This window comes from Falco cherrug, chromosome 3 (assembly GCF_023634085.1).
Source record: "Falco cherrug isolate bFalChe1 chromosome 3, bFalChe1.pri, whole genome shotgun sequence".
In the NCBI taxonomy this organism is placed as follows: Eukaryota; Metazoa; Chordata; class Aves; order Falconiformes; family Falconidae; genus Falco; species Falco cherrug.
The window spans coordinates 30010912-30258264 of NC_073699.1; the positions used below are offsets into that span (position 1 = coordinate 30010912).

General features: G+C 41.4%; 3 protein-coding genes across 7 annotated transcripts; 1 reads left to right on the top strand and 2 right to left on the bottom strand.

Annotated features, from left to right (window-relative positions):
* Positions 1-7062: 7062 nt before the first annotated feature.
* OSR2 (odd-skipped related transciption factor 2) lies at positions 7063-13221 on the bottom strand. Of its 2 annotated transcripts, none has more exons than XM_055705186.1 (4): positions 12940-13221; positions 9272-9998; positions 8552-8651; positions 7063-7809 (listed from the first exon to the last, which is right to left on the bottom strand). In XM_055705186.1, the coding sequence occupies exons 2-4, from the start codon at positions 9925-9927 to the stop codon at positions 7735-7737; spliced, it is 831 nt and encodes a 276-aa protein (XP_055561161.1). In that variant the 5' UTR covers positions 9928-9998; positions 12940-13221; the 3' UTR covers positions 7063-7734. The 2 variants fall into 2 exon arrangements, with proteins under 2 accessions (XP_055561161.1, XP_055561160.1); XM_055705185.1 differs by having other exon boundaries at positions 7063-7891.
* Positions 13222-33898: 20677 nt separating this feature from the next.
* On the top strand, positions 33899-172472 carry STK3 (serine/threonine kinase 3). 4 transcript variants are annotated; one of them, XM_055704412.1, is made up of 12 exons: positions 34702-34936; positions 42104-42184; positions 42646-42774; positions 46706-46820; positions 64516-64680; positions 65102-65269; positions 100086-100223; positions 102748-102873; positions 115015-115207; positions 125008-125183; positions 169089-169177; positions 169498-172472. In XM_055704412.1, the coding sequence occupies exons 1-12, from the start codon at positions 34914-34916 to the stop codon at positions 169721-169723; spliced, it is 1629 nt and encodes a 542-aa protein (XP_055560387.1). In that variant the 5' UTR covers positions 34702-34913; the 3' UTR covers positions 169724-172472. The 4 variants fall into 4 exon arrangements, with proteins under 4 accessions (XP_055560385.1, XP_055560387.1, XP_055560384.1 ...); XM_055704410.1 differs by lacking the exon at positions 34702-34936 and adding an exon at positions 33899-34340 and having other exon boundaries at positions 169089-172472; XM_055704409.1 differs by having other exon boundaries at positions 34704-34936; positions 169089-172472.
* A 5450-nt stretch (positions 172473-177922) lies between these two features.
* On the bottom strand, positions 177923-188214 carry KCNS2 (potassium voltage-gated channel modifier subfamily S member 2). The gene is made up of 2 exons (XM_055704413.1): positions 187981-188214; positions 177923-187317 (listed from the first exon to the last, which is right to left on the bottom strand). Exon 2 carries the CDS (start codon positions 187278-187280, stop codon positions 185847-185849), a length of 1434 nt encoding a protein of 477 aa, XP_055560388.1. The 5' UTR covers positions 187281-187317; positions 187981-188214; the 3' UTR covers positions 177923-185846.
* Between the last annotated feature and the right edge of the window lie 59139 nt (positions 188215-247353).

A 247353-nucleotide genomic window follows, 5' to 3' on the forward strand; every position in this document is an offset into this window, starting at 1 on the left:
GAAACATGTGAGTTGCCCACAGCTGAACTGCTGAAAAACTGTTTTTCATTTTTTTAAATGGAAGTTTAAAAATATGAATCATGACAAAGATATGGTTGTAGCTTGGCAAGAACATGACATGTGATGGTATGAGCTGCCACATGCCTCTTAATGCAGCATTAATTTCAAGACCCACTTTTCCATGAAATAAAATTTGAGGATAATGTGTGCATGACAAAAGAAGACAATTAGGATCTGACCCTTTCACCCAGACTCATTCTGCTATCTGTGTAACTGAAATCCCCTCGAAAGCTTCCTTGTCTTTCTAGTGTTTCTCTGTGGCAGCCCATGCCCATGCATCTCCAGGATGGGACCAGGCCATAATTTCCACTGTGGAGTGGGCAAAGGAGGCCACGACATGGAAATGAGAGGTAGAGTCATGGGGTGCTTGTGTGGTTAAATGATTCATCCCAGCAGAACCAGCTCCTGGACTAAATCAGGGCCAGGTTTACATTGTACCCCAGCCAGGTAGCCTTGAAAGGGCTCTGAAGGCCAGGGTGCCCTGCAGGCAGGTGCGCTGCATTTGCATTGCCCTTGCTGGCAGCCTGAGCATGCCTGGGGCTGGAGCTGCCCATGAATCCCATCTGCCATCACAGCTGGGCCTCGGGGCCTTCTAGAAGGGCCCCTGAGGGTCTGCCTTCCCGCCAGCCCAGTGCACAGGCAGACAGGGCAGTGCAGAGCCGGCACCGCACAGGGAGCCACGAGGTTGCGCTGGAAATATTAATTAGGGCCGTCTCCAGGACTGGCTTCAAGGGCACTCCGGCAGGCAGCCTGTGACTGTACATGGCTCTGAGTTGCTCCCTTGCAGGTGCTTTGGTCCTTTTCCTGCTGACACACTGAGCGCTGAGCAGTGCTGCCCAGCTCAGCCTGGGGGGGGCATGGGACCTGGGGCGGAGAGGGTGCCTCTGCGATCTGGGACACTCGCTGTGCTTGCTGACTGCGAGCCCCCGATGAACGTAATCCAGCTGTCTGCCTGTGTTTATCAAGCCAAAGAATTTACAAGGTTTGAATAAAAGGACCCTGATTTAGCAATGAAAGCACCTAACTTCTGTGGAAAGTATCAAGCCTGGAGCAGCCAAGCCCGTTTTCACACAGAGATTCAAGTACGAGGTTTCCCTGAGTGATCAGTGTGGCACACGGAGCACAGGCTGCTTTGAACGCAGGCAAACTTGCATTAACACGATGGGAAGGAGCAGCTACATTCTAGCACACCAGTGATCCATGCAAAATGGGTCACCGGGAGATTTAGAAACTGTACTTTTCAATCCCAGCCAAAGAGATAGATACGTCAAGGCACGCTGACGTGAAGCACGACTGACACACCTTGAGGCATCTTCAGTGCACTGAGTGGTAGTGACGCCAAAGGATGTCAGCTGGCAATGTCAGAGACAGTGCCTCGTAAATAATCTCAGAGGAAAAAAGAAATAAAGCTTTTACTTCCTCTTGCGCTTGAAAGACGAAAATCAATCAATCAATCAGTCTGCTTCCCCCAGACGAGCAATCAAGTCTCCAAAACGCCCTAGTGTGTAGGAGAGCCCTCATGAGCATGCAGCCAGGAGCTGCTGCAGGGGTGGGAGCCCCAGGGTGCTGCCTGCGGCACCACCAGCGCTGCCCGCGCCGGCAGGTTTGCTGCTGATCCGCACAGAGGAGGTGAACGTTGCTCGTTTCAAAGCCAGAAGTCCAGGGAATTTCTGCAGAGGGAAATCTGAAAGAGCTGGGTTTTGTAATCTTCCAGCTGCGGCCCTCAGCCCTGTGAGGCGATGGAGCCACTCTCTGGATCCTACGAGAATTTCAGGGAAGCAAAAGTCGTGCTGCTCCCCTTCTACAGACAGCAGGCTGGTGGCCGATGGACCCTGAAGACCTGGAGAGTCGCTCAGCTCTTCCCAAGCAGCCCAGGGACTGCCCGGCACCCTCCTCAACCCCCTTTCCCTGCGGCCCCAATGGAGGACAGCTGGTGGGAACACTCCGCCAGCTCCCTAAAATCCAAACCAACCCCTTGACAGCTGCCAGGCCTGGCTGCTGGGGCTGGTGGTAGCCTACAGCCAGGAGAAATGCCACCTTCAACCAGTGGTACCAGATCTGAGAGGAGACGTCTGTCCATCCCCTGGGGCCGTTGCATGTGCCCGCACAACACACAAGGTCCCTGCCGGGGCCATGCTGCCCATGTGCCCACCCTGCTGGTGTGTGGGCTGGGGGCACAGCTTGCTGGCACTCCCCACAACGACAGCCATGCTGCTGTGTAGACCACTCACTTCAGGCTGAGCTTGGTGTTTTCCGTAGCAGTAAATTTTAAAATAAGTTTTTAAAGTCGATCTGCACTGCAAAGTTTTGCCCCGACACTGACAGAGGAAGCAGCCCTCCCCGGGAAGGCGGCCATGCACTGCTGTGGCTCAGCCATGTGGGGATAAAGGCACGAGGCCACTGCACACAGGATTATATATGCTTTTGGGTCCTGCTCTGCTCATCATAGCCCTGGCTGGTGTTTGAAAATAGCATCTGGGAAAGGGTGCTCAGGCTTGCGATGGAGGTTTGAAAGAGGGGGAGCAGCCTGCACTTCCATTGCCTTATTTCTGCAGATTTAGAAAATATGTTTAGTGTTCTCAGTGTAGATATTTTTGCCTCTCCTATTTGATAGACCAGAAGCTTCTAGAAAAAGTTTCACAAACAGCCACATCTATATTTTTGAAAGTAGAGATTAAAATGAATGTTTTATACAGATGTGATGCCTTTATTTTGAATGTAAATAAGCATTTTTAAATCTAAGTGTTCCTCCTTTTAATAACTTCAACAAGAATAACTTCTTGGCTACCCTATTTTTGCCTTAAGTACACTGTTATAAGTACAAAAAAGAACTAATCAAAGCTTCCATAAGTAGGGAGGAAAAGAGGTGCTGAGAGGAAAGAAATATAAGCTGGAAACAGAGTACAATATTAAAATAAAAGCAACATATGCCTAAATCCTTGTGTAATGCAGTTTGGTAGATCAAGTCACTCCTTTACACATAAAGGACTATACACAGTTACAGTATTAGGAGCATAGAGCAATTAGAGGCTGTGACCCATCAGTGCATCTTTGCTGACTAGCTACAAACTGTCTTGACATTTTGGGGCCAGTACATTACTTTTTCACTCACCTGAAATTGTTGGCTCCTCTTGACCTCCATGAGGGCCATGAAGTCCAGGGGCTGCCGTGCTGCTGCCAACAGCACTCCCACCCTGAGCAACCAGGGCTACCAGGTCCCACCTTCTAGGACAACACTGCCAGCTTTGTGCCAGACAAAGCATGCTTAAAATGGTCTGAATATGTCTATGACACCTGCAGTGATGCATCCTGAGTGCCATGTGGACGTGGCATCAATTAATGGCAACAGCAAGGAAGGACCAGCAGCACGTGAGAAGTACCATGTCAGGAAAACAAGCTCTGGGTCAGTGAAGAGAGAGAGGCTTGTATGGGCTGGTGCCTGCAGGACAGATAAAGGCAACAAGTGGAAACTGGGATGGTTGAAAAAGAGGGAATCAAGAAGTCTGAGTAAGGGAATTTGCTTAGGAAAAGGAGGTTGAAACACAGAGTAAGACATGGGAAGGCAAAAAAGAAACAGGAGGAAAAAAGTAGAGAGTAGAGGAGATGGAGAGGAGACTAGGCAGGAGGCAGGGTGTAGTACTGGATGAGGCCAGGGTGAGAGAAGCAGCTCCATCCAGAAGTAGAACAGTGAGAAGAAAGGAAGAGCAAAAAGGAAGGGGTGGGTGGGTGGGGGGTGTTTTGGTGGGTGGTGTGTTTCAATAAATAATGGGGTTTTCACACGTTTTACTCAAATGGCTCAAACAGTGGGACCCTTGGCACCAGCCCTTAGCCCCAGCCAGACACAGCCATGCCATTTTCCTGGGATGCTGCTGGGCTGTCTCCCGTTCAGATCCAGCTGTGCATGTTCCTGAGGTGGTACCAGTAAAAAGCTGGGCTTTGCCAGCAAAGCTGTGCTGGCATCAGGAATAGTCTGTGCTGGTCTGGAATAGCATGGCGTGCTGTAGCTATGTAATAGATGACTTCATAGAAAAGCATTATGCACACATAGCTGGGCTGAACGGCCCTGCTATCAGTTGCAGACAGCATCATTTCAGCAACTAATGCACAAAAAGCTCACTTTTCAGATGCAACCTAAAGGACGATATTTTTTTAATCTGATTTGCCCCCCCAAAATGGAGATTATGGCCATATTATATCTTATTATCTGCTGGGTTTTTCCCCTGGTGTTTAGCACAGCTAGTCCTTTTCCCTGCTATTCCACTGCAGCTGCTGCCTTTAACACAGCTAAAGGTACAGAAAGAACGGTGCCAGCCCAGGAAAAAAAAAGGAGCGCTGAAAAAGAAGGGGGAAAGGAAGAGAGAGGAACAAAGGGAAGTGGGAGGCAGGTGGTTTGGGAAGCTCCAGGAAACTGAGGAAGCACAGAGCTGCATGCTGTGTTCTGGGACTGAGCTCCAGAAGGGAGAAAACTTCACACAGACACAAACAGCAGTCATGGGAATATTAGCGTATTTAGTGTTTGCATTGTGAAAGTCAGGATGGCACTTTATGGCTATAAAAACCCTAGCCCTCCCCAAAAAATAGCTTTACAGAACTTGTTTCTGTTCCCAACAGGTCAAAAAACCGACAAACCGTATGTGTATTTTAACATGTTCTTTACAGCTGTCTCTTAAAACTCCCAGGGAGAGATGAACTTTTAAAAAGTGAATGGAGCGTGTCAGTGCCACGGGCAAGTGTATTGATAGTGAAGAGAAATACTAAATCATCCTCTGATATTTTAAGACGATAGCTACTGGTTTAAATTTAAAAACCAGTCCAGGGGCCAACTGTTAGAGATACTTGTCATTGCCCTTCTTCAGCAATTTGGGCTTTGTTCTGGCCGCTGAACTTTTGAAATCCTCAGAAGACAAATTTACAGTCTGTGTCTGCTCAGGGGGAAGATTACTAAACAAGCAACCCCAAACAATTAAATAAAACTGTAGCTATATGCAATCATTTTGATTTCATCCTTTGATATCGTTCATGTGATTAAGTTCTTTCCAAACAAACTGCACATAGAACTTGGCCTAGGAGGCGCGGACTGAGCCCATATGTATCCTGACAGGGGTGTTTACTTGAACGGAGTTATCCCAGCCTTGCTGAGCGTACTTGGGGATACAAAAGGGCCTAGGGGCAGGAACTCAGAGAACAATAAGGATAGAGGAAATAACCTACTGGAAGAATGGGAATGCATGGGGGAAAGAAAGATCAGTCAGATAGGAAGAAATCCAACACTGTGAAGATGCCTATGGAGAGGGAGTGAGAGATGCCCATGGAGCAACGTTTGGAAAGGAGCGGTGTGGAGAGAGGAGCAGTTTGGAGGGGGAGGACGGGAGCTACCAGCACGGAGGACGAGAAATGCAGTCACAGGGTGCAGCACCCCAGCGAGGCAAGGGGTGCAAGTCAGGGGTCTGAAGAGGAAGACAGGAGATGGCCCTTAAATAAACTTTAACTAGAGAGGCTGTTCTTCGCCCAGGAGACCAATATTTCTGGCTGCAGAAACATTTTTTTCCCTTCCCATCTTGCTGGACAGGAGCAGATGGAGAGACAGGCTTTCATCACGTAAGAAATTTTGGCTGATTGAGACTGCCATGGTCTGCCCGGCATCAGTGGAAACTCAGCTGGCTGCCTTGGCATGGGGTACAGCAGGGCTGGCAGAGAGGAATGGGCATGATAGCCCTCTGCCGAGGTAGCAAACAGATAACAAGCAGCCACAGGCAGTAATGCAGCCCTTTCTGCGCGGACGGCCTGACAGCAGCCCAGACACTGCTGGTTTTGACTTGCTACTCATTAACAGGGTTCAGGCAGTGTGGTTCCCTGCCACAGGAACAACGATGGATGGGGATAGGGACACCACAGCCACCCAAGCTCTGTCAGTATCTGCTCCCCACGGGCCTGCTGGCACTTGTGATCCCACCATGCATCATCCTGGAGCCCTGGCACCCTGCTAGGTGGAGCCCTCCCCGCTGAGCTGGGTGCAAGGGGCTCGCTCCCCCCAGTCCCAAACAGGGCTCCCTGAGCTGAGCCGGAGGGAAAAGATTTCTCCCTGCCATTCTAACCTGGTCCTTAGTTTGGGAGAGGAGTAGGGCAGGATGGGTGTCCCCAGCCTGGGAGAGAAGAACTTTTGGGGGCCCCAAACTACCCAAGACACTGCAGAGAGGGTGCCAGAAGCATGAAAAGCAGTAGGATGGCAGAGGAGGGGATGCACGTCCAGGACTGCTACCCTGCAACACGTGAGGGGAAAATGCCTCAGCACTGGCACCAGGCCTTCCCAGAGGGGACCAGAGGCACTGGTGAGTGGCTCATAAGGGTGGCAAGGGAGGGGAGCCCAGGGGGCGGTGCCACCACCCTGTTAGCCTGCATACCGGGTGCAGGCACTGACCACGCAGCACCGGCTGCCGGGCCACCAGGTCATCCCGACGGGGAAGGGCTGAGGGCTGACAGAGGTGGCGAGGGAAGGAGGGAGCAGGAAGGCCCCCACAGTGGGGTGAGGGTGTCCCGGGAGGGGAAAACAGCTCCTCTCCTCGGCCCTCCTCTGTCTGTCCCCCTCTCCGGGAGCGACCTTCGCTGGGCAGCGCGGACGGAGGGGGCCGTGGGGGGGGTCCCCGCTGCCCGCGCCACCGCTCTGCGAGGGGCCCGCAGGGGCCGCGGATGAGCCCCGGGGCGGGGGGCGGTATTTGCGCCTCGCTGTTTGCGTCCAGAGCTGTCGGGAAAGAATCGTCTTCTGCAGGATAAAGTCCCTGTCTACGCGGGCTGAATTGCCCGTGTCCAAAGTCTACTGGCAGGAGGCTGCCTGCTGCAATCTCCGCGAGAGGGATGACTTTTACAATATATGGGCAGATTACAAATAAGTTACTAATAAGCCGCTTTGGCGTAAGAACGGCTCTATGCATTATTTCCTAAGATGTGTTTATTTGCAAGTATTTCTTTCTTTCTCTTCTTAAAAAAAATAATCGTTCTGGAAAATAAAAAGTACAGAAGTTAATATTTAGACATTCATACTATTAAGTAATAGAGCTATAAACTCTCAAATACGGCACTTTCATTTTACTTAACAATAGATAACACAACAGCGACAGCGAAACAGACCAAACAAAAGCGATCACCAAAATTGTTGTGACAGTACAATTACCCGGCTAGGAAATTTATTCAATATGCTTTACCACCGCATTGACACAGCAGGAAAAAGAAAGCCCAAGTGTTCAGAGAATAATACAACAAGGCAAGAGGTATTTGGAAAAAAAGAAAGGATTTATTTTGAAATACACTTTTAAGAGATACTTTGCCTCCCCCATTTGTTATCGATGTGCATCTGACACGACGATACAAAACAAACAAACGAAGAAAACCACATTCTGTACAGAGCTCTAAAATGAGCCGCGAGTATCTACAAGATGAGCTTTACGCCTGGGTGTGGGTTGGAGAGGGGCCCGATCCTGCAGTCCACACTCTCTAAACGAGTTTCGCAGACATGTGGTAGGAAAGCTTGGCCCCGAATCTGCGTGTGTCTCCGTGTCTGTGTGTGTGTGCGTGTCATGAGTTCCTACAATACAGTCCTTGAGTAAAATGGGCAAGTTGGAGCTGCCGGAGCGGGCGCGGGTCCCTGGCTGCTCTAGAAGTCCTGCCGCGGGGTGTGAGTTAGACTGTGCCGCCGTAGATCACAGTTTCGCCTGAACACTTTGCCGCACTGCTCACAGTTGTAGGGCTTGATGTCTGTATGGGTAAGAAGGTGAGTTTTCAGATTACTTCTTTGATTAAAGGTTCTTCCACATGTGGGACATTTGTGTGGAGATTCCTGTTCAGATTTGAAGCAAGCAAAGGATTAATCCTTCACAAACTACCTGGTTTACCGTATCACTGCACTTTTTTCTTATCGCAACGCACAACTTGAAATATCGGGGTTGGACACGAACGACAGCAGCCCCGGGCGGACGGCAGACCGCCTCCCTCGCCCTGTCCTGCCCCAAAAGCCTTATTTTCTATTCTCGCTCCGTGGCACTTGGCGCTCCTGGGGCGCACGGAAAGCGGCCGCCGCACCGCCCTCCCGCTCCGGGGCTCCCGCTGCCCGACCGGTTGCGCGGCGGGGCCGGCGGGCGAGCAGGGCGCTCCGCTCCGCACCGTGCCTGCCGCCGCCGAGGCAGGGCTGGAGCCCCCAACGAAAAACGCCTCGAAGCAGCGGCGTGGGCAAAACCAAACCCGGGCCTCGCTGCCCGCCGCCAACCGCGTCCCCGACGGCTTTAAGCCCGTCGCCCGCGGCCGCCGTTTTTCCGCGGGTCTCCCGCGGCCGTTGAGATAACCGCCGGCCGCCTCCCGCCCCCCGGGGAAGCACCGAGCCGTCAAGTGCCGGAGCCCTCTCGCTCGGCTCCGTAGCGGAGCCCCGTGCCCCCGGCAGCCGCCGCCCCTGCCCCACGGCGGCGGCACACGCGTGGAGGAGGCCGGGGAGCGCCGGGCTCACCTGCATGTGTAGGGTTTTGTGGACCGCCAGGGTCCTGGACTGGCAGAAGCCCTTCCCGCACTCCTGGCACTTGAAGGGTTTCTCTTTGGAATGGATGTACCTGGAAGGCAACCCGAGGTGTGAGCAGCGCTGCCGGATGCGCGGGGAGCACCCACCACCGGGACCTGCTCCCCCAGGCCCGGCTTCCCCCCAAACGCCCCCCTCAGGACCCGCTCCCCCCACCCCACCCTCAATTCTGTTCATGGTGAAACTCCTCTATCCGTTCAAAACATTCGCAATAATTCCTATCGAGGCGTGATGGCACTCTCCGGTGACAGATCGGGACAGCATGTGCTCCGCCGGCCGGAGCCAAGCCCGCTCTCCCCCGAAAGCAGCGCGGACCCTCCGCCTGGCACCGGCCGCGGGTGCGGAGGTGGAGGGGGGCGAGCGGGGGGGCGCCCAGCTGTGCCCCGTCCTCCCCCCCGCACCCCCCAGGCCGCGCTTCGGAAGCATAACAACCCCGGGGGCTTCACCCCTGCCCCCCCCCGCGGGTGCCCGTCCCACGCGGGACGCAAGCTTTGGGTGCCCGGGTCCCTCCGGAGCCGGAGCGGGGGGGTTCCTCCTGCTGCCCTCCCGGCTCGGCCCGGAGCGGCTCAGCCTCACCCCCCCCCTCCCACCCCGCGGCTCCTCCCTCCCAGCCCAGCTCCCCGCGGCACGGCCCCGGTCGCGGTGGTCCCTCACCGGTGGTCCCGCAGGTGGTCCTGCCTCCGGAAAGCCTTGTGGCAGATGTCGCAGGTGTAGGGCCGCTCGTCCGTGTGGGTCCGCTCGTGGATGAGGAGGTTGTAGGACTTGGTGAAGTGCCTGCCGCAGAACTTGCAGATGAACTCCTTTTTCGTCTTGGAGGGCAGGCGGCCGCGGGAGGGCTTCCTGTCCGGGGACAGCTTGCTGATGCCCGACAGGGGCGAGGCCAGTCCGGGGCTCAGCTTGGCGAGCTCCCCCACCTTGGGAGGGTCCTCCTGCGTGGCGGCCACGGCCAGGTTGGCAAAGTCAAAGCGGGGCCTGTCCTTGTGCAAGGCTGGGAGGACGTGGGCGATGGCCCCTTGCTTGGGGTGGAAGAGGTGCGTGGCGAAGGGGAGCGCGGGGAAAGGGAAGCGGGAGTCCACCAAGCCCTGGGCGGCCGCCATCTCCGTGATCGTGGAGCGCGTGATTTCATGCACATTGGGGTAGCCCAATGTCCAGTGGTTCATGTGCATGGTTTGCACGGCGCTGAGTCCGTACAGACCTTGCAACTGGTCCACAGCTGCGGGGAAGGTGTTCACAGCCTGGAGGAAGGAGTAGTTGGTGAGTTGCAGGGATGGGTGCAGCGGGATGGGGGCTGGCAGAGCCTTGCTTCCCATCTTCCCGGGGCGGGCGCAGGCCGGCGGCACAGCCGGTGCCTCTGCTGGGCTTTCGAGACGGGGAGAAAATCCTAGGAAGGAAGGAGGGAGAAAGAAGGGGGGAAAGGCTTTTACTGAGAGCAGCGTGGTTCCCCTTAGCCGAGGCGAGCGCAGCGGCGGAGCCAGGGAGGGCCAGGCACGGCTCCGGTGCGCGGCGTCGCCGCGGCCCCAGCGCCCCGCCGCAGCCCCGGCTCCCCTGCTCCGGCGCGGCCGCCACCGGCCCACCGGCGCGATCGCTTCGACCGGAGAAGCTAAAGCGTGAAAAACCCTACAAAGTATCGCTCCCAGAAACACACACCTCGAATTAAAACAAAAAGGAGAAAACGCAGCGCCGAGCAAACCGAAGGTGCCGCGGATTCAAATTAAACGAATCGTGGAAAAACACACCAGGAACGGAGCCCGGGCCGCTCCGTTCCCCGCCACCGTCCCCCCGCAGCGCCCACAGCGGGGACCCCCAGGGCCGCCTCCCTGCGGCCCCCCGCGCCGCCCTGGCCCCCGGCGTCGCTCCCACCCTCCGCCCGGCCTCCCGCGGGCGCGGAGGCCCCGACCCCGACCCCTCCTGGCTGAGGCCTCCCCGGGCAGGAGCAGGGTGCTCACGGAGAGCCGAGGCAGGCCCGGGGGGCGGCGGGGTGGGAAGCGGGGGGGGGGGGGGGCAATAAGCCCCGCGTTTATCCCAGCTCGGCTGCTTATTTTTCTTCCTTCAACAACTCATTTATCAAGATAACCGAGGGAGCGAGAGGCAGCTCCTGCCCCGCACGCACACCTCCCACCCAGCCCCCCGCGCCGCAGCGATCCCACCAGCGGCGAGGAAGCGGCCGGCCCGCAGGGAGGCCTCCCTGGCCCGCCCAGGGCTGCCCGGCAGCCCGGCACGGCGCTCGCCCCGCGGCCGGCTCCCTCCGTCCCGCAGGGCCGGGAAGGACGAGCGCAGCCCCGGCGGGACGGAGCCGTCCGGCCGAGCTCCTCGCACCCCCTCCGCCGTGCCCCGGCCGGGAGCTCAGCCGGAGCGGCGGGGCCGTGAGCTAATGAGCGGTGTGTGACTGTCAGAGGGTTTCGCTCAACCCATTCAACCGCAACCGCCGGGCCCCGCTTCTCCCGCCGCCCGCGGGGACCCCTCGGCGCCCCCGGAGCGACGCTCCCCTCCCGCGGGGCAGGGGGCACCGGCGCGGGGGGCAAGCCCCTGCCCTCTCCTTTATTTTCCCCTTGTTTTCGGGGGTGGGGGTCTCACTTCCAGTAGCCGGGCGGCTGCCATGACCCAGGAAAGCGGCGAAAGCAAGCGCCGGGGTCTCTCCGGGCCTGTAAACAAGAGGTAGGGCCGAGGGTGCCGAGCACCTCCCGGGATTTAGGTAGAGGGGCTGGTAATGTGTAGTTTCCAAAATAAACAAGAACCCTTCTCACACCCCCCCCTCCCTCCTCCAAAGGTCCTAAAACAAAACAGCCAAAGCAACCACCAAAATAAAGGGAACTCGGAGCGCAGAGCAGCGCCCCGGGAGCGGCGTCCCTGCCCCTCCGGGCCGCCGCCGCCCGCCGCCCTCACCGCCGCCACACGGCCCGGGCCGCTCCGCTGGCGCCCTGCAGCCTCTGGCCGGCAAGAGACTTTTCGATATTTTTCCAAAAATAGCGTTCGTCCCCGTTTGTGGCACTGCACCGAATTGGCCCTCCGGGTAAAAAATACGGCAACGCAGCTGGGTGTGAATTGCGGCGCTACCCACCCCTGTTTTCGTTTTCCTGAATCGCGGCTCCCCGGGGTTTCCTCCGCTGCTGCCCAGATTTTCCCATTTGCGATTGTATCGAGACCGGGGACAGCGTTATCGATACCGCCTATTATCTATAGCGACCTTTTTTTTTTTAATTATTTTTTTTTATTTCGGGGGGGGGGACGACACGGTGATTTTATATAGAGAGTTATTTTTAAAGATGTCGTAGTGTGAGTTCCTATTCGTTTTCCGCCAGGAACCGACCCAGAGGCAATACAATCTCTTTTCGCGGGCTACTGCCGCGGCTCCTGCCCCCATCCCGGGCTGGCTGCGCCTGGGCTCGGGAGCCCCCGGCTGCGAGCCACGGCCGGGGCGGGCGCAGCGTTTCGGTGGGGCACGGCTCCGTCTTGTACAGCCGCCTTCGGTGGCTCCGTGTGCGGATGGCATTGCGCGGCGCTCGTTTTCGTGTCAAAGAACCAAGTCCGAAAAACTATTCCGAACACGAAATCCATTATTTTAACGCAGACACTTCAAACTACGCTGTCGTCTTAACCACGGTACACCCGTTCCTATTTGTACTAGGAGGCAACTCTATTAAATCCTACCAAAAAGGGGCCAGAAGGTGCTTCCGTGCATGATTTTAAGGCTACTTATAGCAAGGTGCGGGGGGGGGGGGGGGAAAAGTCAACCAAAAACGGATGTTACTTAAACCTTGGCACTTCCTTTTCCCCTTCCATTCAGAGCGCTTAATTAAATTAAGCCCGGTGCCTCGGCGGTACACCCCTCTCTACCTGCTTGCCGCCGAGCTGCGGGCCCGGCCGCCGCTCCCCTTCCTCCCGCGGCGGGGCCGCGGCCGTGCCCCGAGGGCGCTGCCGCCGTTCCCGGGGAGCGGGTGGGCCCCGGGGCCCCTCCGCTCCTTGCCGGCCGCGGCCGCCGCTGCCCGCGCAGCCAGGTGTTTCCACGGAGCGATGACTTTCTCCGGGGTCAGCCCCGGCGCCCACGCACGGAGCGGCCCCCCCCCCCCCCCGCGGGGGACTCGGCGTGCGGGACATCGACCGCGCGCTCCGGGGGCCCCTGCCGCCTGGCCCCGCATCAACGCGCCCGCGGAGTGCGGGGGGAACCTGCACCCCCACCGCCGCGGAGCTGCAAACTGAAAGTAACGCCGGAGGCCCCGCGCTGCCCGCCGAGGGGACGCTCCCCCGCCCGGGGCCCGGCCGCGGCCCCGCCGCCCCGCTCCCGCCGACGGCAGCGGGCAGGGCGGGCCGGGGGAGCCACTTACCTACCGCAGCCGGCTGCTCCTCCCTGGGCACAGCCGAGGCGGCGGCCGCGGCACCTTCACGGAGACATTAGATCCACAGCGGGGGTGCTCAGCGGGGCCGGGGCCCGGCGGCGGCCGGCATGTTGCGGAGGGCTGGGCGGCGGCTGGGAGCTCTGGCTGCGGCGGTCCCGGCGCCCCGGCATAGACCGCCGCCACCCGCCCGCAGCCTCCCGCCTTCGACCCCGGCGAGGCTCGGCGCGAGTCTGAGCCGCCCCCTGCCCGGTCCATCACATTTCAGCGGTGAGTGGCGTGGAGCGCTGTCCCCGCCCGCCCGCCGCCGCCGCCGGCCCACCCCGCGGCGCGCACAGCCCCGCGCTCGGGGCCGCGCCGCTCCGCCCCGACGGGACGGGACCGCCCCCGGCCCCGGCCCGCCCCGCCGCGCCGGCCCCACTGTTTACTTGTGTTTGGGTAGCAACTGGGTTTTAAAGGGGCAGGACGCCCCCCGCTTGTCGTGTCCCGTCCCGTCCCCCGCGTCACCTAAGGTGACTTCTCCCCCCGAGCGCAGCCCGGCGCCCCCCGCCCCGCTGCCGGCCGCGGCCGCGGGGATTTGCGCGCCCCCCGCGCCGCACCGCCCGCAGTGCCCCAGCCAGGGTGACACAGGCGGCGCGACTTGCTTGAATACCTAAAATAACACCCCCAGACCCAGGGCGTGGGGGTTCTGTTGCCGCCCACGTCTCCGAGGGGACCTGTAGGTGCAGGTGACGCTCACGTCCAAATGGCTCCGCGGCCGCCGCGTCGGGTCGCCCTATGGACCGACGCTTCAGCGATTCGGCTCTGCCCTTCAGCTGCTATTTAGGCAGATTCAGAAGGACAACCTGCGCCGAGGTGTCCCCATGCGCGGTGACTAAGCACAAAATCTCTACCTGGAACAGACAAATAGTTTCGAAAGCAGTTTCGATTTATTACCGGGGAATTTGCTGCTAAATGGGGCCTCTGAGACCCTCTTCGAATTTCTCGATTGAAGCACTGTGTTCGGTTTCGTCGTTAGCTGCAATACTGTTGGCTGCAGACGGCGAATTTGGGTTGAATTTTTATCTGTAACATTATCTTGTTCTGTGCGTTACTTAAATCATGTACGGGGAACTTATTGTATAATCTGGACTGCAGATTGGAGGTAGGCTTTGAGAAGTATACAAAGATGACGGAAGAAATGGCATTTAAAAACAGCTTTGAAAATTTTTCACTGTAGAGTCTGTGCCGGCTAATTCGAGCCCGCGGAAGAGAAGAGGACGCAAGTGACGGCTGCATTGGGATTTTTTTTTTTCCTTTTAGTATACAGGAGGAAAAAAAATTAATCAAAGAAGGGGAATAGGAGTCGGCAGAGGAAGGTCTGGCTGCGTTCCTCGCAGGGCAGCGCAGCCCAGGCTGGCGGTCGGGCTCTTTTTCATTTCTTTTGATAAAGTCCCGCTTCGAAAACGCCTTATTTAAATCCCAGTCGCCCTAAATAAATAGTATGTCGTCTGCTGGGCAGTGAGGACATCGAGGGTCACAGTTGCGGGAGAAGGAGCCATTCCCGCGGACAGGGTGCGCGGTGGGTGCGGGCGGCCGCGGGAGCCTGCGCGGGGCGAGGGCTGGGGGGCTCCGGCACTGCGCGGGGGAGGGATCCCCATGCCCTCGTTGTTTTGCTTTCCCGAGCGAGGCCGCTTGCTTCAAGAACGAAGTGGAAAGGGGACTTTACAGCAGCATTTTCCGTCCCCCACTGCTGGCTTGGGGATACCAGGGACTACCCCCCAGACACAAGGATCGGAGGGAGGTTGTTTGGGGAGAACGGTCATTTCTTGCCCTTTACAGCGAGGAAAAATAAGCTGCACTTGCTAGGGGAAAAAAAATAACAATAACAAAGAAAAACCGGCCCACAATCAAACTCAGCTAACAAAAAAACCCAAACGACAACAACCTCCCCCAAACGACCAGGCAACGAAAAAGCCTCAAAGCGGAGGGAACTGGGGAGCGGGGACGGGGGAAGCCGGGACACGGAGCGGTGCAGAGCCGCTGCCCGGGCTGTTCGCTCCCCGGCCACTCGTGGTACTTTTCGGCTACACCGAGAGCGGGGAAAGCCGCCTTCTTCCCGCTAACTGGCGGCGCGGCGACAGCCCAGCACGTCTGCGGAGGCAGGGAGCGCCCGGTGACCCCGGGGCGCCGCCGCCCGGCCCGGCCCGGCCCGGCCCGGCCCGGCCCGGCCAGCAGGTGCGCGGCGAGAGCTGGCGGCGAGACCCTCCGGCACCGACGCTCTGCCCGACGCCTCCGCCAGAGCTCGGGGTCCCTCGGACGTCGGGGGACTCCGCCGCAGCGGGCACCCGTCGGGCAAGGGTGACACCACGGGGGGCACAGGCCGCTGCGTCCCGCCGGAGCCCCGCACTTCCGCGTCACGTTTCCACGTCCACCCCGGGCGGGCCCCTCCCGCCCCCGCGGGCCTTCCCCCCGCCCGGGCAGACCCCATGGCCCCGCTGTGCCCCGGACGGCCGCGGGGCACTGCCGGGCGGCCCGGCGGGGCGGGGAGGGGGGGCCCCGGAGCCCCGCATCGGGCGGCGGCGGCGGCCCACGGTGCTGCAGCGCCCCCTGGAGGTCGACGCGGCGCCCTGCCCGCTCGGCCAGCCGCCGGCACCGGCTCCGGCCCGCTCCTGTCCCGCGCCCGCGGCCCCCGGCGCGCAGCCCTGCCCGCACCGCCCGGGAGAGGGGGAGGCGGTGCCCCCAGAAGAGGGGGGCGGCAGCGGCGCTCTCCGCCCACGGGTGCTCCGCGCCGCCGGCTCCCATCCGCGCGTCCCGACGGTGCCCACACCGCCGCGGTCATCTCAGCCTTCCCCCGCTCCCCCCGTCCCCTCCCCCCCCAAAAAAAACCCGCGACCACCCAAACCCCAACAACCCAAAGTATCCGGAGCGCTGGACTCCGTCCAGGGCAGCAGGGAGATAGGCCGTGTTTGCTTTCGCTGAGAGGAACTGATTAAAGTAGATCCTCCGCTGGCAGCGCAGCCTGGGGCAAACGTTGACCACCCGCCCCGTCCTGAGCACGGAGCGCACCCGGGGAGGGGAGGGGGTGCGGCGGGCCCCGCCGCGGAGCGCCCGGCGCGGCTGCGGTGCGCGGTGCGGGCGCGAAGCGGCTCAGACCTCAGCAAACCGCCGCTGGTAGCAGCGGGCGGCTGCGGTCGCTGGGCGACTCATCCCCGCTCAAATGAATGGGGCAAAACCTTCGGTGGGAGCCCCGGGGGTGCGCCCGCAGCCGGCGCCGGAGGGAGAAGGGGCGGCCGGAAGCGGAGTCGGCGCGTCCGGGTGTTGCTGCAGCACCGACCCGCGGGGGTACCCGGGCCGGCTCCGGCTCATGCCAGGGGCCACGCCGAGGGAAAGGGCCGGGAGCACGGCCTCCGGTGCAGGGCACCCCCGCACCTTGGTTAGGGAGGCGCCCCGACGGCTCCCGACGGCCGCTGGCTCGGGGAGCGCTGCCGGGGCGCGCAGGGCAGAGGTGCCGCCCGGCACCGAGCGCACCTGCCGGCCGGTGCCACCCCCGGGCTGCCGCCCGCCGCCCGGCCAGGCCGGTGCTGCCGACGGCTCGGGCTACACGCGCACCGAGGGCTGGCTTAATCGTTATTATTATTATTATTATTATTATTATTATTATTATTATTATTATTATTATTATTATTATTATTATTATTATTATTTAACAGGAAAACGGTGACCGCCCGTCGATCTGGCATCTGATTCCGGTGGTGTTTCTCGGTGACTAAATCACTGCCTATTTCACTCAGATTTATTAGGGTGGGATTTTTTTGTTTTGTTTTAATGCACCCGTCAGGAAACGCCAAGGTTTCACGAACAGGCGGAGACGGCCGGAGGCGCGGAGGCTGCGGGGGACACCGCCGATGCGGCTCCCGCTCAGCGTCTCCCTTTCCACTCCCTCCCCCCAGACTCAGGTCCCCGTAAAACCTCCCCGCGATTAATTGCCACAAAAGAAGAAAGCAATTAAGCACACAACGACCTCAGCGGGCTGCACCTCTCCCGCGTCTCGCACAGGCGCGCAACCCCCGCTCCGCCTCGCCCGCCGCCCGTGCCCGCGGTCACCGGCTGCGGGGCTGCCCCCGGGCAGCAGGGAGCGGGGCGAGCCGCCCCGCCGCCCCCCCGACGGGCACTGCCAGCGCCGCCCGCCCGACGGATGCCTCCTCCTCGCCCCCCCCTCGCTGGGGAGCACCGAGGCCCCGGGGTGGGGGGGAGTGTTGCTTTTCAGCAGCCGCCGTGCCCCGGCTCCCCGCTCCCGTCGGGTGACCGCCCGCCTGACGGGCACACCGGGAGAAGCGCCAAAGCGGCCTCGGCCGAGGCCAGCGCTGCCATGTGCCCGGCGGTGGTCACCCCTCGTCCCGCGGAGCCTGCGCGCTGCGCCGCGGCGCAATGGCACGGTGCGGATGGGGCGCGGGAGCATGCGGGGGCGGCCGCCAGCACCGCGGGGACCGGGCCGAGGACGCCGCCCGCTGCGAGGCTGCCGCCTTGCCCCGACGGCGGGCCCCGAGCCCAGGAGAGCCGGGGCGGCCCCGGGGGTCTCCGTGGAGCCAAGGCACAGGGGCTGGCACAGCCGGAGGGGATGCTCTGCCCCGGCCCTGCGGACGGGGATATCCGTCGCCTGCCGGGAGTGTGGGTGCCCTGCCCCGAGGCGAGCCCAGCACAGCCCAAACCCGCAGCTTACTCCCGCTCACCCCAGCCTGCTGCCTGCTGAGCTCCTCGGGGAAGAAGAAAAGCGTTCGATAAACGCACTCTTCTAGCTTAAAGCATTCCTTCCTCCGCCATCAGCAACGAGATGGTTTTGTGGTGCCTGAAACGAGCAGTTGTCAAGACAAAGAAATACAACGTGCCGTACTTTATTATAGTTTGGTTTTAAACCATTTGGCTAAAGTCTTTCCTGCCGTCAGGGCTGAAACACTGAGCAGGGCTCTTGCCTACAGCCACAGCTGGGAGCACAGACAGCCGTCACACGCGAGTGGGCCCCTTGCTTATCGCTCCATACCTTGCCGCGCCCCTGGAGCCTAGGGACTGCAGAGGGTCCCCGGCCTGGCAAGCGTTGCTTACTCTCGGGTGGTGGCATTTTACCTCGCTTGGTGAACGTGCCAAATAACAGCCCGCAAGGTGGAGGGCGGCGGGGCTTGGGGGCCGCCTGCCTGCTGCATGGCCACGGGTTCATGGGCTTGGCTCCCGGGGAAAGGGGGGCTTCAGGCACTGATGAAGTTCTGCAGCTGCCTCGGGCTGGAAGGATCGTGAAGTTTGTAATCTCTGAGCCAACTGTTAGAGGGGAAATCTAAGAGAAATATTGTATGAAAGCAATAAATTGGTTTAAGAAATGCAGTTGTACACTTGGTCACATGCCTCGTAACTCACCTAGGACGTGAGAACTCCAAGGCAGCAGAGAGCAGGGCCCATACATCTTGTCCTGTGGTGTATATTAAATAACTCCTTTTCTTTTTAAGAACTTTCTGTATCCCAGCAAATAACTTGTTTTTTGTAAATAAAATTAATACTGTAGGGTGAAAGTCAGCAAACAATAGAAAAGCTCAGAGGGTTTTTTCCAGTTGTAAACATGCAGAATCCATATGGTCATTACATACATCTGTGGGTTAAGCACTGATTTGTTTATGCAAGCCTGATGCTTGTGATACTCTTAAACTGGGACTATTCTGTTGAATATATGTACACTGTAATCCCCTTTTACCTACCCTCTGCATGTGTGTTTCCTGTTTTCAGCATGCATTCTCGATGTGTAAACTGTGGTGAAGGATATGTTATAAACCAGGATACTACAGAGCATTTCAGATATTTTCAGAGCATTACAAGCATGGTGCAAGCATATGCAAATCATCATTTACAGATGTGCACAATGTCTGTATTAATCTCTGCATGTTTTTTCAGTTGTTTGTGGCATCTAATTCAAAGAAAAGGACAATAATGGATATTACGAAAAAGTACCAGTTGTTCCCGGGCAGACGCACCCCTAGAAAGTACAGACAATCCTCACTGATGAAACTCTATGCTTTTTAATGAAATCAGGATCTTTTAAAGCGAAGCTATTGAAGATTCCTGAAACACAAGGAAATCAAGGGAAAACTTACCATGGTAAGGCATTTGAAAACTCACATGCTTAAGTTCATTGCTACCCAGGACAGTACCTAAGCAGGTGCTTCAGTTTCTTTATGTGTCAAAGTCACCTGCTGATTGTGTGTTTTACTGCTGGTTTAAAAGACCTCCTGAATCAGGGCCATTATTTTCTAATTGTGTCATAAAAATAAATAAATGAATAAAAGCTTATAAAAAACCCAAGAGCAGTTACCATTCTAGGCAAGATTTTTCATGGTGCCTGCTTTCATGTCCTTTTCCGTGAGTTAAGTTGTTGGCACCCAGTCATCTGCGATGACCACCTTGTTTCTGCCTTAAATGCTGGTGTTCCCCTCACTTCTCCTGCTGCCACTTCACAGCACCACTGTGAGCACCATCCTGTCGGGTGGAAGGACGGCTGCTCCAATACAAAGTTTGTGCGTGTGATGCTGACTGATACACTTGGGAGATTTTTCAGAGCAGAACAGCTTGGATCTAACTTGCAGCATGGGAAAAAGAGCCCCTTTCCCCCATGAACTCTCCACAGCCACTGTGGAGAAAGATCAGGGCAAGATCATTCTGGAGTACAGAAAGGTTGTACAGTCAAAGAAACAGCTGGGAACAGGAACAGATCAGTTCAAGAATGTATCTGAGTTGGGCAGGGACCAGTCAGAAGACTTTTCGGTAAAGAATACTCTTCGATCTCCCTTCCCCTTCCCTTCCCTTCTGATCCCACCGAGCCCTTCAGATGGCAACACGTGCACCCAGTCCGTCATGGCAGACAGTCTCTGGTCTCTGGGTATCGTGAGCCAGCGACAGACAGAACGCATGTAAAACCAGGATGAATCTTGAGTTGAGACCCAGCAGTGGATTTCCACCTCCTGTGTTCATGGACTTCTGCTTTCTGTTCCCGTGCTGATACAGGTCCCTGCTCAGAGGACTGGCATGCCACTTGCTCTCCCTAGTTCCTTTTCACAGACCCCTCAGAAGTATCTGAGAGACCTACACAGGCTGGTAAATGGTAGGATGAAAACTAGAAAATGGATGTTTCCCCTGTTCTGTCCATACTAGACGTCCATCTCAAAAGGACTATCAACAATTATTGCAGATCTGCCTTGTTTGTGCTAATCATTTCATTTATTTGACCTGCTCACCCATGATAGGCTGGTGAAAACTGTTAGTTCATTATGCTATTCTTTTGAACACCCCTTTGGGAACTGTTTCCAAAAAAAATACAAATCCAATTCATTTCGGCACCAGAACTCATTTTAACACCAGAGAAGTGCTGAAAGCTGAGGATGTTACACTGCAGCAGAAACAGAACTGCCTCAAGGCCTCTTATTCTCAGCTTTTCAGATCAGTGAAGAGGGGAAGGAGATACTGTCAGCCACACTACAATGTTTCACATGTAATACGTATTCCCCTTTCCCACTTCATTTGTCCTGATGATTACTGACTGTTAAATGCAACCAGAAGCTTTTGGATTTCACTGTTGTTGTCAGGCTGCCTGTCTCTGAACTGCTGGATGGACCCACCTGTGCGGAACAGCACTCTGCTGTTTTGGGAGGCGGGGTGTGCGTGGAAGGGTGACCCTGGGACAAGGAATGCTTTGGAATGACAGTCATCCCGGCTGTGATGGGAGCAAGGATCAACGGTGTCTGCAAGACTAGAGGCTTTCAGGGAGCCTAGGACAGTGCCTACGGAGAGTTGTGAGGAAGCCTTCATCATTAACAGAAATGCTCAGGACAGAGAAATCAAAGATAATTATAGTAAGTGAAAAAATATATTCTGGATCCAAGAAAGGCCCCACAAGAAGACTCATGAAGCCACCTGAAAGGATTCTTGAACAAAATGTATCTTTTCCTTGAACTATCTACAAAACCTGAAAATAGAGAAGTCTCCATGATTTTGGCTGGAGGGCTTTGACCAGTGTGGTGTGGTAAGAATTTCTATTGGGAAGAAGTGTCAGGTAAATATAACAGTGTGTTTATTTCAGTGGGAGCTGGTATGAGAGTCAGTCGGTGGCCACAGCAGCAACACTGACACTCCTGAGATCTGAAAAGACCACCGATAAAGGTCATTAGCTAAGGTTAAGCAGGGTTAACCCTGACCTTTCTCCAGTCTCCAAGCAGACAGCTCTTAAGCAAATACAAACCGAAGTTATTAAAGAACTTAAACAACTACATTAACAAAACAGAGTGAAGCGGAGTCGGAATTGCAGATCTGTTTTATTCAAAGCATAATATTTATAGATGACAGATACTGAAAGGCAGCAGAACTGGTTTTAAGGACCATCCCTGTACCTAGATAGTGGAGGCACACTTGAAAGCATTTTGTCTTTTGAACGACAGTGAGACATGAATTTAAGTTTTTCAGAATGAGTATTTTAATTCCTATGTGCTTGGTTAAGAAGAATATTAGAAATACTCGACTTTCTGTTAGAGTTGCAGGTGGAGCCTGAAAAGCTAAAAGGTTGTTCAAAGCATCACTTAAGTCTGATCTAGTTCAGCATTAGTCTAATGTTATCTTTTTTCCCCTTCAATGGTTTCAAGAAGATATATAAAACCAGACCAGAGCTAATGTTTACTTTTACAGCTAATGGTTCCTCAAATCTGAAAGAACTTCTAAGGAGTAGATAAAAGCAGCTGCAGAAGTAGTCTAGAAATAAACATCCAGAAGAAAACATAACTGCAATCAAAGTTCCAGCTGTTCTCGTCTTAATTCTTATCAGTATTCTTTTTAATCAGCCACTTTTTGAAATCAAAGGCTTATTTCCAACAGCTTTTGTCCATATATATATATATATATAAGTCCCTTGAAATATTACAGAAGTTCTGTTTCACATCAAAATAGTGTACATTGTCACTGAAATTATTAATTTTCTTTTCCTCATCCCCCATATTCACTCTGGGCCCCTCTTTTGCATCTGGCATGTGTACTGATACTCAAGATGACAAATACTGATAACTGCGAAGTTGCAATGCTGCATACTTCCATAAGGCAAAGCTTAGCCAAAGTTAGTCATTGATTTATGTCCTGTATTCTGTTCAACAGCACAAGTTTTTTTTTTTCTAATTCCATACCTTTAATCCTTGCCACCTTCAACCTAGTGTGTGTCAAATTTCCATCTTATTGTTGCAGCTGTGGTTTCTTAAAATGAAAGTACGCTTCTTGAAGTCCCTGACACATTCTTAAGTTTATTCACAGATTTAAATGCTCAGTTGTTCAAAACCGCCTGAGCTCATTAAAATGTGATGGTGTGAGGTTTTTGCCATATTAAATGGTTGATACAGAGGTTTTAAAAAACAAATGAGGGATGCTGGGATGACTATTTTTATTCAGCCCAATCTGTAGATAGTGTGGTAACTTAGGCAGAGATCATAAGCCTAGTGTTCTTTTTAGCGAAGAGGTTATTTACAAAATACACAAGGCAGAAAAAGCTCTCCCACACATAAAAAGCCTTCTGCAGGTGTACAGATGAAAGGAAACAAACTCTGCACTGTCTAGGTACCATGTTACTTAGGATGACTTCATGACCCACAGCAGGAGACAGCCCACAAAGCAGATCAGTTTCAGAAGAATCTATATGCTTACAAAAAAGAGCTCCCAAAAGTGTTTTTATGATGACCTTCACTGTTTTAAGAGAGCACCCAGCTTCCCTGTGCTCTCTCATGAAAGATGGACCAGAGGCAAGATGCTGCAAATATTCCTCCACGAGCTTGCAAATGAGTCCTCCACGCTGACCCCCGCATGTTACTCTTCCTGTAGGCGAGCTGGTGAAAAAGACCGTACCTTTGCTTCAGCCATTTCCATTCAAAGTCCAGCGCAGTAACTCAAACCCGCTTTTATCTTTTTTAAAAGCTAAGAGGTTAGTGTTTTCCACCAGAGCAGCTGAGACATGTCCCATTCCAGCAAAAGGCCAAGAAAATAGCTGAGAGCAGTAACAACTTAAACCGCTGCAAAAAACCTGCCAGAGGACATCTGTCAAAGCCCAAAGAGTTCCAGTTATGTATGATTTCATTTGATCCCAACGGCTAAATAATGTACAGGAAAGATTTAATAATGTTATGCAGATTATGTGTGGAAATGTAAAAGGAACCGAATACAATGCCAGTTTGAAAAATCTTCATGTGCTCATAGCACTGTTATTGCTGCACAGTCAGAAAACACAGCTTGAGCAACAGACTATGATAATAAAATTAAAAACTGGAATTGCTAGAATATTTACTCAGGTGAGACTATTTGATTAAAAAAAGATGACTTAATATTTTCCCTCTGCCAGGAAATTATCAGTGGAGGGAGCCCCATTCCTGTTTCCACCACATCAGTTCCATTGCCATGCGAAACCCTGATAGTGAAAACGTGGTAACCAAGGATCGCTGCTCACAACACTTCCAAGTGCCAGTGCAAAGCAGACTTCAGCTACTAAAAGAACAACAAAAATGAATGGCCCCCAGCTATACCTGCTTGCAAGTTTGACTTACGGCATCTGACTGAACTAGAACTGCTGAACTACAGGTACGGTCCCTTTTGCCAAGTCGCTTCCAGAAACAGTAATTTCTGGCAGAGAGGGGAAAGAGGCAGCTGCAAGGGTGATGTTAATGGCCACCACAGGATCTGCCAAATGGTGCCTGTCAAATCTTTTGGTAGTGTAATGCTCCAATGCCGTGTGGCACAATTTAAATACTGGCAAAGGAGGGAGTATTAAACAGGATTCTTAGCCAGGATGGCCATAGGCTTCATCATTAAAAAAACAACCTGAAAGCAGAAGCAAATGGATCCTATCTGGTAATACCTAAAAACCTTTGTGCAGACTCTCACAAAGGAAGCAAGTGTAATGTTTCCTAGATTTCTTGAGGCTGGCACTTGCAGTGGCCTTTCTTTGGCTGGTGCTTTTATCTCCCTTGGGACAGCGGTTATAGTTTTAGCAGCTGAAAACTTATGCTCACCAGTTTTTCTTTCAGTGGAAGGATATAAGACTTCTCCTTCCAATGTTGGATCTTTATTTGCAGAGAGTTCCAGCAGGTTTCTTAGGTTTCTCATTTCCTCTTGCTATTTCTGCTCTCATCTGTTTTGCAAATGGCCACCATAATGTTAAGCTTATCTAATGGCCAGGCCTCTGGCTGGAAGAATGCCAGCAGCATTCTGAAAATCAGTCATCTGAAAGCATTCAGAGGAGATGGCCATCACCTTCTCCCTGAACCTCAAACATAAAACTTCTCTGATAAGCACATACTCCAATGCCATGAAAAGCAAGAGGTTACTCTTAAATTCAGATATCACTAACTGGCTTCCTTGGGTGACACTTGGACACTCTGCTGAGTTAATCTCACTGTACAAATAATAATTTTTTTTTTTCAGTGTTTGGAAAAGATACTGGTTGTACATACACACAGTAAAGAGGGAGCGTCCCCATGATGGCTTCACTGTGAACGCAGGTTTCATTCTACGGTTGGTTCTCCTTATTTTGTTAATTGGGATCCTTTTTTTTCCTCACTGGCAGGGTGTAGTCCAAGGCCATCTGCTCCTGGCTTTTGACATCAGGCATGGCCGTGGCAGTTCCTGCCATCAGTGAGACTTAGGGGCTTTGTCACATGTCCTGCTGAGAAAAGTGGCAAGGGCAGAACAATTTTCTTTCCCTTGGTAGGGGGAAGTCTGCAAAAACAAAAGATTTGTTGCAGGTCTTTATGGGCAGACATACACACAGGACAAAAATCTCATGAATTTTGCTACTGACATCGGTGAGTTCTGGATTTTATTCAAAAGGAGGAATTCAGTAGGAGTACTAGGTCTCCAATTTAGAAACTTGAGAAGAAGCCTAAAAAACTGACCAAGGTCTGTCTAAGACAATCTGAGGACACAACATGTAGCAATGAAAATTGATGTAAGAGCTAACAAGCTTAACCTTGCAAAAAGAAAAACAGAAGTTTGCCATCATAACATTTTTTAGTTCTGACCTGAGAAGGAAGAGCCTAGAACAGCTCCTATAGATCCTATAGGAGGACCAGTTCTGTAAGGATGGGTTCTGTGTGGAAAAATCATCCCTCATTTGGACTTGTTTCCCCAAGGAGGAGGAGGAATTCTGACCTGGTGGGAGATAGAAAAGAAACAGGCCCAAAGGAGCAAACCGCAGTATGAAGACACCTACACAACAAGTGATGACCCTTTGGAGTAACCTTACTTTGGAAAGAGGACTGACAACAGGAGGAGAAAGATCTGCTGGCTGCTGCAACGTCTGTCTGAAGGGCTGGTTCTGTCAGCGCCAACAGAGAGAGACCTCCTGAGAGCCTGCTGGGAAAACAGTGTTTCCCAGCTTCCAGGGATCCCGCTGTCTCAGCGCTGTGGGATCTGCTACTGACCACAGCGGGAAGGCTGCTGAGTCAGCCGCTGAGCGTCAGTCACTTTCCACTCTGATATACCAGAGGATGCAGGAAGCTGAGAGGCAAGAATGCATGACAGCACTAGAGAAGGTGTCATAGTACACAAGGTAAATGCCTTTCTGGAAAAGAATTAAAGAAGTCATACACTTAATACTGTTTTATTAGACTACATAGTATAGCTTAGCTTATTTATTTTGAGTAAATAAGAACATATTTAGAAGGAAGATTTATTTAAGCAACTGTAGTAAAAAAATGAAGCTTAGAACAATAGATATGTAGGTATAAACCAGCACGGCTCTAGGGGTGTCAGCTGGTGACTTACATGGGCCGTTGTTCCATTGATTAAACCTTCTTAAGGCCGAGGAATCCAAATCACAGCGATGTGACTCCCTCCAGCTCCTAACTCACGCTCTAAGGTCCTATGTTAGCCTTCCTGTCTTAAGACTAAGACAAACAAAAATAGAATTTCTGGAATCCATTTTATTTCTGAAGGATATTATTTAAAAACTAGACTGCAAGAAATTAGTATCACAGACACACCACTTAAGAATCAATTTCCTAGAAGCAAAGCAAGTTTGGGGAAAACCTCTCAAACAATCCCCCTTACTGTAAGACACCTGTTCTCCTTAAAACCCTTTTTTTAGTGGAAGTCACCCCAGCTGAATTAAATTTGTTTCCCTTGGGCCTGCATTTTCCTTAGCCAACACAACAGCTGCACCATGTGGAGATGAGCCACAAGAAGTGTAACAACACATGTTTGTGATTGCTGTATCAGCTTTGGCAGATTTAAGTGCAGAGGTCTTTAGCTGCCTTCTATTAGAGAGCCAGCTTTACAATATACACAACATCTTGCAAAGCAGTAGCAATAATATATTTAGTTTTATGTATTCCTTGTACATGCTGGTACAGTAAAACCAGAAAGGAACTGACTATTACTTATAGCTATAAATATTGTATTAAGCACAAACATTTTCTTTTGCATGTAAAAGCAGGAACAGAACAGGAGGATGGGTTAACTACAATAAAATCCCCTGAGACCCCTGTGCTAGTTGTTATCCAGTCCTGCAGAGACACTCAACCATTCAGAATGTGCAGCAACCCTGTTATTTCAAAGCTGCAGTAAATTTAATCTCTCCAAGAAATTGCTGAATTCCTGGAAAATAATGCATAATCTTGGTTCAGTGTGCCTTTTTTCCCCCTCCCCTCATTTCAAGAACAGGTGCCAAAAACTGGTCTTGTGGAGCCTAATTCAATATACTTTAGAACACAAGTTTTGAAGTCTGCTTTTGAGGCACTTAATTAAGAGCTGTTGAATATCCAACACCCATCAAAACGAGGTACTTGTTTTTGAAAGGTCAAGATAAATGCCAATAATACAGCAGAGAATCAAGTATTTGTGTTTATAATGTGTTGTTCCTGTTACTTTATGTAAAATGAGTGCAGTGTATATTTGTTAGTATTCTAACACTGTCATGAGACTTTAATCTTCCCACACATTTTCTCACTTAAAATTGCTATACCATTGCATATTGTATAATATGCAATGCATATTATACATTGATATTGTAATGCATTATACATTAATATGCATTGCATATTATACAACATTGCATAAGCTACCCTGTGACTCTGAGCAGCAAATTTTCCCACTGTCTAAAATTTCAGATGCTTAGTATCTATTCCATGATAAGGGGACCACTTCTACACTGTTTGTCTTCTGACTGCATTGTTCCTAATCAAATGAACCTATGACCCATTATTAAGAGGTTATGTCAAATAAATGATAGTGTCTAATGTGATCTGCCTCCAGTTTTGACCTTTCCATCATCCTCTTGGGAGATGAAGCAGGCCGAGTATGGAAACACTAGTCAAGCAAAAATCTGCGTTTATATTCACATTCCCATGAGCAAATTAGACTCTTCTTTGAGAACTGATCACCGAAGTAGTATATTTGAAAGAAAGACTCTGTTGATGTTAACAGATTTTGGATCAAGTCCTAGAGATTTTCTGTCTAGTTTGAACTGCATAGAGCAAGGATTTACCGTCTACTAATCTTAGCAAAGAAGAGACACAGTATATATCAAAAGATATAGTTTGCTTTTTTTTCTTCTGTTTCAGTTTTTCATTGTTTTACCTGGTACTCAAATTAGTACATTCATTTTAAAGTTAGCTTTAAGGACTTTATACTGCATATTGCTAATCCGGTAAGAGCAGCTTAATACCACCAGTGTAACAAATTAGATGATGGAACTACAGAAGAGCTCAAGGATGAAGCAATAAAAGTTGTGTACTGGCCAGTTCAAGGTTACACAAAAACATTGAGCTCTTTCTTGTTTAGAAGACATTGAAATGTGATATATGAACACAAAAGAAGTAATGTCTTTAAATCTTAAAATGATTAGCAGTTCTACTCTGTAGGGATCTATGGGAGGAGATGGACTCCACCCTCAGGAAGATAAAAGACCTCAGTTTTCTCAACTGGAAGGAGTGATTCATTTTAGGTGGAAGTGGTATGCATGTGATATTCCTCATGTGGTAAATTAACTGTTTCCATTAAGAAAGCTCCAAGCATATGGAATTGCTCTGTTTTCCTTTGCTCTGCAGAGAAAATTATACCACCAGAACATTTTCTTTTTACTAAACCCAGCCCGGGTAAAAATGGGCAGTGTTGATGGCCGTTGAGAAACAATTTTTTGGTATTAAAGAAATCCATTAATCTTCCACTGTTTTTTTGCTTGCAACTAAGAAAAGTTATTTTTAGTAAAGGAATAGTGGAAAAAGATTAGGTCTCAAATTTAATGGCATTCAGTTAGCTCTCTAGATAGTAACTTGCTTTATGTTTTGCTCTGTTTTTATAGCCTGACCTATGTACACTCAGTCACTTCAAAGTTTTGTTTTCGGCAGAAAGTTCCCTTGCTCAGTAGTGACAGTAGTTTAAGTACTCATCCCGCGTAGTGGTGAGGGTGCCATAAAACTCCCCTACTGAACCAAACTGAACCTGATTAGAAAAGACTCAAATCAGTACATCGTATAAAGCTGGTTCTGTGAAACATTATTTGCTGCTTTGCTGTTTCTTTAGTACACAGTCTGCTTGGGGAAGGCTTCCTGCTGCTTTTAAGAGCAGAATGGGAATGTAAGTGCAAATCTTAATCTTTTTCTTGTTTTGAATACATTTCTGCTTTCCATGGGATCTTATCTTGTAATCAGACCCATTACTTCAGAGTCAGTCATGAAATGGCTGTTACGCCACTGAACTTCTTTGGTGAAGTTTTAAGACTAGAATTGTATTTAGTTTGGGGGGGGTGGTGGTGTTGGTTTTTTTCAAGTGTGACTGTATATGTTATATGAGTAGCTTATTTGGACTTGAATTATGAACTTCTGGCATGTTTTGATTGGGAAAGGTTGGAAAAAGGTAGGAAACTGAAATTTTGTGGCTTCTGGATTTTAAAGCGTTTAGAATGAGTGATTCTTCCACATACAAAACACTTGCTTTGTAATATCTATGAAGCAAGCCGGAGAATTGCTTCAGAAATAAATAGGGTTTATTAAAAAAAACCCCACCACCAAGCTGTATAAATGAGTAAATTGTGTTTCATGGCATTGCTTTTGTAGTGCTCAGTATTCACAATATGCTTTCTAGTTGTATTGGGTTTTCCTTATTTGTCATTTGTTGTTCCTTGTTCCATACCTATGCTTCCCACCTTTTTATACTTTTCTTTGAGTGTGTCTGTGAAAGGCCCACAAGGGCAAGGAAACTTCCCTTGTTTCAATCTGAAAGAATGGGTCTTGTTAGCCTCTTGAAAGCATTGTCCCTAAAAATAAAAAAAATATGCAAATTCCCTAAATATTTCTGTCATATGTTCTTCAAACTCTCAGCTCAGGAGCTAAAGGAAGATCGGAGAATTACAGCCTTCATGGTAGTGGAAGCCATGGGCTGAAGGCTGTGTGTATTCAGGCAGCTGAGTTCATTTTGTGTAGTACTTGCTGATGATTCAATCGTTCTTTAGTTATTGATACTAGCTTCCATTCCTAACACAGGCATCAAGCCTTGCTAGTTAAATGTTATTTATTTATTCTCCAGGGTGTGAGCACACTTCTTTGCAGACTGGAGAACAGATGGTTGCCCCCAGAAAGAAGGTGCATATTTTTGTGTAGAAGGGAATCCAGAGAAACCCTTAGTACTACCACAACAACAGTAATTGTTTTACAAACTCCAATGAGATCTTTTTTTTTCGAGTTGATGGTAATCTGTAGATCCCACGAGCACAATCAATGCAGCTGTAGTACAGACTGGAATATCTTCTGTGGTTAACTGTAAATAGCAACTCTGTATCCATGGTTTATTTTTACCATAGTGTGCTACAATAGGAAAAATAGCAAATGCTAAGTCTATATATAGGCTGTTACTAAGACTGTGAGCTAAATGGTTAGTCAACAGAAAAATCCTATCCTAATCAACAAATTAGGTCTAGTAATAACATTTTGGATACCAAAATAATGTATACCAGGTAGTGAGAGGAATTGCAGCAGGGCAGCTAATATTTCAGTATTGAGGGTTTTTACTGCTCTTTTTAACATCAAGTAGGAATTCTGTGATTCATGCTGATTTTAATAGAGTGGATAAAGATGGCAGAATCTGTACCTATATTTCCTGACTATTTTCTGCATATTTCTTTTGCTGGACTAGTAAATAGTCAATTTCCTTTTATGTGACATCATGTGAATAATTCAGGAGAAGAAATAAATCCCAATTGTTCTTTATTCCTAAGCTTGATTAAAAAATTACTTTAAAAAAATCTGAATTGTAGTTCAAACTTGAGAAGATGATGTTCTTTTTGTATTTTATTTATAACTATTTTATGACTGACAGGGTTAGGAAAGTGTATAACAAATTCTTAGATAAGCCTTCAAGGTTACTTCACATTAGACATGATAGGTAGGAAAAAATACAGGCAGAAGTCAGTTTTTCTTATCTTCTGTATAAACAAGCTGGTATTTCATTCAAGGCCTTTTCCTTAACTTTCAGCATACCAGATCGCTATCAGGCAGTCACAGGGAGAGACATGCAAACATGTTGTTGTTGACTATTTGTCTACTGAATTTATGAATTGGTTTCTAAGGAAGGCTCGTGCATTCATTCTGTTGGTGCCTGCCTGCCATTCCTTGCCTTTCTTCCCTTCACAATCATTTGTGACTTAGCTGGCCAGTATTAGTCACGTTTGATGAAAAGCTGGTGGTCTGTAATTATAGTAAGTTCTTATTTTTATGAAACTCATAGGTGATGGGTAGAGGAGGGAATGCCGTGTTTGTGGGGCTGTCCACCCCGCAGCAAGGGAAAAGGGAAACTGTCCTTAGGTGCTGGGTTTGGAACCACACTGTGGACGGATCTGCAGCCTTCTCCTGCAAGTTAAACATCTTCTCCTACAAGCTAAACAGGAGATTATGATGCAGACACAGGATGCTTGTAACTCCGTGGGGTAATGTTGGGGTGGGCCAAGGCATGGTGAGATACCAGCGATGTGGAGGGGATTTAAGGAGCATAGAGCTGGGGACATGCTGAGGGGTCTGTGCGGGCAGTAAGGATATTGCAGGTTTGGTGTGCCGAGGCGGTGAACAGAGCTACTGTGGAATGATAACAGGGGACACTGCGGGAGAGAGCACCGAGGACTCTGTGAAAGAACTGAGGGGCTACTGCAGTGAAAGGGTAGAAAGCATATGGGGAAAAGAGCTAGGTTGTGAAAAGTGCCATGGAAGTGATGAGGGACTACGGGTATTTTGCTTGGAGACCATAAGGTGTTCGTGACATGCATCTCTTGGAAAACATGTACTATTAATTCTGCTGTTTTCTAGTAGCACCATGTATTAGTTACAACGCATGTTGTTTAAATGAGCCTAATCGAACACGTTCTGAAGTAAATGCTGCTTTTATTTGCTACCAAAGTAACTAGATAAGGTCCCTGCTACACTATAACATACATAATTTATTTACATGATGTTTATGAACGGCTTTGAAGTATATATTTGGAATTTAAATCTTACCATTAGTAATACCTGTTAGAAACTCATACATGAGTCTCTCAAGTAATTTTATCCTTCTCTGGTTTATTATGAATTATGTGCAACTGAGGCAGGATGGACATCTTGGAACTTTTTTGGTCATATATTTAGGGGTTTGGGGACTGGCTTAGTTTGTAGTTATACAGTACCTCATACTTGCCCATGCCATTATGATTCCTGATTCCATTGCAGTATAGGCAATTATAATATAAATTATTTTATCTGTTTACAAAACTACATTATAATATAGAATAATTATAGTACTCAAGATCTAAGTATGGCCTTCATCCATCCTTTGGTCTAAGGAATTATATTTGATGTCGATGCCAGTTCTGCAAAGAAGGGAGTCCTAGTGCATGCTGATGAACTGGTGAAGTGGATAAATACTTCAGAAGAAAAAGAGTAATTCAGTTTTCTCCTCTATTTTTAAGATTGGGCTACATTAAACCTTTTCTTACTCACCTGCCTTCTTAGATGTGCTATATAGTTCCACTGTTGGAAGAAATCATGGGAATACTCATGTAGATTGTCTGCAACTTCCTCATCTCCATGTTGTCTAGACACCAGCAATCTCATAGCATATTCATGCCTCCAGAACATCTAGACTTCCCTTGACTCAAAAGCCTGAATGAGGTAGTAGAACAGAGGCAGTCTGTTTTCCCTTTCAAAGTTCCTTCTTTGCTGGTGGCTAGGTACAGTATTGTAATGAATACCAAATCAGTGTTATATTTCACAGCACAGTTCCCAAATTCATGTTGCAGGGGAAAGGTGAAATGGTGTTATTTATTCCAATACAATTGACTAAAAATACCATTTGAAATTATAAGAGATGAATAAAGTGATTTGAAAAATACTACGGTATATATATTATCTTCTTATTGGTATTTTATTTGCGACATAAATGTACTTAGAAAGTGTGCTGGCAGTTGAATAAAGCACAGGCATGTTTGGTTTTTCACACCTTCCTTTCTTCAGTGGCATAGGTGGAGAACACTCCTGCTCCCTTCTTCCTCAGTTATCAGGTAGTCAGGGTATTTTCTGGGAGTGGGGACTGTGGTATTAAATAATTTTGAGTTAAGAGAGTGAATATCTGAATCTGCTGTTCATGGACAAATTTTCCTTAGACTGGTTTTTGTCAAGTGTTGTTAAAGGGGAAGGGAAGAATGGCAGATCAGGCTGCTTAACCAAACTTTTTCCAGAGAAAGAAATACACGTGTGAAAGGGGAGAGGGAGCACTTATTGGGTCCCTTTCTTTCTTGCTGTTATAAATATAATATAGTACCTGTATTTTTCCCAAAGCTCCTTTTCCTTGCTTGAATGTATAGTTTGTTACAGCCTTGACTGGAGAGGAGGAGCTGGAAAAACCTGCCTCCTCTGAAATAACCTGAACAAAATATTGCCTTAAAGATTTGTGTTAAAGGATATGGAGACAGCCCCTGCACTCCAGGAGTATCACAGCCAAATAGGGATGTCAGGCTACCCTTCATTAGGTGAAATTGGTGAAATGTAAGTAATAATTGGTCCGTGGGTATAGCCAAACATCCTGTAAAACGAAGTTGGATGCTAGCCATGTGGCATCTTCTACCTGCCTGAGCCCTCTTGTCCTAGAACTGGGAGATGGGAAGTCTTGCAGGATTCCTCCTGACTACTTTGTAATGTGCTTCTACCACACTGGTTTTGAGGCATCCGCTGGCTCCTTCTCCTGGGTGTTTTTTTTGGCATCTCCTACAAACTGTTGTCTGTGGCATGGACACATCTGGCAGTACTGCTGGTGAGCCACTCTGGCTTGTGGGATTATACTTGGAAGAGCTCCACATTAACGTGTTGTGCAAAGGAAGATGTTCTATTGCAGTTTTTCCATGACTCAGAAAAACAAAGAAACCTGAAAGGTCATATGGTGGTGTGTGATTTGTTTTTCGGGTTCATTCAATATTACCATTGTGCATTTAGCCCAACCACAGTGAGTCAACTTGGATTGGATTGACTCAGTCAAAGTAGAGGACTTGCACAATAGTAGGACTTCAGTCATTCAAAATTCCCTTGCTAATGCACATCAAAAGAGATGAAATTAGGTATGGAGTGTGGATTTTTTTTTTTTTTAGGGAGCAGTGCTGTTATGCTTGTACATGTAAAATCAGTTCAAAGTGAAACTTGGGGCATCTCAGTATTTTTATGGATCTTGACAAAGTGTTTCACTACCATGAACTTCCATTCGTTATGCAAATAAACCTACTTTCAGGAAAGCATACAGAAACTGGCTTGAACATTTAAGTTTTCCTTGTGTTGACTTGGCCGGACCTACTCATATGCTTTTTCAGTTGGCATCTTAAATTGCTACACAAACAGCAGAAAGTCAGAAGTTGTAAGGTGGAGAAATTGCAGGTAACTATCAGATGGTACTTGGTGGCCTTAACTCTGCTGCTTGAATAATTATGTGGCAGTTTCGTATGGCTTTGCTGGGTACCTTGTATGCTTTGGCATTAAAAAGCGCCAAGCTGCCAGCGTTCTTCACTCCAAAGCTGCACCCTGCCACCCGAGCCAGCTGCGGAGAGCAGCCCCCTGGTCCGACCATGACAAACCTCAGGCCCCCTCCCTGCTGTGCTCCGGAGCCAGCTGCCCACGAAGCGGTTTAAGGGTTCAAGGAGGGGCTGGAGGCAGCCCCGCACCGAGCGCGGCCGCCCCCGGCTGGCGCAGACAGGCGGATGGAAGGCGCGGCCCGCCCGGCGGCGCTGCCCCGAGGCGGCGGGGCCCGGGGGCGGCCGCCGGGAAGAGCCGCCCTCGGCCTCCGCCTCAGGCCGCGGCTCAGCCCCAGGCCTGCGCCTACCCACGGCCCAGCTCCCGGCGTCGGGGGATGAGGTTAGCGCGCGGGGGAGGAACGGCTGTCCGTCGCGCCGGCGGCGCTTCAGGGCCCCGGGTCCCTGTTCCCTCGCCTCCCGGTTGGCCAGGCTCCCCCAGGCGTCGCTCCTGCGGGAACGGGTAGGGTATGTTCCCGGAGGGGACTGCACCTCCCGGCGTGCCCCGCGGGCCGCAGTCGCGCAGAGCTTGCCGGGAGCTCGCCGCCTCCATGTTCCTCTCCTCCCGGCGGCGCGGCACCGCCCGCTCGTCCCGCGGTGGGGAGTGGCCTCGTCCCTCCTGCCGCGCTGAGCGACTTCCGCGCCGCCCTATCAGCGCTTCCGATGGCACGGGTTGTGGCCACTGAGAGGCGCGGGGGGGCGGGCCTCCGCCGGCAGCCGGGTAGGTAGCGGTAGTGGCGGTTGCCTGAGAGAGGCCGGGAGCGACGGCGGCCGAGGGAGGGCGCGAGCTCCGTTTAAAGGGCCAGCGAGCTCGGGCGAAAGTTGTGAGGAGTTTAGCGGCTGCTGGCCCGGTGGTGCGCAGGGGCTCGGCCGGGAGCCCCCCTCCGGACGGCGGGGCCGGGGCCCCAGCAGCGGCATGGAGCAGGCAGCGCCCAAGAGGTAACGACCCTCCCCGGCGGCCCCTTCCCCTCCCGGAAGCGGGCGCGGCGGCGCGGCCGGGATGAGGCCTTGGGCCGGGGGGGCGAGCGGGCGGATGGGCCGGCTCGGTCGCTCGCCAGCTCGCTTCTCCTGCGACCCCCCGGAGGCCTCGGGAGGCTTTCTGGTCCTGGGTCTGTGAGGGGGGCGGTGGGGCGAGGGCGAGGGTTGAGACCCGCCTGGCGACCGGAGGGGTTGTGTGGTGTTGGGGTGTGTGGGTGCGCGCCCTCGAAATAACCGCCCTGGGTAAACCTCCAGGTGGAGGCACGTCCTTAGGGGCTGGGGGAGTTACCAGAGGAGCGTTTTAATGCGAAATGAGGGGAACTTCATCGCTGAGAGGAGTCCTTTGTGGCCTGGGGGTCTGTGTGCTTTATAGCTCAGTCTATGGGAGAGACCGACATAAGTAGTTATTTTTCCCCGTTAGAAAGTGCCCTTGTGTCCTGCTGGTGGAGGGATGCTTGTGGGGGTGGGGGTTGCATAGTTGCGATTGCAAATCAGAGAGTGGGAAGAGGCAAAAATCAAGAGTATCCCCACGGTCTGTGTGTTTTCAGAAATACATAGGTTACCTGGTCATACTAATTACTACGTGGTTGAGTTTTTGGTTTTTTTGTGTGGTTTTTTTTGTTAGCATTTATCATTTGACTTCTTTCTGTGTGCATGTGTAATGATGTGAAACCGTGAGCTTCTGCTTTAAATGTGACACTGTCATCTTAGTGCACAAAATAATTTTGCTTTACCTGTATTTAATCGTATTATATTTAATTGCATATTTAAATTGGAACAATCCCTTCTGGGATGTAGTTACATACTACATAGAATGTAGTTGTGTGGTGTACAGAATGTAGTTACCCAGTTTACATCTATACTTACTGTCCTAGAGCTCCAAGTATTTTACTCTTGCTTCCTGTTAATGTAATGAAAAATCTAGGCACTACACGATGTAAATTGGTGGTAGAAGATAATAAATCAGTTTTTATGTTCTACTTTAAAATGTTTACATTCTGCATTTAAAGCCTTTAAAATTCTTTGAAACAACTTCCTGCAGGATGACAGGACTTGAGAAGAATGTAGTTTTGAACTTCTGTTTTCTCTCCAATAATGCATTAAATAACAATATCTACTACTTGAAAACTTCAACCGAGAATTGATTAGTAGTTGTCAATGCAGAGCATTTTTAGCAGGCAGTGGAACAGTATTTACTATTGAAAATTCTGACCAAGAACTGATTTCTAGTTGTTATGCAGAGTGGTTTTAGCAGGTAATGGGGTGAGGAGGGACAGGACTACACTGTAGTTTCAGGCTGACAGTGCTGCATGTCTCAAATAAAGGAAGTAGGACAGGTACCAGCAAGGATTTGGGACAGGAAATCGGAATGTCTGAGGAGTAATCGATGTTACCAGCGCTGTTGTGAAGGCTGAGATCTGGTGATGTCAAAGGATTGAATGTAAAACTTGAAGTTAGTGTAATCTACAAGATTATTATTTTTTTTTAAGATCTGGGGTTTGCTCTGACCTTGTTACCTAGCTGGAGGTATATTGTCTAGCCTAATTGAAAGTGAGGAGCTCTTTAAATCCTTAGATTGGGTCAGGAAGAACTACAAAGGTGATGAGAGAACTTATAAACTCTGTCACATTTTTATATTTCCCATGTTTTTTGAAGCTTATTTCTGGAAATTTGAATGTGATGAGAACTTAATGGATTTGTTTTTTCAGTGGGAGGGAAGATTTGAACTCAGTTTTTATAAATGTGTATATGTATCCCCTTTATCTGTGTGTGTGTGTTTGTTTGTTTGGTGGTTTTTTTTACCATTTTCTGATTGTTTGTTATTCCCAACCATTCTGCTAGGCCACCTTCTTTTTTTGCAAGTCCAGAAGGAGTACAGATTATCTTTTGATCCCTGCCTTGGATATGGTGGTGGCTTGGAATGGATGTGCTATGTTTACTTGGTGAAATAGATGTGGGTGCTAGGCTACTTTGTGGCCTGTTGTCCTCAGGAGCGGTTACTGACAGGGATCTATTACCATACCTGTGGTGCAACACATTAATCTAGACGTAGCAAGAATTTCATCTGAACATTCAAAGCTGCATGGGTATCCTAGAATCCCAGTGTTCCCTTACAGGTACAGGGCACTTTTATTCCCACTTTCCCTGTAAAGGAATATACAACGCGGTTATGTGTTGTGTAAATCTTTAAAACAGCCCTTCAGAAAGTAGCAGTGATGATGCCCAAGTGACAGGCTAGGCCACTGTGGCTTTTCAGTGGGGGTGCTGTCAAAATCACTAGCTTTCCTGGTTTGACCCGTGTATTGCAACAGTAACAGAGACTTCTAAGGAGGAGTCCTTTTCAGTATAATTTTGTTTACTTCTGAAAGTAATTGGAGTAGGTGTTCTGATTTTATACTGAACAATTTGTGCGGTAGTTGACACAGTGTTTTCTTGCATCTGAATTTTTAACTGTTTCAGTTGTTTTCAGATGTGTTATTACTGTTGCATTTGTCTGTCTATGTTGGCATACTCATGTACCAGGAGATAGGTTGCATACAGGGGAAAAGTAGCTAGAGACAGAATTCTGTCAAATACATAATCTTTAATTTTGCCCATCTCCTGCACACTGCTGCCAAATAAAAGGCTGCTTAACAAGCATGGAGTGTGTTGATCGAGGTTTTCCAGTCCTTTCTTTGAACTTGGGCAGTTTTAATTTTCACCAAAATGTGACTTTTCAAGTTTTGTGGGAAAGGCGAAACATTTTAAAAATATGAGCTTTGTGTGAAAAATACGCTGTTTTTAATGTTCACATCAATGGGCACATAAGGTCAAATGGATGACAATTGTTGAGTTCCTCCTGAAAATGATGGGACAGAAGTGTAAGTTTACTTGAGTTTTATTGGTAGAAAACTGAACATATAGTACACAATACAATAATGTAAACTGTCTTAAACTTGCTTCTACTTGTGTGAACAGTGTAAAGCAATGTAACTGTCTCGAGGCTTTCACATGCCACCTCTGTTTCTGATGCCTGCAGTGATTTCTCTTGATACCTTCTCTTTTAAGATATCAGCATAATTGATCCCAGCCATTCTCTTTTAAGTATTTCAATGTGCTAGTTCTGCAAAATAAAGCACATATCTTCATGTTTCATGGAGCAGCAGTCCAGTTTTCCATAACTGATGACAGTCATTGATAGAGTTCTATTCTTTAGTCCTGCATTTTTGTTAGCTTTCAGGGTTTTTTTTATGGCTATCTCTGTGGCACATCACCAATTTATTTTTCTGAAATCTGTAAGCAATGACTGTAGGGCACTAAACTCATACTTTGTTTTTTCATGTTGGGGGTGTGGGTGTGTGTGAAATAGCTTTCGCTCTTTCAGATCCCAATTCAGATTTTTCTGATTTTATGCTATGACTGGTAGTCTTGGGTCCCTCTCATTGTTTCTAGGCTTTTCCACATTTAGTTATGTGGAGTTTTGCCGATGTATTCAATGATGCATAAGATTCTCGTCATGCTAAGTGTGAATGTTTTCTCCTGTGAGCTGGATTTATAGAAGTAAAATTCTTTGCTAGGATGTGTTTTTCTTGCTGAAGAGACCAGGTCTTATGCAGAACATCAAACCTTTTTGGAATTAAGAAGATCCTTTTGACAGCTCTTGTTGTATTGTAGTTTAGTTAGTCCTGCCTTCAGGAACAACTTTCCTTCTGGAAGATGGCTGAAATAGCCCATAGTCACTACATGAGAATTTTCTAGGGAAAAAAACCCAGAATGACTTCTTACCTAGGTTTTATACTTGTCTTCCACGCATCAGTTTTAGACTTTCTCACAGATACAGTGCCTGAATCTACTAATTTATTTGCTCTGATTTAAATGCTTGTGTTATGAAAGCAGCACGCCCATGAGGGAGAGACTGAAACACCTTTTTCTCCGATTGTTCTTGAACCCTTTGTCTCTTCAGTTTTGTCTCCCTCCTGCTCCCCTCGTATTTCTAGTCATGCCTTAGCGGGTAAGCATTTTGCTGGGTGATCATAGTAGTCATTTCTCATGTAGAACACTTTAATGCTTTTAAAAAAAGCAGTGATCCTTCTGAAATGTTTGACTCTAAATCTTGTCTTGCACATTTTTTAAAAGTGTGGGTAGTAGCACATACATGAACAACTCCTGATTAAGGAGCTAATTCTGAAGTTTTAGATGTGTTTCTCTGTCCCAAGTTTTAGTTGCTTATTTTAACCAATGAGATAATATTTCTAGTCTTCTTTTCTACTTAGTGCTTTACAGCCAGTTACAACAGTCATCTTCCTCCTCCTTGCTTCTCGTGATCATAAATGCTTTCTCTGTTGCAACCCTTTCAGGGTATATTGCATGCTGTTCTGTAGTTAAAGAGCTGGGAATTCTATTAAACTTCTAGAAATAGAAATCATTGAACAGTCTGAGTCATTAGGATCTTTCTGTGGTTCAAAGAATGTAGTGTTAATACTGTAATTTGTGCATCGGACCTAGCATCTGTACTCTGAAATTCCTGAGATTGATGAGTCTTTCTTCCTCTAAATAGGTTTATCGTTTAGCTGCCTTAGTGTTAAGTATTATTTGATCTTATAAGCTGCCTTAGTGTTAAGTATTATTTGATCTTGTAACACATTTGTAAGAGTTGAATAATGTGAATGTAGTTTTAAAACTACAGAATGCTTATCTCTTTGGTCTCCTGGTTGTTTCTCAAGTGCTCCAGATAAATCTGTTATTTGACAGTGGCATTGGTTTTGATCCATTTATGCAGTTTGTGACTTACCCTAACTCTTCTCAAGCGCTCCCAATGCCTTGGCGTTAATGGTGCTGCTGGAACCCTTTTAGTATGGATTTTATTTTTTTTTATTCTCATTTTAGCAGGCATTGCTCTTTTGATGGGCAGGTGGAAGTCTTTTCTTCTTAGACATCTTTGGTTGAGAGGAAACTATGTTTTCCATTTTTTTGCAGTTACTAAAAAGTTCATTCTTTCTGTTGTTCTGTTGAGTACGTTTTCTGTTACTCAGCTCTTCGATCAAGTGAGAGACTTGGCTAATGGTCATGCTTTTTATTTTTTGAGGCTCTGCTGGTATAGTAAGCAGAGGATGATTATGGTAGCTTACTCTGTGAATGTTGCCTTTAAGGCTGCAGATAACCTGATCAGAGGGAGGAAAAAAGAAGCAAAATGAATAATTTTGGTTTTTTAATACCTGTCTACAAAATCTTCCCCCCCCCCCCCCTTTATTTGTCTCAACTTACACTTGTTCAGTTTTTAAACATGTGCTTCCCTGCAAGATTTAAGTTCCAGCTTTCTGCTTCCTAGTCTTTAACAAGTGAAGAGAGGGTGAAAAAGCAAGCTGAGCTGTTATGTGTTCCTGTGTTTCATTTGTAGGCCACTCTTGCAGACTTCATTTAGCTACTCTCATTTGAGTTTTTGGCTGTTTTTCTTAGTGTTCATAAGTTGTGCCTTTCCTTTGCTGTGGAGATTTTTATTCTCCCTTAAACACATGTGCTTTCCAGCTTCCTGCCTGTTTGCTGTAGCAAACTCTATGGTCTTTACAGCAGTTCATGCACCCTTCCTTATTGATTGTTGATGCTTTTTGTATTCATGTCATTGCTACATCTGTGAAATAGTTATTTGATATATAAATATGTATGCTCCCTGCCCCCACCCCCCTTAATTTCCTTGTTTAACACTAATCCATATGACCTGTGTGGTTATACAATTACTTTAAATTTTTGTCTTCACTTAGATGGTTGGCAGTAACAAGTCTCTTCTGACTCGGGAATTCCTTCATCAGTCGTTTCACTTTAATTTTTATTAGTTCTTTATATCACAGAATTGCATCCCTTCATATGAAGGAGTTTCTTTTGAATGCATTTTTCCAATGTTAAGACTTTATAATCTTTTCTGTCTGTGCCTGCCTTTCCCTATTTTGTATTAATTTCCAGGAAGATGTCACAGGGTAACTTACTTTCCATAAATTCTCAATGATCTGCTGTGCTTCAAAGTTTCTTTTTTTTTCTCCTTTTTTTTTTTCCTGTTTCCTTTTTCCTCCTCCTGCATATGGAATACATTGTCTATATCTAACACTACAGCATTAGCTATTCTTCCCCTCATCTTCTACTTTAAAAGTACCCTTGGCTATCATGTAATGTGAACTTTTTGATTCAATCTTGCAGCAAAATTCCCTATAACTTTTTTAGGGTGAAGGATTTATGTGTTGCAGCTACCCAGCATCACTGCAATGTGTCTGTGGTTGTATTTTCCTGGTCTATGTTCAGTGTCAGCTCCATTGCAAGCTTGCAGCCAAGTTGTGTTCAGAGACCTGCCTGGAGTCTGGAGGGCTGGGTAGATTGGAATGCTGGAGACCAAGGAAAGGCTAGGGCTGCTTGTAAAGGACAAAGGACAGTGGTAAGAGTGAGTTGAAGGTGCTAGGAGAAATAGTAGGGTGATATTGAGTGATTTTGAGACTGCGTGAGAGAGAACTGGAGGGCAAAATATGGTGGTATGTAACAAGATATTTTGTTGCACCTGTCCCTTTAACTTCAAAAAGATGCAAAAAGGACTGCTCCAACAACTCTTAAGAGTACTCAGCTCTTGGAAGTTCAATGTTCTGCTGCCACCTGTGAAGGTGAAGTGCTACCATCTGCTCCCAGAGTCATCTTGACTACAGTCAAGTTTTTCTAACTTGATGTAAATCACTGGCTTATGAGTGATATCATTTAGAAAGTGGATACCTCATGTGGGCGAAGGATTGGTTTATACTTTCTTAAATAACAGCATGGTGTAGTCTAGGCAGTAATGAGCATGTGTTTGCATGCTGGCTGCTTTTTGACTAATGGTGAACTTTACAGTAGCCTTTGGCTGTTTCTGCTTCAGCAAAGGAAGTGGCTTGGACAGTGAATTGGTCCCATACTGCTTTGAATTGAGCAAACATTAGTGGAAAAGTGATAATGACAAAAGTTGTTATAACTTTCTTCATCATATGATGGTTGATTAAAATTTTATTACTGCACTTTAAGCATTTTATTTTCATTGGAGTGTATTTTTTTTTTGTCCGCTGATTTGTATGAAAACTTGCTTGAGTTCTGTGTCTTTCCTTCCCACAAACAAACAAATAACTTTTGTCTGTCTTTTAGCAAACTGAAAAAGCTAAGTGAAGATAGTTTAACTAAACAGCCTGAAGAAGTCTTTGATGTTCTGGAGAAACTTGGTGAAGGGTAAGTGCAGCTATTTATGAGGGATGGGATCAGAGGGAAATGGTATATAAAGCATGTGTTGGAATATTAAGTTACAGACAGAGTGACTGTAAATGTCCTAAGGAATACTTCCCTAGGCAAGTTTTGATAATAAAGCAAATGCATGCGTCAGTAGACTTTCATGCTTCCCCAAATACATCCGTGCATTTTGATGTCCCTTTTTTATTAAGGCAGCAAAGGTGCTTGCATCTGTACTGGAGTTAGTCCACATCTTGACAAAGATTATTATTCAGAGGTATGTCTTTCCTGAAGTCCTGATAGAACTGATTGTTTTGCAGCCTGAAAAATCCCTCATACTTCTGTGTGAACATATGGCTTCTGTGACTTTTAAAAGTTTCTGCGTAATGGAAATGAGAAACAGGGTTTTTATATCTCTCTCTCTCCCCCCCCCCCCCTCTAATTTTTAAATTCTCTCTTTTTAGGTCTTATGGTAGTGTGTTTAAAGCAATACACAAAGAATCTGGACAAGTTGTAGCAATTAAACAGGTCCCCGTGGAGTCAGATCTTCAAGAAATAATTAAAGAAATCTCTATAATGCAACAGTGTGACAGGTAGGTATGACAATTTTGCTCCCTCTCAAAAAGTCTACGTGAAAATGTGTTTGTACTTGTAAATACAGCTGAAATATATGCAGCGGCAAACTTTTTTTTTGCATGGAAAATTAAAGCAGTTTGTGTTGGACGATTTGCTGAAAGGAACCACTTTGCCAATTTCCTGCTATCCTTAGTTTGGATTGAAGGAAATACAAATAGTGTCCCTAATAGAAACTGATGAAGGAATAAGTACTTGCTTCTGCTTAGAATTTTCCATGCTTGCTTCACTTTGCTTGCACTGGCAAGCCCAAAGGTTAGTATTTCCTGTAAATATCATAGGCCGTGTGAATTCTGAGTTACTTTTTTCATAAGATCGATAAAGATGTTTCTGGCACAAGATTAACAGCTAGCAGTTTAACTTACAAAATGGTATTCTGTCGGTTGCCTCTTTCATGCAGGAACTTAACCTTTAAAAAGGGAACAGTCTGGTAATAGTTTTGAAGAAGGACTGTTACCTTACACTTGTTCACAAAGTATCTTATGATTGCTAGTGTTATAGGAATTCCATTAACATCAAGTGTCTGCAAGGATGTAGAAATTAATTGGCATTTCCTTTCTTCTATGGAGTTATCAGTGTTTTTATTTGTATATTTTTGGGAGATAATCTTTTAAGTCTTTGGCTGTAACTTCAAAATCAGGTTTACTAGGGTGAGTATTCATGTCTGAGTGATACAGGAGTCTGTTGCTTGTTACCTGAAGTGCAAACAGGAAAGTTTTACACTCTCTAGTTAGGTGAAATTTTAAATAAAATATTCATTGCTTTAGTCATGAACTTGGTGAATTGTATTATAGCAAGTGGTCTTTTACTTCTGAATTGTGTTTGTGCTTTTGTGGTGTTTCGGTGTTGTCTGTCTTTAAATGAAAAATTTGCTCGTTTGGCAATGAGCAGTACTCATCTCAGATTTAAAGATAATCCTTTTAAGGCAGTCTGAATTCATTCAGATTTGTTGCTGAATGTTTTGCTCAGGTGCTAGATAGAGCTTGATTGTACCATTCCACAGCATGATCTTGTCTATGGGGTCATGAAGGAGAAGAGAAGATTCAGATATTTATGCTTAAATATAGAGGTAGAGACCTTGGAGTACATTATATCTAGTATATGAGAATGCAACTGTTCTTCAAATTTCTTTAGAACCTCTGCCAGCAAGCCCAAGCCCTGATCTGAGTGTTTGTGACCTATGAACACACTGAACCTTGTAAGCCATTCCCTTCTGGCACTGAGTGCTCTGGAAGCTAGAAGGTTGTTAAGTATGTAGGCAGGGAAATGGAAGGAAAAGGAAGGATTTAAGTTTTTTTTTCCCACATTACACAAAGATGCGTGATAAGGTCATTTCAGGTGTTATTAAAAGGATTTGGGACCTACTGGTATTTTTGGGCTCCTCTTAATCCTTTTCGTCCTTATGAGACTTTTTTTGTCTGTCTGGCCAGCTGAGTTTTTAACAGATACAGATTAAAAAGGAAGCAGCAATCTTTCTTTGTCTGCTTAACTGTAGAACTAGATTTGATCCCCAGAGTAGGTCCTCAACTCTTCCTCTGCACTGGAAGAGTAGTTAACAATATGTTTACTTTGATTCTTTTTGTTGCTGTGCTCTTACTTCTTTTTATCTCCTCAGCTTTGTTTCTTTCCCTGTACATAAAGGAAGGCATTAAATAAATTAGAAAATAGTGCCATAGTACCTTATGAATTCTCAGAAGGAGTTCTTCTGTGGGGCCAATGATAGGGTAGCCGTCCTTAGTTGCTGCATGGGGTTTGAGCCACATGAGCTGACTGGAAGCAGTGGCATAGGTTCAAGAAGTAGTATGTTAGTTAGTCTGTTAGTACTAGACCAGGGTTGAAATAGATACTTAAACCAAATGTCTGTGAAATATACTGATGGAGGAAAGAACTGGTGATACTTGAGAATCTTCTGAATTTTTCACTTTTCTTTATACACTATGCTGCTTGTGACATTTTCATTGTTGTCCTATGTAGGCCTACTCATCATCTTATTTGTGTGTCCTGCCCCGCTTTTCTCTGCCCTTGTTCGTTTTTTTTTTCTACTTTTTTTCTGAACAACATGTTGCGTTTGGTATCTAGTGGATGTGTACTGTTGTATTACTTATACACACCCCTCCTCCTTCCCCAAAGTTAGAGTTGAGAATTTTAGAACACAAACTCTTCCTTCACTGGACAAAATGCAGCCATTCTCTGGTTGAAAAGAAGGGTTGGGCTGCAGCCCTGCATCATGTCCTTGTATATACATTGTGTGCCTTTGTGCAAATACAGTGAGTGCTGTGCAGTACTGACGGGAGGGATGGTGCACTTAGTGCTTTATTTTTACATGTGATGATTCCACTGATGTTATAGAGAAGCACTGAGCTGTTGCAGCATCTCAAATAGAAGGTGATTAAGTCTTAATGCTTTACCCTTCCTTCCTCCTCCATGCCTGTTGCTAGAACTAGCTATACTGTATGTGCTGAAGCTCTTTTAAGGGGAAAAAGTGTAGATTCTAAGGCAAGCTATTGATATGGAAAAGGCTGGCCCATGTAGTTAACTGGGATGAGGCTTTAAGCAAATTTAAACAGTGTTTTGAGATTGTACAGCACTTGATATTTTCAAGAGATCATCTTGTTCTGATTTTTAATAATACCCAGTTTTTGCTGGGAACACTAGCATAGTGTAGATCTGGCAAGATACGGTCATGAAAACCAGTGGGTTTTCCTTCAGAAGTAATAGTAACCTTCCTCACTTCAGGAGTTTATAAAAGGCAAGATCTGTATGGCATACTTCTAAATGGTAGACATTTTGACTAGCTGGGAGGGAACTGACCAACCTTGCCTTCTGTAAAAGCAAGTTGCTATAGTACTAACAGTTGCTCTCTAATGAAGTAGTTTGATGATAGTTTTGACCATCTTTTATAAAGATAGCACCATGTTGCAGGAATCAAGCATAGGTCCTCTCTTTTTTCCTCCATCAGCTTTCCAACAAAACACGTTGCTGCCGAATGTTTTGGAGCAAAGAATTGTATTTCAGGATCAGCACAAGTGTCTGATTCCACCCTTCAATGCAGGTGTTCTGACCAGAAGCCGCTGTCTGAGATCTCAGTATCTTACTTCCTGACTTTGTAGGAGGTGGATGGCAATCTAACTGTAACCTCCTTTACTTAAGTTTCTGCAAAAAAACCCCCAACCCTCCAACATTTAATTTCCATAAATACACCATCTAATCACTTTTCTGAAGGATGATCATTGTTACATTTACCACATCTGTTTCTGCCCTTCTTTTGCAATTGCTTCCAAGGAAGTATTATGTCAAGTGACAAACTGATGAGTAGCAAAGCAGTATGTTCTGTTTATGACGGTACTGTCTCCTCACATGAGACAGTTCAATATGGAAATACATTTGCAAATCCAGAAGTCTTGTTCAAACCAACACTACATTCTGTTTAACATTGAGGTCTAGCCCCATACTTGAAATAAGTTCATGCTTGCAAAACCAGGAAAACATGGGTGAGTTTCCATGGGTTTTTTTTTTGTGTAGGAGAGAAGAAAACAAGGCATCCTCTCAAAGAAGGGAAATATCCAATAACTTTGTGAGAAGAGTTAAAAATTGAGAGGCCTTAGAGGAAGGAAAAACAAAGCTTTATATCGGAAGACTGGTGTTTGGGAAAACTGTCTGTATTTGAATATCACTGAAAGCTTGTGAGAGAGAGAGAGTTACTAGTTCTTTTATTATTTTAATAAACAGACTATTTGAACAGGGCATTAGTTAAGTGAATTACAATTTAAAAGTGTATTTGATTACACTTGCTCTTTAGTGTGTGTCAAACTAATTTCTAACAATACTTGTGATTATGATATTTTTTCTTCCCTGCTAAGAATTAATCTATTTGACTTTTTTCCTATCTAGTCCCTATGTTGTCAAGTACTATGGCAGCTATTTTAAGAACACAGATCTCTGGATTGTTATGGAATATTGTGGAGCTGGCTCTGTTTCTGACATAATTAGACTTCGTAATAAAACGGTGAGTTGTTTTTTTTTCCAAAAAATGTATAACACTCTTTAAAATTAGACTGATTTAAGACTACAAGCTAGAAGAGTTATGAGAGAAGATCTTGGCTGATGCCAAGGGGTGTATTTCTGCCTTGGTTCCTCAGGAAACAAGCTCACACAGTTGCTCTGACTGTTTGTTCCTCTGTTGAGTCATGATCAGCAGAAGCAAATGGCAAAATTGTTTGCCGTTTCTTCTCTCTACCCTTCCACCTCACTGTCTGTCAGCCAGCCACTTGGTACATGTGTGGTTTGGCAGCAGGCATAGAATTGTCTTGCTCTCACTCGGGAATTAGAGAGTGTGAGAAGTAATTGGCATTACTCAAGGAATGAGGAGACAAAGGGACAGCAATTGAGGAATGTGAGAGGGAACCAAAATGAGGGTTGTATGGAAGAGCCTTCATGGGCTTGGAACAGCAATAATGAAGAGGAGGATGCAAACCTGTAGGAAACAGGCTTTGTTAATTTTACTTAAGAAAGGGCTTCTCTGAAAAATGTTTTGTTGTAGATGTCAATTAATCTTTAGTTCCTTTGAGTCCATTGTCTTCAGTAGCAGGCTGTAACGCAATGTATTAATTTTACAACCAAGAACTGTTAGTTTTTACTTTACATTTTGTAAACACACTCTGAAATGTTCCTTGCACCATATCTGGGAGCAGAGAGGGAAAGAGAAGGAGAAAAAAACAATATTTAGAAAATAAGACATAGTGGAAAATGGAATTAGATTTATTAGGAAGTTGGAGTGATGTCCAGAGTAGAGGGAACCCCTTTGGAAAAGGTGGCTTGTATCAGGGCTGCTGTAATGTTGAACTGATGACTGGGGAAAAGCAAAAAAAAAAAAAAAAAAAAAAAAAAAAAGGGAGATAGCTGGAGTTCCTGCAGCCTTTAAAACTGGTGTCATTACAGCTGTATATTATCACAGTCAGTAACTCCAATAAGAAATGGTGCAAGCTAGTCCAGAATTAAAAAAAAAAACCAACAAAACTCCCCCCCAAAAACCCCCCCAAACCCTCCAAGATTTAAAACAGGGTTTAGAAAAATAGAGAGCTAACTTGTGTGTACATCAATAGAACATGCTAGAATTTTTTATTTAAAAGAAAAAGGTGTACATACGTGTGTGTTTACATTAAATAAATCAGGCAGTCTAGTTTCTTATATCTGTTTTAGGATGTTGACATATTAGAGCTGTTAGAGTTTTGAGGGAATCTCATGTTTGAGTCTCAGAGCAAATGCATACCAATAATCACAAAAACTAACTCTTCTGCTGTTTGTGGTTAAGGTTGATATGATTAAATAGCATAGATTCTATTCTGAGAAATAGAATAATCAATAAATACATGTAAACTTAACATACCTTTTATAAAGGCAAGTCGTGTAGCACATGGCTGGTGGAGTCCTATAAAAGAGTTGTTGGGCACACAAATAATGTTGGTTAGTGTAAAGTTGGTCTGGAAGTGCTTTGTACTGAAAGGTTTGTGGTTAGACATCCATACAGAGGCTCTTCAAGAAATACACCTGTAGTGCAGTAAATAAGGAGTTCTGTCATAAATGGGTAGTTGGTTTAAATATAAAAAAAGAGGGCATGAGTAATAGTAATTTTTGGAATACTACATGGGTCTGTGCTGTCCTCTTTGGGAAAGAGGGTAGAAATACTGATGAGAGAGGTTGTATTCCTAATAAGAAAAACAAGGAAAAACATGAAAACCTTTAGGGTACTGAGTGTCTGGCTGAGAAAATAAATTTATGTGAAGAGAAACATTTGTCTTCGTGGGGGAGGCAAAATCTCTATACAGGTTCATGAGTGCTTCAGCTTAATGTTGAGAAATAATTGAACAAGTAAAGTGGTTGCCAAAGATTACCATAGTACCAAGGACATAACAGAGCTCTGGAAGCTAAAGAAAGGTGACAAGGGTTATCAGAAGTAAAGAATACTTCTCCAGAAGGAGATAGCAAATGGATTAGGATACTTGTGTTGAGAACGGGTACTTGGAGGGAGCGGCATGGTGGAAGGTTTTGAAAATCATGAGTAGCACAAAACCCAGTGAGTTAGACATGGCTGTATCTTACTGTTTATTACAAAACAGGAGATCACTTGTGTTAGTAGATCCAAACCAAAATTTTTTTCTCTATGCATGATCGTAAGGTCTACTGTATAGTTATAGAAGATCTTATAGAAGCTAACAGTTCGTTTTCCAAAGGCATTTGAATAAGACCAGGAAGAAATGACTGGGCCTAAATGCAAATGTTTAATGGCTGGAGCAGGAAATCCATATGCTTCGGGTCTCTGGGAAGGTGAAGCAGACAGCTATCACCGTTTACTTGACATGTGCTTACATTCAGACAGGCTACTGGGCTAAACAGAACTTTCATTCTGGCTTAGGATAGGTGATGTTCTGATGCATATAACAAAAAAAGCAAAGCAAACTCCTCCTTTTCTTCACTTGCTGTACCTATGTCTTGGATGTTTTAGAAGTTTTAGATGGAGGCTTTGGAATTGTTTGATTTCTCCTGTTCTTTGTGGAGCAGTGACCTGATCACCCAGACTGCCGTGTGATGGAAAGCTTATGACTGTGTTACTGGAATGAGGCTGCTTAAAGTACTTCAGCATTCTGTTGGTGACCTTCAAAAAACTTTTTTTTTTTTTTTTAATATGGAAACAAGAAATGGTTTCTCTGTACTTTTCAAAAGAAAAAAAGAAATGTCTTCACTTGGAAGTGAGGGGGGAATTGATTCTTATTTTGTTAGAATATTTATTGAATAGGCCCAGATACAGAGTTATGTGTTCTGTAGTTTTCCTAAGTTGTCAAATGAAGACTGTGGCTGGGCCAAGGAAAAGTTTGTTTCTTGCTTCTCCCATATGTAAGGAAAAGAAACCGAGGAAGAGAGAATTGAAGTAAGAGCCCTTACTTCAATGCAGTGGTTGTTAGGGTCATCATTTGGACTTGATTTTCTTAAACCTCTTTTTCAACTTGCATGAGTCTATGATCATACAAAATAAGTCATGGGAAATGGTGGATGTCTCCTCATATTTGGGGAGGAAACATTACTATAATTTGCCCTTGTTGCTTATCTCTAGAACTAAGAATTTATCAATCTTTTTCCTGTATCTGTTTCCCATACTTCTTCAAAAGTTTTGTTGTTTGTCTAGAAGGTGAATAGCACTAGGCTTTGCTCTAATATACCAAAAATGAGGGATGCAGAATTCCAAGATACGGAAATTACTACTGACTGTTGGGAGCCTGTTCATATAGAGAGGTTTTCAGCTTAACAGGAGCAGGTTTTTGTCCAAGAGGCCCAAGCCGCTACTTTGAAGTTAAATTGACCCCTGGAATTCTTCCCCAGAGTCTTCTAGTATGCCAGGCAGATCAGATCAGCACTAGAGCAAGCTTACGATGCCTGTTAGCTCACTGAGATGTGGTGTTTATTGGTCCAAGGCAACAAAGCTGTACATCTAGTTTTGTCTGCTTTTCTTAGAGACTGATTTGTGATGTACATTTGTCTTACACAGTCAAACTGTGGGATGCTGCCAGAAAGGGCAGTTCTGCTGTTACTCTCTAACCTAGCTGACGTGTTCCTGTGTTTTCCATGCCTTGGATGCATTGATTGTGTGTGGCTGCAGGGTGATCTTGGATAAGCTTGATGATCTGATGAGGGAACTTCTTCCTCTAGCCTCTTCTCCACCCCCTTGTGAAGTAACTTGGGATTTATTATGGCAGCACAGTGGCTGGATGCGATGCAAGAGTGACATTAGGAATGAGCAGTGGGGAAAGGGAAGGAAAATAAGGAATGAGACTGACTTTTCCAGCGGCAGCTTGCAATAGAATAATTACAATGTGAAGCAATACTTTTAAGTCCTGCTGGCTGCTATTAACATAGTGGGGAGTACTGACACATAGGCAACCCTGCCTTTCTAATTTAGGGTGGACTTGCTAATCCACTGATCGTGATTGAGTCATCCTAATCCTCTCTTTCAGGGACCAAATACAGTTGGCTGTAGCATACCACACAGTGGCTATGCAGTGAGTTTGAGATAAAACCTTATATGGGGCAGTATCGTAAGTGACAAGCATAGCAATGTACTACTGTACAGGTGGTGTGCTGTTGGGTCCAGAGGTCCTGCATCTTGTATCTAAACTGTGACTTCCTTTTGCATACAAATTTATTTATCAGTTACATATACATTGCCTCATGTGTTCTTGTTGATTATCTTCTGCTGTGTTTTCTTATCTAATTCCTGTTTTCTTGTGTTTAAGCTCCAGTAATTCAAATGAATAGTGTATCTGAATCTCTGGATTCTGTGTTTAAATGTCCTGGTTTTGCTTTCTCTATATGCTACCATGGGGGTCCAGGGCAGACCTTTGTTACCTTTCTACGCTAAAGGTACTTTGCAAAATGTTATTTTGCAGTTTTAAGCAGTCATGTTTCTCAATAACTTCACAATTAAAATAGTTTTAATTTATATGCCTTTGCTGCAGTAATGTGATTTGCAGCTCTAGATTGGTTATTAGGCCTTAGATAACTCCTATGTTTTTCTGTTTAAGTAGCATCTATCACTGTGTAGCTTCCTCAGTTGAGCCCACATGGATTAACTAATAGCCAGACAGTCTATACACAAGGACTGAAATTCCTTCTGTGCTGGCTAACTTGTTTGACTGATCTCGGTGGCCAGAAGGTATGGCAATGGACAAGTCCATCCTGGACATACTGCTGACCATGTTCTGTTGGTAAGCCTTCTGGGAGGTGATTTGAATCAGTGGGCCAGTCAGCTGTGTTGCTGTTTGGACTGGTCTTTAGGCCAAGACTCTTCAAGTACTTTTCTATACAGCCAGACTGAGGAAGAAAGAAGTTGATCCTAATGTCCTGGTTGCCTTACTGTGTATCTAGCCTTACAAACTAAAGTCAAAAGCTTCTGCAGTGTGATGCAGAGGTTATTCAGTGCTTGTCTAATAAAATCCTTATTATGGTTTTGAATGATTGACTGTTAACGATCACAGATTACACATTGCTGCTGGGTGGCGTTATCTCAATTTTTAGGGATTATTTTTCCTTTGTTCTTTCATAGTAGCATTGTTGATTCCTTCAAAAATGGGTTGTGGTATTGGAATCTTAAAATGAGATTTTTTTTTTTTGGTAAGCTTTTTTGAAACATTGCGGTAAAACTGTACCCATCTGCTTGGAAATGGGCTCATAATAGAAAAGTAGTTTTCATCTCAGGAAAAGAGGTGTTTGTGTGCCAGAAATAAGGTGCATATTATATGTTAATTGTCATGAAAGAAGAGCAAGTTAGAGCTACACTGTCATTCATCTGTTTCCAAAAAAACTGTGTATGTATATATATTTACAAACAAATAAGGCAGTCAAAGAAAGCATTCAGAAGTTGGGATGTTCAGAGCTAAGACTGGCCATGCAGCATCCTCTGGCAAGTGTGCAGTGTGAAACGCTAATTGTTCCCTCTTCCCCCTTTTTCTATAGGACTCAGTGTTAGTGGATCATGCTCAGTCAGTGAGGAATCACTGTATATGCTATTAAAATAGTATATAATCTGAGGTCTGGTGTTTATTTGCAAAATACTAAAAGAGGTGATCTGGAGACAGAATTATCTTTTCCAAAATTTATCTGACCTTCATCTTTCCATTAAAATAAATACTGTTATTAATTAATCGGATACTACTGTGAACACCTACAGGTCAGTTCTAAGGAGAATTAGCTTCCTGGATGGTATCTGTAGTTTCCCACCTAGATTACCCGAGGCAGGTGCATAAGATGTTGGAGATCACTTTGTGGGCAGTTTTAAAACTGTTGGTAGCCACGTAATATTAAAATGCTTAGCATCACATAATTCACTAACTTTCTGTATTTAAAGTGTGCTTCTTGGAAAAAGCTTACAAAATACTGCTTCAGTTCTAATGGCTGTACTTGCTGGGTTTCACTATGTTTATATTTGCTACTGATCTTTTTCTGCAGTTGGGTCACCACTAAAAGCTGAGGGAGGCTATATTATGTTGAGAGGGGGATAGAATTTTCATGCTTTTTCTATCTGTACAGACTGTCTAGCTGCATATTCCACAGATGTCATTTCATTCCCCACCTTCCCCCAAGCTTCAGAAAGCAAAATTGGGGAGATTTTTAGGACAATGGCAGGAGTTGCATCTGTGGCTTGAAGTCAGTTACTCATTTTCAAAGAAAAGATTGTTAGAATTAGTTAATGTAAGCAGTAGCTGTTTTCCCCTCTTGTATATAGTTTTTGTTAATGCCAGTTTTAAGTTGCTGAAACAATAAAATGGTTATGTAAAAACAGAATGTAAAGGAACTTTTACTAATGTGTTCAAGTCAGAGACAGCTGTTCAAATGAATGTTTAACATAAATGAGAGGTCAGTCCTCTATTGCTACCCCATATACACCTTGCATCACGAAACACTCACAGTGTCTTATTTTTTTAGTACTAAAGGGTGGAAGTTTAACCTTACTGCCTCCCCACAGTGCTTTTTCCTCTCAAGGAACCCCATCATTGTTTGCCTTGGAGAGCTGTAAGTATCGGCTGAATTGTTAATGTCTTTCCAGATTGAGTCAACCTCTCTGCTTATAAAATTCTAATCTGGGCAATAAAATTTGTCTCAGTCTGAGGAATTAAGCCAGGTTTCATTAAGGTCAAAACAGCGTATCCTTCTTCCATATATATTTTACTTTACAATAAAAGATTATGTGTTTAAAGTTGGGGTGGATTTATTGCTGTATGTTGTGGTGAGGAATTATCGGAAAACTGCAGGTAAAAGAAAGGTCACCCTGTTGAAATTGGATGTTTATTTTAGAGGTAGTGAGGAAGGAGGTGAAGAGTATGCCATTGATTTGGAATAAGTGATGATTTTAAGTTGGAGAGGGACCTCTGGAAGTAATCTAATAGAATATCTTGTTCTAAGGAAGGTGAACTCTGTAGTTTGATTAGGTTAATCAGGACCTTGTTCAGCTGAAACTTGAAATCTGAAGAGGGAGAAATACAACGGTTTCTGCAGCCCTGTGAACTTCTTTCTTGTATCTAACTGAACTTCCTTTGTGACAACTTGTGACTGTTGCCCATTCTTCTTTTTCTTTGCTACTCTGAGAAGTTTCTGCCTCTGTTGAGGGTACTTTGTTATCCCTCCTTTAGATTGTTTAAAAATGCATAGAAATATTCACTCTTCTTGAAAGACTTTAAAGAATTCACTCTGTCAACTTGGTACATCAGGTGCTCTAGCCCCCACTGCTGGATGTACCAGTTTGTCAGCATCTTTCATAGTAGCCTGAAACTGGGTGCAGCATTCCAGACTTGGCTTTACAAGTGCTAAATAAAGGGGAATATTTGCCTGACCCGACTTGCTGACTGTGCTTTCCTAATGCTCACCAATATATGGTGAGCCTTCCCTGCTGTGAGGGTATATTGCTGTTCAGCTTGTCTACTGGAGCTGCCCCAGCACCTTTCCTGCAGTTGTGCTACCTGCTTCATTGATCCTCAGCTCCTACTATTCATGGCATGGTGTTCTTCTGTCCTAGGTGTGGGACTTACAGGTTTGCTGCAAACATAGTTTCTCCAGCTCATTGAGGTCCCTGTGAGTGGTTAGCTCTGCCTTTTGGTGTGTTGACAGCTTCCCCTCTGTTTCATATCATCCACGAACATGGTGGGGATGTGTTCTAGCTCAGGTTCTTGATGAAGATGTCAGGAGTATTCACCCTAGTATCAGCCATCTAGGCATATCACTTATAACTGGCTCTTGGTTACATTTTGAACCACTGTTGAGCCAGCTGTTCTTCCACATCTTCTCCGTGAGTCCTCAGATTTGGCTAAAAAGATATTATTTGAGACTGTCAATAGCCTTGGTAAAGTCAAACTAAATTATGTCCTTGGCTTTCTCTTTATCGTCACAGGAAAGTGGCCAGGTTAATTTGGCATGATTTCCTTCTGGTCACCTTGTGCTGGCTGTTTCCAATCACCTTTTTACCCTTTGTGCGTCTAGAAATCAGCTTCTGAGAGGATTTTCCCCGTAATATCCTGGGGACTGAGGATAAGCTAGCCAGCCTGTAGTTCCTTGGATTATTCTTCTTGCCTTTTCTGAAGATGTTGTCATAACGGACATCCCCTGATTGCTGTAACTTTTGAAAGTTGGTAAGAAGTAGCCTTGGGTTCGCATTAGCCAGCTCCTTGGCACCTTTAGATATGTCTCGTCTGCTCCCATGGATTTGCATTTGTCCAATCTACCAGAGTAACTCCCAATCTATTTCACTTTGCTACTAGGCAGAGACAGCTGAGAGCCAGAGAAACCCTACTACAGATGGATGCAAAGAAGATGCTTAGGAGATTTCTGCATTGTCTGTCAACAGGTGGACCGCCCCATTTAGCAGCAGGCTAACATTTTTCTTGTAGTTTTTTTCCTTTCTTTCCTTTTTTTCTACATGTAGGCCAGTACAAGCTCTTTTTGCTGTCCTCTGTATTGCTGTCCAGTTTCAAATCCACCATGGCCTTGGCCTTCCTTATTCTGCCCCTTAGTATCCAGGCAGTACTTCTTTATTTGTCTTTAGTAAACTGTTCCTGTTATATGCTTCAGTTTTTTGCACTTTATCTCTGCCAGGAGTTCCTAGTTAATTCAAGATGACCTCCTGCTGGTTTTGCTTGTTATCTTGCATGTCAGAAAGGACTGTTTTCATACTTTGAGGAGGTTGCCCTTGATACTCAACCAGCTCTTCAAGGCTCCATTGCCCTTTTGGGGAGCATGCCCTGGAATCCCACTTACTAGGTTCTTTAACAAGCAGAGGTTTGCTGTCTGGAAATCTGGTTCTGCTGCTTGCTTTTGTCGTTTCCCTCTGTAACTTAACCTCCACCATTTCATAGTTACTTGCCAAGGCTGCCTCTGCCATCCCTGGCAAGTTCTTACTCTACTCATGAGTATCTGGTCTAGTGGAACATCTCCTGTAGTGGGCCTGTGCAGCACCTGCAGTAAAACTTATTACTGCTCCTGTTTTTTGTACCTTGCCATATTGCCCTCCCAACAGGTATCGAGGTGGCTGACACCCCACCTCCCACCCCCCATAAACAGTGGCCTATGATCAGAGGCTTCTTCCAGTGCTGATGACTTCACCTACATCACCTTTTTGACTGGGTGGTTTGCAGCAGATGGCATCCATCTTTTAGGCTGCCCTTCTGGTTTTGATTTATAAACTCTCAGCAAGTTTAAGGGTTCCATAGCAGAGCTGCATGTTCATGTGCAGCTCACCCCTACCCACCTCTCCTCCTTGTTGTGAGGAGCCTGCACCCATGTCTCACAGTGTGTTAGTTGTGTGAGCTATCCCATTGAGCCTCTAATTCAAGTGACATCATCGTTCTGCAGTTGTGCACGTGCTGGCAGCCTTTCCTGTTTGCATCACAGGCTGTATACTTCTGTAGACAGGGTTTCAGGTGTACCCATCTGTCCTACTTTCTCCAAAAGCAAGGGAGAAAACTTCCTCTGGAACCCTCTCCAAGCTTCCCTGTTCTCTGTTTCTCCACTTAAATGAGGGCTTTGGTTTCTGTTCCCTGGGGAACCTAGTTTAAAGTTCTTTTCACTAGGTTAGCAAGCCTGTTGGCAAAGATACTCTTGACCTCCTTTGTCAGGTAGATCCTGTTTCTCTCTAGGAGTCCTCATTCCTCTGAGGATCCTGTGTTCATAAAAATACTAATACTTCGCTGCTGTTAGCAGGCCTGCTGGAAGGTGGTGATCTGAAGGTGTATCTGCTTTTGCTTGAGGCTTTTCCCCTTGTTTGGCAGGATCAAGGGCAATATCATGCTGACCCTTGTTCACTTAATACAGGTTATTCAGGATCTCCCCTGGAGATGCTGTCAGGGTCAATGGGGGTGGTGTGAATAGGTGTGTCGTTTGTGAGCCAAATGATCTGTGTGCAAATGTGTTTTATATAATGGTGAAGCTGTTTTTAAACAGCGACAACGCAAGTAAGTGCTTCCTGTTTGAAAGGCACGTGGCTGTGCTGTTTTAACTGACCTGTGGTTAGGACTTCCACTGAGCCTCTTGACCTTATTCACAGTGCTTTGTCAGAAAAGGACTTTGAAGAACCAAAGTAACTAAATCTGTGCTGATCACAACTGTGTAGACGTGACAAATCCATGTTGCTGTGCTACTTAATCATAGTCAAAATCTTTTTTTCTCATGTTATTTGTACTTAGTACAGTGCTGGAGAGGCTCTGTACTGTTCTGCATTACTTCCAAAGTTGTGCTCAACATCTCGTTAGCCACTTCAGTAATTCATAGATGTTGTATAGTAAGTTGGAACTTGGTAGTAAAGAATAAGGGCTAAGGAATCAGACTTCCATATGCTAATCAGTTCTTGATCTCCCTGTGTGTACTTACTAGTACTAGCTGATGTTGAGCATGTGACCGTGGGAGGTGCCTGAGATTTCCTTGAAGTTTTCCATATGAGCTGCTAGATATGTTTTAGATAATTTTATGTTGCTGCTGACTGTAGTAATTTTCAAACTACAGACACAGGATTCAGATTTGTTAGCGCTATCTTGAATTATCCAGTATGAAAATGCTAATTTGAGAAGAGAAAATGGGGTCTGTTGCATATTATATTCAAGAAACATTACAAAATTTAATGTTACTGGGATGACATAGTACAAACCACAAAGCTGATAATCACCTGATTATAACTGATAATCACCTGTGCAGTGAAGGGTCATTCAATAAACATAACAGGGCTTATTGCAGCATATTTTCCATATGATTGTATGTGTGCAGCATGACTTGAGCTCAGTAAGAATGATGCTGCCTCACTTCCTTCACATGATCCTATGCTTAAGTTGTTATACTTGAGTAAAACTGGTAATTCTCCTATGGTAGTGAGTTCTTATTCCAGTCATTATCGTAATATTTAGGTGTCTCCTTAGTTATATAATAGGAGGAAGAAGGGATTATCCCCATTAGTTTGGGACAATTATTGAAAGTCTTAGACCAAACCTTGCTGTCATGAGTGAGGTACCAAATAATGATATCTAAATTACTTAAGATATAAGCTGTGATTTTTGTTTGAAGAAGTCCTCACACAGAGCATATAGATCTGCTTAAAAAAAAAAAAGAGTCTGAAATGCGATTGCTGTGAAAGAGATGTTCAAGGAAAGTGGCCTCAAGAGAGTGCAGTCTTACTGAAGTCTGGAGCAGACAGTGGGAACCAGAATTTAATGTTGACTTCAGGCTAGAGCTGCAACTGTAACAACAACTTTTCTCTCTGAAGCTTTTTGCCTTAATTCATAAGTTATACTTCAAATATTAAAAGCGGGAAGGGTATTGTAGTAACTGTCATTTATTCTCCCCTGCTCATTTGTTCATCTCTCCATCCTTGTCATCACGTAAATGAAGAATAGAAGTATGTGAATATGCTAAGATCGATGATGTTCCAGCTTCATAGCTTCTGCTGGAAGAATGTTTATACCATGGTGCCTTTATTTGCCATGAGAGTGGATTTACCCAGTGTACTTGACCTAATCAGACTGTTTAGATGCAGTAATGTGATACTTCCTGGAAGCATCAGGCTCATTGTGCATGTATTACTTGGTGTAAAAAGAGCAGCTGGGAATGGACTTAAGCAGTTAAAGCAATTCAGCTGACCCAGACCCCTTCAGAGGGGCCCTCAGGAAGGAGAATGCCTGTGAGCAGAGAACCTGTAGATGAGTTGTCCCAACAGCTGCATGGATTAGGTAGTGTGTGATAGACTGCATAAATGCATCCTTAAGTCTCCCTTGTGCATAGTATTGATAGCCAGTTAGATGTAAATATGTGGATTGGCTGGTATCCTAATAGATGTGGAACACCTGAATTTGCTGTGATCTGCTTTGCTCCAAATTTCCATTTTAAGGACTGGCTTCCTGGCTAATGTTTTAATGTAGGTTTTATCATTCACATTCATTTTAATATTTAGCTTGCATGTGGTTTTGATGATGAAGGATTTGAAGCTGCTTCATGGTTGACTCATATTTAGAGGGTAGCACCAACCCATCAAAGAGACATAGCATACAGAATTAGAACTAAACAAAGATACCAAGCAGATAAATGTTCCATAGGATTTTAAATTAGGATCTTGACACAACTAGCAATTGGAAACAAAGCAGAAAGATAATGTCTGTGAAGTTATACTAAGATGCAAGGTATAGAGCATGCTGTGCTGATGTAAGAATGGTGCTGTATGTTTCAAAGCTCGAAATAACATAAACCAACCATTTTAACAGGAAGCACAGTACCCATATGGTTTGATCAGGAGTAGTACGGTGTAAGAACCATACAGCCAGACCAGGATAGCAACGCTGACTGTAACATATTCCTGGTATTAAAATAGTAAATACTTTTGGTTGTTCTGTGTGGTAGTTACCAATGGCATTATTTGTATGATGACATTTAATTGCTGTTAGAAATGGAGTACTGGATATTAAATAGATTAATTCTTGTGCTATGACCTACAATAATTAAGTTGTGTGCTATGGCAAGGCATACCATGGGCTGATTCTGTACTTAGCTGTTTCCTTAAGTTGAAAGTCACTTGCAAGGGCATAGTCACTACACTAAATACATGGAGGAGAGCCTGTGATTTAGGGTAAAGAAGGGAAGGAGACAGTTAAGAAGCATTCTGATGTGGATTTTAAGAGTTTATTTGTGGTTTTGTAAGATTTTTGTGAATAAATAAACAATGGGAGGAGCTTTGGATCTGTTTTTGTATGCTTTGGTCCCCTGTTGCTTGCAACAACCAGTAGACTCAAAAAAATGTATCTGCCTCCACCTATTTCCCCAGATTGCATCAGGTTTATATTAGTTTGTGCCAGCTAATCTCTATATGATGTAAAGAAGACCTATACACTGTGTTTTGCTGTGCTTTAAAAAATAATATTAGTGTATTTTTATGTATTTCCTAACAAAACAACTTTTTCTTGTATATATGAAGACATAAACTGTTGATGCATTTAGATAATCTGTCTTTAGGAATATGTGTTGCATTTGGAGTGAGAATAATGTTGATAACATACTCGTGTTTTTAGTTGTTGCTAAACAACGTTTATACTAAATCAAGGACTTCTTGGTTTCTTGGGCCCTGCCAGCAAAAAGGCTGGAGTGGCATAAGAAATCAGGAGGGGATGCAGCCAGGGCAGCTGACCCAAACTAGCCCAAGTGTTATTCCATACCACAGAATGTCATGCCAAGTATATAAATTGGGGGGTGTTGGTCGGGGCCAGGTTGATTGCTGCTGGGGGACTGGCTGGGCATTGGTCAGCAGGTGGTGAGCAGTTGTATTGTGCATCACTTCATTTTTTTTTTTTTTTTTTTTTTTAATTTTTTCCCCCTTCCCTTTGGATTTTATTCCTTTCGCCTTCCCTCTCCTTTTCATTCTTCTTCTTCTTGTTATTCGTATATATTTATTTCAAATATTCAATTGTTCTTATCTCAACTCTTGAGTTTTACTACTTTTTCTGATTCTTTTCCCCACCCTGCTGGGGGGCAGGGGGGGAGTGAATATGCGAGCGGCTGCATGGTACTTAGTTGCTGGCTGGGGTTAAACCATGACAGATGGATTTGGCAAAGTTCTGGCAGAAAGTGTTACACTCAGCCTGTCATAATCCATCCACGATACGGTATTTGTTAATAGTCAGAGCTTAAATTGCTTGTAGTGTGAGTCTTCAGATAATCACAGTTCTAGTGTACTTAACAAAATTATTAGATCATGTAATGAGGATTGTCTTTTCTCCAGATACCCTTCTGACCATACTTCAGTTTATCTTACAGTTGATTTAAGTCCCTTCTTGCTTGACTCCAGGTCAGGTAGATGGCTTTACTCCCTCGGTCCAATGCCAGGAAAGCTGTCTTGTTTGAGCTGTGTATTACTGGGTTTTCAGTTCTTCTGGCACAAAATTCTTTGAAGTCAGCATAAAGTAGCACAAACAAAGGCTTTAAGCAGTGTGCTACTGAATAGAAATGCTGAAAGATCTCGGAGATAAATGGCAGGCAAGGAATGCATAATGCGCAGCAGAGGCGGTAACTGCTTGCGATGGAGCATGGAGCTAATGCCACCATCAATTTCATCCTCTGCTGGCATAGGGAAAGGTGTATAAAAGTCATGGGGGCTCTTTAGGTATAGCAACACATGTACTTGGGAAAGCAATGCCAATTTGAGCAGCTCTTACTCTGCTACATCCTTGTTGACTATGCCATGAATTGAACTGGGGAACTGATTTGTTGGCAAAATAATTTGGCAGACAGGTTTATTTTTAACTAGGGTCAGTTACAGTTGTTCAGTGGAAGGGCTGACACACAGTGGGAATTACTGCTGTAGGTTGTACTGAGAGGAGGGACTGGAGATTGGCACTGCTGTTTAAATAAATGTACGCGTAACTGTGCCCTTGGGCTCCACGCCCAGGTTTTATGAGACTGGATAGAAGCTGGAATAGGGAAGTAGTTCTGTTTGTTAAATAATTAAAACTTGTTATGAGCAACTTGAGTGGATATAATCTTGCTGACTAATAATTTTTTCCTTTCTGTTGAGTCATTCTGTTGGTTCAGAGTGATTATGAGTGGGTTTTTTGTTTCTTGTGGGCTTTTGGTGGTGGGTTTTTTTTGGAGGGAGGTGCAGATGTGTACCAACACTTTCAAAACCGAAGCTGGAAGAAATTGCTATGGCGTAATTTAATTTCTGTATAGGACTGGTAGAGAAAGAGGGGGAAAATGCAACCCAGTGTTGCAGCCAAATTGGAGTACTCATTTTGACTTTTGTGGTTTCTTATATTTCTAAGAATGCGTCAAGTTCATTTGCTTAGTTCTTACTGTACTGTAATTGAACAGATTCATTTCAGATTTCAGTTACATTAATAGTTTGTTTGTATTTCCTTGAGAAATTGCATCACATGGAATGAAGTGTGTGTGTGCGCTTGCTTTTATTCTAGAATAGATGTTGATGCAAATCTGAGAAGTGTTTTCAGGGGTTTAGTACCTGCAATTCACTCTTACTGTTTCTCAGATAACGCTTGTTCAGGAGCTTAAGTGTTCCTATTATGTTGATCTAAAGCAATGAAGATAAACCACTGTGCTAACTGATGACTTACTCAGTAGTCCATGTAGTTTATGAAGCAGATACATATTTTTTTTTTTCCTACTGTATTTGGTAATGAAATATCTGTCAGCTTGTTGCCAGTTTATACTTGCAACTTATTGTATCATTTGTGATAGTATATAAATTCTACAAAATATTGAAGTAGTAAATAAGAGAAACATTTTGGACTGTTCAGTCTACACCAACTTATTATTTATAGTAGGTGTTTAATAATTGATTTTTTTAATTTATTTTTTTTTTAAGCTTTAAAGCTGGAGTTTGTCTGGTCTGCTTAAAAATAATAAAAAAAAGGCAAGCAAAGAATTCTTAGTGTTTCTTTGTGATGCTTTTACAGAGTTCAGTAAATACCCCTATTGTGATTGATTTTTTTTTTTCTTTTTTTTTTTTTTTTTCTTCTTACTCTTCAAATTTTCAGGTTGTATTCAGTTACTGGACTAGTTTGAGAGTACCTTCCTCTTCATTGTGACTGAAAAATAAACAGCAAACATGATATGAAAAAAAGCTGGGTATAACTGTGCAAAATGTATTGTTGACTTTAGGAGCTCTAAAGTTCTAAAGAGCCTCAACTCTTCTACCTTAATTCACAGAACTAACTGAAGGCCATGCTATTATTGAAGAATATAAAGAAAGTTTTTAAAAATTCAGCATGGTCATAGATGATAATATACACTTGTAAACATTATGTAAGTGAATGTTTTTTTTAGAGACAAGAAGGTATTAACAGGCTGCAACTACTTTAAAAGTTGCAGGCTGACATGTGGCACTATCTTCACATAGTGGTAGTTGTGATATAGTCAGTGTCAGCAATATTAAGATTTGTTAGTTGTACAAATTTATCGCATGATAGGAACATGATATGTTATAGCATAGCTCATGTGGATTCTTTATGCTTAATATTAAGAACTAACAGGAAACCTTTGCACAGACAGCAAACTAATCAACATTTACAGATATTTTTAAAAAATACAGTATTTGTGGCTGAAATTGAAGAGCTATATATTCAATCTGATTTTTTTTTCCGATGCGGATATCATCTGGCAGTTTTTGAGTTATGCAGGTAATTTAGAAAAATCCCAGAAGTTCAGTGAGCATTCATTCTCTGCATCAGTTGGCAACAAGAAGAACGGTGTAAGAAAAAGCCTGTAGCATCTGGTTGGTATCCATTCTCAGTCATCTCTGTAATTGTCTACCGTTAAAGGAACAAGTGATTATAGTTATTGGAACTTTCCAGCATGAGAGTACCCTGACATCTTAGTTGTCCTTTTTCAGGGCTGAGTAAGGTTTTGGGAAGGTCATCGGGGCATATCTGTATGGGTGTGGTTCTACAGCTTCGTGTCAGTATGGAGCACAGGCAGAGTGAGAAATACTTTTTTTAAAATATCAACATTTACTTACGTTCCATATAAAATGAAGGCACTAGCCTTAAAAGGAATGGCTTATTTGACAGTCTCCAGTAAAATTCTGTAAACTAGTTGGGAACTATTTGGGTGTTCGTATTTCTGCATGCTATGTTATTTCCCTACAGATAGTAAGTAGCAAGCTATCCCTAAGAAATAAATTTTTCAAAAGCTTTGCGAATAAAGAATTATTTGTTTTGTTTTCTGTACATCTATATCCCTTTGTTTTGGGTTTGTGGTTTTTTGTTGTGTTGTTGTCGGGTTTTTTTGTGTGTTTGGTTTGTTTTCGGTTTTGTGTTTTTGTTTGGCTGTGGGTTGTTGTGTCCGTCCCTGTAGGTGTCATCCGTCCCGTCCCCTCCGCCCCTTATCCCCCAAGATGCTTTTATTTCATTCTCTCTAATTTGTAGATTGCTGGCAATGAGAAACTAATAGTGGTGCAGTTAGGAACAGCAATAGGTGGACAAAAGCATGATACTACTAATTGTAGATTTAGCAGAGGCGTTCTATGTAGGAATTTGAGAAATAAAGAAAATGTGGCATTCCTTTCATCTATTTCCAAATGTAGGACTGTGCTAGTTTGTTGGGCAAACTGCGTAAAGTACTTAAGGGCATAGAAGTTTGAGGAATAGCTGTAGCCTTCTACAGTAGAGAAATTATTATGTCTTTTTCCAGGGAAATATTCTTGTGTGTGCCACCTAGTCCAGTGGTGATCACCATTATCTTTGTCAAAACAAAGGTAATGCATAATTTAAGAACTAGTATGTATGATTTTAGTTATAAATACATTAGTTGTATGTTGTAGAAACTATGCAACTGTCTTTATGAAGGGTGTCAACATGTAAAGAGGAGTAAGTTGTGATTAGCAGGCAAGAGAATATTGCATATTCTGCCATCTGATCTGCATCAGTCAGCCCCTTCTCTAGTTTTGTAGCTCAGTTGCTCTAATTGGACTCTAGATGTGTAAAAAAAATCTAGCGATATGGATCAAGTTAGTAGATAGAGTTTTAAATTGTAAATGCTATTGGGCATATTCCTATGTTAAAATACCTAAGGTACATTGTTTTATTTGTTTCATAATAATCATTATGAAATGATCATGTTTTGAACAGTTCAAATACATAGACTCTGTATATACCTGAAAATGGTTTTGTGTTTTCTTGCAGCTAACAGAAGATGAAATTGCAACTATTCTGAAATCTACTCTTAAAGGACTTGAATACTTGCACTTTATGAGGAAAATACATAGAGATATAAAGGCTGGAAACATCCTTCTTAACACTGAGGGACATGCAAAATTAGCTGATTTTGGCGTGGCTGGCCAGTTAACAGTAAGTACATGTGGAAAAATCATTTAAAAGGCTTTAGTGCTCCTAACTATCTTCTTTTACTTTTGTCTTTCTCTTCTGCCTTGAATTTTGTATCTGAGGAGTGACTAGTGGTAGAGCTAATGTTCTTTATCGTGATGAGTATTTAATGTATTGCAAGGCTGTTTAGTTTTTTTAGTTGTCTGTTTTTATAACCCAGTGTACTTCAAGTGCCTGATAATCCTACTTTAAACCTTTGTTTGAGGTTTATGGTTGTTGTCACCTATTTGGCCCCTGTAGGCTGATGGACTGAATGTGGTCTTAACTGGAAGTCACTACCATTTGACCTCTGGGTAGCTAGTTTTACTTTTAAATGTAGTAATAATATAAAAAGAATATGAAAATAAATATCCATGTTTTAATTGCATAAATAATATAATTACAGGATACAATGGCAAAACGTAATACTGTTATAGGGACTCCGTTTTGGATGGCTCCTGAAGTAATACAAGAGATCGGCTATAACTGTGTGGCAGACATCTGGTCCCTTGGTATCACTTCAATAGAAATGGCTGAAGGAAAGCCTCCATATGCTGATATTCATCCAATGAGGGTAAGTGTCTGTGGTGGTGTTTTCATGTTTGTTGTATTAAACAAAGAAGAAACACTCAAACTAGTACTGGAATTGTAAAACTAATTTTATGATAAGATTTTTAAGACTAAGGGTTTTTACTTGCTGTCTTGCTTTCTATTTACTGCGGTTTGCCTGTGTTTTAACACATCTGTATCAGGTTTCAGGATGCTTTTATTTCCACTTGAGAGAGAGCTAAAGCAGTACGTGCTTAATTGACTTGAAGGCAACATAGAGTGAATTCTATACTGTACCTGCATTTGAGGAGTTCCGCAACCAAGAGGGGCCACCCTCCTTTGAAAGGGAGTTTTGAAGTAAAGATGACCGAAGAAGGATTCAGAATTATCCTACGTGAGCACTGCTGATATTAATAACCCCTGGCAGTTTTTATTTATTACTGACTCTTGAAGTCTGTTACTGAGTTAGTTTTTGCAAAATAAAATGTAAATAGATTTAGTTGCTTTGTGAGAACTAGCAGTTATAAAGGCATTATTTGGAGAAGTTCGTGGGGAACAACGTTTATCTAGGAATAACTGTTGCCACTGTTAGTCATGCTTTTATTTTTTGAAATGAGCTATAGAATAGCCACACTGATTGCACTAAGCATCAATAAATACTCTGTTCTTGTCCATTTGGTATTAATACAAGGCACTTTATATTGCTAAAGGCAGATTTTTTTTTTTCAGCTTTGTGATTTGCTGAAAAAATGGCATGCGTATCAGAAAAATTTATTGAGTTTTCTTTTGCTGGTGCCTCATGTATCTGGATCTTAATATAAGGAAGCCACTGCTGTTGAAAAAGGAGGTAGTGTTTATATATGAATGCTGTAAGGTGGTGCATATATGAATTAAGTGTATTTAGTGATGTTAAGTTCTTAATTTTTGTGTGCGCTTTTTGGAGCAGAGATGTTTCCTGAAGTTTTATGGCAGTGTGAAGCTTGGTTAAAGCTAACGAGCATTTTGCAGTTAGAAACATTACATAATTTTGGAAGCAAAGCTTAGTAGTTTTCCTGCACCGTATTTTTTCTTTCTGTATAATTAACTTATTTTAAACTGCTGTTCAAACTGGAAATACTCAGATGAAAGCTGAGAACAAAATTAGTATCTCTGAAGCTTGGTTTTGGTGGGAATGTAATTTAAGATGAAATAATATTTTAAAAATATTTTTAAGGACTATTGATTACAAATTAAATACTTTTCATCATGTTGGGTTTTTTTGTTGTAGTTCTAAGGAAGATGTCTTAATTACATCTGAGTTCATTTTAACACCACGTAGTTGCACTAGCTGTTGAAAGATGAGGACTACATTATCAGAGAGGATTTTTATACACATGACAATAGCTGCTTATAAATCAAAGGTCACAGAGTTTGAAAGCTTGTGAATCTGTTTAATTCTTGTAATCAAATGAATGCTATCAAAGGCCAAAGTAATTTAACACAACAATTCTGGATTACATAGAACATGTGTTCTTGTTAATAAATTATGTTATGGTTTTTAAGGGCTTGTATGCAGTGAGTACTCTTTTGTATATTTGATACCTACGGTTTTTCTTAATTTTTATTAGTGAGTTGTTACAGTGGTTAACAAGAAATACACAGATTTAAGTTGCAATAGTTTTCCCAGTGTCATATGATATAGCTTCACAGGACTTTTGGACATATGTAGATGCTTTCCTACTTTGTTTTAGTTATGACACAGAATTGATACAGGCAAGCATGAAAGCTTGGGCAAATTTTCACTGCTTTTTCTAGATGTTGCTGGAGTTCTGTGGTATTTATGTAAGGCACAATTTTGTTACTTGGGAATGCATGTTGAAATTACCATGTGCGCTATGTTGCTGTAGGCTGGTTGGCACTGCCACAAAGGTAATGCACTGCCAGTAGGCCATTTCCTTGTCAACTGCATTTACAGCTTAATAGAAATATTACATGACTTCTTTAAACAAGTGTTTTGGCAGAGAGGAAATAGCAGATTCCATGCAAACAAGCATAGCTTCCTCTGCTTAACCACACTAGCTACTCCAACGAATTGTGCTAGTTTCAGCTGGGAAAGAATGAGAAGGGGGGGGTGTTGCAAAATGGAATTTCATGTTGGGGGGGGGGGGGGGGGAAAGCAGCAGGGTTTTTTTCTGTTTAAGTATTCTTATTTTAGTATATTTAACTGTGTGAAGTGTCATCAGTGCTATTTCACTTGTTTCTGTTGCAAACCTGAGTTCAACAGAACCTGCGGTTGTCATACTTGGTTTGAGGCTCAAAGGTCAGGACCATTTGCCAGCCCAGTAAGTCCAGTGCTTTATTCATGTAAAAATTATGGAATGCCTCACGTGTTCAGTGTCAGAGTCCTTCTATACTTTTGCTAATGATGAAAAGTGAGACTGCTGTATTTTCTTGTGAGTTTTCATCGAAGACAGTGCGTTTTCAAGTAGTTTTGAAGGAGCAAGACTGCAAATGGTCTCAAGGTTGCCCTAAAACATGGTGATACAGCCACTAGAAATAACAAGGAATTTGCCGAGAAGTCAAAAATCACTCAAACCTGGATAAGTTAACACATCCAGCAGGGCTAAAAGCATGCTGAATGTGGTACTCTGTGCAGCAGCCAGGGTTAATGTGTGATAACAGTGTTTGCATCTGCCTTTGATTGCTTTGCTGGGATGAGGAGTTACGAATTTGCAGTGGACCTAATTAAAGAGTGCTTCAATGTGGTTCTAGAGCAAGACTCGATCTCCTATTCTGAGGCTGCAGTGATATGTTTCAACAGCTGTGTTCCTGTGTCCCCCATTGACTGCGGCATGTATGCTGTCCTCTAGTGATAAAGCATTACGTCCTACCACTGTCTTAATTTAATTCAAACCACTAACTGCTTTGTTCAGTCTCTCCTCTTCATACAGTACTTGTCTTGATTGTTTCTGTTTGTTTCTAAATAGCTGTTTTTTTAATATATATATTTTTTTTAATCTGTAATCGAGGCATAAAGGTTGGCACTATTTTACCATAGTAGTTGTGATCTTGCTTTTTGGTAAGCACTGGTAAGATGCTCTTGAAATATCTTCTATGTTTGCTAATCAAGCCATGATCTCAGGTGGTTGTACCAAAGAGTTATTTCTGGTAGAAGATCCTTTAAGCTGCAAAGTTTTTGCCTGATCATAATCCACCTGCTGCTGATACTTGGCTGTATTAACCAGTAGATTAACAACACTTTGCCATAAAGCTAATCTTAAACCTTAAGATGGCTGTTTTTCAAGGACCTTTGTCTAGGACCATCCTTACCAAAATTTACCACGCAATGACATGATCACTTACTGTTGTGAGGCTGTGATTTATATGATCAACTTAAGGCAATTTCATTGTGGGCTGCTGGCTATAGAGGCAGCCTATCCTTAGCCAGGAGTTACTGGCCTTTCTGTCAAGCGAACACTAGCATTTTTGTGGCCTCACGTGGAGCTAGATAAAGGAACTGATGTTCTGAAAAGTTAACCTGACAGAAACTTTCTAGAACTGAGCCCCAAAAGTTGTAGGAGCCTGTGGATGGACAGGGGAAGTGTGTTGAATGGGGTTACTGCCTTTGACCACAGCCATGCACTGAACCTTGTAGACCAACTGTAAAAGTGCAACCTACATTTTATAAAACTTACTGCTCTTTGCAAGGTCAACACTTACAGACAGGTTGGTGTGCTTCAGCTAAACACTGGTAGCTCTCTTTCAAAAAAAAAAAAAAAAAAAAAAAAAATCCCAAGAACAAAAAACCCCCACTGCCACTAAATAAAAAAACCCCTACCCCAAACTCTTTTCTTTCATGCTTATCAGGGAACTGCAATAATTCACGTTGCTGTGGTATGGAAGAAGCTGGTGGTAGATGTGTTTTTTTCAACACTTCACAGTATTGGCCTTTGTTTCTTTAGGGTGAGGTTTCTTGGAAATGGACATGTGGGCATCACATGTTCTGCAGTGATTTGGAGGAAGCCAATTTGAACTGCTTCCATTTGCCTTAAGTCCAATCATGATATTTATTTTTCCATGGCACTTACCCAGATTATCCATGCCTCCTGCTTAGCCTGTGTCATTTCCAGCCTGGACTAATCTGGTTGTAATAACCTTTTATTCCTGATGTATTTTATAACAATCTACCATTTCCCAGTTTTTTATTCTCAGCATATTGCATTAAAACTGGAGATAGAAGTGAGAATTATTGCTGTGTAAAACTGTAAGAACCAAGCAGGGTGTCATGTGGAGCATCGCTGTCTGATTGAGAGCAGTTTTCCAGTCATTGAGAAACTGGTTTCCTCTATGCTTTTTGTGCCAGAAGTTGAAGAGAGGGGAAAAAGAAAAACCAGTTCTGGTGATGTCAGATGTCTTTCTATGTAGTCACTCTTGCATTTCTTCCCTCCAATGGATGGAATTGTCTCATCAGTTTCTGTTGTTTTCTTTGAGTGTTCACCTATCTTATCTCAGCATTACTGCTTTTAATTTAGAGTAGGTTTATAAAAGTATATTATATGGGGGTTTTATTTTAGTGCTTTTGCTTATCTTCAGAAAAGAGTTTGAGTTAACCTGTAAAGGTCCTTTTCCTTTTAAGAACTTTCAATGAGACACTTTTTGTTAATTTGTAACGATCTTGCCTGCTGTTTCTAGATAGTGAGCTAATATTTAAAGAGACTTAAAATATGGATTTTTTGATTGTACGTTACTGTTCATTATTTTACTGCCTCTTCAAAATCTTGTGGGAGAATGACAGTGAGCTGTGGTAGGACTACCTGAGTGTGATTCCTCAGGGTGGTCATAATTCTTCAATACTTCTGTTGGGCATTCGGTGTTATGATGGTTCCCTTACAACTAAATATCCTATGTGCTTTTAAGTCATTTAACATGTCAAGATTATTTTCAAATAGTTAAGACTTAAGTTTTGAAAAAAGCATGTGAGACCCTAACTCATCCAGTTCTTTGAATGGTACGAATGCATATCATTAAAAGAACAAAAAAAGTTACGACTTCTGGATTTTCCTTTGTGTCTCATTTTGTTTTTCTTACTAAAATCCTGTCCTGAGAAATCCAGTTTTGTGTGTGTTGTCTTGCACAATGCCATAGTTATTCTAAATTTGTAAATAATAAATGATGATTTTAACGTATAATGTATGTTTACAGTGGGGACCCAAGACACTGATATGGTATGGTTGAAACAGTAGACTGGAATTGGAGATGTGCCTTGCTGCAGGCTTCCTGGAGAGCTATTGGAAGACCTTTGGACCTCTCTAGGCTTTAAATGGAGTTTCTGCACTTGTTTTAAACTGACCTCAGTGCGGGTGATGGCTATAAAGGGCTGGTAAATACCTGTAAATACCTGTTCCCATGCATTTTCATCACCCATTGTTGTTGGAATGAACATTTAGATGGCCACATGATGAGCTGGATCAGAAAATTGATCTATCTGAAAGCTAACGACATAACAAGAAGTAACTTTGTTACTGTGGTGCTTGGACTAGGTGGGGACACAAATATATGGTGAGAAACTTTAGGAGAATTGGGTGATCCCTTCTTGGGGCTCGGCCAGGTTGGTGCTGAGGTTGACTTAAAGTAATTCTAAAACCAGAGTCTCAGCTGTCCATTTGTAAATTTATTATAACTAAAACTTATACAGAAGTTTCCTTAAACAATTATTTATGTAGGTATGTTAAAGGTCATAACGCATCCAGATACCATCATGCTTGGGAGCTATAGCTGTCGGTGCAGTGCTGCCATGCTGGTTTTGCTGCTCTGGATTTTATTTACCTTTTGAAGGCAGAGGGAGTCTGAGGGGAAGGAAGGAGACTGCTCTTGCTTTTTCTTATAGACTAAGTAGTGTCTGCAGGCTGCAGAACTCCTCTGGAGATGGCACATAAAAATGCCTGTTGTGCAAAAAAACCAACACAACAACACCACACCACCCCCCCCAAAAAAAAAAAAAACCAACAAAAAACAAAACCCCAAACAAAACCACCACAAAAACAACCAAAAAACACCAACAAAACCCAAAAACCCCACAAAAAAACCCCATAACTTTTTTTGTTGCCTGTCCTACTTGTTCTTTTGGACTTTTTCTAGCTGGGCCTATCAATAAAATGAGACAGGGTTCTAGACCTTTCATGGGTAAGTGCCTGTTCCACAAAGCCTTTCTCCTTCTCCACCTCATCTGTTCTTCCATCTTTAGATGCTACTGCAATGATACAGCTGAACTTCATGGGGTAAATTTCCAGTGGCCTTCAGTTTGCATACCGCTGAAGGCAGGTGTTGCTTCACAATACATTTGCCTCTGCAGTACAATTATAGCCAGAATTTCAAACAGGTGTTATAACTTTATTCAAGAAAAAAATATGAGCACAATTAATGCCAGCCAGTATTTGTCTAACAGAAAATAAAGTATGTTCTCTATATAGATAGGGGAAAAAAAACCCCAAACCCATAAATGTCAAAGGAGTTTCTTCTCACATAAATCACCATGAGAAATGCAACTCCATATGATAATAGCATATGTAGGATTTTGACAGTGTAGTAGTATTATGCGGTTCGAACCAGTTGCACCTATACTAATACTAGTGCTGATCTGGGTATTGTATCTTTGGTAGTATTCTTTTTTTTTTGTATTAACAACTTCTGTTCAGGGTTGAACTCTTAAGGAAGTGTGACTTTATTTAAGGGTTCTTAAAAAAGAAATTTTTACATTTTCATTTAAATGTGCTGCTGCTTCTTTAAATCAGTAAGCAACCCGTCTACCTGCTCTGATCAAAATGTGAATAATTGTTATATGGTGTTTTTTGCATTAATTAAAAAAACAGATAAGACACTCCTTTCAGCAGTACAATTTACAAAAGTGTCATGCTTTTTCATTCAAGATTTTTTTTTTTTTTTTTTGTCATCTTAATCTTGAGGAATGATCAATGTTTATAGTGTGTGAACAGACCTCTTCACCTGAACTGCTTCTGGTGTGGTACGTTATTGCTGAGGTACAGGCCAGCTCCTAACACTGTTCATGATTTGGCTTCTTTCAACAAGGCTTCTGGAATTGAGAGGTGATAAATATTGGGTAAACTAAAATAAATAATTGTGTACGTTTGAACTTGCACATCTGTGTGTATTCAGGTTTTTTTTTGTGAGCAAATACTTGATGTGCATACCTAAATGAGATATTCGCATAGACTTTGCTAGAACCTTAATATCTGCCTATTGGACCTACTGTTCACTAGGAGAGTTGCTCTTTCTGTGAGTTGTGTCAGTTAGTGCTTGCTGCAGTTGTAATGAGAATTGGACTTGGTTACTTATTTTGTCAGCATTCTTTATTGGGTATGTAAAAGCAAGTTTTCCATGGCTAGTTATATGTAACTTAATTTGAGAAAATATATTTATAAATTTTCTGGAATACCATTAAGGCAACTGTTGACTATTGCAGCAATGTCACTTTTAGTGTGTGAAAAGAGCTAGTTTTAAGGTACTTGGTAATTGTGTCAGTTTGACTTTAGTTTTCATTGTGATTCAGTTACTTTTAGCAGTGGATTGAAACTAAATGAAGTGCAAACTGGTCCTGCAGAAAAATAATTGTTTGTCCAAGTTGTACTTGTGGCTCATGGGCAAATTACTCATAAAGCTGCAGACATCCTGGAGTTGAGTTTATTTCAAGTTATATATGGGTCTCCAAACTTGAAGTTACGATTTATGATTTTTAGTTAAAATGTACTCAGTATTCACTTATGTATGTAGTGTGAGCTAGGGAGAGTTCAGGTGCTTTCCTCCTTAGGCTCCTATTCTTTGTGGAAATGCTAGGCATAGATGTAGACGTAGTACCCTTTGAACATAACTTCTTTTTGGTATTTAAGGCCTGCAGGATTAATGGAGGAAACAAATTTCAAAAGGATTTAGTTTGCTTATTTGCTTGTGACTAGCTCTTCTATGGACTTCCTGTAGAGGAGACAGCAGGGAATATTCTGACCAGTGAGGAGGTCAACCCAGGCAAGTGTCCCTGGGGTATAGTCTAGTTTTTTGGTGATACAGAGATATTTTTCAGCATGCTAGCATGCAATTTTAATGAAAGTTCCTGTATACCAAGCATGGCTTATCCGAAAAAGATAAACAGAGTAAAAGAAATAGTATGTGAGTTGTCCTCAGACACTGAAGATAAGTTTAGAGGTGTCCAGTTGCAAAACGTATGAAATAAAGCCTGTGATATTTTACTTATTTCCTTAAATTGAAATTGATAATTTCAATGATGATTGACTTTGCCAGATGCAGTTACATGTGTTGAGCCTCCTAGAGAGTGATGTGCTAGCGTGGCAGCATCCAGTTTCCATGACCTGACAGCTTGCTATGCAAAGGGATAGTATGCTTAACATCAGCCCATTTCATGTGGAGAGATTTTGTTATAATGTTGTGAAAGCAAGCTAAGAAAAATACCATTTGTTCTCTGGCAAAACTTAGAGGTGATAAAAATTTTTCTCCCTGACACCCCGAGGAGCTTTTTGAAGAAGTTTTGTCACATTGCTTTATCAAGAGCCTGTATTCCCTTCTTCCCACAGAAAAGATTGACCGATCTCTCTGGTTTGTGGGACGCTGCAGAGTACAAACTGGATACATACAGTAGTTAGTTCTCTTTCCCAGGAGATCTGCAGAGGGGTACAGAACTGGCCTGGTAATCAAATTTCTTTTAATCAAAATACTACTTTGTCAGTATCTGGCTCTTCATAGAGAGGAAAAATGGCATAGAGCAGGATGTAAGGAGCAGAAGAAAGTAAAAGAGCAATAATGGCAAACAGGGTTGGATTGAGTTGAGTTTTAGAAAGCTAGAAGATACTACTGCGGTAAGACGGGATAAACTGTGTGAAGTCTGGGAGAAGAGCTCACTAATGAGAGGAAATTAATGCTTTATAAAGGTTCACATTCATTCATATTTGTCTAATCAGCACAGAATAATATGACATTAGTATTGATGCACATACTATGAAAACATTAGATTACTTGAGGTGTGTACAATGATTACATTGAGGGATGAGCAGGCCCTATTCCAATCTGTGTTGAAGCTTTTGAAAAGTCTATAATCCAATGTATGTGACTGGTCTTTCTGTAGGTATTGCTTTTCTTATCTACTCTTCTTTTCTCTTGCATCTCTTTAAGTTGTATTTCCCCTTAGTGAAGAGATGGCTTGAAAGTTCGTTCACATAGTAAAACTGTTGCAATATAATTAAAGTCGAGTTAAAAATATTTGTCATTATAGAATCTAGCATAAATCTTTAACTGTGGTTTAGAGAATGCATCTTCACTCCTTCATATCACTAGCTATTTTTTTTTTTGGGTAGAATAAATAATGTTTATTACTGTTTAAATAATTTATATTTTTAATTTTTTAATGACACTGGGTTTACTTGTATATGTGCACAAAAAGGAAATGTTAATCTGTCATGTGTAATAAAGTAGCAGAGTGGAGAATATTTGAAATTTGGACTGGAACTGGAGTTTAATTTGAATTAAATGGAAAACATTTATTTCATGCTTCTAAATGAGGATTTAATTAAAATTAAATTAGTTCATCTTTTTAGACTTACCCCTGAATAGGAAATTTGAAACATACTTCAGTTGATGGTTGGTTTTCTCTGACTTTGATTAATCACTTTCAAAGTAAGCGGAGGATCAGTACAGTAATTTCATAATTACACACCAAGTGAGTTAACTTGAAACTTAACTAAAATAACTGTAAAGGAAGTTTGATCTTGTTTAGTTTCATGTAATGCTGTGTATCTTTGTGTATGATTCAGATTCTTAGAAGTGCTAATCTGAAAAAAGGACCATACCATGATACTGCCCATTTATTTGCAAGATACTTTAATAGGGAAATGTTTGACCTGGGAATATTATTTTTCAAAGATGTTGAAACAGTAAATGGAGGCTGAATGAAGCCATGAAATTGATGGAAGGATTCACGTAGACTTGAATGAGCATTGCATCAAGCCCTACATTTGTAAGCATTGTTAAAGATTATTTGATGAAACTGTTAATGTGGGTAAAGCAAGCAAAGTATTCAACAAACCTAACACAGCCTAAGTTACCAGTATTGTCTGCTGCTGAGCTGGCTGCTTTCTCCCTGGACAAATGTTAAAAACAAACAAGCAAACAAACCCTTGCCAGAAAGCTTATTCAGAAGCTTTAAATCACTATAGATCTGATAATTTGTGATGTTAGTAAAACTGTAAACATAGATCAAAGTGCAAAGCAAAACTATTTTGCAACTTGAAGATTTTAAGAAAATTTTATTTTAAATAGGCAATTGGTAGTAAATCGTCAAGATGCATTAAAACTAGAATCACAATTTTAATGTTACGAGACTTTTTTATTAATTAACTTCACAGGCATTCTTATTTGCAAAAGCAATTCCATCATTTGTACACATTGTTGTATGCTGTATTTATTCAATTTCTTTTTAACTTGCACTATGGATGTGGAAAACTACTCAGCAAGCAGCAAGGTGTTTATGCACAGACTTATGAGAAGTCCTTTTAGTAAAAATTCTACAATACCCCGCAGGATATTGTAAAATACACCACAGATTTCAAAACTTTTAAGTGAAGAGCTATATATATATTTACTACAGATGCTTCTATTTCTTTTTATTTCTATAATCTTTCAAGTTCCAGGATTAACACAAAATATACACGGTTAATTTTTATTCAGAGCTCTGGCAGCTAGCTTTATTGAAGAGGAGGGAATTTGTGTATTGCTTTTAATTGAAGTAGGTCTATTTGGATTTTTGTATGTGACTAGTGTCTTGTTAAGCCAAAAAAGAGCGCAGTAAATAATTTTAAGAGGTTCTTGGAAGCTTATCAACGCTTATTTTTTGAAGTGAGTTATATTTGTTTTTTCTTAAACTTTGACATGTTTTAGGTCAGTATAGCTAGTTGACTTGGAGGAAGTGCTTTAAAGAGATTTGACTACTGTATCGCCAAATTCTTAGCGTGTTATTGCACTTCTTTTAAGCAAAAGTGTATTACTTGGGTTTTGGTTAAAGGGGTATTTGTTTTATTTTTAATCATATGGGAGAAAACTGCAGTCAGATTAGGAGGAAAGAATTAAGCTTCTATTGCTACTTAAGATTTTTAAATGTTTTAAATCTCTACTGGTTGTTTACTTGGCAAAAAAAAAATCTTAAAAATTTGCTTAGATTGAAAGGAAGGTAAAATTTGGAATGGAGAAAGCTTATTAAGACGGTATGTACCCTGTTTCTGTTTTGGTATTATATTGCCTTAAATTGTACACTAGGTCATTTTTAAAGAGGATGATGCATCTTTAATGAAAGAAATTTATTTATTTAAATGGAGGGGTTGCCAATCAGTCTAAATTTGTTTCAGTTAAAACTTGATGGTCTAAAGACAACTTATAATCCTTTTCTTGTTATAAAGTATTGTCAGATTTGTAGTAGTATCGTTAAAAAGTTTATGGAAACTTTTTTTTAAGGTGGTTTAGAATAGAACTAAATCTTTAATTTGTATTTGATGACACCTGTTTTCATTTTGTTTCCCCGGCAACACCAGTGGTATCAAAAATTGCCTGTAGACCACCCTGCTTTTAGAGAAGAATGAAGGCAGCCTGCCTTTTTCATTTCGGCCTTTAATTTTACTGACTAAATACTTACAATGAAGCTCTAACAGTCAGTAGCTTGTGTACTAACTCGAATGGTTTGGGTATGCAATTTGTGATTTTTCTGTTAAAATTTTCTGTACTATGTAGTATGTTATTTTAAAAATGCATTGAGAGACTACATAGGAAATACTTTTGATATCCCATGGCAGAAAAATTGTCTGCCTGCAGAAGAGTAAAAGATCATAGTTTTTTAGATAGCATGGTATGTTTTTAGAGCTGTATGCATCCAAATTTTTATTCCAGATGTAAGTTCTTACTATTGACATTCCTGTGGGAGAGAAGTAAACCAACACAAGTGTTACCTCCAGATTCCTACTTTCTTTTATGCCTCCTTACCATGTCTGAGAATTAACACCGATTATGAAGATCATACATATGACATTCTAAACACATCAAATCTTAATGCATTATCAGTTTCTAGTTTTGTTTCAGAAAATCAAACATGGACATAATTCTTTGAAATACTGCTTAACATTACCTGCTTACCTGAAAAATGGCTTTACCAACAAAAGCCTCCTCTGCAAAGTATATTCCTAAAACTCCATGCTATACTGGTGATGATAAAAGAAAAAAAAAGTTGATGTTCTACTGCAGCAAATCAGAACTAACAGGAGAACTTCTGATTTTTAGTGAGAATTAAAGAAACCTGGGGGAGTTTGGGGGGGAAGTTTCAGGTGTGTTACATCCTCCATTCTCCCCCAGAAATGTAGAACAGTTTTGGAAGATAATGATCTGTTAGAAAAGACTCTTTTAGTGGGGAGGGACCCCTGGTGGAATTCAAGGGAAACTATGATGGCTCCTGCAGTGCTTCCCAGTGTCCTGATGCCATGGCTGTAGGCTTGGTGCTAGAGATGTCGGCCCAGTAGTCTCTTTGCTCCTTTTTTCATGCTATGAATGTTTACATAGGTAAACGTAAAAGAGGTAGCATTAGCAAGCACAACATTTATGGGCAAACTGACATGCATGTGTTACAATATTCATGTTTGAACTGGGATGTTCCTTAAGAAATGTAATAATCATGAACTCTGACCTTGGGACAGAGGGCATGTCTAAATTGGGCAGGTATGTACAGGCACAGGTGAGCTTTGCCCATACTGTAGTCTTTGTACTATTCTCTAGGAGTTTCTCCAGAGTAACTGTGTGTGCACTTTAAATATTTCAGTTTTTTTTCAGATGAGGGAGGAATGTTACTCCATCTTGCTTGTTGTTTGTTTCTCTGAATAATACAACCAATTTGTGCAAACTGTATTTTTTGATACTCAGAAGCAGTAAGCATTTGATATTTGGGGTTGAAAATGAGCACGTGTAAGTTTCTAACTTTTAAAACAAACTGAAGGAGGAGCTTTAATGAACACAGTGTTGTTAAACAGATTAATTGAATTGTATAGAGCAATCAGTACAAAATTTCTTAAAAGTTGATCCTTCTTGCATTCATGTGAATTGTAATATATAAATATTCGGTAACCCTGGAGAGCAACAGGATGTGATGCCACTTCCTTGGTGTAAAAATGTGGAGTGTGAAGTAGCTGGAAGGTTCTTGCTAGAGTGGAAATACAACAGTAAGCTGACAGTGCTAGAGAAAGCCTTAGTGCCTTAGCCCTGGCTGAGTGGTAGGACAGGCTAAAAGCCAAAGGGCACATCTGTCTGAATAGGTGTTTTAAAAGTTGATGGGCGCTCAGATAGCAGTGCTGTCAGAGTACGTGACTTGGCTCCAGCTCAGAAGCAGTAAGAAGGTAAGCAGCCTGCTTTTGCGTGTTTACTTGTAGACTTTGATTTATGCAAGAGGGGGTCAAAGCAGGCTGTTGCCCTTTAACATTAGACTTGTCAACTGTTGTATATGGGTGTTCTTCTTAAAAAATGATGCAGTTGCAAGCATCCCCTTCACATCACAACTGTATCTGTTTTTGATTCATCTGCCTCTTGAAAGTGTTTTGTTGGTAGATTAAGTGATCCCTGTGCTTATTATTTTTCACATCTGTTGACAGGTGGCTTAAGACTGACCTGTATTTAGACATGCTTTGCTTTCAGCAAATGTTATCATGCAAATCAATTTCCTCACATTTGAAAGAAAGGAAATCAAGTATTTGGTGCCCTTGTGGGTTATTGACATTAACATCGGGTTACATACAGATACACAGGAAATAAAGCTTTAATAAAAACAGTCTCCTTCATTTTTGTTTCCTTTTCTTTATCGCCTCATCCTTTGTAAATATTTTAACATAACTGCAGAGCAAGGGTAAAATTATGTTTTCAAATAATAGTATTTGAACTGTGGTGTTAACTTCAGATTAAAAAAAATCAAAAAGACTTTTTATTTCTGACTTCGATACAGTACATTTTTGCTTCCTAGGGCAACTTGAACTCATTGTCTGGCTTTTTGTAGGGTTTGTTCTTGATCTCTTAGTGCTTTCTTTTCTTATGAATGATGTCAGTGGGTATAATGTTCATTTTCATAAGCCATTAAAGGCTATGCAAGTTCTCCAGGTATTGTTTCATGCACTGAGTGCATTCTTTTCCCACTGCTGCTTAATAGTCTCCTTAGGATGTTACCTTGATTGCTTACCTATATTCAGAAAATAAGAAGACGGTTGGCTCAGCTTTCTTTCAGACCTCAAGGGAACTTGCTTGCCATAAAATTAACCTTTACTATTAAGGGAAGAAAAAGGTCAACAGTGAATGTCATAATTATGTTTGTAACATAGTTAACTGGTAACAGTTACCAGAAGACACATGGTGACTAGATGGAGACTGGCAGCCCTGGCAATTACACAGTAACGTTTTTTCCCCCCTTTTATAACATTACTTTGATCAAAAGGCTGTCGTGGTGCATGTTACTAAAATAAGCAATTTCACACTACAGAATTTCAGTGATTGACAAATGTCTCTACCTTTTTCAGTTTCCTTTGACAGTTATGTTTTTATAATAGCCTTGCAGAGTGACTTTAAAGGCAGCAAACTAGATTACTAGAGGCCAAGGCATCAAATCAGGAGCTAAAAACAACCACTGAAAATGTCTTCCTTTAAACTGGAGAATTATCTAGGCTCAACCGCTGTAGTAGACTTACAAGGTGAGGTGACTTCTGCGTTATTCCCTTTACTAGCTGCTTTTTTGCTGTCATGTTAAAAATTTGAAACTCTTATCTCATGATCACTATGCCCAGGACAGCCTTTAATAAATAAAATTAATTTGTAATAATTATTTGTGTTTCAGTACTTATTTGTAAACCTTCAGGAAATTTTAGTATTAAGTTTCTAACAATTCTACTAGGCTTTTGACACTGAAATGATAGCTTTTAGTTTCTGTTGAGACTTCAGAATTTATTAACATATGAAGATTATCATATGCAAGAGAAATTTGTTCTACAGAGTAAAGCGCTGTTTCTAATGCCTTTGCATGTCAGCTGGTGATAAATTATGACACCAAGTCCTGTGCCTTAGGGCTTGCAATTCCATAACGTTTTTCAGATGCATCAACTCAGCATTGCCTAATTTGTTAGGAAATTGAAAGAGAAGTTGTTCAATAATTCTGACGAAGTTGTGCTGCTAACATCTGTTTCCAATAAAATATTGGTAATATGTTAAGAATTGGAAAGAATTGTGTGATTACTGGTTTCAAATAACCATTCTGATGATAGTCAACGAGAGATGGCTTTTCCCTCCTTGAGAGTCATTTATATGTGTGGGAAGTCCAAATGGCAGAGAAATCTAATGCTGGGTGGCATGTGAAGTTAAAGTGTGTAGTTTTCGGATACTGTTCTTCATGGAAACTCTGGAAAATTTGTAAGGTCTATGTTTTCATTTCTTCAATTTATCATTAAGTGTATTTATAATTAAGGAAATTGGTTGAGTATTCACTACTAAACCAAAGGTGACTACTTGTTATAGACAATTAAAATATGTATGCTTAGCTTTTTTAGTTTTAATAAATAGTGGTTCTCAAAAAAAAGTTTTTTGTGTCTTTTGGCAGGTATGGGATATGTTCTGGAAGTGGAAAGTGTTAGATGGCCGTGTTTTTGAGCCAGTAATGGCTAGCTGGTCCCCCAGTGTAAGTTAAGGCCGAACATTGATACTTAGTCTGTGTTGTTAAGCTCAGGCAAGACCTGCTAAGAACTATTGTCTTATTCCCTGATTTCAACATTAATTTTCCTTTTTTCCACCTCTTCTCTTACCCTTCATGCTTTAGCTAGGCAAAGCAGGCAGGAGAGAATGGGTAAGTAAAGCCAGAGGGGTGAAGCTTGGTAAAATCTCCTTGAGAGACTGCAGTTCTGTTTCACACAGCTTCTCTCCCTCTCTCTCTCTCTCTCTCTCTCTCCATGTATGAAAACTGTGCATTTGTTTGAATTACAGTTTTGGTCTTCATGTATGTGAAGTTTGCATGCTGGAGGAAGGGGATGTACTGCACCTTACTCTAATTTGGTACTTATTATTTATTTAGCTTCAGCATGTTAGGAACTTTAGTAAAGATGAGAACTCAGCCACGGTGATCTCTTTACCGAGGAAGCTTCTGCTTTCAGATTTTTCAGCAGTACTTGTTTTCACCTGTGTTCTGTTGTCTCTGCATACCAGCTTCCTAAGTAAAAAACCCAAACCTGTCTATGAGGTCAGGGTGTGCTTGTGAGTAGCTAATGGAATGTAACTGATACCTTGTAAGAACTCACCCTTCCTTAACTGCTGTGCCTTTGCTCATGTACTTCAGAGTTACGTTTCGTCTCTGATATGGATAGCCTTGATAGGGAAATACATGCAGATCTTGTTCAGAGGCAAAGCAATGGATTTAAAAAACTTGTTTCAGAAGATAAATAGATGGTCAAGACCCTCAGAATTTTCAGGAAAAAATGAGCATTGTATTCTTCATAATTTCTTTCCCATGTTTACAAGTTACTTCCAAACATGTGGAAACCTGCCTCCATTGCACAACGGCGAAGAAAACAAAGCATTTTTATTTTTGCTGCTACTTTCTATGTATTTCATATATATATATTTCTTTGAGATATAAGTGTATATACAAAATCCATATATATATATCTATAATCAAAGAACGTGTGTGTGTATATACATGGCGTTAGTTTTTTTATATACAGATATATATGGGTAACTCTCCAATAACTCTGTGCGTGTATATATACATGTGTACACTTACACACACACACGTGAGCTCTTTGATTATATGTATTTGCAAATATTGCTCTGTTACAGCTGGATATCTTCAGGCAGACAATAAAGTTCAGATTTACTTAATTATGTTTTTAATTTCCATCTTTACCAACACTCCGATGACATTGTTCAGTAACTTGCATGATGTTTTCTGACCATATGAGCATTAACTGTTGGTCTCTGTGTAGCTCTTCATGAAATGTTCATGCTGAAGAGGTGTGATGAACTTAAATCTCCATCTGATAACTAATCTGAGGCTCTGTCAGTTTTATTGCTAAGAATGGATGCCTTGGGAGTGCTAAACTAGTGTGTAAAAAATGTTTGTTGTTTATGTGGGTCTGGTTAGGCATTCCCAACATGAACTGGATGTCAAATATGTCCTTTAGAGCAGAATTCATCAGAGGTCCTGGTAAATAATTCTGTATTAATCTGTACTGTTAGGCAAAGTCACATGAAAACGTTTTAATGTCGACTTCCAGTCATTGGATATTGTCATATGAAAAATATAGCAACAGGCATTGAATCTCTGAATCAACTTATCCTGAATTTATCCTATCTAAAACTTTTGCTGCTGTTTGTAAGATGAACTTTTAGTAGGTCTTGTGCTTGAATTTCAACTGAAGCAACTGAATTACTTGTTTGTCTTTTCTCTTTACATGGTTCCCTTCTAAATAGTTGTGTGTGTCTAACATAGTAAGGCATTACAGCACAGCAATCTGTAGCAGGCAATCTCATACTCTTCTTAGTTTCCTGCATGTAAAGGAAGGGTGGAGGAATCTTGCATCTGCCTTTCCTCCTTTTGTATGTCAGCTCACTTAGGATTGTCTGTGGCATGGGGTCCTCAAACTTTTTAAACAGGGGGCCGGTGCGGTTGCTTGGTCGTCGTCCCCCACAACCCCCGGGGTGGGGTGGGGCAGGGGGGTCTGTAAATACCGGGGAGGCAGATTGAGGACCCTGGGGGGCTGTATCCGGCCTGCGGGCCGTAGTTTGAGGACCACTGGTCTATGGAGTTTGCTGCTGCTTAGAATAAAGAATGGCTTAAATGAAATTTTCTTCATTTTCTTCGAGTGAATGCTCTTTATCCTGGTTGGATCGCTTGTTTGATCATCTTTATGGCATTCCTAGCTATGCTTTTATGTTCCTTTTTCCTTATGAAGGCTTATTCCTTTCTTCAGTGGGCATAGCCATTTATGGACAAAGAAGATAATTCACTGGACATGGGGCTTGCTGGGGGCCTCGGTTGTGCAGTGCCTGGGGCTGTGCCACAGGAAAGGCCCTTCAGGGTATACTATGCTGGTTTTGAATCATAGCTTCAGAACATCACCCTGTGTAGCTCCTTGTGAGGAGCCAAGAGAAGATGCAGGAGGAGTAATTGAGGTATCACCCTCTGTGCTTTCTGGTCTTGCTGTCTGTTCTGGATAAGCCCTTGCTTTATCACTTGCACTTGGTGCTTTTTTTTAGGCTGAGTGCTATGTCTTCAGGCAGAACACCCAGTCTTTCTCTACCTGAAGTTTGAGCCAGTAGTCTTCAGAAGCTTTCCAGATCTTGCTGTCTTCCAATTCAGTTGCTCTCATTTCTGATTTGAAATAGATTTAGGTGCACTTTGCAGCCTGGTGTAAGGCTAAATGTGTAGGGTTGCAGAGGGAAGACGTTGGCTCCAAATACAGTAATAGAGGAAAGACTCTTCCAGAAAAATGTAAGGACTAATAGACATGTAGTTCATAGGTACAGTCACAGCATTCAGCACAGTCTTATGGTGGCCCAGTTTTATGTTAGCATTTTGCTTTGGTCTGGTTGAATGGACTGTATGTCTGGAATTCACATCCACACTTTGTTAGCTCGAACTTACTTTGACAATGTCTCTGAGACTTGGGTTGCCTGATACAGCTTCAGTCTTCATCTAACAAGACTGACACTATCATCCACCTCTCATCATTCACATCAGAAAACTCTTGACATAAAAGTTCCTCTGTGGCCTGAGGGCATTATATGTACATATGATCAAGAGGAGAAATCCCCAAAGAGGGATTGCTTTCTCCCAGATGAGGGTCGGTTTCCTGAGAAGCACTGACAAAGGAAGGATGCAGAAAGTCCAGGGAAGTTCAAGTCCCTGTGAAGCTGTTTTTTCGTTGTGCTCAGTTTTTATCTTTTTACCCCGCATATATACACTAGTGTAATGTTTCTCAGAAACAGCTTCTGCTAGTTTGCAGAAAAATGTCGATCTGGGACAATGTTTCAAGACTTATCCTTTCAGATGGGGGACTACCAAAGGAGGTCTTTTTGCCTTGGAATTTTGCAGGCAGTCACATTCTATGTCAAGCTTTTTCTTTAGGATTTTTATCACTTGTGTTACTTCTGCATTTGTTGGCTTCCATGAGGTGCTCTTTTTCTTCAGTCCTGCTGTATTTGCATGCTAGGCACCCTATTCAGTTAGGAAGTGTGCTGGAGTATACTTGAGGTGTTCAAAAGCCATCTGGACATGGTCCTGGGTACCTGCTTGAGCAGTGGGGTTGGACAAGATGACTTTCAGACGCCCCTTCCAATGTCAACTATTCTGTGATTCTGTGGCTCTCTGGTATCCCTCAGAAATTCTTTTGAGTCATTTGCTTCTATCTGTACCTTTCAATAGTCTTCCTTTCTGTTGACCTTGGATCTTCAGAGAAACAGAGCAGTTTGATTAATCTGTGACTTTGTGCAGACTCTTATTTGGATTAATTAGTGTATTATGTTGGTACCACCTAATACCTTTTTTCAAAATTGCATGTGTTCCTCAGCTAACATTATAGATGTCAGGCATGCTTTAGTTTTCTATTTGCTTATGAATATATCTTGTCTCTACTGTCTCTGCTGTAGGGAGCTCTTTAGATACTGTTATCTCAAGCTGGGAACCGTTATGTTGGATAGAAGCATTTCTGTGAAGCTGCTTGAGTGAAATGAATATGTACAATTAGAGCAAGAGAGGGAGGTGAGATCTTAAGCATTTTTGAGGTGTGCCTTTCTCAGATCTGCAGAGCCTTCACTTGGTAGTTCCATACATATACTGTAAAACATTGTGCCATTTGGAGGCTATTCAAGTGAGATGAGTCTTGATCAGAAGCTCCTGAGGATGTTTTTCGTGTGAACTATCTAGTTGGCTTGGTGGATAGTTATCATCTTGTTAGAAGAGCCAGGAGTATGAATGCGAACATATGTGTTGGAGAGAGGGGAGGCCATTTACATGTAACAGTGTATGGCTGCCATGTCTTGAAGAACCTTTGCATTCAAAATTCCTTCCACCCTTCTGCCTTGAGGTCTTCTGTGGAAAGTGAGGACAAGCTGCTGGGAATTAAGGGTATGATCTGGCCCATTTATATGATATCAGCATTTCTAGTTCCTGCTTCAACTATTGCTATATTGTTTGCATACTTCTGTGATTGCAACAGCCATATTGCTAAACTGTAATATTTCCAGTAATACAGGCTGTACATTTTTGTTTCCTGAACTGTGAAGGAGTATTGCTTTTGTGTGTACCTACAGTTAAAGGGCTCTTTTTTCAATTTTTTTTTTCATTGCAGTGTCAGACATTGTAGGGAAGCTATGATAAATGTCTCTGAGTGGAACAGAATGTAATAGGTTAAACCAGACATTAACAAAAATTTAGAAAATGTGATTAGTAAGTATGTGTTTGGGCAGAGCAGTACAACACAGACCACAGATCAGAAGCAAAACCTATAAAATTTCATCCATGTTGCAATAAAATTTTCCAACTTAAATTTTGGAATCTATATACAGATGCTTGCTTTTTTTTTTTTTTTTTTTTTTTTTAATTCTCCCTTCAGGTTTGTTTAAAACTTGGTTTAAGCAAAAACATTCAGATGTAAGGCCTGTTCGTGCCGTTGTGGATCTTTTGTCTCTGTGTCTGTATATCTTTCTGGCCTCAAAATGTTACATCTTATGCTATGAACTTTTTTCTTAATTACATCAATAATTTTTTTTTTTATGTCCTTGATCCTGTAGAGTGATATCACATACAGGTAACCAAGCAGTTTATCCACGTGACTTCTGTGTATGGCATCTAGGGTGTGTGATATTTTGAAAATGATGGCCAAGTCTGAAGGATATCTATTTGGTGTTAGGTTCTATTATCATAATGGCATCTAATTAGCATGTGTTTTGTTATGCACCTGTTTTCTGTCTTGGGTGAAGTTTGTTAAAAGCTGAGCAGGTTGTGCTGGGAGGAGGTAGAGATGGGTTATAAATAAACAAACTGGGCTACTGTTGTGTAATATACTTCACATTTTACTTTAACAGTTTTCCACCTCTCAAACAGTAGTATAACTTCTGGAAAAAAATGCCAAACCCAGGCATGATTAGAAAGAATACTATTGACAGATTTGTAGTCAATTACACTGTCTAAACTAATGTTATATTTAGTAGTATAGATTTTAATTATAATTTTATAGGTAGTGTTATTGTCAGAAAAGATTCAGCCCTTGATCATGACTAAAACATTAGCAAAGACATATTGTTTATTTGGTTCTTAGAGGTAAGCTTGAAGATTTTCCTGCCTCTCTGAAACTAGTTTCCCTGCATTATCAGTAAAGGTTATTGTATGGTTAATTACATGGCAGTTCAGGTTGATTTAAGAATACAAATATTACTGCAGAAATGGAAGAGGCATAGGCCGTTATTATTTTTAGTGTTCACTAAATCTCCAGTGCTATGTTTTTCTTTTTTACTGTGGTAAGCTCAAATGAGCAGGCTTGAAAAGGTTAGTTAGTCACTGGGGATATTAAAAATAAAGTGGAAACTACATTGTTTTTTCTTCTTAGAATATTTAAAATGTGCTTTTTAAAAATTGAGTGGAGAAAGAGGCAACGAAAACTTTTGGTGAGTTTGTATGGATCACCTCAGGATGGGAAAGAGATGGCTTTTAAATTAGTACATTTCAATGTGAGAAATCTGAAGGCATGCAGGAAAAAAAAGGTAGTTTTTAAGCTTCAGTTCTGTGTTTGATGTTAGTCAAAATGTAATTCAAGCAATTGTATTCTGTAGCCACTGTATAACCTACCCAGTGGCAATCAGGCCCCCCTCTTTTTTTTTTTTTTTTTTTTTTTTTTTTTTTAAGCTAATTGGCCCGTGTTTAGCTTACCAAATGTCATCTGGACTTGGTAAAAAGCAAGTGACCTGCATTGAATTAGTGTAATTGTAATACAAACAGAACATCTCATAGTTTTGGTCTTAAACAGGAAAAGAGAAAGTTGGAGAGATTTTTCAGTTTGATAAATAAAACTGAAGATACAGGGAGCCAACTTGGCCTTGCAGTTCATTTTACCTGTTGACTATCATCTTTTACAAAATAATAATTGGCAGTTGAATTTTGTCTGTTTTGTCTCTGGAATGTGTTCTGCCTTCTGGAAGAATCTTCCTTAGGATGTATGTCATGCCAGTTATTAAATCATGCCCAATCATTGCCAATTCCAGTTTCATCAGACACAATACCATTTCAGAGAGGTAATTTCTTTTTCATCTATCTAGCCTGTCCAGAAGTTGCTATATTGTTTTACCTCTTTACTTCTGTTATTTGCTAGGATTATTTTTGGATGCTATTATGTAGTTAACACTTTTTGCTTTCTGTTTCAGAGAGCAATGGCTACACCTATTAAGATAACAAAGTGCCATGAAGAACTGAATTATCGGTTCCAGTGGTGTATTTGAATTTTCATTCTGACTTTGATCTTGTAGTTGGTGTTATTCATTTTGGTTTAAAAGTAGTGTTGTTTTTTAAAATGTGAGACTGGTGTCATTCTGTAAGTAACACTATGCCTTGGTTATACTTCTCTTTTCATTTGGTTCTTCAAGTGTCCAGATTTTACTTGGGGATGCCTCCTGCTGCTTGTGCGTGCATCGTGGCCTGTTGAGTAGAAAGGAAAGAAGTTAATTTGCTCTAGCAACTACATTTCCTTACAGGAAAGCATGTAGATAACTTTTACACTAATCTGGCAATGAAATTAAGGGGCTGCAATGTAAATGATAGTCCTAGGAAGCTACTGGGGAGAATATTGGAAATACTAGCTAGGCAAGGACAGTGACACTGTTCTCTGTACATACCTGGTAGTCAGGAAAGCAGCGCCTTTGATTCTTCTATTCTCTCAGTACCTTGGGTGCCAGTGCAGTTGAGGCAGTTGTTATCCTTTTTTTGCTTGAAGACAGACATAAGATGTAAGAACTTAATACTCAGTTACTCTTTCATAGACTAGAAAAATCTTGTGTAATTAATTAGACATTTCCATTATTTCAGTGGGGTGTAGGCATTTAATATCTGGAATATTGTAACCTGTTGGTTTCATTTTAGTTCTCAGTTTGAACACTGAAAGCGAATGGGTTGTTTTTCTTTGTGCTGGTGGTTGGCTTTTACTGTTACCTGTTTATCTGTTGCCATTGTAAATGGTAAAGTAGGAAGCAGCAAATGTTGTGAGCATTGTTCCTTTGTGTTACATGTTTCTTCCATTAAAATGATTACTCTTTCTGTACCCTGGTTGACCAAACAAGATAATCCTAATTATCTATTTATTTGATTAGCAAAGTCACTTTTATACATCCCAGTGAGCTGTCACCCACTGTTGATTTTTAAATTCAGCATGCAGATTATTTTTCTAGCAACAGTCTTATTCCACTTGTGACACAACTAGTTTAAATTCCTGCTTTCTTTTGTGCTACCTAAAACCTCTTGAAGTATTAACTCTTAAATTAAGTCCTTACATAATCCACATAAAATCAGAGAAGAGAGAGCAACCTGTGAATAATGCACATGGAGTTTAATTTCATTTCATTTTTGTGTAATGCACTCTTCCACTGAACTTTCAGGTTAGACATGGGGAAAATATTTTCTGAGATCACATGATTTGTGTGAATGCAGCAAATGGGGAGGTGGTGGTGGTAGAAGTGGTCTTTGAAACACATGCCCAAATTTTGATCATACAGCTCTGAAACTCTGTTTGTCTTTAATTTTTGGTAGAATACAATTGATAAATTCTGGAACTTCTTGGGTAGTTTATTGGAAACTTCCATACTGTTTAACCTGAATATTTTTTGTTGAAATTTAAAGTCATTAGCTCTTCTTCTTCTGTTCTTTATAAATTTGAAAGAAAGAATGTTTTCTCCCATTTTGAAGTGGCATTTAACATGTTGGAGACTGTTAGTATGTTTCTCGCTATAGTCACCTCTTCAGACTAAGCAATCTTAATTAATTCAATCTTTCCTTGTAGGCTGTGTTTTTTAAATATCTAGGCAACGTAGTTGCTCTTTTTTGAATCATCTTCAGTTGTTTCTCATCTCTGAAAGTGTGATGTCTAAAGCTGAACACAGTGCTGCTGCTGGAGGTCTAGTGTATCCTGAGTAAAGAACAACTACTGCATATTTCTTGAATACCTTCTGTCATTACTACTGTGTGTGGTTATGGCAGAAGTTTCACATTTAATGTCCAGCAAGTTTACTACAGCTTTTTCTCACAAATATAAGTTACTCACTCCTTGGCTTTTTTATTAGTAAATATACTTGCAAATGCAGTTTTTCCACTTCATGTCTCAGTAAATGTTAATATGTTTCTGGATGTAATCACTGCCTCATTTTCTCAGAAACTTCAGAAAATACTGTGGGAAGAACAGAAAAGATTTTATTATTAAAATAAGCTATGTTGATGCAGTTTTCTTGGAGGGAAAGTAAGTTTTTCAGTCTGAGTAACAAAATTGGAACCTTGTATGCATTATGTTTATGAATTTTCTAGATAGTACTGAATCAGGAGTAAAAGAAACTATGGTGGAAGATGACTAATTTAATTATAGGAGTATTCCCTGGGTTCAGTCATGTCATGTGCCTCTTCAGAACTGTTTCCTTGTTTTGTAACTGATAAGGAGCTAGTTGTTAAAGTTCAATGCTGAAAAAATAAAAAGTTGTTCAGGTTCAAGACTCTTCATTTTCTAGGTCTCTCAGATTCTGTGAAAGGGGTATTTAAGTCACAGCAGGATGCTTTTATCTGAGTGAGGTACCGATATTCATAAAGACACATTGATCCTCTTTTGATTTCTGGGCACCTGTATGACTGGAAAATATCCTTTAGGCAGTGAGTAGCCTGGCTTTTGAGCAGAGATCTGTCACAATGTATAATTTGGTCGGAGAGGCTTTTAAATGTTGGTGAAGTTCCCTGCGGGTAATGGTGGAACCTCGAACTGGCTAGTGGTCTGAAGTGGCCCCATCTCTCAGTTATGGTGATTTCCACATAAAGAGAAGATTTTGCCATTATCAAAAGGAAATTTTCCCTGTACAGCTATGTTTATAAATATTTTTTTTCCCCGAGTCTACGTCAAGTAAAAATTGTGTTAGAAGGTTAAACCACTACCTCAGATACTTCTTTCAGTCTAAAAACAGCTTAATATCTGTTCCTTTTTCTTCTTCTACCTTAAAAAAGGCCCCACAAAACTCTTCCTTTGCTCAAAGGAAAAAAATCCTAAAAACACAACATGTGCATACATCTGTGCACCCTTCTTCCTTCCGATTAAATGTATCTTGCTCACTTGGTGGTGAGATTGAGGATATGTTGCAGGACAACAATCATAAATTAATTTTTGGCTCATTTAGGTTTTTCTTTTGGTGAGTGAAATTGTTGGAAATACTGTCCTACGTGGTGTTTGAAGCTCCAGTTTCTTTCAGGCATTTGAAACTTTTGTGTGTTTGCAAGATTTGCTGTCTTTCATTGTCTTGTTTTCTGGTAGCGTCTGGATTTTTTTAGGCATCGTGGTGTGGGTGATTTTTTTTTTTGTTTGGTTTATTTGTCCCTGGACACTGTAAAAATGTGGAGATTTGTAATCATTGTGGATGTGATCTTTCACTATAACCTTTCAATAACATGTTAAGCAATTACACTGTTATGTACCCATATGGTATTATTTGCAAGTTAGGTATTTTTCTTTGAAAATTCCTGTATATGTAAATTTTAAAAAAAAAAAAAAGTTATATTCAAAACCTTTAGCTGCCTCGGGTGGTTTAAGCACAAAATCTTGAGTAGCATGAATTTATTTTGGTTTTCAGTGAATGTCTTTGCTTTAAAAATTGTGTGATTTCATTTATCTAAAACACTTACCCCCTCCCACCCCAAAAAACCAACCAAAAAACCCCAACAAAGCTAAAGAACAGTGAAGAAACCTTCATGAGATCGCAGGTATTTCCATGCTTTATTTTTAATTTCTATAGACTTTCAAAATGCGTTTGTAGCCCTTCTTTTAAGGCTTGCTCTCTATGTTAAGGGAGGGGAGAATTTTGATGATCAGACTGTCTTCCATTGTAATTTCACTGATATCAATGAGTTCGTAACCTTGCAGATGAAATGGGAACTTGAATGTTACATCTCTAAACAAAAAGGAAATGGGAGAACAACATACAGTTGAAATGCAGAATTGGAGAGTGTGCTGAAGAGTTGGGTTCAGGAAATCGAAATAGCTCTACGGAATTGGATAGAAAACCTCAAACTATTCCATTTTAAACTAGAAGATGGGAAGTTGGGACAAGGTAATAGTCAAAAAATCTGCAGTTGCAAGTCATGAAGCATTCCTCAAATCTCAGGCAATTATTTAAATATGTTGGAAGAAAGCCTGGAGAAATGTTGATAGGCCTGCTGGAGTTGAAGGGAGAAGAAGAAATAAGGCCACTGCAGATAAAGTTGTTTCTTTGTGTATAATTCCATCAGGTAATTTGTTGAGTTGCTTCCAGATCTCTTTGGATAGTACAGGTGATGACTTGTGAGAGTTCAAGAAACTGAAAAATGAAACAGAAAAAAGAGTCCAACCAAACAAAAAAAACCCACCCACCCCTGAATGAATTGGTAAATTAACTGGCAGTAGGACAGCACGCTGAGATGATATTTCTGGGAAAAGACTGGTGGTAATAAATATTTTTATTACTCATCTGAAAAAGGGGTTTGATAATGAACAGACATATGCAGATGACACAATCCTTGTAGATGAGTTAGCAGGAGGAACTTGCTCCTTGTCTTGCTAATTGGATAACAGCCAGTGCAATAAATTCTGTCTTTTTAATATACCAGTGCAGATCTGTTTCAGGATATGGTAGAACTTTAAAGTTATGATATGTGATGGGATTTAAAAAAACAGTTGCATAAGTGAGCTTGTAAAAAAAAAAAAAAAACAACCAACAAAAAAACCCCAACAACAAAACAAAAAAAACAAACCAACAAAAAACAACCCCCCCAAAAACCAACACAAAAAACCCCAAACCCAGACTGAATGAACTTGTGTCCTTAGAATCCCAGCTTCTTCAAGCTATTGTCCCAGAACATATTAGCTGCAATATTACTTGGAAATGTAAAGCAATTTTTTTAAAGGAAGTATGGAATCGTAGAATATCTCAAATTTGAAGGAAAGGACCCATAAGGGTCATAGAGTCCAACTTCCACCTTTAATAGAAAGAGTAAGTTCAGAGGTGAATCTTCAGGTGCAGTTCTGTTGCGTGACAGTCCTAGGAAGGTAAGGGTTGATTCTTTTCAGTAGATTTACAATGGCAGTTAGTATTGCAAAATATTTGAGATTGGTATCTTTACATGCTTGACCTATTGTCATGCTGTCAAAATGTTATGAACTTACTAGCAATAATAAATATACAGGTCAATATAAATGGCTTATCTTTCAGTAACTCATCTTTGCTGTTAATCATGTGATTATTTTTTCCATTATATGTCTTTTCTCTGTGTTTATTACTTTATTACTTTACATCTTAAGCGAATTATATTTTGCTTTGAACAGCGAAGGTCATCATTCCAGAAGGAAGCTTGTGACAGTGAAAGGCTGTTAAGCCACTGGTAACAGTTGTGGGTTGGATTTTTTTTTTTTTTTTTTTTTTTCTCCTTTCTTCTCCTTTCTCTGTTCTGGTACTTTATTAAATGCTCCTAGTATTAATATGTGAGATGTCTGTCATTTTCTCCTAAAGTAATTTGAATGTCCTTTTTACTCTCTATTGTGTATGTGATTTAATCAGTGGTCACTCCTGAAGAACTGTTGAGGTGAGCACAATAGAATTGCATGTTAAATGTCACAGGTATTTCCCTTCATTAGGATTAAAAACTCCCTGTCAGTTACTGTTCGTCCAGAAGTTCTCGGACTAAATCTCCACTTACTCCTTCCTGCGTTTAGGCCTGTGTTGATAATACTAGCTGTGCTTTGCTGGGAGCTTGTGAGGCAGGTGGGTGTAACAGCACGGCATTCTCCTTCTGTTACTCAGTTGGATGAACAGTCACTGCTAACTGGTAGTGAAGGAAGTGTCTTTTTGCCTGAACAATGATAGGCATTTTTAAGTTTTTGCTTAACATCAGAAATTTAATTTTATTGCTAGGAGTAGATGTTTTTTGATATTTGGTACTATCAGTTTTTCCAGTTCTGTGAAAGGGGAAAACTCTTTTGTTTCGCTCTTGATCTAGCTTTCAGGATAATGTAATTGCTGGTTTGGTTTTTTTGTGTGTGGTTTTTTTTCTTTTTTTTTCTTCCCCCCCCCCCCCCCCCCCGATGGCATTTCCAAACATTTTTCTTTTGATAATTCATTGTTAAAGTCAACTGAAAAATAAGTAACTTCAATGAATGTTTTTTTCCCCTAAATTGGTAACAGCTTCTTCAATATCTTAGCTTAAACCAAGAATTTATTTTAGCTAAGACATGGGAGAAACAGTTATAGATTGGGTGGCTAGATCAGTCTGGAGTGTTTGACTGAACATATCTTCAGTAAATGCTTTTTAAGACACAGTTTCAAAAAAAGTGTTCATGGTAAATTAAAAGGGTGAAATTTATTTGACAACTTTTGTATTTTTATGTTCTTTAATTCAGGGTAAATTGTACAGCTCTTCCTGTGCAAAATTGAAATTAATGCTCTGTTTTAGTGAGTTTCTTCAAGCCACTTCTCTGTTGGAAGTATGTTGAACTATAAGACGGGCAGTGAAAAATGAAGAAACTAGTACTGCATTGGCCACTTGATGCACAGTTTTGATTTGAGTCGTTCAGGTTCTTCATCTCTGTAGTTCACGTTGCTCTTGTCACTGAGATTAATCAAGAGTAGCATTTACCTCCCCAGAAAAGGAAGATATAATTGGGTGAGTGAAAATAGGTGCATGACTGAGAAGCCACTTTTTTCTTTCCAAAAATGAAGAGTAAAATTGGTATTGGCTGCTTCAACAGAAGTAGTATTTCACACAGAAAGATAATTAAGCTTTTCAAACATTTTGAATCCCACAGTTAGGCATTTTATCAGACTCAGGGGACCGTGAGAATCTCCTTCGATCAGGTATCTGATAGATGTCTGTTGGAACCAGACCTGTTTCTAATTCTGCACAGAAAGTGTGAGCACACTAAAAGATCTGCATGAATTTCTGTGCATATGGGAGGAGGAAGCTGGTGACTTTCAGGGTGCTTCTAACAATTAAATTTATTATCTACACTGAAGCAGATCACAAACTGACTTCCTTGTCTTCAAACACGCAAGGTGTTCAGTAACTTAATTTTTCACTTTTACTAAGTTTTGCAAAAAGCTTTGTTGTAATGATATTGGAGTTCTGAATTTTCAAAAAAACGCAAAACTACCCAACAAAAAATGTTCAACAAAGCAAAACCAATGTAGAACCTGTTAGTATCTCACCCTTACTTTCCTGCTGGTGTTGCATTTCTAGACAGCTGCTGAATTGTGTAATTGAATAATTAGCGGTGTTTCAATAGCCTTTTCAAAGGCTATTCAGGAAGGAGGGGAAGTTCTATGACATATATCACAAAGAAGGTAAAAATATCTTTCAGCTGATTCTTTGTTTCTAAAGGTAATAAAATGTTATGGTATTTAGTATTTAATACCCCCAGCCCCAGAGGATTTCATACTCTAAAATGTGTTACGGAGTTTTTCTGTGGTAGATTGATAAAATAAGTAGTATAATTGTGGTGCCAAAACCTGGAGTCACAAACTGCATTTGGCTGTCTTGTATCCTTACCCTTTTTATAAAAATATTTTCTCTTTGTAGATTCTAGCAATGGAACTTCATAGCATGAAAATTATAAAGTTGCCACAATATAAAAATCTTCACTGTCTCCTTCAGTAACAGTCATGATATGGGACAAATAATAACAGTAAAAATTATACTTTTGATTTCCTTCTATTTATTACACATCACATATCTCAGCTAACCAATAGAGATAAGTCATTCAAGGAGCTAAAACCCAAAAGACATAGCACCCCTACGGAATTCCTGTTGATCATTTAATGTGTTCATGGGCTGTGTGAAATACAGATGCATTACCCTGACTGACAGGAAGAATAAGATGGAAGGATTTTCTGATTAGGAAATTCCAAATGCGGTATATGAGGGTCTCATTTTTCTTTTGGCGTTTCCTAATTCATCATCATCACTATAATTACGTTTTCATGCCAATAAAATTGTCCATAAAATAACCTTCATGGAAAAAATGTTTTCAGCCTGGACTTCATTTAAAATGCTAGGACCTTTCAAAATAGTGAAAAGAAAATCATGGGCTGACCTGTGCAGTTCTGCTCTCATATAAGACCTGGTCCTCAGTCCAGTGTTCAGCTTAACTGTAATTGCTGGTTATCAAGCAGGTAAGTACTTCCAGGCAACGGTTATGGTAGAAACTGTTAGATGATCTAGTGCCCAATTCAGAAGTGGTCACTGAAAGCTGCCCTGGCTGATGCATCTTACCCCCGCCTTTTGTTGGGTACATACTGTAATCTGCCTTGGATTCTGGTTTCACTGCAGGATGTAGGACATCAGAGCAATGTATGAAAGATGATTCAAAGTAGAGCTGGGCTCAAGGTTTAGAGGTGGAAGGGCCAGTTCAGGACAAATTTGGAGTGGACTCTGTATTGCAAACAGATGAAGACAAACACCGATTAAGCTGCCGTGGTCCCTCAGGCCTGAGTTCTAACATCTTACAGTTTAGAGTTTATCATTTTTTAAACGATGATTGAGTGGTTAAAAGTGAAGACTTGAGCCATGTGGTCTAAAAACTTGGCTGTACATTTGATGTGTTACTTGAGTAAGACTTGCCAGTCTGTCTCAGATACATAAGGAAATGTGGATAGTGATGTTGTAGGTGGGAGAGGGAGAAGAGTTGGCGCCAGCTCTTTCATAGTATGTCAGAGGCTGTCCCCTCTGTTGAACAATTTCTTCCTAATGTTTCTTGCAGTTGTTACTGCCAGTTCAGCCCATGCTGTTCTGCGGATGGTAGATTATATTTGGGTTTTCTTTTAAGCAACAGTTGCCTAACACCAACCTGTTATTGATGGCATTGCCATCAGCTCTACTGTGAGAGCGGAGCTAATACCCATAGCTGTGGGAAACTTCTAGAGAAAATTACAAGTGGAGTGGAGGCAAAAAATCGTGACAAGTAATGGTTTGGGAGAACGGAGAGACTGGAGTAATATAGGGTAAGTTGAAAGAAGCATGAAAAAAACAAGTCTTTTGGCTTTCCTACTTCCCTTGGCACCTGTGGAACAGAGTGACTGGAACAGCTTAGTTTTGTTTTAAATAGGAGAGAGTTCTTTTATGATAGAAGAGATGTATTTGACAAGAAATGGAAGCGAAAATGAGGAATAAGTTCCTGTCAGATAAGCATTTTGTTTTTATTCTTGGAGATTTGGGACTAGCTTTATAATTCTCCAGTGACTGCTTTGCAAGCTGCTTGGAAGGAAACAGAAGTAGTTGGAAGCTAAATCATAGACTATTTTGAAAGAGAGGGAACTTAACTTTTATGCAGAGAAATATGCAAGCCAAAGTAAGGAAGTAGGGGGGGGAAGCTGGAACTGAAAACCAGCCTTTCGGGCTAGTTTAATGAAAGGGAGTGCTGCGAGCTGGAGGGAGAGGTACATGCTATCGAAGTGCATGGCATAATTAGCAAGTTGGACTAAACGTTTGGAATAAGTAGTTTCTGTACACATCAAGTTTTTTTTTTTTCCACCTAACACAGCTCATGTCATATATGAGGATTTTAAAAAAAGCCTGCAGTTTAATCATTAAATGAATACATGTTTCTGAAGTAGATATTTTCAACAAACATACAAAGCATAAATGTGGATTTAGGACCCTAACTCTAGCTCTTGAATATCTAGTTTTGTGGCTTTTATTGCCTGCCATAAAAGAATGATTCATGAATTCCCTCTTTCTTCTCATTGTCCTTTGTGAATTATAAAGAAGTAATTTCTTTGCTGTGGTTCTTAGCTGCTGTTTGGTTGATGAAAATAATTGGCAATGGTAAATAGTTTTCCTACAACATTGGAGCTGAGTAGGACTCTGAAACTCAGCTTTGCTTACCTGTGGAAAGACAGGTCAATGTTTGTTATCAAACAGGAGGTATACAATTTGACACCATAAACAGAAGTTACCAGTCTTCTGTTACAGCTGTGTATTTTCAATTGCTACTGCAGAGCTAGCTGTTAAGAGTAGCTGAAGATAAGATCAAAAGTCATCAGTTCAGAGTTCAGAAGAGATGATTACTTTCAAGGACAGAAACAGCTCAATTTGTTAGCTACTGCTTTATACCAGAAGTGCTTCACTTGTGATAAATTGTCAGTACAAGTGGAGTAGGTGAGGCCAATTACAGGGTAATAGAGTGCCACCTTTCCTATCTTGAGTTCATATACTGGTTTGGCATGGCTGCCCACTGCAAATATAAAGCTATTTTAGCATACTTCTTTATTAAACAAAATGCCCAGCTCTCTTGTAATTCTTGTATTAGTCAGATAATGATCCTCAGATCTTTAGTCAGATAATTAAATGAGTCTTGTAAATGCTTTGAATTAAAGCAAACTATACAGTACTGAAATAAGTTTTCATTAAAATTACAGTAAACAGGTTTTGCATCTTTTTGCATGAGTTCTGCTTTTCTTCAGCATATGAGAAGAATTTTAGAATGAGGATTTGAACAAGTTAAACCAACTCTCAAGGTCAGTCAGACTTCTTAAGAAGTTATGGATAAAATCTCAGGAAGTTTCCTCTTCCTTCTCCCCATGTTTCAAACATAACCTGAAGCTTCTGGTGCCTCTACTGTGTTAACAGTGTGCATAATGTCTCACTTCAATTTTTTCCCCTTTTCTGAGTATTTATTTATGCCTGTCCTTGTAGAAAAACTAAGAACTACTACTCCCTTTCACGTTGAAAAATGTGGTTGAATTGAACATGCATTTAGAAGAAAATAGCTTATTATTTCTGTCAATAGACCTAGCTCTAAATATTTTGTTGTTATCATGTATAAATCTTAAGCAATGATACTGAATGCATGTGCGATATTACATACAGAATTTCAAAATTTCCAATTATTTTTCAGTAGTCTCAGAATTTTACTGTTCTTTTTCCCCCTACAAGTGTAAATCTATAATTAGAGGAAAACCTGGAAAAAATCACAAAGAAAATGGCACAACATATATAATTTTAAGTAGGGCAAACCTTTTTTTTGTATAGTATAGATCTTTTTTCCTAGTTAAAAAATATGTCTGCATATGGTTCTTGACAGTGTGAAATTTCTGTTACATAGGTAAAATGCTGCCTGTTCAATTTCATGTAAATTATCACTGCTAGTAGACAAGTTACTTGATATTTGTCATCTTTTCTGAATCTTTTTAGAAAGAGCATGTTTTAAAACTACATCTGAAGAATTACGAATGCAAAAGGAAATAGTAATCCTACCAAATTTCCTAAGCAATTCTCCTGAAAAGCTTAATGCAGTTAAGAGAGGTGAAGGTGAACTTGGTTTTTCTCAGCAACTTTATATGTGTCTGTTTAAACAAGCAGTGCTGTCATTTCTACTAAGAATTTCTGAAAGAACAAAATCAGCATCCTCTTTAAGCAAAAACAGTTCAGGATTCCTACAAGTTTTAGGGAAAGTTTTAGAATTACATTTGACTTGGTTTAGTTTTGCGTGTTTGCCATCTGCAGTGAAAAAGTATATTGGGAAAAAAATAGGTAATTTTTGCTTAGTGTATGTGCAGTATGATATGCTATTGAAATATAAAAATGAAAAACAATGCAACTTCATTGAGCCAAATACTTACTCCTCTTAGAGTCACCATTATCCTTTATAAAACTCCTCCCTAGATAGGGCAAGCCGATGGCATCCTGGCTTGTATCATAAAGAGTGTGGCCAGCAGGACGGGGGAAGTGATCCCTGTACTAGTGAGGCCGCACCTTGAATCCTGAGTTTGGTTTTGGGCCCGTCACTTCAGGAGGGACGTTGAGGTGCTGGAGCGTGTCCAGAGAAGGGCAACAGAGCTGGTGAAGGGTCTGGAGCACAGGTCTTGTGAGGAGCGGCTGAGGGACCTGGGGTGGTTCAGTCTGGAGGGAGGCTCAGGGGAGACCTAGCTTTCTACAACTGCCTGAAAGGAGGCTGTTGCGAGGTAGGTGTCAGTTTCTTCTCCCAAATAACAAGTGACAGGACAAGAGGAAATGGCCTCAAGTTGTGCCAGGGGAGGTTTAGATTGGATATTAGGAAAGATTTCTTCAGTGAAAGTCTTGTCAAGCACTGGAACAGGCTTCGCAGGGAAGTGGTTGGGTCACCACCCCTGGAGGTATTTAAGAGACATGTAGATGTGATACCTGGGGACATGGTTTAGTGGTGGGCTTAGCAGTGCTGGGCTAATGTTTGGACTTAATGATCTTAAAGGGTTTTTCCCCACCTAAATGGTTCTATGATGTCTCAAGATGGATAAACAGCAACAGGTAAAATAATGAGTGATGTGCTCAGAGGGGTACAGTGTAAGTAGGGAAAATCTAATGGGAAGTTGTTACATTAGTAGCAGATGGATTTAATTTCTGAATCTTGATCTGAGTGGAAATCCTAGTGTACTTAAAATTTGACCTCCAGATTCTTAGCCTGATAAGAAAGGTGGATCAAGCAATTTATTTACTTGGCTTTAGTGCTGTGGTGATGTGCTTTGTTTAAACTTGCTGTTGTTGTTTGATTTTTATCTAGGCTATTTTTATGATTCCTACAAATCCTCCTCCAACCTTCCGAAAGCCAGAGCTCTGGTCTGATGAATTCACAGATTTTGTGAAGAAATGCTTAGTGAAAAATCCTGAACAAAGAGCTACAGCAACACAGCTGCTACAGGTCAGTATTTAAGTTACTGAGGAAATGCAAGTTTTATGGCGCTTTTCCTCTAGTCTCGAACCAGAACTGTTGTGAAAATTTCTAAGGGCAAATCTCATTTTAACTGTTATCATGCTTTATTTCTTTTCCACTTTGTGCTCTTTTCTCTGTCAGCTCCTGCATCTCTACCCTCATTTTATTTCTCCTTTGCTGCCTCTAAAAATTAATTACTCTTTGTATAGTTTAGGGATGGTTCTTGCTATTAAAATTGGATCTTTGCTTTTTGGTTAGAGGCCCTCGATAGATCTCAGGATTTAGGCAAGTGTTAAGCAAAGGACTTGAGCCCAGGCTACCCTTCAGCATGGACCACCCATGGAGTATATTCAATCTTTCTTTCTAGTCACGTCAAATTAAGCAGGCAGGTTGCTTTGTGCCCTAGAAGGGTCTGATACAGTTGGACAGTATAACAAGTTTGTTCTTGGACTGTGTTATACCAAGTGGGCACTTTAAAATTCGAGTCACTGTTGGCAGTGTGGACCTATGGAACCAGGGCTGGGCGTGTCAGGCTTTTGCCCACTTGCTGACCTAAGCTTCTAGTAGCTGCAGAAATGTAACAGTTGCATCTTTTTAATGCTGACATAGAAATAAAGTAGAGAAATTTCAAGAAACTATGAAAATCAAACAGGAAGGACTGATCTATCAAGAAAGATTTAGTCCTTGTGAAATAGACATAATTTTACAAGGGCTACGCGTTTTAGTGCATGGGAGAGGGAGAAAACATGAAGAAAGTTTTTCTCCTTTGGTCCCATGTTTGTGTTATCCACTGCCTTTCGGGGCTGTCATAATAAGCCTACAAGTAATTAAGGAAAAACAAAGAACAAAGGCACTGAAAGGGGGGTGGTGTGTGGTGCTGGTGGTGGAGAGATTTCTAGAAAATTTGTAGTATGTTCTATGATGATAGAAATGGAATCTAAATCTTCCTCTAAATAAGCTTGCGTTGATAATGAGACAGAAATGAGAAATTTTGCTAGGTCCTTTGCTCCTTTTACTTTCCTAAGTCATTAAACTTGGATAATTTAGCATTTTTTTACTCTTTTCACTACTACTGGTAATTATTATTCTTAATTTTCTTTGTTCATCAGTCTACATAAGAATCTGATCTTCTGAAATTTCATTTATAAGACACTCATGCTAGATTTATTGTGATTCTAGCTAGCAATAGCCTCTTAAAATGTAAATCCTAGTAAACTCGCTACAAGGAGAATATAAAAATTTTGCAAAGTAGTTTCCAGTAATAGATCATCAAATTCATAAGTCATGTTATGAATATTTTATTTATTTTGGTGTTCTCACGGTGTGGAAAATAAAATTTAGACTGCAAGGACAGTAAAAATTGAAAGTTACAGGTCATAGTATGATGTATAAACAGTACTTCAGACCTTAGAGATCTGAAGTTCATATGGTTAGCTGAATACTGGCAGGTGGGTAGAAGAGACTTGCAATGTGTGCAAGTAAGAGAAAGAAAGAAACCCCCCCACAATATAACAGCCAACCACCAAAACCCAAGCAAGCTTCAGTGATCCTCTTTCCATGTGCTTACCAGCCAGAAAAGCAAATACTGTGTCAAGCACAAGTATGCGTTGCCTTTTCCCCCAGCTGGAATTAGGAGCGCGTGTGATGGAGCTAGAGGTGCTGTGGGTGCATGTGAGTGGGAATCAAAATACTGCTTGAGGGGAAAGATCATGGAGGAAAAAGGAGAGTAATTGAATTAATGTATAAAGGGAGATGTATAGGAGACTAAGCTTCATCAATTCTGTTCTATGTGGAACCATTTTTTAGTATTTAACAATAAATTTCTGAGGTGCTTAGTTATGTTTTGCCTAAATTTTGTTTGCGTATAATGATGCAAAAATCAGAGTTTTTCTAACAGCAGGTGTTCACTAGACAGAAAAATGAATGTAAATGGTATAATGCCCGTTGTCTTAAATGAAGAGGTGATGTTTTAAATGGCCTTGAGTTAAAAATTAATCTTCCTGGTAAACGTAAGGTATTTCTTTGCTTGTTCCACATTTCAGCATCATAGATCAAGAAACGTTTTATGACATATGAAATACAGGTTTGTTGAAGTAGGCAGCCATATTTACTCTGCTTACAGCCACTAATTTATGCTGTCAGTTTGTTAAGATTAATTAAATTCTGTAACTGAATATCTGAAAAAGTTTGTTTTTCTATGTCAGACAATCACCACTCTATTTACTACTTACTGCACATTTCCTTTGGAAAATTATATCCTTAACTATACAACAGTTGTTATATGATTACATTTCCCAAGGCTTGCTTTTATTAAAAATAAAGTATAGTTTTAAGTTCTGAAGCAGCTTAACGATATTGTATGTTGTGTTAGTGTAGATTTTAATTAACGTGTAATGTAAAATACTATTTATCACTGAAATCTATGGTGTTGAGTAACACTTATAATCTCATCTGAAGCATAGCTATTGTAATAATGTTATATAATCTAATTATTTTTTTTTCCACCTCCTAGCATACATTTATTAAGAATGCCAAGCCAGTTTCAATTTTAAGGGATCTGATCACTGAAGCTATGGAGATAAAGGCAAAGCGACATGAGGAGCAGCAGAGAGAACTAGAAGAGGAGGAAGAAAATTCAGTGTGTAGCTTTTTTTCCTTTAACTGTCTGTACTTTATACAAAGTCGCTGTTTTTCCCCTGCTTCCTGTACTTGTGTTCATATACTTTTCTTTACCAGGTTTCTACCTGTTTTTTTTAGCCTATGAGGGCTGAGTGTTCTACTTTTATTTATGATGAGTAATACTGCTGTGAGTAATACTGTATGAGTCAGTTTTCAGCACTATTCCATGAGAAGTCCTAGTAAAATATTTTTTTAGGAAGTGGGAAAAGAAACAATGTCAACTTCAGTGGTTTGGACTAACATTAGAAAAAAAACCCCAACAAACAAAACTGTTAAGGTTCCTCTTTCACATATGGGCTTCTAGACAAGTGGTTTAACTTTCAGTTAGGGGGACTTAACGTTGTTGTTGTTGGTGGTGGTGGGTTTGTTTGTTTTTTGGTTTTTTTTATGAAGTCTAATGTATGGAATAGTTATGATGCACAGTAAGTAGCGATTACAATATGGTTTGAATCAAATTGCACCTATAAAGTGAAAATGGTGACAACATTTCATTATTCAGATGGCATTGTCAGCATATGTTGGAGGAGAGAAGCAGGTCATGATAAACAGGTTGCATTTAGAATTGTTTGGCAATACTAGGAGTAAGTTAGTGTTCCTGGCATTATTACTCTCCCTACATGATTTATTTTAGGGCAGTCTTGTGCAACACAGCAGTACGTGCTTTAAAGAAGTGTATTGCCACACATACAATGAGAACCAAGGTCATTCAGGAATAACACACAGAGAAGATGGAGACTGGAATGTTAGTAACAATCTTACAGCTTTGAGCAAACAGAAAAGAGCAGTGCAGTAATGCAGTCTGCCCTATCCCAAACTGTAGAATCCTTGTTATGTGTTACAGAGTTACAGGTTATGATCTGTTACAGCAATACTCCTCAGGCAGATTCTGTGGAGTATTTTATATCCCAACAGACACTATGGTCTTTTGTTCGCTCGTTGTTTTTTCTGTTCTAAGAGTATTGACAGCTTGTGTTTATAAAGATGGTTTACTCTGGACTGTATTTGTGTAGTCAGTAATAAAACCGGCAGGGAAAGTTAGGATGTTGGTTTCTTTGACATTAAAAAATGTTGCCTGTGTGGAGATGTGTGACTTGACATGCAGAGTTGGTGTTTGCGACTTGATATATTGAATAATTGGTCTCTGAAGAGATTAGGGTTTTATGTCGGTAATAAATCAATGTCTTTACTGGCATGCTTTCCTCTCTACTACTACCTCCTGAACTGTAAACCTCAAACACTTGGGTGTTGTTGATGTCATGCATTAACCCAAAACTAGGTATGACATCTAATTACTTAATCTGAGGTTCAGATGGACAATTGAATTGCTAGGCATGGATGAAATAATCCATGCTAGCTCAGTATGTGGTGTATACCTTCCCTCTCCCACTGCTGGGTGGAAGGGCACAATGCAAATTTGGTCCACCTCAACTGAAGAAGCATTTAACAACTCCTCATGCTTCTTGCGTGGGTACAAGTCAGAATGTAATGCTGCACTCCTTTTGTTGTTGTTGAGGTGGTTTTTTGTTTGTGGGTTTTTTTGTTTGTTTGTTTTTCTTCTGGATTATTCAATGTTTAGTATAAGGAAAGCCTCAAATCCAGGACTGGGGCAGGAATCTGATATTTGTGTTATCATTGCAGCAGAACAGAGTTTTGCCATGTACTTTTGTAGTGCAGTTAGGGAACAGGTTGAGTTAAGAAGCCAGCGAGACTCTGCTTGTCACTTAGTGTAAAAGATAAGTGCCTCAAATCTGAAAATAACAGAAGTATCATCTTTGGTTAGCGGTGCTGAGAGCAGGGTCACAGAAGGAGTTGAGGTTGGAAGGAACCCCTGAAAGTCATTTGGTCTAACCCCCCTCCTCAAGCAGGGCCACCTAGAGCCAGTTGCCCACGATTGGGCTGTCCCGACAGCTTTTGAGTATCTCCAAGTTGCAAAACTCCACAAACCTCCCTGGGCAGCTTGTGCCAGTGCTTCATCACCTTCACAGTTAAAAAACAAAACAAAACCAAACCAAAAACCACCAAAACCAAACCAAACCAAACACAACAAAAAACCCCAAAAAACCAAACAAACAAAAAAGAAGTGTTTCCTGATGTCCAGAGGGAACCTCTGATGCTTCAGTTTGTGTCCATTGCCTTTGATCCTGTCACTGGGCACCACTGAAAAAAGCCTGGCTCTGCCCTTTTGGCACCTTTCCTTCAGATATTTGTACACATTGATGAGGTCCCCTGTGAGCCTTCTCTTCTCTAGGCCGAACGGTCCCAGCTCTCTCGGCCTTTCCTGATCAGAGATGTGTTCCAGTCCCCCTCATCATCTTCATGGCCCTTCATTGGACTCTCTCCCTCCATGTCTCTCCTGTACTGGGGAGCCCAGAAGTGGACCCAGCATTCTAGGTGTGGCCTCACCAGTGTTGAGCAGAGGGGAAGGGTCGCCTCCTTCCATCTGCTGGCAACACTCCTCCTAATGCAGCCTGGGATGGCATGAGCCACCTTTGCTGCAAGGTTGAATTGCTCTTAAAAAATAAGTGCAGTTGTAGTCTATGGGAATAGGGGCTGTAGTCATATATCACTGCATAAGCATCAACAAACCTAGAACTGGAAGTCAGCCTCTGCTTGAGGAAATTGCTCTTAAATATATGTCAGAAGGTCAGAATGGATGATAGAGGCACAGGCAGAAGAGATAGAAGGTCAGTCATCATGGGAAGCTTGGCATTAGCGTACCTTGCTCAATTGTTTTTCAGGATCATGGTGTAGATTTTTAATGGACAATAATGACAGTCTTGAAGAGGGCTAGAGGCAGCCCTTCTGGTAGTAACAAGGGACTTAAGAAAAGAATAAAGGAGTTTGAAAATTTAATAGGCGAGTAATGGAAGAGGCCAATTTGAGTCAGAACTGACTTCTCAATACAGAATGAAGTGACAGAATAGAAGAAAGCCATGAAAGGGGGCTTGTGAATGAGACTTAGAAAATAAAGGTAGTAGAAAAATAAAAAGAGCATGACTTCAACATAATGAAAGACAGAAGGGGAGAAGTTGGAAAATGGGCCTTTGTTAGTTGTATTACCTCGAGTGGAAGGATCATTAGATTAGAGTTTAAGATGACAGGCAAGAAGGATGAGAAAGTCTGGATAAAAGCTTTAGCAATATTAATGTTTTGAGAAGGCGGCTGTTTGTTGGGGCAAGCCCTTTGTACTGCTATACTTGTAAGACTTCAGAATTATTAAAAAAATAATAAAATACATTGAACATGCACACAATGCTGTATAGTATCCTTGGAGTTAATCATTGATGTTCTTTTAGAAATAGTTTTATCATCCTTAGTAATTTGATGTCTTGCACTCCGTTTCAGTTTTCTACGCCGATAGACTATAATTAATTAACTACAAGTAATAAAGAATATCAAGTGATATTTTCAGGGCATGTTGAAAGATGGATCCTGGATATTGGGCTCATATATTATGTTTGGCCCTAAGTACATGCGCCCTTGTAGCGACATTTTTGAGCTAAGTAGTTTGCTTCCTCAGCAAGACGAGCTCGCTGACTCTATGGGTGTATCTTAATGAGGTAAACTTTGTGAAGGCTGGACTTAAAGTATTGAAGGTAGACTGAATGCAAAGCACAAAAGACATTAATGCAAAGTATTCCTTGGTATTTAAGAGCATAAGACACATATAAGCGTTCAAGTGGGTGGTTACTGCATACTGGGAAGGGTCGGTTACTGCTTGAATGACACATTCTAACTTTGCGTAGCAGGTTATTGGAACTGTTCTTTCTTGGGGTAAACACAGAATGGTTAACCCTTACAGTCTTGTATCTGTTTTGCTTGCTGTGAGAGAGGTCCTGTAGTAGGCGAGGCTACGCAAATAGTATGTAGTCCAATTCACTGAGAGCTCAGGTAAGTCCGGCTCTCTTACCCTATGTGTGCATTTGAAGAGACGGTAATTCAGAGGATGTGTTTGCAATACCACGGTAAGGTGACTGAGAGTTTAACTGTAGTTCTCCAGCAAATGGCAGCTTTGCTCATGACAAAGAAAATGGATCTTTTTTTAGAAGTAGTTTATGTCATTCTTGTAAACTTCAGTAGGGATAAGGAATAGATCTTTTTGAGCTTGGGGGAAGTTCCGATTGTAGAGAAAGACCACATGCAAAGGTAACAAGATCCGCCCCTTGTCAGTAGAGCAAACGAAAGGGAAGTACTGACTGGTGCTGCTGATGAAGTGGGAGGTGGTGCTTGTCAGTGTGATAACTTTGTATTTTTTATCCTCATCAAGGATAGATAAATTTCATTATTCCTAGAGATTATTCTGTAGGGGTTTTGTGCCTTTTTCCCCCCATTAGCTCCATCAGCTTTATTGAAGGAAGAGCATAAGCCACCATGTATTTACTACTGCAAAAATATCTTGTAATAGAGATGAGGATGTCCAGGTATTTTTGTTGTAAGGTTTATATTGAATAGTTAAACTTTTGAAAAAGAGTGCTGTTATAAAAAGGTTAAGTAAAAAGTGCTCTTTTGTTACTATTTGTTTATGTTTTTATGCTGTTGACAAGTTTTAATTTCCTAAATTTTCATAGGGTTTTATGATTCTAAAAAAATAATCTGTGATTATGTTTGTAATTGGGATGAAATCTTTACTTTTGTTAAAACTGTTGATGTTATACTTGATAGTAAGTATGACTTTTGCTATCCATAAATACATGCTCTTAATAATTTTGTATCGCTTGGTAAAGCCCTGAGTGAAAAAGGTTTGGAAATACTTAGCTTTAATAGAAAAAGTGACGGTACAAGTGAATGAAATGAAGAATAGTGATGGTGAGGTGAGGAGGAGGGATTTCCTTGTTGACAAATACAGTTTGTCAAAACTCCTTTTTTGGTAGTGACCTATGAATAGCTTTTGTGTTGTCAAAATGTGGAACTAATCTTCTTCTGAACTGGTTTTAATAATTGTTTGGTTGTAATGCAGACTTCCCATGTTTTGCAACTGAGTTTTAATGCAGTACATCATTGTAAGAAATTCCAGATTCATTGAGAGATAGATAGATGACACCAGCAGCTTGTCCAGCTGCAGTCACTAAAGGTTCTGATAAGTTAAAAGCACAAAACCAGCCAAACTAGGAAACAGCAGGGCAAACTGTTACAATTTTTTTTTTTTTGATCAGAGAAGTTTTCTGTACTGTGTTTCCTGAACTTGTATGATTCATGTACTGCAAGTCCTGAGCAACATGTTGTGTAGGTGTGTTAGAGGCCTAAATTAAGTGAAATTCTGGAAAGCATAGATTTTAGTTCTTAAAGCATGCTAGGCAGAGATTGATCAATGGACCCATAAGTTATTAAAGGAAACCAGGATAAAACCCAGAAGAATAAAATGAAAACATTGGAATATCTGTGTCATTTTAAAAAAATGCAAACAAAGAGCAAATCCCCCAAAAGCTTCCACTTCGTTCAGTTTGAAATAATGCTTAATTTCAAAATAAGCTCAAAGATTGTGACTTTGATTTAATTTGGAACTTGTTTGAGGAACTGCCAGAAAAACAATAGACATTCTTTTTATATTTCTGAGTGTTTATTCTTTCCCTTCTGGAAAAGGAAAACAGGTAATATGAGTGCCAGTTTGGTATACTGTAGTGGATGAAGTCAGCAGTCCAGCACTCAAGTGTAAAGTTAAATAACCATCGCACGTTCCTCCTCCTTGTGTACCAGTTTTCACAGAACCCTGTCAAACATACAGTTCAAATGATTGTACAGGTTTTGATAAGCAGTGATGGCAGCAGTTCTAGAACAAGATAATGACAATCCCTACGTTATCTTGTGTAATAGTAATGACAGTAAGTCATGTGTAGATTTCTTCATGTTTTAATATCTATAAATATTTTCAAATTGTATATGGAATTGGAGTCACTGTTTCAGCTGGAAAATAATAGCCACATAGCACATAGATTTTGGAAGATAATGCCTTAAAAGTGGATTTTTTCAAATGATATCACTGTGAAGTCCTCACTATAGAAGTGCAAAGGCAGACTTAAACTTGGAGAAATACATATTGAATAACACCTAAAAGCAAGAGCAAATATTGATGTTGGTGCTAAGTAGAGTCTATCAATGTTAAAGGTCTCTCACGGGCATTGAATTGAATCCATATACTATTGAAAAAGAATGATTTCGGTTAACCTGTTGGGGACTTGAATTTATTGATCTAAGCCCCCAAGAATTTCCTATGTAAAATGTAAGCACTTGTGCTCATTACGCACTGGTATGTGTTTTGGGACCCATCTAGAAGAAAGCTGTAAAATGTTCTATGATGTTCATTTTGTTAGAAAACTAGATTTAACCCTAGCAGTTATGTTTGCGTACATTTTTCTAGCTTTAATTCCCTCTTACAGCCATATATATGTTGTAATGGTCACTCAGGTTATAAGTGACTTAGCTAATTGAAATTAGAATGGGGTGCGAGTGGTTTTGGAGAATTAATCAAGTGCAACGATTTGACAGTTATGTGAATAATTTTCAGGATTGATTCAGGTGGTTTTCCCTCAAGTGAGGAAGAGTCATATCCTAAAATTTCTTATTTTTCTTTTTTAACACTGTCTGTGAACTTTATATAGTATGGGAAGTTGTCAATTGTAACATATTTTTTGCTGTTCAAAATTTTCTATTATACAGCTGTAAATACATGACCAGGTTGAGTACAGTCTTCAGGTTGGTATCCTTCCAGAGAGAGATAATTTCATTACAGCAGTGCACTCTGAATTGATTTTTATGCCTGTTATGAGAGCTGCTGATGTGATGAGAACACCTTCTGACAGCCTGACATGTTTTGATAGGTGCTGAGGTAATTGTACAGATTTTTTTAATTAAGCAAAAATTGCAAGTGGTGTATTCTACAGAAGGCTAATCCCAATATCAAAGTTTAAATGTTAGTTTAGTCATTACTAAACGTGACCAATCTCTTCTTTTGTGCGTTTTTTGAAGTGTGATGTGAATTGGATGCTGAGGCTGGGCAGCTGTATTATGGGAATGTAAAGTTAGTCGTTGCCTGGCAGCTTGCAGGAAACATGTCTAAATATTTATTTCTGTGGATCTTTAAAGGAATGAGCTAACAAGCAGCTCTTCCTGTACATTTTGTTTTACATTTTAATGTCTTTATTATGTGAGGAATGTTTAATTGGTTTAGAATATTAAAACAAGGAATTACTACTTAAGCACTCCATTTTTGTTTTTCTTAGTTGTCAACCACTAAGCATCTATCAACAACTTAGCCAACCATCAATAATCAGTTATTCATATTTGCAGGCTTATTTATTCGTTCGTACAAAAGTTTCTTTGGCTAATCATACATCAGTTATGAGGAGTTGATATCTCTTTTTGGAGACCTTAAGAAATAATTGCTATAATTATTCCTTTATATATTTACAATATTTATATAGTTATTTCAAAGGAACTAGTGAATCATTTGGGTTATTCTGTATTTTAAATCTCATACACCAGGCTGTATTTTTCAGAAAGTTTTTATATTTACTTTCATGCATCTTCCATTTGTTTGTATGTATATAATATATCTTATGTATCTGTGTATATATGCATGTAACTTTACATGACAAAGTGTTAAACTTTGTTTTCATAGCATTTTTCCTTCAGCCCAAGGAGCACTTGACATTATGTGCTAATTAAATTTGATTGCAGTCTTTTAAGTATCCTGAAGTTACAAATATGTAAAGATGACTTTGTTGAGTTAAATATAGCCACCAAGGGGCATGAAGAGTTTTTTTAAGAGCATATTGATAGAATCCACAGCTTCTAGAGCCAGAAACCAATTATAGGAAGAGCAAACGCTTTCGTTGCCCATTAGAGTGAAAAAGGGATGTAACTGTGTGCAGAAGTCACTGATACTGGGCATCTCAATTAAAAGGAGGTAGGAAACAAGCTTAAACACTGTTTCATGATAGGTCTGTTGAATTTGATGGGATTTGAGCGTGTGCTGAAAGTTTTCATGTTTTCCTGATGGGTCTAAGCTTAAATGTGTGCTCAGCATTAAGCATGTACTGGGGTTGTAGTTTGGCTTTTGTACATGTTAGGAACTTTTACAAAATCCTTCTTCTTGACCAAACTATATTATGTGTTTATGTAGCTACTACAGTGCTTTTACAAAAAGATAGCTGTGACTACAGCCACGTTTTTCAAAGGTGATGATGAGGTGTTAATAGTAAATGAAATTATTTTACAGGATACTAAATTTTGCCAGCATGTAAATCTTACTTTAATGTATTGCAGCCTAGTTAGCCGTCTTTGGTGCCCTCTAGTGGTGTTCTTACATGCGTAAACCGTAGTGGAGATTTCTAAAGGCTAGCTGCCCTATTTGCTTAATCTCGTTTAGTTTTTGCTTTATCAGCCTTCATCCCCTTTTTTCCTATGAATGTTAAAAATGCATCAGGAAAAATCCACTAGTCTTAATCTCGGCTCATTTGTTTCTATCACGATGTAGACTCGGGTGCGATGTGCAAGGCCGTCTTTTCTAAGCAAAATTCTCGTGGTGATGAGATCTTTTACATTACAAGCATATTATGAGGTCTTATAGGTTGTTTCTGCTGAAGTATTTTTGAATTTTTTGCCCTGATAATCAAGTCTCTGTGATTGCGTTTTGATGCTTTAAGGGTTGCTTTTGTTAATCTTCTAACTTATTTCAGTAAATAAGGAGATCCAAAGAGTTAGTCACATAGGGTTGCAGGGTATAGGCCTGGTTTTACTTGTACTTGCTTTATGTTACAATGTTGTGCAGTTTCTGCAGTTTATTGTCATTTCTGTAGCATTTCAAGATGAGAGTTCTACGTTCGTGCACTGTTTCTGTTGCTGTATATTGGTTCATCAGAAACCCCTGTCGAGTTTGGTGCTTATTACTTGTACATAAGAGAACAGCAGTTTAATTCCAGAGTTAGCTAATTTTATTGCTTGGTTCTTGGATCTGTTTTCATAAACAGTATGAGAACATGACACTTCAGCTTTAATACCTTATATTTTTTTCCTGGTTAAAATTGAGATTGTGTTTGGTTTTATTTAATCAGTGAGTTTACCTTTTTTAACAACAGATCAGAAGTTCTACATCAATATTTATGAACGGTAAAAAGAATTTGTATGAAAGAATCACTTCCATTTCATGTAAATGGGCACTTACATAACTTGGATCCACTGGATATTTTTATATAGTTATTTTTCCAGATCCAGTATAGTCTACTGCCGTATTAGCTAAATCTCGTACTTGTGAGAAATACTGCAATGATAGTTCTGGAAACAGTCTGGCTTAACCCACAAAATTAATTATTCTGGAGCATGCACAGGCCCTGGAAAAAGTTTTATATTCCTCTCTCTCAGTACATCACTCCTGATTTAGGAAAAATGCTATTGATCAGAATTCCTGTGTGCTTTCCTTTTTGGGACAACTAGTCTGTTAGTGCTGAGGTGGACTTTTGTGATCCTTAAGCCTTCTAGGTACTAGAAGGTAATTGTTCTCATTGCTGAGACGTAACAGGAAGACAAAGACTTTCGTCACTCTTATACTGGAAAGTACAGTGCCGCTTTTTTGGAACAAATCCAGATCCTTGATTTGTCTGAAGAAATAAAACATCATAGCAGGAAATATGACAGTGGTCACTTAAGACTCCATTTCATATTTGTTCTTATTGTTAGCCATCGCTTTTTTCCCCATGAACTTCTAAAATAAAACTTTCAAGCTTCAGGAAAATGTTTCATTTCTGATTTCAATTTTAGTGAGTTTAGGACCATATGCACTGCAAGTGGCTATTAGTATTAGTCAAGGAAATCTGTAAATCAAATGTAACTGTGCTTCAAACAGATTTCCCTGCCTGTGAGTTAGAGGTGGTGCGTTTGTAGTGCTTAATAGGAGAAATGGCAATATGTTGTGAGTCAGTTTTGTACTGTATTGCAGTACTGAAAGAAGCACTTGGAAATAACTCAGTTGTTCTGGCACTTTTAAAATGCAGTGCAAAAAGGCACTTTTGGCCTTTACTTTCTGAGTACCCTTGTTAGAAAGGGAAAAATACAACTCACAGAAAACACTGCATTTAGCAAGAAAATTTTAGGGGGAGGAAGTAAAGAAAATTAAAGTTGCCACCAGGAGGAGCAGTACCAAAATATTCTCATTTATTTACTGGCATAGTCCTCTTGTGCTGCAGCTGTAAACTGTCTGTGTCTTTGGGAATATAATTTTTTAAAGGGTAGAGTACTAAATACTGTGTTTTAGAATGCAAGTGAAAAACCCAGAGAGAATGCAAATGAAGAACTTTTACATTTTAAAAGATAACTTTTAAAAACATTTTATAAAATGTTTTACATTTCATGATTTTATACGTTTTATAAAAGAACTTTATATTTTAAAATATTATAATCAGGAAAATAATGGTGCTTTTGACATTGGAAATTTTAATCACAGATTTAGGTCTGTATCCTGGTTTTAGTATGCTATGCTGTTAGCCAAAGTCTTGGAATTAAAATTAGATCTATCGGTGTGTCTCTTAGTTGAGACATAATAGAATTATTTTCAGGAGCTGTGTATCAGTATCACTATTAACCACAGTTTGCTGTATCTACTTTGATCAGCCATTAAAGAAACAGGCAGTCGGGCAACGTAGCTGGCTTGTGCACGTATGTCTATACTAGAGGCAAATTGTCTGCTGTGTCAGGGAATAACAGAAAAAGAAAGTTCGGTGAGAAACAGAAAGTGCCAGACCTTGTAGGGTTTTGAGGCTTGGGTTTATTTTTACTGGTCCTGACTTGTGTCCCCACACCTCCTGCCCTTATAAGTCTCTTCATAGTTAAAAAATTAAAATATATAAAGCGATACAAAGAAATAGGAAAAGGAAAATTTGTTGGTCGGTGAAATCTTGTTTTAATGTAATATGTAGCAACAAGCATGTTATTTGTAATGGGCAAATTAAAAAAAAAAAAAAAGTGTTATGGTCTTTCAAGCTGTGTAGCTAGAATATCCCTAGAACCAGGGATAGAGTTCACTTATAAATGAATGCAAGTGAAGTCTTAACACAACAGAGGAAACGTATGGGTATATGGTTATAAAACTGGTGAAAGTATTTGTATTTAAAATATAAAAAATTGCCAGAGAGTGATTTCATAGTGATGGGTATTATTTCTTATATAATCAACAAGTACAATGTTTAAAATATTTTTTTCTTTTCTTCCCCACCCCACCTACCCCCCCACCCCCCTCAGGTAATAGATTTTACTCATATAGAAAATGTGTATCGTCTGTCATTCCTGAAATGCTGTGATGTTGTGTGTATAATCTAAATCAGATTTTGGAAAGCAGTGGGATTTCCCATGAATGTTTTCAAATATTGGTATTCCATATGGATTTTATAATTCATTAACTGTGATTAGTTCTCCACTTCACATTCCTGGCCCATTATTGTCACTGATTCAAAATGCTACTGTATCTCTTCATTATATTGGCTCCCCCACCCACTTAGTGGTTAAGTATGGGCTCTACAGATATTCTTTCTGCATAGTATCAACCAGTTATTTTGCTCCTCTTGTGACAGAGGTTTTTAAACAGAGCTGAATACTTGAAGTAAGCCAAGTTGATTTCCTGTTTCTGAGGTGAGCTTCCAAATAGCTAAATTGAACAGGACTTTGTCATCAGAGTGCTGTGCATAATGTAAGATGCTGTGCGTGATACGTAGTTAAGGGTGACCAGCACAAATTCTTGGTGGTAGTCCATTGCAAAACAACTAAATCACTTTCTATAAGTTGTGGTACTGATTTTAGAACCCAGGGAGGTATAGCGGGTCATGAAAATAACTGAAATATTCAAAACTGGAGGCTGAAGCCAAGTGGGTTTGTGAGCCATGTTTCTGGTATATCCACCCTGTCATACATTTATGAAAAAGAAGAAAGATATTTTTATTCTCCCTTGATATGGAACTTTTTTAAATTTGTAATTTCTTTTAAAGTTTTAAACCTGGAAGTTAGCAGTACAACTAGGTCACGTGAAGATACAAAATAATGAATAAGCATCTAAACAATTGTTTCTTCAGGTTTTTTTTAAATGATTTGCTGCATTCTGGCAAATGTTTCTCCATAGGATGAAGATGAGCTGGACTCTCACACAATGGTGAAGACCAGTTCAGAGAGTGCTGGTACCATGAGGGCCACAAGCACGATGAGTGAAGGTGCTCAGACAATGATTGAACACAACAGTACTATGTTAGAATCGGACTTGGGGACCATGGTAATAAACAGCGACGATGATGAAGAGGAAGATGGGACCATGAAAAGTATGTTGTTAATTTTACTTTCCATTTATTTTAATAATGTAAAATGTATTCTCACACTGCATGAGAACGTTGTATCATCAGTGACTTTTAAGTGTCACGTTCTGTAGTTAAAACAGGGAGAGGAGTATTTGTGTCTCTAAATGCTCTCTATAGTTTGTAGAGAAAAAAGTGACTGTAGTAGGAGATTCAAAGCAGAAGCCTGGTTTTGGTGCTTTGCTAAGTCTCTCTCGAGGACTCTAAAATTAGCCTTCTGTGAATTCTCCTTCTACTGCTTGTCTGTTGCTTTTTGCCTGCTGTCCCACATACATTTGGACCAGTTCCTTGGAGCTAAACTGATGTGATTATGTGAGAAGCTGCTGCTTCTATGTCTCAGTGGTCCTGGGAACTCATTGTGACTCTCCATGGGTTCAGCAATCAGTACACATCTTGCTGCGAGATTGTTTTGTAACTCATGATCAATTAGCAGATTTTTATTTTATAACTAAGTTATTATTTGAACATTTGTTGGAATGTAATTCAATAATGCTTCATTTAAGGAAATGATCAAAAGATTGTTGAAACATAAGTAAAAAGTCCAAATTGACTTCAGCAGCATATGAGGGGAAAAAATTTGCAAATGTTTTAAACTATAAAATTATAAGTTGCACTGAAATATGGATAATACACGTTTGTTGAATAGTTAACTTACTTATGTGCTCATTGTTTGGCTGAAAACTACTGCGGAATGAGGCCCACTGAATATAATAGAATTATTTGCTTGAATGAGCAGCATCAATAGATGAATCTGACTCAAGCTGTAGGTGCCTGATTTCATGAGGCACAATGTAATGTTTAACTCCAGGCAGTTGTTGGGGGTAGGAAGGTAATATATAAAGCCAGTGTCTCAAAAGTGGAAATCAATGCCAAAGAAGTAATTGTAGAATGCTTTATAGCAAACATGAAGTTGCATTTGTGCTAGCACATACACATCTGATGTAATTTCTACAAGATTTAGTGGAAGTGCAAAGCAGGAATATGTTGTGGTTTAACGTACAGCAAATTGGAAGGAGGGAGGGAAGGAGGGCTTTTATTCATTTTGTTTGTTTGAGGGTTTTTTGTGGTTTGTTTTGTTGGGTGTTCTTTAGTGTTCTCAGCAATGATAGAAAACATACCTGTTGATTAGTGATTACTTTAAGCAGGATCATTGACCTTATGAAAACACTTTCTAAGTGCTTTAAATTGTTTTCATGCTGAAACAGAATGTTTGCCTGTTAAACTGTGAGGCTAATGAAGGGTTAGTACAAGTGGTCTCAAACTCATCAGTTTCAACAAGTTAAGGAAAGGATGAGTGATGCAAAAAAAGGGTAAGATATTACAAGCAAATTTGGAGTAAAAGATAATAAAGTAATTGTTAGGGTGGAAGTATTATGAAGTAGTATTTAGTGCAGTTTCTATGCAGCATGTCAAATCATTTTAGGCTTGATATTCAAGTTCTATATAAACAGTATACCAAATAGTACAACACTATCCATGTAGTTTTTTATGTGCTGAAAGGAAATACCTGTTAGTATGCCAAACAGATCAAACAAGTGGCATTAGGTTTGCACTGCAATCTCTTATCCAGTGGATCCTAATTGTCTGCTATGTTGCTGGAGACATTTTTGTGTACTGTTTTTTTGTATTGTTGTTTTCAATTTTTAATTGTTTGCAGTAACACCTGTAGTTAGAAAGGGAATTGCCTTTCTACACCTTGGCATTTAGTCAGTGTAATTCTTAAACCCATTATTCCTTCTTGTCAAACAAGAATATAGAATCCTTGGGCTTCCTTCCCCTCCCTCACCCCATAGGTGACTGTCTTGAGACTCATAACTCCAGCAAATAAGAGCCAGCAAACTGAAGGTAGCCTGATGGCAAGTGATGGTTTCGTCATTCATCTGGCAGGCAACAGGATTAGTTCCAGCACTTACTTGCTAAACTTTCATGTATTTTGCATTACACGCTCATCAATTAAAAATGAGAAATAATTCAAGAATGGGACCTCTAAATCTCTGAGCTGAAAATAAATACAAATCATGTCCACTGGAGCTGGGCCTCCTCTGGTTCTGTGATTCATGTGCTATTGGCTGAAACAGGAGCAATAGCAAGTGTCCTAAGTAAATGTCACCAGGAAGGAACATAAAAATCCTTGCTCTCCCTGGGAGGCAGACAGCAGTTTTGTGCTTTGTGCTTGACAAAGACACAAGATTTTGCAGATTGGTTGCTTTTTGGAGTGTACCTTTATAGGCAAGGTGGGCAGTTTTCTAGATGTTTGTGTGATTTGATTAAAATAAATCAGAACAGCTTAAAAGTGTTCTTCGATACTTGCAAGTAATAGAACATTGCAAGCAAGGAGCTTGAAGAAATAAGCATTTCATTTCCTTTCTAGAGACACAAAATATTTATGACAAACTTTTTTTTTTTAATTGCTCTTGTGTTTAGTTTCATGTTTTGTTTCCTTCTGCCTTTTGTTTCCCTGCTCAAGGACAAAATAAGAAACAATAATAAGTTTTTATTTATAAGTGCCCATGCTTAGAGGCTTCTGGGAGCCATGACAGAACGTAACTAGAACCATATTTTTTTTCACAAATAGGGAATTGTGCCCAGATAAAATTGGGATTTGGAACAAAAGAGGCCTGTCATCCTACCCCAATGTATAATATACAGCCTAGCAATAAACAACATTTATGCCTTCTTGCTTAGTATGCCTGTGCATGCTCTGAGCAGAGACTATGCAGTGTGTACCTGGAAGGAGGGAAGAAAATGCAGAATACAGAGAGGTGGGAGGACAGAGCTTAACTTTAGGAGCTTTAATGTGGAGTGGAAGAAAGAGTGGGATTGATGGAAGGTAGTAATAATTTTATTCAGTTGCCTGGATTGTACTTATTTTCATGTAGATGATTTTTCATATCTCAGTTCAGAGACCGGTGTCCAGACCAGCTTCCCCACATTCTCTTTGTGGCTTTTCAACAAGGCTTAGTCTTAGGGCCTTCTGGTGTGCCAAGAGTACTTCTGATTGCTCTCCTTTCTCCTTTTCATTAACACTGCCCCCACTGCATATCTTTTTTTCTTTTCCCCATTAAATCTATATTTGCAGTCTGCTTTGGGCTGGCAAACAAGAATTTGTCCCTTCTTGCCATTTGGACTTACTCTGAGTTTCTAACTGTTGCTTCAGACTTCAGCAAAGCTTTTAGATAGCTCATGGTTGGTAATTAATACAATAAAAGAAGAGAATAGTAAACTAATGAGTGCCATTTGACAGATAGAAAAGTGGTCAGGTTTTTGTTTTATTACTTTTTGATGTATAAGACCTGAAATGCTCTAGGTTTGGTCAGTATCATTCTTAAACACATGCTTCCTTCTTATCAAACAGAAGAACAGAATCTTTGGGAAAGCAGACTTCTTCCTCTCCTTCCTCTCCCTAGGTGATTGTCTTGAGACCTGTAACTCTGGCGAACAAAACCTAGTGAACTGGAGGTAGCCTGATGGCAAGTGATGGTTTCATTATTCAGCTGGTGAGAGGCAGGCTTGGTTCCAGCACTTAGCACTGAACTTTCTTGTGTTATTGTATTATGGGATCCTTGATTACAGTGGGACGTACACCATGCTGCAGAACCTACATTTTGGAAGGAGGATTCATGAGTTGGTTTTATTTATTATTTTTTATAGATTTCGGTGCATCCAGTGTGAGAGATTGTGCCATACTGTAGGTCAGTCTCCTCTGTGATAGTAGAGGTGGATGCTTGGGTAGTTCTGGAGTGATGCTTCATAACCCTTAGAAAGGCCTAGAGTCCCCACAGCTGGTTTTTCAACTGAAAGACAAAAGCTATTGATATGTGTTTTATAGCAAACTATGACCCAGGTCCTACAGGAATTCAGCAAGGAAGCTAATTATGGGTTAGTTTCAGTGGTGCTGTAGCCTGGCCATTGATATTTCATGAATGTAGTTTTGTTCAAGCATGTTTACTGTGCCTGTGTTTAGGCTGTTTCTTGATTCCACATGCAGGTGTCCTACTCCTGTATATATAGAAAGAGATCATAGGTGTTCCCAAGCCTATTCCGGTCCTCAAGCCCTCTCCTGTGATTGGTGATGAAGTTGTTCATTTATGCCACCAGTAGTAGTATGTTTTACAAATGGGAATTTTTTTCAAAGAAAAACATCATGTTGGCAATTCTGCTTCAAGAGCTGTGGCACAATGTTAGCTTGACATGGGTTTTCTTTGTTTTGCTGAAAGCAGAAATGAAGTATAACTCAGCTGGAATGAGCTAATGGGTTTATAATAGTAGTGTCATTGAATATTTTTTCCTTTTTTCCAGAAGGTGGAAAAACGGAATGAAAGTTATTAAACCAGTTTTACAAGGCTCGTTCTCAGGAAGCAATGCCATGTTTTGTGCAGGAAACTCTTTTTGCCATTAAAAATTATTTAAATTTGAGTTCATAGTCTTTAAAAGAAAAACTTTGAAGGCTTCAGCTGGTTGAAAAATATGTGGATTTTGCATTTAAATGTCTGTTGCAATTATTTCTGGTAAATAGGTATATTATAAACAAACAAAAGACTGAATGAGGCCTGAATTTGAATGAAGACTTGGGTGTGTAAGTCACTGTGATGTGAAAACTGCAAACTTATTAACCACTTTGTTACATAGCTCTCTGTAGTCAAACATTTGTTAGATACGTCCTTTGGTAGATTCCCAGCTGCTGTGGGCTAAAGAACTAGTGATCTAGTTTCTGCTGATACCTCTTTGCAATTCAGAAACTAAGTAGACTGGCCTCTAATTCTCTGAGGTGGTTGTCTCATAGGCATGTATTAGCAGCAGAACTTGTCACAATTTCTGCTTAAAATATGGCTGAAGGAGGTGGCTGTGGCACTGTTCTGCATAGTAGTTTGCTGTTAAGTGCACTGGCCTGGAGATTGAGGTCAAAATTCTAGGCTCTCTTCAACCTTATTATATGCACAGCTCCTGTTTCCCATTTTCCAGGAGAATTACTGCCACTGTGTTGTAGGCTACCTTGTGTGGTGAGAAAGTAGTGGTAAGAATGTATGAAATAGAAAGCCTTAGTAGTATATGTTGTTGTGTAATCTGTTGTAGCCTTTGTAGTAGAGGCGGTAGTCCAAAGAAGGCTAAAAGCTGTTTGCAGTACAGCTTCTCACTCTAATACTGACAAAGCAAAGTATTTTGAGGGAATAAAGCTACTGACAGGATCTTCACAGGAGCACTGCAGACAGGAGAGCCTTATCCCTAGTTTCACTGAAGAGGCAGCAGCTGGAAATGTTCCCCAATTGCATGGCAGATGGAGATCCCCAGGATGGGGAAGGATGTGGAAGTTTGTGGCTCTTGGCAAAAGGAGGAAAGGGCTCCTCTGTAAATTTGCAGCAGTGGAGGGGGTCCAGTGCCCTGGCAGCAACAGAGCAAGAGAAAAATTTAGAGACTTCCCATAGGAAACTGAAAAAACAACAACCCACAACCCCAAACCTCAAACAAACAAACAAAATGCCATCACCACCACTTGTCCCCTCCCAGGAAACTGTAGTGAGAGACTCCCTTCTGTAGGAGATGGACACCCTTATCTGCTGACTTTACTTGCTATCTAGGAAGAGTTATTTCTTGCCCAGGGGCCAGCCCCACAATGCTGAAAGGCTGCCAAGGCTTGTCCAGTGCTTAGACTATTGTCTCCTGCTGCCTGTCCATGTGGGCGCGTGTGCCAATGATACTCTGAGGAGACCTTGAGAGTGACCTCAAGAGTAACTCTAGGGTTGTGTGGATGTTCTTGATCAGGGTGATGAAAGGGAAGCCTTGGAGGAATGGATGAATCCTATGGGTCAACACTTGGTTGTGCCTCTAGTGTTGTTGGCAGAGGTTTGACTTTTATGACCATGGGACCCTCTTGGAGGATCACACACTGCTGTGGAGAGAGGGGTTCCACCTGACAACGTCAGGCAAGAGTGTTTTTGGTCCACAAGTTGGCTCTGAGTTAGCCAGACCAGTATGGGGGAACATATGCGTGGCTTAGCCCAATGTAGAATATAAAAACTTAACAACAGCAGAACTTTTTAACATTTAAAATAAATTTAATATTAATATAATAGGTTTCTTTTGGAAATACATGACTACAAAAGCATTCTTCTTTATGGTTTACGTCAATTGAATTTGAATTTGATCAAAACATACGTTAGAATGTAATGTGCTTGCCTTCTTATTTTGAAATGTGCGTTTGGGATTATTGGTTTTAGTTATGATATGTTTTTGAAACAGTGTAATAGAGTTGGTGTTTTGTTATGTCATTGCATCATTTATCTAGCATGCTTTTTGGAAGAAATTCTCTTAGGTAACTGTTTGGGGACACCCCCATTATAGTATTCTTATCGGGGGCATTGCTGAGGTAGAATGTATGTTTTCAGTGTCCATGGTGGTCTCTGCATTCCATAACTTTCCAGCAGTTTCTCAGACCGCTGTTATTGCGGCTTTTTTCCTAATCTTGAAGTCCTGCAGTGGTCAAGGATAGGGATGACAGAAGAGACTGATATTCTTAAATGTTGAAGCTGTTGCAGACATTTTTAAACGTGAACATCTCTTGTTGGGAAGCAAAGAAAAATTAGAAGAACTGGAAAATCCAGATCCTCCTAGAATGGAAGAGTCTATTACACAACAGGTTTTCAGTGCAGGTGTGGAGTGATACTGATTGTGCTGCAGATTTTTTGGGGCAAAGAGATAGCTTGTGTGAAAAGTAACTTCCTGGACAGTTGAGTGAATTGATTGTTCTTAAAGGAATCTTTATATATTGTATTTTCAAATTTCTTAGTTCTTGAAAGACAGTTGACAGGTTATCGTTATTTGGTTGTTCCTGACAGTTAGAAAAAGTCCTTTCAGACTAAAATGATCTTCTAATAACTTTACATTTTGCAAAAAGAAGCTCAACCTGCATCGGTCTACTCTGGCATATAAAGAGCCTGAGTCTTTTATAAAGTCAATACAAAAGAGGTAGGAGCCTTCACAAGGCCTTTAAACTAGTAAGTGTTAACCTATCCCATTATTCATGAAATATTAACTAAACATGTAGGTTAACTAGAAATCTAAAAAAAGACTATTTTTTTGCATTTCTTTGTAAAAATAAAATAAACCCTTAAAAATAAATCTTTGAGTAAATTCCCCACCCCCCCACCCCCCCCTTTTTTTTTTTAATACATTGAGGAAAAAACCAAACCCGGAATAGCTGTGTCCCGTCATTTTGCAGGCATATTATTACTGGTTTTGTGTGTGAGTTTTTGTATTTGCAGTGAAGGTAAGCAGCTCTTGATCTTTTAAATGGGTTAACTAACTGTATACTAAATTTGAATTGTAAATTAGTTCTAAATTCTTACTTATTAAAACAAATAGAAGTCCAAAAAGTGTAAAATAAATATGCTTTGCTCATTTTGGAGTAATTTCAGTCCTGTTGACCTGCTTTCCTTAACATGCATTCAATAGCAAAGCATTTGGGGGGGTTGGTTTGTGTTACTTATGTAGGTAGTCTTCTATTACATGTATAAGGAAGATATTTACCAATAGCTCTAAAACTTAAGAGCAGTACTTGGAATATCTGTAGTGGTTTCTGTTTCATGAGAGGAGGGGAGACTGTCTTGTAATGGGCCAACATTTTGGTACTTAGAGTTTCTAACAGACACTGGTAATCTTGTTTATAAGTGTATCTCAAGGGTGAAACATAAGTACAACTGTCTCAGCAGGAGAAAAAAATTGGCTGTGAAAGGCCGGCAATGTGGTGTCCTATCTTCTTGGTACAAATAGTTTCAGGGTTTTGGGGCAGTAATCAATAAGTAAGAAAAAGCTTATGCTAAGAAAACGCATTGTATTTCTGTTCTTAATCCACTTCCTTTTCAAAATATATATTTTGTTAAAGTTTAGATTCTTCCATTTTTGCCCTTTAGTGCTTATTTCTGTAGTTATTTGTCATCCATGCTGTTTACTTCTCATCCCTTCCTCTGTCTCAGCCTCAAGTGATCCAGAAACCTCATTCAAGTGATCTTGAGTTCAGTGGGGGCAAACTTGGGAGTTTCTGGAGAAAAGAGGTGTCTGCTGTGTGGTCTCTTAAATTCAACTTGGATTTTAGTTCACTGCATGCTTTTGTTATGGTCGTGATTGTCATTAATTAAAAGATGGTAAGTAACAATAAGCATGATCTGGGATTAGAAAATAATATTAGAAAAGAACATGGCAACAACTGAGAAAAATCAGCTAAAAAAACTGTGAGGAGAAGGTACGTATGGAAACATGGCAGACTGAACGGAGGAATCATTGTGGAGCTGGAGAGAAGCAACTGGAGGCAAGTGCAGTAAAGCCTAGAACAAGATAGTAGAACAACACGTTAAAAAAGCCAGAAGAAATCTTACTAGAACAAAATAATGTAGAAAAAGCAGAAAGAAAAGAACAAGTAAATCAAGATGCTATAAAAGATGGCAGTACAAAAAAAAAGCATGAATGAAAAAAAAATAGGCCTCTATTAATCGTGCAGCAAAATCAGAATGAATTAAAAAATCTTGAGAGGGGGAATGGGAGGAGGTGATGAAATAAGAGGTGAAAGGGGCCCGGGTGGGACACACCACCTCACTTAATAAATTAATGAAAACAAATGTAAAGCCAGATAAGATGATCAGCCAGTCCTAGTGATCATGTTAAACACAAGCTCAAATGATGTTTCCAGTGGGTTACCTTTTCACTTGTTTTAACAAGTAGTTCAAATAAAAATTCCCAATTATTTTATTATGCTTATAATCAAAACCCATAATGTTCTCTGTGGGCTGTGTTTGGAGTTTTTTGTTTGTTTGTTTTTTCCCTAGCTTAGTTATTTATATCTCTCATCCTGTTTCATTTTTTGCTTGTGGAAATGTAGTTCATATTTCTCTCTGTAGAATGTGTTATACTGCAAGCAAGTACACATTACATGAATCGGTGTTATGCAGAATATAGTTTCTGAGGTGACAGTTATGTAGAACTACTAAAGCATTTCTTAGGTTTTATTTCTTGTTCTATTTAGTAATGATTATGCTTGGAAATTCACAGATGAAAACAAATTTTAGTCATTTAGGGTTGTAGATAATTTTTTTTTTTACTTTAGTTTCATGAAAAGGATAGTATAACAGGAGCTCATGCTGATCTTTATCTGCTTTGTAAAGCTGTTGCAGCTGTGCAGATGATGACAAAAATTCCCCAGGGTTTCCACACCATGGAGATAGGGTGTTTTGCAGCCGTCTGTAGACTGTGATCCCATAATTTGCTGAGACTTGTCATCGGCAATGAATTTGATTAAGCAGTATCTAGACAACAGTTTGTGTGATGATTTTTTTTTTATGTTCTTTTTCTAAATAATTTTTAAATTGCACCTTCGGTGAAACTGATGGAATCCTGTTGCTTTCCTACAAGTGCCTGTGGACCAGGCTGTGCAGTTAGGGACATTCAGCACCCAAAGGGATGCTTAGCACCTTGTGTTATTTGGTCTCTATAACAACAAATAGATATCACATGATGTAACTTCTAATATTATTTGTGTGTGCAACTCTGAAATGTCTTGAACATTTCTCCACATTGTATCTTGCTACAAAAAATAATCATTCTTCGGCTATGAACTTTTATGCCAAAGATCCTCAGGGGAAAAATGGAGGCTTGCACCACATACAGATGACTGTATTGGTTTCTGTAAAATCCAAGAAAATTAATAAATAGATTTTATTTTATAGTGCAGTAAATGTTTAAATATTTCTAATTTCTTTTTTCTTTTTTTCTTTACCAAGGAAATGCTACTTCACCACAAGTTCAAAGACCTTCTTTCATGGACTACTTTGATAAACAAGATTCCAAGAACAAAAGCCCTGAAAACTGTAATCAGAACATGCATGAACCTTACCACATATCCAAAAACGTTTTCCCTGATAACTGGAAAGTCCCTCAAGATGGAGACTTTGATTTTGTAAGTACATTTTTATTGTTTAATTTCTTGCATGCTGTTTATGTTTGCCAAAAATAGTTAATCCCTTTTTATAACTGTGTTCATACAAGTAAAATAAGTAAACTTTCATGAATACCATTGAATTATCTAATTTTAATGTCTCATCCTGGTTGTTGAAATAAGTGCATTTGCTTAATGCAGGACCTTTTTAATGAAGAGTGGTATGACGTAAAGAATATACTTATTTGTAACTGCTTTTTAAAAGTATTTTTCGTTCTTTTAAATTTATATGTTATATCCACTTTAAAATTTGATCCAGTTCCATTTAAAAATAAATAAATTGCTACAGGCATGGAATATTGTCATGTTTGCTGAGTATCTCGGTAAAATGGTAAGCATTTCAAACTGGATTGGAGCCATGTAATCAATCTCCTTGGAGATGGTTAAGATCACCCTACTGTTTTGCACAGGCTAGCTTGTTGGTACTATTCCAATAGTGAACATCTCTCTACATAGACTGGCATTAAATAGAATTATTCTATCTGTTTTAGGGTGGGGCTTTTCCCCCCTCCAAAATGTGTGTAGTTTATTTCTTTTTGCCTATGTTGCAAATTATGACAGGGCAAAAAGAAAATGCTTCTAAGTTACAAGTTGCTGTTAAAGTGAAGTAAATAATTACTATGTAGAGACTTGTAGATGATTATACCTGTTTTTCAGCTTTGTTATTTTTTAAACATGTTTGAATGAAAGAATTCATTTTAGCTGTTGTAGATTAAACATGTTCTTAACTACAGTGCAGTAGCTAAATATGATCACATGGCATCTTTTTGAAAGTACACTTGGGATTTGGAGAAAAATGTTGTGTTTAATTTTAGGTGACAGCTGTAGGTGTGGGATTTTTTTCCCAGCTTCCACTTACTGCATTTCTACATAAAGCTGACTCTTAAATTTAAGCTACTGGAGTAAAGCCAGTTACATAGCACAGTACAAGCTGTTACTGCTGGAGAGTTTTGATTAAGTTGGATTTTCGTTTGGGTGGGGTTTTTTTTGTAGGCGCTATTATTATTTTTTTTACCATAAAATGCAACAAGTCATCATCCTGATAACTGACTAACAAAATAATTGTTTGTACTATTCACTGGAAAATAAGTGACTGTTGTTTAAATGGGGTTATTATAGTGTCAATAAAATTGCCTTTAGAACAATTTAAAATTAATCATCTTTTCCATTACTCGTTAAGAAATGCAATAAAAATGGTACTTTTTGTAAAAGCTAAGATCCTGATTCTATAAGTGCTTATTTGTGAATAATCTGTACATGGATAATGCTGTGGAATTTGTTGACATTGCTTGTACATATGAAGTTGCCGCCTTGAAATAGGAATTTGTCCTAGAACCAAACCTGAGGCATTCTGATCTTCAGAAACTTAACTGCTCTCTGTGCTGTAGGCACACCTTGCTAGTGGTCTTAGACTGGCAAGTCAAAGACTTCAGCATCCCAGATTCATAGAATGGTTCGGGTTGGAAGTGACTTTTAAAGGTCATCTAGGCCAGTTTCACTAGTTGCTCAAAGCCCTGTCCAGCCTGACCTTGAACAGTTCCAGTGACAGGGCATCCACAGCTTGTCAGGGCAACCTGTTCTGGTGTCTCGTGGAGGTTAAGTGATGTGCAGTTTGTCCTTGACTTTCTAAAAATGCAGTGTTATAAGGCTTGTTGGTACAAAATGATTCTGATGGAGGACCAAAGAGGATTAAGGAAAAAAAGTGAATTGATATTTGCACGGGCAATTTATTTAGTGAGGTTGGGGTGGGGATGTGGAATTTTGTTTTAAGCATGACAAACCCCAAATACTTCCATAGATAATTCAGCCTAAGAAAGAGTTTAGGGAGACTCTTCAATAATGGATGTATCACTTCAGCATAGTACGCTCAAGAATACATTTCTCTGAAGCACCTGGTACCAGCTGAGGTCACACAAGATTTTGGCTTTAACGGCCTGCTGGTTTGAACCATAGGCAATTATTATTTATTTATATATTCTAGAAGCACTTCTATTTATATTTTAGACAGTGAGTAGCAATATTGTTATGTGGCCTGCAAGAGACTTTCTGAAAGGATAAATCAGTGGGCAGCATGCATAATATATTGTCTACTCTTTGTGAGATCAACATGAATGTTTTCCGTTGCTGACATGAAGTCTATAAATGATTCATAAAAGGAATAAATAATGGAAACTTTTTGTACTAAATAATTCCATTCTGTTTTGTTTGGAATTAGCCTTAATGGCATCTGGAAAGGGATCCTAACAGTTAATGCTGACGGTCATAATTTTATTTAAGGAAAGGATTGTTACACTAGAACTGAAATATAAATGATCAAAATCTGACATAATGGTAGTATATTCTAATAGTACTCCAACTTTCTGTGTGGAAGAGGAGGGTTGCTGTGTAAACTGGAGGTCACCAAACTAATTTGCTGGATTATACCATTATCCTTACTTATCTGTATGCCTTTGTAAGCTGTACATAGCATTCTGGTGCTAGCAGCCATTACACGCTTTACTTGTGACCCAGAGCAGAATGACAGTGCCATGCTAAGAGGTATTTAAGTGTATCAGATGGAAAGACTTAGAAGTTTATTAGCATAAGTATCTGTTACAGCATAAACGAGAGAAGCAGAAATGCCATTAAGGTGGGAGGGAGAAGGGAAAAGGAAGAAAAACCAGTCCTTATATAAATCCCAGCAACTAATCAGTTTGCTTATTTCTATGACCTGCAGAACCGGGAGCTAATTCTTGTAGCCAGATTGTATATTTACTTTAGGTTGCAGTGGTATTTTATCCTATTCCTAGTATATTTTACTGTGTGATAAAACAATGCACATTTAAACAAATACTATACAAATACATGTAATACAGATACAGCAGTTAGTCTTACACACTTGCTGATGTTTTTAGGTAATGTAAATAAATGGTACAGGAAACTTTTCACATGAGGTGGATAAATGAATGTGTAAAATAATGCAAAATGAACTTAGCACTAGGTTTGGTTTTAAAGTTTTTGCGTGGGCATAGTTTTCTGCCCTGGCATAAATGTTTTGAGAATTCCTTGCCAATGAAAATAGAAGACTTTTCCAAGAAAACAAGATGCTTTGGTCATCAACCTGATCTTTAAAAAAAGTAATTTTAGCAGCATTTTTGCTTCTGTAAGTGCATATTTATGCGCTTTTTTTTTTCCACTGTTGATGTACATCTGTTTTGAATGTCAAGAGCTGATCTTACTACTTTTTCACTAATGCCATATGGGAATTTGAGCTCCATCTCTGACTGTTGGTCCTATGAGCCTTCAGTTCTGTGACCCATCTGTGCTGGTTATTGATGTACCATTTATGACTTGATGAGAAAAAATTGCCACAGCAGATCTTCAAGTTTTACGTTGTATTGAATCAGGTACATGGCAAATAACTTTTAACTAGAGTTAATTCTGGTACTGTATATTAATCTTGAATATTATGTTACTCCAGATTTACCCTGTTATGTATGTTTCAGGACTAACATGCTGGGTTTTGTGCATAAGGGTGGTTTTTTTCTTCCAAAAGCAAGAAGAGATGTAGGATAAAAACCAAAAAAAACCCCAAACCATCAACAGCCAAAACCAAAAAATCACAAACATTTTTTTAATGTTGTCTCTTCTGTGACTAGGCATTTGTATAAGGTTGCTTTTTTATTTTTTTTTTTATTTGTGGGTTTTTTTTGTGGTTTTTTTTGTTGGTGTGGGTTTTTTTTTTTGTTGTTATTATCTGGTTTTGTTGTCTCGGTATAAATTCTGAAAACCAAAAGTAGGGGTCTTTTACATCAGTGGATCTTAATGAAATGTATTTCTGGGGAAGTACTTCTAAATGTTTTAGTTTTGTGTCTTTTGATTTCAGCCTTGGAAATGGAAGTGTTGAAGCCATGATTTGATATAAATCAAAACCAAAAAACAAACTAGTGTTTATTCAAACTTCAGCTTTTATATTAAAATTTGAATACATATTTCACACTCATGGATTTTTGTTTTCAGTTAATTCTTTGAGACTATAGGCAATTGTTTTACACATTTTCATTATTTTTAAGGGGCATGCAGCAGATGGCAAAACTAAAGCAACAATATTTTAGCCCTGATCCTGATGTGAATAAAACCCTGATGTTTTATTCACAACAAACTTTGATGCCAGTAAGTCTAGTCAACAAGATAGTACTCATTGTGAGGAAAAGCGGCATAATGTATGTGAATAAATAAAGATGCAGTAAAGCTATATAATGCAAGGCTATGATATTCATAGAAACGTTAATGATGTATGGTATAAGCAGCTTTTCATAATAAAGATTAACTTTTTAATGGACCAGCTTTTTTGACTTAGCTTACAAGTCAACAGTTTGGATCAGAGTACCGAATTTAGAGCAAATGATGTGTGTGTTTTGACCATCTAAGGGACAAACAACCTTTAAAGAACAGTTGTTTTTTTTATAGGTATTATGTATTCATATGACCATGTTGCTGTTAAGATAGCTTTGTTCTTTCCATGGGGAATGTTCAATGTGATCTATGTACGTGTTGGAGAGAGCTGTGTATTAAATGAGCAGTATAACTGCAAGGTGTTGAAGCAGCTTGCTCAAATTTCTTCTTGTTTTTCACAGTTGAGTATTTTGTGATATTTTATGTTAGCATTTATCACATTTTTGTGGGCATTATAGAAGGTTCTTTTCACCAAAAAAGATGAACTTTTAATAAGCAAGAAGTGCCTGAAATTTTTGTTGTGGGGGGGGGGGGGAAAGGTAAATCTTAGCTTGCTAGATTGATGTATGATGTGTACATGATACATAGGTTAAATAACCTGCTGCTTACATTTTTACTGTATCATGATATTTTGCATCTCATTAAGATGCAAAACTGCTCTGTAAATCCTTCTGCCCCTTAGTAAAGTGTGTTAGCGTGGGACATGATGTTAACAAAGGATCTACATGAACTGTAATGAAGTAGTATCTAATTGATGTTAACCTGTGAATTAATGTGACTCAGAATGAGTTGCTAAACTTCATTTGCACTGATTGAATATATTAATTGATTTTAAATGAGTAATTTACTTTTTGTTATGAGATGATAAAATGTAAAAAGGCAAATTTATTTATTATAGCAATGCTAGGGTAATGATTTCTGTCTTTAGCAGAATTATTTCCAAACAGGAATGGTATCCAGATTGTTAAATATTAAACAGTGAACATGTAGATCATGTTTTGCAGTAACTGCAGTATCATGTTTAAGTATATGCGTTTTGGGTGATTTAAAGATTCTGGAATAGCAACAAAAATTTAAAAAGCCATCTGTTATGCTAGGCAGAATATTTCACTGGGTCTCAAACAGAACAAATATGTTAGAATATAATCATTGTGAAATAATAGCATTGCAGATACTGAGCACTTCAGTTAATATTTGTAAATGTGTAATGTGACAAATGATTCAGTAAAAAAATAAATACCACAAAATGACTCAAGACCACATAGAATTTAATTAAAACGTCAGTAATAAAGTTAGGCAGAGTCAGCCTCATTTGAAGTACTACTTTGTCCATAACCTTGGCTGGGTTTACTCTGACTTTAAGCAGCAAATCAGTTTGTTTAGTACAGTGTTCTTTATAATTAAAGGGAATGAATGTATTTAATCTATTTTCAGTCATTTCAGATTTCTCTCTAAGTTGAAAATTTAAAATGAAGTATTAACATATATTAATTTTGCTTTATTTTTAATTAGTTCCTTGAATATCATTAAGCATTTCCCGATACTGACAGGAAAAATGTTTTCTTAACTAAGCAAATACGAAACTTAGGTTTCTGGGTTTGCATGGGCTGTATGCATATGAAAGAAACAGAAGTATTGCCAGTCCGCATGCAGAATTTCATTCACTTCTGTTCAGACATGGCTAACAGAGGAGAGAGACTGTAAAATGAATCTATGCTTTATGGAGCTCATTTTGCGAGGACAGTGTGAACCTCAGCAGTGAAGGTTTTCTGTACCTCTTATAATAGGAGGCTTTTACAGAAGCTTCTTGTGTGTTGAGGAGTAGTTTAAAAAAATGAAAGCTGTCAGGTTAATTCAGTGGAAGAGAGATTCGTATTAGGAGTCCACTGTGGATGGTTTGCAGGTCATGGCTGTGGTTTATCGGGCTTATCATTTGGCTGTTCAGGCAGGCAGTAAGAGAGGTTGTGCCAGCCTGACATATGAGCTAAAAGTGTGGTATTGGTTGTGGGGGTTTTGAGTTTGTTTGGGGGGGTGGAGGGAGATTTGTTTTTTGAGGGGGGGTGTTGTGGTGTCTTTTTTTTGTTGTTGTTTTTTTTTCCTCTCCATTAGGTAAAGAGACCGGACCAACCTATTACACTGTGGGTTTTTTTGTTGTGTGTGTTTTGGTTTTGTTTTTGGTTTTTTTTACCGTCTGATTTACCATCAGATTTAACTAAATCCTGTTTGTATATTCTGACCACAAAAGGACACTTATTTTTCTTGCAGTGTGTGGGGGGAATACACTACCTGAGCAGAGTGTTTCTCCGAATGGTATTGAATATAGGATCCTCTCTCTTTGATTATGTCCCTTTGCCTATTAGTATAGAAGTGAAAAATTGAAAATCAAGCCTAGTAATTTGGTCTTATTTTTAACTAAATTGTTTAGGCTGTAAACAGAATCAATCCTTTCTGTTTATCTTAAATTGTAGGTTTACTTTAAAGCTGTTACTCTGATCGCTGAGAGACATTCATATGGAAGTGCCAGTGCTGCACTTGTGCGGTTTTGTAAGGTGGATCATGCTATCTGACTAAGATTATATGAATTCTTTTTCCTAAAAAAGCACAGAAAGCACTCTTCTAGGCCAGAAAACTTTTTGTGTTTTTACAAATACAAAAACAGAATTCAAGATTTTTACTTATCATTGAGATGTACTCTGAAGATAAGACAAGAGCTCAGGCTTGAATTGCAGCAGTTTATTTGAAGCTGCGTAGTAAGAAGAACGCCTAATAGGATAACAATGTATGACAGCAGATTGCCTCAGAGGGTTGCTAAAGTTGCTGCTATTGTGAGCGGTGAAGACCTGGTTAGATAAACACGTCAGGAACAGTTTTGGTGGAGTTGATCCCACTTGGAGCAGAGGGTCGTCATAGGTGACCTCCTCCTGTAAATGTTTCCGATGGCCTTATATCCTGTGGGTTTTTCAGCTACTGCTGATGGCTAATGTTTGTAATCATAAAAGGTGTTGAGAACACATAGGTCTTACAAGCTCAAGCTCTCAAAAATAGTGACATACTTAATTCGTTTATTAGCACCATCAGTATTTTGGGTAACCTTGACAATTTTTGCAATTAGCAATTAACTGTTATTTCCAAACATGAGTCTGCCTCTGGAAAATTTCAGCCAAGATTTGGTCAGTAAAACTTAACCATGTTTTCTCTCCCAAAAGTTTAAAGTGTCCCTGCTGTCTTATTTTATCATGTCGAATAGCTTCAATATGCAATGTGTTTTTTAATTGCAAAATAGTTTCAAGTTAGAAGACACTTAAAACTTATATTTCAGCTGACTTTCAATTCTTAGTATAAAGTGAAGAATGAAGCTGCTTCACTCTAAAGAATTTAAATGCTTGCATCATCTAATCCCCTTCTTTTTTTCTTGTTAGCTGAGATGGAGAGACTGAAGTGTAGCTCCAGTGTATATATTCAGTTATACAGGAGGTCTGTAATTTGTGCATAGTTCAAGGAGAACAAATGCAAGAAATCAGTGAAGCTGATGAGCTGGGGCAGCGTTGCTGCTTTAAAGTAACATCTTGTTACCTTAGTAACCAGTTGTCTGTACTAATATACCTCTTTGAGATCATTGTGTAATAGCAAAGTAATGTGTATAGCCTCGAAAGAACTTTGAATTACTTGGAAAAAACAGTTGTGGCCGAACAACTTTGAGATGATCCTTTTTTGTCCATCAAGCCAATTCAGTTTCAGGTCTCTATTCTGTTTTCCTTTACAAAAAAAAAAGGGGGGGGGGGGGAATTAAACTATGTTTAATCCACATAGTTTCCATGTTGCATAATCACTGTTAATCTCAAGACAGCATGTCATCTTTGTGTGTAATGTCTAATCCCCAAACTGAGTGCTGACACCAAGGGGTGCATGTCCTACTTCAGGGTTTCAGCAGAGTTCTTTGAAATCATCTCTATGACAGTATCATGCAAATTTACCACCAAGAAACAAAATCTGTTCTCCTACTCTTTGCTATGGTGATTAATGGTAATGAAAGGAAGTAAAAATAAAACTTGCCTCAGGAGAGTGGGCGACTGGAATTTTTCAAGACCATTTTAAGTTAATTCTTGTAACTCCTTAGTTTTGAAGAGGATTTCCTTCCTCTTTGGTAAAACGAACAATGGATGTTTTTGGGGTTTAGCTTTTTTTACAAACACCCCCCACCTCCCCTTTTCTTTTATTAATTTTTACTGGACTCAAATAGGAGTGTGAGAAATTGTCAGATAGGAGTCTAGCAATTTAACAAGAAAATTTTTGGATTAGTTCAGTGTCTGTGTGGCTAACTCTAATCAAAAAGCTTGTATTAGATTTCTGTGCCTCATGTTTTGATCAGCAGCCAATAAGTACCATGTGCAGACTTATATATTAGGCATAGATGTTAACAATATTTCATAAACAAAATACTGGAAATTAAATGGCTGACATTTAATACTATTGAGCTTTCTGAAGAACAGAAAAAATTCTGTGCGGTTTTTGTTTGCAAATAACTTGTAGAATTTGAACAAGGAGGCTTCTGCGTTAAGGAATTGACTTCAATCAGAGAGCTTATAATATTTGGAGTTCTTTGTTATTTTGAATTAATACCTTCAGATATCTGATTAGATTGGACTTAGTACACATTTACCAAAACCAGGGACTGCCCAAAATATTTTGGTTTACATGTAAATTTTATTTCCTTTTCTTATAACTTGCATAACTCAGAGGTAAAAGGGAACTCGTATGAAATTTAAAAGCTAGTAAGTGTATTATAGAAATACATATTTTTTTCTCACTTACTTGTATTTTAATAAGGTGTGGAATATATACATTAAAATGATCCCAAATGTCATTCTTTTACATTAGATCTCTATAGATGCCTTATAGCCCACATTTACTTCTGTTTATTGGGACTTGTAGCATTGCTGTGCGCTAGTCATTTTATTTTTGGTGAAAAAGATGAGGTTTTTTATAGAGATATGTGCAGTGTAAATCTTTAAGCTAACTGTTTGGAGACTTCATTTTTTTTCATTTGTTGTTGTTTGTGTTTGGATAAAAGTATGCCTCATGGACAGCATGAGTACCTAAAAAGGTAAAAAAACCTGTGTAAAATCACCCAAGGTGCGACACACACATACACGACAAACCCACGAAATTAATTTGGCAAGTTTTTATACCTACTTTAGTGTTATATGAGTAACAATTTACAAATAAAGCTATGCAAGCCCAATAGCTAAAGCTGTAGCTGTTGAGAGACTCTCTATAGAAGGGTTGATCTCGTACTTGCTAAAGTCAGTGGCAAAGCTGGTACTGACAGTAACATTAAGTTTAGCTGCCTAGGTTGTTAAAGAAACAACTTTGATTTGTGTGCCTAAATGTGAAACTGCATTTAGGTTTAGGGTTAGAAAATCCACAGCTTAGACTGTTTCTCTTGGTATTCCTTAGTTTAGGGCAAGTAAGCCTGGTTCCTAGGAAAGAAATACCTGAAGCATTAACACTTATTTAGCGTCTGCTTAAAGATCTTGGTATTGCTTACATTTGTTTGTGTTGCCAGTAGGAGCTGTACAGATATAAGAAGAGTAATACAAAAAAATTTGTTTCGTAACCTAAATAAGATGTACCAGGACAAAATTGCTCTGTAGGAGAACTTTAAAGGTACAGTAGCGTAGTTATAGCTGTTTCAAAAAGCTGCTTGATGCTCAGCTGAGAACCCTGACTGTGTCTCCCTGACGATTTTTAGTGTGCCATAGGGAGAACTAAAACAAGTTAGCTTACACCGTTTTGAAGAATTTTACTTATTTTACTTTGCATTGCAGCAAACTAGGTTCATGGATAAGGTTAGATCTTCAGCTGAGAAGCAGGAACTTGGCAAACTGTGCAGCCTTGACTGTATGAGCACGCTGTAGTACTTGTAGATATGAATTAGGTGGCACTTTCTGAAAAAAAAGTTTGAATTATCTTTTCCCTCATGGTGTCACTACAGCCCAATATATTTAGTGGTTTTTTTTTTTAATTGGAATATTCTTCTTTCAAGTAAGAATGGAGGGAAACATGTTCTTCAAAGATACTTAAAGGCCAGACTTCCCCATCACCCCAAAAAGTTCCCCAGATCCAAGAAGCTCTTTTAGTAAAAATGAGCTGTCGCAAAATTACTCTCTCTTATTTTTGTTGTGTCGTCTTTGAAGACTGCTTTTTGGCATAGGGAATTATTTCAAGAAGCGTGTGAATTGAAGTGGAGTCTTTCTTCCTGGGAGCTCCTTGGGCATTGGTCCCACTGGAACCCAGAGGAGGTGGTTGTATTTTTTTGAAGGTAATTCATGTGTGCAAATACTTGGTTTGGTTTTGTTTTGTTTTTCTGGATTATCACTTTCACACAGTGGTCATTTATTTTTTTGTTGAAGTTAATCGTTACTTTAAGATTGCCATTAATTATAGTCACATGTTCTTAATGCCATCCACACAGAAGAAGAATGTACACTCTACAGAGATGGATAATCAACTCAAGATGAGAATATTATCCTGATAATGCTCATAGAGCTATTTCCATGGTGCTTGTGATGTGTGTGTGTGTATAGGGTGGATTGGGCTTTTTATTTTGCTTTTTCAAAGTTAGAAATTCCATTACTATTTCTCTCTAAAGAGTTTCCATTAACTAATAGAATACCACAATGAATCCAAGACAGAGACTGGTATAAATAAGTCTACATTCAGACAGATTCAATTAAAGTAATGAAGACATTAAACTGGAAAATGAAACTGATGCTTGTCCTTCAGGATTTTGTCTGTGACAAATGATTCCGCAAGATATGAGCCCCTGTGTGCAGCCAACCTTCAATGCTACTTCAGAGAAATGAAGGAATCGGTAGGAGCATGTTGATCGTAGCGCAGCTTGGTGTGTACATGCTCAGCTGTTTCATTTGTTGTCTTTTGAGCTGGTTAAATTCCTTGTCACAGGTTTCAGAGAGATGTAGTTTACAGTAGTTGTTTTTCACTACATCAAGTTCTCTGATAACTGCTAGCATGTTTTGAAAGGTACTGTAACATACAGCCTTTTAAAGGAATGATGCTATGGCCAAATAATGCACCTTTCACTTACACTCAGTGGTTAACAGGATTTAACTCCGAAATTGTGCAGTGCTTTTTTATTTAACAAACCAAAACCAAAAAAAAATCCCCAAACAAAACAAAAATATCACAAACCAAAACAACATCAACAACAACAAAAATAAACCCAAAAATTTAAGCCCCAAACAGTTTTCAGGGTAAAGGATATTTGCAGAGAAAAATAGGTGGAAAATAGCTGGTGCCACTGAAGAGGATTTCTGAAGGATTTGGGGTAAAGAGCAGTAGGTGGAGGGAGGTCAAACTCCATGTTACTTAAGCATCCCTACAGCCTGTGAAACTCAAGAGCCTTGTTTTCTCCTCTCTGCTGGCAGATGACTCTATGGTAACAGCCTACTGCTCATCTCAGAGGTGGGCTAATTCAAAACTACAGAGGAAGAGAGCAACACTAGAAACAGTGGTTAGTTTGAAACTACCTGACCTGTTTTCCATGTTTTAAAGAGATGTTGCTATGGCAACAGCAGCTCGCCAAGGACCAAGCACTGCTAAGTTTCAGAGATTCAGCAGTCATGTACGCATGGAGGGGCTGTATCACTTCCAACACCAACCGGGGTTCCCTGCACCCACCTTTTTTACAGATACCTATGCTACCCTAGAATTAACATGGGTACTTTGGAATACATATTATATAAAACATAATGGAGCAGTTTACTAATGTAGCTTGATTTTGGCTTGGTTCTTCCTTTGTGCACCTTTTCCAACTTACTGCAGCTTCCTAAAATAAAGCACCTCCACAGAATGATAGTTGCTGTATCCAATGGTCCTCAAACTGTTCTGTCACCAAACACCATGATCATTTTGTTCTGCAATTCCATATCCCATGTTGTGGAAGTCAGCAAACATAAGCTGTTTGACCATGGGTTAGGGAGAAATTAATTCCAGAGCTGAGATGCCTTCACTGAAAAATAGCCTGACAGTTTTAATCAGTGAGTTATTACCTGAAATACCTCTGCTGCTGGCAGTTGCCATTATAACATATGGGGGAGAGAGGATTTTGCAGATGGCCAGTTCAAGAAACTATTTTACAGCTTTCAATTGAAAATCAGTGCAGCAAACTTCACCTGGCATCTGGAGTGTATTGTGCTTATTGTGAAAACTGTCACTTAGTAAGCGGACAACAGTACAGTATGCTAACAGAAATGTTTGGTTACTAGAGGTGTGATCCAATGTTCAAGTTAGTGCAATTTTTTTTTCAGAGTGAGAAGAGTGGTTTTAATGTGGTCTGTGTCTGAAAGGAAAGTACATTAATGCTAAGAATAAATTTCAGGAGAAATCCTCATCATAACTATACCTTGGATTCACAGGAGTAGGTGGGAGCCCCAAAAAGCACCTTATTTAAAGTAGTACTGGAGCCTCTGCCTTACTGACTGTGAGCTAATGAGAAGAACACTAGCCAACTGCCTTTTCTTTTTTTTTTTTTCTTTTCTTTTCTTCATTTCCAAATCTGTTAGCGTTATCTCAGACTTGCTCACATTGAACCATGGATTGAAAGCCTTCCTCCATCTCTAGTAAGCAGATTATAAGGCCAAATGTGAAGGAGAATGCTCAGCTATGATGTTTCATTTATTCATTATCTGGGAAAAAGCGATGTGATAATTGTGAAGGATTCTCAACTAATTTTATTAAATGCAAAAAAGTGATGATAACCTGTGTTCAGGTGATGAAATCAAATGCTCAAAATGTAGGAAGTGATGCATCACTTGACTTACTATGGGCCCATTCTTTTGAGTTTTAACCCAATGTGATACAATTAAAGAATGTGTTACAGTGCTTAAATATAATAAGACAAAAACAAAATTAAGGTTGCCTAAGGAGTTTTAAGATGTTCTTCCCTAATGTCTTTCAAGTGTTTGACTTAACATTCTTTCGAAGTGTTTTATACATAGAATTGTAGAATCTAATTTCATATCTATTTAAAAAGGAAAAGGAGGAAGAAAAGCCACACTTATTCTGTGCAAGCACAACAGCCCTCAGCTACACAACATTGGTGAGATTTGAATGCTGAAGTGTTAACCACTGGTACCCAAATCACGGTGTCTTCTATTGTTTGAATAAGTATGCCGACTGGTAGAGAGAGAAAATCAAAAGGAAGAATAGACAGTTGGGAGTCTGGATAGAGGGAAGAGGGAAGAGAAAGAAACAAGGAAGATTGACTTAGTGTTTTTCTGGCTTATGGGATAGGATTAATCCAGGCTGGTCACACAGAGGTATTTCTCTGAATGAGACACAAGTGGCTTTGAGCAGCGGTCATTGTGGCAGATAGTCGGTCCAACCCAACCTTCACATGATAGTGCATGTAGTAGTGGCCAGTAGATTTGTTATGATGTATACTGTCAGATGAGGACAGAGACTGTTTAGGTGAGTAAGACTTGATAGTTCATAATTATTTCTTCTTCCATGAGAAGTGGAGCTAGCCTTAAAATGCCTTTAAAAAGGGGGTTGGACTAGATGGTCTTTAAAGGTCCTTTCCAACCCAAACCATTCTATGGATGTGCACTTGCAGCTCAGAAAGCCAATCCAATCGTATCCTGGTTGGCATAAAAAGAAGCCTGGTCAGTAGGTGGAGGGAGGTGATTCTTCCCCTCTGCTCTTGTGAGATCCCCCATGTAGTACTGCTTCCAGCTCTGGATCCTCAGTACAAGAAAGACATGGACCTGTTACAGTGGGTCCAGAGGAGGGCCACAAAAATGGTCAGAGGGCTGGAACACCTCTCCTGAGAGAGTTAAGATTGTTAGCCTGGCAAAGGATTTGGGGAGACCTTACTGTGGCCTTTCAATGTATACAGGGATCTTTTAAAAAAGAGACTTTTTATCAGGGCCTGTAGTGATGAAGCACTTGACAAGGGGCAGCAATTTTAAACTAATAGATGGTAGATTTAGGTTTGCTATAAGGCAGCCATTTTTTTATAAGGCGGGTGAGACACTGGAACAGGTTGCCCAGAGAAGTTGTAGATGCCCTGTCATTGGAAGTGTTCCAGGCCAGGCTGGATGGGGCTCTGAGCAACCTGGTCTGGTGAAAGATGTCCCTGCCCATGGCAAGGGGGTTAAAATAGATGGTCTTTAAAGGCCCCTTCCAGCCCAAACCATTCTATGATTCTATGAAAACCATCAGGAGGAGAGAATGGCAGCAAGGAAACTGCTTACCCTCTATCCCGCTATGTTGCTGGGGGATGGGGAGCAGGGGTGGGTAGAAGAGTCTGTAATGAAGGAGTAAAGTTGAGCCTGGGAAAGGGAGGAGGCAAGCTGTTGCTTTAGTGTTTATCTTTTTTTCTTTTTTCTTGCTACTCAAAACTATTTTTATTGGCAATAAATTGAATTTTCCCTATGTCACGTATGTTTTGCCCATGATGCTAATTGGTAAGCAATTCCCCTGCCTTTATTTTAAGACATGAGCTTTCTCATCCTGTTTTCTCCCCCTGCTCTGCTAATGAGAGGGAGGGAGTGAGCAGCTGGGTGGGCATTTAGCTGTTAGCCAAGGTTAACCCACCACACCTGGTAAGACTAATTTCAGCAGCTTTCTACAGCTAGAAGTTCATCTCCACCTTTGATATACAAATAAGGGTTTTTTGGTCTGCATCAGCTCTTCTTTGTCTTTTCCTGATACAGCACGTCTGTCATGCAGCCATAGCTCAGTAACTAATAAGCATCATTGCAGATACTTGCTTTATTGGAAAGAGTGCCAGGTCTGGTTCCCCCTCAGTGATCTACAGCAAAAATACCATCTGTCCTACAGTTAAGATCACTTCAGTGAGTTTCTACATAACTGCTCACACTTGCTGGAGACAGAGATTCAGTCTAGCTGCTTTTTAATATCTTTTTACAGAACTGTCCTCAAATTGCCCCATATCACATGTACAGAAGTACTGCTTCCAAATTCCTACTCGTTAAAGTCGGCAGCTTTCTCTGGAACTTCTCAGAAGAAGGCTTGTCTGCTGTACAAGGGCTTCAGGGTGGCCTGAATGTGTTACTTGGCTTTTTGCTGGAGTAGCTGGCTGTCCTCAGAATCGTGATCAAGTCAGAGCTGGCTCAGAGCTTTCTTGGTGTTTTGCAACAGTTGGATGATTGCTGAGTAGGTATACTAGTGAATGTTTAAGTTTTCCAGCTGGTGAAGGTCATCAACGTGCTTTGTTTAGATACACCCTAAAGGGCAGTTGTGGTTGAAGAAATTGATCCCACCTGGCCTATCCCACCTTGTGCTCCACCATGGCAATAGAGTACTAGGAACAATCGAAGTCCACCAGGATGAACAAACACAAGGCATAAGACCTTGGTGCTCTGCAGAAAAGATAATATGTGGAATTGATGTATTTACTATCGGACTCATTGGCTATATTTCTTGAGATCCCTGATAATATGGCGTAATGGAGACTGGAGAATAGTATCTTCTAGTGTTTACTACATAAGCTGGGAAAATACATGTATAGAGTCATAGTGACTTTATGTTGGAAAGAGCTGTGTAATATTGCACTTTGTGTGGTTCCTGCAGAGTGTGATTGAAGCCAGGAAATCAACCTGCCTGTGTTCTTACTGAAGTCACACACATCCAGGACTGAGATATCAAGGGTTTTTTTGGTTTTGGGTTGTTTTTTTTTTTTCCCCTCCAGTTTGGATGAGAAGGTTTAGGAAGATTGTTCAGCGTTTCAAATGGATGGCAATAATGTCTGTATGTGTAATGATTTCCCCACAAAAAATAGTGTAGTGAGAATAGCATGCTGGGTCAGGATCTACTGCAGGAGCGGGTAGGAGTTTGATTCAAGTGCATCTGCATGAGTACAAGTGTGCTTTGAGATCTTAGAAATGTGTCCATCCCCGAGGCTTGCAGATTTGTCCTGATAAATTCCATATGTGCTTTTTTTAAGCATGGTGCCATTACAGAGGGGTTCTGGGCATGATGCAGCTCTTGAGAGTCATTGTTTCAGTCATTGTTTTCCACAAGACTTTATGTTTCTTCATCAGTTGACCTGTAGGTTGAGCTTGTAACGGAACTTCTTCAAGAAATTATGTTCATGTGTATGTTCCTAACTCCACCTGAAGGCCCATTAAAAATTACTTGGGAACCTGGATGTGAGAAACCAAGTATGCACGTTTACCGGTTGATGCCTCACACATGCAGCCTTCACAACATGGCTTTGAGTATATATGCCTATGAATATTGCAAAGGCAAAAGAAAAAAATCTTTCCAAGATTGTGCATAGAGCAGCACATTTCAAAGATATTCTAGTTACTGCTCAATAACCTGTTTTAGGCAGTAGTATATATTCTTATTTACAGAAAAGAAAAAAACCCTTTGGGAATTAAACAGAATTTCAGGAAGTATACTTCAGCATCCACTAGTTAATGAAATAAGGAGAATTAAGGGAGAACAAAACGTAAGTTTAGAAGAATCTTCCACTTGAAGAATCCTACATCTAAATCTGTGGTTCTTTACATAGCAACCACTAAAATTTTGGGGTTGTTAACTTCAGACGCTACTGCAAGAAAATGAAAATAGTGAAACCACGGTGAGGCTGCAAGTCTTCTGGTAACATTGGAAACTGTAACACTCCTTCTTTTTTACTGCCAGGTTTATGGTTTTGATTTCCTACCTGGGGATTTAGAAGAACTGGGATTTATATATATATATAAAAAAAAATATAGTAAGGCATTCTGGGACAAAGAAGGGGAAAAACTTCAGCAACAATCAAAATTAGAGGAAAGCTTGGACTGTGATTATTCTCCATGGCAATACAACCTAACTGTAACTGTATTAGAGAAGCAGAGTTGTTGAGGTAAATAGTTGGTGTACTATATTGAGTGATACTTTTGTATGCTAATATGACTGTAGAAGACATTCACGTTCTCTTATTTCAGCAGTTACTGGTATTTCTGTTAAAACTGAAATTCCTTGGATATCCATATGGTATGAAAAACAGAAAGAAAGACTAGAAACAGTATGGCTCTTGAAATTGGGCAAAAGAGGTGGTTTTGAGCTGCTGCTTTGTCTCTGTTGTAACAAGGTGTAAAACCCCAGTCATCTGATAATGACAGAAGTAAAAAATTGAGTCAAACACTGTGTTATGGTTTCCTGTGTAAGACTAATGATAGCATCTGCAACCCTTGTTTTAAATGCTTTCTCTTGTGTTTTAATTGCTTCTGCATGGTAACACTTAATGAATGAATGGCTAATCAAGTAATTTGTATTAAATTAATTTTAGAATGTCACATATCACAAGTTGCGCAGGAAGTGCCCTTTATGTCAGCTATATATTGCCAATAGATTCTCTGCCAACTCTGATTTGTTACCTTTTCTGGTATGAACTCTGAAGATCTGTAAACTTAATTCTGATTTAGATTTTTCTAGCCAGTAACTTGTACTGGTCAACTATGTAAGTTTTCTTACCTTTGTAAGATACCTGCCTATCTCTAGCTTTGCCCCTCTGAGAATTCATACTGACCCTCGTTGATCCTCTCATCCCCCTTTGCAAATACCAGGTTCCTACCTCTAATTCAGCATGGCAGTAACTTGGCTTACCTGTGTTATTTAAGTTGCAGTTTACAACTTGTGTTTGTTACCACTTCTTTAGCCAGGAGCCTTATCTTCAATTCTGTGAAAAAAATGTGCAGGCTCTCAGTAGAAGTTTGCTCGTGCCACCCAATTGTGGGTAGACAGGGTTATCTTGATGATACCTTGTATTTGATGAAAACTTGCTTCTGCTATTGATTTGTGGGCAGGCAGAATTTCTCCAAAGACCTGCTCACTGTTACATGAGGATCGTTAATTTCTGACCTTAGATCTTCAGGGTTTTCTTAAACAGTCTGAAAATACTGGTTGTTTGGGAAAGAATCATACAAGTTATTTTTCTCCTTCAAATCAAAAGCAGCTAGGTCCAAAAATATTGCAAATAGATGGTTTTCTTACAAAGGGTATAAAAGGAGACTTATGTAGGCTGTTTTAAAATGTTTTGTGGCCTTTCAAAATTTTTATTTCCGGTAAACTTTGGTTTCACTTTTCCTTTATGTTTAAATGAGCACCTAACTTAAAGAAAACATTAAGTCTCAAAACCACAGAAGTCCACCGGTGATATCCATTACAGTTCAAGGATCAGAACAATGATTTGTTCTTTCAGTGGTTTCTGAGCTTCTTACACTTGGGGATGTGTTGACATGGTAATTTGAGTATGAGTACATGTAGAGGTCGTCTTAAAGTAAATTAGCAACTACATAATGATTCCAATGTTTTTCTTGTGTACTACTGTTATTTTTATTTAGTAAGGTAGTTCTTATTGAAACCACTATTAATCTGAAAACTGAGAGATTAAAATTACTAAATGACCTTTTCTGTATCCCTACAGAAGTAGATGTGCTACTGAATGCTTTTTCCAAACTAGCTTACCATGTCTGAATTTAAAGTACTTCCATAACTTTCCTTGCAAGCCTATGTCAAAATTTTATACATCTGACGGCTAAACAGTATTTTTTTATCTTCAGTTTAAAATTTTATGATGTTACGCCTAGTTATAGCTCTTTGAACAATCTTAAACAATTATTCCTCTTCCAAGGAGAATTAATTTACTCAAGTTATATATGTTATTAAATCTTCCCAACATGTCTATCTTAGGGAGAATATTGCACAAATAAAATTATATATGCGTAAGTGTATAAATACCCACACCAGAAATTATTATAAAGATTTGGAGTTCATTTCTACTTTTGAAGGTCCCTGGAGCATAACCAGGTTGTCATTAGCTGCCAAGAATATGATCAGTTCCCCCATTGTCAATTCCGTACTTGCATCATGAGCATCCGCAGGTGGGAATAGCAGCTGGTCCTCCAGGAATACAACATCTGTCATCAGACCATTAATTTTTAAGTTGTGACAACCCATCCTTGGTTCTGGAACTGCAGTACAGGAACAAAAATATAGTAACTGCCTTGTAATCTCTTGACAACAGCCAGGGAAGGTAAGTATGTCCATGTGCCCTCTTCCCTAAGGAGCTACTTTCTTGCCCTGTACATTGAACAGACTCTAGACAGAGTCAGAGAAAAGGTTTTCAACATCAGAGTCTTTCCTTTTGGACACAAAGGCAAAGCATTGTCAGGTTAAAAAAAACTAACAAACAAAACCCCTCATTTGTTTCATGTGTGAACTGTTTTAAGATTCCCTGTAAATAAATTATTGGTTTCACAGAAGGAGGAGGCTAGCCACTGGCAGACAGCAAGGAATTTATCCTCAAGGATGCTGCCAGGGTTATTAAAATAGTTGTGTAGTGTAGAAAGCATAGATGGAGCCATTATCTTCAGTCTCAGTATTTCATTCATGTAATCCAGCTGTTTGTAGGAATGCTTTTTTGGAGTGAATGGTTTTCTGCTTGGACTATATTGTGATGTTTTATGGCTGGTATTAAGGTCTTGAAATAACTAAGTATCTTATCTTATACATAGGTTAATTAAGTTCATTACTAGAAATATGAATGCCAAGTTAAGGAAACAGTCTTTGAAATTTTTAGGGTTGTCTCTTGATCCCCAAACAAAAGGGGGAGAAAAAAAAGGGTTGTGTACTAAATTTTAGGATTGTGTTTTTATTTTCACAATATATTTGCCGCCTTGCAATATTTTTGACAAGTACATTGTACTGTCATTCTAGCTCTAGAAATGATGAACTGTGTGCTTTGAACAGTTCAGACATTAAATAACGTCAGTTTATTTGGGTCAGATTTAATTGAACAAAAAGATTGTCCTAATTTGCCTATGTTGTGCCTGTGAAATGGTGATTTCCCCCCCTCTTCCCTAGTTAGGGAAATACTTTTCAGAAAAACCTGTTACTCTTTTTGGTTTGTAGGCATTCATTTCAGAGTTCATGGGAACTCGGCTATATTAGAGTATTTTGCCCTGCGTAGTCTCAAGGCTTTTCTCTACATTAGCTTTTTAACCACTGGTGCTGACTTTATTCTTCTGTGGTAAGGTAGCACACCTATGTTGCTCCAGGTTATGTTTATGTCACTAGGATTGTTTGACAGGCAGGATTATTTTCATTTCAAACTACCACAGCCATGCCAGATCTGAAGGGAATGAAACACTGTTCGAACCTATGACAGATATTTTTCAAAGTGTATTCCTGAATGCTATTATTTGTGTGTTTGGCATAGCCTGTGTTGTAAGACTAGGGTTTTCTGGTAGAGCTAAAGCAATATAATGGCACTGGCAGAGACCTTTTGGTTGAGAGATGACAGCAAGAAGGATTCAGATCTGAGTATTTATTCAAGGACTTTCTTAATTGTAGCCTTGTAATGAAAGAATGAATGAATGCTGTTATCAGGAGAATGGTGGCAGAGGAACAGGAAGTGATTCCACAGTGAACTCGTAGCAGAGTTGGAATAAGATGCAAGAGTCCTGCCATCAGGTTTCATGTGAATCATAAACTCTGCTTACTCCCATCTATCTCATCTTCACTTTCAAATGATCTTCTACTTCGTGACAAGTTTATCTCATCCAGATTGTGTCCCCTTCTGGGCAGTTTGGACTGTGCTAGGCAATGGAGTCTTGGTTTGGATGCTGTTGCAGTTTGTATACATAATAAATGATGTATATCATTATTTAATCAACATCTATTACATACATGATTTATGTTGTAAAATCTTTTCTTACCATTTCATTTCTTTTTAATATATTCATCGAATTCCATCTGTTAGGTATTAAAAGTTTGGGATTCTCTTCTTTATTAGACAATCACTGTTGTCCTTACTTTGCCAGCCAAGTAAATTAAATGATGGATGTTTGTCAGCATTCGTGACAACCCTGAATATATTTGTTTATCTGTAGAGGGTACTGTCATATGAATTTGTGTAACCTAATGATGGGTGAAGATTTATTTTTCTCAACAAGCATCTACCCATTCGGACCTACTGTGCATGCAAAACACTCTTGACTTTCTTGTCATCTATGTTCAAAACGTTGGCTGTGTCAGCAGTGGCGGTAATCTGGTCTCATGATGAAACATTTTTCAAAATTTCTAATAACCAGCTTCTTTAGCCCTTGTGCATTGCAGTACTCTGTTTTAGAAGTACACAGTGGTCAACAATACAGAACATAAGCAAATATTCTGAGCGTGCATCTTTGAAAGCCAGTTTATGAATTAGCCAGTATTGCTGAACATGCTCAAATTTTATGTGCTGTCTCTCCTTAATACTATTATTGACATTGTTTACCTCAAATGCACTGTATGTTCACTGTTTTGGCATATTGAAGTGGGAAGCTCACGGGCTGTAATGATGACCAAAGTCACAGGTACAAGGCAATTACTAGAAAACTTTTGAGGAGGATGTGTACGGAAATTATTCCTGTACTAAAATGAATTTGCAAAGTCAAACCCCCCCACACTTCATAAGGTAAAATTATATGTGATCTGGTTATGTTACAGAAATCTTAGGCTTTATTGAATTTTGTGTAGGTGTTACATTCTCTTGACTTTAAATCCCAGATGCTTTATTAAATATGCTGTACCTCATTTCTTAGCACTACTTGCTCACAAAAAGGAGTGTAAAACCTGTATCACGTATGAGAGGATCATTCACTAATATATTAAGGCATTCTTGTAAAAACAATTTGCCACTGAAACTCTTCAACACAACTGAAGAAGGGATTTAAGCACATACTCAGTTTCAAGCAAGTAAGTAACCACATTCCAGCAGTAGGACAACAGATGTATTTAAGTTTCTTGTGTCAAAGCCTTTTGTTGCCTTTTGCAGCATATCGTCATTGCTGTAGCTTCACATTCCCCTTTATTCATGGTTGTGGTACTCACACAAAATCACTAGTTTCTGAAAAAAGTTGCTTCAGCTCCAACCGGCTGTTGCTTGTCAAATCTAGATTTAGTATAGTCTAACACATTAAAAGTATCAGTAGTGTGAACTTGGTGTTTACCTATAGAACTGTTTATAGCACTATTGAAATCTAAGAGGGATTTGCATTAATAATGAGGAAAGCCATAAAGAGTGTGTACAGATGTTTCCTAATGCAGTAAGTCTGTTGCTCTAAAAGCATATGATCACATTTGGAAAATTGCTATTGCATGTCTTGGCAGTTCGTTAAAAACTGAAAACTTAAAGTTAACTGGTATTTTGATAGACTAAGTTCAAGGTCACCTTTTGTTTAAATGATGTTTTGTTTTCTGTAATTAGACCATGCCAGGTGTATTAAGTATGTAATTAAAAACATAAGGTTTGGCTAATTCAGAATAAATGAGAATGAAATACAAGGTCATTATTCGTCTCTAGTGAGACTCCAGATGAACAGTGCACATGGAACTATTTATAAAACATTTTGCATGGTCAAAAATTGCTTTAGGTTGCTGTCCATGGCTTTTAAATTAAATGACTCACAGATTTTTACAAAAGTACCTGTAGCATAGAAATATGTTCCCATGCCTAGTGTTGAATTTGAATGGAAATAAAATATATATGATGCACAATTACATGGCATAGCTTTAAAAAAGAAAAAATTAAAAAAGGTAGTAAAAGAGCCTATGAGGCACTCTTCAAAACGTTATTAGGGTGAACATCCATCCACTGACAGCCATGGTACCAAGCAGCTGGTTCAATGCATCAGAAATAATACCTGAAAGGGAATGGACTACTTTTGTATTAGGGAGTTTAATTTTTTGCTCTGTAAATAATCTGTGTGGTACAGTGATGGCAAATTTCCACCACTGTACTACACAGTAATCAAACCTTAATGGAGGCAGAATTCATCTTATAAGTGATAATGTTCCTTCTGCACCTCTTAGCTGCATAAACTTCTCCTGAGGCCCCTCTGGTTCCCTGCAGTCTGGGGCTGGAGCAGGATCTAAACTATGGATCTGACCAGTCCAAGGCAGAGCCTGTAGAAGACTTTTGTGGTCTCCTGTTCCTCGAGGTTACTGGGGTTTTTGTTGTTGTTTGGGGGGGGGGGGGCTTGGGTTTGGGTTTTTTTTCTTACTATGTGTATTTTGGGAAAAGTTAAGTTGAAGACAAATACTGTAAAGTGTGCTGCTTTGACTTTGTATATGCAAGTGAAAACCCATGGATTTGTCTTCAGAAATTAAAATAGTCCAGAGCTACAGGAGTACATAAAATTAGTAGTTACAAAAGTTATGTATGATTGGATATTGGAGGGTTGGGTTTTTTTGGGGGTGTGTGTGTTAGGTGGGGTTTGGTTTTTTGGCCTGTGGCTTTTTTTTGGAGGCGGGGTGCTGGTGGTGTTGTTTTGCTTTGAAATCTTTTTGTTTGTTGTTTGTTTTTTTTTTTTTTTGTTTGGTTGGGTATTTTTGTTTTGTTTTGTGGCTTTTTTTTTAAAGAAAATTAAGACCACACTCTAAAATAAGTCCCTTTGAAATACCATAGATTGGCCTTACTGAATTCAGGTGAAACGAGGAATGTCTATACTTTGTTTTCTTGGGCTTGGGTATTTTGAATATTTCTATGCAGTTGAAATTATAAGAACTAGATTGTTTAGTTACACACTTGCTTTAGAGCTACAGTGTACTTGGAAATGCTTTCCTGTGAGAGGCCCCTGTTCTTCATGGTTTGTATCAACATCTTCACTCTGTTTAAAAATGACCAGGAATTGAAGAGAGGTGCCTCAGAAGGACTATCAAGAGTAGCCAGCCATGTAGAAATGCAGTCACCAGAAGCAAGTTGTTGAGTTTCATGCTTATGCCATTTTTCCTGGGGGTGAAATTTCAGAATGCTTACACAAAATAGCTGGACAATTCCTCTTGTCATTTGTAGTTCTGTAGAGGTAGGAATAGATTTCAACAAGCCCAGAAACTGTGACAAATGGGTCAGCATGAGGGGATAATTCTTAATCTTTTGCTTATATCTCATTATCTGTTTTAGAATTCAGGCTTGTTAAATTCCCAGGTGAGGAAAAAGGTGCACCATGGTGTTGCTGGGCTGGTTTAGTTCTAATTGTAGGGATGTGATAAGGCTTGAAATCACTTTCATGTCAGATTATGACTTATTTTTCTAGAGCCCCTTAATTCTTTTCATGGTTTTGCCTTCCCTGTGTTTACTGCTACATAACTAATCCTGTTTTCTATTGTCTGTGGGGGTTTTTTTTCCCTTAATCTTATTTTCTACTGTAAAATGAGTTCATTATTTTTGCAGTTTGTCCTGACAACCTTGGATCCACAAATGTATTAGTTTCTTGGAACCTGCTGCCAAACAATCACACTGGTTTCTTATTACATGATAATCCTAGTCTTAATTGGGGAAAATGAAGCAACTGGTTCGAGTTGTGCATTGTAAAGCCCATCTCAAAAAGCAAGCAAAGGTGACTGAAGGTACCCGGGCTGTGTGACGCTGGTGCTGTGTAGCACATGCTGGAGCTGGCATAACTGGTAACCTAGTGCAGCTGCCAACACTCCTCTGCAGCCCAGAGGCTACACAGCTCTGTGTCCATCTCGAAGCTGATATGTACATAGAGTTGTGTGGTGGGATCTAACAAGACACTGAAAGAAAGAGGGTCTACGTGCCTACACCTACAGCTGTATATGGAGGGTCTGTAACTGTGCAGCTCTGGTAGCAGGCCCTGTCTGGGAATATGCAGTCCCCTTAGCAAAAGTGGGTGCTGGTGCCACAGCCGTGGGAATGCCCCTGCCTGTTACCAGACTGTGTTTTATGGAATGCATACTAGAGTTTTTGAGGTAAAAATTTAAATGAGTGCCTGATGTATGAAACTACTGACTCAGGATCTTGGTGATCCTGCCAGCTGCTTTTGCAGGACTGACTACATTAAAACCATAAAAAAAAAAACCAACAAAAAAAAACAGAAGAAAAGAACACCAAACAAAAACCCCACAAAACCAAGTAGTTATCAATTTGGAATGCTATGTCCCTGAGTATATATAAACATGTAGCATAAATCATACTTTAAGTGAGATCTGGTTTGCCTCTTATTATCAGCGATACAAGTTTCTTCAACTGAACAAAGGTGAAAGATTAAAATAAGACACATTCCATTCCTGAAGTTAAATGAAAGCGTGCTTGTGCTTGATATGATGGGAAATAGCTTAAATAATATTTTATTCTTTAAAAAAAAAAAAGAAAGAAAAGTATTTTAAAGCTGCCAAGAACTTTGTATGCAGGTGGCTATCAATTGAGTAAGTGTCAGGTATTAAAGTGAAAGCTGGCTGGCTGATCCATATGGGAATTTTTATGAGTAGTTTTATTTTTTTAGCCGATTGTGCCAGCAGACTTTGTCCTTTGTTTTGTCTTGTACCCATCTAAATACATGGTACTTCAGTGCCAGGCAGTACATGATCACAACAAATTTTTTGTGAAATTGAACTAGAATTGCTGTGTTCAATGCATTCATGAACATTATATATATATATATATTTATGTACAGGTAATGTCTTGCATACTTGAAACATTCTTTAAGGGAGTTTCTCTGCTTGCTGTGGTGGTTGCGGTTGAATCTTTGCTACATTTGTACACAAAGTGTACATTGATTTATGAAGAAAAAAGCACAAAATAAAAATGCTGCTTTTTATTACTTCTGTTAATAGCAGCCGTGTCTACTTGTGAAGCAGGCAAGAGATAGGATTGTGCTGTAAATACATGCAAGACTTTGTATCAATTTAGGGAGATCTGCAGGAGACATCTCAGTAGGTTGGTAAATGTCTTAAGATTGCTTTTGGTAGATGTCAGGCTTGTGCTGGCACTGGTGCTTTAGGACTAGATGGACAGTGGTAGGAGTCATTAATGGAGAGTTTCCTGTCTCAGTTGCTTGCCAAAATTTCCTCTGTATTTTTTCTTTCTTGAGTGGATATACTAGGCCACCACGTTTTGAGTATGGCAGGTCTTGTAGTTTTTGTCTGTGAGAGGGTTATGTTAAGAAGTGGCACTTTACTTTTACAGTGTACCTATTTATAAGTAAAACTGAACCATGTTTAGTCAGAGTAGCCATCTGAAACTTGTTCTTTGAAATTTTCAAAGCAGTCACTTGAAATCAGTTGAATCCTTTAAATTAGTGCGTATGTCATGATGATGTGGTACAGGGTACATTCAGACTGCACTTCAGGCTTTGTTTCACAAAAAGCCATCTGCCTTACAAGATAGGTACTGTGATAGCTCACCACATGATGGTCCTGGACTGCATAGTGCCCTGGATAGCAGGGAGTGAAAACCCCCCTTTCCCCACTGCCTTTGGTTTGTCAGTTTAGGTTGGGAATAATCTTAGCCTGTCATTTTAGTAACACCTTGAGTTGAGTGCATCCATCACACCTCAGTGTGACATGTTGCATAGCATAAAGCTATGCATTCAGAAAAACTGAATGAGATGTTGTAGTCCTTATCCGTAAAAGGTGTCATTACTTCAGGAGTAAGATGTATTTTTCTTGCGGTGTTGTGGGATCTTAGTATTTGGAGAGGTTTTGTAGACTATGCAGTAGCTGACTTTGCAGTACTTGTAGATATCCCCACCCCCCGTTTTTTTATATTCAGTAGGTCCACAGATGCCTTGTAATTCATAGGACAGAGAATTTCCTAATAAACATTCACTTTCTGGTGAAATGTTTCCTAATGAGACAGTGATTGTGACTTAAACTTTTATTGTAACTAGTTGTTTTAACAATACTCAAAATGTATGGTATAAAGTGAATTAGTAATTTCCTCATTAAAATATTTTAATTAAAACTTTTTTGTTGAGTCAAGATTGTCTCTTTTTTCATCAAAGCTGTCGTAACAGTTGTGGACTCTTCATATACTGTGTTTAAATTTGCCATGTTTTTGATAAAGCAATGCTTTTACAAAATGGTAAGATGTGATGCTGAGATGCTGGAGACTTCTCTGAGACAGAACCTTTTGAATGCTTCCAAATTCAGCCAGCCAGCTGCCTGAGCAGTTAATTGAGCACAGGTCAAGATCCCAGCAGTAACACTGAAGGAACATAAAAGGTGGACTGTCAGTGACACCTTAAACTTTTTATCCAAAGATGGTATTTCTTCCGCTTCACGAATGTGAGGGCTTCTTTAGAAACATATTTGATGAGTTAGATTGTGGTTTAAAATTCATTGTTCTGTAACTGCAGCATTTGAGTAGATCTACATCCACTACAGGGCATAATTCACATTCTTTTTATAATGTGAGAAGAGAACATTTATATAGAGAATAAAAGAATCCATGGTACTAGATTCTTGTTCTGTTGCTTTTATTCCCTTTTCACATATTTTTATTTTATATTAGAAAGGCATATAAAAACGTAAGAAATTATTGCAATAGTTTGTTTTGTGAGATGGTGTTATGAAAAAGTTTCCAAAAACATTTATTGTGTAGCCCACTGATAATGTCTAATGATCATACAAGAATATTTACTGTGTGCACTTTGCATTTTAAAAAAGCTTTGTGAAGTAAGAAAAAAGTTTACAATTGAATTTTCTATGTCTACTATTCCCAAACCCACAATAGTTAGTACAAAAGCTTTGCTTGTGGGTATTAAATTTTCACTTACAGCTGGTTGGGTTTTCAGATCCCCTGCCATTTCTGGTATAGGTAGGGCAGTCTTGTCATTTCACTGTCAGCTGTAACACGAATCCTAAAGTGTTCTGAGGATACACCATCTTTGTGCTGCTTCTAAAGTAAAAATACCAGAAAGAGAAAAACCTCTGTGATGGTTGCCCCCAGCCCTGCAGAATCCCGCACTGTTGTATTTAAGTTAGTTGTTTACTGTTCTGCTTCCACATTGAATTTGAGGAAACTACTAATCCTGTTGCCAGAGATTTGGGGGAAATATTTCATATGATTTAGTACTTGTAGTGTATAAAATCAATTTTATTCACTTTGTCATAAAAGCACAGCCATCTTTCTTAGAGTTTTATGATTCCCCTCCCTGCCCCCCAAACCTATACTTATCCAAAATGGGATACTCAGTTTTACTATATGTTTTCTGTTAACATTTAATTGTATTGGTGTTTCTAATTTTTAATTACCCTGTACAAAGAAGATTTTTGTGCGATCTTCCTGTATATTGTTTTTGGTCTGTTCCTGAGGAAATGAGATTTATGTGATTGTGCTGTTTGTCCTGATAATTTTTGAGTCGTATTATCCAAATTCAGCAAAGGTGGAGGTTTCAAAGGAAATTAATTTACTACAATTTTCAATACTACTACTACTACTAATAATAATTTGACTCTGAGAAGAGGGATCCACATCTATACCTATACGCAAGTATTGGTTGTGGTCTGAGGTCCATAGTCAGCTGTTGTCTTTGGCCTGCTGGTGGGTTGACCTTGGCCCCTGTAGCTTGGAACTAGGGATAGATGCATGGCATCTTACCCCAGACTTCAGGAGACTCGGATTATGGAAAGAGAGAGGCATGGCAGAAGGGGGCACCTGCTCATTTCTGTTACTCTCCATGTATCAGTGATAGCGGTAGGTAGCCAGAGAGCTGAGTCCATTCAGATTGCTCAAAAAGCATCTGATGCCCCCTTGTCTTCCCCTCCCCTCTCTTCCAGCTCACCCTGCGGTTGCAGAATTGGTAGATCTCATGCAAGGAAGCAGTCAGGAGCCCAAGGGTTTCACGTGACAGGACCAACCCTTTGGGATACCTCCTGTCATTAGATCAGATTAAGTGTCGAATGAAGCTACTTTTTTAATCTCTATCCTTTTTTTCAGACTGCTCCCAAGATTCTTGCCTTTGGTTTAGTTGCATCTCACCTGAACTAACTTTTTATGCAAGAATTCCCTTCTTTATGTAATTGTTGCCATATGTCTGCTGAATCAAATCTAAATTTACCGTCTTTGGTTTTAACTCCATTTTAATCCCATCTGCTTTTTTGTCCTTTTTTGAAACAAGAGAGATGTGAAAAGAAAGTGGTTTTCCTTGATTATGTTCTCAATACAAGTGGATAACATCTAAAAAGGAGTTTTACTAGAGAGGTTCGATTTTGGCTTTGTTAATTCTTTAAACAAAGAGCTGTAAATGTATTATTTTTTCCACTGTACACACAACTCTGATTTTGACTGGTCCGTGTGTTGGTTCTAGCTTTGATACAGAAATATCTGTGTAACATTTACTTTTATTTTAGGAGAAATAAATGCATTAAAGATGTTTTGCTCGTAGGTAGGAATGTCATATTATCCAGCCTGTATGACTTCCATGTTAAACAAAATTCAGGCTCCAGGATGTTTTCTCTGAAAGGTCGTTGGAAAGGTGAAGAGCAGAGATGAAATGATATCATTTCATGTTTACATTTCTTATACAGTGCAGTAGTGTGTTGACCTACAGGAAAATAGATCCCTACATTAAGTTCCTAAGTCAATTGTTGTTCCTCCTGCTGGAGGGAATTTTAGAAAACCATGTAGAACAGGCACAATTTAGTTATTACTGTATTCTGGTTTTGAGGGCTTTTAACTATTTACATTGTGCAACACTGCAGCAATATTGTTGTAAGCAAGAGATTGTTTAAAAAAAAAAAGGCAAACAAGTTTCTGTCATAATCTCTGCTGAATTTTTATGTAATGTGTTTTTGTTTTCTTGGAGGTTTCAGCTAATCTGCTTGTGATCTGTTGGAGAATGTTGGCAGTATGCCATATAACTGTTTTTTGATTTCCCCACCTTAACTGTCCTTTTCTATTTCTCCACCTTTTCATAATTCTATCCATGAACTTGTTTGTGCCTAAAATTTTCCTTAAGGCTAGTGCTGACATAACTTGTTCTATTCTTATCTGTTTCTATGGCATTTCATCCTTTATTGCTCAGTATTTTCTTACACAATTTTCTATGGTTGTTACGGCAACAATAAATAACAAATTCGTCAATTTTCAAGTGACACTGCTTTCAAAATTTTGCATGATATTAAATTGCTGAGCAAGAAGTGAGATATTTTCAACATAGTTAAGCAAATTCATATGATTAAGTTAAATTACTGTGTAGTTTTGCAATGTTGCTGCTTCTAGGCAAGGTGTTACGTACTGTGGTGCTACTTGGGAGAGTATAAATAGAATACCTTTGTGGAAGTAGGAGAAATTGTTAAATTACTGAAACTACTCCTTTGCTGTTGTTATTCTAATAGCTAGGATCTGGTAAATGTGACTGGCATTCCATCAGCAGCAGCAGCAGCCAGGTTAGTAGGCATTTAGTTCATAATTACTAGGGTTCCCTGTGCAATGCAGACCATCAGATGGCACAAATACAAATTCCCAGAATGGAAGATATTTGGAGATATTAATGTCAAAAACAACAGAATGAGATATTTCTCTAAGATTGTGTTTAAAGCAAGAGGAATTACTGATGGAGGAAAGAGAAGTACGGTTTCAGATTGAAATGGGTGAGGGCTGCAAGAAGCCAATACCTCTGTGAAGGAGTGTTGAAAGTCAGCATCACTAATGAAAATGGAAGCATTTAAAATTACTTCAAAAAATGAACTGATGGACCAGGTCCACCATTTTATTTTTTTTTGTATACAACATGATTGTGTTACTACTTTTAAAATAACTCTTCATGTATTTGGGATTTTAAAATATTTTGAAGTAATTACTTGTATTCTTTGTGCCTTTTAGTAGAGCCTTTGGTAAATTTGACATTTGCTGTAACAAAGGAATGTGCTAAAAGAAATATTTTTTTTTTGTTTTCTCCAATATGTTTGATTTTACAGCATTGTGAATTCTCATAATTTATACGCTATTTGTAATTTCACCTGTATGCAAGTGTGTGTGAGAGATTAAGTAGGAATATTATAATGAAACTAAAGTTTTCAATGCTGTCAAAAAAACCCCAGCAAAACATTGCCACCTTCAAGTCTATAGCTTTCTTAAATTGTTAGTGTAACTTCTCTGATGATAGGATGCTGGGATATCTGGTCTTTGATTACGCTCTGATTTCATACCATAAGAATGTAAGGTCTCCAGCTGTGTCAGCAGCGGTAGAAGTTTCACAGTATGCAGAAAAAGAAATTTTTCCCCCATCCAAACCTGGGCTGGCGGTTTGTTTCTTCTGGGAGAAAAGGATTGGCTAGGTAGTCCACTGCTCAATATGTGTGGTAGTTCAAAAAGGCAGTTTGTATTTAAAACCGTAACAGCTTTTCAGAAGATGGTGGCTTAAAGCCAAAAGCCACTTCTCTGTCACCAGTAGAATCTACCCAGAAAATCATTCGAGTTTCCAAATGAAAACACATCTCTTTCTTTTGGATGGAAAGGGTAGAAAAGACTAGTGTTGGGAAGTTTTTAAAATTATTACGTTTCTGACGTTCTTAGGAGTTGTTCCTGTATGTTAATACCAGGTGTGGTATTAACTATTTGATATGGTGCTTATGACAGGATATAAATTTTACAAAGATATGGTCTGCAATACCCCCCCCCCCCTTCTTCTACCACATAAGGTGAATTTTATCAGCATCAATTCCAGAAGGTATGCTGTATATTTATATGCTTTTCTGAGAGTAGTTTTTCTTCAATGGTAAATCCTAATGCCCACATCCAGACATATGCAGTAACTAGATCAAAAAGTAATCTGTGTGTGTTGCTAAATTCGTATTTAATACAGAAAGTCCAGGACAGATACACAATCTTTTGGACACTAAACCTATGTTTCCCTGCATTTGTTTGTGCTCATGCATACGCATGAGATCTGTTGGTGATGAGGGAGTTGTTCACATCTTCTCTGTTCTTACAAACTCTGAACAATGACACTCAATATGTGACCAGTCCTATTAATTTGTGCTTTGTCTATCTTTGGTGTTACGTTTTTGAATGCAGGATAGCATTCAAACTGAGGAATAGATGTTCTGTAAGTAGAACCTCCAGTGACTTGTTCTAAATGAATTGCAAGAGCATTTAATAACCTCAGCATTTACATTTTCGTCTTTACTTTGGAAAAGCATTACTCTGAAGACGGTCAAAGCAATTGAACTGCTTTTACAAGGCACTGTAAATTGAAATGAAATTATCTTTGGCTTTTAATTACTTCTGAAAGTGTAGTTGTGAAACATAATTTTGTTTAATGATGAGTCTGTGAGCTGTGTAGCAGTTGACTGCATTGAGCACAGATTTTGTTTGAGTACTGACACCTTGCATTTGAGGATTGCATTTGTCTGGCTTGTATTTTCCTTATGCTTTTTATGTGGCTTAGGAATGTGCTGGACGGATTGTTTGGCATGAGTTGGAGCTTGATGGGAGCTCTCATTATTTCCTGCCCTGGTAGTTAGGGTTGGAAATAATATAGATGAGGCCCTTGGTTCTACTTCAGTTTCCAAATTATGATTATTAAATCAATTTTAAAACCTAGATTAAATTCCCAACGGTGTTTTTCTGGAGAGGGTTTTAGATTTGAAGTTACAGACACTTGAACATTACAGATGTTCAAGTGCAGGACATGTAGATTTTCGATGCTGATATACTATGCAATGAATAATGTTTTATAATTATTTTTCTTTTCTTTATAAATTTTAACTAGAAAACTGAAACATAATTGAAACCTAGATAGTCATGCAAGAGATAAATTGGAATACCAGCGCAGAGGCCAGAAGGATTCTACTGAGACTCAGGTCACATCATAAGGGTTTGCAGAAATTGTACTAGTCCCTAGTTGTGGGTTATAAAAGTGATATCATTTACTCCAGAAATGCCAAAGTGGATTACTGAGCACTCTAAATTGGAAATGGGATTAATGAACAGTGTGGGCACAAAAGCTTGCACGGTACCTGTTTGCACTGAGTAATAAATCACAACTATATCTGCAGATTATAATCTGAAAAACCTAATTGAACAAACTAGTGTTGTTCTGCACTCTGGGACAAAGCAAACAGATCAAATGTTGTAGACCCTTCTAGGAGATAATACCGTGAAGGTAAGGAAGAAGTGTGCTGATTTTTGGCTTGATTGCATTAATGTTTGAGTCATAGACAAAATATTTGATAACAAAATATTATTTTGGCAATTCTGGACTGAGTAAGTGGACATGCCACTGAATCATTGAATCTTGTTCAATGAATAAATGGAGTTTCTAAACTAATACAGAGTGAGCACTGCAATTTTCACAGGGTGGGCTGTGTTTTAGAGAACAGAATTGAATTGTGTTTGTGTACTGTTCAGTGCTGAGGTAGCCTGGATTTCTTGCTCGTTGAGTGCACTATTTTTTTTAATTTAGTATTGCTTTTATTTGTACGTTGGTACATGGGCTTCTTGATTAATGTGTTTTGACATGAATGATCGTCAATGAATATCTTGTTCTGTACTTTTGGGATATTTCTTAGTGTATTCCTTGTAGTGAGAGTAGCCTACTACATGTCAGTAAAGGAAAAGCTACTGTGTACTATTTGAAAGCTGCTAGCTAAGTGGTGCTATTTGATGGTCCGTTTCTGTATTTGTTCACTTATTTTAGATCTAATTTAGTCTGGATTAGAACCAAGACACTAGCTGTCTACTAGATTTAGACCATCATAAGGTGGATTTCATCAGGTTGATTAAAGGTTATTTGGTAGTTGGTGTTTAAGCTTGTGTTTTACAAATGTGAAGCTGGTGCATTTTGACAAAAGAAAAACTAAATCCACTATAATGAACCAGCTGAGACTGAAGTATCTGATTGGTGTGATTTGCGGATAAGACCTCAAAAGAAGGCAGCATTAGGAGGAGATAATAAACTGTTGTTTAAGGTGTAAAGAGATTTTTTAAAATCTGCTTAGTTATTGAGCATAATAAAAAAAGTGTCCTAAACAATTTTAATCAGTTTTCAAAACATCAGAGCTGTCATAAGCAAATGAAATCTGCAGCACCTGTGTCTGGCGAGTTGCTGAACACGATGCAGGAGTGGAACAGGACCCTTCTGTTGTGTGGGGGCTCTCTGGGCTGTGCTGCTGCTATTGGGAGCCCAAATCTTTTAGCGAGCTGAGTTCTTTCAGTGCTTAGGAAAACTGTGAAGCACATCCAATTGAATAGGTAGTCAAGCACTTCTGTAGGGGGGAAAAAAAATCCAAAAAATTATTGAGGAAGGAATAAAGAAAATTTGAGGATCTACAGACTAAGAATCATTCTTCAAAAGCCACCAGTGCTTCTGTGTAAAGGTTTAAAGTTGTACAGAAAATGAAACTTGGTGCTGTCTAGCAAAGATGCCAGCAGCCTTGGGATGGGGGATTGCTTCTCCCCTCCCAGATCACTGCAGGTCTCTGTGCAGTGTCCACGTGCTGTGCGTTGGTGCTTAGGCTCAGGTAGGCTTGGCTCTCGTCCTCTCCCCGTTCCCTCTCAAGGCGGTAACCTGCATGCCGTTCCTGTGGCAGGGATCTCTTCTTCTCCTTGCTGTGACTTAACAGCTCAGTTAAATCTCTCTGCTTCGCCCTGGCTTTGTTCAGTTGCTGCGTTCAGATTCTGCTTTTTCTGATGTTTTGCAGACCTCATTCAACTAACGTCTCAGTTTTACTGTCTTTGTTGTGTTTTCTTCCTTCTCCCAGGTATTAAGAAACCTGGTGTTTGTTGCCTATTACTTGCCCTATGTTTCTGGACTATAGGATTTTTTTCTGCCTGTTTTGTACTGAAAGTGGCCAAACCCCATCCTCTCTCGTGCGTGACTACCAGAATGCTTTCTGCATGAAATAAAACCCAGCAAACAGTATGTCTATCATTTTTCCATTTATTAAAGATGATGTGTTATTTTCCTAGATCCTTTCTGAACTGGATGTTTTAAACTGAACCGGATTTTCTTCCTTATGAAGAATCTAACTAAGTCAGGGTTGCCCAGCAAATAAGATATAAATTTGCATGTGCATTTTGGGTTGTGGGGGTGTATCTCTCCTCCAACAGACTTTTCCTGTTAGGAAAATTTAGTTTTGCTGTATCCGTTTTTGTTTTATTTTGGAGTATCAACATCTTGTACTTTTGAGAAACTTGAGATTCGCTTATATTGTCCCTTACTAGGACACAGAGGTTTGAAGTTTAAGGTTTAAAATTCTTCTAGTCTCTTCCATTGCTCTTCAGGTTAAACACTTTTCTGGGTCTGGTTTTAACTTCAAGGTTATCTATGTGCATGCATGTGTCTTGTTGGGTCACAACTCATTACTCAAGGAGTTTTCATTTTTGTTTCTATTTTAAAAATCATAAATGGAACTACTGATTAAAAATAGCTTTAAATTATCATTATGCATTTAATGAGTTTGTAGATTTTAATACAGTTTTCTTTTTAACCTCAGGATACCTATTTCATGTTATTTATGTCTTTAACTTTACTTTTCAATATAGATTGACATTTACAAAATATTTTGGCCAAACTGGGAACGTCTTTCATATTTTATTTTATCTTTAGGATGTTTGGGGGTCCTGGCTGAATAGTTTTATTTTTTTAAAATGACACTTATCCAAGTAGTTTGTATCTTTGTTCTTAATACAGCTTGCATTTACATGTAGATTAGTATAATTTTACAAGAATGTAATACTTTTATTTTCTGAACATTTTAAAAATTATCTTCTCATGGAAGAATCATGTGTCAAGGAGGCAGTGCCTTAACTTATGAAAATTTTTGAATATAAAGGTAACATTTGGGTTTATATAGTTGAATGATAACTACGGTTTGCTAAAATGTGATACAATGAACTCAAGGACGTTGTAATGTACCTGCTGATAGCTGAGCTCTTTATCAAGGACAACTAAAAGCATGTGCCCTAGAGAGCTACAGATTAATAGAGATAAAATGTTGAGGTTTTGATACTACTTAGTTAGTACACTAAGAGCTGTAGCCAAAGAATTCCTTTTCATTTTAAAGCTTTATATTTTGGTTTGGTAATATTTGAAAAGTTGTTTGAGGTTTTTTTGTTTGATTGGGGTTTTTTTCCAAAAGCAGAAATGGCTTGGGGGAAAATCCTTGTATATTCTTAGATCAGGTGTGGTAGCTGCTTTGCTATCAGCATTGTGTAGGTATATTTGCAATCAATTTTAAATAGCATGGTGGGTATCCAGACGGAGTGTTGTTCCTAAGCATTAGATTATTTACTCTGTTGGGAGCTTCAGTAAACATTTATAGTACTCTTCAGGGCTAACTGGTACCATTAAGCTTGGGATGCCTCGTATAGAAAATCACAGTAAATATATATCTAAAAAACCCACCCACCAACCATCAAGATCTTCTCTAAGGCATTTCAAACTGTGAATTTTTGCCTAAGATACTCTAAAACTAATTTTTAAAAACATCCGTGATGGATGATGCAGTTCTAAACAGAAGGTGGTAGTAAATTAAAGTGTCATGCTTCGGTAGACTCAATTGTGCATAATGTAACAAAACACTCTCTGTAAATGACCTAGGAAAGAGGGAATGGTAGGATTTTTTTCCTTCTATATGCTTGTAAAATTGAATTATTAAATTTATTATCTGTCAGATACTAAAAATTTGATCTCAAATGTCCTTATTAATGGATGTTTACTAGCTGCCAGTTTTTTCAGATACATTACCTGCAGTTTATTTCCCTGTGTTCAGATTCTTCTGTGTTTTATTTATTTTAGTGAAAATTATGTACCTTGCAACTACATGAACATCAGCTGCTATTGTAGGTAAAACCAATATAAATGATATTTGCACTGCTTTGGATATGAGATAGCATTAATACGTACTACGTGACCGGTTTTATCAGGAACGGGGCAAAATTGCAACAGACAGGAGTTAGCACTATTGCTAATCTTACACAGTGTTTCATGATGATCGGTGCTTTTCTTTAGATTTCAGTTCCTGTAGGCAGGATTGCTTATTAAAGTTTTTGGCTAATAAATTATTTTTTTCCTGAACTTTTTAGCTGTTTTAATTGCATAAATTTTTAGATTCTGTTTGCCTCCTCATGACTCAGAAATGAAAAGGGAAATAAAATGACACCTCTCTCCTCTTTAAAAACGTCTTATTTTAGGAATGCAATTTTAAAGGGTAATTTAATGAAGGTGAAGGACCCAGCTCATAATTTTTTAATTTTAGGATTGGCAGTTCTTAATGTGCTCAAAGGAAGCCCTGGGCAGTATTCAACAAAGGTATGGAAATGCTAGTATGCGCTAATGCTATAGAAAACTCTCCCCCCTCCTCCTTGGTGATTTTCTATTGGAAAGTAACTTTGTATGAAGCTAAAGAAAGCCTTCCAGAGCTGAAAAATATTGATGGTAGTGACAAAGATTTAGCCTTGTGGTGTTAAAATGATGTACAGTTTTAACATCTGAGCACAGAGAACTCTACTAGTAAAAAATAGAATTAATCATGGGACTTTTATACACCATTTTAGCCCTTAAAAGACTTTTTAAAATTACATGAAGTTGTCAGTCTTCAATTTTTTTTCTTAGTGCTGTGTGCTTATTTTACCCCCTCAAAAAAATTATGATAACTGCAGTCCTGTGTAATGAACTTTGGCTTTTGGAAGTTAGGTTGTTAGCCCCTCTTTCTCACAAATTGTCAAAAATAATGATAGTAAATGAGGTCCTTCTTTTATTTGTGTATCTCCGTATTTTGTGTTTTTGCAACAAGGAGACTTGCTCTTCAGATGTGCTGAAATAAATGCTCTCACTCCATCCCCCATCCAAATTTCTTTTCTTGTGACCGATTTGCCCACTGTAGTAGTGGCAGCAGGGATGGGGATGGCAGCAAGTCAGGGCTCAGATGTGTGACTGGTGGGTGTCTGAGACCACTCGTCAACACTGCTGAGACAAGGTCAGCATGGGTTTGCTGCATAAGCAAACATAGAGCAGTTCTCCCATCCAGTGCTGCATGGGAACAGTCGGACAGACACTAACCGTGGAGTATTTCCTTGCATAGAAGCCTGAGACAGCTACTACATCAGTAAGATTCACAGATTTTGGGTGTGAATTTGTAGTCAAGAAAAACTGGTCAGAAAGGCCCACCTTGTACCTTTTGGATCCCGACTCAAGTATAACTTCTTATACTACTAAAAAAAAAGTTTGAAGTCATCAGTGGAGCTCATTCCATTAGAGAAAAGAAAACTCTGCTCAGCAGAGGGAAGGGAATAGCTGGAGAGAAAAAGTTGCTCTTACCTGAGGCCACTAACAACACAAAACAATCCAAGACATGCACTGATTAAATCTTAGAAAGTGCTGTAGGCAACCCACTTTTGCAATTGCCATTGTTGCAATTATTGTTGTTAGCCATTCTGTTGATAGTTCATATTGTAGGAATTACTAGCAGATGGGAAAATAGATGACTCAGAGTACAGTATTAACAATCCATATTTTTTTAATCAAAGGTTTCTAATAAGGCATGTTGCATCTGTAAGATTCATTTAAGCAGTTGCTAGGAAGAATTTGTTTTTTCAAGTAAACACAACAAATTTGATGCAGATTATTTTTTGATTGAATCTCTATTTTCTTAACAATTTAAACCCTGAAAATACATTCGCTTGTTTTCATTGCACCAGCTTAATGGCAGTATTCCATAATTTAGTTTGATAGACTGGAGGTTTGCAATGGTAATTCATGCATTATGGAATTACTAATGAAATCTAATTTTATCATATTGAAAACATCACAGGCCTAGAGCTTTTATTTACCTCTGTTAGCTGTCAAGGGTCGATTAAGATTATAGTGTGCTATATCCACCAAAACTTTGGCTTTCACCCCCCGAAAAGTTTGGATGGCTACGGCTGTGTGCTGGCCAAGTGCAGCTGATGAGTTCCAGACTCTTTTCCAGACCCCTTTGCCTAAATCCATGGACTGCAAGCACCACCGAGTCAGATGCCTGTCCTTCATCCCGACTTCTGTGCTGGACACAGGTGGAAGCCAGTAGTCAAGATTTGCATTGAACCCTTTGACTTGATGACTTCTGAGAGCCCGTTTTTTGCTGTACTTTATCTCCTTCCTTTTCGGCTTATGCTACAGAACTCAGGTCTGTAGATGGGAACACATATGTATTTTCCAAGTGCCTATTTTGGTTTAAATTTTCATCGGTGTGATTTGACTTAGGAGTGTGAACAAAGCATGTATGGTGTGGGTCCTTCTGCAGGCAGAAATAGTATTGACTGCAAGTAGTTATTCTTTGGTTCGCTGAAAATACTGGTGCATCTGGGGTGCAAGAAGTTAGGCTGAAAGAAGGAAAAAGTAAAAATTGTTGCTCTTCCCTTGCTGAAGTTTGGTTCTGGGAGATGACTGCATCAGTACGTGAGGAAAGAATTCCTTGTGTTGCTGTTCAAAGACATGTTAAAAAAAAAAAAAAAAAGGCAACCAACCTGAAAACCAGTATTGACCAGACTAAGAATGTTTTCTGCATCAGAAATATTCTTCTGATGAAATGCTAAACTGTGCTGTATTTGACCAACCTTGCATGATAACACTGGATTATTTTTTCTTCAGCTACAAAATGTAATTACTACTTCTTAAAACCCCAGATTGATTGGCAGTGGTTCCTGCCGCCTTCACCCAAGGGGAGTGCAGCTGTCTCTGCACTAATTGTAGCTCTGACCCGTGCTGGGATCACAACTGGATCATTTTGTGCCTAGAGCTGCCCCAGCTTTTGGATTTTTACTGTATCCCAGCTTAATGAGGACGGTCACATTAAGAAAAAGCTTGCTAATGATTCTTAATCTGTTCTGCTGCTTTTTAACTTCTGCATGTAGCCTTTCTTGGAGAAGTGTCTAACTCTAGGACAAGTAAGTTGAAAAGTGAGCCAGGAGCGGGTAAATGACTGATGTCCCGTTTGTTAAGAGTTCGAGATAAGGTACTACAGATCTCCTAAGCGTGTGGCTGAGTTGCCTTTTTCGAAGATTATAACTGAAAATCCTAGTTCAGTGAAAAGGTTAGTTAATGCTTTGAGTCTGTGCTGGTTGTCCCAGCTCAAATTGGTGCTGCTGCAGAAGTATCTTCTGTCACTGGAAGCTTGTGTTGGCGGAGCTCCTTTGTGCATGGGTGCCTTTCTCCTGCCAGGGTTTCCCCCTGCATCAGGGAGAAGAGAAGGCAGAGGCAGGAGCTGCTGGCGCTCAGCTTGCAGCTCTGGGAGCTCCCCCCACCAGGGTGACGGGGTGACTGGTAGCTGGTCTCTTGCAGGCAAAGTCGAATTCCTTTGCTCTAGCCAAGCCCAGTAGAGAATTTCAGTGGGGCTTCCTTGTGGGTGCGACTGTGTCTTGGGAATCCTTCAGCTCATAGAAGAAATTATTCAATGTTACCTGGCTCTGGAAACAGCTTTGCTTTGGGTTTTTTTCTTGCTTCCCTTGTACATTTAGTGATTAGGTTAACAAATACAGCTTTCAGGAGAAAAGTTTGTTTTCTGTACGCATCTGATTTTTCTACTGGAAAACTGAGCATGCATACCTACTCTAAAAGACTGTATGTATGTGTGAAACAGATGCACACGCTTTCTGAATATTATATTATTATTGCATGTAATTGATAGATTCATGGCATTATAAATTGGAGTTTGGACTGTTGTTTTCCCATACCCGTGTGATCACCCATACCTGGTGATACGAAGGGTCCCAGTGGAGGCAAACACTTTTACCAGAAACCATTCACCTTTGTCTTAGAGGTGGCCCAACTTGATGCTAATTGCTATCTGTTGTGTGGCTGCAGCTGTTTGATCTCTGAAAGGATACAATTGATTTGGAGTGGCAGAAATCGAATTATCTATCGTTCGCAGTCAAATACTATCCCAATTACTGAATTGCTGCAGTTTATGGCTTTTAAAAAGCTATCAAAATATTATTTAAAGCCTTTTTGAGTTCCTGTAGCTTGCACAGCTGAATGCTTTCCTCTCCTTTCCCATTAATGCTGGTAGCCCCAGTAGTTACAACAACAAACTATGTGAGAGATTATTTATGGCAGTTTAAATTGCAAACTGGTTGCAAGTGAAAGTAAATGAGAGCTGAGCTTTATCGCTTTAAGAATTTGAATCAAAATATGTATCATGCAGGGGAATAAATTACATAGGAATAATTAAATCTCTTGAGTTATTTCTTCACGTCTCATTTGATATATTTGCTGTTGCATTCAGTGTTTGGACTTTTGCAGGTTTTTAGGGTTCGTGAGGTAGTATCTATAGCACAAACGGAAGTCAAGAAAAAATATTTTTAAATTTACCAAGGAGACATGTAGGTGCATGAACACACGCACATATCCTGGATTCAGCTGTGGCTGATTAAGTGGGTTTTGCATCTGATGTCAGAGAGTTAACTCGGTTTCCAGTTTCTTGATGTCCCTGTTTCCTGTTGTTCGCTTCCTTTGAATATCCTGAGCATCAGCCGTTTATACAGATGAATACTGTGGCTCCTTGGGTCCCCTGGGTGATGTGGCTGAGATCATTCTGAAAGATTCTTATTCTTTGGATTTAAAAATTCATTCTCTTTATATTTTAATTTCCATCCCAGCTGTCTGTGATCTTTAAGGAATATTTAACTCTGTTTTCTGGCTCTGCTTCTTGATTGAAATTTAAATAAAAACTCACCCATCACATTCTTCTTTGACAATTTATAAAAAAAATGCTTTTCTGAGCAGAATAATTATGTGATTGCATCAGTTGGGGTCTATTCTGTGCAGTTTAAGCCTGATGTCTGCAGTGGTGACTGAGAGGGAATAAATGGCTGCCCAGGCTGGCCCAGAGCGGGTAGGAGACTTTATCAGTGGCAGTTCTCACAAAACACTCGCACACGAGATTATTCACAGTGCCTTCCTTTAGTCTCTTTGCTGGTCCACGGAGCCCCAAGTATCTTTCTCCTGTCACACATGCTAAACCCCATGGTTTTATTGCTCCTCTTGTTTGTGCTGTGTTGGGATCTGTTAAACAGGGGAATTCGCACTGTCGTCTCTTCTCATACTGCAAATCTCTCTGACACTTCACTCCTCTAGAAGAGTTATCTTCACTGAAAAGTGTCTGTCACGTGCCAGTTACATTTACCAATAGGCTACAAATGCAACAGAATGGTGATTGTTTTTTTTTTTTAATAATCTATTATTTTTCTCTGAAAGTGGAAAGGTGTTTTTCTGCGAAAGTCTTGGTGCCTGAGGAATTATGATTCCTTTCCCCAGTCTTTTCTTGCATATATCAAATGGGAGAACTATGGTAGACTGGGTGATACTTAATTGCTTGGGAGGCAACTCATTCCCTCCTAAGAAACAGAAGGTGTCATTTCTCCTTGGGATGAGCTACTGAGGTCTCTGAAGCTCATATAGATCTAAGGATCCTTGAGTCCTGGAAGATATTTTGACTTGCGGGGTTTAATTCTCATCTTCATTAGGAATCTTCTGGTTAAAATGGTGTTGCAAGAAAATGTGCATCATTTTCCATATGCTCTTCTATGAGTTTCAGATCTGCAGTCCCTCTTTATTACGATTTTAAGTTGTTTACTATGTACAATGTAGTCTGTTAACAGAAGTTGTAATGCTGGGGTTTGGACTGTATGTAGCAATATGTATTGCTAATTTATATCCTCAGATGCTGATAAAAATAAAGATCAAAAGTAATATTACATTCCTCAGGGAAAACCGATCAAACTGTGTGGATGGAAGACTGCCCTAGATTCATGAATGAAGTATTGACTCATTAGTAGGTTGATTCAGAAAATGTCTTTTTTCTTCTGAGTTAGGTGGTGTGCTTGTGTGCAGTGTCAGAATATTTGCAAATAAAGTATAGATTATCCCTTTCCTAGGTTGAAATTATTTGTACTATTTGAAATTTGTTGATATTTTTCACACTTTGTGAAGAGTACTTGGCACATAGGCAATTCTGACGAGACAAATGCAGTAGAGGCACTAGACGTTACCAGGAAAAAAATACTTAGGGCAGCCAAAGGAACATATTTCAAATGTTGGTCCTTCCCTGCAGTAGCAGGTGGGCAGTAGTGCCCAGCGTGCCCCAGCACCTGACAAGACTCCAACTGTGCTTTGCAGCAGCCAGCAAGCCAGCTAAGTGATTGACTTGTTATATGACCCATCGCTTTTAATGAATGAAATGTAATGAACTGTTTAACATCATGAGAAAATATTTTTAGAAAGAAAACAGCTTGGTCAAAGGTTCCCTCCCTCCATGAATTCAGGAAATTAATTCATGTGTTATTGAAAGACTGTTAGCAATATGCTTTGACTAGTTCTGGCAGCAGACTGTTGAGGAGGACAGAAGCCTTGTCATTCTTATTAGAAAGTACCTCTAAATATCTGTTCAGACTATTCCTTTCAGCAGGTGTCTATTTTTCAGGCTTCTATAAGAGAATGTAGTTAAGTAAGAAGTATTTGATTAAGCAATATAATTCATATACATGAATATACCTGTGTATACAGTGGGATGGGTTTTTTTCAGCCTAATGAGTTTAACTCCAGCTCTGTATTTATTTGCAATCTATTTGCAAGGTTTGCAAAGTGACTTTTTTTTTTTAAATTAATTAGATGTACTGTGCATGTTTGTGTTTTCATATGCTGTTAAATTATTTATCGTGGAGCATACTAAGAACTAAGGCTTTTGGTTATAAACAGTTATATGTGTGTATGCATACACTCAGTGTGTAAAAACACTGCAACTGAATTAAAGGATTATGAAAGGTGGTGGTTTCATTTTTGTTGTAAACAGGTTTTAATATTTTTTGTGGGTTTTTTGTTTGTTTGGTTGATTGTTTTACAGCTAAAGAATCTGAGTTTAGAAGAATTACAGATGCGATTAAAGGCTTTGGACCCTATGATGGAACGAGAAATTGAAGAGCTTCGTCAGAGGTACACTGCAAAGAGGCAACCTATCCTAGATGCGATGGATGCAAAGAAACGGAGGCAACAAAATTTCTGAGTTTATTTTCAGAGATAATCCTATGGGTCAGTGTGGACACTGGTAACTTTTTAAGTCTGAAGGAATCAATTATGAGAGTTTTCAAAAACCCAATCTTCTGAATTTTCCTTCACAAACAATGACAATTGGAGCAGTGAAAGAACATACATATGGTGTTCTGCCAAGGCAGCGAAACACACTACCACTTGTTTGTATTTTCAAATGTTTAATGTAATAGAAGTTTAATCTGTTACTTCCCAATCTTTTTCAGGTGTATAGTGGTAACTCAGTGTTGTACATTAGGAGTTGTGTTTTGGAGCACCTGGAACTATTTCTTCATTGTGCAACACTACAGAGCCTTATGTTGCAATGTGTTTTCCTCCCACTTAGTAGCGTATTTATTATGTAATCTTTGGTTATCCTATTTATTTTATGCCTGTTTTATTTTTTTCTTAGGAAGTACTAGGATAATATTGTGGAGAGCAGAGCCAGATTAAGTGAAATTGATATTGTAGTATAATGAAAAGAAGCGCACCACTGTATTATCTTTTAAAACTCCAATTTCAGTAAGCATCCCAATTCAGGACAGCACTTCAACATGTACCCAGCCCATTCTTATAAGTAGGATTTAAGTATAAAATAAGTAATAGGCACGTGTTTTTCTGCTGTCCTGAATCAGGGACTGTGGTTTTAAATGAGCAATACTGTTGTTATGCTACAGAGCATTCTTTTAGAAAGTATTTCTGTCATTTTTACGCACACTGAATGATCTCTTATTTAACAAGAAAACAAGTGCCTAATCAGTTTTGATTTTTCTGTTATGCAGCAGAAGCAATACCTGCAGTCACTCCTTCAGTGTAAATTTCCAATTGCTATTGCAATTCTGACCAGTATAAACCTCTATTTTGCACCGTAGTTTTATAATGAAGCAACAGCTACAGTTTCTGAATATGTTTTTGGTTCATTTATGGTTTTTATCACTGTTTTGAGGGAAGAGGGGAGTTATTAGTGGTTTGGATTGAGTTTGGTTTCACATTATAGATATGAAGGGATAGTAATTTAAAAGCCAAAGAAAATAAATTAAATACTTATATATTAAGTACTAAAAAGAAGCAACATTTTGCAGTCCTCTAAGGGTTTTGTCCTGAAATCACTAAACATTCAGAATTCCTGTAGTCTTCTGTTGGTAGACTTTGGGGAATCAGAAAGGCAGGACCAAGCTCTTAATATCTTTTTACAAGTTCTTCTGTCTGGTTTATATTGTAGGATATCTATCTAGTAGGCAGAATTTACAACATTGCAAGAAATATTTCGGACTTAGCAGAAAATGTGATCCACTTTCTGAACAATCTACTGTGTTCTCTACCGATATCTTTACTATTGTTGCCTTTTGTGTAAATAACTTTACGTGATAGTCATACTTCTTTAAACAGTACAGCTGAAAAGATCTTTACGTTCAACCTTCAGCTGTTAAAACTTTTAATGGTGACTACTATATGGGCATCTTCTGTTAAATGTTTTCTGGAAGTTAGTTATCATCTCATACCTCTTAACATTTACCTTTGTCATATGTGGACCATTTAGTCGGAGCAGTGCTGATTTTGGAAATGGTGCGTTATATCATAAAGCTTATGGAAAAGGAAAACAGAAGTTTTCACAAGATCAGCATGCCACAGCTATGCTGGGACTTGGGTTCGAGGTGTATACAGCCATTGTTGTCATTGTCATTCTGTGTGTGTGTTTGCGTGCATGCCACGCTCGTAACATGTAAACCCTAGAGTCAAATAAATTTTAATTGTGATTGCTAGAACATCCTTACCCTCAACTCTCTTCATAATTTCTTAAAGTAATGAACATTCCTTATGGGAAAGCAAGAACACAGAAGATCTTAAGAATTACTTTAGGCAAGGTACAATGCATCTGGTAGTCCTATGCCTCACGTTTATACAGTGAAATGATGTAAAGTAAAAAATGTTATGAACATATCACCATGTCATTAGATTCTAATCATAATACAGCAAAAAATAACAATACCAACCTCCTCCTATTAGTATGATTCTTATTTATTTTAAATGAATTTCTAATTCTTAAACTTTCTATTCTCAAAAACTCAAAGGTATGTGTGTGTACATATATTTGTGTAGGTATACACATATATATGCATATCTATATATATAAGAAAAAAGAAAAAAAACAGGTTCAAATCATCAGGAGAAGAACCTGGCTTGCCTTTTCTTGGTGTGCCTTTTAAGCGAAGTGTCACTGTCCAGACACTCTTGCTTGCATCACAGAATCATTTAGGTTGGAAAAAGACCTTTGAGGTCATCATTAGCAGCTTTCTTTGCCCTTACTCTCTTAAACTTTTCCCACCAAAATTAAGACTTTGGTTTTGAATAATGTGGCTTTACAGTGTAACAAACAATGTAATAAAATGATAACAGTTTTCATATTTTGTGTGTGCTGAAAGCTTTAGTAATGCAGTGCACTAAATATGAATTGTCTGTCCAGAGGGACTCTAGTGCAAGGCTGGTTTAGACTAGAGCTCTTGTGATCTGACATCTGAAAGGTATCAAAGGATAAAGGACATCCTTTCTTCAGTCCTGATCTGTCTGCATAGAAACAAATTGAATTAATTTTGTGCAGATGCAGGCAAAAAATCTGAAAGCCATGGAATAAAATAAACAACTGTAAACAAGCTACTTCATGGGTGGAAAATAGCTTCTGATATACCATAAACTGGGTAGTTATAGGATGTTTTCGACCAAAGAATACTATCACCAATTAATATGAAATCAGTAATGCTTCCCTTCTGATATGGTGCACGCTGCAGTCAGTGTAAGAGCTGTCTTTGGCTTCAGAAGCCAGTGTATTTATTGGGCTCTAAATTATGTGCAAATGTAACATAGAAATAGGTTTTATACTGAGAGATGGATACAACTTATTTTTTCTTTCTTCTGTTTATAAAAATCAATCAAATCGTCCATGCTGGTGACTACACATCTCTACTGGAGGATGGGCATCTCTGTAAAGGAAGTGTGACAGTATAATAAATAAGACATTTTAAAAGCAAGCCTTGCAGGAAATCTGGTAGAACTACTGACAAGTTAACCTTCAGTAAGATTTTAACCAAGCAATTTCTTGTTTGCTTCTGACTTTGTATGTTTAGGTTTAGTAAGTAAAACAAATTTTGAAAAATCATTACTTATTACTAAATATTTGTAATAAAAGCTAATTTTTCATGCATAATTGTAGTCTTGTTATTCATTCTAACTGAAGCAAAATTAAGTTAATAGTAACCATTAAAGTTCGTTTCCATAGTCATCTCTCATGCTTTTATTTCTTTTCTCTAATACTGTGAGCCCAGATGTGAGTGCAGAAAACCACATCTCTCAAAGTCAGCTCTGGGAAGGATTTTTCCAGCTCAAGACATTGCTGCAAGCTCTATAAGTTCGAGGATCTCAATGGAAGCGTATCAGGCCAGTCTAAAGACAGAAATCCTCAAATACTTTGTGCAAGTCTCCCTCTCTGCACTCTGAGGTTGCTAAAGACCTATCCTGAGAGAGCTGAGCGCCACCCCAGTACACTGGAAGTCTTCGTGGACATCCTTTCCTTGGAGATACTATCAGGCACTAGCAGCTTTAGGTACTCCTTTAATTTTCTGGTGTAACGACAAGAACAATAGGTTCTTGGGTGGCTTAACTAGGAAAAGCAAATGCATTTAATGTCTCAAATTTGATTCTATAGCCCATTTATCTTCTGGGTTTTTTTCAGAATTACTCTCTAAGAATTTGCCCACAAAGACACTTTAGTAAAAGGGACTTGTGAACAGAACTCCTTAGTGAACCACAGTATGTTTGAAGTGACAAAATTCTACTGCTAATCTGAGTTAATCTGACAATTACTGGATGTTATAATTATTTACTGTTTATTTACAGTAAATAATAGCTTGCCTCTATTTGTCCAGGTACGTTCAGATGAGAGTGCACAGCGAGTGGCTCAGGCTGCTTCTCCATCCAGTGTATTGAACTTCAAATATAAATATGGCTCATGGTGAGTGAATCTGTGCACGAGTACATGAGATAACCTTAGTCAACTTTAACAGGCACTGGTGCTTCCAAGCAGAATGTATACTGTATAACTTCTGTAAAGCACTTTGTGTGCACACTCTTTTATCCCTGTGATATAATGAGGATTACATTTTCTTTTTAATTGTGTATGTGTTTATAAAACTAATTAAAAAGACCTTGTGACGTGAGGAAGCCTTTATTTCTTTGCATTTGTAAACATTAAGGGCTCCAGCATACTGTGGCATTTCTTTCTGTACGTCTAAAGGCAATGATGGATGTTCTGTGATCGTAGAATCATTTAGGTTAGAAAAGACCTTTACAATTATCAAGTCCAACCGTTAACCCTGCACTGCCAAGTCCATCACTGAACCATGTCCCTAAGCATCGCATCACGTCTTCTAAATACTTCCAGGGATGGTGACTCAACTGATTTCCTGGGCAGCCTCTTCCAGTGCTTAACAACCCTTTCAGTGAAGAAATTTTTCCTAATATCCAATGTAAACCTCCCCTGGCACAACTTGAGCCTGTGTCAAGCAGCTGGCTGGGAAACCAGCGCTGGGTTATTTCTAAACCCGGCAGCGGTGCAGCAGTGTTATGGCCACTATTGGCAGTGAAAGCCTTGGAGAAGGCAAGTCCTGGGTAGCACGTGGTGTTTCTCGCCATTGTGTTGTGCCAGCTGAGGTAATGGCTTACTCTTTGGGATAAGGCAAAATTACGCTGATAGTTCAGCCTGAAGTCGTTAAGTTGCACTTGGGGACTTGCTCTGTTAAGTTTGTCTTAAAATACTTTTTCACAAATTGTATTTCTCCTCTCTATTCAGTGTATTCATTATGGAAAGGGACTACTATTTACACAATGTGCTCTCATCCTTTTTTCTTTTTTTTTTTTTTTTGTTGTTTTGTTTTAATTTGTTAGGGTTTTTAAAGAATACTTGAAATTTCCTCATATTTTGCTGCTTCTCTTCCCCCTGCTCGGGAAGATGAATGTGGGCGTTATGTTTAAGAGCATTCCCCGAGCCAGGTATTCTTGGGACATGGTGCACAAATGCAAATGTCAGCAACAGCTTTCATTTGAAAAAAAGGGGGGATGTTCAGATTCCAATCAAGTCTTTCTCTTTCAGCATATTTGTTAGTCCCAGACAGACTGGATACTAGGTACTTTTTTCCATCGTTTGCTTCACAAATTCCTCAGGATAGATTCATGCTTAGTTTCACTAAGGCTTTAGAGAGTCTTCTAGGTTAGAGAAGAGCTATATTTGTCACAGAAACAGAAAGAAAAAAACATTTAAAAAAAAAATTCTTTGGAGAGAAAAAAAACATATGGCACTTGCACCTGGCCAGGTCGCTTATGAGGCTAACTAGGGGTATGAGGAAAAAAAAGTGTTGGCTGACAAAAGCAAATCAGGTAATCATCTATGTAATTTACTGTTCTACGTTGCTGTTTCACATCTGATTTTCTTCCGTTCATGTTTATAGTCTTTTATGTTTATGTCCTATTGATTCAGTTGCCACTTTTAAAGGTAGTTCTAATTTTTAAAAATTTTATAAATGGAAACATACCATAACAGTGCCAAGGAAATAAAAATGGGAAAAAACCCAACATCAAAGTCACTGACAGGGTGGTGTTTTCTGCTCCTTTGCTCCTCCACTCCTTTCTGCAGTCACGGAGGATTTTGACTGCAGGTGATGCTTGTCTCTGCATGGAGAGACTTCCCATGCTCTAATCCTGGGCAGACGTGGATGGAGCTGGTTTTATCAGAGGGCTGAATGAGCTGTGCATCTACTCAGGATGTCATGTAAGTATTGTGCCCTGCTGGGAACCGCTGTCCCTCACCTACCCTCCTCCTCCTTTCCTTTCCCTGCTGTAGTGGAGGCACTGAGTCTCCTGCAAAGTGTGAGGAAGCAACACAAAGCAGTGAGTACCACGTTGCCACCGAGAGATGGTGGTGGGTAGCACTATGCTCAAACCAGTGCCTGTGGTCTCGGAGGCCTTGCAGGAGCCAGCTCCTGTCTCGGGGACAAGGCCACGTCACGGTGGCAAATGGCTTTTGATGCAACTTTACTTTGTTGGCAGGACTGTAGCATAGCCATAGCCCCCGATGCAGGTGTGGGCATGCCCACACCAAGGTATCTGAAAATCACGTTTAACCCTTGGAAAGGAAAAAGTTCCTTGTGTCTGTTTTTATATTGAGGTACAATAAATGCTTAGTGGCCCTTGTCTCGGTGCAGTGGAAGTCTGTGTAAAGGCATTAGCCAGCGGTTGCTCTATGCCTTGCACCAGGACATTGCTTAGTCGAGTGTCACAATCCCTTGGTCTCCCAGGTGCTTACTGTGGGCACTAGCTTGGCTAGAAGCGATGGTGGGAGCAGGAAGTTTTCATGTGCTGTAGTAGGCAAACAGCCAGGGTTCTTGCCTGATGCTGGTACTCGCTGTCTGGGTGCGAACAGCTGTCTCTAAAGGCCACAGAAAATTCAGAGGGGATAAACTGAGCAGTAAGAAGGGAGCTGCCTGGAGCAAGCCAGCAGGAAAGCATTGGAAGGAGTTAAACTAAACTGATTCTGGGCCCTAATGCTAGTTTTCTGTCTGTCATAATGGGGGGGAAAACATGAATGATATTTACTCACGCACTGCAAACACCAGCAACCTTCAAATTTTTTTTCTGTAGGTGTCACGACTTCAGAAATTGAATTTGTAAATATACACAGCCACATGCTGATATATCTGATATATTTTTCTCTGTCAAATTAATTAAACCGTATGTTCTTTACCAAAGACTTGGACTCTTCTGCCTGTGGCTATTTCTTCTGAGGACAGATATTTTATATTGCAGTATTTGTCCTTAGCCAACTCGTAGAGAGAAACATAGCTTTCCTAGTCCTATTTCTCCCCTTAGGGACAGTATTTGGTGCTGAGCCATGTAATTGTTCTTCTGCTGTACACAGGCGTGTGCAGGCACAGACGCAATCACCCCTCCTCTACCTCCTATTGACCCTTTCATTCCCTTGGTGTCACTGAAAGGACCGATGCATGAGAAGATGGTCCTGGCCCTCAGATGTTTATAATGCTTTTTTCCCCTCTTCAGATCCTTCTGCTGCTTTGCACTCCTCCTGGGCTTCCAAAGCCTGTGTGGTTACTGTTAAGGAAAAACTTGCAGCCAATACATCAAAGAGGGAGACCAAAAGCTTTAGATTTGATTTATCTGACACTAAGCCTTTAGTGTGATGCCTTGATTGGTATTTCATTTTTATTACAGTACTATGGGGTATACAGGCTTAACAGCGAGAGGTGTCCTTTTGATCTCTCATTGCACATGAAAACAGGTGTCATAGTCCAGAGATTATGGAGGTCAGAGATTATTTGAAGAAGGATTAAGTAGTTACCATTTTTCTTAGCAACCATATCCAAAAGCACGAGATTCTTTTTTAAATGGAGGCCTTATTTCAGTCTGTAGATAAGTCACGTTTATTTGTCATATACCAGTTTTCCCTGCTGAAACTGTGGAAAAACACTAGAATTTTTTTATAGTGTTTTGTAGTAAAAAATGCAGAGACAAATCAAACTCTGTACTTCTAAATGCAATTAATGAAATAACTTTTTCTGAGTCTCCTAAAATCCCAGAAAAGTTTTTTTTTTGTCTTGTTTTTCCTGGTAGTTGATCTTTACAGAATAAAGACCGTCCAGAAAATAAAGGGGTGACTGTATTAATGTTCAACACTGCACTGATTTATATACGCATGGAATTGCTTAATCTAAATATGATTTATCTCTGAAAGTGAACAGAAGTCTCTAATGCATTAAGTACTGGTTCAGTATTTCAATAAGTATAGCTGAAATATTGCTCTGACTCATTCCAAGAGTCCCTCTCGTCCCGTTAGAAACTCTAAAACAACCCAAAGTAATCCGGTAACCCTCTATGGGTACATGCTAGAAAATGTGGATGGGCTATATACCTGTTGTACTTTGTTCAGCAACCCATCACCCTATTAAGGAAGCGCATCCACCACTGACTACTCAGCTTTTCTAGAAATATCTTAGCTTTCAGGGCTGCTTATATTCCACAACGTACCGTGGCTGAAATTGATGTCAATAGTGTTGTATTAAATTTGATAAACCTATTTCTCCTAGTTAGTGTAATTATGACTCTTGTGCTGACACCCAGATGTTTAAACCCAAGTATGTAATTATTGAGATAAATAAGGAATTGAGAATTTCTAGGATCATAGGACCAGCAATACAGTAGCCCCACATCCTTGCAATTAATGCAGATTTCTTCCAGGAGTGGGTATCAGTTTGAAGCCTTTTAAGTGTAGTTAACGCTGATTTATTCAGCCCATCCACTGACACAGTTTTTATACATCTCATAGCACTTATCTTCAGTTACTGCCTCCACAAAACCCACAACAGTTAGGTCGTATCTTGCAGCTAAAGTAGGAGGAAGTCTTAGTTGCAAAGTGTCTGACTAATATTTTACTTTGTAGACAGATGCTGAAGTGTTTAGTTCAGCTCGTTGCTCTAGAATGAGGAGTGACAATCCAGTCCTGTTGAAGAAGAGATCACTGCTGCGTTCCTGAGCCGTCTTCCAGCTTCTGTCCTGAGGCTGCCCAGGGCCGGGTGGGCACCGTGCTGCAGACCCAAACATCTGCTGTGTTCCCCCCTCACAGCAAGTGACCGAAGCTGCGTGGCCTTACTCCCCAAAGTACCGCGAGGCTGCCCACCTTGTGTGTAGAGCTCCCTGCTGCTGCCCCGAGCGAGGGCAGGGTATGCCCAACACCCCTGGCTGTGCTTAAGAATGTGGGAATCTAAGCTTTGGGAAGCTGGTCTCTGATGTTTGGTCCAGATCTCTAAATGAAACCACGCCAGACGTGGCTGTCCTGTGCACTTTGCAAGGAAAGAATCTGAACACTCTTCCAGCTGCAGCTTTGCTTTCTGTTCAGGCATATTTGTCTTCTATTCTGGACTATACAGGATCAATGTTTCATAAAAAGCCCAGAACCCAAGCAGACTAATCTTTCATTCACCATGGCTTTTTTCTCACCTTCTCCAGCAGGATGGAGAGGTGCATTTTGCTTTTCTATTTGTGCTTTCTCAGGATGAAAAGCTGTCGCGTACCTTGTTTCAGGAAACATTAACTGTCTGTCAAAGCCTTTTTCTTCCATATTCTTGGCACGCCTAGACTGACCTCTCTCTGAATCTAAAGGGATTCTTAAGAAAATCAAATGCACCTAGAAACACCTGCAACCTCCTGTTCCCAGCATGACTCCCATCTCCTGGCGTGTTAAATGGTTTCAGTGCTTTGAGGCTTCTGCCAAGTGTGAGGCAGCACATTTGTATTTTTGTGTGCTAGTGGATGTGTCAGTGCTGTGTAAGAGCTCGCATGAGGAGGTGTCCTTTGTGCTCTCCAGCACTGCCCTGGCAGCACTGGTGGGAGCTCCAGTACAGTTCCAGTGTGCTTGGGGAACACAAGAGTTGGGGGCAGGGCTGCTCTCACTAACGGAAGTTTAAGGAAGGATTGGTGCATTTTTGCCACCAAAAGCATAAGCAAAATTCCCCTGTATTTATAAAGCACTTCCAGTACTGCAGCTGAGCATTCCCATGCAAAAAACAACTGTCAAACCTGGTAGCTCACCTGCCAGGCTGAACACGAAAGAGTCTGAGGAGGAGCTACATCCTGCCTTTGGCCAGTTGAGGTGTTCCAGTTGTGGGGACCTGCCTTGCCTCTCTGCTGACACTGCAAGAGAGGGGGAGGCGGGTGGGGGTGACCCACTCTTCCTGTAGGTGCTTGCAAGTGGCACCAGCCTCTTTCCAGGTTTCAGCTGTTTTCTTTAGAGCTGTGCTCCCACAGGGAACACCGAGAGCCATTTCACCAGAGAAAAATACATCCAGGGCTTCTTCCTCTGGGTTTTCAGGGTAGGGCTCAAAATGTTAAAACAGGATCATGCTAACCGCAACAGTTGGAAGCTGTGCCTTGGGATGGAAAGAATGAAGGAAGGAACAACATAAAGAACAGATTTTCCCCAAAAGTAAACCATGTTTATGATGTGTTATCTTTTGCCATACTTGGAAAAACCTAACATACAGAGGTGCTAGCTCATGATCTGGAGTGCTTAGGCACCAGTGCAATAGAAATAAATTAGAGTTTACTTGGTAATTAAATAGCTGGTCATTAAAGGGGCTGTACTAGGGTGTCGATGTGCAGAATGTTTCCTAGGATGGGAGTGAACATAAATTTCAAAAATAGCATAGTAATTTAAAATGCTGATTTCCACTGAAAGTTGGTGGGATTAACATTCCTAAATCAGGAACTCCAGCCACTCGCTTTGCGGTGTTACACCTCTAGCACGTCACCTGGTCATCACATGTCATGGGGGCTGCAGGAATAGCCACGTCAGGACATGTCAAACAGAGAGGGTGAAGCAAGAGGTACGGGACTTGAGATGGGCAGAGCAGTGGCTGCTGGTAAGCAAACCGCAATGTTTGAGTACCACTCATTTTCCAAATGTGATTAAAAGTTTTCTTTGAAGGTCGACAGTGCAATCAGTGGAATAGTCTTCTCAGAACCGCACAGACTTGTGCACCACACAGAGCACCTGCGCAGGTGGTGACAAAAAGCAGATGTTGGGCTGTGCATCTGAAAGTGGGCAGCTCTTTTAGGGTGCTTTAGATGTATAAAAGAAATTGGCTGATTTATAGCAGACTTCGTCTGATCGCCAAAAAATGTAGCCCTGTTTATTTCTGAACAGGGATCAGTGAGAAGCCAAACCCCGTTGGTACCCTGAAAGGGAAAAAAGAGTGGGAGGTGCTGATGTTTCTTTTACACTTCTGTGAAGCTGAAGAGTTGGATTTGTGCCACTGCCTCCTATAGCCAGCCATATGCATTTATCCAAGCGAGGACTTGCATGATTTAGGGTTGTGTGTAAAGGGTGAGGCGATGTCAGGGAAACAAATTTCTGCAGTGTCCAGTGGGAGGTCAGTTTGAGTCTCAACACCTGCGAGACTATTCTCCATCCTCTGTACTAGCAGGAGAAATAAATACCAGAGCCAGACCTTTGCCAGCAGTGTCATGCTGTCTTGGGAAACACTTTCTAGACTGGAGGTTGCCTGGTCCAGTTGACAACCCATGATTTTATATATGAGAGGTGAAGAGATCCACAATCCTTAATGAGGGGGATGTTTCTTAACAACTTCAGTGATTGCTCTGAAGGCACAGACATTACGGCTGTCTCTGAAACAACTAAGCAGAGAACTGTTGCTTTGAATAACGTAATGCCCGTTGTTGCCTATTGTTCCATTGTTAACTCAGGAAATTATTCGAAGGTGAGAAGCATTGTCTTATTTTTCTTCTTTTTTTTTTCCTTTCTTTTGTTTTGGTTTTGTTTTTTTTTTAAGGAAAAAGGCAGAATCAGTAAAAGATGCTTCAGAAACTGGATGGGAATATTCTTCTAGCCCTTCCTAAGTAGTGGGTGACTTGAAAATAAGTTACAGGAGATCAAACTAATTTCTAGTGTAACTTAATGGGAAACCAGGTGCATAAACTGGAGGGGAAAAAAAAAAAAAAGAACATGATGAGAAAAGAATAGTTCTGGCACAACACCTCACCAAGGGATATGAGTGGTGACTGTGGGTTGAATGTTGTTTGAAAGTACCGTCAAAGGTAGATTAAAGTCAGGGGTATTGTGAGAGGAAATGGATAACTAGCACAGAAAGAGAAGTTACTCCAGGGACTTTCTGCTGCTTGTATGTGCACAGCTGGGGCCTCTAAGGATGGGGGTAGTTTGGGAAGAGATGAAAGGTCATGTCAAGTTGATTTAGCACCTACAAGTCCTATTGGTATGCTGCTTAGTCCCTAATCTGTGAGGTAGAGAACAAGAAGCTTGCGCTATTTGTTCAACTGAAAAATGAGTTTTCCCTCACCACAACCACGAATTAAGAGTATTTCTAAAAACAGAAATCTAGCCTGATCTGTATGTTTAAAACCCCCCTAACTTCACAATGAGATCCAGGTTTCTCTTTGATTATAATATATACGCAGATTATCCTGAAATTTAAATCGGTTCTTAATCCCTGGTGAAAGATACTTTTAAATGCATTTAATTTCCATTTTGTGGCACAAAGCCGAGTTCTTGAGTGTGTTACACGCTGCTGGGACAAGAAACGCAGTACAAAGAGCACCAGATACAGTAGTTCCCTGCAGTCTCATAAATTCTGTACAAAAAGGTACAAATACCGGAGGTATTAAAGTGGAAAATTAAATGCAAAGTTCTTTGTTTTTAAGTTTGCAGTGTGAAGTAGCTCATGTAGCAAAAACCAGTCTGCTTTCAAAATGGATAAAGTAGTCTGCAGGGAAAGAGAGAATTAGCAACTGATGAAAGTAAGTGAATAATAAACCAGGCAATGTTACAGAATCTGAACATACATAAAAAGCTTAATCACAATCTATATATAGATTTTACATCTCAGGAAAATAATGTAACATATTGCTTCTCAAGGACATCTCCAACTCTCATAATAGCCTAGAAATAGTACTAGAAATCAAGATTCTCTAACAGTTTATTTCTGGCAATAAAGTAAGTTGCCTCTTTTGAAATATTACATAATCCTTATTTAGGCAATTCAAAACTTTCAGCCAAAAGAGAGTAGGCACAGCATTGTCGCTGGTGCCAAGAAGGTGACTGTCCCAAGGAAGGAGCAGCATGTGCCAAGTGCAATGTTCTTCATTAAACTGCACATCCACAGTAAGCAGATTTCTGACCACAATTTCCAAGTTTCAGACAGTGGAGCAATTGGCCAATTAGTCCCTCTAATCCTTCATTTCTGACCTGCTGTTTTACAGAAGTGAAGGTGCCCTGCTCTTACTAAACAGTGGTTGAAGAAGTCTGGCAAAAGTACTGACTACTCAAAAAGTACACCACCGCTTCTCCTCATTGAGGCATTGGAGAGATTGAATCTTTCCTTCAAAGTGTAAACATTGTGTCATTTTTATTTAATTAGAGATGAGGATTCTCAGCTTATTGGACTGAGCCCTAGAACTTCATAAAATGGCAGGAAGGGTGTGCCTCATTCTTCCTTACCTAGATATTTCGGGGGAGCTAGGACAACAGCACTACTTAAATCGGAACAATTGTTATCCTCCTCAGTGAAAAATTCTATTAGTCATAAGCAAATATTAAAACTGCTGCACAAAGCGATCCAATACTGCACAATGCTGGCTCAAACAAATTAAACCTAAGCAGAAGTAATGCAGAAAAAAAGGCTACACCCCGTAGGATGGTCAGTGGAACACGACTTGCCAAAATGAAAACTAAAAGGAAGCTTGGCAGGTATAATCCTGTGAAAATAAGCATGTAAGGGCACATGGTTGCTGTCTATAAATACACCGTGCATGCAAACACTAAGAGGAAAATGAATATATTTAAGCTAAAGAACAGTGGTGGCATGAGAAAAACACCGATATAAAGCAGCCATTAGTAAAATTATGCTAAAAATTGCACAAGCCTTGGAGAGCAGCACAGCTCTGGAATGCTCTTCTGGAGGAGAGGGGAGCAAAAATCTGACTGCTTTTAACATGGAATTAGTTAAGTTTATGAAGGGAATTCCTGTGTACTGTGTAAAGTCATTGTCATGATAATGAGAACATATTAAATTTCAGTATGTTATTTATTTAGTGTCTTTGATCCAAAGCACTTATATAAAAAAGCAATAATGAAAATTCCTTTCAACCAGTACAATAAAAGTCATAATTCCTTGGGGTATTTCATTTTCTTTAGTAAAATGCAATTTGGATACGTTCCATTCAATATTTGCAGAAATGACAGAGCATCAGCCCTACGAATAATAATAAATCTAGAACATAAGATAAGCTGTAGGTTATTGAAATGATGTGTTGCAAAGTTTGGATCCAACCTTTGCAATGCTAAACTAGCAACAGCTGAGGGGATTTGTGACTCTTTGGCAAGTTTACAGGTCTCTTCAAATAACTGCCCTGAAAGTCATTGGTTTTCAACTCTGTGAATCTACTGCTTGTGAAACTGAGATAAAACCACAGCTTGGAGCCGAGTGCTCTGAAGGCCCCCAGCCGACAGACCTAGCGAGAACTTGCAGTGTCCTTGACATCAGAGGGAGGGTTTGCCACCCTTGCAGCATGTAACCCGACCGGAGTGTTTGTGCTATGCAAGCCCAGCTCTTCCTTCCCTTATTCCTTTCATGGTATTTCAATTCAACAGGCAACCTAGTGCTGTGCCATGTTTTGGGTGGGCGTTTGTAGGTGTGTGATAGTTCACAGACATGCAATACGAATCAGGGATAAGACTATTGAATTTGTGCCTGTGACCCAGCAGAGAACTTGAACCAGCCCTCCAGAAGTGAAAACCTCAGCAAAATGTTTCAAGTTTGGACACCTGTTTTGGGTTATCCAGGTCTACCTTCAGGGCCATGTATATGGCCCTTCGATTTTCAAGGACAGCAGGTAATATCTTGGCTATTGACTTTGGAATTTGTGGAGGGTATGCTGAAATCTCCAAGAGTTTTATTTGGTAAGGTTAGAAAGGACCAGCTTCCCTTACACTTCATGACCTACATCAACTGCTAACTGACGTGAGAGGAGGGTATTCAAAGGAAATGGTGGGAGTGTGTGTGGGTAAGTTATTTTACACTGTGTATTCTGTGATAGATCAGTGGGCAAACCAGGAGTCTGATCCTGGAGTGCTCAGCTTTCTGGTTTTAAGTGGAGCTGTTACAGCAACACTGACAAAAGTTCCAGACCAGACAGCAGCCTCTAATAGCCTAAAAATGGAAATTACCCATTTGTACCATCTTTGCTTTATTCTGCCAGTTGGGCCACTCCTTGTTGTGGTATACAAACACAGGCTTCCAAACATGGCAATTATAGCTTTATTATTTTAGCTTTTAACTAGTTTGAATTTATTTTCTGAACCTCTCTAGTCTTCACAAGTAAAACAAACAAACAAAAATAACTAACTGGAACATTGTATGTAATATATGGGATGGAAAAGCAGCAGGATCTGAAGAGAAATGCTGTTCTGCCCACCGAGTGCCAGTAGTTCGTTTTATAACACAGGTCCCTGGAAGTATAAAGAGAGGGAAGCAGCGGCTTCTACCTGTTGGCTGCAAGTGTTTGATCTCTGTACAACTGCATAAGGGAAAAGACTGAGCACTCAAACAATGTTATGCAGACTCATGATTACTCTTGAAGATCTAGATGATCTGCTAACACGTCTTCTTTTAAAAAAAAAAAAAAAAAAGTACAGGCCAGACCTTGAAAGGATTTAAATTGACTGCGTCACAGAAGCAGGTAGGAGGATCTGCCCACAGTGAGTGCAGTATTAAGCTCTTTTTTCTTTATCTGTTCCTTTCTTAGGCCCTTATGCTCTTCCTTAGCTGTAAGTTGTGAGTTCTTTTCTGAGGGAAAATGTGACTTACAGGGTGGGTTTTTTTTTCCCCTTAGAATTTCCTTGGCAGAAAGCTTAATGAAATTGTCTGCCATCAGCACTTGCTTTCAAGCTTTCCTGATAAAATTAGATTTTATATCTCGGCATCACATATGGCATCTTTATAATTAGTCTTTTTGCAGCATATGAATGCCAGTTCCTAAAATGCTGCCTGTACTGTTCATGTGGGAATATTTTGCTTCATTAAACAAATCCAAGTTTTTCATTGGAGCTTCTAATTGTTGAAAACCCACGTTTTTGTGTGTCTAATCTCAGAACCATTTTGATGGACTGAAGTACAGCGTATCTTCAGCTTCACTGGAACCAAGCTGTTTGCAGATCACTTCTGGAAATGGGAACCTGAGATGTCTTCATGGGCCTCCATACCTAGAGTCACTTGTGGAAATGTAGTCTTTGAACACATCGCTATCTTAAAATGAGGGGTGGGCTTCTTCAGACGGCTCAGAATTGACCTAATCTGGGAAGCAGAGGTAAGTCTATGCATAGAAGATTCTGAAGAATATTACTATACATAACATTTCAGAACAAGAACACCCAGTTTTTAACACACGTGTTCAAGAGTAAACAAACTTCCATTAAAATGTGAAGCGCAGAGGTGTTTTCAGACATGTGACAGAATTACCGGTCAGAAAGATGGGGAAGAGTGTTCCCAAGTCAGTGATTCACAGGTGATTGTTTTGAACTGTTGTAAAATGCGTGGGAAGTCCTAGGACAGATACCAGCATAGGTGATAGTTGATTTTTTTCATTACTTGTGTCACAGCTGAGAATTTTTATTTCACTTGGGTACGCTCATTCCTCTGCTCAGACGAGGAGGAAATGCACAAAGTAACAGATCATCACTATACCACTAGCACTAATGTGATGGAAGTGGTAACATTTGTATGGAAAAGTCAGCATTTAGTACCTATGCAACAGGATGAAAATGTGCAAACTGTCAACTTGTAATAGAAACTTCTTTAGTTTCTGAAGTGCAAAGTTAGTGCAGTGTCAGCAACACTATCCTCTAAGAAAAAAGAAGACAAATAGGAAAACACTTATAAACGTAGCTCTTGATAGCTCTCATGCAAACTGCTGTCAAACTTGTACACTAATGCAGTGAATCGTTCAGGCTGAGCTCACTGGGGGTGCTCCTGCTCATATTAGTAAGACTGGCCATAAGGGATTTAACTTTATAAGCATAGTAGTCCCTTAAGTTGACTGATGGAACTTCTTTCATGCCGTCACCAAAATCACAGCTTCTCATGGCACTCTCTAACTGCTTCTGACGCCTATAAAAGTGGGAGAATTTATTGAAGATCAGTGTAATGGGAAGCACTACCACTAGGATACCGGCTAGGATGCATGCAGATGCTGTCAACTTGCCAGCAGTGCTCCCTGGCACAACATCTCCGTAGCCAACTGTGGTCATGCTAACAGTAGCCCACCACCAACAAGCAGGGATAGTGGCTAACCCCTCATTCTCTTCTTTCTCAATGGTGTAAGCCACTACCGAGAAAATGGAGATGCCAACAGAGAGGTAAAGTAAAAGAAGCCCCACCTCTCTGTAGCTGTACTTCAAGGTGGCTCCAAGAGACCTGAGACCTGTGGAGTGTCTAGCAAGCTTTAAGATGCGAAAGATCCTCATGAGTCTCAGGACTTGTGCAACCCTGCCTAAATTTGCTAAAGTCGGACTACTTTCCACCACCAGGTTGACAATTAAGGTAATATAAAATGGAAGGATAGACATTAGGTCAATCAAATTCAGGGCATGCTTGAAAAATTTTAAAAAGTCAGGAGCTACTGCAAATCTCGCCACCAGTTCAAAAGTGAACCATGCAATACCAAAATGTTCCACGATCTCAAAGCGAGGATCTTCCTCGGTGTTCCCGTTGCTGTCAACAATCTGAAAGTCTGGGAGGCTGTTCAGGCACATGGTCACGATGGAGCCCAGCACCACCATTATTGAAAGGACACTGAAGATTCGACTTAAGACCGAGTACCCAGGATTATCCAAGGCAAGCCAGAGCTGCCTCCTGATGTTTCCAAAGGGTTGTTTGTCAAATTTAGAGGCATCATTGTAGAACGCCAAAATCTCGTCAAAAGAAGATGTGGTACTTTCCTGGTCACTTTGTTCCTCCCATTTCTCTTGGTCTGGCTCCATTTTCCTCCCATGGTAGCTGTAACTGCAGCAGGAGTCTATAAAGAATTCATTGATTCCCCAGTATTCAATCTCCTGGCTGAAAGAAAACACGCAGAGTTCACCCATCACATGGAGCTTGCCGGTGTTATAAAAATGTAGCACGTAAGGAAAGAGCTCGGGGTTCCTGTCAAAATAGAATTCATTCTTGGTGTCATCATAGTCGTCGCAGAGCTCCAGTATCGACTCCTTTGAGTGGCAGCTCAGCAGTTTGCCCAGCCTTGTCTCAGGGAACCTTAATAATGTGTTGGATCTCATCTTTTTCTTAAAGCCTCCAACGTTGATGCTGATCTCATTGTCTTCAAAATTCGCCTCAGATAAAGCCTTCAGACTCTGCCCTGTCATAGTGAGCTCCTTCCAAAGGTGTACAGGGAATGAAAACCTAGGATGCAATTGCACAGAAAATGGGCAGAATGAGCACACCTGCAGCATGTTCACCTATTGATGCTTGCTTGCCTGCTTTTTCTTTCATTCTTTCTTTTTCTTTCTCTCTCTCTCTTTTTCTTTCTTTCATTATTTTTTCTTTCTCTTTCCTGCTTTTTCTTTCTCTTCCTTCCCTTCCTTCCTTCTTTCTTTCTTTCCCTGTCCCCCTTTTTCTCTCGTTTCCCCCTTTCCCCCCTCTCTTTCTCCCACCTCAGGCGCCGAGGGCGGCTGCTTTGTTCCCGCTGCAGGCTCCCGCCCCTCCCCGTACCCTTCACCTGGGCTGCGGCTGTCGCTCCTACGACACCCCCCTCCAGCCCCCGCACACACCCCCGCCCCGGCCCCGCCGTTACTCACGGCCTTTGTGCGACCGGGTTCGCGCGGATCCTGCCCCTCTCTCCCGCTGTGCCCCGGCCCCGCCAGACGAGGACCCGCACCGGTCCCGCCGCCCGGGGCCCCGCTCGCCCAGTCGCGCCTCAGGGGCCCGAGCCCCGCGCCGCCGCCGCCGCCCCCGCCCGGGGCCCCGCTCAGCCCCGGGGGCGTCGCCGCCGCCCGCCCCGCTCGGTCCCCGCCGCGGGGGAGCCGCCCCGCCCCGCCGCGCCCCGCCGCGCCGCGCCCGCCGTACCTGCTCTCAGCGGCCGCGGCCCCCCGCCGGCGCGCCCTGCTGCCCCCTGCCCCGGCCCGCCATCGCCGCCGCCCGCGGGGGCCGCCAGGGCTCGCCTCGCTGCCGCTGCCGGAGGGAGTGCCGGTGCCGGTGCCGGTGCCGGTGCCGGTGGCGGGGCGGGCGGCCCCACCGGCCGCGCGGTGCTGAAGGGACAGCGGCCGCGCGCCGCCCCGCTCAGCGGCGGGAGGCGGTGGCACGCGCGCCCGTCATGGCGACGACCCCCGCGGCCTGCCGCCCGCCCCCGCCGCTCCCCCCTTCCCCACGGGCCGACCCCGCCGGGCGAGCGATCGGGGCCGCCGCCGCCGCCGCGGGACGGCAGCGCGGCGGGCGGGCGGGCGGGCTGGCGGGGGCTGGCGGCCGCGCTGCCCGGCTGAGGAGGGGCGGCCCGGGAGCCGGTGCGCCGGCGGTGCCTCCGCTCGCTCGCTCTCGCTCCTGCCCCCGCGCAGCGCCGGTGCGCGGGGACGGCAGCGGCGCCGCAAACTCGGGTTTCCTCCCCCCGCTCCTGCCTCACGCCGGCTCCGGGCGGCACAACTTCCCCGGGGGGGGACGGGGGGGGGGGCGCCCAGCCCGCCCGCGCTGGCTCCGGGCACCCGCGGGCGCGCTGCCGAGGCGCGGGGACGCCCACCCGCCGCCCCTCACCCCCTGCCCCTGTGCCCCCCGCCCCGTCGCCGCTGGAGCCCGGGCAGGGGCCGGGGGCGGCCCCCAACCCCCACCCCCTCCACCCCCCGTCGCGGGCTGGTCCCGCCGCGGCCCCCAGGCTGCGGTGCCCGGGCAGGTCCGTGCGGGGGCTGGGTGTGGAAGAAGGGGGCACCCGCCAGAGCCAGGTGCTGCCCGAGGGAAGCGGGGCCGCGCGTGGGGGCTGCCCGCCGCCCCTCAGCCGCCGGCCGGGACCCCCCTGCAGCCGACCCGGCGACAGCGGGCGGGCGGCCCTGACAGACCCGTGACGGCGGCCTGGCCTCCTGGCCCGGCGGGCATGTGGCGTAAGGCCTGGTGGCACGGTCACCGGTGGCAGCCCCCCGCGGCTGTGGGGACACCTCCCTCCTCCCGCTGAGCCCCAGCATGAGGCAGAGGTTCCCCGGGGAGAAGCCCGGCCTCGGCTGTGGGGAGCGGCGGCTGTCCCGGCGCGCAGCAGCCCGGTGCGCCAGGCCCACCCTGGGCAGGGGGCCGGTGGTGCAGGGCACAGGTGCTCCCCGGCAGGTGCTTTGCGCTGGGCAAACCCGCATCGCCTCCTGCCAGCTGACTCGTGACGCCTCTCACTCATGATCCCACGCATCTGGAGTCCAGCTCCTGGAAATGGATTGTCGCCCGTGGAGATGCAGGGGGATGAAGCCTCTGCGCTTGTTTTCCCCAGCCCTGGCAGAGCCCCAAGCACTCCAGCCCTGTGCGTCACCTTTGGCTTGTTCCTTAAACCGTTGAAGGTGGAGAGAGGTTATACATCCCAACTCCAACAGCACACCAGCCCTGTTTACAAGGAACCCCCAGTACTGAAGACAGCCCTGTCAGAGGCCAGGTAAGTGAGCACACATGTGGAGTGGGGCAAGTGAAGCCCTGGTGCATGCCGGTGGCTGGGTCTCCAAAAGCCTGCTCATCTTCCCTACCTGGGGTGTTGTGATCACCCCACCATGTCCCACTGATGCTGGTGCATTCTATGGCCGGAGTCCCCAGACCTCTGGGGACACTCTCACAGCAGTCTGCATGGACCTATAGTGCCCTCAGCCCCCCAGGGGTGCTTCAGAAGATCCGTGCGTCAAGTGTGCTACAGATGATGCCCCTGCTTGCCTTTTCTTGGGTGGTGCTTGCTCTTGCTTTGCTCTCCTGCTGGTGAGTGCTTCCTTCCTTGTCTTCCCCCTACAGTGCTCCCCCTGCTACAGGTGCCCCGAGTCAGGGCTCTGGGTCCCAGTGTGCTTCACTGCATGTCCAGTGGTGTCTCAGGAGACATAGAATCCACACCAAATTATGCACCATAGGCTGCCCTCCCAGCCAGGGAAAGTGCCGCCGCCTCTCGGTTCAGTCCCTCCAGCTCTTCCCCTCCTGGGAAGGGGCACACAGGAGACAGAGACTGAAGATAGCAGGGAGGAGGTTTCACAGGTGCAGTGGTGACCTGTACGATTCCCTGTAACAACGACTTCTCATCTCCAGAGAGGCAGCTCTCCTGCTTCCCAGTGGCAGTTATTAAGTTAGTTTGCGACAGCCTCCTCCTCTTGGGGCTCTGCTGGTGAATCACTCACTGGGGAGCTCTAATTATATTGTCTTTTAATGCCTGAGGCAAAGCATGGCAGGACACAGGACTGGGAACCACCACGTTGGGATTTCTGAGTTGGATGCCCCACCACGTTCCACAGGGCTTGGGTAAATCACAAAACTTCTCTGCTGTGATTTCCCACTTTCGGAAAACAACAATAAATCATATCCCTCAGTAACGTTGCAAGGAATAGTGAGCTGCTGCTGGTAGTGCATTCAAGTGATGTCTCTGTGTTTTCACCAGCTCTGTGCTCTCCTAGGTATCTAGTGGGGGCTTTAAACATAGTGAAATATCTTTAGCAAATCTGTAAATTTTTTTTTCATTACTTTTCTTTCTTATTCTTAAATTAGATACTTTTCCCCTAGTGCTGCTTTGGAAGAAACTAAGTGGAGATACGTTTAGAGCATTTCCAAGCTTTTATACATTGTTCTTGCTTTCTAAGCCACTTGGCTAAGAAAAAGGATCATAGGCACCCTCATACCCATTTATCCACCTCTGTTCTTATCTTTACTGTGGAAAAATCACTGGTCACTTTTCTAACCTGTATTTTCTTGTTAAAAGGCACAGTGAAATTTATGCAGAGGTATTGGAGATAAACAGCAAAGTAATATAACTGCGTAAGGATTTAACTCCCCCTAGTCTAATATAACTGCTCCTGTAATTAGGGCTAATTGCCTCAGCCGGAGCATTTTGCTAATAAGGCTAAAATGCTTCCAGCACCCGAGACAGTTATCCAAAATCCATCTCGATGTTTCTGCAAGGCATGCATTCTGCTCCACAGACACACAAGCAGGTCAGTTGCTGACCACCTAGTGCTTTCGCCTTTCTCAGCAGTAAGTACAGGATGAATTGCTGTGGACATGCTATCACTGGTGGAATCAAAGGGAAAAGGTCTGCTTTGATATGTCAGAAGGAATCAGATATGTCATTTTTGCACAAAATGAGCTTGTGATGGATCAGATAAGAGCAAATTTTGGGATGCACTAATAATAAATAAAATAAACATAAAGCAACACTTTACTGCCCTGTGGATGCTTCTTAGACTGGGGAGAATGCAAGAGAAATGTTGAGGTGGGGCTGGGATGGGAATGTAAGGAAGCGTGAAAGAATTGCCTGTTGGAGTAGGGAGATAAGTGAGTGACTCGTGTCGCCATGGGGCACGGTTACAAAAGCTCAACTAACTTTGGGCCTTCTGGTTATAGCTGTTGACTCTGAGACTGCGTGAGAGAGACAGGGCTTGTTTTACTGGTATACGTGGTACCATGTTATTTAAGGAATATGAGAAGGTGCCAGCGCTGTGTAGAAGCATGGGGCATGTACAGGTGCCGGTCAGGGTGCCAGTCTGGGTCTGGGGACATACTAACTGTGGTGTGTTTGACTGTACACCCTGCTGTGGGCTTGTGGTGACCCGAACTGTGAGGGAATGTGGAAATTGCTGCTACACTAGCAACCAACTTGGTGTAGGAAGCTGCCGCCTGAGAAGCCATGTCCTCAGACAACATCTCCTGTCTGGTCCCTGTTGGCTGCCCCACCGGTACAGCTGCTGCGCTACCCCACAGTGAGTTTAATGGTGATGAGAACATGACCCAGGCATGATACACTGGTATCTTAGATGCATTGTCAGCTTTGGGAGAAGTGAAACTGCTATGACTGCTACTACTTCTACAGCGTTAATGACATATTGAATAGGGTCTAAAGGAAGATATGGGGCTTAAGTCAGTGGTTTTATTGGCACTTCCACTTAATGGTGGATAGATTCACTTTGGACTTGGGGACACAGCCACCTATTAGGCTGAAGGTGGAACCAGTCTGAATTTAATCCTTGCTGGAAGGTCTTCCTTTGGCCCTGGAGCCGGATTCAAATGTACATTCTTGTTGACCATTCCCTTTTGCTCCAGATAGAAAATTCTGGAGTCTGTGTTAGTTTAAGATGATAGATATGATCTCTTTTTCCTTGCAAAGCCTCACAGGAGGCTGGAAGCGAAGCATTAGTGACGGCATTCCTACTGCCACAGCTATTGACTGCAGCCAATTGGTGCATATGTTTAAAAGAAATAAAAATAGTTTTGCACGTAATGCTCATTTAAGTACTGGAAAAGGACTGTTGCAGAATATTACCAAGTCTGAAAGAATGAATAAGTTGAAAACGGATTTAAATTAATTCATAAAGGCTATGTCCCTCTCTGGATATTTAACCAAAAGATCTGAGTACAGCCTGAATTTGACAGAACGCCATGTATGAGAGAGAATATTAAAGAGGAGGGACTGTTATAAATGCACTTTGTTCTTACCCCCTCATATCAGCAAGGTAGCCATTCTCATGATATTTAGTCACTGGTAGTGTATGGCCAGCTTTTTCTACCTGGAAGTTTAAAGAAAGCTGAGATTAGCCCCACTGGAGGATTTCTCAGCTGTTCTCAAACCTCCCGTAACCACAGGCAGAAAAGAAATGCCATTTGTTTATGAATCTGCTGCTCTTTCTGTAAATGCCCAGACTGACATGCCTGCTTTTCTTAGGAGGCAAAGGCTTTGCGCAGGCTCTTGTGGCGTTTGCAGTATAAAACTGGTGAGGGAGGAGAGCCAAATGCTTTATTAAGCTAGAAGTTTACAAGGCAGTGATAGCAATGCCTGAAAACAGACCTCCACTGTGACAGAGTGGAACTCCAGTGGATCACAGAAAGGCCATTTGGCAGCTAAAGAAACCAAACATGAATGGAACATTTCATTTTGGCTGACAGCACCTCAACAGAGTGACAAATACTGATCTTTTGCAGCACACTGATTACATGAGCAATGAAATTGTACTGTGATGCCTCTGCGGTATTATGCCTTTTGTTGTGAGATGACATGCTTAGTCACTGTTGTGCCTGCTCCACCTGATGATTCTTGACTATGAGGGACATACGATAATATTTGCTTTTGCAAGTCCTGTGGGGAGCATTGTCTTCTTTAATTAAATCACCATATCCCGAAATCATGGAGTGCAAGGCAAGAAAGGATCATTAGATAATTGTAATTTTCTTTTAGTATAGATCGTAGAATTTCAGCCTTCTGTCCCCTACTAAAAACTAATGTCTGAGATGGGTTAAATGAACCACACCTACAGACGCCTCTGACAACATATTAAGAGGAGCCTGCAGTGACTACGTTTACATCAGCGTTTCACTTTGGATTGGGATTGTGCTTTTGAAGTGACCTTCTTGATCAGCTCTGCTACACTGATTTCGATTACATCGAGTCTGAAACTATATTCCCTTTGGGTGAACACAACGCGAAAGCTGAGCTGCAGGAGTAAGTATTGCCAGTAGCAATCAGCAATGGGAAAGAACGGGTTTCAGAGCTGAAGTTTTGGATGTAAGATGACTCAGGGGTCACTTTCCCAGCAGCACTGATGCAGTCAGCAGTGGGCGTGACCTCTTTGATATTTGCCTAAATGGAGATGGGGAGAAAGATCTTGCTTGCATCCAGATTATAGCTATTGATTTTAAACTGGGGCTAAAAACCCTACTTCTGTGCTGTCAGTCAGCTGACTTGGAGCATTTGAAGGCTATTTCATTTGCATTTGGAACCTTCCCATGTGTTTCTTCCCTTACCCTTCTCACGCTTCCGTCTATCTGGAAAACAAAGCCATGGGAAATCCAGGACAGCATCGCTCCTCTGGGCAGATCCACAGATTTGATATATTCTCAGCTGATTTGCTCTTGCTGGGAACATGCCTCATGCTTAGATGGTGCAGCATGTTTTGTCTCCATTTTTCTTCTGTACACTTTTAAAGATGAGGGAAATGCTACTTGCTCTATGCAAGTGAGAAAAGGCTCACCCAAAGCTAAACTAGGCCCCTTATTCTAAAAAGAATAATGAAGATAATTTCTTGTTTGCATAGATTTATATATCTGTGACACAGGGATCTTCATCTTAAATGAAAAAAAACCAAGTTGAACTCAAGCAGGAAAAGCAGTCCCTACTTGGAAACATTTTACTCAAAAAGCATGAATATGAGAAACCCCCTCCTAACTTACATCTATTTCAGTCTGGGAGGAAAACTGATTTTGATTATGAAACCACCATGCAGAAGGGCAGGAGAAGCCTCTCAGGCTAGGTGACCCATGCTCACACACTGTCCTAACTTCCTGGAGTGGCATATTTGCACAGGTTAGTAAACTTCAAGTCAGGATTGTTCAGTGTTGTAATGATGGGACAGCTCTGCTGTTGTCACCATTGCCTGACACAAGGATCAGTATTATCTCCTTCTTTCTTGGTGCTTCCTGACTTTTTCAGGGGGAGTTTGGAGTTAGGAGACCCTTAGCTAAATCCTGTGTTACAAACAAACAGCAACAACATGGAAATTGTGCTGATAACAGCTGGAAGAGACTGCTTCTTCTGCCAAACACAATTTTTTAATCCAGTGACTTCCCCCTCAACTCTTTGGATGAGTTTCTGGTGGGCACCCAGCTCTTCTCGTCCATATAGTCACACCACACAGCGTACACCTTGCTATGATACTTGTCTTACAGCCCTTCACACCCTGTTAGCACAGACCTCCCCAGCACGCTCTCTGCTCTGCCTGGCCCGTCTCAGGTGCAGCCTGAGAGTGCTCTGCAGAAGGGTACCGCCAGGCAGCCTGCCATTGCCTTTTGCTGCCCAGCCTTGTCACTAGGGGTATTGGCAAAGGTGGACCGATCGTTTCATGGCCAACATCCAGACAGCATGAGGCTAGTCTGCAGTGGGCCAAGGTGGAGCTTGGAATCATAAGCATCTTTACTTAACCTTAAGAAAAATTAGGGGAGCATAAGAGAATGTTACATTTCATTGGCCCAGATGTATTTTACATCTGAAAATCTTAACAGCCAGCTAGATCAATGAATGAGATAAAACAAATAAGCAAAGGAAATGGAAGGCAGGCATACCAGCAATGTTCTCTGCACCTCCCAAAGGTGTTTCTGCAGGGAGGGAGCAGAAGATGAACTATCTGCTTTCCATTTCTGAGTTGCCACCGCCACCTCTCACTGGCTGCCCAAACAGCTTGATGCTGTAGTGTCTGGTGTCTGCGGCCATATTCTAGTTTGAGAGAAAGCTCTACTGAACCTTTGGCTGAGGTCATACGGGTTTGAGTGGAACAGTTTTGGGGAGCTAACATTGTTAAGACCCAGCTCTAACCACAGAGGACCATCAAGGGGCTCCAGCCCTTTCTGCTTCCCAATACTTGTACAGCTTAGCGCAGATTCAGAAGTTACTGGCTCCTGCCTCCTAAACACAGGTCTCAGCTTCTTAAATATGAAATAGCAGTATTGTCTCTTTTTTTATGAAGCCACTCAACATCAGATCTTTTGTTTTATCTTCATATTGCTTGTGAGGGATTTAGCTGTTGCACTGAGTGCTCCAGTGTTCACAATTCTTCAGTCTCCACTTTATTTGCACCGGTTGTTCCGCCAAGAGAAGAGCAAAGTTTGCCTCTGAAGTCAGCCTGAATGTGAAGAAGCTTAAGGATCCTGGGTGACTGAAGAAATAGCAGCATGTCTCTGAAAAGGCATGGTCCCAAAGTGGCAGCACAAGTATATCCTCACTGCCCAGCATCACCAAAAGGGAGCAAGTGAAAGGTACATCGCACCTAAACAGTTTCCTGAGGCTTCCCAGCCAGGTTCTGTGAATGCTCTTGCCCAGTTTGTGTGGACCATTCACCATTGCCTCATAAACCGCCACGTGCAGAGTTTGCCAGCTAGGAATTTAAGGTAAATCTGTCTCTCCTTGAGGTGTTTGTAGCAAATAGTCTGGAAGGGCACTCCCTGGGAAGTACATGACTAGTACACAGTGCCAACAAAATATGTTTCTGTAATGGTATCGCTTCCAGCAACTTCTCCTTTTTTTGGTTACAAACTAAAGCACAAAGAGAAAGACTTTGTGCCACACAGAGCCTTACTGTGATTGCTATAGGTTTTTTGTTTGTTTGTTCATTTCCAAAAAATGCTGCTTAGTGGAAAACAGACAATTTTAACCATTTGTTCTTTAACAACTGCCCACACAGCAAAAGGAATTTAAAAACTTTTTCATAGCCTGCATAATACTTATGTCTCATTTTTTGAATGGGAGAGCACCCCCCACAAAACATATTTTCTTAAAAATACTAACAAACTGTTTGCAGCAACAGACCATCTCTGAGTCATTCACTGTAACTTTGAAATGGTAGTACCTTTCCTGAAATGTATCTCAAAGGCATTTTGGGGTGTAACTTATCCTAAAGGTCAGACCTGCCTATCTGAGGGCTGATTGAGAGTATGCACATTCTTATATGCCTCCAAGTATATTCTGGTTGTTAAGAGATCTCTCACTAGTGGATGAAGGATCAAGAAACTATTTCCTTTGGATTTGATTCACTTTGATATTTTTGGATTATATTTAAAACAAGAACAAGCCAGTTTAAAAAAAAAAAAAAAAGATCACTAAATAAGATTCTAATTAATGTTTCCCGCTGCTATCACGGAACAAAAGGTTTTAAAGTTTCTGAAACATGTTGGGACATCTGTGCTTACTTTCTATACACAATGCAGAAAGTCCAAAACATCATGGGAAACCTTATTCTGAAGGGATGCCAGTCCAGATCCATGCTCTGAAGAGTTTCATATGGTTCAGATCAGTTTATAAAAAAAGTCTCTGAACTGTTTTATCCTTAGCTAACATGATTTTAAACTTCAAATTTTTTAACCTCAATTCAAGAAAGCACTTAACGATACGCTTAATTATAACCACCTCTGGTTTTCAGAATCATGTTTTTCTTTGCTCTCCTGGAGTTTGTTATTCCTATAATAAAGAGTAAGAGGAAATAATGAAGTAATTTTTTTCGAGAGTGTATACAATGGAATTATGAGAATACAGCAGTAGTTTAAACTTCACTGTTCGTCTCTCTGACTGATTCATTTCGTATAAAGTCAAGTGAGGGCCAGCATGTTGTGAGCAGAGGAAAACCTGAATTCCATTTTATTTGTTTTTTCTTTTCAAACTGCTGCTTTGTGGAGCAGTTCTGAACTTCACTGCAGTTGGGATATTACACTAACCAGCTGCTGATCAAAGACTTCACTGAATCTAGGTCAGGTCTAATTTGTGAAGCTCACAGAGTTAGTCACTATGGCAGCTTTCTGAAAGGTACAAATGGAGAATCCATGAGCTGTGGGAACAGAATTATGGGGCTTCTTCTCACCATCAGTTTTAATGTAATTTGTTTTATTTCCTTTTCCAGGAGTTCCTTTTTCTCAGAGTTCCTAGTAAAAGAGAGATTAAATGTGACAGCCACATCTGTTTTAGGAAATTCCCATGGAGATATCAGATTGGTAGCTGGCTCAAGCGATCTTAAAAGTGAATGCTTCTGGTCTGAGCAGGTGGTCTATGAACATTATGAAAAATCTGTAGCCTTTTATAGTGACTTTCATCTCAGGATCTCAGAGCGCTCTATAAATATCAGTTGATCAAGCCTTACAACATCCCTGGGAGGTGATCACTTTGTAATTGAAGGGAGTGGGGTTTATGGCTCACAAGTTCACCACTGGCTGTGAAATCCTATTTGTGACTCACACAATACGCCACAAGTAGAGCAGATGTATTGCTGCAGTGTCTGGAAATAGCTGTTTGAGATGTAGCAGTGCTTGTGCCAGTGGTGCATGGGTTCTTCTTCCCTTCTGATGTGCTCCACTGTCCCTTGTTCTCCCATTCCTGTTTCCTGGTGTCCCCTGCCAAGTGCACACACTAGCCATGCATTCTTACGGATGTTCACCTTGTGCCATATGTTCTGGAGAGAACTTGACATAGACGCAGGCTTTTCAGATTGTTTCTCTGCAGTTCCTAGGAAAAAATGTGTGCTAAGATACACTTCAGCCAGCCTTCTCCCAGGTGTAGCAGTGGGGAAAACAGCAGTGCTCTCCGTTCTCAGTATTGTCGGGGTTAGTTAAAAGGGTTAACTTGGTATCACAGAGACCATGTCAATGGACAGAGAACACCTGACTGAGCAATGTCCTGCAGCCAGCAGAAGCAGTCCCATCTGCCCTACAGGTGGGCTGGAGCATAAGGTTCACCAGGGCATGTTTGCCTCAGTGAGTATTACTTTTGTATTTAGAAGAAAATATGAACAGGCTTATTTCAGAGCCCAGTCATAAAATGACAAATACTATTTGTGTGTGTGCATCCACAGATAGGGGGGTGTGTGTGTGTGTATAAGCACTGCTTATACAATAACCACCAACACTATTAGACTTTAGGACAGGACTTTGGTACAAAATTAATGGTTTCTATGGGCGTTTTTTTGTTGTTGTTTGCTTGGTTTGGTTTATTTGTTTCTATAGCTGTAGAGGCTATTTATGTTGAGCACACTTTGACTGGCACCAAACAAAGTTCAGCCATATTCTAGCTCCAGTTGTGACCTCTTGGGCCATAGCCATTCAGGCCCTCCAAAGGCAGTGTTAACTTCCTTCAGTAAATTGTGGGATGGGGGCACGGGGAAAGATCAGTATTTCCAGATGAAAATACACCCAGCTGCATGGGTAAAGACATTAGGCTTTGTTGCCTGTGTGATAACACTCAGGTTATAAATATCAACTTTTGACAATATCAGCTCACAATCCATGATGCTGGTTGGTAAATCCTGGTTTGTTGTTTTAAGCATTCTGTAAAATACAATTGCCATCCAAGGCTGAAAGGAGAGTCCCTGCCAGTGTTAGTCTGGAACTTGTACTGCATATTATACCTCTTTGTATAATAAGGTTAATAGTACCAACTCTATCCCCAGCCAACATTTATAGCACAAAGAAATCCTTAAATACAAAGATATTTGAGGTTTTAATGCTATTACACCAGAGGATAACTTGACATCAGATTTTCAAGTTGTTACAATTTTTAAATTTGCTTTGTGAAGAACTGTACCTTCTTATCTCCATAGCAGTCAGCACATCTAGATCTCCACCCTGATTGTGACCTCTGGATATTGCCATAATATAAATATTAAACAAACATAATTATTGATAAAAAATGGACAGGTCATTTCTTCCCTTGATTTGTGGTTTAAAAGATATCCATGGATGTGTGTTGTTCCTAGCCTATAGATACCAATAAGTTAATACATTGGCCAGTGTGTGAGCATAGTGTCACTGAATTAAAAAAGCTAAGGATTCTTTCCAAGGGTTGACCCAAAGTGGCTGAGTTCAGCTTTCAGTCCACTTACATTTTGGCTATGTCACTACATGCTACAGATTTCTTAGCAAAAATTACTGAATGATAGATGGAACTGAAAACAACCTGGGAGAAACTGGAAATTTTGGGGGGGAAGAGGAAGCAATCAGCAAGTTTACTACTGTAAAAGTTTGTTCTGTACCCCAAAGAGGGGATCCAGGAGAATAGTTTCTTGAAGATTAAAATGTGTAATAGCAGGCAAACCTTTGTACACTCAGAGCATCCAGTTGCAACACAGCAAACAGTAACCTAGAAACATATGTGGTAGGCAATAACACTCATAAATCTTAAGAGATTATGTGTTCCTAATGTGAGACTTCAGACTGATCTATTTTGTTAAGTGCCAAACTTCAGCATGATTCAATCAAGTTTTGCTTAATCTGAATTTATTTACTCTTTGTGATGGTGATTCATCGAACATGTCTGTATTCCAGTCTGTTGAACTAATTTATCAGGCATTTTGATGGACTGGCGAGTTGTCTTCTCTGAACATTTCATGGTTTATTTATTTATATCATCTGGATTGTGTAGAACAAGAACTGCAGTTCTGCTAAGAATTAAACGTTCCTCAATGATGCCTGTAGTAACGGGAAACACTCTCTAGATAGGTATTCTTTTTGCCATGTAGCCAAACCACTAAGCCAGGAAAACTTCTCTTACCTATAGATCTAATTCCCCTAACTAAATTCCTGTGTTAACCTGGGTAGATTTGTATCAGAGATACAACCTGGTGAAGATGGAGGGACAACAGTGGTAAGGTTTCTCTGTGCAGGACACAGGGATTTCCTGGAGACTGGCCCAAGAGTATAGAACATCCCAAGAAGAAATAAGACATGAGGGGTTTGCTTACGTAGCCCAGTTAACGTGCAAGTACCGGGCAGAGAGGCATTTTCACACTCTGGCTCTTGTGGATAATGATAGTATGAGACAGGCCAAGCTGGACTTCAGCATAAGCTGGCAACTTATATACATTCCCTGAACTGTACTTGAATTGCTGGTCTCTACTGAATTCCATGTCACTATGACCACACTGCTGTGGTGACTTGTTAAAGCCAAGTTCAGAACAGCTGTGAGCAGCTGGCGTGCCTACCTTCAATGCAGGTACGTTGCTTTGGCCTTCTCTTTTCCAAGGGAACGTATCTCACCATGGGATTCTACCTGTAAAGGAATTAAAGAATAAACATGTGGAAGAAGGAAACTATTCCCACAGTGGAAGGTGCTGATTTTCCATACACACAGGTGCAGAATAAGAACCCTCCCTCTTCCAAAGCGCTGCAGTCTGCTAGGTCTGGGCTCCCCAGTACAAGACATAGACATAACTAAAGCGAGTCCAGTGAAGGGGCATTGAGATGTTTAAGGGACTGGAGCACCTGGCATATGAGGAGAGGTGGCAAGAACTGGGTCTGTTCAGCCAGGAGAAGAGAAGGCTCCAGGGGATCTCAATAATGCGTATAAAATAAGTGATTGGGTAAAGAGGTGCAAAGAAATTGGAGTCAGAATCTCAGTGGTGCCCAGTGACAGGACTAGAGGCAATAGGAACAAACTGCAATACAGGAAAGTCCACTAAAACATAATAAAAACCCTTCTTCAGTGCAAAGGAGGTCAAGCACTCGCATAGGCTGCCCAGAGCAGTTGTGGAGTCTCCCACCCTGGAGATATTAAAAACCTGACTGAACATGATCATGGCCAACATGACCCTGCTTTGGGCAGGGGATTGTTTAGAGACTCCCCAGAGGTGCCTGCCAGCCTCAGCCATTCCACCAGATTAAATTTAAAATTCTCAAGTATTTGTTAGTGCAGATTTTCCTGACAATTGATAGTGGTGAGCAAGGCATTTCAGTGTATCAGGTAGCTCTTAACCCTCTTGACTCTTAAGCAAAGGATGTTCTTTTGGTCAGCAGCCAAACAATGGATATAAATTAGAGATCAAGCATCATTAATGGAGCAACAGTACTAGAACGTGTGGTAGTAAATGTGTACAGTTATGTTGCATGAGTATCAGTTGACAGTGTAAGAAGTAGGGATGTGATTCAAATACCAATTAGATGTGCTTTATTTGGTACCATTCAAGGCCTAATGTTCCTGCCATGCCACTGCGCTTGATCAGTGGCATCAGATTTTTGTCCCTTTGTTTATTGTTGCTGTTCTATGGACGATATCGGCCCTGAACCTGGCTCAAAGCCTTCCTTAAGAGTTGTTTCATTTAGGGATTTTGCCTACTCATTAGAAACAAAGTAATTGTAAAATCCTGATACTATGTGGATTTATGCCATAAGTCACTGAAGTTGCAAGTAGCAATGGTCAGGCAAAAAAGTTTCTTTTTTCCTCTCATACTTTCTTCTGAGATCCCAGTGTACTGAATTTCTTTGTAGGTTAGCTAGCCCTAGATAAAAAAAAAACAATCAGTTCATATCTGAGAACAGGGAAATGCATCTGAGATATCCCAAACACATTTGGCATGTTTAAACACATCCTTTCAGCTTGTCTTCTTTCACGCAGCTTCTGAGTGATGTTAATAATAATATCATTTATTATGGATGATTGATGCTGTGATTCTTGCTTCTACATCCCAAATGCAATACTTCCAGCCTTGGCTTCTTTTATTCTTCAGGGAAATGCATTAGACTTCTTCAATCATTCTAGGTATTTACAGCTGGAAGGCCAAGACCCATTTGTATACAGGTGTAAAATTATTAAATAAGCAGAGGTAGCTCAGATCTAATTGTTTTATTAGTGCCTCTATGTTGATTTTGATTGAGGTAAGAGATTTACATTGCCAGGAAGAAGAAATTAATGTTGCCTTTATGTATAGACATATGTATTAGATCATTTGTGAATTTTTAACATGGGAAAACAGCCATATTTAAATGATAAAAAGTATTTGTGTAACACCACTGTTACTTGCTGGTGTTACTTATCTTAAAATAACACTTCAGAAGTCAGTGTAATTGGAAGTATATAAAACCTGTGGAGATCAGAACGGATATCTATGATTAAAGTCTTATTTTAGATTCAGAAATCAGCATAGGGACTATGCACAGTTTCAGGAAGAAAGTACTTAGCTTTCCTATCCAGTTAGAAATCCACAGTGGGTTATTTGTCCCTAAAATGTATGGAGACAAATGTAGCCAACTGACCCTCTTTAAACAATATGGCTTTATTTTTTTAGATGTGAAGGATAGCCACTATGCTGGTATACCTATAAAATTAACCAAACCCGAGGGAAAGAAGCTGGAGTAACAGAAGGAGATGTCAATTTATTTGAAGAGTATCTTTTTCATGAAAAGAAGAGTATCTTTTTCATGCAAAGCTGTACCACTGTTTGCTGTGGAATGCACAAGTCATATCTGAAGATATACAAATGCAAAAACCATCTGACAATAACGGCTTATCAGTATTAGCAGCTCAGCCAGTGTCTCTCCACTCACTTGCTGAACTGTGCAGAGGATACAAAAGTTCTGCTGTTTACCCAGCTGTGGATCAGCTGGTTCCACATGAGGAATTTGTCTTTCCAGTTTGCTTTTGTAAAAAACCTAAGAAATGACTTGAAACGGTAAAAAAAAAACAAAAAAAAAACCGTAGAAAAGAGCATAATAATTGCCAAGCCAGGCTTAGGAATGCCAGAACTAAAATTGCGGTAATTCAGGTCTGTTGTGTGCATTGTCCTCCAGTTTCTAATTGCATGACCACAGACTGGTGCGGTTTTTAATTTTTTTTTTCCTCACTGCAGAGGATGGATCTTCTGTGGGATGAATCATGGTTACCTCATTGCAGAAGCTGTGGAATTTGGAGAGTGATGGCAGAGGATTTCAAGATAGGAAAGGATTGTACTGTGGTTTGGGAAACTGAGCGTTGTCCTGGTATTGGATTTGGTTGCTATTATGGATTTTGTTGTTCTTCTCCTGAACATCATTCCTGTGTAACGCTGGGCTAGTCACTTAACTCAAAACTTTTCACAGATGGTAACTGATTTTCTGGAAACCCTGACAGCTGGAATCTGATATGGGATATGCTGAACACTCATTATTATGGAAACTGTGCTTTGAAGATAGGTTTTAGATGCCAAACCCCCCTGTTCTTAAGCATCTCAAATAAGAAACCAAATCCTATGGTTTCTTTTGGCAATTCTGAGTCAATGATCATGAGTGAACATGGAAGGTAATGCTTACTTCTCATCTTCAGAAGCCCTGGGAAGATAAATTCTCAGTGTTTGTAGAACACCAGGATCCTACAGAGGAGAAGGCCATAAAATGCCTTTTTTTGGAATAAATAGCTGTGTTTCAGCACTGTGTCAGATGATCGGTGTCATACCAGGTATAACAGGGTAAGATTTTTCAAATATTGATGCTGCTATTTTTGTGTAGTGAGTTAGCAGAGAACCATAGCAAAGACTTTCATAGTTCATTTAATCCAATTCCCTGCCTGAAAGCAGGATTACCTAGGCCTGATATATTCCTGTTAGATACTTGTCTAAGCTCCAGTGACAGAATTTTCATGATTGCCTGATTTTCCATTGCTTTACTTTCCTTACCATTAAAGAGTCTTTCCCAGTAGCTTACTGAAACCTCCCTTTTGTTGCACTGCTTGCCCAGTCCTCAGGGGAGAGGGAGAAAGGTTCGCCTGTGTGACTGCCTCATAGTGTACCTGTAAAGGCTGCAGAACAAAGATTATGCCTTTATTTCCAAAGAGATTTAAAAATGGTCTGCAACAGCACATGCTAGGGGGTTGACTGCCTGGAGAAGAACTTGGCAGAAGAGGACTTGGTGGTACTGGTGGACGGGAGGCTGGCCATGGGCCAGCCATGTGGGCTTGCAGCAGAGAAGGCAAACAACCTCCAGGAATGCATTAGGTAGAGCATTGCCATCAGGTTGGGGGAGGTGACCCTTCCCTGCTGCTCAGCACCGGTGAGACATGTCTGGGGTGCTGGGTCTGGTGTTGGACTCCCCAGTACAAGAGAGATATGGATATAATGGAGCCAGTCCAGTGAAGGGCCATTAGGATGTCTAAGGGACTCAAGCATCTGACATGCAAGAACAGGCTGTGAGAGCTGGGGCTGTTCAGCCTGGAGAAAGTCTTATCAACGTGTATAAATACCTGAGGGAGGAGTGCGTAAAGAAGATGGGGCCAGACTCTCTACCATGGTGCCCACTGACAATAAGCACAAATAGGAGACGCAGGAAATTCTGCCAAAACATAAAAAAATATCTTCTTCAATATAAAGATGGTCAAACACTGGCACAGGCTTCCCAGAGACACTGTGGGGACTCAGTCCCTGGAGATATTCAGAACTTTACTAGACACAATCATGGACAACCTAACCTTGTTTTGGGCACAGGACTGGCTAGACGCTCTCCAGGGATGCCTGCCAGCCTCAGCTATTGTGTGGTTCGGTGCCTCTAGGATCTGTATGTAGAAAGGATGAGCCTGGCATTTACCTCCTGCACGTTGAAGAGATTGTGCGACTGTTCTTTGCACTACAATTGGAGATGGCTGTTTCACTCATGGGCTGTGTCTATAATAATGGGAATCAAAGTAGAAACAGTTAATGTTTGAATACCTTTTATGATTCTGTATGGTGGGAGTTCTCCTTTACTCATAAGGATCTGGAGTTTGGGTGCCTTCCCATCTCTCTGCAGTAAGGCGTAATTGTTTTTTGAAAATTTATTTCCATCCTTGTGTAGTTTTTCAAAAACATTGGCTATTACCTAAGTAAAGAAATACAGATTGTTGCCAAGTCTAATGCTTCCCTCACCAGTGATGTATTAAAATGCTCCTCACTTTCACTTTTGTCCTTATCTTCCCCAGACAGCTGCGAAGCCAGTTCCCAGTGTCTTATGCTTGAAAACATGATTTTCAATAGATTTCTTTTCTCCTTCCCTTCAGCCCAGAGCATGAGATCTCATTTTATAATGCATTAAAGCTGCTTGTCTGGGGAACGAAGCTGTTTAAATGAAGGGTAATTTTCCAGTATATTCTGGACATTCTTATGCACACGAAAGAAGTTTTAACACCTTAAAACAATGATCCTGTAAGATATTAATACTAGATTAACCTACCCCATAACCAAAACTAGACCTCAAAATTCCCTTTCCCTTTCCTCTTCCCCCTCAGATTGCCTAAATTCCTGAACCATCTGCATGTCTGTCAGCCAAGTTCCTCTTAATCATCAGCTTCTAGTGCTCCCTCCAAATCCATATTATGCTGAGAAGCTGGCTTTGAAGTTCACAATCCACTCTGCCACCCTGCCCTTTTCTTCTGCTCAATGTTTTTCACATTCCCTGCACCTCCTCCCTTCTCCTAGAGAAAAGAGTAAAAACATGAACGGGAGGGCTGGTAACCACTGCTCCCCCGGCTCGGCTGGGTGGTTAGGGTGTTCTTTGGGGAACTGGGAGATGGGGGCTGAGCTGCAGCCTGGTGAAAGGGGCAGGGCTCAGGTTCCTCTTGTCCCTGAGTAACAGTGCAGCCCCTGAGCTGTGAAGTGTCAAGGTCCTTAATCTGAACCTGACTTTTTCCGAGGTGGTACATGCTGTGAGGTCACTGACTTTAGTTCGTTGGCCTCTCTCTTATCTTTGTTTTTCATTAGCTGTTCCCTGCTTTTATGATTTTTTTTTCCTTTCCAGACAACTGTACCATGAGGGCAGTTTAGGGGAGAGAGAGGCTTACCTCTTAGGATTTTACAACAGATAAGATGCATTAGCAGACACAGTTTTTATCTGGACTGAAGTCACCCTGGCTGCCATTGCACTCTATATCCATTCAGTCCGTCCTCTCAAAGACAAAAACCTGTTTCCTAAAGCCCATTCTCTCACTTGTTTTTATGCAAACTGTTTTTAAGAGATTCAGAGAAATGTCAGACCTCTCCACAGGTAGCTGTTTCACAGGGCAATATGGCTTATCCTGTCAGTGAGTCAGCCTACATTTCTTTTAGCTTGTTTCTGACCCTTGATCCTCCCCACTCCATAAATCAGTCCTCCTCCTCCTCCTTTGTGATGTTTACACTGTCCAAATAGATAGAGGTCCCCAGAGTGGTTCCTCACCTCCAGCAGATTGTCTCAACATTAACGCCTGAGCACACTCTGCTCTCTTTGCTCAGCTGTCATGCAGCCAAACTCATCTCATTGTCTTGATTCCTCATAAATCAATAGATCCAGATACTTACCCTCTTGCTTCCTTTGGGATGAGTCTGCTCCGCAAGCTCACAGCCGGTTTGTTGGTCTCTGCCGCTATTAGGACCTTCCGTCTCCCTTCTTTAAGCACATTTCTCCACTTCATGTCTGCATTTGAGGTTGAACTTCCTCCTGCAGACTACTGCCTTGTGCCCATCCACTTGGTTGTTGTTTTGTTATTTCCAGCCTGTCTAGGTTTCTTTATGTTTTGTGTCTGTCCCCTTTGCTTTACAAAACACCTCTCTAATTCATAGGAGTCATTACATCAAATATAAATTGAATGAATATGGTATTTACTGCTTCCTTCCAGATCATTAATAGACATTAAATAAAACCAGACTTAGAGCAGATTTCTGTCCCTCCTTTCCCCCTCCCCACACCCAATCCATGCCCCAGATATTCTCCCATCGGCTCTTTATGTTCGTGTTTATCTTTTGTTCCTCTTTGTTTATGGACTCACAGCCTGTGTTCAATCTCTGTGACAGTGCTCATTTCCCAGCCAACTTGCATTCATTTTTCAAGTAATGTTTTGTAGCTGAGGCTTTTCTCAGGACTGGCTGTAGGCTTCGTCTTCATTTCCCTCATCTGCGGGTTTTGTAAATCAATAAGAAAGAAGTGATCATATTTGTTTGTCAAGATTTAGTCTTTGTTGACTCTCCAGGATGACTTTCATACTGATGCTAAGCAAACGCACCATCACTGGTGATGGGGAATGTGCTTCCTTTTGCACCAGCAATGAAATTACCCTGTGCTTTTCCCTGCTTATTGAATTTATTAATGCCATTGTATTTATTAATCCAGTCCCTTAACAATGTGAAATATGGGTCATGATGGCCAGCTGGTTGTTCTTCCATGCTGACTCTCATCTACCTCCTGCTAGCAACTACTTTATCCATCTACTTAGTGAGGTTTCTGATTTATAGGAAGAGGAAAGAGATTGCCATTGACAAATTCTGAGAAACAAATTGTGACTGATCTAGGAGGGTGGAGGCAGGAGGGAGATTCACGTGATTAAAATGTCAGCTGCAGCAGAGTCAACATCCCTCCCACATTGCAGTAGGATCTGTAATGACTGCATCAACCTGCCCTCTGAAGGCAGGATCAGGTAGCAGGAGGTCTTGCACCCCATCACTTATCATTGGCACTCCATGACATGCTGCTGCTGTGGCTCAGCAGGTTGGTGCAGAGAAGGCACTGAGGGGAATCACTAAGATCTTGCAGGAGAGACAGGCACATGGGGATTAGCATCACTGAGAACTGATGAGGTTATGAGGACAAACACTGTGTGGGGTTTCCATTCCACTGTTATGCATTTCTGTTCATTTCTCTGAAGTCCATCAGTGCTGAGAAATGCAAGCAGAAAAATCTTTTCTTTCCACAAGAATTATGTCTCACTGTCTTGCCAGTCTCTTCTTGCCCTTTATCTTAGGGGCAGAGTTCAAGTCTTTCAGCACAAAGAAATAATAAAGCAGTCCTGGTCAACCTGATCAGTGGTTGCTCAGGCCATTAGCAGACTACCTGCTGTGAGTGTTTGCTGGGTAGGCTTTGGGACAGAGGATTTGCAAAGAGGGCTTTCAAGGTGAGCAGGGTATATGGATGTTTATAGCTCTTGAGTAAGAAAAACTGATACATAGTACAGACAAAAGTGTGAACTTCCACATGAGGGGAATCGATGGAGGGATTCAGAAAGGGCAATGTGAGCAGAGGTATGGGCCAATGCCCACTAGGGTGGGTGGTATGACCTAATGTTTGATCCAGCATTAAGATGGATTAGAAGCAAGGCCAGTGACCATAATCCAGGCAGGCTGATACCTGGAATTTTTTGGTGCAGAGGGACCATGCTCAGTGACCAAGTGGAAGGTGCAAGACCCAAGGAAGGGTTCTGTGCCTACAGCTCAGTCAGTAAGTTAAATGTGTGCAGGCTGAATCTCCAGCACTGAAGCTAACTGGCACAAGAGAGGCCTTAAGTTCACTTAGCTTCCAAAAAAGGATGACTACATGTGGGCCCTAACTTGAGTTGAGTCCCAAATCATGCCTTCAGACTGTTTAGGAGTGTTTGTTGGTGCAGACTCAAGGCATGACAAGGGTTGTTCTTACAACCTTACAGTTACTGTGATTGAGTTCAGTGCCTAGGAACAGTGCTTTTCAATTTACTTACACAGATGGTGCTTTATACACAGCAAGGGACAAGACAGAGTGTGGGCCAGGGTCTGGAGGAAAGGGCAATCTCCAGTTGCTGTGGACTCCATCACTCACAGCCACACATGTCCCCCAGTCCCCTATGGCACACTATGGAACCCCAATAAGGTCAGACACCAAGCCTACACAGCACCTAGCTCTTGCATCCTCTTGTCTCCAGTTGCCTCATGCACAGACACACACACACATGCACTTGCACACACACACAAACGTCTCTCCCAATTGACCCTGAGACCCCATATTCTCTCCAGAAGTTGGCCTTGATCTCCTGGTGCCTCCACTAGCCAGTTCTTCCAGTTATCTCATTCGCAGACATGCACACACCCAGCCCAGGCTTATGGCCACTTTGATACCTGGCTCCCAGGCCACTTCTACCTGCCAGCTAGTCTGGCTTGATATTTGCTAGCAATGGCACACTGTCGCACGAACCCTCACTCGCCTGGATTGCTGGCATCCCAGACACATAGGCCTTTATAACTTTTGGTCCAAATTCAGTATGCTGGCAGATAGACACTCACGAATGCAGAAAAGAGTCCCCTCACCCAGAAAAATAGAGATGGAGGGTAATGAGAAGACAAAAGAGACCGTGCTGGTTGGGTGCAGGGCATGGTCCAGCAAACATACTGACCAGCCACATGTTTCCATGCAACCAGCCCCTTTTATTTCCTTATCCCTCTCCTTTCTCATGCTTAGTTCTCCAAAACAATCTTGATCAATCCCTCTTCCCATCTGTGGTCCTTCTAATCATCTCATAATAAGTCCCATACCTCCCCCTCAGCCTGGAAGGTGCTCTGGAGAGACTTTCCATTGAGTCACCTTGCTGGGTGTCAGCCCTTGCCCTTGAGGCTAATTATGTCTCAGTGACAGCCCCTGGAAGGTTTGGGTCAGGAGCTCTGTTTCTCCGATAACAAAGCTTAACAGACATAAAGCAGCATCAGAATTCCCTGATAAAGGGCACATTTTGGAAATAAAATAAAGAAAAATATAGCACCAAAATGTGAAGGAATGTATGGATGAAAAACTTACAAAAAAATCAAAACCTGGTTACTGTTTCATCTGTATTGACCAAGACAGAAGAATGGTTTCCAAGGCAGATATTAAAGGCCGCCTGTTGGACTCTCCTTGAAAACATGATGTCTAGCAGTCACGTTGGCAAGATGTAGAAGTCAGCTCTGTATCATTTCCACAAAGACAGCAACTGACTGTGTGCTTCTGGGTGAAACCCAAAGTGCTTCTCTGAACTCCAGCACAGTGTGTTCCACTTAACCCACAACCAGCAGTATGTTTTCCTTAGGTCTGGATTGTTGGGACCAGGATATAATTTTAGAAGTTGCTCAGAGGGAAGCAGACAAGCACTGTCACTCTCACCCTCTATCGCTGCTCCGTGGCTAGACAGTCAGGTTTGCAGTGAACGGGTCTAGTACATCAGGTTTTATGCCTCTTCCTCTGCAACCATGCACAGAGGACAGGCATTGGACTGGTCACCTTGTGGAGCACTTCTTGGGAATGTTGGGCAAGGAGGCTGCTGGGGTAGATACGCGTGGCGATGAATGAAAAGAGCATTTCCTTACCTTGCATCGAACCATTGAAGTTTTTTCGCTTGAGTGGGGGAGCAGAAAGATTATGGACCTCTTGTTGCTTTGTTCACAGTTGCCGCTGTGATGCTGGAGATACTGATTATTATGAATGAGATCTGGATCTCTTGGCCTTAACAGAAGTCTTGTTATAGAGCCACATGCTTTCTGTAAGGATGGTTCAATTGATAAGGACTGTAGTCTGAAGATACTGCTTACGTCAGTGAAGGTTACTGGTGATTTTGTCAACCTTATGTAAAACTCATGGAACCAAGACAGCTGTAGCTGCAAATCCACCAACTGAGGAATGAAGAAATCAAGAATTTTTGCTGTTTGGCAGAGGTAGCATAATGTTGCACAGAGATCATGGTTCTTAGATTACACGGGAATAACAGTGCAGAAAAATCACATTTCCATTACTTTTAGGGAGCAGATTTTTCAGCTTTATCCTCCACTTAAGCATGTAAACATATTAGGGTAAGGGGATGGGTGGAGTGCTATGCCTTCCAGTGAATCCTTTAGGAGCTAAAATCATTAAAGAGTATTAAGCTTCTCCAACTCACTTTGATGCCAGAGTACAACAGAAGATTAGAAGCCACTAACTACTCCCTGCTGTCCCTGCTCTTCAGTTTTACTAAGTAGTCTCAGCTGCCATGGAGGATCTGGACTTTTCTGTTCACAAGTGAAAAATATTCTCAAAGACCATGCTTATGAAGACACAAAGCATCGATTGCACCGAGCCGTGTTGCCTAAGTACTCTGTTTAAATGGGTAAAGCCACCCATGGCTTGAATGACATCTGCAAATGTCATTAAGACATTACTCTTCAGCCAACACGGTGATTCTAATGAGAGGGTCCCCGGGACAGAGCCACAGCATTAGTGAGCTGCCAGTGCAATTCCCAGCCCAATGCACTGTGCTGAAACCACATCTGCAGTAATGACACCAGACTTGGAAGGCTTGGTGCGGAGAGTTATAGCCAGCGCTGGTCTCCGGAGAGAGGAAAAGGGAAGGGCTGAGAGTGACTTTGCACCTGTGAAACAATGTGCTGCTATTACGATGCCCAGCACCAGCCAGTCTGTGCTCTAGGGAGGCCTGGAGTGCTTTAGAAAGCTTTTTCCAACAGCTATGGTCACTATAAACACAAACGGAGAAAGCAGCTATTAAAAGATTTTTTAAAGGCTCTCTGTTGGCTTCTGCTCTCTCTAGCTGCTTTCGGAAAGTTAAGGGTGCAGTGAACACCAAATGATAAGCTTTGCAGTCCCCAGAACTCCTGAGACCTCAAAGAAGCCTGTTGGTAATTGTTTTAAGCTAATGACTCCCTGCAGGTTGATTGGTGCTTATGTGCCAAGGGGTGAGAGGCTGTAGTTATAGAAGTTAGGAAAACAAATTGTCTTTGTGTGAAAGAACACCAAGCTGCCTGCTCAGTCTAACTCACTTTTACATCTTTTATTTTAAGGTTTGTTTGCAGACTCTGAGCTTGGGCTCTGCTGATTAAATAGTCCCCTGCTAGGATTTACTGGGATAAATCCCTGAACCACAGTAGGGCATTGATAGCAGGATACTGTCTCTCCCAGTTAAATTAACGGGGACTTCAATGTGCTGCATTTAATGCAAATCACATTGGCTATTAGGTTCTTGGGAACTTCCCTCTCCTGGAAAAATAGGAAAAAAGATAATCTTTTCAACAGATGGGAGTTGTGTTTAGTCCCAGTCTGTGACTAATCAACTGTCCCTCAAAGGTATTAGACTTGAGCTGGAGCTGGAAAATCACCTGGTCTCCAGAAAAGCCAGCAAGGAGACTTCATCCAGTTCTGGATTCTTCAAAGGACTTGGGTACATGGGTCCTGTCTGTGTGGATCTGCAGGAGCCAGAGCACAAAATGTGGTTCCCAAACACACCCACTCAGCAACTGTCTAATTCTAGAGACATCTTAGGTCCCGGGGGAAAGGAGCAAGAAAGGCAGACTCCTGCTGGAATTTAGCATGAGGTTCCTAAAACCAGAGGGGATGCCCAAACCTGTTGTGCAGTGTCTTTGCAGAGCATTAGCCATGTGTGCCTGCCCAGACAGCAGTACAGGCAGACACAGGCAGGTCAGAAGCTGCTAGCTTCAAGCTACCTGGCACATAGGGCCAGACACTGCCTATAGCTGTCCAGTAGGATAAGCCGAATCAGGATGTCCTAACCCTAAAATCCTGAGGTTAATACATTTTACTTAGGCCAGAGGTGGGTGAGTGAAAGCAGGTGAGATGCAGACCATTCCCCTGTGTTCAGTTGCCTCTTGGCTGCCTCGGGCAGTGAGCCACAGCCACAACAATGTGCCACCAAACAGTGCTGCCCCTCAGCACTATGCCTCCAGAGGCTCCTTGCTGGTTCTCCAGGGAAGCTGGGGCCAGGAGCTCTCTGGCAGTGCCAGGGTCTTGGCTGAGATGCCAGCTGTACAGTGAGCACAGTAAGACTATTGCCTCCCAGGGCAATCCAGTTCTTCCAAGGCACAAAGCTGACCTGGCTTCTGAGTTAGAGCTGGGCTTAAACGGGTACGTGTGAATAAAAGCAAGGTCTGAAAGAAGACAGGGGGATTCTCTGATGGGGGAATGTTCTTCAGAGCATTGTATACAGAGTTGAGGTTAGCAGCCCGCCTGGACCAGGCAGAGAAGACAGCTGCTCCAGGGAGAGGATTCCTCCACGCCCATGCAGCCTAATGGCCAGCAGTGCAGTAGGCACAAGGTGCTTTTCAGGCATGAGGTGGGGAGGTCTAATTCAATGACAGATCCTGTGCTCATGTGGCCACCTGCCCTTGGCTGATCAGAATGCACCTTGTTGTTAGTAATGGGGATGTACACAGTTAACTCCAGAAAGCAGAGTGGGAGCAGGTGGACCTGCAGGAGATTCAACACCAGAAGCTCAGGCAGGCTAGCAGAGGAGCAAGGTGAGCTCCACAGAAAACCCCACTTGTTCATGGAAGCAGGTCCAAGGAGGAGCGTGGGGTGGGGGGGTCTGTGAGTCCTGTAAGCCAGAGACTAGGATGAGGACTAGACCTGGGACTGCTCAGCACCAACTGCAGCAGGTATAAATGGAGATACTCTGCTGTCTTGGAACTTACGTGGAAGTAAAGACCCAAAAAGTATGAAGTGAATGTGTAAAGACTCGGATCTTAGCTCTGACCACGGCTTTTCTTCTTCACTCCCTGTACCAACATGAGGAAAATGTGTGATTTCAACCTTCAAGGGTCAGTACTGGCCATTTTCAGCTTACTGGGGAGCTATCGGGGAGCTGGCAAGCTGGGCAGAAAAGGATGGATTTGGATTTTCCTCTAAACTCTCCCTGCAGAGCTGAGAGGCAGAAATTCCTCACGGACCATCAGTCCCTGCCGCAGCCTCGGTGACTGTGACGGGGATTCCCCAGCAAGCGTCCAACGTGCAGCCTGTCAAACCTGCATAAAAAGCCCTCTGCAGCAGACCTGTCTGCCTGACCTCAGCTATGGGATGCTACTGCAGGGACTGATGAGGTAAACGCATAGCAGTGGACTTGGTTCAAGCATTCATGTGCTTGTGCATCCACATGTTGAAAGGCAAAAGAGATCCAAGTGCTCTCCATTGATCACATAAAACTCACACCTGAGAGTGGGCATCTGCCCAGCCTATCTACATGGCAGGTGATCTGGGCCTTGAATACAATGTTAGAGCCAGGTTTGGCAGGGAATATAGACATAATAGCTAGAATTCTAGCTTCCCTTTGAAACAAGGATTCATTTGTCAGTCCTGTTTTTGATGTTCCATCGGTAAAAGTGCTATTCCCGTTATTATTTCTAACATGATTTTCATCATTACCAGCCCCTGCATTAGTTCTAAAACAGTAGCACGAGCCCTTAATTTTTTCCATCATGTACAGGCATTGAAGTAATTCTGTAAATGCCCCAGCAAATAGGACACAAGCTTCTCTGGGAACCTGTGCATTTTATGTAAGATAAGTATGTGATCATTTTGAACTCAAAGGCTATTTTTGTGGTGTGGGGGAGAGAAAGGCAGTTAGAGCTGAGAGCCTGGATGATTTCAGAGGCATGCTGAGCTTTATTTACCAAGGGAGGTGAACTTTTCCCCTCTCTGGAGCTTGAGTCTTTCAATACAATCGCTGCTAAATTTTCTGATGAAGCCAGCTTTGGGGAAATATTTGTATTATCCGCTGAGGGAAGAGACACACACAAGATACCTACACACTAGAGCATGGTCTTTTCCTAAAGAATTTAAACTGGTCAGCGTGGGATGCAAAGTCTCGAACACAGTATTGTTATTCAATCTGTTGACAAGAAACTTGCTCTTTCAGAATCAGCAGCATCTTCACAAATCTCGTAATAGGCAGCTGCTGCTTAAAATAATGTAACACAGACCAACAAGCCAATTGAAGGCAAGAGCAGTAGATTGCTTACACATTCATGCTTTTCTTCAAAAATTACAAATTGATTACACCCCTCTCTGAGAAATATTCCTACCTATGGCAATGCTCAGCTATATCTAGCTGTAAGCTTCCAAGTCAAATAAGCTAGTAAGCGCATACACATTTATGTTTCTCTTGGTAATCATGACCTTTCTGTAGTATTCTGCAGGCAAATGCTCTAGCTGTCAGTGATATAATACAGATGCAAGTTTCTCTGTCAAATAAAGCTGTGCACTAGACATGCAATCTCATTATTCTTGAAATCAAATCAACATGGAAATATTTTTATTTCTACAGTAACTTAAATTAGCAGAAAAATTGCAACTGACTATAATTCCCAAAGCAACTAAAAGGTATGCAGTTTGGAACTTGCTTCTCTAATAAATTGACTACTACAATCAATACGGTCTGTATCATCTACATGAAAAGAGTGCTTTCTTCCCGTCCATGCAATAAGGCACATAATCACCTCTGCAGGCCAAGAAATCCTTCAGCAAATTACAAACAAAAAAATATAACAGAGGCTCGCAGCAAACATCTGAGCAATTTCTGTCATGATGGTTTTGATGGTATCTGTCACCTCATTTTAGATTTCATTAAGTGGTATCACTGATCAATCAAAACTTACAATTATCCATTCCAAGAACATTTCTCTGCCTATTACACTTGTTAGGAGCTGAGGCAAATTTTTTAGCAGCGCAGTTCGTAGATACAGGGGATTTGTAAGCCCACAGGGGACTGCCAGCTGAGCCCAACCTCCTGTGAATCTCCAGCTTTTCAATTACTTCCCATTGCTTCTGAGTCCAACAGCTAGGTTTGATGTACTGAAATTTAGCTTGCAGAAAGGCATTCAGACTTGAACAGGGGACATTATGAGAAAATAAGGAAAATACATCCCTTTCAAATTTTTTTCCCCCAGCAGTTAATTGTTCTCACTGCTAAGGATTTATTTACAATGTGAATTCATTTGGCTTCATCTCCCATCCAAGGTTCTTGTTACACTTTTCTCTATGAAAATGAAGCGCCCTTTCGATTGGGTATTTTCTCCTATTAATGTGCTTGTAAATTAATTATTTGTCTCCTTTTTTTAAATCAGGCTGATCTATTTAAGTCTCCCAATGTAAGGCATTTTCTCTGTACGTCCAATATTTTGACGTCTTCTTGCAGCTTCTTCAGAACCCTTCTAAAAAACCTGAGAAAGAGAATGCTGATGATACACAGAACTGTGGTTTCAGTGCCCATACTCAGTGGCAAACTTCAGTTAGTTTTGTTCACTATCAATTCCTCTACATTATTGCATTGGGAATTTCTGGTGAAGTATTTGTTTACTGGGACCTAGTCTGAATCACTCATCCCAAGCTAGGATCTCTCCTTTCTGCAAAAATTTGGTTTCCACTCCTTGCTCAGCAGTATCAAACATACAATTTACCTGTATTACAGGATATTTAGACAGAATGAGAACAGTCTCAGTCTTGCATAACTGTCCAGCCCACACAATTATTTACCTTTCTGTTACCAAATATCATATTAGCAATGATTTTATCCTTCCAGATCACCAGTGAAGATATCAAACAGTGCCAGGCTCAGCACAGGGCCTGACAGAGCCTTAATAAAGCCAGCCTGATTCAATAATCGCTGTCACTATGATATGTCAGTTCCTCATCGACTTAGGATTCGCTTTATTGATATTTTCTAACGCTATTTTAAGAGCATTGTGTAACACTAGATCTAATACCTTGCAAAGGTGGAAGTGTATCATCTATACAGATTGCCTTTACCAGCCGAAGATGTGATGAAAATTAAAGTGGGGTTGTTGGAAAAGAGCTGCTTTTTATCTACGTGTAGTTGTGAACCTCCTGAAAAAACCTTGATCAGATCTAGAAACTTGAAGTTTAACATCCCATCCCCTCACTCTGTAGAGAGAATAACTGCATAATGTGTGTCTTGGTGGTGTGGTCCCAGCCATAAGCTCACGGCCACCAGCAGTTCCCAGAGCCTGCTGAGGGCTCAGCTTCTCCCTCCATGGCCCCCCTGAGAGCAGCTGCACCCACCACCACACTGCTCCTCTCTGCAGGCTGGAGAGATGGTGCCATCGGAGGCTTTTATTGATATTGATTTCAGTTTAAGAAGAGGAAGAACAGAGGGGTTTTAGGCCACCCTGGTGGTGTCCTCCAAGTGCTTGTTTAGCCCCGGGATGGTACTTGCTCATCTGCGGTTGTTTTTTTGTGGAAGTCACTGTGACTCTCCCCTGCAAAATGCCTTCTCCTCCCCCAGGAGCCAGGGAACATTAGATGGGCTATGGTAGCCCTACATGCGTCTGTTTGGTGACCTTTTCCATCCTTTCACAATGATCTTCTGCAACTGGAAAACCTGCATATGGCTACATAAGCCAGCTTTAGGTTAATTACAGAGTGACAGAACAGCTCTGATCGCGCCAGCAGATCAGAATTTGCTGTGTAACACTTGGCTGGCAATTGTAACAACCCTTTGAGTGGCCAAAAAAACATTTGTGGGTTGCAAACCACGTGAAGACCCTTTTCTTCTCTTTGTGATTTCTCTTCCAGATTTGATGATTTCTCCTTGATGGCAGAGCACTGCTCTTTTCCTTTGTAACTGAAGAAGCTTATTGCTAGTTTGTGAGTTTCTGAAGAAGTGTCACCCTTTATTGCTCATATGCAGCAATGATATTAAAAATAAACCAGCCAGTTGTCACAGATCAGAAACATTCGTATGAATTAGAAACAGACAGTCAGCAATAGCTGGGAAAATCCATCATCAAAAGCTTAGAGGGTTGTAGTGTAGTTTAGTTAGGTCACAGGTGAAGCTTTTTGAAAATAGGATCAATAAATAGGTTTGTATGAACTGTGAGTGTATTTTTAGTGAAACAAATTTTAACTTGGATTTAACCATTTGCCCACAGAATCTGCAGCCCAAGCCCTGCCACGCTGAGTTACTGCTGGAAAGGCAGGAGAGGAAATTGAGCAGAAATGAGCTATAAACAGAAATGAAACTAACTCAATTATTCTAAGTCCTGAGCCTGAACATAAAATGGGTGCCATTAAAATATGGAATTTTCACACCACATTCATTTATCTTTCTCTTGGCAAAGTCTGGGGAATTCAAAATATTCCCCCCTTACAGACAGTTCAAAAGTACGAGTGCTGTCTTCTGTAGAGGATGTGATACCCTCATGATGCCAATACAGGATATTTATATATGTATGAAGTGGTGTGTACCTCTTCTGAGAGCTCAACTCTCTGTGCAGAAGGACTCTGGTGCTGAGAGCTTTTCTTCAACTAGGAATGTGATGCGAGGGCTGTGGGAGAGGTTTGGAGGGGTTGCAGCAGGATCCTATGATAGCAGAATCCTAATAAGATGCCGATGCATCTTAATGCATTATCTGCTGAAATAAGTTGTGCACCCACGAAGTGAAGGTCTGTTTTCCTCATGCATATGACAACCAAAGGAAGTTATCAACTCATATAATAAATCCCTAGAATAAGGGGCAGGTGGTGACCAGACTGTGATCGGGTGAGTAAACTTTGTGTTGCTCCATATTCTGGTTTAGTGGCAAAGTTACTCTCTGCCATGGAAAAACTCCACATATGAGACAGTGCTGCCAACACAGATTTTAACACAAGTTTTATCATATATCTGCTTTTTTCTTAGAGCTGCAAAGTAATTGAGTGAAAATTTTAGGCTTTATTTAAAGAAGAAGGGACAGTAGAGGAAAAACTCAGAACGTGATGCACATGCATCCTAACGCCTCAGAAGACAGAGGGAAAAAAAAGGAAAGGGATTGATTGATCTGTTAAAAATCTCCTACTTAAACTAATTTCATGATTTCTATTTCATTGGCATATCTCCTGAGTGTTTGACAGCTCTGGGCAATTCAGATGCTGCGGCAAGAAACCAAATGGAAAGCAACAGAGGAACTTGAGTTAGTGAACTGTTGTCGTGCGCATTCCTACCAGCCCAGGTAAAAGAGCAGTTTGGCTGTGTTTGCACGCCGTTTTTAAGCTAGCACCTGTGTTTATGGACACGTGGGGAGCAGCTCCACACCAGCTGAATGCAGGCCAGGGGGGTGCTGCATCAGCTGTGGCCCTGGCTGGAGCCAAACCCAGCCAAACCCGGCTCTTGCTTGCACTGGCCCTGGCCCATGTGTGGTGTGCTGGGGGCTCATGTAAGACCCTCAGGCTTGAAAAGAGTGGGAAAGGTCTGAAAGGTTGAGGTCTCTTGGAGCTTGCTTTTCATGTAAAAGGCAGGACACACCTTGCAGGGTTGCCCGACTCCTGCAGGATGAGCTTGGGCAGAGGGCACCAGCCCGCTCCGCCGGCAGCGGGCCATGAGCAATACACCTGGCCTGTGGGAAACATGAGTTGCTTGATCCACAGCTAGTGGCCATACTGGCTGTCCTTGTGACACCTGGTGGTGGTCCTGCCTTGCCAGGCACATGGCTATACCTCTAGTGTCCATCTCCATGGCCCCTGGACTGCACAGTCCTGCTGGGGCCAGAGAGGGTGCTTGCCTGTAACAAGGGGAAAGGGGGGCTGCTGGGTGAGTGTCCCTGCTTTTCCAGTCAGGATGCACAGACATTGGCCACAGAGATCCCTCTTTAGACATGAAATGTGGTGAGGGAAAGGGTTGGCTACAAACAGGCCTCAGCCAGTTTGGATAAGGAAATGAACTCATGGCCAGTAATAATATCAAAAGGACAGTAGAAAAATCACAGCTGCAAGCCTGGAATACAACACAGCCACAAAATAAACCCTAAAAGTCCCTGGAGAGAACTGAAGAGGTGCCTCCACCCTTTTAGGTTGTCAGCAAAGATCTCAATGGCAAAGTGAGTGGAAGGCATCAAAATGCGCTCAAACCCCTGCATCCCTTCAGGCTCATAATGTATGCACCTCGTAACTCAAGAAATGCAGGCACCAGCTCAATGGGCAGACAACATGTTTTAACCTCTTTCTAGATATTTTTTTTTTTAATTATAGGAGAAAAGAGACAATTGACTAATCTATTACTAGGGTTCATTAATTTGACTCCTCAAATGGCAAGATGAATCACAGAAACTCAGTTGTTTTCCAACTCGAAGAATAGATTTAAAATTTTCCTTTCACAAACAAAATTAATGGGGCCAAAATTTGACAGTTGCTGCTGGCAGGTCTCTTCCAATGAAAACAGGTGTCCTTCACATGCTGAACCCCCTTGCAGAGCCAGAGCCTGTAAGCAGAGTGCCTTGCGCTTCTAAGTCTTTCTGAGCAGGGGCTGCAATCACGAAATCTGTAACATAAGGACCGTGTTCTGAATTACAGCACAGGGAATAATTGGCAGTGACTGACTTGCCTAGTGAATGTTATTGGCCTTCCAAGTAGACTTGCCCCAATGTTCCTAAATGTGTTCAACGTGAGCTGCTCATGCACAGATGTCTGTGCATCGCTCTGGCTTTGCTAGCTCAGTTGGAAGCAATTAGTGATGTTAGTGTTTGATGCTCAAAATTCAGGCTGCAGAAATCTCAGGAGTTTCTTTCCTCCCTCAGAGTGAATGGTTTGTGTTGTTTCAGAGCTCCAGTTAAAGGAAGCATTCAAGCATGTGCTGATCGATGGATGGGGCCGAAAGCAGGCTCCCAGGGTAAATTGTGTGCAAAGCCGAGTTCATTGTTTTTTCCTGTAGCGTTTGCTGATGCTGCCCCATTCTGGCTCACAAGCCTGCAAGTACACTCATCAGCCAAATTCAGTGCTCCAAGCAACTTCCTTACCAAATTTGCCGAAGATTCATGTTCCAAAAATCTCATCTTTCAGTTCTGAAAACAAAAAAAATGTTGTTTATAGTCCTCATTACTGTGGAATAATGTGAAAAATGTATAAAACTTGTCAGTGCTGTCTTTAAGTCTTTGTTTTTGACAAGTGGAGCTCATTTGAGACTCTAAGTGCTCAGAAGGCCATGGATAGATTCCTGACTCCCAGCTTAAACAAGCTTTGAATCAAGACCTGCGTGCCTTGAACTACATCTCCACTGTCTTGTAACAGCAGTCTCAGGACTCCCATCCAGAGGGTTTGTGCCAGCCATCCTTACTCCTACCCTCTTTGGCATGATCAGAGATATAGCCCGCACACATGCTCCAGGGGGTGTTGGAATATGTGGCCAAATACAGCCGCACGATGACCCACCAACAGGCAGTCTTGCAGAAGCAACCTTTGGTGGTCACCACGGCAGCCAAGTGACCTGGAGATGCACGGACTGCTGAGTCCATCATCCTTCAGAGCTATGTAGATGTAGATTATGAAACTGAATGCCAAAATCACAGGGAAGACAGATGAGGATTTGAGGCCACAGTCTACTGAGAATGTAGCAAAGCACTTAAGCAAAGCAACAGTCCAGCAAAGCACTTAGCATGCACTTAACTTTAAGCCTGTAAGCAGTTCATTTTTGAGTATTTGTAATTATAAGGAATCAAAAGAGGGAAAGCTTTTCTGTATTACATCGGTGAGCAGATTCATAAACGTGCAGTGCAATGTTCTGAGGATGACCACACGTTTTCCTTCCTTACTGAGTGAAATGCAAAGATGTAAAAATGTCCTGTTGATAATTATTAGATTGATTAGTAGTTACTGAGAAGGAAAGTCAAATGATGATAGTATCTTTATTCCTCAAAACCTGCCAGGTAAAGAGCCACTCTCCTTCCCCAGCTCTTACTAATGGTCTCTTATAATACTGCATACCATGAGTCTGTGAATATATAATACTGGAAGAAATTCCAGCTCTGCATAGTGTACAATCCATCCTTGTATATTTAAGCTGTATGAGTCACAGTGCATTTAGAGATATCCTTCCTTGTAAGTGTGATCTATTTACAAGCATGTGTAGGTTTTCAGAGTTTCACAATAGCTGGCAGAAGAGCATAATTTATCTAAAAGCGCTCATTTTATTCTGGCCTATTTGCTAGTCATGTGAGTATAGCTATTTTTTGGAAAATACAGCATCTGACTCTAAATCCAAAGTAAAATTTTGATCCTGCTCTATCTGAGGTGCTTCGCTTGCAAGAAACTTACCCCTGACAGGACTTTGACATTCAACAATGGGTGTTTTAATGCAGAATAAATGTCAATTTCATCCTTCTGTTCCTTGTAGAATCTGGTATCTCCATGTACTGTGCATATTTCAGAAGTTGAGGACATTCAGGCAAATAAAAGCCACTGGATTGTGCCTAACACAAAGCTGGTACAGAATATAACTTTTACGAGCCTCACAAGACTAATTTAGACTCAGAAATCTTTATTATCCTCATTCCTTTGTTGAAAGTAATAACTGAAACCACAAACTACCATCAGAAGAACCACCCAAGCAGCGAGTTGGTCACTGGCAGATCTTTTATATTAGACCACTGGGGCTAAATTCCATTTGTGTTTCTGTGCCTGATGTTCCTATTGACTAGCTCCAGGCAGCTGCCTACTTACTGCCTTATTTAGGTCCTATGAATCACTCTCCGAGGCTCCACCACCGCCATAAGGAGATAGGTGAAATTCAGGCTACAGATTTTTCTACACATATGCAAAGACAAAGCTGATTTCAGTGCAGCTGTGCATGACTGTGGGGCTAGGTCCACACAGCTGCTGGCTCCCTCTTCACTGACCTGGTTGCACCTACTCTTCCTTGCAGGTTCTCTATCTGTGTGTCATACCAGCGATATTCTCTTGGATAACAGCAGCAGGCGAAGGCCTCCCTCTTAGCCTTTTCCTCCTGAATTATATCAGATTGTATAAAGCAATGATCCATATTAGGGATATGGAAATTCCAGGGGCATATGGAAATAAAAGGGATTTGTGAAACATTTTGAGATGTATTGTCGGAGCATGTTACATACAAGCTAGATGCTATTAACATTATCAGTAACTGGCAATTCAGCCCAGAAAATTAATTCAACAAATGTAGCACTGTGCAGAAAAGTGGAGCTCTCACTTTTGAAGGCTTTGCAGACCACGTTTACATTTACAAGAGGTGTCCCTAGAATATAGGTGCCCCATAGATTGAAACTAACATTAAGTAAAGAATAGCAAAACAAAGAAGTGCAATGCAGCATCACCACTCATCTCCATATGCAGAAGTGGACAGGCTGTATGGTACAAATGAGATCAGTCATTGATTATTCACATCAGGTACCTGACTGGACACAGGGGGTTCTGCCTAGAGACCCATTTCTGGATGCATTTCTGGAGTGTAGGAGGGTGCAGTAATCATTAGTAGTCAGCTGTTGCCCAAGTACAGAAGGGGGACACAGCTTGGGTGTCTACCTGGACCAAGGTGCTCAAAGGCACTCACAAGTCCAGGAGTTCACACATGACCTGTGTAAGCTTTTATCAAAAGAAGCACTTTCTGCCATGGGGTACATGTTCACACCTCACCCTTTGGAGTTTGCTCCTGTGTATCTGATAGAATTTAAAAGCAGCACAAATTTACCAAACGAGAAACCATGAAGAATCCCTCTCCTGGAGCAGCAATCTCAAAATCTCACAAAACAGCTCTGTGAAAGCCTCCTGCAGCCAACTTTGCAGATAGTTCCTTTCTGTGGTTTCAGGCAAGTAAGAGCTGTGCAGTTCTCACCCTGTTGAAGTGAATAGCAAATACCTCAATGACTAAGCACAGCCAAGATTTCACCCAGGAATTTAAGGGCTACAGCACTATAGTTTCCTTTCCTGACAACTGGGAGAGATGGACAACAGCTTGTTTGGGCATATTTAAAAACAAGCTGTTGAAAGGGAATATAAGAGTGTTGCTAAAACCCTTCAGGCTTGTTCCTTATTTGTGCTATAAAACCTGACACAGAAAAGCAGGAGGATTTGTTTCTGAAGGTTAATGCTCTTTCCTTTATACCCAGCGATAGCACCATGGTGTACTGCTTGGAGGAGCAGCTCCAGGGAGTACCTCAGTCCTATTTTGCCATGAATAGGAAGGCTGATTTCACTGCTGCTGTTGGAATGCTCCCTCCCTGCACACTGTTGATGAGAACAGATTTTGAGGGGTGCCTCCTTTTGTACAGAGATGTCTTTTTCTTTTTGCGAAGGATCAGCTGTGCCACATAACAGGTACTTACAACTGGGGGTAAAGTGACCCTGAGCCTCCATTCAGGTTCTTCTTGCAAACTCCTTTTCTAGCTGATCTGCTCAAGCACTTTGTCAGGAGCATGAAACTGTTCCATAGTTTGCTTCCCCAGTATTTTTCAGAGAGCCTCTGTAAAACTTTCTGAGACTGGATGTTTCTTGGACAGGACACAGCTTACCTGCACACAGACCTTTATAGCTGCTGATAGTGCTCCCTCCTCGGGGTTGTGAAGAAGAACTTTGCTTAGTGTGAGAAGAAGGGAAATTCCCTGTTTTTCTCGCACACGCAGCCCTGGCACATGCGATCCTGGGGAGTGAGAGTTAACCACAGGAATTAGGAAAGAATTTTCTGGGACTGCCTTATTCAGCTTAGAGCCTTGTCACTGGGACAACTCCATGGCTAAGACTAAGGTACTGGAGTGACTGCAGCAAGACCATCACATTCAAGTGATGCTGAACAGAAGAAGCAGGGGCCAGGCTATGATGTCCAGGCTCATATTTACATACTGCACTCAGTCTTGAGGATATGCAAACACACACCTGGTTTCTCTAGAGTAAATGTACCCAGGCCAAACATCCTCAGGCCCCAGCTAGATGAGAACATCGTTACATCTGAGTCTAGAGCAAAACTTGATAACTTACCTTAAATATTTTTCTTTGCCGTGCCACTTTAAAAATAGAGTTTACCAGGTAGAAATGTGCAGACATGTTTTTCCTAGTGAGGAGCATTTAAAATTTATTCAGGGAAGTGTTTCTGTTGGTCAAGTCTGCATATGAACATGTTCAACAATAAGTCTGAGACACGATGCAGAGATCAGCCCCTGAGATTTTCTGTGTGACATGAGATCCAACTGCGTAGAGGAATGAAGCTGGGTTAATTAGCATTGATAACATACAACTGTGGGCTGGCTTCAGGGCCGGTGGGTTGGCCGGTGTAGATAAGGTGCAGCTGTGGCTGGTTAAGTGGTTGAGAGGCAATGAAGAGAGAGCAGCCGAGGAAGAAGTAGAGAGAAGGCAGAGAACACACACCCTGGATGAGGTGAGATGAGGAGAAGGCAGCAGAGGACTGTGTGAAGAGTGTGCTGGAATAAGATGGTAAAAGACCTTGTTGCAGCTTGATAGTTTGGAGAGTGCAGTGATACAACTGCATGATTTTCAAGTGTCTTTCCACCCACAGGCTCTACATCTATTCTCTCTTGCCCTAGAGGGGAAAAAAGTCTTGAACACGTGAAAAAAGTTGGCATGTACACTGTGGGTCAATTAGGTTGGGGCTTGAGACAGAACCCTTTATATTTCTGTGTCTGACTTGATTTTTTAATGCATTTTCCTTGTATGTTATGTACTTCTTTTTTTCTTTTCCATTACGCACCAAAAAGTGTTTTCTTTAATTTCCTTGATTTTGAGAATTTTTGTACAGGCATGAAAATACTGCAATATTTTGGTAAGATTTGAGTCATTCTTGCAAAAAGGTAGATCTAGTCAAAATCTATTCACTTCCATTCAGATAGCTGCGCACTTAATTCACGTAAGATTCAAATGCAGTTCACAGTAAGACTGCATGTATGCCAACGAAGGGAATGGTCTCCTTTAGGTGGCCTCTATAGTTTGGACTAGATTCCTCATCTTAGTACTGCGAGTCATTTTGACATGTGAGTTTTGTTGTGTCACAAAACAAGAGAGTCTAATCTGAGAAAAACTTGTAAAATATTGGCTTGGGCCAAATTGGTCTGAATTTTTTCCCTGTCTTTCCTACTCACTTTCAGGAGCTGCAGTAGTCCCACCTTCCTATCTTGCCCTGTAGACAGAAAGGCTGGGGCTTGTCTCAGTCCTCCCAGGACTTAGCTCTGCAGCTGAGAATCTGACAGCTCTACCTGAGGCTCTGCAGGATGCCAGCCAGCACCCCTGCCCTGACCCAGGGAGCCGAGACCCTATCTGAGCCAGAGCTTGCAAGCTTCTCACTTTTTGGAGTCTTTGGGTCTCCAGACTCAGGGTGTGCTACCTGGCATCCCTCCCCCAGCCCTGCAGACAGTGGCTGGCTGCCAGAGGTCCTCACACTGGGGCTACGCTGCCTATGAGCAGAAGTCCCAGCTGCCAAGAGCCGATGGCAGACCCGGCCAGCTGGGCTGGGCTGGCGTCATGGACCTGGAGAGAGGGGCCCTGGTTTTGCATATCCTGCCCGTAATCCAGGCAGGGTTGTGCTTATTTAATTTAGTGAAAGCTTGAATGAACAAGAGATTTTTCAAACAAAAACATTGCAGGAGTAGAAACAAAAGATTGTCTCATGAAGTATAGTTTTGTCAGGAAGATTCCTTGCTATGTTTCCTATGATTACAGGTCGCCTCTAGAGCTAGCAAGATGCTTCTTTTCCAAGAATGCCCATAAAGTCTAAGATATGAAGCAATGAGCCCACCTCACTGATGTTTCCTATTACCCACTATAGCAATCTGTATTACCTTTCTCACCTCCCGCAGATTTCTGAAAGAAAAACTAATCCCATCATGATGGAGTCTGACCAGTCCAGACCAGATGTCCTTAAGAGCGAGGAGTCGCTCTAAGGATCCCTTCTGATCCTGAAAGGTCTGTAACACAAAGTTTCTGTAATTGTACTAATCTTCAAAGAAGCAATGTGAAAATTCATGATGGGGAAGACAAGCCACAAAAGTCAGTATTTTAAAAAAATTTATCATTTGCCAGGACTGCCAGCTGCTGGCCAGACACTGAATTAGCTGCCTTCCTCAAACAGAGATGTCCCCCATCTGCTGAATAAATGCTCCTTTTGTGCACATTTTCACAGCTGAGGTTTGAACCAAGAGCCTTGTGGTCTGCAGACAGCAGCTCCACAAAGACAGCCAAAAAGTTTCTTGCTCTGGACTAGACAGGCAGGAAGCTAAAGCCTTTCTCAGCTGGAAGCATTCTTTGCCTATCTCACAACATCCCTTCCAATCATATAAAAATCTTTGAAGGAGAACATCTCCCTGCAATCCTTCACAGAGCGAATCCACTCAGGCAAGGCATATTTTTGGGAAGGAGCCAGCTTTGCTTGGTGGTCCTGGCTTTTGGCATCCACCGTGACTCAGTAGGGAAGAGAGAATAAATAAAATACTATTAAGAGGTACAACAATGTTACCAAATGGGATTGTGCCTTTCCCAATTAGAGTTGTTTTTCCTATCTCCATATGTTGCATATTACAGAGCCCTTTTGTTGGTAAACATATCCATGGCTCCCTGCAGGGGTGCCAGGGCCACTCACCAGCAACTTGGAGACTGAAATTGTGCGTGAAGTCCGATATGCCATGCAAAGATGGTCTTGTTTCCATGTGTAATCTACTATAACACAGAGAGGCTCTGAGAAGCTGGAAGCTGCTGGCAGCTGACATGATGATTCTTCCACAGGTACATCTCCCTAAGAAAAAGGAGGGAAGTTGGGAAGAGTCTTAGTGATTTTTGTTTCATTGTATTGTGGATCCACAGTAATAATAAAGCAACTGAAACATTTCCACTGCTCCCTCCCACCCTAGAATCTCTGAGACCTTACCAAGGACTATGGTAACAGTACATTTGTGAGTCAGGCAATGTTATTGCAGTTTGTAGTTGAGATATGAAGAAACAAAGTGATTTTTTTCCAGCACTTAGACACGGGAGCTGGTAACAGAGGCTTAACAACTCACTGTGCATCAGTGGAGCTGTGTCTGCGTTTCTGCTCTCAGCCCATGGCAGATCCAGCTTAACTGTCTTTCTCTGTGGACCAAGTTAAGTTGTTACCTGGCCTTTAGTGGCAGACTTAGAGGTTATAAACACACGCACAGACAGTTACTGCGGCTTAGTTGTTGTCTGATTATCTGCATATGATGGTAACTTGCTTTTGTGTCTAAGCTTTGAAATCATCTGGCAAGTTGTTGGCAGAACAGGCAATAAAATTCCCAGATCCTGGTCCTCAGAGCTGTGCTTTAAGCACTGGCCTGTCAGTTCATTTAATGCCGCAGCAAACCAGGCACAACTTTGTAACGAAGCTTGAGCATGAACCACAGGAGACTGAGTTTTCTAGTGTAGGTACAGTACGGGCTTTGAAATAGGATCTGTTTCTGACTCCAGCTGTTATTTCGTTAGCCTTTCCTGGCTAACTGAGTAAAAGCTGATGGGCACCGGAAAATTTCTTTGTCGTCTGTTTCTCCATTAATTGCTCCGAATGTGTGTGATTCAAAAGTGATGTAAATCTTCATTGCCACCTCACTCTATTTATCTGTTTCTTCAGCAGGCTCTCATGGTAACCAGCAACTACCGTATTTAAAGAATGCACTGTACCACACCTACTCGGTACAGCGCTTTGCTATGGTAGAGTGAGAGAAAGAGAGAAAGAAAGAGAAAGGCAGGAAAAGAGGAAGACAAAAAGGGTGAGAAAGAGGCTGAGGTTAAAACTAAAAAAAAAAAAAGAAGGTGGAACTTCATGTCCTTTATCAGAAGAAGGGAAAGATTAGATTTATTTCTGGAGTGACTATGAATACCAGATCAGCTAACTGCAGTTTAGGAGGTCTTTCTATATAGTCTACCCAGTTCCAGTTATTTTAATTCTGTGTTGCCAGCTGGCCTCTGAAGAAATCTATTCAGGGTTCAATTCTAAACAGTAATGTTTGGGAAAAGTACAATCTAAACCAGACAGATCTGTATGTGTTTAGGTTTTGCTTTCTTTCCACTTTTAAATATTAAAAATTGACTCCAGCTGTGGGGTAAAGTAACGCCCAACCTATAAAGACACTGACAAATAAATCACAATGCAATTTGCTGTGCATTTTCTGAGGTCTAAACACCAGCTCTTGAAAGGAATTTTCCATGATTACATCTTGGGAAGATATCTTCACTACCAACAACTTGTTTGACTTTTATACATCTTAAAAGTCATCGCATTCCAGCAGGGCCAGACCCTGCCATTACTTCTCTGGCACGTATCTCAGGAGTTAACTGAGCTATCTGATGTTACTTAGGACATATGCAAGGCTTCACTATCCCTATCTAGCATGTTGTTAACCAGAATAGCTACCTTGTGTTTTTATCATCCACTTTTTACAAGGGTAAATTGCTGATCTACTGTTCAGCCCCTTCAACTGATCAATTCTGTTTCAGTCCACTTCTTTGGTGTGTCAGGTTTAGGCAGCCCTGCCTGAAGTTAAAGATTTTTTACTGTCCGTCTCAGAATGACTGAATAGCAGAAGGTTTCCCAGTTCATCAGGGTGCAGCCTAGAGAAGTCATGTTTATCTCCTGAATTCTGATCCAGCTCACCCTGGCACATTCTGTGGCCCACAGCAATCACTCCTGCCTGTCCTACATTTCCTTCTCAAAAAAGGATAAATATTTAGTGTCTGAGAAAGGAAGACGACGATGGAAATTCCATCCTAAAGGCACCACACTTCTTTTTTTTTCAGGGAGCGGCCATTAATCCACAGAGTCCCCTTCATCTGCAGAGCCTGGGTAATAATCTAGACATAGCTCTGATGTTGATATCATATTTTTAAAATTATAAATTAACTTGCAATTGAAAAAAGCTGGCTTTGAACCAAAACCCCTTGAACTATCCTGTTTCAATTATTTACAAAACATTAAAAAAGAAAGTTTCTGGCCATTGCCCTGTTCCTGCCAAAAGTTGCAATGTAAACTTTTTTGTGGGGAAAAATAATTAAAACAAAAATTCCTGACCAGTTCTGCTCTGCATGGCATTTCACTGGCGCTTACTTCAGATCTGCAAGTTGGTCTCCCCTTGAGAGCCAGCCTGCGGAAAGCCTGTCCCCACCAGGGAGGGGATTTAAGAGGTTCCTGCTGTTCCCTGCCTCCAGCTACGCTACCACTGCCTCTGTGGCACTGGCTCAGTGTTTTGTGTAGTTTTGTTCTGAACCAGATCAGTGGAAAATAAAAAGAAAAGGCTCTGTTAAATTATGCTTCGGTTTCTACCGGATCAGTTCCCTGATCCAGCCAAAGTTTTGCATTTTCCTAACAAGGAGAATGGGGAAAAAAATGTTAGTGAAGGTGCTTGGAGCCTCCTGCAGATCTGCCTGGTCACTGGAGAAATCGTAAAGTGCAACTTTACTTTTAAAAGACATCACTAGGCTCACAAACAAGTTGTTCTTGTCCCGACACCTTCGCCATCCCTGTTCAAACACCCACACAACAGGTTCACTCGTGGGCAGTGTCAGACCATTCTTCAGAGCATCACCCTCCCCACGTTCGGCTGAATCTTTTTGTTGGGGTTACTGGACTTCTTACCCTCAGGAGGAGTGCACTCAAGAGCTCCTCTTCATCCAGAAATCCAAAAAGGAGAAACAAAGGCATGTTCTTAAGCTGAATAGAAACTGCAACGTAAGAATGAGGTAACTATGAGAATGACTTAAAGGCCCCAAAGCTGTTGCCAACAGCAAAAGCTGCAAAAAAATCCAGCCAAACCAAGAAGGTTTCAGGGAATGCAGCTGATGTAGAAGGTGAAGAAATCCTATCAAAAAGGCTGGAAAACAAAAAGTTTTAAACCGATGCACAATATAATTTATAGTAACAAGGGGACAGTGTGTTAGGACAAAGCAGGGAAGATATATAAAAGCTTAATTTATTGTGGTGGCTTAAGCATTTCATGCAGAAAAGCTTAATAAAACTTGGAGAACCAAAGAATTATCAAAAGCGATCTCTCACCAGAAGCAATTGACTTTGAACTGCAGCAATATCAAATACCCGTCTTTAAGAGGGGTGGAGAAAGGGTCTAGAAATACATAACTTAGGCAGCTGTGCGATGATGTAAAGTTATTAGAATAAATGCATATATTTAGGAGCACCGAGATTGAAAAAATACGAAAAGAAATAGGAACATGGATTTGTCAAGAGCAGATCACGTCAAAGTAATCTACTTTCCCTCTTTGAAAAGAAAAGGACATCATGGAAAGGAGGAAGTAGATATGATCTATCTCAGCTTTAGTAAGATTTTTGGCATTTTTCTGTATGATGTTCTCATGCAGAAACTCGGCAGTCTGGTCTAGCTGAAGCTGCTATAGGGAAGATGCCACAAATACTTGGGAAATGTAATTTAAAAGGTACTCAAAAAGTAGTTCTCAAGGATTTGCTCACAAACAGGAATAGTTGCATGCATGAGGTTTCATAGAAATTTGTCCTGGGCTGGTACCGTTCTGTATTTTCATGAATGACTTGAATGACAGAAGAGCAAACATGCTTGTGAAATTCACACATGACCACCACACTGGCAGGCTCTTTGGGGGCCAGAAGAATTTTAAATGATCTTGATAAATTTAAGAAATGGTCTGAAAGCAATTAGGTGAAATTCAATAAAGGCAAGTACAAAGTCCTAGGCTCGGGAAGGGAAAAATCTATCACACAAAGACAAAATAAATGCAGGAATGTCTCTTTCTAAAAATAAGGCAATTTTTGAAGCAGAAAGGACTCAAGATTGTAGTCCAATTTTAGTAGATCCTGAGGGCAATGAGAGTGTCAGGTAATGAATGGGCACTCCTCTAAAACTTTAGCCTTAACTTTTCACCTAGATGAAAGATCACAGAAGTTCTCACATTTCCATTTCCTAAAAGATGGGGAAGGGGCAATAAGCTGGCTTTGTTCTCCCTCTGTGCTGGGACTCTTCCTTACTGTGCCACTGCTATAAGTTAAGGTGTATTTGGAAATTCTAGGAGGAAAGAATGAGGAAAATTATATGCCTTTTGTTTTCTTCATAAATATCAGTACATCAATATCAATAGCCTCTCTGTTTTCCTGGTTGATAATATCCTGCCTGGCCACATGCAGTTAAATCAAAGCAGGCTGTTAGGGAGAAGCTAGCAGGAAATGAAACAATGTAAACCGTAAGTAAGCATAAATGTATAAGGTCCCATAATGGAGGATACCAAGAGTCCCTGAGAAAGCAATGGGAATTGACTGATAAGAAAATGGCCCTTCCCATGACTCTGAGTGAGCGCAAGGTTTGTTACCAGAAGGTTTTGTTTCCTGGTGGGGAGGCACGATGGCCACCACAAGAAATCTTTGCTGAACGACAGCTCTGTGACAGGTTATTCTGCCCCGATCCCAGCACAGGGTCAAAGGATAGCAACAGGCCAGGAGGATGCCAGTGTGGAAGGCAACAAGGGCAGAGGCATCTGGAAAGAGCTGCTGCAGGACAGGTGCCCACCCGGGGAGGGAAAGGGGCTGCCTGCCCGCTGCCTGTGCTGCAAGGGGGCTGGAGCTGGTGCCCTCACCACCTTAGCTGCTCTGCTGCCCTGCCAGGATGAAGAGACGAAGCTTCATTTTAATGGTGTTGATGACCCTGACTCCCTCAGGTTTGCTTACCGTGACAGCATCTTAAATATCCTTACTTAGGCAGAGCAAAGCTAACTTGGCTTTCGGAGCAGTTATCACCAGTGAGGCTGCTCTGGTCAGCACGGTGGGTGGCTCACCAGAAGGTGATGCAGGAGGCTTGCCCTGCAGAGCAGGATGCACTGCCTGCACCTTCTGCCTCCCCTGCTTTGTGTGGTGGGGTTCTGCGTCTGCTGTAATTTATTAAAAAAAAACCCAAACCAAAACCCAAACATTCCTGTGGATATAAAGGGCGTAGGCATTTCAGAGACCTTGGGAGTTAAGTGGGTGTAGGAGAGAGCGTGTACGTCCTACGTGACCCGGCTGAAGACTATGCAGAAAGAAAGGGAGAGACAGTGCAGCGCTGGAAAAACTGAGCAAGTGACAAATGTTCTCCTTCTTAGTAAGTGAGTAAGCAACAAAAGAAAATAAATACAAATTCACTGTTTTGACTCTGAGACAGCTCTTGCTGCCTTCAGCATGCGGGCTGTTCCTGGACACCGCAGCCTCCAGCACCATGCAGTTTTAATGAGGTCTCTGCAGTCACACAGACAAATTTTGAGGAGATCAGTGGTTTTATACAGGAGGACATGTGGGTTGCTGCTGTCTCCTTTGTAAGCTTGAAGAAATTGGTGGCAATTTTACAAACAAGCTAAAGATCTCAACATTAATATACCAATTAAAGCTACTCAGCAAGTTAACACCCGCTCTTCCAAGGATGGCGATTGATTAAAATAAAAGCTTCCATCAAAATCCCAAACGATCTCAGTATTAAATCTGACTACTGTGCAACAAATGGCACTTCCTTCTCCTTGTCATTATGCTGTAATGGCGAAATAGAGACAATATTTTTCCTTTTATTAATTTCTCTGGTTTGATTACATTATCGGTCCTGTAGAGGCTGTCAACTGCCACCCAGATAGAACTAGGTTTGTGACAACTTGATTGGCTGATATAAATGAATTGTGGCTCTGTGGTGAGAACTGATGGTGTTAAACCAGTATTTGCTGTCTGAAGAGAGACACTATTTGCAGAGGAAACTCATTTCTGTGCAGAGGTGTTTAATTGTAATTCAAGCACTTAGGATTTTGCAGATGGGTGATTTTCACTCTGTGTGTATTTACCTTCTCTCCTGCTGGTACCAGCTGAAGAAGGAGATCATTGCTGTCAGCTCTGAAGTATCAAAGTGCCTTTGGAGAGGGAAACATCACCCATGGCTCCTGTGTTTGCTGCCAGTCTCCCACAGCCCTGCACACCAGCATGGCAGGTAACAGGGACACCTGCACTTACGGCTGGACTTTCCTTGCTGCCAGCAAACATTGCAGGACTGCAGCTGAAGGCATTGAGCCAAGGACCACAAGGCTGTGGCGATGCCTGTAGGATGCAAGGAGTCACTGTGGATTCATATGACACATGAAGAGAACACATTTTACTTGCAGGACAGCAGTACAAAGCAACGACCACCCTTTCTTCTTCCTTTTCTACAACCAGGTTTTCTGGGTTTCCACCATAAACACAAATGTATTGCCCCTCCTAGTTGCAAAATGTGAGAAATCCAAGTGTAGAAGTCAAGCGGAGCCTATAAAATGCTATGTGATTTAGGTTTCTTAAATTCGCCAGCTGAGATCATGGCTGCGTTTGAGGACCATGCTGTCCCTGGAGATACTGTGGTGCCTTTGCTTGCCAACTCTAAAAGAAAAAGAAGGATAAATTAATCTCTTATGTGCTGAGGATGTGTTCAGTGATCCACCTAGCTTGGAAGGAGTTTATGAAAAGGCTCAGTTCTACAAATGTTTATTGTTACATTACTGTGACATTGTTCTGACAGAAAATGTTGGCTTCATATCAATTAGCTAGGAAAGAGAAAAACATCCTAAACCAGGCTGTTAACTCTAGATTCTCCTCTGGTTTTGAGGAGCAAGTAATTACAACAGATTCTGCTTTTATTTACTCGGCTATAAATCAGTTGCAGCCAATGGAGTTTTATGTAAGGAAAAATGTCATGAGTGAGACCAAACAGATCAGATAATCCCTTGGTCTCCCTGCTGACAGGGTGAGGCCAGCACTTGCTTTAGCTCTCACACCATACCAATTGCAAGGTATTATTATTACTATTACCATAATAGTTTTTTCCTCCTGCAAAGTGCATCTGTGTGTGGCAAGACGCTGAGTACATCAATGTAACTTTCCATGTCCCTTTCCTTCTGTGCTCTCCTGTTGCTGCTTCTCCCCTGTCCCTCACTGCGCTGTCCCAAGAGGACTTTTTGTCAAGCGTAAATGTTGAATTGCATGTCAAGCTGAAACTCTGTGATTTTGAAGTATCTGCTTTTGCCCGTAGGAAATCATTAAGAATCACTGGTCAGCTAGAGAGCCAGGGAGAATGCCAGTATTTGTGGTGTATACCTTGCAAATCATAAAGTAACTCAGAGCTGTGAGGCTGTGTAAGTGCCCACACTACATGTGTAACAACATGCAAATGCTGCAGCTGAGAACCTGGCTCTCCCTTGCTCTGCTCACCCCTGAAGGTACTTAGTGCAACATTCCACTCCTCAGCATGCACAGACATCCTATTCAAGATCCAGCTGTGTTAATGGAAAAGAAGCTCCTGGCAGGTGTCCCGTTCATCCCCATAGCTTGCTCGTGTGGGTGCAGGTGGAAGTGCTTTGTAGCCCAACCCCAGCATTGGTTCAGGACAGCAATTTTAACAGGTTTAAGTCATCTGGGATGATTTGGACTTGCCTGCTTGGAGGGATGGGGCTGCCCACATCCCCTTTGGTGCTAACAGAGGGGAGGACAGCAATCACAGGTGCACCCAGAAAGGCAGGATGCAGCCTTCTATATGAACAAGTGCACAGGCTTCATGGAATCCATTTAAAGCTGCCATAACTAAGCTGATGCATCTCTGTACATGCAGAACAGGTGTGAAGTCTCACCTGAGTTTGTTACAGTTGCGTTACATTGGATTTGAAGCACACAGGAATAGAGCTTGCACCTGCCTCACACTGGCATCTTTGGACACTTTTGCAAGACTAACAACTAAGCCCAACATGAATGTTGTTTGTTGGCCTTGCAACTGGAAAGAGACACCAGTGGGATGGTTTACACTGGGAAATTACATCATGTTAGAACATGTTGCTGGAGACTCTTGCTGACTACCACAGTGTAATTTCCCGTCATAAACAAGGCCTGTGAGACAGCTGTTGGGAAGCCGAGCATCAGCGGACTGGGCTGATCCTGCTCCCATCTGAGCTCCTTGGGCAGTGGGTGACTCAGCCGCACGCCGCAGGTGCTGCAGCCAGGGCAGGGCTGAGCCCCAGCCCTCAGCATCATTCCAATGGCATGGTGCAGGCATGCTGTGTAGTTTTGCTTGCTGGGTGTATGTGCCAGCAAGATTTTTTTGGTTGTTTTTTCTTTCATTTTTTTTAATGGCCTTCAGAGAACTAGATCATGCTTTGGATTTTTTTTACATCTCAAAACAAGCAAAATCCCCCCTCTTCTCCTAATAACTTTGGCAGGCTTTAACCAAGATCAGAACAGAAAGTGTCAATTAACAGGCTGTCTGCTCAGTTCTGTGACTGAATGGGCAGTCAGTGCTTTTAGGCAAGGATAAATATAGCAAAACATTGCACAGGTTTTGAGGCTCTACTATTTAAAATTCAGTTGCTCCAATAAGCAAGGGTTCATTGGCTCCCTGCTGTCAGGCAGCTATGAAGAAAGAAAAAAAATAACACCTACAAGAACATTTAATTTAAAATTTAAATGGGAGCCTATGGTTTAATTACATATAAGGAAAGGTTAAATACCAAAAGATAGTTGGTTGTATTTCAGATTAGGTTATTTATTCCCAGGTCAGGCCAAAGTAATCAGTTCTCTGCTCCTGTCTCTTCAGTCACCCTGTGCACATGCTGCATCACTTTACACAGGGCCTCGGTGAGGGCTGGTGGTCGTGGGACTTCTCACACCAGATTCTTAAGCAAACTTGAAGTAAGGTGTTATTTTTGCATACTGTAGTGTGTGCATATTTTATAGGGTGAAGTAGGAGATTTTACATCAAGATAAGGGTAACTGTAAGCAGAAAATGCTATAAAACTAAACCAGAAAGAAAAAAGCAAAAAGTAAAAAAAAAAAAAGTCTTCCGTCAGATCAGCTGATGTCTCTGATTTTCCACAGGGCTGTAGGATTGCAACAGCTGAAATGAGAGGAGTATGCAACCAGGGCTGGGGCAAGAGGGATCTGGAGAAAAGGACAATTTCTTCCAATAGCAGTCCCCGTTAGATCACTCTAAGTCATCTGTGAAACCTCAGGACCAGTCCCATCTTTTAGGATCAATTTTTGTTCCAGGATGAAATTTGAAGAATTGAGAGATGAGCAGAAAAAAGCTGGATTACCTTTGGAATTGAGAAATTTCAAACACTGAAAGACGGTAAATTAGGGACAGTCCTTGACATCTGAGGTGGCAGGAAGACCACTTTGTGCAGAGGCTCTTCTGGTGCAGCACAGTCCTTGGGCTTGCTTCATACACACAGAATCACAGAACACTTTGGGTTGAGAGCAACCTCTAAAGGTTATCTAGCTCAAACTCCCCTGCACTGAGCAGGGACATCTTCCACCAGATCAGGTTGCTCAGAGCCCCACTCAATCTGAACTTGAACGTTTCCAGGGATGGGACACATCCTAGTCCCTAGTCACTTGAAAGTCTTTGCCTATCACTGTTCTCTACTGAATAAATAGGAAGCATTAACTGTAGGCAATAGTTTAGGCCCTGCAGGGATACAATACTTGAGTCATCCCTAGAGGAGCTTTCTCTTAAGTCAAGAACACCTCCCTTTCAATTCCTGTGTATTTTTTCCCTTGTGGTTACTATCACACACAATGTTACTGAGTAGCAGCTCACATAAACACTACATTTACAAGGGAAGGAATTTATCTCTGACAGTTCAGCAGCACCAGCATGTGCTGGAAAACAAGGGTGCACCACCAGACAGCATGCTACACATGGGGCATCCGAAACAAACAAGCTGCTTATAATTTGACTGCACGCAGCCAGCTAACACAGTTTCAAAGTAGCTGCTTTCAGTACCTGGTAGCATCGAATCAAACTGCACAGTGCAGAGAGAAGTTGCTGTTGGTCTCCATGTGAAAGTCATTATTAGGGGAAAGAATTATCATTCTGTCATGTTTGTACAGTGGAGTCTTGGTCTGTGCTGGGGAATTGTAGGTGCTACCAGACTGCAGATTTTTAACAATAACAGACAGCAAATACACCCTTCTTTGTTGAAAATTTGGGGATTAGAGGAATCTGTATTCACATCTTCTGACAACATAAAATTGAGCTACTGGTACTGAACTAATTTATTACAAAAGCTTGATACTTGCAACATGTTATTTTAAACCACTGATGTATTTACACTGGAACACTTGCAAGCCATACCTGAGGCTGACGGGTGACGTACAAAAGCTAAAATACCTGGCAAATATGTTTTCCGTTGAAATGTTTTAAATGAAAAATTTGCATTTCTTCATTCTGTCTTTTCTGTGGCAAGACGTTCATTGCTGGAGGGTATTCAAATGTTCATTTGGAGATCCAAAACTGAGTTGTGCTTTTTATTAGGTTTAATTAAAAAAGAAAAAAAAGAAAAAAAAAAAGGCAACATTGCAAAAAATTAACATACATTTTCCAAGCTGCTTTATCAGTGTTATGACTGTTAACAGTAGGAAATTCGCATTCAATGACATGTAAGGCAAAAATAGCGCAAGGTTATTTTAGACGACTTTGACCTGAATGTCTGTGCAGCGCTGCAAAACCAATTAAAGCTGGAGTTCAGCACCGCAGCCTGCTGACCCCGGTGCCCATCCCCTGCACCGTGCAGCTCCGTGGCATGCCAAGCAGCCTCCCCAGCAGGCTGTAGCAGAAGCTGCTGTGCAGCAATCCCAGCTGAAAGCTGAAAGGCAGTGTGTCCCATATCCCTTTCCCCTCCTGCCACCACAGATGGGCATGAATATCTGGACTGGGAAGGGCTGTGGCACTGGTGTGGTGCCTGCCTGCCCACTGGGATGGCTCACCTCCCAAGCTAACCCGCAATACTTTTAGCCAGCAATTAGAATGTTTTTTTCTTCTTCTTTTTAGTAGTCTTTGTCTACATTTGGATTTTCAAAAGTAGCAAACTCAGGAGCTGTACAGATTAAATAAATGCAGTCTCAGAACTCCACTACAGGCTTAATGGCATAATCCCTACTTTACCATTCCTATACCCCAGGACAGAGGGGAAAGGGAGGATGAACACATACAAAAGATTCATCCTGAAGGATAACATAAAAATAGAAAAGGCAGGGGGATGAGACAAGACTACAGAAACAGCAAATACAGATTGCATTCAATGTAAAAGGTTAAGGGAAACCTGTTATGTCCTTCAAACACCAAAATACCAGTTCTCAGAGAGAATCTAACTCTCCCTCTAGGAAGAAAAAAAAAAAAAGAAAAGAAAAAAAAGAAAAAAAGAAAAAAGAAAACCTCTTCGAAATGTCAAAGACCTAAAACCCCCTCTGGTTTACAGTTTGTCTCTGTACCTCAGCTATTTATAAAGTAAATCTCCACGGTTTCTGTCATACATTTCAGTTACACATGTCCTGAGCTAGCAAACTAGTGGATACAAACCTGGTTTGTATAACCATGGCAATAAGTGAAGATAGCTGTGCACACTCTAAGCCATGCTTATTTAAATAACAGGAATTGCTGCGTTTGATTTATAAAGAGATGAGTAGGTTTCTGCATGAAACTCTGCTAATAGCTGAAAAAACCTGTTCCACTCTATGAACCGAAAATGGGCTCTCCCCACCCACGCATGCATCTGCGATTTGATCACCAACCTTTAAGAGAACCCCACAAAACCTATTCCATTTAAAGAGTGTATTACAGGGCAGAGGAAAACCTTGCAGGCTTGAGATTTCGGTGGAGTCCATTTATTCCACATGTTCAAAGACTGGATGAGGAATTGGAGGATCCACAACCAAACTGAAACCTCTCCATGTGTTACACACATAAGTCACTCTTGATTGAAATCCTGTAAATCTTTTTCCTTATATAATATGTTTCCTTGTCTGGTATAGCTTGATTTCAATTTATACTGCTCTTTTTTTCTTTCCATCATGTTCAAAACTATAATAAACAGTCTGTAAACTCTGTATCGCAAATGGCTTTCTAATAATAAAAAAGGTATTTTCAGAAGAAAGATCAGTTCCTCATGTGTAAGTTGACACTTACACATCCACTGTCACGCAGTCTGAGGTAAAAAATAATAATAATCTATTCATCTTAAAATCATTATTATATGGTAAAAAATATAATAAATATAGGAAGGAATGTTCTACAGACTCTAAATAAGGAACAAAATTTCTGGCAAGAAAAGAAGTACTTTCCCCAAAGAAAGTTAAAACTCCTGGAGCACCCCTGATGGAGATATTTTCTATATGAATTGTTTTTCAGAACTTGAATATACATTCTAACAAAACTGTCTATGTCTAGGAAAACACCAAATCATAGGAAAGATACGTATTTTTTCCACTAATGAAGTCAGCTGCTTTTTCAGTGAAGTGCTTAAAATCCATCATTTGTCTGAAGAAAAGGTAATACTCCCTCAAGAGATACCCCTGCAAAACTCTGTTTATTTACACCATGATAGTATTCCTCACTGCAGCAAACATCTGCACTTCTGCAGCAAACGCTTCAGGGATCTCTCCTTGCTCTTTCAGGAAACATCTGTGTCAATACACCTCAGTGAAGATGTTCTCTGTGAAAGAAATCTATCACCATGTTCTTGATTTATTATTATTTACTGTTGTGCTGTCCAAATAATTCGAAAATGTTATCCCCATCTCTGAAGATCTGTATAGGTTTTGTTTGCTTGGGTGGTTTTACAAGGATGAAAGCAGCATTTCCAAAACACTATAGTGAGTATTGCTGTAGTTAAAGCAAAAAACATTGGACTTTGATCTTAGGCATTTATAAAAGCTAGTTTATAATCAGGATATCTTATCTGTTCTTAGAAGGCGAAATGGTACATTTATGAAAACAGAACTTCTAAGGAAAAAACCCTATTGAATCTTAATTTAAAACGCAAAAGCATAAAAAGATTTTGTCCTTTGTAATGTGAAGAAAGCTTGTTTCCAATTCTCCAAATATTTTAACAAGCAGTATTGTGTATATACAAGGTTTGCAATATCAATTGACTGGTTATTAAACATATCTGAGCTCTTCTCCTGCTCCCAGCGCACTCACACACACACGGACATATGTGATACTCATGTTAACAATTTATTTCTTGGAGGGAAGAAACCAGTGTGCTCTCTGTCCAGTTATGCTGGAGGTTGCCTCAGGTTATTTTAGTTTTTATGTTTAATATTGCAGGGATTTTATGGATTTACCAAAATACCATAATTTTTATTTTTAAATCACCTTTTTTTTTTTTCCAAGCAGATCCAATCCAGATCGGACCTTATCATACTCTGTTTCAGTTCACTGCTACCATATGTAAGTGTTGTCAAGGCTGTAATACATAAAGTATCTGGCTCCAGGGCTGGTTTCACTGTGGTTTTGGAATACAGATTTTATAATATGCAGTTTCCTTCCTCTGAAGTCAATGGGCTATTCAGTGGAATAAGGTTTCTGAGGCACAGGTCAGATCTTCAAAGGCACATAGGCATCTAAATCCTGTGTAAGGATATTCCACTGATTTGAAGTGGGGTGCCTGCCCTATCCCCTTCAAAAGGGGGAGATTCCCCCAACCATAGCTAGAACGAGGTTAAACAGGCACTCAGACACGTCCCAGACAATCTCACACTTCTTGTCTGCTAGCTGCACTGCTAGGCCACTAACATAAGACATAGGAAGAACATGCCCTTCTTTATGGAGAGCCATCCTCAGATTGCTCCAACTCATGCTGTGGATGAGATTGAAAGACCTGATGGATTTTGTGCCCTTGGATTGCTTGAGTTTCCATGATGTTACTGCATACACACGTGCAGTGAGCTTGCTGCACAGATGGTCTGCATACATGTGCCTCTAGTGTGGACATCTGATGCCTCTGGGGCACACCAGACTGGTTGAGCAGGAGCAAAGCAGCTGGATATCACATAGGCAACAGTGCTGATAGTGTCCAGAAGCACTGTGCTTTCTGTGTCTTCACTACGAATGTGCAATCTCTGAAGCTGCCCCAAAGCACTAGATCTGCTGTGTTCATGCATGGTGACAACAGCACGTGCCTCCAGCAGAATTTATCTGCTGCAGCACAGTAGCCACGGCTGCAAAGTCTGGAGGGGTGCCAGTGCACTTGGAGCTGTTGTACTGGACCTTCAACCAAAGCTGCTGTATGTCCAGAAAGCCAGCCAAACAGCAAAATCCTCAAAACTGAGTTAAATCTCCAAGAGAGAAAAGGAAGACGTGCTGGAAAGCTCAGCTGTATGGCATTTTGCTCGGCTGTCCCCTGGGCTCTGGCTAACTGGTTTGGACTTGTGCTTTCTGATAGATGAATGTTCTCTGACTTCTTGGCATGCATGTGGACAATGGCAGATTTAGGTCAGAAATTACACTGGCAGAATAGCAGTTTCAGCTCTGTACAAGCTCATCAAGAACAGTTTTATAAGGGCCCTCCAGGCCAGGGCTACAACAAAGCCTTGCTGCTTTAGCTGTTTTAAAAGGTGCACATGGCTGGAGGAAGAGGAAAATGTACAATGTGTGTACATGTGCACAAAATTTAAATCTTCAAGCCACCAGGACACAGACTGGACATGTATTACAGGTCCTGCCAAAAGACAGGCACTAAGAGGCAGGGAAGAAGCCTGGCTGAAGGTTCCTGAAGGTTTGCCCTTACTCTGAAGATCTGTGTCATTGATTTCAGTAGGAGAAAACAGAGCCCTCATGTACATAGATAATAGTCTAAAACTTGTTTTGAGCAGGTATTAAACTAGGTCATCCAGAAGACAGCTTTGGCTTTGTGGCATTTGCCAGTGGGAAGGAGTACATCAGGAAAAAAAAACCCAAACAAATTACACCACAGTTTTCCTGCTACTCATATTTTTTTTCCCTAAGTCATCACCAACCACTCTGTGCCCACCTCCTTGGTGAGTTCTCATGTTCCTACATAGCCAGAGCAGATACTGCTGCAGTATTTGGAGCCAAGGTGTATCTTCCATAACTATGAATATGAAAAGCAGGTCTCTGGATCCCCAGCAAGCTCCCCCCTGCCCTTGCCCTGGATTCAAGGAAGATCTAAGTCTTTGGACCCATGCTGGGAAGCCCCAGGGAGGTGCAAACTGGGGACAGAGCTGATCCAGACCTCTCAAAGGCCTGCAGATGGGGAGAAGGGGTGAAGGGAAGGTAGATGGGCACCCCCCGAGGATGGAAGAATTGAGCAGATATTCAAGAAAAACTTCACAGGCAATTTCTTCCAGTTAATCCCTGCCATGATTTTTCCCACAGCAAAGCTGATCCGGTACATCATTTCCATGAGACAGAAGACAGTTTTATCGCTGCTCACTTCTCAAGAGGTCTTAGACACTTGCTTTTAATCATATAGTGTATGCTGACATCTGGTGGCATTCAGTAACCAACTCTTGGTTAAACAAATAGGTTTTAGTTTTAAGGAGTCTGCATTCTTATTTTCGCTTAGTTGGGTCCAGAAACAGGATTTCTCCCAGACCACTTCTGGCTGAGGATTAGTCTAATGCACAGGTATGGGTCTGGCATGGTCCTGGATCTCTTGCAAGACACTTTATGTGGGCACTGGCCTCCAAGTAAGGAGGGGGCTGTCAGCCAGAGGACCTGACTGTTCAAACACTGTTGTTCCAGCACAACATGGAGCAAACAGCATCTTACCATTCTCCACGCTGAACGCGCAGAATCGCTGCACGAAAAAGGAGTGATGCAGAACAACCATGGGCTTTACCAGGAACAAAGGCACTGTAAATTCTTAAGTGGTAACACTTCTCTGTAATTTATTTTATCTTTATTTCAAATTGGAGAAAAAGAAGCAGAATGGCATGTATGAATAGTGAGTGAGAGGTACCAAAACCTCGTTTCATGGCAAGTGGGAATAAGTAGCATGCTGTCATGGTTTAAAAGATGCCCATGATGTAGCTGTTCCATTAAAATTTGGATTTAAATCATGTTTAAATTTCATTCCCTCCAGTCCTTATCCTGCTTTTGATTAGTTTTAAGAGCAGTTGATGGTCTTGTGATTTGAAGATTTTGCATTTTAAATTTTGTGTACATGATCTGGAATTTTATGTGAAATTGTGGGTTTGATCTTTGACCTCTGTTTACTACAGTCCTGATTTGCCACTAATTTGATAGCAAACCGTAAGGACCTACTGTAAACAAGCTGCTCACTTTACATAGCTATGTTTGGCTCCTAAATGAAGAAGTATGTACAGAATATACTTTGGGTACTGTAACCTCCTAAAGAAATAATAAAAAACACATCGCTGCTTAGTTCTCCAGGTAACTTTTTTGGAGAAAATAAGTTGCATGCCTAATATAGAGAGAAAATACAATTCTCCTTCATCTTAGGTTTGTTTGTTTGAAATTGTTCTTTAAAGTATTTGAGAGCTCGGGACGTCTCTTTTGAAGTCAGTGGGAATTTTGCCATCGATTTTAAAAGGATCAGGATTAAGCCTAAATTGATAGGGTCTAAAAGGCAAAAATGAAAATGTCCAAAGTCTACAAATCTCTCACTGATCCACCATCCAGAAGGGAAGGACAAAAGCCTTCTCCAAGGTCTGTAATGTACATCTTGATTCCAGGACTCCAGTTTTTCATACATTTGTAGACTTCAAGATGGAAAGCAAGTTCCAGTCAGGACTGTAATTGATAGCATATGGAGTAGCACACAGTTGCACCATGGACATGCTGGGGGAAGGGAGATGAAAGCAGCCTGCAAAAATCAACTGACTGTCTGTACACATCTTCCACAAGTTCTCCTGTGCTAACACTAACAGTACACCCCGCCTGCAACCCACCCTAGGCAGATTCCCCAGCTCACAACTTCAGGCCTTCAGGTACAGCCCTACCATGGGAGCTGACCCAGCAAGTCTGCTTGTAGACCTTTAACTCAGAAGTATGTCTAATCATCCTGCCCAGGCTTGGCACTTTTTGCACTAATCTGGCACTAACACCCGTGTCCTCTGAGCAGTATGTAAAAGCAAGGTCTTCAGCTTTCTCCTGTGTCACCCAGCTGGGACTATCGACCCCAGCAGTGAAGTTCCCATCACCTGGGCTATATCCTCACAGCAGAGCACTGAGGTGGTGGGAACACCTAGGTATACTGGAGGAAGAGCTGTTTTCCTATTTGGCAGAGGAGGAAACCATAACCTCTTTCATTTTCTGGCTTAGAGAGTCTTGGTAACTGTGACCAGAGCCCAGAAGTCAAGGATGTGGACTCTTCTCAGATAAGATTCTCAGATACAGTGATGAAGTGTAAGCTCAGACAAGTGATGGGACATGGGCCAGCAAACATGAAAAGTCCCCGTTTCCTCTTCAGACACACATGTGCATTGAGTGCCTGAAATGAAGTGACCCTGGTGCTAGGTCAAGCTATCCATGGATGACTGCAGGACGCTAAAGCAGCTAGAGGTAGGAAACTGCGTAATGACTCTTGGTTTATGTGGTCCCAATATCAGACAAGCCAGAGTTCAGGGAGACACATGGATCAAGCACCGTCGGAGATCATCTGAACCTGAGGCTGACAAAGCAGCCATTGCAGTCTCCAAAGCCTTGTGACCTAATGGAGGAACATCATTTTCTGTTAACACAGATCCATGCTTGGTCAAAAAATATTGAAGAGAGGTACAGCATTGAAGGGAATCCATGCAATTAAAACCCCACAATAGTCTGTTGTGTCTCCATAGCTCAGAAAAAACCCAACATGTTAAAAGCCTGATAGGAACTGCTAGAGAAGGTGGATGTAATTTCTCAGGCTGTGTAGTCCCTTCTACCCCAAAATGACTGGCAGTAGAATGGAAAGACTCAAAGATTGCCACCTTGCAGACTACTCAGTTCAATAAACCTTGAGATTTTCTAGCAAACCAACTCAAGCAGCATTTTATTCAGCTTCACAGGTGCTACCTCCTGCTGTGTGCTACTTAGAGGGAGTGAGATACTGCCCACAGGGAGAAACAGTCCTGTCCTGATTCTGATGTGGGTCAGCCACCACAGCCAGGCACAAACCTGTACTTCAATTGCCTTTGCCCAGGTGTAAAGACAAAGACAGCAATACCAAATCAGGTCACCTTTCTGAAGATACTTTCCCTGAGGTATTTTTTGAGTTACCTCAGATTTCCTACAGTATAACAAGGACAACAACCAAAACCACACACACATGGCGCATTCTGGACATGTCCCCAGTGATGTGACCCTGACTCTAGTGTCAGATCTCTGCTGTGCTCTTTTGTTAATGTATTGTGGTGCTCACTGAAAACACCTTATATTGCCATGTTTTTTAGTGGCTCTAGTCTATTCTGCTGGCCCACCTGGCAGAGGACACCCCTGCTTTGGAGGACCCTCAAAGAGAACTCGACTTTGGGCAGAAGCTTGCAGCACAGCTGAGCACCACTGAAAACTGGAAGTAACATTCTCAGTCAAAACATCCTGCAGTTCCCATCTTCTGCTTCCATTTCACAGGACATTTCCTCAGAATATTTTAAGGTTCAATCCCAAGGGCTTTAATACCTTTATACCAATCAGAGCAGCATCACTTCCAGCCTGAAAACAGCAATGTGCAAGTATAGGGACACTTGCACATACTGAGTTGTTTTTTCTAATGCAGAGTGGTAACCGAGCAGAAATAGTTTCTAAAATGTTGTTTACTTTCTTAATAGGGCTGACTTACAGTGTAAAGAAAAGTTAAATTAATCTGAATAACTTAGGGCCCTTATACATGCAAGACAATCAGAGGTTTTTAATAAATAAAGGATTCCATAAGGGCCCCTGGTGTTTTTAGACAGAGGGGGCATGTCTGGATCCAGTGTGGAACAGTGATCCGTCACTGCTAGATCAACTTCAAAAGCAATTCAACAAGGGCTCCTCATAGACATTACAGAAAACCTGTTCCAATAGCTTTCTTATGCAAGAGAAAACCACAGTCACATTTGTATTTCGGGCAGTGAACCAACAAGAATGAAGCAAAACAACAGCAACCATCCTCAAGAGATATTTTGGGTTTCTCCTCTCCTCCCACTCCCCTTAAACTCCTTTTCAATCTCTTACTAGTTTGTGCATTTTTGACAAAAGAACCGTACTGCATGAGGTCTCTGGCAGGCTGGTGGGGACCGCTGCAGCTTTAGCTACCAAATTCCCCAGCCCAGGGAAGTATCGACCTCTTTGCTCCCCATTTGGAGCTGGCTAAGAGGTGACTGTGGGTGAAGAAGGCAGAGGAATGGGAGAACTTTCCTCAGCCCAGCAACCCTTGACAACCAGTTGCTGCTTTTCCTCTTCACCCCAGCATCTGCTATCCAACAAGTGCAAATTGAGGATGACAAATAAGAACATTAGCCTGGTGTTTCTGCTAAAATGATCTGCCTTGAAGTAGCTGATGTTGACACTTAAATTGTCAGCAGACTTCCAGTTTAGCGCTCCAGTTAGAAGAATGGGTCCATTCACACTTCTTTCTGAGCTATTGTTTCAGCTCTCACTAGACCAGGCAAATATCACTGCAACAATTTGCACTCCAGTTCCACTTTAAAGGGTTTTTTTGCAACCATAACCCAAATTGCCTAGAAACTTTTTTTTTTAATGTAAGCTTACACTCTGGAGAATAATTATGCAATGCTGTAAAAATAGTCTGCAGCAATTTACATAGCTGTGAAATATTGGAGCTGTTTTTTTCCAGTGTACCTATGTATACATGGCTGTGGCTAACTCCAGTATTTATAGAGGACTCATCGGAGCTGTGATCACAGAAACTGGTATTTCAAGTTAGGCCACACACGTGACAAAACTTTTCTTATTATGAGGCAAGGTTTTGTATTTTGGTGTGTTATATCATCATCTAACCGAAGCACTACCTTGCCACTTCTGCCCTTCCTGTATCACC

Coding starts and splice junctions, on each gene's coding strand:
- OSR2 (XM_055705185.1), bottom strand. CDS start 9,927: ATGGGAAGCAAGGCTCTGCCAGCCCCCATCCCGCTGCACCCATCCCTG. Junction 8,652..9,271: donor GACCACCTGCGGGACCACCG/GTGAGGGACCAC, acceptor GTTGCCTTCCAG/GTACATCCATTCCAAAGAGA. Junction 7,892..8,551: donor ACAAAACCCTACACATGCAG/GTGAGCCCGGCG, acceptor AAATCTGAACAG/GAATCTCCACACAAATGTCC.
- STK3 (XM_055704412.1), top strand. CDS start 34,914: ATGGAGCAGGCAGCGCCCAAGAG. Junction 115,208..125,007: donor GGAAGATGGGACCATGAAAA/GTATGTTGTTAA, acceptor TTCTTTACCAAG/GAAATGCTACTTCACCACAA. Junction 169,178..169,497: donor ATTGAAGAGCTTCGTCAGAG/GTACACTGCAAA, acceptor AATCTTTTTCAG/GTGTATAGTGGTAACTCAGT.
- KCNS2 (XM_055704413.1), bottom strand. CDS start 187,280: ATGACAGGGCAGAGTCTGAAGGCTTTATCTGAGGCGAATTTTGAAGAC.